The 288,358-nt window shown below is 43.2% G+C and overlaps 1 protein-coding gene across 2 annotated transcripts; it reads right to left on the reverse strand.

Moving 5' to 3' along the window:
- Positions 1-34,737: 34,737 nt before the first annotated feature.
- MIB1 (MIB E3 ubiquitin protein ligase 1) lies at positions 34,738-174,743 on the reverse strand. 2 transcript variants are annotated; one of them, XM_075826357.1, is made up of 22 exons: positions 174,257-174,742; positions 164,780-164,951; positions 149,453-149,582; positions 133,164-133,268; positions 109,669-109,735; positions 108,739-108,943; positions 98,592-98,775; positions 97,071-97,215; positions 95,345-95,478; positions 93,676-93,783; positions 92,720-92,917; positions 90,085-90,236; positions 57,785-57,917; positions 47,398-47,484; positions 45,251-45,412; positions 43,891-44,072; positions 42,916-43,108; positions 41,953-42,031; positions 41,343-41,456; positions 40,431-40,531; positions 35,548-35,681; positions 34,738-35,077 (listed from the first exon to the last, which is right to left on the reverse strand). In XM_075826357.1, the coding sequence occupies exons 1-22, from the start codon at positions 174,483-174,485 to the stop codon at positions 35,059-35,061; spliced, it is 3,033 nt and encodes a 1,010-aa protein (XP_075682472.1). In that variant the 5' UTR covers positions 174,486-174,742; the 3' UTR covers positions 34,738-35,058. The 2 variants fall into 2 exon arrangements, with proteins under 2 accessions (XP_075682472.1, XP_075682473.1); XM_075826358.1 differs by lacking the exon at positions 34,738-35,077 and having other exon boundaries at positions 35,541-35,681; positions 174,257-174,743.
- Positions 174,744-288,358: the final 113,615 nt, after the last annotated feature.

The raw sequence follows: 288,358 nt of genomic DNA on the forward strand, positions 1-288,358 counted from the left end.
CATACAGCGCCCCTCCTCCCCCCCTTGTAGGGAACTCCATACAGCGCCCCCCCCTGTAGGGAACACCATACAGCGTGCGTTTCCCCCCCTGTAGGGAACGCCATACAGCGTCTCCCCCCCCCCTGTAGGGAAAGCCATACAGCATCCCCCCTCCCAAAAAAATGCGACCTACAGCGTGTCCGACAAAATACATGTATCCCCTATCCACAGGATAGGGGATACATGTGTGATCGCTGGCAGCGATAGGGAGAACGGGGGACCGAAAGTCCCCCAAGTTCTCCATCACTAACCTCTGAGTTCCGGCGTCTGCGCAGCTCACTAAAAATGAAAGCAGCGCTGGTCACGCATGCGCACAAGCGCGACCGGCGCTCCATTCATTTCTGCGGAGCTGCCGACACAGACCCCGGAAGTCAGAGGTTTGTGATGGAGAACTTCAGGGGAATTTCAGTCCCCCGTTCTCCCTATAGCTGCCAGCGATCACACATGTATCCCCTATCCTGTGGATAGGGGATACATGTCTTTTGTTTAATGGCAGAGCGGGGAGATACCTCCCTGCTCTGCCGTAGTGTTCAGTGGCGTTGCGCTGTAGCAGCCATAGCGACTGCTAGCGGAGCCTCCGGCCATGATGGGGGCCCGTGCAGGCGGGCGACACGGGCCCCCTCATGCCGCGGGCCCCGTAGCAGCCGCTACTGCTGCTACGGCGGTAGTTACGCCACTGTGTTCCACCATGAGCGGCCTGGCGCAGAGAGACATGATGCAGTAAGATTATTGATACGGGAACATTATACTATGTGGGGAGATAATATGGGGCATGATACGGTGTGGTGAGGCACTATGAGGGGTATATACTGTGTGGAGGGGTATTATAGCTTTGTTCCTATATTGCTTCCCCTTCTACAGCAATGTGTCTCTGGTCTTCCTTGTGCTGACAGACACTGATGCTGAGGAGTGTGTGATTTTCCCCTCCCTCTCCCTGCATAGTGTCCGTTCTCTCCTCTCTTTGTACACTGTAAGGCTCGGTTCACACAACCTATTTTCAGACGTAATGGAGGCGTTTTACGCCTAGAATTACGTCTGAAAAAAACGGCTCCAATACGTCGGCAAACATCTGCCCATTACTTTCAATGGGCTTTACGATGTACTGTGCCGACGACCTGTCATTTTACGCGTCGCTGTCAAAAGCGTAAAATTACAGCCTCGTCAAAAGAAGTGAAGGACACTCCTTGGGACGTAATTGGAGCCGTTTTTCATTGATTCCAATGAAGAACAGCTCCAAATTACGGCCGTAAAAGACGCCCTGCAAAACGCGAGTACATGCAATTACGTCTGAAATTCAGGAGCTGTTTCTCCTGAAACAGCTCCGTAATTTCAGACATAATTGCAGTTATCGTGTGCACAGACCCTTAGGGTATGTTCACACGGCCTATTTTCAGACGTAATTCGGGCGTTTTACGCCTCGAATTACGCCTGAAAAGACGGCTCCAATAAGTCTGCAAACATCTGCCCATTGCTTGCAATGGGTCTTACGATGTTCTGTTCATACGAGATGTATTTTTACGCGTCGCTGTCAAAAGACGGCGCGTAAAAAGACGCCCGCCACAAAGAAGTGTATGTCACTTCTTGGGACCTAATTGGAGCAGTTTTTCATTAACTCCATTGAAAAACAGCTCCAATTACGTTTGTAATGGACGCCGCGAAAAACGTGTGCACTTGCAAAAACGTCTGAAATTTAGAAGATGTTTTCGCCTGAAAACCGCTCCGTAATTTGAGACGTGTGAACATACCCTTACACAGCCTGTGTGATTCCGCTCTCCCTCCGCGGGGTGCTGTCCTTCCTTTCTACACTCTGAAATAGTTCAGCCTGTGTGATCTGCTCTCCCTGAACACTTAAATGTTTCCCTTTCTCCAAACTCTGATCTGCTGTGTACATCTTCCTCTCTCTCCCTGCTGCTATCTCTCTCTATAAATGAGAGAAGGAAGGGGAGATCAGAGAGAGCCCACACGACCAGGAGCAGTGTGCGGTCAGATCTATGTCAGAATCACGGGGACAACCAGTTATGTACAGAAATTACATACTTTACAGCAGCAAAATGGTACGATTTTTAAATGAAAACTATTTAAAAAGTTGCTAAATAGGATGCGTATGAACAATACAATTTTTTTCCCAAAGCCTTTAACTAAAAACGAATGTTTGCTCTTTTAGCGATGTTAGGTACTTACCTGTGCTTAAAGAGGCTCTGTCACCAGATTATCAAATCCCTATCTCCTATTGAATTTGATGGGAGATGCAATGTAGATAACAGCAAAGTTGTTTTTTTGTTTTTTTTTTAAATGATCATTTTTGCCCAAGTTATGAGCAATTTTATATTAATGCAAATGAGCTTTTCAATGGACAACTGGGCGTGTTTTCTCGTTTTACCAACTGGGCGTGTATTGTGTTTTTACCAACTGGGCGTTGTGAATAGAAGTGTATGACGCCAAGGTTGAAGGACCTGTGGGTGACGTCACGCTGTGTGTCTGCAGTGAAAGAAGCTGTCTGGGAATGATTACGTCACCCACAGGTCCTTCAACCTTGGCGTCGGAAGAGAGAAGACACATCAGCTCCAGGCGTCAGAGGGTACAGTTGAATCTGCAGCAGCATCACCATGTGCAGGTAAGCATAGTAAACTCCCTAGAGACGAGCATATTAACCTTTTGGACGCCTGGAGCCGATGTATCTTCTTTGTCCGACGACAAGGTTGAAGGACCTGTGGGTGACGTCACGCTGTGTGTCTGCAGTGAAAGAAGCTGTCTGGGAATGATTACGTCACCCACAGGTCCTTCAACCTTGGCGTCGGAAGAGAGAAGACACATCAGCTCCAGGCGTCAGAGGGTACAGTTGAATCTGCAGCAGCATCACCATGTGCAGGTAAGCATAGTAAACTCTCTAGAGACGAGCATATTAACCTTTTGGACGCCTGGAGCCGATGTATCTTCTTTGTCCGACGACAAGGTTGAAGGACCTGTGGGTGACGTCACGCTGTGTGTCTGCAGTGAAAGAAGCTGGGTGGGAATGATGAGAAGTGTATGATGCTGATTTGCACAATGCCCAGTTGGTAAAAACACAATACACGCCCAGTTGGTAAAAACACAATACACGCCCAGTTGGTAAAACGAGAAAACACGCCCAGTTGTCCATTGAAAAGCTCATTTGCATAAATATAAAATTGCTCATAACTTGGGCTGTTATATACATTGCAGCGCCGATCACATGCAATAGGAGATAGGGATTTGATAATCTGGTGACAGAGCCTCTTTAAATGAACCAAACAAATAAATATCCCTCTATGTCATGTGTGGAAACGAAATCTGCAATTAGATACAGTATGGATGGTGGATAGGATTTTGCACAAATTTGCACCTTTGAGCACTGTGAGGACATTGATTTTCATGTTGCCGAGTTAAATATCAAACAGGAAAATTGTTAGTTTGATACTTTTAGGGATTAAAACTCTATGCATAAACAGAGTGCACATAATGGAGTACTAAATCTGCACTAAATTAGCTTTATCTGACAATTTGGTCAGCAATCAAATGTGGGGAGGTAAAACCATGTTACGCATCGAAGCTTTGGTGCAGTTTTGCATGCCTTATGTTTTAACTTCAGGGTACAGTCCAACATAGCAGCGGCCCCTCGCGGCACAAAGCTTGGCCCACACTTGCAGTAGTCAACGGCCGCACGATTTTGCAGTATATTACCGGCACAATCGTGCAGCTATTGGCCAGCGCATGAGGGTTCGGTTGTGCCTGCCGCTACGTGGGACGATACCCTTATACTTCTCATACTTCTGTATGAACAAGGTCTAATGATAGCCTGTAGATGAGACATGGATTGGAGATTATGGACAGACCTATTTCCATTCAGCTATCTGATTAGTGTGGATACAGCATTTTTTTTCTCTCTATGTGTCTATACCATAAGTGGACATGTTAGGCTCCGTTCACATCTGTGCTAGGGTCCCGTTCCGATGTACCGTCTGAGATTTCCGTCGGAACGGGACCTTGATTGACACTTAAAAACATATTGACGGAATCAATAGCGTAGTCGACTACGCTATTCATTCCATCAAAACGACGGAACCCCTGCACAACTGAGACAAACGGAAACCATTGGCACCGGATCCATCACCATTGAAATAAATGGTGATGGAAACGGAAACCTTTGGTTTCGGTATGTGTCAGTCAGGGTCCCGTTCCGACGGAACGGGACACTAGCGCAGATGTGAACGAAGCCGAATACACCCATTAGTGAAATGTTTTTACGTTTTGTGTAGCTCCTTTGGGTTTGTTGACTGTGGGCTGTTAACTGGAGTTCCACTATTTACCGGTTTTAAATATTTTTTAAGTTATTGTTACAAATTGCATATTATTGACTATCAATCATAAACCTAAATTACGTTTGACTGTCTATGCATGCATCTTCCAGCTGAAGAGCCACATCTTATCCAATTTGGCCATGGACATGTTTAGGCAGATAAGATAATGGACACTTATGGGCCATACCTGTTGTTTGGCCTTCAGTAGTGCAACATAATATATATACAGTAATAGCTGTATAGTAATAAATCTATACATAAGAAAGAAAGCATCAAAAACCCTTTACATATTCAATGCACATATCACATTATTGATATGAGAAAGTCTAAATCAGCGAAGATAAACAGAAAATTAACCTAGATAAGATTAGGGTCAGAAACTAGCCGTGCATGTAGTATTGCTGCTGTGTTCTAAGTATACACTAAATTTAGATTAGATTAAGACAACAGCGCTTCTACAAGTTGGCAGATTTTGCTCTAATGGCTGGAACTTTGCCCTCATCAATAATTGTATGTTATAGTACTATGGGAGACGGCGGCACAGAGCACACGGACAGCATTGTCAGCAATTTCAGGGTATAGTTACTGGTGTCTTAACATACAGCAGCTTATGAACACTCAATTTTTTTATTTATTTAACTAGTTTTATTAGTTTCACCCGGCGTCCAGCAAAGATTTGTAGCACCCACCAGTTAGGAATGTCACAGCTTGCGTTTAATGTATACGTCTGGAGATTTTTCCAGCATATACGCTAAATGTAGTACAGAATTTGTGTTGTGAACATAGCCTTAGTTTAATGTGTGACCCTCTGATAAAATCAAGGGCCACATTTCAGGGTCCTATAATGTGCCATTTGGGCCATCACCGCTAGTAGAATACCACCATCAGTATATGTTCTAGGAGGGGCCAAGCAATGTGGCAGCCACAATAATAAAGCCCTGGTGTAGACTACTACAGCTATCACAGATATGTACCAAAAAGGTATAACTGATAAGTAAGAAATAACGATTAAATGCTATGTACACCTTTAAACCCAATTTTTTTTTTTTTTTAAATAAATCAATGTTTTAGGTGATTTAAAGCAAATTTTAAATTGACTTTAATTACATATTTTTTTTACTTTTTAAGATACAGCTTCTATTTATTTTGTATACATAGAAGCTGTATCTTGCCGTCAGGTCAGCTGTACTTACATAATTAGCTGGATCCTATGTATCTGAGACATGCAGGGCCAGCTTTAAGCCGAGCCGTAAGTACAGATGACCTGACGGAATCGGCTTCGACGGAAAGATACAGCTTCTATGTATACAGAATAAATAGAAGCTGTATCTTAAAAAGTAATAAAAAAAATGTTATTAAAGAGGCTCTGTCACCAGATTGTAAGTGCCCTACCTCCTACATAATCTGATCGGCGCTGTAATGTAGATAACAACAGTGTTTTTTATATTGAAAAACTACCAGTTTTGAGCAAGTTATGCACAATTTTAGATTTATGCAAATTACTTTCTTAATAGACAACTGGGCGTGTTTTTTCTTTTTTTTACCAACTGGGCATTGTAAAGAGAAGTGTATAACGCTGACCAATCAGTGACCAATCAGCATCATACACTTCTCTCCATTCATTTTTAGCAGTACTCGCAACACAGCGTGATCTCGCGAGATCACGCTGTGCAGTCACATACTCTCACATTAACTTTACCAAAGTGTCTTGAGAGTGAATAGAAATTGCATCCAGCCAGGACACAATGTCTGTTCACACTCCCGACACTACGGTAAAGTTTATGTGAATGACAGCACATCGTGATCTCGCGAGATCACGCTGTGCTGTGTGAGTTGAGTCCCACAGAAACTTTACCGAAGTGTCGGGAGTGTGAATAGACATCGCGTCCTGGCTGGAGGCAATGTCTATTCACTCTTAAGACCCTTCGGTAAAGTTAATGTGGGAGTATGTGACTGCACAGCGTGATCTCACGAGAAAAGTAAAAACAAGCCCAGTTGTCTATTAAGAAAGTAATTAGCATAAATCTAAAATTGCTCATAACTTGCTCAAAATTGATCATTTCTCAAAATAAAAACCACTGTTATGTACATTACAGCGCCGATCACATTATGTAGGAGATAGGGCACTTGTAATCTGGTGACAGAGCCTCTTCAAAGTCAATTTAAAAGTTGCTTTAAATCACCTAAAACAAAAAAATTGGGCTCAAAAGGTGTACATAGCATTTAAAAAAAAGAGTTATGATTCTAATTGTATGCCAAAGATAAAATTGTTTCCGTATTCAAGCTGCCTATAGTATTTGGTCTTTCAAAAGGGACATTACAAGGAAGCAGCATGGACACAACTTATACATTTATAAAAACTGTGTACAAGAGTGGAGTAGCCGATATTCAAGTGCACACAGTGGATGCTGCCATCTTGTGGCCTGAAGAGAAGAAACTACGAATTAAGATTCAAAATGCTTGGAACCCTTTTATTCATACTAGCACACTCAAATCTAAAAAATACAGGGACACTGGTTCCTTGTTAATAGACAATCATTTATATTAGCTAGAATGAATGGGTGCAGCTCTCTGTTGAATTTTGGTCCTTACCCTGTATAACTCTCACTGTTCAGACCCTCGGGGGTTGACAGAAGTTATATGAAATGAAAGTTGTGCTTTATCCCCTTCAGGACTGAGCCTGTTTTGGCCTTGTGGCCGCAGACAATTTTTTCAAATCTGACATGTGTTCATTTATGTGGTAATAACTTGGGAATGCTTTTACCTATCCAATCGATTCTGAGATTGTTTTCTCGTGACATATTGTACTTTAGGTAGTGGGAAAATGTGATCAATAAATTCAGTATTTGTTTCTGAAAATCACCAAACTTTAGAGAAAACTTGCAAAAATTAGCATTTTTCTAAATTTAAATGTATCTGCTTGTAAGACAGATAGTCATACAACACGCAATAGTTACTAATTAACACTTCCCATATGTCTACTTTATATTTGCATAGTTTTTTGAACATCCTTTTATTTTTCTAGGACGTTACAAGGCTTAGAACTTTAGCAGCAATTTCTCACATTATCAAGAAAATTAGAGGGCCTTATATATTAGAAACCCCCATAAGTCACCCAATTTTAAAAACTGCACCCCTCAAAGTATTCAATACAGCATTTAGAAAGTTTCTTAACCCTTTAGGTGTTTCACAGGAATTAAAGCAAAGTAGAGGGGAAATTTACAAAAAAAATTGTCGGAAAATCCATTTTAATCCATTATTTTTCTGTAACACAAAAGGTTTTATCAGAGAAACGCAGCTCAATATTTATTGCCCAGATACTGCAGTTTTTAGAAATATCCCACATGTGGCCCTAGTGTGGTAATGGACTGAAGCACAGACCTCAGAAGCAAAGGCGCACCTAGAGGATTTTGGGGCCTCCTTTTTATTAGAATATATTTTAGGCACCATGTCAGGTTTGAAGAGGTCTTGTAGTGCCAAAACAGTGGAAACACCCCCAAAAAGACACCATTTGGCAAACTAAACCCCTCAAGGAATTCATCAAGGGGTATAGTGAACATTTTAACCCCACAGTTTTTTTTTTGCTGAATTTAGTGGAATTAGTTAGTAAAAATTAAAATCTAAATTTTTACCAATAAAACTTCGAAATTATTAATTTTCACAAGGAATAAAGAAGAAAAAGCGCCCCAAGATTTGTAAAGCAATTTCTTCTGATTACAGCAATACCCCATATGTGGTAATAAACGGCTGTTTGGACACACGGCAGGGCTCAGAAGAGAAGGAGCACTATTTGGCTTTTGGAGCTCAAGTTTACTCAATTGGTTTTTGGGTGTCATGTCGCATTTACAAAGTCCCTGACGGACCAAAACAGTAGACACCCCCCAGAAGTGACCCCATTTGGGAAACTACAGCACTAAAAAGAATTTGCGTAGGGGTATAGTGAGCATTTTGATCACATAGGTTTTTTGCTGAATTTAGTGTAATTAGGCCGTCAAAACTTCTATTGTTTTTCATTCTTTTTTTTACGGCGTTCACCGCGCGCTATAAATTACATATTTAATTTATTCTGCAGATTGATCAGATTATGGCGATACAATATGTATATAGGTTTTTTATGTTTTACGGTGTTTGCACGATAAAATCACAGTTTTAAAAAAACTATTTCGTTTTTGTGTTGCCATATTCTAAGAGCCACAACTTTTTATTTTTCTATCAGGAAAGCTGTGTGAGGGCTTGTTTATTGTGGAACAAACTGTAGTTTTTATTGGTACAATTTTTGGGTACATGCGACTTTTTGATCCCTATTTATGCAATTATTTGGGAGCTGAAATGACTAAAAATAGCGATTCCGGTATAATTCTTTTTTTTTTATTTTATGGCTTTCACCGTGCGGGATAAATTACATTATATTTTTGTAGTTCAGGCCATTACGGATGCGGCGATACCAATTATGCATAGTTTATTTTTTTCTAATAATAAAGGACTTTATAAGGGAAAAAGGGCGATTTTTAAATTTTATTATTTTGACATTTTACTTTTGTACATTTTTTGTAACTTTTTTTTTTTTTAGTCCCACTAGGGACTTGAAGATCTCCAATTGTTGGATCGTTGTTATAATACCCTGCAATACTTATGTATTGCACGGTATTATACCTGTCCGTTTCACACTGACAGGAGGCTTATTAGGTCCTGCCTCTGGCAGGACCTAATCGCCTTCCATAGATGGCAGACCGGAAGCCTTTGTTAGGCTTCCGGTTGCCATAGCAATCGCCCCCCCGCAACAATCGTCCTCCGCAATCGCGTAGTGGGGTGCCGATGTTGCTATAACAACTTAAATGCGGCTATTGACTGCCGCATTTAAGGGGTTAATCGGTTCGGATCACCGCTGTGATCCGACCCGATGTTTTCCCCCAGTACAGGCTGCTAGTAGAAGCCTGTACTGGGAGATGCCGGGCTGCGGGGACCGCCTGTGTGCTCTGTTAGGAGCACACGTAGATTAACGGGCTACAAGCATAAGGACCAGTGCTGCAGCCCGTTAAGCTACGTGGGGTGGTCGGGAAGGGGTTAAGTAAACCACGGTCACTGTTCAGGGCAGAACCCAAATGTGTTTTTTGCAGTCTGCAAAACAAGTACCTGTACGTGTGAATGTACCCCTAGGATTTGGTGAAATAAGCCAGTAGCCTTGCAACAGGACACAACCTGAGGTCTGGAATCAAGACACACATATATAATGATATACAGTTTTCCTTGAAAGTTTGTGAACATATCAGTCCTAAAAGTAGATAAAGAGAAGTAAATCAAACAAAGGAGTCAAAAATATCAGACTTGGTTATTTATTTATTGAGGAAAATTGCGAGATTCCACACACAAATTGACCTGAGGTGTGTTTTTTTAAGCCGCAGCATGTCAATTGTGGCTGCAGAATCGCCGGTAGTTTGTTGCTGGTTTTCCCCATTGAATTCAATGGGGATCTAATACCCGCAACAAACAGTCAAGCGTTGCAACTTTTGCTGCAAAATCACAGTGAAAACACCGCAAAAAAAAAAAATCTTATACTTACCGGACGTCATCCAGGCTGGCCTCCTGGTGTGACATTTCATCCCATGTGACCGCTGCAGCCAATCACAAGCTGTAGCGGCGGTCACATGGGATGAAACGTCATCCCAGGAGGCCGGCCTGGATGACGCCATAGGGCCGGCTTCCTTGGATGACGTTTCATCCCAAGCGACCGCTGCTGTAGCCAATCACAGCCTGCAGCGGTCTACTGGGATAAAACTTCCTGCCAGCAGGCCAGCTAAATTCTGCAGTTTTCTGCTGCGGAGACATTCCGTGTGAAAAACTGCACCACAATTTGATGCATTTTTTTGCCCGGAATTCCCTGCAGCCAATACACGGTGTACCTTCACGCAGCGTATCCGCACCGCATGAACTTAGCCTTAGGATTTGCTAGATAATTTGGAGGGTGAAATGAGAGTCAGGTGTTTTTCAATCAATGGAATGACAATCAGGTGTGAATGGGTCACCGGATTTATTTAACCGGTTCAGGACCGGGCTATTTTGAGCCTTCAGGCCAGACACAGTTTAACCATTGATAGCACCAGTTAGTTTAATGGCTATAACTTTTAAAAAAAAAAATACTTTTTATTGAAGGGTTTTCAAACACATTTTTTTGTTGGGGAGACCAAAGGGAAGAGGGGGAAGGGAACAACATAATACAGTAAAAACATCATGCATTGTAAGCTGAGGGGAGAGAGAGGGGAAGAGATGAAAACCAAAAAAAAAAAAAGGAGGAAAGTGGAACCCCCCAGTAACAAGAGAACATTCTCCATCAGTTCGCTGTGATTATAAATAAAATAATGCAGATAAAACAATCAGCATTTTGGAACATGAATTGCCCTTCCCACCCCATCAAATGATGTAAAACATGAACAGGGATGGAGATGTTTCGAGGAACCAGCCTTCCGCACATCGCCATCCCTGCCGGAACAAAATTTGTCACATGAAGTCAGGAACAGAAGAGAATCAAAAAGAAATGTCAACAACATGCATGGTCCACGGTTCTCGCCTGCACCAAAACAACCAGGATCTTAGTCACATTTATAAGGGTGTATTCCCCAGGAGCACCTGTTCTTGGAACCAAATCAAAGCAGCGTTTTATCTTCAATTGAATGTTTTGTGGAAGCAATGAAATGAAAGTTTTCCACATGTCAAAATTGTTGAACCTGGAGTTCCTTATGGAGAGAAGCTTCTACCCAATCCATTTTTAACAAATAGGAAAGTTTATCCAGGAAAAATTTAAAGGGTGGGGCCTGGTCAGCAAGCCAGGTTTGTAATATGGCTTTTATCCCTGCCGCAGCCACATAATTCAGTCATTTGTGTGCTTCAGGGAACATTTGTCGAAAATGTGCGAATTACAGGGCAGGACCATAAGCAATGATGGAGATTAGCATCAAGTGCTTGGGATTTAAAACAGCATGAGGTTTCATAGACACCTATTTTGTGACCTACAAGCGGGGTTAGATAAGACCTGTGAGCAATTTTGAGCCGCATTTCCCGGAACCGGGCCAAAGGGAGAAATTTGTGTGCCTGTTCCAGAGCCACTAATATGATGGTGTGAGTTAGGGACCGATCATCATTCTGCCATTTCGTTAGAGGGGTCTGGGTTTGAGAGTAGTCAATTGGATTATGGATAAATTGGTAATTTCTAGTTATCTGGTTTTGGTAGAGTTTTGTCTAGAGAAATTTAGGAGTAAATAAGGATTCCATTCTAGTTGCAATTGTTTTAAAACCTTTTTTATGTACCGTATTTTTCGGACGATAAGACACACCTGACTATAAGACGCATCCAGATTTTAGACAACAGAAAATAGGAAAAAAATTCATATTTTACTTCTTTTACAAAGAAAAGAACTTGGTTAAAATAAATAATTTGTTCAGTTTCACCACATTCTGAGAGCCATAACTTATATTTTTCCATGGTTTGAGAGGTGTGAGGGCTTATTTTTGCGGGACGAGCTGTAGTTTTTATTAGCACCATTTTTTTATTACTTTTTATTTCATTCTTTTTAGCGCTATGGTGACGAAAAGACAACGATTCTGGGGTTTTTAAATTGTTTTACGTCGATCACTGTGTGAGTCAAATAATGCTATATCGTAATAATTTCAGACTTTTGCGGACGCAGCGATACCAATTTTTTTTATTATTTTTACATTGTGCTTGGGGAAAAATGGGAAAAGTTTTTTTAACATTTAAACATTTTTTACACTCCTGAAAATGTATCTAATTTTTTTTTTTACACATTTTATTAGTTCTCCTAGGGGACTTGAACCAGTGATCATTAGATCGCTGGTACAATACACTGCAATACATGGATGAGTTAAGGAAACAGCGTAACTAGCTAAGCTACGCTGTTTCCGTAACTCCCATAGTAGTGAATGGCAGTTACAGAAGCAGCGTAGCATGCTATGCTATTTCCGTAACTACTATTCAGTTGTATGAGAGTTACGGAAACAGGGTAGCTCAGCTAATTACGCTGTTTGCGTAACTCGATCATGTAACCAGGAAGTGAAATGGCCGGAAGACAGCGGAGCTGGGTAAGATAGAACAGGGTTTAGGGGGCGCCGTTCCAGAGATCGATGCGGGTCCCAGCGGTGGGACCCGCATCTATCTGACATTTATGATATATCCTGTGGATATGTCATAAATGTCCTTAATGGGAAAACCACTATAAATGCCGCGGTCGCTATTGACCGCGGCATTTAACTAGTTAAACGGCCAGGATCAGTTCCTGGCCATTAGAGCAGCATGTCAGAAGCTGACACCTGCAGTGTATGGAGCGGGCTCAGTGCGTGAGCCCGCTCCATACATCATCCCCTCCCCATGATGTGCCGGCACATCATGGGTCGGGAAGGGGTTAAGTAAGGAGCGGTCAGGGGGCCTGGCGCTGCCGGGTCCCTTGACTGCCGACTATAAGATGCAGGGACTTTTTAGCAAGATTTATTCTTGCTAAAAACTGTGTCTTACAGTCCGAAAAATACGGTAACTTTCGACTTAGAGATAGCTAAAATGGTCATTGGGGAGGTCAGGGAACTTGGAGCGGAGTTCTAAAAATGAAAGGATCCTGCGTTCTTCCAGGTGTACAAGTTGTTTCAGGGAAGTGATACCCAACGTGTGCCATTTGCGGAAGATCGCACGTTGGTTCCCATCTTGAAAGTGGGGATTACAAATTAGGGGTAGATGAAGAGATATCAGGGGGGAAAGTCGGAGAGGACTTCTGATTTTCTGCCATGCCTTCCAAGTATTAAACAGCAGAAGGTTAGCGCTCATATAAATTGATAAACCCTCATATGGGAGGTGCAGGAGACACGACAATCCACGTCCCGAAAAAAAAACCCGGAATCCAGAGAAATAGAGGTGTAGGAAGAGGTATTCCGAAGCCAATCAGAGACATAGCAGAATAAAGCTGCCAGGTTGTAGTGCTTAAAGTAGGGGAAGTTAATGCCCCCATTAGCTCTAGGTTGTTGTAATATCCGGTAAGCAATGCGGGATCCCCCCCAATATCCCCCCCCCCCCCACACACACACACACACACACGAAAGTTCTGTAAAGGTAATTTATTCTTCTCTCATCCTTTGGGGTTAGAAGTATGGGAAGACTATGGAAAATATAGAGAAGGCGAGGGAACTTCGCCATCTTAAGAAGGTTTGCCCTACTCAAATATGAAAATGTGAAGTTATTCCAAGAGGAAAGCTATATAATGTGAGATGTTAATTCTATAAAGTTTAGGGTATGTTCACACGAGGGCGTCCGTTACGGCTGAAATTACGGGGATGTTTCAGCCTGAAAACATCCCCGTAATTTCAGCCGTACCGGCATGTGCAGGCGCTTGAACGCCGCGTCCATTACGGCCGTAATTAGCGCTGCTATTCATTGGAGTCAATGAATAACGGCTCCAATTACGGCCAAAGAAGTGACAGGTCACTTCTTTGACGCGGGCGTCTATTTACGCGCCGTCATTTGACAGTGGCGCGTAAATATACGCCTCGTGTGAACAGACAAACGTCTGCCCATTGCTTTCAACGTCAGCGTCAGCGCTATTGAGGCGCTATTTTCAGACGTAATTCGGGGCAAAAACGCCCGAATTACGTCCGTAAATAGGCCGTGTGAACATACCCTTAGCAGGGTGCCGGGAAATCTGGACGCCTAAGTATTTGAGTGCATGAACATTCCAGAGGAACGGATAGGTAGATGCCCAGAGAGGTTTAGAGGGTCCTTTTAAACAACATTTCTGTCTTATCTACATTAAGAAAGTAACCCGATAATCGGCCCACCCTTTCTAAATCGTTGAGCAGTGGAGACAACATCCATTTAGGATTAGAAACTATGAACAGGATATCATCCGCAAAAGCGGCAAACTTTAGCTCAGTTTCCCGCAGTGTGAGCTCCTGGAAGATTGGGGTCAACAAAAGTTGTCCTAGGAGGGGGTCAATAGGAAGGTTAAATAAAATGGGGGAGAGGGGACATCCCTGTTTAGTGCCCCTAAAAATATCAATAGGAGGGAAGTTCTGCCCATTGACTCTCACACTGGTTGTCGTGTCACACCGAAGAGACTGGATGAATTGGGTGAAAGCTGGACCCAGTCCCGTACGGTCAAGCACCTTACCAAGGAAAGGCCACGCCACCATGTCGAATGCCTTCTCAGCATCAAGGCTCATCAGCATGGTAACTGGTTGTGCCAGGTCCTGTGCCAACACAGTAACGTCGATTGCAGATCTGATATTTTGTATACACCTCCTACGGCCTCATTCACACGAGCGCATCAGATTCACGTGCGTGAAAAACACGAGTGAATCGGGGCCATGTGTGTTGTGTTATGCATCAGTGAGCTTTGCGAGGGGCATGCGTTATTCACTCACTCGCAAAGCACAATTTAAAAAAAAATATATTTTCATCTGAATTGATGCGCAAATCACGCACCGCACGCGCATGTGCATCTCTGATTTCAATGGGCGTATAGGTGCGTGATAACGCACCAATATAGGACATGCAGTGAGTTTCAGGCAGCGGTTCTCGCTGCGTGAAAAATCACGCATGTGTGAATAACCCCATTGAAATCAATGGGTCCGTGTGCAGTGCGTTGTTTCAACGCACAACACACGGACGTGATTCACGCTCGTGTGAAACCGGTCTGAACATCAGACAGAAGATCGGGCTTACGCGACAGATATTCAATGATGTGTCCCCTCATTATAGCTTTGGAAGTTGCCCACATTAGCGGCGTATCATCCATATGAGGGGCGTTATCATCCAAATAGTTACCCCAGTGTAAATGGAGATATTGCTTAAATTCATCGGAATCTGACAGATAAGCGGGAAAGCTCCATATCCTACTCCTCAATGAGGATTAAGAGAGTGATAATGACATGGTGATTGCGGGTTGGTCCGAAATGGTGATAGGGCAAATTCGGGAGCAGGAGAGAGTCAAACAGACCTGTAGAAATGAGGAAATAATCTATCCGTGAGAAGGAGTTGTGGCCAACTGAGTGATATGTATAGTATATTCTCGTGCTCCCTCATCCGATACTCTCCAAGGATCACAGACGTTGAGCGAGTCCATGAAAAGAGCAAGAGTGGAGGTGGCAGCCTGGGATTGGGGGGTGGGGAAGACTTATCCAGGGTGGGGCATTTTACCAAGTTAAAATCGCCGCCAATGATTAGACTATATTTAGGGAGACCCAGTATGACTTGAAGAACTACTGGGTAAACCACTTGTTGGTCATGATTTGGGGCATAAATATTGACCAGTAGATATGGAAAGTTTGCTATAACCACGTGCAAGATTAGGTATCTGCCCTGGGGATCACTTATTGAGTTTTCCAGTGTGTATTGTAAACCCCTTCTGAAGAGGATCGACACCCCCCTTGAAGAGGAAGAATGCGAAGCAGAGTAGCAGTTGGATAACCAGGGGGCCACTAGTTTGCCCTGCGTGTCGGATCTTTAGTGAGTCTAATGCAAAAAGAGAATATCAGGGGAGAGTCGTTTGAGGTGATTCAGCACATTTTTCCTCTTCAAGGGTGTGTTTAGGCCATCTACATTCCAAGAAATGAATTGGATGAGTGTTGGTGTGTGATACGTGTCAGGAAAGTGTGTTTTAGGGGTACTCAACCTGTGTGCAGGAGGTAAATCCTGATCAAGCTGCGTAATACCCAATCGCTGCACCACACCGGCCCAGCAAGCCGCGTCAGCCCAGTCCTGACGGTGTGTTTAAAGGCGAGAACCATGAATCCAGCTATCTGAAAGAAAAGAGAACACAGCACCAGCGAGCATAAAGAGCACAACATAAACATGTAAACAATGTAGATGGAGTCTCCTCCTAGCTTGAGCAGGGACCCGAAATATAAGTGTGTGGTCACCATTTTACACCTTCAGTTTGGCTGGGAACAGGAGCTGAAACCGCGTGTTCCTCTCAGAGCAGACAGCAAATTAGGGCAAAAGCCTTATGTTTTTGAGAAGTCCTGAAGGATTAGGATTTTAGAGTCATTGATGAGTAAGACCCAGAAATAAGTAGCAGCAAAATAAATAAACATGTACACCTTTCATCATCCCACGAACAACCAAGGGCCAAATCCTATATAGTGTCCCAGGTCAAATGCCCCCAAGGGGGCTATAGGGCTTGTGAGGGCCAATTGAAAACAATGGCCTAGGTAGTGCAGGTTCAGGTGTAGAGAAAATGGCGGTTCTCAGGCCTGGAAGCTCAGGGGCATACCCTGGAGATTACCCCCTACCTGTATTCCGGGGTCTGTCAGTTCTAGGAGTCCCTATTTCATGGGCGGGCAGTCCCAGTTAGGAGGGTGCAGGTGGTCTGGTCACATTCACCGCCCAGGAGGAATTTAAGATGGTGGCAACAGGTGGCAGGAAAGCGATCTCTGGCCTGTACTTCCGCGTAATCTGGAGGATGGAGAGAAGCTCCCCGCTCACCCGGGGGTCAGGAGGACTGCAAGCACCGTGGGGTAATAGTCTCCAGTGATGCTTCTGGCCAACAGGAGCAGGAAGATGGCAGCGGATGCGGTCCGGAGTAACACCGTCTATGACTCCAGGGAACCCAAAATGGAGAGCTCCCTAGGATGTGCAGACAGTGCACCTGCGGTGATATCGCTGGTGGGATGTCGGCGATGAGCCGTGGATGTCAGCAGGCTAACTTTTTTATGTGTTGGGCTAGCGACGTGTTTTTTTCGTAGACAATGCAGGTTTCTTTTTTCACCATTTTTGTACATATCCTTTTTGCTATTTTAGAATTTTCAGGCTCATAGTTTGAAAATAACAATGAAAAAATATGCTTTTTTACATTTCAGCTAATTTATTCTGGTAATAATTGTCACGATCTATGGGTATGTGGACCCACTAGGTCGCACTGCCGTAGCAGGGAGGCAGCTGGCCAAACAACAGGGAACCTCAGCAATACAAAGTCCCACACAAGGGTACCTGGATAGTCCAGACAGTAGCCGCAGCTCTGGCACGGATGGAGGTGGGTGCAGCAGGTAACGCCAGAGGTGGCGGATGACAGCATGTGCCGCAGGTTGCGCTAGACATGGCGAATCCCTCTGGACGTGGCAGATGACACAGGACGTGGCGAATGGCACAGGTGCAGTAGAAACAACTCCAACTAGTAGGTACAGGAAGAACATAGCACAGGATACAGGAACAGGTAACGGCACGGGTAACAACTGGAATTGGAAACACTAAGGAACCATTTGCAAGACAGACTTTGGATAAACAAACAACGCTCAGGCAAGGATCAGACGGGCTGGGGCCTTCTTATAGTCCAGGAAATCATGTGTATTGATGATGATGATTTCCTTCATGTGCGCGCGGTGGCCCTTTAAGAGCGGGCACAAGCGTGCGCGCGCGCACCCTATGGGACACAGCAGACCGGAGTGGAAGCGAGTGCTGGCATCTCCAGGGAAGGAGATGGGGACCAGCACTCACAGATTCATGGCTGCGGGCGTCAGGAGGGGAGTAAACCAGACGGCCCGCGGCCATGGACGCTACAATAATATCGTTTTGCCCTAAAATAGACCTTTTATTTGTGATAGTTATTCTCTACCGTAAACTTTTATATATTACATGTTTTTTTTTTTTAGGGTAATTGGGTCAGGGCTAGCATTACGACAATGATTGGTGGGGGGTGGGGTGACTTTTTTGGGGGGTTGGGATTTTATGTGTAATTATTATTAAGTTTATTTTCACTTTTATTTTATTATTATTATGGTCTGTCCCTCAAAGGTCAGAAAATACCTTTGGGTGAAAATTTTTTTTTCTTTTACATCATGTTTATCCACTGTAAACGGGGCAGCACAGCAGCCCCAGTTACAGAGGAAATCAGCCGCCTTATTGTGACTAGCGTCTCTAATAGGACTGTGCTCGGCCTTGTTAGACCCAACAGCAGCCTGCCACTAACGTCATTCCAACGATCATGTGACCAGTCACATGACCACCGGGACCAGCGCCGCTGCCTCTATTCTGTACACAGCGCTCATTGAAGCGATCAGAGAAGTTAGAAGCAACGAAGGTGCTCCTATCTACTCTTCAGGGTCCCGGCAGTCAGTGACAACATTCAGCTGCCCTGCACCCAACATTCAGCTGCCCGATCACTCGGGCAGCCAGTTAAAACCTGTGCCATAAATACACTATGGCACGGATTTCAAGGACCTCGACAGCCCCGCTGTTTCTATACAGCCGGCGGTCGGCAACCGGTTAAAGAACAGGGATATATCTGTCACGGTCACAGGGTATGTGGATGCACTAGCCCGCTCCGCCGTAACGTATAGGCAGCTGACCGGGTCTCAGTCCATACGAAAGTCTACAGCAGTTCGTAACACTCAGGTACCTGAACTAGTCCAGACAGTGGCTTCAGCACAGATGGAGGTCGGTGCAGCAGGTTGCGCCAGACGTGGCGGGCAGTACAAAACGTGGCAAAAGACACTTGGACGTGGCAGAAGACACTGGTCATGGCAAACGACAGCAGTTGCAGTAGGACAAGACTCCAACGCTAGTAGGCACAGGAACAAGGACACAGCACGGGATACAGGAACAGGTAACAGGGCATGGGCAAAAACTGGAACGGGAAACACTAAGGGATCATTTGCAAGACGGACTTGGGATAAACTAACAATGGTCAGGCAAGGATCAGAAGGGCTGGGGTCTTCTTATAGACCAGGAAATCATGCGGGTTGATGATGATTTTCATGTGCGCGCGCTGGCCTTTTAATAGCGGGCACGAGCGTGCGTACACACACTACGGGACACAGCGGACCAGAGCGTAAGTGAGCGCTGGCGTCTCCTAGGAAGATGGGGACCAGCACTCACAGATCCATGGCTGTGGGCGTTGGTAGGTGAGTGAACCCGACGGCCCGCGGTCATGGACGCTACAGTATCCCCCCCCTTACGCACCCTCTTCTTGGGGCCAGAGCGAGAGAGGAATTTCTTAATGAGAGCAGGATCACGGAGGTTCTACTCCAGCTCCCAGGACCTCTCCTCAGGACCAAACCCTGTCCAGTCCACCAAATAGAAAGTCCTTCCTCCTACCCTTTTGCAGTCCAGAATCTCCCTCACCTCAAACACACCAGAAGAACCGCTTGGAGCAACTGTGGAACTAGAAGTCTTGCTGTAGTGGTTCAGGACCACAGGTTTCAGGAGGGATACATGAAAGGAGTTGGGGATTCTGAGGGTAGGAGGCAGCCACAGCTTATAGGAGACAGGGTTTATCTGTTGCAGAATTTCAAAAGGACCAAGGAACCTGGGAGCAAACTTGTATGAAGGCACCTTCAAACGAATGTTCCGAGAGGACAGCCAGACTTTGGTACCCGGAAGATACCAGGCCTTGAGGACGTGGCCATTCCAGGACAGACTTTAGTTTCTCAGGATCCATCTTAAGACCTTGATCCGAGATGATGTAGCCCAGAAAGGGCAAAGACCTCTTTTCAAAGACGCACTTCTCCAACTTGGCATATAAGCGATTGACCGTTAGTCGCAGAAGAACCTGACAGACATGCCTCCGATGGGTCATCAGATCTGGGGAGAAAATCAAAATGTAATCGAGATAAACTACAACACACATATAGGAGGAGATCTTGGAAGATATCATTGACCAATTCCTGAAAGACTGCGGGAGCATTACACAGTCCGAAGGGTATCACTAGGTATTCGTAGTGCCCGTCACGGGTGTTAAATGCAGTCTTCCATTCGTCACCCCAGTGAATCCGGATTAGGTTATAAGCCCCCCGCAGGTCTAGCATAGAATTTTTTTTGGCTCCTCGTATGCAATCAAACAGCTTGGTTAGAACTGGCAACGTGTGTTTGCTCTTGAACGTAATCTGGTTGAGACCACGGTAGTCAATGCAGGGTCGAATATATCAGTCTCTCTTCTTAAAGAAGAAGAAGCCGACCCCCGTCGGGGAGGAAGAATTTTGTATAAAACCCCTCTCCAAATTCTCCTTGATATAGGCTGGCGTGGATAAAGTCTCTGGCAAGGAAAGAGGATATACCCGTCCACGGGGAAGAGAAGCATTTGGAACCAATTCAATGTGATAGTCATAATTCCGATGTGGAGGCAACGTCTCAGCCTCCCGCTTGCAGAAGACATCCGCAAAACTGGCATACGGAGATGGTAGATCGGAGAGTGACTGAGGCAGAGGGGGCATAACAGGACAAACTTGTGACAAGCAATGGCTATGGTATCTGGAACCCCTTTGAAGAATCTCTCCGGAACTCCAGTCAAGAAATGGGGCGTGTAGGCGAAGCTATGGCAGACCCAGCAGGATAGGATTGATAGCCTTAGGTAGTACAAGGAAGGCGATCTGCTCTGAGTGAAGAGCTCCGACCCGTAGTGTCAACGACTCCATGATGAACACAATCGGATCGGGTAATGGTAGACCATTCACAGAGGCAACAGCCGGGGGTCTCTCCAGAAGAACTGTGGGTAGATGTAAACGATCCACAAGATCCTGCTGGATGAAATTTGCAGATGCTCCGGAGTCAAGATAGGCGGAGGAGGGATGTGACGTCTCTCCGGAGACGATGGCCACAGGAATCGATAATTAGGGAGAGGTTTTAGCGTTTGGAGACGTCCCACGTAGAGTTGCCTCTCCAACCAATCCTAGGTACTGGAGTTTCCTGGTTTCTGCGGGCATTGGCGCACAAAATGACCCTTAAGGCCACAATACATACATAGTACAGAGGAGCGTCTGCGCTGCTTCTCTTATTTAGACAACCGGACTCTGTCTACCTGCATGGGTTCTTCAGGTAGCGCACTAGGGGAAGGCAATAGTGGTCTCTGGACCGAGGGTGCTGGTCTGTGGACACAGCTCTCCTGTCAAACCTCTTGAGTGCGCTCCCGGATTTTCATGTCAACCCAAGTGGCTAACAGGATGAGGGCATGCAAGGTAGAAGGAAGGTCGCGAACCGCCAGTTCGTCCTTGATGTGAGAAGACAGTCCCTGCCAGAACGTTGCCACCAGAGCCTCATTGTTCCATGCCAGCTCGGCTGCTAGGGTACGGAAGGAGATAGCATACTCCCCTACTGTGGAACCCTCTTGCTTGAGGGTCAACAGAGTGACTGCGGCAGAGAATGTTCGACCCAGCTCCTCGAACACGGCACGAAAGGACTGCATGAACAAGGCTAGGTCCGAGGATACAGGTCCTGGTTGCTCAAAGATTGGGTTCGCCCATGCGAGGGCCTTGCCAGCAAGAAGGGAGATGATAAATGCTACTTTGGCCTCCTCGGAGGGGAAGAGATGAGCCCGTAGCCTAAAATGAACTGTGCATTGGTTAATAAATCCTCTACATGCTCTGGGATAACCGTCAAAGCGAGGAGGAAGAGGCAGAGGAACTGTGGATCCGGAACAAACAGGAGGAGCAACGGGCAGTGGTACAGCAATAGCCTCTGGAGGAAGAACCGGAGGTGGAACAGTGAGTAGATTCAGATGGACCATGATAGAATTTACAGCCTCAAGGAGTTGATCCTGACGTGTGCGAAGGTCATGCATCTCCGATTGTATCTTCTGGACTGCGGTCTTGGGCTGGCCAGCGAGTTCCATGGCCTGAGCGTACAGTCATGGTCACAGGGTATGTGGACCCACTAGGCCGCTCCGCCGTAGCGGAGGGGCAGCTGACCAGGTCTCAGTCTATACGAAAGTCTACAGCAGTTCGTAACACTCAGGTACCTGAACTAGTCCAGACAGTGGCTGTGGCTTCAGCACGGATGGCGGTCGGTGCAGCAGCTTGCGCCAGAGGTGGCGAGCAGTACAAGACGTGGCAGGAGACACTGGACGTGGCAAACGACAGCAGGTGCAGTAGGACACCTGCGTTATGTTTGAAGAAAGGAAAATACTGCATAATACCTCATACCATCTGTGAATCACGGTGGTGGTGGTGGTGGTGGTGGTAGTATCATGGTTTGGGCCTGTTTTGCTGCATCTGGGACAGGACGGCTTGCCATCATTGATGGAGCAATGAATTCTGAACACCAACAAATTCTAAAGGAAAATGTCAGGACATCTGTCCGTGAGCTGAATCTCAAGAGAACATGGGTCATGTAGCAAGACAACGACCCCAAGCAAACAAGTCGTTCCACTAAAGAATGGTTAAAGAGGAATAAAGTTAAAAAGATTTGGATGGCCAAGTCAAAGTCATGACCTTAATATAATAGAAATGTTGCGGAAGGACCTGAAGCGAGTAGTTATTGGGAGGAAATCCGCCAACATAACAGAGGTGAAGTGGTTTTATACGGAAGAATGGGCTAAAATTCCTCCAAGCCGAAGTGCAGGACTAATCAACAATAACCGGAAAAGTTTAGATGCAGTTATTGCTGCATAAGGGAGTCAGACCATCACAATCCAGAGGAAAAGAGGCAGCACTCGAATATTATAAAAATCCAAAATTTGTATTCACCCAACATAGAGCCTCTATGTTGGGTGAATAAAAGTTTCGGAGCTTTATAATATTGGAGTGCTGCCTCTTTTCCTCTGGATTGCGATTGTGCGTATTTGGGGTTTCATGTCAAGTCTCCCCTGAGGATAGCACCCTCACTGCATGCTACGGTGCAGTTCCTATACTTTGGTTTTTTCAGGGAGTCACACCAGATACTGAAAGCAAAAGGTACACATACTTTTGCCACTCACAGATATGATATTGGATCATTTTCCTCAATCAATGACTATGTAATATTTTTGACTCATTTGTTTGATTTGATCTACTTTTAGGACTTGTGTGAAAATCTGATGTAGTTTAATGTCAAATTTAGGTAGAAATATAGAAAATTCTGAAGGGTTCACAAATTTTCAAGCACCACAGTATCTATATCCAGACTGCAATTATGAATTAATAAAATAACATTTACATAGTTAGTATGGTTGAAAAAAAGACATGTCCATCAAAGTTCAACCGAGGGATGGAAGGGAAGGGAAGGGATATGGGTAAACTATTTAGCTTTAATTTAACACCTATTGATCCAGTTTCAAATAATAAAAAAAAAAAAAAAAAAAAAAAAGAATACCTAAATGCAATAACCAATCCGCCCTAAAAAGGAAAAATTTCTCTTCTGATCCCAAGTGGCGATCAGACTGGATTAACATTCAAACAAGAATACTATACAATGACATAGGAGCCGATATTTTTTTGTTCTAATAAATTATCTAAGCCTCTTTTAAAGCCATCTACTGTCCCTGCTGTGACCGGCTCCTGCGGTGACTATTCCACAGATTCACAGTTATCACAGTAAAGAAGGCTTGTCGCCTCTGGAGATTGAACCTTTTTTTCCCCAGACGGAGGGAGTGCCCCCTTGTATTTTTAGGGAATTTGACATGGAACAGGTTTTTACCATATTTTTTTGTACGGGCCATTTATATACTTATATAAGTTAATCATGTCCCCGTCCCCCCTTAGTCGTCTCTTTCAAAGCTAAATATGTTGAATTCTTAAAATCTTTCCTCATAATTAAGATTTTCAATGCCACCTATTATAGTTGCTCTTCTTTATATTTTTTTTCCCCCAGGGCATCCTTTCAATGAACTGGAGCCCAGAACTGAACTGCATGTTATAGATGAGGCCGCACCAAGGCTTTGTAAAGTGGTAATATTATATTCCTGTCCCGCGAATCTATGCCTCTTTTAATACACGACAATATCTTGCTGGCCTTAGAAGCAGCTGACAGACACTGCATGCTGTTACCCAGATCCTACTCAACAAGTGACTCTCACAGTTTAGCTTCCCCTAAAACATATGGTGCATGCAGATTATTAGTACCCAGATGCATAACTTTACATTTATCCACATTAAACCTCATTTGCCAAGTGGATGCCCTCTCAATGTGTCCAAAACGGCTTGTAATTTATAAATATATTCCATAGACTGAACAAACGCTTAGTGTCATCTGCAAAAATCGAAACAGTGCTATTAACCCCATCCTCTATAAAATGATATGATAAAATGTTACATGCAAACGTTGCAGGAACTAAAAATATTTAAAAAGGTTCTCTGCCTAAATTTTATGTAAATAAAAATCTAAGTGATAATATGTTCTACGGCCCAAGAATCCTGAACATAATCACATGATTAATGCATGGAGCTAAAAATACACAAAATATAGTTCATTTTGCTTGTCATTTATTCCCGTATTCATATCAATATTTTCTTCTTGAGATCTATGTTTCAGTATTTTCAGGCTCTATTGACTTCTAAGGGAAGAATACATACAACATGCCGCATATTTTATTCTAAGGTAGATTGACTGCCACATGGAAACACAGATTTATGACTAGCTCCATTGACTAACATTGTTTCCGTTTTCTGAAACTTTTCTTTACAGAACTAATATGGATCACTAGTACGCTCGTGGGAATAAGGCCTCAGATGGAGAATAGCATGATGTGACTCCTGCCAAGCTACCCTTTCTCTGCTATCAGAATAGTGACAATCTAGTAATTTTCAATAGGCATACACACAACAATAAGAGATCAATCCAACCATAAAAGATAATTGTTAATAACTTATGTTTACTGCTAAAATGGTTCTATCTAAACATAGAAATCTACTACACTTATTGTGCAAGCTTTAAAAATTTTCGCAATTGATGGGTGATTAATATTTCAATCCTAGTAGTTACTATTGTCCAAGAACAATACATGTGGAGCAATCCATTTGTACAATATTTCCCTCCAGAGTATATTTCCTCAAGTCATTCACACACATATATATATATATATATATATATATCACGAATAGCATGTTATGGGGTCATGCTGTATATCCTTGTGCCTCCGATTTTATACAGAATTTTTTTTTCTTACAGAGTCCATATGAAACTAGGACATGCTCCATTGCAATCTTTATTGGGGTCCCGTTCTGACGTTCCGTCGGAGGTTTCCGTCAGAACGGGACCCTGAGCAGAAACAAATTGACACCGTTGCTTTGCCGGAAGCAATAGCGTAGTCGACTGCGCTATTGCTTCTGGCAAAATGACTGGTCCGGTGCACAAAGGAGACAAACGGAAACCAGAGGCACCGCCTCCGTCACCATTGAAATCAATGGTGATGGAAACGGAAACCCCTGGTTTCCGTCAGTCAGTTTGTGTCTGCTCAGGGTCCCGTTCTGACGGAAACCTCCGACAGAACGGGACCCCAATGCAGATGTGAACGAAGCCTTAGGCCTCATGCACACTTCAGTTTTTTCCTTCAGGGTGCTATCCGTTTTTGTCACTGATAGCACCCTGAACCCATTCATTTCAATGGGGCCATGCACACTAGTTTTTTTTGACGGTCCGTTGCTCCGTTCCGATCCAAAGTAGAGCATGTCCTACTTTGGTCCGCGATTCCGTGACCGTGAGGCCCATGCAAGTCAATGGGGCCGTCAAAAAAACTGAAGGCACACGGAAGGCATCCGTGTGCCGTCCATGTGTGACGGAGCCGTTGCCTAGCAACCGCCGGGCGGGCAGAAAAACATTAGAAAAATATTACACTAATCGGCAGCCACTTGTCTCTATCAATAACTGAGAAAAGAGGCTGCTGATTAAAAATAAAATAAAAAGCATTTCATACGTACCCCGGTCGTTGTCTTGGTGACGAGTCCCTCTTCTTCCTCCAGTCCGACCTTCTTTTGTGACGCGGCAGCCTGTGATTGGCTGCAGAGGCCGCTGCTGCCTGTGATTGACTGCAGAGGCCGCTGCAGCCTGTGATTGGCTGCAGAGGTGGTCACGTGGGATGAAGCGTCATCCCTGGAGGCCGGCCTTCTGACGTCATCCTGACGTGCGTGACCGCCACTACAGCCTGTGATTGGCTGCAGCGGCGACATGGATTGAACGTCATTGCTGGAGGCTGGACAGGAGGAATGTAAGTATGAACGTATTTTTTTTAACGTATTAAAATTGTATTTTCCGCGCGCCGAGCATGGTACTGTCCAGGGTGCTGAAAGAGTTACCGCCGATCAGTGCAGCCCATTAACTCTTTCAGCACCCTGGACAGTACCATGCTCGGCGCACAGAAACACGGAGTGCACACGGAAAGCACACGGCCGCTAAAACGGGTTCACGGACCCGTCAAAAGCGGTCGTGAAAACGGTGATGTAAGTGTGCACGATGCCTTACAGAGGTATTTTGCCATAGAAGGATTGCTTCTAGTGGAGAATAGCATGACACTCAAGACCATACAACAGTACAGTGTGACTGCGGCTCTGCAATATTAACCTGTAGGGCTCCGTGTGCTGCTGTAAGGGCACGTGCATAAACCCTAGCAACTGCAGGCTTACACATTCAGTCACTAGCAAACACTTTGCATTAAGCACAATCTCAAGAGTTTTGTTGTGAATTTGCAATGGTCGCATCTTTAAAAATTCATTCTGCCACCATAAGCAAATATGACATGGTTTTTACATGTGGTTTTCAAAACTCATTCATGTAACATCTAGATGCCACATATCCTCTAAAAAACAAGCAGCAAGATGCAAAATGTGAACTTTAGCTGAGCACAGAGGAGGAGGCTGGGCAGTTGGAAGTGAGATAACATACAGTTAGGTCCAGAATTATTTTGACAGTGACACAAGTTTTGTCATTTTAGCGGTTTACCAAAACATTAAATATACAGTTATATAATCAATATGGGCTTACAGGCATACTCTCCGCTTTAATTTGAGGGTATTCACATTCTAATTTGAGGAAGGGTTTAGGAATTACAGCTCTTTAATATGTAGCTGCCTCTTTTTCAAGGGACCAAAGGTAATTGGACAATTATTTAAAAAGCTATTTAATGTTAGGAGTGGCCAAATCAACAGTTTGGTACGAAAAAAAGAGCGCACTGGTGATCTCGTGAACTCCAAAAGGCCTGGGCGTCCACGGAAGACAACAGTGGTGGATGATCGCAGAATCTTTTCCATGGTGAAAACTCCTTTACAACATCTACCCAAGTGAAGAACACTCTCCTGGAAGTAGATGTATCAGTATCTAAGTCTACCATAAAGAGAAGACTTCATGAGAGCAAATATAGAGGGTTCACCACAAGGTGCAAACCATTAATCAGCCTCAAAAATAGAAAGGCCAGATTAGACTTTGCCAAACAACATGTAAAGAAGCCAGCCCAGTTCTGGAACAGCATGAAACGAAGATCAACCTGTACCAGACTGATGGGAGGAAGAAATTATGGAGAAGGCTTGGAACAGCTCATGATCCAAAGCACACCACCTCCTCTGTAAAACATGGTGGAGGCAGTGTGATGGCATGGGCATGCATGGCTGCCTAAGGCACTGGGTCACTAGTGTTTATTGATGATGTGACTGAAGACAGAAGCAGCCGGATGAATTCTGAAGTGTTCAGGGATTTACTTTCTGCTCAGATTCAACAAAATGCAGCAAGGTTTATTGGACGTCGCTTCACAGTACAGATGGACAAAGACCCAAAACATACTGCGAAAGGAACCCAGGAGTTTATAAGGCAAAGAAGTGGAATATTCTGCAATTGTCAAGTCAATTATCAGATCTCAACCTGATCAAGCTGCATTTCACCTAAGGCAGAAAGACCCACAAACAAGCAACAACCGAAGACAGCTGCAGTAAAGGCCGAGCAAAGCATCACAAAGGGGGAAACCCAGCGTTTGGTGATGTCCATGGGTTCCAGACTTCAGGCCGTCATTGCCTGCAAAAGATTCTCTACAAAGTATTAAAAAAAAGCATTTTATTTCTGGTAATGTTAATTTGTCCAATTACTTTTGAGCCCCTGAAATGAGGAGGCTGTGTAGAAAAATGGTTACAATTCCTAAACGTTTCACAGGATATTTTTGTTTAATCCCTTGAATTAAACCTGAAAAGTCTACACTTCAATTGCATCTCAGTCGTTTCATTTAAAATCCAATATGGTGGCATGCAGAGCCCAAATCATGAAGATTGGGTCACTGTCCAAATAATTCTGGACCTAACTCTATGAATAAGATAACAATCTAGATAGTAACCCCTTCAGCCTTTACAAGGGCAGATTTTCGCCCGGTAACTACATAGTTACATAGGTTGAAAAAAGACAGAGGTCCATCAAGTTCAACTTCTCTCAATCAATTACACATCATTTATTGTTAAATTATAACCCTCAATGCCATTCATCCTCAAACAAACACCTAGCTCTTTTTTTTAAATGCGGACATATTATTTGCCATCACTACGTCTTGAGTTAGGGCATTCCATAGTATGACTACTCTAACTGTAGAGAACGCGTTCCTATATTGATGTCCGAAACTCATTTCTTCCACACGCAATGGATGTCCCCGGGTCCCTTGTAGAGACTTTGGAAAGATCAATTGCTAGTTCTTTGTATTGACAACTCATATACACGTTAATAAGGTCACCTCTAAAGCGTCCTTTTTTCAAGCTGAACATGCCCAATTTCTCCAGCCTTTCACTGTACGGGACACCTCCCATCCCATTTAATAATCTATTTGCCCGCATTTGAATCTTCTCCAGTTCTCCTATATTCTTTTTACAATTTGGAGGCCAAAACTGAATTCCATATTTAAGATGGTAATATTACATGAATTTGTAAAATCCAAATATTTCACATCAATGACCAACATCCAGATTTGCACTTACCTCCTAATAGAAACAGAGCATGTTATTTAGGCACAACCTGTTATTCATGAATCAATGCTGGTTATCAGTTTAATCAACACTATATACTTTTGCAGAATATCTCCAAATAATTTACATACCACAGATGTCAAACTTACTGGACGGCAGTTACTCAATTCCACCTTCTTAAATATTGGTACAACATCAGCCGTCCTCCAATTTTGTGACTCTGACCCCGTTACAAGAGAGTCTAAGATGATGAGATACAATGGTCTGTCCAATACTGAACTCAATTCCCTTAATACCCGTGGATGAATGCCGTCTGGGCCAGGGGATTTATCAATATTTAATTTGCGTAGATGTACTTCCTCCTGTGTTAGGCAGGTAATATTGGGTAGGAACCTTTATTATTGTCCCCCTGAATATCTGGCACTGGGAGCTTATCATTGAACACGGCGGAAGAATGTGTTTAATATCGATAACCGCATGTCGATCGGCACTCATTCACTCCAGTAAAATGAAGCAATACTCTGAATCTACCCCATGCATTTTACATATTGTTGGCAGCATATCCCCTTTTTACACGAGAATGTGCTGCCGACAAGCGACCATTTTTTGGCCTGCATAAAAGATCAGATGGGCCACAAACGAGCGTTTGCTGGCTTATCGCTTTCTTGTTCACAGGGGAGAGTCAGGAACGAGCACTCGTTCACCCAATCATTTGCGCGTGCAAAATGGGCATCAATATAAATGTTTCCGGGGAACCCTTTTAAGAATTGTAGACTTTCATTGGCTTATACATGGCAAATATCGCTCCGCAATAAAGTTTGCCCGTTGATTCCCATCTGTTTTCAACAGTGGAACCTTTGAACATGGTGTCCTATCTGCAGGCCGTGGGTGGTCCTACTCCGTGATTGACATCCTTCCCTGTACGTGTGAATACAGAAATAGTGGTCAATCACTGAGTAGTACCGCCCACTGGACTCTTAAGCTCACAGTGAGCATGGATTTAAATGAATAAATTACAGGTGATCGTGAATCTTTTCCCACAAAGCTAAATATCAATCTGCTCTGATACTCTGGTGCTATAACATCCTGCCCACAGATTGGACAGCAAGTTCAATGTTCCCTTTAAACTATATTCCACAGTGAAATTCTTGCAGCAACTTCTAGTCTATCCTGGACTGTCACTGTAAAAAAGTGCTTTTCTGCTCACCAATGCCCTCCCCTTTCTGCTTTGAAGTACTTTTCACACACATATTACAACACACACATTTATCATGCAATACAAAAACAAACACAAGATGTAAAAGGTTAGTGTTTATTAAAGCATAAGCCATGCTGTAATACAACAAGCGATAATTTCCAGTAGTGTACAAAATATTTGCAAGTCTTGACAAAACAGAACAAGTTATTTGATCTCAGAAACACAGAACAAACTGATCAATAAACAAACATCCTACATTGAATATCTAAAACATAGAACAATAAGCTGATACAAATAAAATCATTAACAGACCATAGAATTCACTTCTATAGCCTCGTGGAAGATGTCTAGCTACAGACTGTTCTCAGCAAGCTTTCCTTGATAGTTACATTGTGGATTCTTCAGGGGGCATCAAATGGATGAACGGTCTTCTGCTACCAAGTGATCAGGTGGTTGAGAAACCCGGCTTGCAGTTTTTTAGATGCAGATTCTCTGTACAGGGCACTTTGATGCAATGATTTATTTATTTTTTAAACCAAAGCCAAGAGTGGAGAAAAGTATAAAGATTCTACTTGCCTTTTTTTTTTTATCCACTCCTGGTTTGGCTACAAAAAAAACCCAAAAACATTAGTGTGAACATGGCCTAACAGAATAAAGCAGCTTATCAGCTACCAAAATGATTATTAGTCAGTTTTCACATGTGTATATTATGAACAAATTTTAGGGTCTATATTCATATGTACAGCGCCCTAGAAGTTAATGGCGCAAAAATAAATTAAAAAAATATAACATTAAAGAGGCTCTCATTATAAGTGGCCTATCTTGTACATAATGTGATCGACGCTGTAATGTAGATTACACCAGTGTTTTTTATTTAGAAAAACTATAATTTTTGACGGAGTTATGACCTATATTAGCTTTATGCTAATGAGTTTCTTAATGAATAACTGGGCGCGTTTTACTTTTTGACCAAGTGGGTGTTGTACAGAGAAGTGTATGACACTGACCAATCAGCGACCAATCAGCGTCATACACTTCTCCCCATTCATTTACACAGCACATAGCGATATAGATATATCACTATGTGCAGCCACATAAACACACTATAACGTTACTGCAGTGTCCTGACACTGAATATACATTACCTCCAGCCAGGACGGGATGTGTATTCAGAATCCTGTCCCTTCTGTAGCGTCTCTTTGATATTTCCAGCAAGGCAAACGTAATCTCGTTTGAAATGACAGGTTACATCGTAATCTAGTGAGATTACGTTTGCCTTGCTGTAAATATCAGACACGCTACAGAAGTGGTCAGGATTCTGAATAGACATCACGTCCTGGCTTGAGGTAATGTATATTCATTGTCAGGACACTGCAGTAACGTTATAGTGTGTTTATGTGGCTGCACATAGCGATATAGCTATATCGCTATGTGCTGTATAAATGAATGGGGAGAAGTGTATGACGCTGATTGGTCGCTGATCGGTCAGCGTCATACACGCCTCTGTACAACGCCCACTTGGCCAAAAAGTAAAACACGCCCAGTTGTTCATTAAGAAACTCATTAGCATAAAGCGAATATAGGTCATAACTCTGTCAAAAATGATCGTTTTTCTAACTAAAAAACACTGCTGTAAGCTACATTACAGCGCCGATCACATCATGTACAATATAGGCCACTTATAATGTGGTGGCAGAGTCTCTTTAAGGCTGCAACATTCGGACCCCTTGTGGTTCTACTAAACGGAACTCCGATCACCATAGAATCTATGGTGATCTAAGCTTAGTACAGTAGAACCATAGGGGGTCCTAGTGCTGCGGCTGTAATACAGACCATAAAATGCATCCATATTGCACCCACGCGAAATGGCTTTAGTCAACGCTAGTCCTGCACAGGCCAGTGTATATCTGCTCCAGTATTTACTGATAACTTTGAAACATAAAGCAGATAATGGAATATTAGATTCATGGGCAACAGATACACAAAAAAGCTTATAAAAAAACAATTAAAAAAAAATCTACAAAGTATAAACTTTCTTTTTACCTACTATGCCATATAAAAATAACATCAGCAGCTAAGCAGAGTATGCTTTAAACACCTTCTGATTAGGAAATAATGGACACTTAGAGACTTGTCAATGTTAAACCTTAGGCGTGACTGAAAAGGTACAAGGACGCTTTTGTTCAATATATTCCCTAACCTTAAAGTAGACGTCTAAGCTTAGATTAGTTTTTAATAATATTGCAATTTTTAGTGATTTCTATCCATTCCACTAAAAAGAGTATTTCAGAGAAGCACAAATATACATAATATGTTTTAATGAAAATAATCTGTCAAAGAGGACCCGTCAGCTCCAATGGCTATTTTAGTAAATATTTGCATTCCTCATAATAGAACAATGCTGGGGCATCTTTTCTGAGGCCCTCTTCACAAGCGGAATTTTTTGCGGCAGAACCCGCTGCAGAATTTCACCTCCTATTCATTTCAATGGGAATCAGACGCTTCTTTTTCCCGCAAGCTGATTTTGTTAAGCTAGCGGGAAAAGAAAGTGTCATCTCCGCTCTTCGGGCGGATTACGCCCAAACTTCCCATTGAAATCAATGGGATAAGGAACTTTCCTGCCGACGGCAGGAATAATTCCGCGGCTGATTTTGCGGCGGGCCCCGCCACGCAAAATCCGCCGTGTGAAATGTCCCTTAGGACTCTGCGTTGTCGTTCCTGTTAGTTGTCAATTTATTCATACATTTCCAGGAGGAATGATTTTTTTTTTATTCCCCTTGCCAATAAGGAGTGTCCCAACACATTCTGACACGGTCTAATAAGTGCTGAGAAGCCAGTTTGTATGGACACACTCTGTTGGTAAGGGGAAATTGTTGTCAATTTATTCAACATATACAAGAGGAATAAAAGAGGAAAAGCAAAATGCAGCGTTCTAAAAAAGATGCTCCAGATTTATTTTACAGGGAATGCAAATATCTACTAAAACAGACATGACATGTCAGAAGAGCTGACAGATCCTCTGTAAGGAATCAGAACGCTTATAGAAAAAGTTCTGTTCTTAGAGATTAGAAAAAAAAAAACCAACAAAATAAAACAGTTCCCAGCAAATGTAATCTGTTTCACTTGTACTTAAAATTTTGAGTGTAAATACTGCAAATTCAGGGCACTGAGCCTTAAAATATGAAACTCCTATTAATACCGAATGCAGAACTACACAATATTATCAATTCATCTGTTTTTCAAAAAATATATTTTCCACCCATTATTTACTCCAATCTGTAGAGAAAAGTTCCCAAAAGTGTTTAACGTTTTCATTTCCCGCCCGATGCAGATTTACATTGTTTTGCTGGGGGGGGGGGGGGGGGGTATAAATAGGTAGAATGCTATAAAGTTTCTACAGTAACTAAACAAACGCATCATCATGGCAAATAAAAATAAATATTGAAAGAAAATACTGATCTAGTATCCGTTTTGACAAGAGTGGCGACATGCTGCTGCTGCCCGTTAATGTTATACTGGGTTCAGGAGACAAAAAGATAAATTAAGCAAGATTTTCAATTCTGACATGAACTTTGAGCACTGGAATGGTCATACGGGACAAACCTTAAAAGCTGTTTTAGAACAGAAGGACGATAATTTATGGGACAAAAGGTAGGGGGGCTTAGACCGCTTTGACCCTGTGGCTTGGAGGCAGAAGCTACCCCTTAACTGCTCCCTGCAATGAAGACTAAGCCATACCTACTTAGAAGAGATCTGCAGTCCAAAGACAACTAGGAAACAAATGACACGTTACTCTGCCAGAAATCTACAGACTGTTCATGTTGAGAAATTGGTCATTTCATTTCTTTCAATAGAGTGTGACAAATGTATGAGGTGGTGGGGGTGGGGCAGATTAGTTTTAACACATAGTTCCTTTACACGTGACTCTTTGTGAGTTAGGTGCCCTCTGTGTGAAAATCTATTTAACTCCAATCACCAATTGCTATAAATGTAAATATTTCAGGCTATAACCCTTTAATTCTGTTTTGGTAGAAGTGATGCTAAATTAGTAACAAGAACACCACAGTGCTGCTAAGATGATGGCTTGACATATATATAAGAAAAGAAATATGGACTCTGAAATTTTTTCTTTTTAAACATATTTATATTGAGAATATAGAAAAAATGATGAGCTCTTCCTGTCGCTAAATACAGGCCGGTATGCATGCACATACCCTATCATAAGAGCTGATCATGTAGGATGTTTCCAGTATTACAAAGTAAAATCGATAGTCCAGTCTGTCTTGTGTTGACTGGACACAACTCCAAAAAAACAGTATGTATTTAATCCAAAGAAAGCAAACAGCCAAGTCACTGCTCAGGGGCCAATTTTTAGCAAAAGATATGAGTGGCAACACTAGATGTGCTAGGCTCTTGTGCCTTTGTATAAAATTCCGAGCACCCTTTAAATAGCGTATAATGGATGCCACCTCCTGACTGCAACAGCAATCCTTTATATCCTCTGGCAGGGACTGAAGGAATAACCATTAAATACATATAGAGGATCAAATAAGTTGAGGGGAGGCATCTCTTTGATGTGAGAAGTTTCTTTTCGTCCTGAACACGAATATCTTAAAGGATCATTTACCATAAATATATTCTAACATATGTATGAAGAAAAAAAAAATTGCAAATGGAGAGGAAAAAAAAGAAAAAAGAAAAAAAAAGGGGTTTGTATAAATGTCCAGTGATCAAAATCCAGCAGACACACTGGTAGTGTAGGGACGTTGAGTGTTGTAAGAAAATTGAGCATTGTAGTTTTGGGCACTTGTAAGGTTTACATTCATTATTCAGTATCAGAAAAGACATCAAGTTAGCTTCTTTGTTCTGCCTTTGGGAGCACAACATCTCAGATTCTCTCTCCTAACATGACATACTGAATCTGTAAATGAATAAAAGAAATTCTATTACTTCTTTTCATGAAAATAAAGCTCTAATGCAGCAAATACAATCTCCAGTCCAAAGACTACCCACAAGCCTACTACTAAGCGTTTCAATTCTCGGGCACAGGTGGGACAATGTCCGCTAACACCCGTGTGCACGCGAGGCACCGCCTAAAATGTATGATTGCTCCTGCCACCGTTTTATTATAAACCATTCTATACGATTTGAAATATTCTTTCCAGTATTAAATAGCACAGAAAAATACGAGGGCTTTGCAGATAAAATGAGTAAATAGAAACGGCTAAGACTACTATGTGGCAAGATCAAGCATACACTTTTGCAGCAAACCATTCAACAGGAGGACGCCACAGTACAACTGAGAAGATGACACTAATAAACGCAGAGTATTCAAATAAAATATGCACAGAAAGCATAGACTACAAAAACAAGCAATTGTGAGACTAGTACAATAGGATTCTTCGTTCAATCGCCTTCCGACAAATGGGACATTCACTCATCCGATCACCGCAGAGCTGACAGGTTCCATGTCCACACATGAAGATCATATTCTTGAGCCGATCCAGACAAACAGGACACATGGTCTAAAGTAAAGAAAATAAATGCATATAAATGTTCATCTGTGTCAGAAATGTTAGGCCCTGTTCACACAGAGGAATTTGAAGGCAGGAAAAAAAATCTGATTTTGACCGGCGTGCACTTTCTTGCCGCGGTTTTCGCCCGTGGCCACTAAGGGCTGCGGGCAAAAAACGCCACGCAGAAAGCCTCTTTTTCTACCTCTCATTAATTTAAGTGGGAAGTCAGAGGCGGAACCGTGGCAAGAAAGAGCATGCCGGTTTTTTTCCCCTGCGGGAAGCTAAAAGCCACCGTGGACAAAAACCAACTCCGTCGCCCATAGAAATCAATGGAAGGCTGTTTCGGACGGTTTTTGGCACGGATTCTACGCAGTTTCCGCGTAACAAAACAACTGTGTGAACTGGGCCTTAAACAGAATTCATCATAAATCAAATTTAATTTTAATAAATTTTGTGTACAAAATGAGGGCTCAAGGCACACACTGTCTTATCACATTGTCGGGATAAAGGCCCTTTTACACTGGGCGATTATCGGGCAGACAAGCGTTCATATAACGCTCGTTGTCGATAATTGCCCTGGGTAAACTGGGCAGCGATCAGCAGATGAACGAGCAAACACTCAATCATCTGCTGATTGTATCATTTAAAAAAATGTGAAATATTACTGTTGTCGGCAGCACATCTCCCTGTGTAAACAGGGAAACGCGCTGCCAACATGATAATGTTTGGGGACGAGCGATCGGAGTAACGACCGCTCGTCCCTATCCATAGCTTTGTGTGACAGGAGCAAACGAGCGCCGATCAACGATGTCTCGTTGATCGGCACTCGCTGCTCCGGCCAAGTGTAAAAGACCCTTAAGGCAGGTTGTGTGCGCTTTATTGCATCTGCAAAGAATGGGGGCTAATGGGGCTGAAAGAGCAAATATCCACATCTGCATTTGTTTTTCCCAATTTTCTGTTTCTGCATAGGAACAGATAAACAAAAGGCTCCTTCGGCCACCCAATAAAAGACAGTTTTATGCAGGCCTATACACACTTCCCTCTACTACTACTGACAGCAGTGACACCTTGCCTCTCTATTTTCCAGCAGTTCAGTAGACCTGTCATTCTGATAGTATAACCCGATCCTCTACTCAAGTGAGATGACTCTCCTGAAAACATTCTGTCTGTACAGCAAAGCTGAAGAGACATACAAAGCAGGAAGCATCAGCCTATTTTAGGGGTCGTACAGGAATAAAAAACGTGACTGTTTTCTTCCAGAAACAGCGCTACACCTATCCATGGGTTGTATCTGGTATTGCAGCTCTGCTCCATTGAAGTGAATAGGGCTAAACTGAAACACCAAACACAATCTGTGGACAGGTGTTGCGCTGTTTTTGGAAGACAGCAGTCATGTTTTTCTAATCCCGGACAACCCCTTCAAACTTTTTAAGGATAGTTACAAGCAAAAGCAGAAAAATAAATTTGATATTTTAATATATACGAGTGTCAAAAATTATCCGCACTCTGGCTGTAGAATTTATTTTAATCAACTTTCAGTAAAGACAAATACTTCCTTTTTCGACAATCTCCCTACTTTTCAACACACTTTGTCCATCTATCAACAAGCTTTCATATTCCCACATTAAAAAAGGTTTTAGGCTGAGCTGCAAGCCACGAATTCACCGCTATCTTCACCACTTCATCAGACGTGAATCTTCGTCCTCGTAGATCTTCTTTCATAGAATCAGTTCACGTGCACGCTCAATGTTCTTATCAGTCGTGGACGTGCACGGGCGTCCGGCTCCATCTTCATGGCTGACACTTGTGCGACTTACCTTGAACTTCTCTATCCATTCATACACACATCTTCGCGACAAAATACTTTCTCCATACTGCCCACAAAGTCTTCGATAAATATCAGCACCAGACGCACCCTCAGACCACAAAAAACAAATCACTGCACGCTGCTCTTCTTTCATGCAAATCACAAGTGGAGCAGCCATTGTTTCTCGCACTGCAGTCTCAAACAAATAGACCTAACACGTTCAAAACTGCACAGCAGTGACTGGGGAAACAGCGACCTCGTACAGAAAGTGCCGTTAAGACAGTGCGGCCAGCAGAAGTTTTAATATAACCGGAGTGCGGATAATTTTTGACTCTTCCTCATAGTATAGCTTCCAAAGTATTTGACTTCTTGATAATTTTTCCAGCAATGTCGATTATTGGAGTGAACAATATACCCCACTTTCATTCAATAATGGCACTTGAAACCTATTCTGACAAATTAACCTTTGCACTTCGATAATATCTAGTTTATTGTCTTTCTTTTAGCATCTACCCAAAGTCAATCCTGGAAGCTAAAATGTGTGCTGATAAGGCACTGTTCACATCTGCGTTAAAGGTGCTGTTAAAAGCCTCTGTTGCAAATTCCACCGCTATTATTTCTGGTAAATCCACGGACACCCCGACCGAAACCCATTAAAGTTAATGGGTTCCATCAGGCGCCGATTGTCTCTGTTCAGTGGAGCCTGCGCTTCAGACAATTATTTGTTCTGCTCCTCTGACGGACCAGAACAATGGAATGCTGAACGCAGATGTGAACAGGCCCTTATATGGAACACCGTCGTGTTACAGTCCATATGCAACACTACAGTCACTTTGTAATTAAAAGCTGAACTCTGCTTACTTTCTGTATTCTTGATATAGGGAAAAGTGGAGGTTTTTTACGAATAAGAATTGTTGTAAGAAAGATTAGCGTGTTGGCATAGGAATACTTAACTCCTTCCCGACCGCCCACTGTCTTTTGACGTCAGGCGGTGCGGGTGCTTAGTCTACAGAGACGTCTTTTGGCGTCGCTGTAGATCAGGCTGATGAGCGCTCGTGAGAGCGCTCGTCCTCTAAGCAGGAGCTGTAACTAACAGCTCCTGATCTTAGAGCAGCCTCCTGAACACAGCTGGGGTCGGCAAACATTCGGACCCCAGCTGTTTAACCCTTTGATTACCGCGGTCCGTGACTGCGGCATGATCAAAGGGAATTCCCCTCTTTGATCACATCACCGGGATTCCAGTGATGCGATCAAACAATGGGGAATCGCTCTGCAGTCAGCACTGGGGACCTACAAAGGACCCCAAGGCTGTCTGTTCCGTGTGCCTGCTGTTCGGGCACACTATGTGCTGCCCGATCAGCAGCCTGTGTCATAGTGACACAGTGTAAAGTATTAGCGTACAGAAGTATGCTAAAATATTACAAGTAAAAAATAAAGTTACAAATAAAGTTATCCCTTGATGGGATTAAAAAAAAAGTGACTAAATAAATAAAAAAAGTCCCAAAAAGAGTCTTTATTTTTTCATTAAATACATTTTATTGCCCCTAAACTAAATAAAAACAAAAAAACCTACGCATATTAGGTATCTACACGACCGTAATAACCTGAAGAATTAATCTAATGGGTTATTTAGCGTGAAACTTGAACGGGATAAAAAATAAACAAAAAAACCGATTCCGAGAATCGCTTTTTCCTATATTAATGGCGTGAATTTTATTTTTTTTAACCCCCAAACTGTGGGGGAAAAAAAATACGATTTCTCTCGCATAAAACAAGGCCTCATACAGCCACGTCAATGAAAAAATTTAAAAAGTTATGGCTGCTGAAACGCAGACAGGCAAAAACAGAAAAATTGAGCTCTTTTCAGGCCCGGTCATTAAGGGGTTAAAGGAACAGTTCCCTTTAGGTAAGTAATTCTGCACACTTACAATCCTGCCACATACTCCTTGGCACAAACTTTAAACTGGCACATTGTTAATATATATACACTGTACCAAATACTGGCATTTCATAGTATGTTGCTAAGGAGCAGGTTGGAAGAATGATTCATTGTGTAGCTACTTACCCTTCCAAATAAATTTGTTTTGAAATATTAGAGAATTTAATAATATCAGAAATTATTACTAAGAAAACATTTACATTTCCTGTAACATACAGCACGAACGAGAGAGCAAATTGTTTCACCGTATTCGCTGTTTTACCCAATTTGCTGATTTGTCAGTGCATAAAAAAACTAAACATTGGAAGAATTGATTTCCCTATTTTATTAAATTCAATTTGCCAAAAGCTATTCTCAAACCTTACAAACGGATTTGTCAATGCATTCGGACAGCCACGACAACGTATTCCACAGCACTGTACCCAGAATGCGATCATCAAATCAGTCCGTCTCCTGCAGTGCTCACAATCTAATTCATTGCTAAGCATTACCGGGAGGGAAAGCATCAGATATGTAAACGTTAATAGCTGGTCTCCAATACTACGCTAATAACAGTTACAGCTACAGTCAGGCCGTTCATTTCAATATTCACAAGATCTGGCAATTTAGAAAATAAATTAAATTAGTATGCGGAGAAAATGCAGTAGTAACATAAACCAGGGAAGTGGAGTATAGAAATCCGTGGAACTGATCGGATCGGACAACAATCTCATCCCTATGATGCCTTCCCAGTTATCCCTTGATATCAGCGTTCAAGGGGAAAAAACGAACTAGACAGGTTTTATTTTAGTCAGCCAGATCTTTTGTAGTGCCGCCAAACAAGCTGTACCAGAGGTTTGAGCCGCTTATCTCCACGGTCCCTCCGCTGATCCGAGTGTATGCATTTACCAAGGACAGGGCAGCTATCTTATGCCTATATCGTTACCTTGTAACCTTCACCTGCGCACATAGATTTTGAAAGCTGAAAAGCAATAATGTGTTTTACTCAGTTGAATTCATTTGACGGATTTACCTGTTCTTTTATGTCTTGTAACTGTTGCTGCAGCTTCTGAACATCGGCATTGACATTGGTATTGTCCTTATCCTTCTGTAGAGGTGGAATGGCCCCCGCTGCTGCAAAATAGAACAGAAATAACAGCCCGAAGATGAAAATGCAGAAATTACAAGCAATCTGATCTAAATATACGTTACATTAATTGACTAACATTTAGAGCCAATTTTCAGAATATATCCCTGCGGTGCTTGCATAGCAATTCCATAACATAATATTTTTACTATTGGTCAATTCGATTCAGGTGTAATCTGAATATACTGCACTGCTGTTTGGGATATCTGATACTGCTGTCTCCTTAATGATGTGTCAACTGCAATTCATAAGTCCATGGTCTGTGAATGGGATATTGACTACAGAGTGCTTAATCAGAAGATTTTGGGCCCGCAGGTAATGGTTTCAGAAACCGCTTCGCCAATATTTTCTGAAAATAATTCTAGGTGAAAAGAGGACAAAACTTATTCAGCGAGTTGGTGTGTGGTTAGATTTGGTTCGCCATAAAAGACTGCAAGGGAATTATTACGATTTTTATGTGCAGAATTTTTTCTATAATGAATACTTACAACAGGCAGCTCTGGTTTTCACTGGAGTTCCCCTTTTATTTGGTAATATTCTGATAAACATGTTATTCTAAGCAGCCAAACCAGGTCTTTGTACGGCTTTTTGGCAGCATGGCGCTCTATGTTACTCTCCTGAAATGTGTACTTGGCAGAAGTTTAGAGGTCAACTACAAAGTAGTATTTAAGTATTCAAATCTGCATACGCACAAGGGCATTTGGCTGCCTTTTAGCGAGGCGAGTACGAGCTTTGATACGGTTTCGTCTTTCCGTTTTACAAGTTGTTGTTATATCACCGTTTTCTAGTCCTTCTTACCAATGTCATCTGCGACCTCTTCTACACCCTTCCCACTACAACATATAACAAAAGGCACTCTTCGATCAACCAGAGCACGACACTGAACGCACTTCTTCATAAGGCTCGCACAGTCTGGAAACAAAAGAAACAATCCAGTAGTTACGGACAAATAAGGTAAATGAACCAGCGTCAATAAAACAACACTTACAAAATGGCGGCGTGTGACTAGACATATAGAAACAAAAGGCAGAATGTTGAAGAGCTGCTCACAAGGACTCCGCAGGAGTTTCCGAGAGCATTTGGGAAAAGGGTTAATGTTATGGAGTGGGCTTCTTTGGTAATGCATTGCCAAGGTCACAGAGAACGGGAATAGTGTGAACACATATGTCAGTAACCTAAAATTGGATATGCAAGTACATCCACCGCTGCTATAAACATGAGCCGAATGCATATCCAGCTTTTATAATTACACCATATAGCCAACTGTGTAATAAGGCATCTGATGGTGACCAAAATGCAGAGTTTATATCAAACTGTGAAGTGGGTAATGTTGTCCTTATTGAACACTTTAAACAAGACCGTATTGCTGAACCACGCTGATGGAGAACGTTCTACATCTTACACTTACTTTCACAGGCACACATATGTCCACATGGCTGAAAGAGGACAGCTGCTTTTTTGTCTGAGCATACAACACATTCTTCTATCTGTAGAAAAATGATGTCGGAAAAAAACAATATTAGAGGCAGGCAATATGTGGATAATGTGGATGCGACACATAAAAACCATCTACTAGTTTATTTTGGGAGGTAATTTATACATCAGTGCAGCGATACGGATAAAAGAAAAATGGAACATTAGAAAATTACTAGACATGATGATGTGATTTCTACAGCAACTAAACGGACAAGTGAAGAACTGGGTAGAAGCTACTTTGAATACAATCCTCAAAATTAACTGTGCAAAAAAAACAAACAAAAAAAAACACAATAATTGGGTCTTTTCTTAAAGGGGTTTATTTTCATTGATCATGATCTAGAAGAGAACTTGGATTTCGCAACGAGTGCCAAAAACGTCCGAAATCACCCCTATTGATTTTAATCGGAGACAAAGGTGTTTTCTTCCCGGGCGGCTTGTGGCCGCTCGCGAGAAAAAAAAGCGGCATGTCCTTTCTTGCAATGGTTCCGCCTCTGGACTCCCATTGAAATCAATGGTAGGCAGAAAAAACCCACGGTGCTCATTTCCGAGCAAATTTCGCTGCATTTTTTTGCCATGGGCAAAAACCACGGCAATAAGGCACGGGTAGGTCAAGATCTGCCTGAAAATTTCTAAAGGAATTTTGAGGCAGATTTTGACCTGCCTGCACTCTCTTGATGTCAATGGGAGGTCAGAGACGGAAACGCCCAAAGAAAAATCATGTCGCTTTCCGGCAATATCAATGGGAGGCGATTTTGGAAGTTTTTTGCTGCGGTTTCCAGGCCAAAAAAAACACTCCGATGAAACAAGAGATCACAGGGATTTATATTACATGGGGATATTGCACTATAAAATAACATAAAACACATTTAAATTTGCATTGTATTTTTTTTACCTTCGTTCTAGACTGTACTTGCTCTTTGCAGATCAGACATTTCTTTACACGTGGAGAACATAATGAACAGGTCGCTACGTGGCCACATGGACCAAATAATGTATCTCTCTTCAAATCTGAACACACCATGCATTCTTCCAAAGTCTCAGAGTCATTATTAATCAAAGATGGACTGTGAGATCCTACTTGACCACTAGACAAGGGTAAAAGAATAGGAAATAAAAATGTTTCCATTGCCCCGGGGCGAACACAGAACTCAGCAGGTCTCAAAGCAAAAGAGAATTGGTCGCACTGAGCACCCCAACAAATTGTTTTGTTATTGACCACTATAATTTCATAACAAATCTTTATAGGGGTTGAAACACCAATTTTTAGACATGGGGGATTTATTATTAATGGTGTATTATATAAGACGACTAGAGTAAATACATTGCTAAATCTGCCCAAAAGGTTTCCAAATTCCCTACTTCCCTTCACACAGTAAATGATAAAAGTCTGTCTACCTGCAGCCACCACTAGATGGAGTTCAGTGCACATGAATTTATACAGCTTTAAAAATCTCTATTCCGTGAGCTCCCCTAGTGGCAGCTGCAGGAAAATGCTAGGACAATGTGTCATGAAGTACAGTGGCAAGGCCCTATGGCCATTACATAATCTGCCTCCATGGAAGGTACGCCACTGGGGTTGGCCTCATCCTGGCCTTACAGTACCCCTGCAACACCCTGGTGGTTACACCATAGCAACCACATCCAATGACTTGTCATGACTGCATTATTGGGCCAGGTAAGTGTTCTTGTCTCTGTTTCAATGTAAAGCAGTTCTCAGGGGGGAAACATGGTGACCAATGTGGTAAAACCGTGTGCATTTAACAAACACCATCTTTTTCCCAATATGTGTTCCCGTATAAGTACACAATTTTTACTGCCCTCAACTTAGTTATGAAGTAACTCAAACAAAAGAAAAATTTAACTATACCTTGATTTCTCCTTGTGGCATTTAGCTAAGGCTTTGCACAGGCTGGGGTCAGGACACAGATCGAGAGGAGACTGGCCTTTTTTATTGCGGATGGTGAGGTCAGCTCCATTAGCAGCAAGGAAGCAGGCTATAGAGGCTGCACTCTTCTTCTCTCCACCCTGAGTTCCAAGTCCCATGATAAGCTGAAATATTGTAAACATATTTTGTAGATTCTTCAACATGTTCACATAGGGTGGATATGCTGCATAAGAGTACACAGCGTATCCGCCCTGGACCTCACAGGGGTTTCCGACTGAAAAACCACACCAAATTGTTGTGCAGTTTTTAGGGTGGAATGTCGCTGCGGAAAACAGCAGGTTAAAAAACAAACAAAAAAAACTTGTATGTACCCGTAGCCATGACGACACATCTCTTTGATGTCCTGCAGCCCGGCCTCCTGGGATGACGTTCCATCCGATGTGACCCCTGTGATTGGCTGCATCTGTCACATGGGATGAAACGTCATCTTAGGAGGATGGCCTGAACGGAGAAGCATAGAGATCTGGATAAGTATATATATTTTTTTAATTTACACATGCGTTGCGAAATATATGGCAGAATCACAGTTTTTCCGTGGCAAAAATCGCAACATTTGCAATTTGTTGCAGGTTTTACCTTCCCACTGAATTCAATGGGGAAAACCTGCAATAGAAAACCAGCAATTCCGCAGAATAAATGGACATACTGCGGATTAAAAAACTGCACCGTAGGTCAATTTATGAACGTTTTTTCTGCGTTTTTTTTACGCAGCGTGTGGATGGGATTTGTTCAAATCTCATCCACTCTGCTGCTACTGTATACGCTGTAGATTTTTCGCAATACAATACATTGTGGAAAATCTGCAGTCTTTACGCTACGGGCGAAGGCTGGCCATACACTTTAGATAGATGTTGGCCGAGGGTGCATGTATTTTCAACAGCGATAAGGGAGAAAGTCGCTGCCAGACTCTTCTGGTAGTAGTTTATCGCCAAACAAAAGGATCGGACATGTTGAAATTCAGCACGCCAGACAATTCTCTCCGTCGACAGGACTCCATCTGCGGTCGGCTGGCTGCGCGGAAATGAGCGGGTTCGGCCGACATACATCTTATGTGCACAGCCAGCCTCAGTATTAGTGACATGCTGCATCTTTCTCAAGAAATGCCCTGCTTACATTACACTTGCGGTTAGCATTGGCCAATACAATTATGCATTCAAGCACCTTTGATAACACAGCATCTGTGCACATTACATCCAGGGAAATTTGATTGAAGAAATAAAAATTTGTGCTACTACATTAGAAAAAAACAACCAATTTCTACAAACTTTTTGAAGATACTTACGGTGTTCTTTGATGGTTCCCATGTCGTGTCTACCTTGCCCACATCCTGCATATCTTGTAGCTGTCGTAGTTGAGACAAAGTATGGTGCCTTAGTGCTTCATGAAGAGGGGTGTCACCATCTTTGTCTTGAATATCCAGTTTGGCTTCTGCACGGACTAACAACTAAAAGAACATAAAACCTCTCAACAAGCAACTTCAGTCCGATATCTTATAATGTATAGTATTTTGGGGGTTACAAAACCCACCCCATGCAGAAACTAAGTTATTTAAACACAATATTCGGGCTGGTTGTTGTTATGAACTTTGAATCTATAGCTATCTAATGGCCTGTTCACATCACCGTTCAGGAGTTCAGTCGGGTGAACCCCGCAACAGAAAGTGAAAGCACAGCTTCCGTTTCCGGAATCAATAGCGCAGTCGACTGCGCTAATGATTCCGTTGGAAAACCGGAAACCTGCCGAAATGGTGACGAACGGAAACCATTAGCGATGTTTCCGTCACCACTGATATCAATGGTGACTGAAACGGAAGCTGTGGTTTCACTTTCCGTTGCGGGGTTCACCCGACGGAAACCTCCGACGGAACCCTGGAACGGAAAGCGAAAGGTGATGTGAACAGACCCTAACTCTGTAACGTCAGTTTTTTTTTTAAGTGGCATTACAAGAGAAGAGTAACCTAGTATCAAGCATAAGCATTTCACAAACCTGCTCATATTGTTGGGGGTATCTAATTAATTCTCCAGTGTTTTCATTTTACCCAGAAAGTAATGTATGTAATTAAACCTTCTCTGTATTGAGATGCAAAGGAATACAATGAAAAACAAGCAATAAGACAAGTCATGAAAGTGCATGCCCTGAAAGGCTTTTCATCCATGTCCCAGATCAGATCCAGCGTCATGGTGCAACTCTGCACACAGCTGGATTCAACTACCTGCCCTAGACTGGTCATATGCCCTTGGCTTTGAAGGCTCCTTACCCCCATAAAACACAAGACTAGTTTACATTTGCTAAAGGGATGTAGCTTTAGACAAACAGCAGAGTTATATTGACCACATTGCTGTTGGAACATGAATAGTGATTTCAATGAGGCCTACATTAGCAATAGCAGTGGTACAGCAGTGTCATGGTAGGGATGGTAATTGGGTTTGTTTATGGATTTGATATTTGCCAAATGTGATGAGGGGGGCATCTCCACCAAACGTGAACCATAATGCCAAGAGCCGGTCTGCAACACAAGCACAGATGCAAGAGGAATTCTTCTTATCCATGAGAGCAGCCGATCAATCAAACGTCAGATCATTCGTACGTACGATTACGCCCACATTTGGATAAGGGAATTGAAGGAGAAAATTAGTTGACTAGGGCAAAACTCTGAACACAGATTGACAAAGAAAGTGAAGACTCTAGAAAAATGAGAGCCTTTCGGTTCATATTGTTGAAGCGGTTTGCTAGAAATAGTCAAAAAGGGGCCTGGGCATCAGCTTATTATAAGGGCTTATTCACACTAACGTTGTCTACGTCCATGTGGCGGCTGTTAAAACAACGGCCGTCACATGGACACACGTATTTCGATGGAGCCGTTGTTTTAACAGATCGTGTGAAGGGTCCGTTGAAGAATAGAACATGTCCAATTTTCTTCCATTTTCAAGGAACACTCGATAGACTCAAGACTATGAGGGAGCTGTGAAAAAGGGTCCTGCACGGGTGCAACTCGGACGTGAATAACGGAGGTTTTTCACCCGATGTGAAGAAGCCCTAAGGCAGGAGAGCATAATTGTGAAGTACCAATCTAAGGGAGACTACAGCGGGATATGTATTAGCTAAAAAGGTACGCCTAACAAATTGTCCATTGGCCATACATTATTGGAGCACTGGCATGCAGGACGTGTCTCAATGCATCCTATGTGTACATTGAGATTCTTCCAATTTAACCAATAATCCGGTACAGGCATGGTGGAATCGAACCACTATACGAACTATTGCCACTGCTATAAGGATATGGCCATTTTTAAATTTTGCGTAAAATCCCAAGCACTCTGCAGCAAAAATTGCATTCACAGATGTCTTTGCCTACTGGATCCCCTTAAGAATTGTGGTGGTGAAAAAAATATGTAGTACTAGTCATTAATAGTAACAATATTATCTTACCCTGACAATCTGTGTATGTTGACGTTCCACAGCCAGATGCAGAGCGGTCTGCTGGTTTACATTTTGAATGTCTAAGTTGGCACTGCCCTGAAAGGCAAGAAAAATTTAGTGTCGATTAGTAGAAACAATCTCTCTAAAATTCAATGTTCTATATACAACCTGTTTAAACAGAACCTTTCACTAGATTTGGGGCCACTAAACCACCAGCATATCGATATGCAGCTAGTGTTTAGTGTTCCAAATCCGATCAGGTTGAAACCGGCCGGTTAGGCAATAGTTAGGATCCTCTTAATAACTAAATATTATATCTAATTAAGGCCTCCACACACAAGATTAGCGGCGTCCAAAACCGTGGATTTTGCTGGGAGCGGTCAGTCATCTAATGTGGGCCTCCGGACTCTCCTCCGACATATTACGTTGAGGGAAAGAAGGATTGGGTGTGTTGAATTTCAAGGCCCGATCCTCTTGCTCTCAAGGGAAATAAGCTGCTACAAGAGGGGTCTGGCAGCGGCCTACTCTCCTCTCTACTGAAACCACATGCATGCTCATCCATACCGAGCATCAATGTGTATGTGGAATTCGTTAGTAACAGCTGTCGGAGGAATGATCGTTGAAAGTGTATGGCAACCTTAAAGGCTATATTACAGTACCAGCTATAACTCACTACACTAGAAGTAATGTAATTACACAATTAACTATTTATGTAGATTAATTTAATATATAAATTGTAAAGGCTGTTCTAAAGGCAATTATACTCCTTAAAGGAGAACTTCAATACAATTGATCTTCTGACATGTCAGATACTGTACAGATACTGGCTGTGAAACAACCAGAGGAATCACAAGTTGAAAACACAGTCGGGAATGGAAGCTGTATACTACATGATTACGCTATGTTGCTGGGCTGGGGAGAAAAGAACCGTACGAAACCGATTGGACAGCGTCATCCAGAAAACACTACACCACCCAGAGAGAAAAGAAAAAGCATAACCTCCCATTTGGCAAGTATAGCCAAATTAGTATATTTAGAAAAATGCTCATTACTTAGCAAATAATAAACTTTTTTTTTTTTTTTTTAAATCACACTGTAGTTATCAGCATCATAGTGCCTATTAGGTTAGTTAGGAGATAGGACATTAATAAACTAGTGACAGATCCTCTTTAAAGGGGGTTTCCTACTAAGACATTTATCACCAATCCTCAGGACCCTCACCAATCACTAGAACAGAGGTCTTGACACCCGTTCTCACTGCACGATCGCAGCGATGAGGATTTTGAATGGAGCAGCTGTCGCTGTACGTGGCTGTTTCCGTTGGCCCCATAGACATTGAACGGAGCGGCAGTGGAGATGCGTGTCTGCCGCTCCATTCAAAATCCGTCCCACTGTGATCCTGTGGATAGGTGATAAATGTTCTTAGTGGGGGAAACCCCTTTAAGCCCCTTTGACAGCACACAGCTATTGACATGAATAGACCTTTATTTAAAATGTTGTATGGGATTTTCAGTAACAGAAATCTCTGGTCAGTGCCAAAGAGGTTTGAGCTCTCTTTGGAGCCCTTTTGTTATGGAAATCAGTAATTGTTCAAGATCACAGAATTCACCCATGTATCGAACACATATCAGATCATCTTGACTAGTTTTTTCCCTTCAAACAACTTGCTCTACTCCATAAAATCACCAGTATGATATTTGTGGGGGTATGCTCGCAGACTATGACAATCCCCACAAGAAACCGCAAATCAAAGCCTGCTCCTTATATAAACAATAAAACTAATATATAATAAAACAGAAGGCATGTATAGGCTGACAAATCAAATAAAACTAAGGTTACATGTGATGCATATTCCCTAAGAAATTAAGTTGCTATTCATGACATGACAAAGTTCACAAATTCTCCTGTGTGTAGTCAAATATATATCCCTCCACAATCACAAACTATCCCAATTGTCATCAGATCCTCAACAAATTAAGTGAGAACGGCAGATCAATAGGAGGTATATGGTGGAGAACATGAAAACATTCAGCAACTACCAGAATGTATAGTACAAGAGATAACGGGTTACAGCATGATCTCACAAACTCTAAATGTGAGATGATTACAGGTATAGGAAGCGCAGGTGCGAGCAAAGAAAAACCACTGCCTTGCAGAGCGGATTATTAGGCTAGGGCTCCGTAGGAACTTTTGGTCACGCAATGGTCATGGCAAAATCGGAGGTTAACCCAAACATTGCAACCTCAATGGGAAAAGATGCTTGATCTTCTGGCTTTTCTCCTGTAGCAAAACACTACAGTACAACCATGACTGTCACGTGACCAAAAGCCGCCGAGGAGCACTAGCCATAGATCAAAAATAGCCTGTGGTGATAAACAGATATTGGATGTAGGAGCGAAGCTTAGCTTTGAGAGACTTGTACAGGCATACAGTCCAGGCACAGCTGATAATCTCAGTATGTAAGTATGTATGCATTTTATGTTCGTATTTCTTCTGTACAAAAAGTGGCTGCCATCAGTAAAACAAAAATATTGTTACAACAAAATACCTTCAGTTATACATTTTGAAGAAGGTGCACCAAGTGTGAAGGTTCAAGTTAATGTTTGGTAAATTATTTCCCCCCCACCATTCCTCAAGATCAAAAGAGCTGCAAAAAGGGATTTTTTGAGAACTCATCGTTAAGAGCTTTTCGTTGTTGCCACTAGGAGGCGCGACACTAAGTATAAAAGTGTTGGCTTCTTCTACAGGCACTGAGCTAATTTAGTCTGTACAGAAGCAGCAGGAGAAGCAGAACACAAAAGGTAAAGAAAAAACAATATCAGAACCAGAAACCATGGCTAATGGACAACCATATCAACTGCAGAAACAAATGAGCGGGGGCTGTGTTCCCCAATGGGCAGGACGAGAAAAGGAATTTGCAGTGAGTATTCAAAAATTCTCCTATTCTAGTTAGTCTCATTGGGGGACACAGACCGTGGGATGTCCCAAAGTAGGCCCATGGGGTGGGAACAGAAGACTAAAAGGATGTAATAATCTACTCCACAGATACCTGCAAGTCCTTCCTACCAAGGGAAGCATCCACTGAACCAAAAGTATGCACTTGGTAAACATGTGCAGAGAAGACCAGGTAGCCGCCCTGCACACCTGAAGAACAGAAGCATGATGACAGCCCAGGAAGCACCAACCTCCCACTAGTGATTTGGGCTCTAATCTAGAACATGGTTTCCCTTCCCTTGACCCGATAGACCTCACGAATGGTCAACCGACTCCATCAACCGATAGTAGCCTTAGAGGCAGCTAAGCCCTTCATCGGAATTTCCAGGATCACAAACAAAGATTCAGATCTGCAGAAAGAGGAAGTCAGGGAGAGGTAGACCGAAATGAACGGAACACATCAAGATTGTGACGAAGGTGTACCTTAGGATCCACCAGAGGCAGCCAAAAGGACGGTAAAATTATATCCTTGTTAACGTCGAAGGAGGAGCCTGCCTTGGGCAAAAAGGAATACGTGAAAGGAAAAGGAAGAGGACGAACGGCGCTCCTCTAAGGTAATACGGTTTGGAAAATGGGTAATGAACAATACATAGTGAGCTGGTTTACTCACCGAGTTTTGTTGTGCTAACGTAGGAACAACACTACTGCTTTGCATTGGTAACGGAGATGATCTCTCTTTAGGTGTCGGCTGCCACCCGCTGCTATCCCACGGGTGAAATCCACTTTTCCCAGGGAGAAGGAATCAAGTAGAAGGGAGAAAAAGTGCAGCATTCGGAACACGTCGCCTGACCGGTAATTATTCAGTGGAAGTATATTACATAGGTATACGCAGTGGCGTAACTACCGCGGTAGCAGCAGTAGCGGCTGCTACGGGGCCCGGGGCTTGAGGGGGCCCGTGCCGCCAGCCGACACGCCCTCCCAAATGCCCGGTGGCGCCGCTAGCAGCCGTTATGGCTGCTAAAGGGGTAGCACCGTTACTGTGGGGCCCGCGCCACCGAGCCTTACACAGGCACTCTCATGCCTGTAGGTGTCGCTAGCACCGGAGGGGGCCCCGGTGCTAGCGGCAGCCAAATACATGTATTAGCACTGAATGGCCGGGCATGTTCCGTGCCTGACCATCCAGTGCCTTACAATGACACTGATTGGCTAGCGGCGCGATGACATCATCGCGCCGCTTCCATGCTTGGAAGGTGCTGATCGGCGGGGCAAGTCATTCTGCCCCGCCAATCAGCGTCATTGAAGGACGCTCATTCAGCTCCTGCAGACATGCTCAGAAGAGAGCATGTCTGCATCACCAGTGAACAGCGTGGGAACCGGAGAATGTGAGTATGGCAATTTTATATATTTTTTTCCTCATAAAAATGTGAATGGCATTATCTATAGTGGGGGTCGTCTTTATGTGGGCTATTATATATAGGGGGGTCTATATGTGGGGCAGTAGCTACAGGGGGGTCTATATGTGGGGCAGTAGCTACAGGGGGGTCTATATGTGGGGGTGTGGGCCACTATATACAGGGGGGTCTATATGTGGGCCACTATATACAGGGGGGTCTATATGTGGGCCACTATATACAGGGGGGTCTATATGTCGGGCACTAGCTACAGGGGAGGTCTGTATGTGGGGATGTGGGCCACTATCTACAGGGGGGTCTATATGTGGGGCAGTATATGTGAGACACTATACAGGGGTGGGCTATATGTAGAGCACTATCTATAGGGGAGCTATTTTTTAGGGTACTTTCTATAGGGGTGGGCTATGTGTGGGACACTATATACAGGGGTGGGTTACCTGTGGGGCACTAGCAACAGGGTGGCTATATGTAGTGCACAGTCTACAGGGGTGGGCTATATGTGGGACAATATCTACAGAGGTGGGCTATACGTGGAGCACTAACTATAGGGGAAGCTATATGTAGGGCAGCACGGTGGCTCAGTGGTTAGCACTATTGCCTTGCAGCTCTGGAGTCCATATGTGGGCACTATCTACAGGGGCTTCTATGTAGGTCACTATCTACAGGGGGCACTATCTACAGGGGGCACGGTGTGTGTGTGTGTGTGTGTGTGTGTGTGTGTGTGTGTGTGTGTGTGTGTGTGTGTGTGTGTGTGTGACAGTTATATTTAGATGTGTTGAGAATTTTAACTTTGTTTACAGGTGAGGAAATGTTTTAAAAGTGAGAAGCTGTAGACATCTAAACGGAAAACTGCAGAAATGGGTCATGGCCGGGAGAAATCCATCATAGATGTCTGAACCGGAGGGAGAAGAAAAGAACTAGAATCTGAGACGTCACCGGTGAGTCACTTAATGTAAATGTTTATTCTGCCTCTAATCAGTATTGTAGTCACTGTATGATCTGCAGCGAGATGATGGTGGTATGATTTTTTTTTTGTGAAACTGCATCTCCCAGCATATCCTTATCATTGTTTCGGCCATGCTGGGAGCTGTAGTTTTACGCCGTACAAACCTATGCGCAGTGCGTAACTACCGCTATAGCAGCCGTAGCGACTTCTACGGGGCCTGCAGCATGAGGGGGCCCGTGCCACCCGCCGGCACGGCCCCTCCCATGGCCGGAGGCTCCGCTAGCAGCCGCTATGGCTGCTACAGCGCGACGCCACTGAAGGGGTTGTTCCTACAAAAGACATGCATCCCCTAACCACAGGATAGGGGATACATGTGGGATCGCTGGGACGCCCAGCGATGAGGAGAACGGGGGACCGAAAGTCCCCCCTAAGTTCTCCATGACAAACCTCGGACTTCCGTAGTCTGTCTGCAGCTCCATGGAAATTACTTGCGCACCGGTCGTGCTTGTGCGCATGCGTGACCAGCGCTCCTTTCATTTTATTGAGCTGCGCAGACGCCGGAAGTCCGAGGTTAGTCATGGAGAACTTCGGGGGACTTTCGCTCCCCCGTTCTCCTTATCGCTGCCAGCGATCACACATGTATCCCCTATCCTGTGGATAGGGGATGCATGTCTTTTGTAGGACAAACTATAGGCCGTTTTTTTTTTGTTGGGCGTAATCTACAGGGGGGCTGTGTATGGTGCTATCTATAGGGGGCGCTGTGTCGTGGAATCTATAGGGAGGCACTATCTACAAGGGGGGGGGGGTTGTGTGATACCCAGCAGAGGGGGGGGGGCCCCCAGTCAAAAGTTTGCTATGGGGCCCAGTCTTTCCTAGTTACGCCCCTGGGTATACGTATTTTATGGTCACATACTACGCGTTTCAGGACCGGACAGGTCCCTTCCTCAGGTTTATACAACAATCCACAAAAGGAGACATCCTTTTATACATACAAAAAAGACCGGGAAACAAAGGATACATTTTTCCCGGATAACAGTTACACTTAATTTTGAAAAAAAAAGGGAGGAGTGAGGATTTCCCAATTAGCTGACGTCAATTTTTAGTGTAGAAACAGCAGCAATGTGCAGTGGTAGCCTTCTGTTATGTGGGAAAAACGTATCCTTTGTTTCCCGGTCTTTTTTGTATATATAAGAGAACGGAGGGCAAACCACGATCCAAGCTGTCCAGGAGGAACGACAGAATCCTGGACACAGAAAAAAACCTAGTGAGGATGATCAAAGAAGAAGATCCCCCACTTAGACAGGCCCTATGGTCACAGAACTGTGGCTTTAAATAGGTTGAATTGGTCCCATAGAGATACCAGAGTGATGACTGCACATGCTTCAGGATCCAAAGTGACATATGAATTAGGAAACCTGTCCGTTTAATCTGGACACCATTAAAGGAACAGTGTCATCACAAATTATTTTTTTATATGTTAAAGATGTTAGTGCTTTATTAAAAACGTTTATATTCATTTGTGTGTTTGTGTTTTACTTTTTCTTATTTTTACACTTTTTCTTCCCTATGGGGGCTGCCATTTTTTGTTCCATTTCTGTGTGTGTCGATTAACGACACATACAGACATGGAATACGGCAGCCACAGTCCCATAGGGACTGCGAACGGCTCCCGTCCCATTGACTGCAGTGTACGGCGTCTGTGTGGGAACTGCGCATGCGCCGCTCCCACACAGTCCTATTCGAAATTGGCGCCGTCCGGCGCCATTTTCCTGTGGACCGTAAGTCGCGGCCGGACAGTAATATTACTACTTCCGGTCGCGGCTTCCGGATTTGTGCACTTGCACCAGCGGCAGCAAACGGAGCGGACGGGCCGGAGGGAGCCGCGGCGGCAGGAGCAGGTAAGAGATTTCAATGTATGTTCGTGTTTGTGTGTGTTTACTACTGTATGTAAACCTACTACACTGTGGGTTAGCTCAAAAAATGGCGACACACAGTGTAGGAGGTTACACCGTTCAAACCCCTCGTTTATCCCGGCACTAGCCAGGATAAAGGAGGGGGGGATGCTGAGAGCTCACTAGAGCGAGGGCTTTTAACCCAATGTTGCAATGCTGCAATTTTGGGAACAGCTCCATCTAGTGACCAAAAATGGGTAGTATTATAAATTAGAAATAATTTATAATAATTCCTAACTCGTGCAAAAAAAAAAAAAAAAATTTGAACAATGTTTAATCACCCACACACTAATTGTTTAATTTTTTAAAAAAAAACATGTTTTTCTGGCAACACATTCCCTTTAAGTATATGTGAACACCTCGTCATGAAGAAACCACTCCCCTGGGTCGAAGCATTCGCGTCGGAGAAAAAAAAAGTGACCCAATTGTCGACTTCCGAGATTTGCACTGCCGAGAAAACAGGAACGTGGAGCTCCGCCCACCCCATTATCTTCATGGCCTCTGTCATTGTCCCGCATACCTGTGCGTTTCCGATAAGCTACTGCTGTGACCATGTCCATCTGGACTTGACCTGGGCAGCCGGACAGAAGAGTAGTCCAATGTCAACGACAAAGGAAGATCACTCTCTATTCCAGTAGGTTGATGGGAAGACAGGATTCCTGGTGGCACCACAGGCCTTGTGCCGTGGGCATCCTGCCCCGGAAAAAGAAGCCGAAGCAGACGAAACCCAAAGTCAGGCGCCTACTTGTCATGCTGCTTTTAATTGATGAGCCTGTGAGGTTTTATGCCTTTTTGCGTATAATAAACCACTGTGTTCATGTTATCAAATTGTGCCAGTTTTACACTATTGTGGACTTATTTATCCGCTTGCTGAAATCTGTGCAACGGGAATATCCCAGTAAATCGGGCTGAAGTATTTACCTTGCTAAAGAAACAGCGTGCAAGAGGTGCGGTGTGTGTACCAACTACATTCAAGCGGACTTAAGAGCCTGGAACCTACGAATCAAAGAGCAGTCATGGACCATTTTGAAGCAGGCGGCAGACCAGCATTTAAGTCTGACAGTTCTGCGGATGGCAACAATGGAAGCCGAGGTGTTGGCCACAAGGCGTCCTGCATCCAGAGGCTTTGCATAGATATTTGGTGGCAATAAGACAGTCGAGGAGAGAAGCCCATTATTTCTTCAGTGAGTGCCCAAGAGAGAAAACCGCAACGGAATTGGCAAACCCATTCAATGAAGGGACTGTTGACCCAAGCAGTAGGAAAAAATGTGCTCAAGACCAGTAGCTTCATGAGGAGGTTCTAGAGAAGGACTCTATGAGCCGGTCCAAATGGATCGTGCAACGAGGCTTCGCCCACCATGGGAAGAGTAGTAGCCTTGGCCAGGCAAGAGATAGTAGGGGTCCACTGCTGGCGATTTAGCACATTTTTAGTAAAATATCTTCCACAAAAAAATATATTAGACCCAAACACACTGTCTGTGAAAAATTCTTGTCAGGATGCTTTCATTCCTAGGAGAGTACCTCTTCAAACTCTGTGTGAAAGGGAAAAGACTTGTAAGACAGTCTGGGATGGTGGAAGTGACTGTCTCAGGTTAGGGTGACTGTTTCGGATCAGTGACATATCAGGTGTCGCGGACAGCTGTGATAATACTGTCCACTATAGATGACAATTTAGAGTACTGATCCTCATCCAGTTAGAATCTGAAATTCCTCTTTCAGATAAAACCTCCCCTAGGAGGGGAAGAAGCAGCAGACCGCTCCCCGGGTAGTGACGAGGAGACCATAACAATTTTTGGGGCCTGCTACGTGAGGAAAATGTGGATGGAGAGTCCAAAGAGGGCTGGTCTAAAAGGTGGACCAAAATCATGGACTTTTGTGTCATTAGTGAAGTCACCAACGACCTGGGAAAGTGAAGGGGCCCACTCCAGTATGCACGTTCAGAACTAGGCGTGGGCAATGCTGGGGGGGGGGGTGGAGCCACGGATGCTTGGTTTGATAGCCAGCATGCATCTCACATAAACGTAGGCTGAATGAATTTTCGGCCGCATGTGAAGAAAGCATAGTGAGTTACATCGCTTGCCTGTCGGGAGGATTGTCCTCTGCTGTCTGACATAGCAGTAGATGGGTTACCATGTCGCACTGCAACAACTGGGTAGAAGTTGGTGACAATGAGTCCTCTCAAGTACTGAAATAAGGCAAGTCTAGTACCATCCTGAAAAGGGTGTATAGACTGCCTGAGGTTACCTAGCTGCCTGCAATTAAACTGACTCAGTCTGGAGAAGGAGCCTGAGGGAAAAAATAATACTTCAGGGCAGACCCTACCTATTTCCAGAGTGTAGTGCAATCCTAGCACCAACAGCAGTAGTGGCCAAGCAAGAGGTCGTGTGCGCTGTGCTTCCGGAAGTGAGAGCAGAGTGTGGGAGAAGAGGATCTGACCCTTCCCTGTAGCGATTAGATGCCAAGCAAGAGGTCCTGTGTGCTGTGCTTCTGGAAGTGAGAGCAGAGTGTGGGAGAAGAGAATCCGACCCTTCCCTGTAGCGATTAGATGCCAGCAGTCATGTGGTGGTTGTGCACCAATTGCTAGAGAGGACCAGAAGCCAGGAACCAAGCCCCTCAAGATGCAGAAGATGGGCAGAAAATGGTAGCCATGATTAGAAAAAAAATTCGGCCCAGGAAATCTAGATATTAATTGCAGCGAACAGTGCGGCAGCGCCAAAAATGTGCTAGGTGCCTAAGAGTACAGCCAGCTTTACTCCCAAAGGCACAGGACCAGCCGGGATGCCCACCTCCATTTGCCATCTACAGATGGGGTGGGACACTCGTGGTGAGCCAGGGGGGCCACCCTTAGGCTGGTGGACGACAGAGGTTCCTGCGTGATTGTCTTAATTTGGGCAGGGGAATAACCGCGCAGGTAGATACTGAGCGCACACCAGAAAAGGAGGAAAATACGGTGACAGCTTTGCCTTTGTTTCCCAGCTAGAATAGAGGAAAAGATAGAAGCTAACAAAAACTGAATTAGCGAAGTGCCCAAACTTTTTTTTTTCCTTAGTGTCACACTTCCTAGTGGCAGCAGAATATACCCATGGTCTGTGTCCCCCAATGAGGCAAACAACAAAAGTGGTTTATGCATCGCAATAATGTTGAGGTCATACCTGATGAACTAGCAGTTCTGCCACTTCAACATGATTATTAAGTGCTGCCAGGTGCAATGCAGTGTACCCATCATCCTTCTTCTCGTCAACAATCCACGGCCGAGGTAGTTTTGAAAGCAACACCCGCATGGCACTACAGAAGAATAAAAATAAAAGTTTAAAATACATGACAATATTGTCCTATACTACTTGCAAAGCTTTTATTATAGGATAGACTAAATAATAAGAACTGTATTCTAGGTACCCCAGGTAACTGTCTCCACCTCCCACCATCCCTGCTAAGGCCGATTCTTAATATTACAACCAGATCACAGGAAATGAATAATAGTAAATTCATGCAGCACTTAGTGTTGACTGTAGAAGCCACCAAATGCTTAAAACATAAGAGGAAATACAGCAATTCGGATATGGTGAAAATAAGAAGATGATCAAGGTAAAATGTATTTGTGTATAGGTTCAGATAGCACCAGATACGTGGAAGGGTGAGGTTTTGCACGGATAGGGGCCCAACCCAAACATAAATAAAAGAGTATCTGGCACACCAATTTTGAAACAAAGGTATTTTTTTATTTTGTTTTTGTTTTTAATGCCAGTGGCAGAGTGCAACGTTTCGGTCTAGGTGACCTTCATCAGGCACTGAGCCGTGCTGGGAAACGGAATTGACGAGCGCTAGTTGTGCTGATAGCGGCTGGCCGCTGTATCATGGCGCACCCATGATACAGCGGCCAGCCGATATCAGCACCACTAGCGCTCGTCAATTCAGTTTCCCAGCACGGCTCAGTGCCTGATGAAGGTCACCTAGACCGAAACGTCGCACTCTGCCACTGGCATTAAAAACAAAATAAAAAAATACCTTTGTTTCAAAATTGGTGTGCCGAATACTCTTTTATATTCAAGGTAAAACGTAGTTACATCGGTGAATAAACACATCTTTTTTCCCCCCTACATTTGAGTGCTGCCTTTCCTCTTGTAACCTATATAAAACAGTTGGCTGGTCGATGCAAAGGAGCCATTCGTTTTGTAGACTGCAGGCTAATTTTTGATATGGGGTTCAGCATTTTTTAATTACACCCCTGGCAGTTACCATTTAGATGGGTAGTGTATATACTGCTCAAATATGGGATCCTCACCTTTTAGGAAAAAGGGTACCTAACATGGCCGTTTTTAAATTCGATCTAGTATCAACAAAAGTGTAGTGGTGGCTATGCATCTGTTCTAAAGTTAAGAGGAGTCACTGGCTCCGCTATCTCCATAACTTCCATAGACTTCAGTAGAGGGCCACACACGTGCAGCCACCTCTCCTATATGTGGCTGTGACGTGGGGTCCCTGACGTGTCCAAATATTATACCCAGGAACCTCTACAAACCATAAAAAAAAACAGAAACCCGGTAAACCTCTTAAAGAGAACCTTTCACCTCGCCATACATGTGCAGCTGAGCGCAGCATGTAATTGGGAGGGCTGCACAAATCCTGGGGCACTTTCCATTTTTTTCTACCTCCCTCCCTTATTTAGATATCGGTGCCGTTATATTTAGCGCCCAATATTGAAATAAACCCCTAAACAGTCAACGGGGCGTGTTACTATGGCTGTGACACTGTCCAATCAGATATGGACGGTGGCACAGCAAGAACAGCAGAGAAAGTGCACGATCTCTCTCTTCAGTTTCGAAGATCAGTCTTTTCACCCGAACTGGCAAGGGGGCGTGTCACTGCTACGGACAGTGTAAGCGCTCCCCAGCTCTTACACTGTCCGTAGCAGTGACACGCCCCCTTGCCAGTTCGGCAAACAAAGTACAAGACTGATCTCTCACAAGAGCTGAGAGCTCCTCTCCACAGCTCTTCCACTGTCCGTAGCAGTGACATGCCCCCTTGCCAGTTCAAGAGAAAAGACTGATCTTCAAAGCTGAAGAGAGAGAGCGTGCACTTTCTCTGCTGCTCTTGCTGTGCCACTGTCCATATCTGATTGGACAGTGTCACAGCCATAGTAACACGCCCCCTTGACTGTTCAGGGGTTTATTTAAATATCGGGCACCAAATATAACGGCACCGATATCTAAATAACGGAGGGAGGTAGAAAAAAAATGGAAAGTGCCCCAGGGTTTGTGCAGCCCTCCCCATTACATGCTGCGCTCAGCTGCACATGTATGGGGAGGTGAAAGGTTCTCTTTAAATAAGATCCTGAAACAATACATGTGACATTGTACATAGCCATTTCATTTTATACTTTCTACTAAAGTGAGCAAAACAACACAACTATAGGCATCTATTTGTCTGGAGAACAACCTACTGCCCATTTCCAACAGTTCATCAGTTCAATAGCAACCTGCCCTTCTAAAGAATAAATTGTTTTTTTTTAATACAAATTCTTTAGAAAGAGAAAAAAAAAAGCATGCTAAATGGCTTTAGTTTGGCAGATTTTATGCTGTTATTTTAACCCCTTCCCGACATTTGACGTACATGTACGTCATGGAAAGCATTGACTTCCCGCAAAATGCCGTACATGTACGTCAAACGTTTGGCACCGGCTCAGAAGCTGAGTCGGTGCCATCGTCGTCGGATCTCAGCTGTATCTTACAGCTGACATCCGACTGTAACGGCGGGGACCGAAATTAGCTTCGATCCCCGCCATTAACCCCTTAAGTGCAGCGCTCAAACGCGATCGCTGCACTTAAGGTGTTTGCAGCTCATCGGAGCCCCAGCAATGAAATTGCCGGGGTTCCGGTGGCTGCAATGGCAACCGGAGGCCTAATACTGGCCTCCCGGTCTGCCTAGCACCGAAGCCGGTCAAGATCCGCCCGGCGGCGGAGCCTGATCGGCTTCCGTAGCTGCCGGCAAGATGGCGCCGGGTCAGGAGCTGATCCGGCGTCATCAGCGGTGGAGGTCAGCTGTACTGTACAGCTGACATCCACCTGTAACGGCAGGAACCGGAGCTAGCTCCGATCCCTGCCATTAACCCCTTTGATGCAGCAATCGAAAGCGATTGCTGCATCGTAGCGGTTACAAGCAGATCGCCAGCCCTGACAGGCAATCGGGACTGGCGACTGCTGTTATGGCAACAGGAGACACAATGGTCTCCTGCTCTGCCATTACGGAAGCCGATTTAGGCCCCGCCGGGAGGCGAAGCCTAAACGGCTTGCTGTCAGTGAATGACTGACAGATCTAATACATTGCACTACATAGGTAGTGCAATGTATTAGAAAAAAAAAAATCTGACCGTTGGACCTTCATGTCCCCTAGTGGGACTTGAGAAAAAGTGTAAAAAAAGTATAAAAAAGTGCAAAAAATAAAAGTTTGAAAACAATAAAAGTTTCAAGTAATCAAATAACACACAATCCCCCTTTTACTCTTATCAAGTCCTTTATTATTGAAAAATAATAATAAACCATATGTATTTGGTATCGCCACGACCGTAACGACCGGAGGTATCAAAATATTATATTATTTATTGCACGCGGTGAACAGCGTAAAAAAAACCCGTAAAAAACGTTACCAGAGTTTCTGTTTTTTGGTCACTTTGCCCTACAAATATTACAATAAAAAGTGATCAAAAAGTCGCACATATCCAAAAATGGTACCTATAAAAACTATAGCTCGTCCCGCAAAAAACAAGCCCTCATACAACTCCGTCGACAAAAAAATTAAAACGTTATGGTTTTCACAACTTGGCGACAGAAAAAATACATTCTTTTTACAAAAGTAATTTTATTGTGCAAAAAGTTGTAAAACATAAAAAAGTTCTATAAATTAGGTATCGCCGGAATCGTACTGACCCGCAGAATAAAGTTAACATGTAGTTTATAATGCGTGGTGAACTCTGTATAAAAAAAAAAACAAAAAAAGCTGTGCCAGAATTGCGTTTTTTTGTTTACCTAGCATCCCAAAAAATAGGATAAAAAGGTGATCAAAAAGTTGCATGTACCCCAAAATGGTACCAATAATAACTACAGCTCGTCCCGCAACAAACCAGCCCTCATACCGCTACGTCTATGAACAATAAAATCAGTTATGGCTCCAATAAGTCAGGAAATAAAAAAATATGCAGTTGTGCCCGAGGGGAACATTTCTTCTGTTTCAAGAGGCGATTTATCAAGGACCTAAAATTAGGGAACCAGGAAGGGGAGGGCCCAATCATATCCGCTGGAAGCGACGGTGCCCGTATTATACCAGGATAATACTTTCCCAGCAAAATTCCCCAAACTACAAAGGCGCGGAGTGTGGACCAAAAGGGGGATAAGAAATGACACCATTTATCAGTGCGACACCGGCCTGTGCAGAAAGGATTGCTTCACAGCGTAACACACATCTATGGATTATTTTTATTTTTTTATACCACCTGACTATGCCCCTTATATACTCCGCCCCGCTTACATGTACCCCCACATTATAAAACACCAGCAATACTCAAACAAATATAGTACCAAGCAAAATCCGCTCTCCAAAAGCCAAATGGTGCTCCCTCGGCCCTGAACCCTACAGCGTCCCCAAACAGCAGTTTCCTTCCACATATATGGCACCGTCATACCCGTGAGAACCCTTTTAACAATTTTTGGGGTGTGTGTCTCCAGTGTCATAAGCTGGGCATGACATATTTGCCACTGAATGGCATATCTAGGGAAAAATATAAATTTTTAATTTGCACCATCCGCAGCGCATTCATTTATGGAAAAGACCTGTGGGGTGAAAATGCTCACTACACCCCTTAATAAATGCCTTGAGGGGTGCAGTTCCATAATGGGGTCACTTATCAGGGGTTTCTTTTTATTATTTCACATCTGAGCCTCTGCAGTTGTGAACCAATACTTTGTAAATCGCCAAATTAGGCCTCCACTCCGCATGGTACTCTTCACTTCTGAGCCCTGTCATATGTCCAGACAAAAGATTAGGGCCACATGTAGGGTGTTTCTAAAACCGGGAAACACAGCATAATAATTAGAGGGCTGTCTTGTTATGGTGGCACAAGCCGGGCACCACATATTGGCATATCTATGGAAAAAAATCCCATTTTCACTCTGCAACATTGAGCGCACACTAATTTCTACAAAACACCTGCAGGGTTAAAATGCTTACTACACCCCTTGGTAAATGCATTGAGGGGTGTAGTTTACAAAATGGGGTCACTTCTGGGGGGTTTCCACTGTTTTGGGCCCACAGGTGCCCAGAAACCAATCCAGCAACATCTGCACTCCAAATGGCGGTCCTTCCCATCTGAGCCCTGCGGTTTGCCCAAACAGAAGTTTATGACCACATATGGGGTATTGCCGTACTCGGGAGAAATAGCTTTACAAATGTTGGGTTCTTTTTTTCCTTTATTTGTTGAGAAAATGAAAAAATTTGCGCTAAAGCTACGTCTTATTGAAGAAAAAGGACTGTTTTTATTTTCACTGCCTAATTCTATGAAACATCTGTGGGGTCAAAATGCTCACTACACCCCTAGATGCATTCCTCAAGAGGTGTAGTTTCCTAAATGGAGTCCCTTTTTGGTGCGTTTTCATTGTTTTGTCCCCTCAGGGGCTTTGCAAATGTGACCTGGCCTCCGCAAATCATTCCTGCTAAATGTGATCTCAAAAAGTCAAATAGTGCTCTTTCCCTTCTAAGCCCTGCCGTGTGTCCAAACAGACGTTTATTACCACATGTGGGGTATTGTTTTACTCGGGAGAAATTGCTTTACAAATTTTGTGGTGCTTTTTCTCCTTTAGTCCTTCTGGAAATGAGAAAAAATTAGCTAAACCTACATTTTCTTTGAAAAAATGTAGATTATTATTTTCAGGGCCTACTTCCAATAATTTCTGCAAAAAAACTGTGGTGTCAAAATGCTCACTATACCCCTAGATAATTTCCTCAAGGGGTATAGTTTCCAAAATGGGGTCACTTGTTTGGGGTTTTCACTGTTTTGTCACCTCAGGGGCTTTGTAAATGTGACATGGCCTCCGCAAACCATTCCTGCTAAATGTGAACTCCAAAAGCCAAATAGTGCTCTTTCCCTTCTCAGCCACGCCGTGTCTCCAAACAACCGTTTATTACCACATGTGAGGTATTGTTTTACTCGGGAGAAATTGCTTTACAAATTTTGCGGTGCTTTTTCTCCTTTAGTCCTTGTGGAAATGAGAAAAAAAATCGCTAAACCTACATTTTCTTTGAAGAAATGTTGATTTTAATTTTCACGGCCTACTTCCAATAATTTCTGTAAAAAACCTGTGCGGTCAAAATGCTCACTAGACCCCTAGATAATTTCCTTGAGTTGTCTAGTTTCCCAGATGGGGTCACTTTTGGGGGATTTTGACTGTTTTGGCACCGCAAGAGCCCTTCAAACCTGACATGGTGCCTAAAATATATTCTAACAAAAATAAGGCCCCAAAATCCACTAGGTGCTCCTTTGCTTCTGAGGCCGGTGCTTCAGTCCAGTAGCACGCTACGGCCACATGTGGGATATTTCCTAAAACTGCAGAAACTGGGCAACAAATATTGAGTTGCATTTCTCTGGTAAAACCTTCTGTGTTATAAAAAAAATTGTATTAAAAATGTATTTCTGCAGAAAAATATGAAATTTGTAAATTTCACCTCTACTTTGCTTTAATTCCTGTGACATGTGTAAAGGGTTAAGACATTTTCTAAATGCTGTTTTGAATACTTTGAGGGGTGAAGTTTTTAAAATGGGGTGACTTTTTTGGGGTTTCTAATATATAAGGCCCTCAAAACCACTTCACAACTGAACTGGCCCCTGTAAAAATAGCCTTTTGAAATTTTCTTGAAAATGTGAGAAATTGCTGCTAAAGTTCTAAGCCTTGTGAGGTCATAGAAAAATAAAAGGATGTTCAAAAAACTATGCCAATCTAAAGTAGACATATGGGTGATGTTAATTAGCAACAATTTTGTGTGGTATAACTGCCTGTCTTACAAGCAGATACATTTAAATTGAGAAAAATGCTAATTTTTGCAATTTTTCGCTAATTTTTGGTGTTTTTCACAATTAAAATACTGAACATATCGAGCAAATTTTGCCAGTAACATAAAGTCCAATGTGTCACGAGAAAACAATCTCAGAATCGCTTGGATAGGTGAAAGCATTCCGGAGTTATTACCACATAAAGTGACACGTCAGATTTGAAAAATGAGGCTCTGTCAGGAAGGTCAAAAGTGGCTAAAGAGGGAAGGGGTTAATGAACATCATTCAGCAAATACAACGTATACAAATATGATAGAAGTCGTTTGTGCATTTTGCTACTGTATACACACACACACACACACGTCATGTAGATAGAAAATGACAGATGTTTAGACTGACACTGGGACCTTATTAACCAAAGCGTTCACATTCTGTGTAATGAAAAGAGGTGTTGCTTAAAACTTCTATTTATAGTCTCCAGTCAGCTCCACCATTGCCTACACACTAATGAGACAGGGACAAATATACCCAAGTTCTCTCACCCATGTGCACATCAACCTCCTACTTACTAGCCTGCAGCACAATAGTTTCAGAAAACGCATTATTTACTGACGGTTGTAAACACAGCAAATTAACTTTTCATAAATATCTGGCAAAAACAAGTATTAACATTCTGATCAGTGACTTTCTATCTGGAATTTCAAGCGGCAGCAGTTGACACTTCTTTCATAATGTACCAGTCACAACACATCAGTACACAGCCATGAAAGCTCTACCAAATCCATTTGAAAACGTATACCAACACATTCTGACCGATCCCATTGACTAATAATGGAGTCCATAAGGGTTCCTGAAGGACTGGGGAACGCTAGTGTGAACAGAGCCATAGATTGTAAGCATGAGCTACAGTGGCCTCTGATTTTTCCTTTTATTGATGGTGCGCAGGAGATATTACACTGGCACTCCTGTATCTATAGAAGTCCCACAAATACCATGCATAAACTATTAGCGGTCCCAGCTGTGTTAATTTGTAAAAGGTGGTGCTCTGCGGTTAAACAGAAGTAGATACCTCGTATTGGGGAGTCCAATGGAATTTTCTTCATGTAACAAAATTCCTCACTATTACAAAAAAACTAAGCCTAGAGAGTGAAGGAGCCTATAAGGCTATATTCACACGACGTGAAAAAAAGGGATGTTAACAATGGATCAACTGTCAGTTAACTGTTTTTCATTGGTGGGTCTCAAAATTTTTAATCCATTTCTTGGCAGTCAAAACGTTTTTAACCGCCATATGCCATCAGTTTTTCATGGCCGTTAAAAAAAATAAAAATAAAAAATGAATTTTACCCGTTTAGTGTTTTCAGGGGGATGGGACAAAAAAACACCTCAGTGCCCATGTAGATAGTGCCACATTGTCCACTGTAGATAGTGCCACATTGTCCACTGTAGATAGTGCCACAGTTCCCAATGTAGATAGTGCTCACATAGAGCCACACACAGCGCCCATGTAGAATAGCACCAGTGTCCCCTGTAGGAAGTGCCACAGTGCCCATGTAGATAGTCCCACACCCCCCGTATATAGCACCAAACCCTAAATAGCAACACACCCCCTGTAGATAGTGCCACCTACTGTAGATAGAAACACACCCCCTGTAGTTGGCACCCCCCCCCCCCCAGTAGACTGCACCATCCCTTGTAGATAGCACCCCCACGGTCAGAGCGCTCTGGCCGGGGATTCCGCCGCTAGAGGGAGCCCCTGTCGTCTCCGTCCATATATTGACAGTGACGTTAGGGGCTCCGTTTAGGAGCGGAGTCCCCGGGCCAGAGTGTTGCAGACAAAAAATCTACAAACACGTCATCATGTTTGTGAGCTTTACCTGGGCTATCACATAAGTGACTCCCCTATCAGTATTTCAAGTAAAACTCTTATATACATTTTGTATATATACATCCATATCCTCGTTTCTTGGCATATATGTATTACATGCATATTATCATTTCAGACTTATGCTGTCCGGTTTCCATCTTCACACATTGTGGTCGCTATCATCTCTAACTTTTTTATGTAATAGTTTTTATGTATTTGTACGCAATAAAATGTATACGTTTTATAGCAACTAATGGTATATTGACAGCTTTTTAGGTTATCATCATCAATGATGAGTCATTACCAATGACCACATATCGGGCCTATATGTGCCTTTCCTCCTTGCTTCCATTTATTTAAAATCTTTATTTTTTGATATTTGGAAAAACAAAACAACAATGAAATACTTCTACAGCCACGTAGAAACCCATAAATACAGAGCAATATGCAATATTACAATCATAAGCCATATGCTCCATGCTTCCTTTTGATCATGATTGTGATTATATTATGAACAAGTGGAAGAGGGGGTTTATGTTTGTCCTCCTTGTCGGTTTGGAGAAAAAAATAAAAATCTGCCTCAAAATTTCTTAAGGAATTTTAACCCCTTCCCGACATGCGCCGTACATGTACGGCGCTGTCCGGAGGTGCTTCCCGCAAAGCCGTACATGTACGGCGCAGTGATGGTGCGGGCTCAGAAGCAGAGCCGGCACCATCACCGCGGGGTGACAGCTGTATTATACAGCTGGCACCCTCCTGTAACTGCCAGGACCGGAGCTATTCTCCGATCCGGCAGATTAACCCCTCAGATGCTGCGCTCAATAGAGCGCAGCATCTGATAGGTTTTCACCCGATCGGCAACCCAGTGATGCAATCGCTGGGTTGCTGTGGCAATCGGACACCAGAAAATGGCGTCCGAGTCTGCCTTGCACGGGAGCCCATGAGGACCCGCCTTCGGCGAGTCCTCATAGGCTTGCTGTCAGTGAGTAACTGACAGCGTTAATACACTGCACTTCGTATGTAGTGCAGTGTATTAGAGTAGCGATCGGGGCATCAGGCCCTCATGTCCCCTAGTGGGACAAGTCAGAAAAGTAAAAAAAAGTTAATAAAAATGTGGTAAAACAATAAAAACACACACATTTCAAATAAAAATAAAGCTAAACTGACTTTTTTCCCATAGTTAGTCTTTTATTATGGGAAAAACCGTAAAAATTAAAAAAAACTATACATATTTGGTATCGCCGCGTCCGTAACGACCCAAACTACAAAACTATTATGTAATTTATCCCGCACGGTGAACGCCGTAAAAAAAAAACATGAAAAACAACGCCAGAATCTTTGTTTTTTAGGTCACATCTCCTTCCAAAAAATTCTATAAAAAGTGATCAAAAAGTCACATTTACTCCAAAATAGTACTAATAAAAACTACAATCCGTCCCGCAAAAAATAATCCCGACACCGTTTAGTGCACGCAAAAATAAAAACGTTATGGGTCTTAGAATGACGACACAGAAAACAAATGATTTTATAAAAAGTGATTTTATTGTGCAAAAGCCGCAATACATAAAAAAAACTATATAAATTTGGTATCGCCATAATCGTATCGACCCGCAGAATAAAGCTAACATGTAATTTAGGGCGCACTGTGGATGCCGATAAAAAAAACAATAAAAAACGATTCCAGAATTGCTTGTTTTTGGTAATTTCCTTTACCAAAAAATGAAATAAAAAGTGATCAAAAAGTCGTATGTGTTCTAAAATGATACCAATAAAATCTACAGCCCGTCTCGCAAAAAACAAGCCCGCACACCGCTCAATCAACTGAAAAACAAAAAAGTTACGGCACCAGTAATGCGGTGATGAAAAAACATCTCAATGCGCAGGCCGGAGGGGAACATTCCTTCAGTTTCAGGGCCCTAGTATTTAGGAACTAGGAAAGGGAAGGGACATTGCACATCCGCTGGAAGCGAGGGCTCTCGTATTATACCAGCGCAAAACTTTCCCAGTAATATTTCCCAAACTACGAAGGAGAAAAAGTCCCCAAAAGGTGCAGAGCGTTACAGAAGGGGGATAAGAAAGAAAACCGTTTATCAGTGTGACACCGGCCTGCGCATAACGGATCGCTTCACAGCGTACCACACATCTATGGATAATTGTATTATTGACCCCATGATTATACCCTCTTATTATGCCCTGATGTACTCCGCACAGATTACATATGCCCCCACATTATAAACTGAAATACCAGCAAAACCCCAAACAGAACTGTTACCAAGCAAAATCCATGCTCAAAATGGCGGTCTATTCCTTCTTAGCCCTACAGTGTGCCCAAACAGCAATTTATGGCCACAAGTAAGGCATTACCATGCCCGGGAGAACCCGCTTAACAATTTATGGGGTAAGATTCTCTAGGGGCACAACATCTTGTGCGGTGAATGGGCAGATCAGTGGAAAAATTGCAATTTTCACTTTGCACCATCCACTGCGTATTCATTTCTGAAAAACACCTGTGATGTCTAAATTCTCACTACACCCCTTGATAAATGCCTTTAGGGGTGTAGTTTCTAAAACGGGGTCACTTTTGTTTGGTATATCAGGGGTTTTGCAAATGCAACATCCTGTCCGCAAACCATTCCAGCAAAATCTACGCTCCGAAAGATAAATACCGCTCCTTTTCTTCTGAATGCTCCCATATACGTAAACAGCCTATTATAACCACATATGGGGTGTTACCGTACTCGGGAGAAATTACTTTATAAATGTTGGGGTGCTTTTTCTTCTCTATTCCTTGTAAAAATGAAAAATGTTGATCTAAAACTACATCTTGTTGGAAAAAAAAAATATTTTTCATTTTCATAGCTTAAAGGAAGATTTTAACTTGCCATAGTCTTTTGACACTTTTTATCGCGTTTTTTTGCCAGCGATTCTCTTTTAGCGGTTAAATCAAATGCAAAAACGCTCAAAACAAGCGTCGCAGGTTTTTTTCTGTCTCTCAATGATTTCAAGATGGGGTCAGAGGTGGAAAACACTCGGAGAGAGCATGCCACTTCTTTTTTCTGCAAGCGGCCAAAAGCCTGTCGGGATAAAGAAGTCTCTGCCTTCCATTAAAATCAATGGGCGACGATTTGGGGCGTTTTCTTGCGCCGATTCCGACGCAGTGCCCACATCAAAATCAGTGCCAAAAAGACACCATGTGAACTACCCCGTAAATAACTACATAAAAAAGAAAGTTACCATATTAATGGCGCCTAAACTGTTTGGGTTGACAGGTCCGGGCATTAATTCATACATATTTTACATATACATACATGCCCCGTGCAGTTGTCATGTATATTAACGTTGGCAGCCTGGAACGGGGTTTAATGAGTGCACTGCTGCTTAATTGTAAGCAGCGCTGCACTCTCCTATCTAAATATGCAGCTTGCAAAACTTAGAAGCATTGCAAACCTGGAGAGGAGTTTAGAGCTCACTGAGATAACACTGGCTGGGGCCAGTGAGATAGAGGTGGGTGGAGGGGGCAAGCTCAGGATACAGAGATTAGTAGCTGGGTAAGTTAGAGGAAGGGGTTGGTGAAAAAGTGCCAGGTAGTAAATATGCCTGTTTTGCGGAGATTAGGGATGAAAGTCCAGTGCCAGCATCACTACAGCAGAGCGTTGCTCATAGCAACCAGGACAAGGACTGCTGTAGGAAGGATGGAAGTAGGAGTGCAGCAAAGGTCAGACAGATACTGGTGGTAGGGGATTCTATTATTAGGCGGACAGATAGGGTCATCTGTCACCGTGACTGTGAATGCCGAACAGTGTGTTGTCTGCCGGGTGCTCGGGTTCGGCATATTGCGGATCGAATAGACAGATTGCTGGGTGGGGGTGGGGAAGAGCCGGCAGTCATGGTACACATCGGGACCAATGACAAAGTCAGTGGGAGATAAGAGGTGCTTAAAAATGATTTTAGGGAAATAGGAAAGAAGCTAAATTCCAGGACCTCCATGGTAGTGTTTTCAAAAATACTACCAGTGCCACTAGAAAGACAGCAGGAGATTAGGGAATTAAATAAGTGGTTTAGAAATTGGTGCAGGAAGGAAGGGTTTGGGTTCATGGAGAACTGGGCTGACTTCTGTCGGCTACAGGCTCTATCATAGGGACGGCTTGCATCTAAATGGGTAAGGTGCAGCTGTGCTGGGGGAAAGATTGGTTAGACTGGAGGGGCTTTTAAACTAGGATCTGGGGGAGATAGGGTGGGGATACACAAACTGGGTTAGCAAGCCGAGTAGGGAGGTGACTAGGAATAAATACGGACCTAAGAATATTAACCAGTTAGTGACAGGCCCGTAGTCTTTTTACGTCGGTCACTAACGGGCCTTATTCCGATGCCATAGACTTTTACGTCGCGGCATAGGAATAAGTAAACAGAGCAGGGAGCTGTCAAATCTCCCTGCTCTCAGCTGCCAGATGTAGCTGAGGGCTGGGGGCGTCCCTGCTCTGCGTGTGAGATCGATATAAGTATCGATCTCACATGTTTAACCCCTCAGATGCGGTGCGCAATAGCGTCCACCACATCTGAGTGGTTTTGGAGAGAGGGAGGGAGCTCCCTCTCATCCCACCGACAACCGGCGATACGATCTCCTAATCGTCTCCTAATAAAGGCCCCCAGGTCTGCCTGTCATGGATGCCTGCTAGATCAAGCCTCTGGCATGACCTAGCAGATGCCTGTCCGTTTTAAACGGACAGGCATAATACACTGCAATACAGAAGTATTGCAGTGTATTATAATAGCGATCGCAGAATCGCATATTATAGTCCCCTAGTGGGACTAGTAAAAAAAAGTTTAAGAAAGTTAATTCAAAAAAAATGTGAAAAAAATGAAAAACCCAGCTTTTCCCCTTACAAAATGCTTTACAATTAAAAAAACAAAGTTAAAAAGTTACACATATTTGGTATCGCCGCGTCCGTAACGACCCCGACTATAAATCTATTACATTATTTAACCCGCACGGTGAACGCCGTAAAATATTTAATAAAAAACTATGGAAAAATTGCTGTTTTCTGTGAATCCTGACTTTAAAAAAATGTGATAAAAAGTGATCAAAAAGTCGCATCTATTCCAAAATGGTACCAAAAAAACTACAAGTCTTCCCGCAAAAAAAAAAAGCCCTCATACAACTGCATCGGCGAAAAAATAAAACGTTACGGCTCTTCAAATATGGAGACGCAAAAACAAATAATTTTGAAAAAAAAGCGTTTTTCCTGTGTAAAAGTAGTAAAACATACAAAAACTATACAAATTTGGTATCGTTGCAATCGTAACAACCCGCTGAATAAAGTTATTGTGTTATTTATATCACACGGTAAACGGCGTAGATTTAAGATGCGAAAAAGAGTGGCAAAATTTCAGGTTTTTTCTATTTCCCCCCCAAATAAAAATTTATAAAAGTTAATCAATAAATAATATGTCCCCCAAAATGGTGCTATTAAAAAAAAAAAACTTGTCCCGCAAAAAACAAGACCTTATTCAGCTATGTCGACGCAAAAATAAAAAAGTTATAGCTCTTGGAATGAGACGATGGAAAAACTTAAAAAATGGCTCGGTCATTAAGGTTTAAAATAGGCTGGTCATTAAGGGGTTAAATGGGTCAGTAAGATTAAATGTATGCTGGTGAATGCAAGAAGTCTTGCAAGTAAAATGGATGAGTAGGAGATTCTAATGACCGACATGGATTATGATGTAGTGGGCATAACAGAAACCTGGCTGGATGAGAGCCATGACTGGGTAACAAACATGGGGGCTACACCGTATTCAGATGGGATAGAAAAGATAAAATAAGGTGGAGGGGTTTGTCTGTTTGTAAAATCCAGCCTAAGACCAGTCCTGAATGACGACATTGGGGGAGACTGACATTGTGGAGTCTTTATGGGTAAATATTCATGGATCAATTAATAACGGTAAAACTACTAATTGGAGTTTGTTAAAAGCCACCGAACATAGTGGAACAGACTGAGGATGAAATGCTGCAACAAATAGAAGAGGCAGCAAATAATAATGGGGTCCTTATTATGGGGGATTTGAACTGTCCTGACATTAAGTGGGACATAGGATGTCACTGGATGTGCTAAAAGCTGGAAGTTTTTATACACAATTCAAGACCATTATTTCACTCTGTTTGTTGATAAACCAACCAGAGGGGATAATGCGCTGGATCTGGTCTTCTCTAATAGACCAGACACAATATCAGATGTGGAGGTCTGGAAGCATGTGGGCAATAGTGACCACAATATGGTAAATTTTAATATAATTTTCAATAAAACAATACGAAGGGGAGCAAGAAAAACACTTCGTCCTGTTGACTGGGCTCATGTAATGGTAAGTAGAGATTCTGATGCTAAATGGGGAGCTATTAAAGATATATTACATGAATCCTGTGGTAAGTTTATACCCACTGGTAACAAAATGTCTAGGAAAAAAAGGAGACCAATATGGATGAATAGGGAATTACTGAATATAGTAAGACAAAAACAAAAAGCATTCAAAACATTGAAGGCTGAGGGCTCAGCAAAAAAATTCCAGACTTACAAAGATCTCAGTAGAAAATGTAAAAATGAAAAATTATCTACAGAAAAACAAATTGATATTGACATTAAAATGAATCCCATATATTTTTTTATAAAGATATTAATGTCAAAAAGAACAAATCTGATAATATTGGCCCTCTTAAAGATGACCATGGGAATATAATTGTAGAGAACAAAAGGGAGGGCTGAGATATTGAACACGTACTTTTCCTCTATGTTTACTGATGAGCTGCCAGTACAAGATATTCAGGGGGACAGTTATAAAGGTTCCCCCCACCCAACATTATCTGCCTAACACAGGAGGAAAGTACAGCTGTGTCTGACCAAATTAGATATTGATAAATCCCCTGGCCCAGTTGTCATTCATCCACGGGTAATAACCCCTTCCCCCTGCTGGCATTCTGGGCCCTAATGTCGAAGCCATTTTTGACATTTTTCCATTGTCACATTCGAAGAGCTATAACTTTTTTATTTTTGCGTCGGCATATCTGTATAAGGTCTTGATTTTTGCGGGACGACTTGAAGTTTTTATTGGTACCATTTGAGAGTAGTTGCGACTTTTTGATCACTTTTTATCACATTTTTTTTTAAGTCAGGATTAACAGAAAACAGCAATTTTTCAATTGTTTTTTATTTTATTTTTTACGGCGTTCACAGTGCGGGTTAAATAATGTAACAGCTTTATATTCGGGGTCGTTACGGACGCGGCGATACCAAATATGTGTAACTTTTTTGCTTTATTGTAGTTTTTTTTAATAGTAAAGCATTTTGTAAGGGGAAAAAGTGGGTTTTTCATTTTTTTTTTAAATTAACTTTATTAAACTTATTTTACTTTTATACTAGTCCCACTAGGGGACTTCACTATCCTCCGATCGCTATTATAATACACTGCAATACTTCTGTATTGCAGTGTATTACTGCCTGTCCGTTTAAAACGGACAGGCATCTGCTAGGTCATGCCTGCGGCATGATCTAGCAGGCATTCGCTCCAGGCAGACCTGGGGGGGCCTTTATTAGACCCCCGGCTGCCATAGAAGACACAGACACTCAGCGATTTTATCGCCGGGTGTCGGTGGGATGAGAGGGAGCTCCCTCCCTCTCTCCAAAACCACTAAGATGCGGTGCTCGCTATTGTGCACCGCATCTGAAGGGTTAAACGGGTGTGATCGATACTAATATCGATCTCACCCGGCAGAGCAGGGACGCTCCCAGCCCTCAGCTATGTCTGGCAGCTGAGAGAAGGGAGATTTGACAGCTCCCTGCTCTGTTTACTTTATTCTACAGCAGCGCCGTGGAATAGCGGCGCTGTAGAATAAAGCCCATTAATGACCGCCGTGAACAGGCTAATCGGCGGTCATTAAGGGGTTAAGGGAATTAAGCTCAGTATTGGACAGACCATTGTATTTCATCTTCATCTATAGACGCTCTTGTAACAGGATCAGTGCCACAGGATTGGAAGACGGATGATGTTGTACCAATATTTAAGAAGGGTAAAAAGGTGGAACAAAGTAACTACCGTCCAGTAAGTTTGACATCTGTGGTATGTAAATTATTTGAGGGTATTCTAAGAGATGAACTACAAAAGTACATAGCAGAGAAAAGTCTAATAACTGATAACCAGCATGGATTTATGAAAAAACAGGTCCTAACTAACATGAACAGTTTCTATGAGTAGGTAAGTGCAAATCTGAATGTTGGTCATACGGCTGATGTGATTTATTTGGATTTTGCAAAAACATTTGATACTGTTCCACATAAGTGTCTTGTTCTGAAGCTACAGACATATGGACTGGGGGAACGTGTATGCAAGTGGGTAAAGAATTGGTTAAGGGACAGAAAACAAAGAGTCGTTATAAATTTAACTTACTCAAAATGGGCTGAAGTCAGAAGCGGGGTACCACAAGGATGGGTGTTAGGCCCAATTCTTTTTAATCTCTTTATTAATGAACTTGTGGATGGGATTGGTGGCAAGGTGTCAGTTTTTGCGGACAATACGAAAAACTTTGTAGGATACTTAAAACTCAGTTTGACTTTAAAATATTACAGAAAGACCTAGATAAACTGGCAGAATGGGCAAAAACATGGCAGATGAAATGTAATGTTGATAAATGTAAAGTAATGCACTTAGGACGCAATTATACCATAAAATCATATACATTAAATTAAATATAACTGGGGATAACGGAACAAGAGCAGGACCTAGGTATTCTGGTAACAAATAGGCTAAGCAGCAGCACTCAATGTCAAGCAGCAGCTACAAAAGCAAATAGGATTTTAGGGTGTATAGAAAGAGAGATGTCGCTTACAATGAAAGGCTAGAAAAATTGGGCTTGTTCAGCTTGGAAAAGAGACGTCTTAGGCGTCGTTCACATCTGCGTTGGGGTCCCAATCTGACGTTCCGTCGGAGATTTCCGTCAGAACATGACCCTGAGCAGACACAAACTGACACTGACGGAAACCAGAGGTTTCCTTTACCATTGATTTCAATGGTGACAGAGCCTGTGCCCGTGGTTTCCGTTTGGGTCTGTTGTGCGCCGGACCCGTAGTTTTGCCGGAAGCAAAGGCGTAGTCGACTACGCTATTGCTTCTCTATTGCTTGCCGCAAAAAGACGGGTCGGGTGCACAACAGGCACAAATGGAAACCACGGGGACCGGCTCCGTCACCATTGAAATCAATGGTCATGGAAACGGAAACCTCTGGTTTCCGTCATGTGTCAGTTTGTGTCTTTTCAGGGTCCCGTTCTGATGGAAACCTCCGACGGAACGGGACCCCAACACAGATGTGAACGAAGCCTTAGAGGGGATCTTATTAATATGTATAAGTATATGTGCGGTCAGTACAGAGAACTAGCACATGATCTGTTCCTTTCAAAGGCTCTACAAAGGACCAGGGGACACCCATTGCGTGTGGAAGAAAGAAGTTTTAGACATCAATATAGAAAAGGGTTCTTTACAGTTAGAGTGGCAAGCTATGGAATGCCCTTCCCCAAGACGTAGTGATGGCAGATACTATGTCAGCATTAAAAAAAAAAAAAAGGCTAGATGCTTATTTATTTACGAATTGCATTGAGGGTTATAGTGGATCAAGCAAAGAATGACGGGTAATTTATTGAGAAAGGTTGAACCTGATGGACCTATGTAACTATATACAGAGATACACTTAGCTGCTTAAAGAGGCTCTGTCACCATAGTGCCCTATCTCCTACATAATGTGATCGGCGCTGTAATGTAGATAACAACAGTGGCTTTTATTTAGAAAAACAATCAATTTTGACCAAGTTAGGACCTATTTTAGATTTATGCTAATGACTTTCTTAATGCCCAACCGGGCGTTTTTTTAGCTTTTGACCAAGTGGGCGTTGTAAAGAGAAGTGTATGACGCTGACCAATCAGCATCATACACTTCTCTTCATTCATGTACTCAGCACATAGTGATCTTGCGAGATCAAGATGTGCTGTCATTTACTCACACATTAACTTTACGGAAGTGTCTTGAGAGTGAATAGACATCGCTTCCAGCCAGGACGCGATGTCTATTCACAATCCTGACACTTCGGTAACATTTGTGTGTCACTTACTCACACAGCACATCGAGATCACGCTTGCTGTCATTAAGGCCCACACAAACGTTACCGAAGTGTCGGAATTGTGAATAGACATCACGTCCTGGCTGGGAGCGATGTCTATTTCCTCTCAAGACACTTCAGTAAAGTTAAGGTGTGAGCGACAGCACATCGTGATCTCGCAAGATCACTATGTGCTGAGTATATGAATGGAGAGAAGTGTATGACGCTGATTGGTCAGCGTCATACACTTCTCTTTACAACGCCCACTTGGTCAAAAGCTAAAAAACGCCCAGTTGGGCATTAAGAAAGTCATTAGCATAAATCTAAAATAGGTCATAACTTGGTCAAAATTTATCATTTTTCTAAATAAAAACCACTGCTGTTATCTACATTACAGCGCCGATCACATTGTGTAGGAGATAGGTCACTTATAATGTGGTGACAGAGCCTCTTTAACTTCACACTAAAATTGCTAAAACATTTTATACATTCTGCCATATGCAGTAGAGATTTTGGACATTGAGCTGGAGGCGCTGTATTGGTTTACGCATGCGCATCCACACACAGCAGCCACTTTGCACAGTCCATTTTTTTCTTCTTCTCCTACTTATTTTTTTAAATTAACGCTGTACTATCACTGGCTGCTATACACTTGCCACTTTTTCTCAGATAATAACGGAGTTTTAAAGTATGTAGTGCATGCACACAGACTGCTCTACTATTGTTGGTGCGGGTGTCAACAACATCTATATAAACCCGCAGCATCCCAGTTACTAGCTTTGGGACTAAATAATGGCAGCATACATATTATAATGTTTGAAAGGGATTATTTAGAATTACGAAAAATCTACTTTTTTTTTCTTTGCACAAGCAGGGTAACATTTGTCCATGAGCCCACTTCAATGAGGCTGAGCTGTAATACCAAACACAGGCCATGGAAGGGAGTGGCACAGTTTCCATAAAAATGTAGACCATTTTTTCCCCATGAAATCCCCTTTAAAGTGTAGCCCCTTAACAAAACAAAAGTAAGATGGTCATAGGAACAGGTTTCCATGCAGGATTAACTATAATATAGCATATACAGTATAGCAAGTATTCATAGAGGTTACCAAAAAGTAATGTTCTGTGTGCCCCTCAACAGCTTCCTCAATCTAAAAAAAAATTCTAAATGATATCCAATGAAGGAAACAATTAAAATTATGATGTGTTTGTTTAGTGCCAGCTGCCCTCGTGGATATGCAGGGCTGAGGGACCCATCTACCTTTCTCTTTGCTGGCTGTATGAAAAATAACTGAATCACAGACCGTTCATTCGGAAGTCTGTCTTGGCTCTGTCTCAGCGGGGCTTACTAGCGCCTCCCTTCTATCTCAGGCTCCTTAGAAAACGTATTTAGCCTGAATAGGCGTAAAATATGAAAATGACAAGATAGGTAGGTTTTGGTTAGGTAGCAAAATCAGATCCTGAAACATATTTAGAATTTTCTTATTTACAACTGCAGCTGACTCTCAGATTGCTGGCTTTGTTTTTTCTTGTAGTTTAGTTAACCGACCACTGTGACAGTCAAAGGCCTCATTTGAATATCAGGCACCAAAACTAACGGCACCGATATCTCAGGAATGGTGGGGGCTAGGAAAAAACCCCAAAACCCCAATAGAATCTGTGAGGTGCCAGCAAGTGAAGGCCCCATTCACATCGCGTTTTTGCCATCCGCCAAGCGTATACTTTTTTTTAAAATAAAAACGTGGACCATTGAAAACATATACAGACGTGCATCATTTTCTGCTTACGTCTGTGTTTTTTATACCGTGTACGTTTAGCGTATACTCATATGTCAATATGTTTTTGTCCGTTTTTTACCTAAAAAAAAATAGTCTACTTTTTTAAGTGAACACCGATAGAACCCCCCGAAATAAAAAAAAAGATAAATTTACTGTATGTAAACTGATACAAACGTATACGTTTGCATACATTGCCCATTGAGATCAATGCTAAAAAAAACGTTACGTGGCGTATACCTTTTTTTGAAGTACAGAATATCGTAGCAGACTACGCTTTTCAGTACTTTAAAAAAACCTGTATTCCAACGTACACCATGACAAACATTGACCAAATGGATGCTATTTTGGTCTACGTTTGACCCATTATAGTCTATGGATACGCCAAGCTATACGTTTCAATACATTTTTAGTGTTTAAAAACGTATACGCTTGGCGGATAGCACAAAAACGCTGTGAATATGGGGCCTAACAGATGTCAGCTGCAGTTTTTTGGGAAGGTGACGGGACCTCTTTAAATATGTTGGGGCCATGTAAGCAATAGGAAATGAAATAAATAACATTTTGAATCGATTTTTGAAACACAAAAGATACTGTAAGTGCCAAGTTAACAAAAACGTATATTTTCTTTGTGATGCTGAACTTTTAAAATGCCTTTCAACTAAAGAATGTGAACAGATAGAGGGAAAACGACTCCAGCAACACAAATTTTCCATCTGCCCTTGGCACCATATAAATGATCAGTTAATATTTAAAGACCAGTTGAGGGGAGTAAGGGGGTACTGCAAGTACAAAGCAAACACATATATATATATATATGTATATACACACACACACACACACACACACACACACACACACAAGTACAACAATAAAGAGTCAAGTAATTTAACAAAAAATACAAGTTGCCACATGTAGAGCTCTTTAGGTGTGTAATACTGTCCAACGCAGGTCCCACAGCTCTGAAATAAATCCATCTGTGTTATTGGTGTCAGGTTATTTGGTTTCATAACAGTGCAGACTTGGACTTTTCTCTACAAAATGTCTAAGTATAGTGACAGCCACAACAGGATCCAGGAGCAAGAGCGCTCGTTCAATGAAAAAATGGGTAATATAAGTGGAAACATGAGAGACCGCTTTATTTGGCACTGCTAAAAATAGATGAACAAATGGCAAGGCAGTGTTGGGGCTTGCAGGATGAACAATCAATAAGCAGATAGCATGATAGGAGCTCCCAGAGCTCTTAGATCGACAATCGACAGCTGAGAGACTATTTTTTGCTATGGTTGACTAAATATGGTCAGGGAAGAGAGAGGCACTAGAGGGAACGTTTGCCTGGGATTGCATGTTTCAAATGCTTAGCTGCCTATAAAGCTCTTACAGTTTAGCTTGTGCCCTTTGAGTGGGGGGATATGGCTCGTCTCTATAATTGCAAGTGGAAATCCTGACCTCGTATTGGGCTTTATTGACCCCAAGGAAGAAGTAACTTGCCATAGATGTGTTTGCAGTCCAAACTGGGAACTTCAACAAAGGAAAATCCTCAAGGACAGACGCACCATTACACAAGGAAAGATATCACTTCTTTTCTTTTATTATGTTTCCCATGTACTTTGTCCACTTGAGCATGGGAAAAGCGGTCTAATCTTTTGAAAGCGTATACTGGCTTTAAAGCAAGCACTTTCAGCCAACAGTTTAATGCACAAGAAACCGGATATCTTCAGCTGTGATATATATATATATATACACATATATACAGTTAGGTGATTACAAAAGGTGAGTTATTGCGTTTCGCTTTTTCAATTAACATGCTTCTCAAACAGTGACTTCTATATAAAGCTGCTGCTCACAATGTTATAACATATAGCATGCTAAAAACAGAAAAATGGGGAAATGCCTCTGTTGTGCTTTAGACTATGCGGACATAGATGGCTATGGCAGAGTTAACCATTCTAACACCATCATGTATGCTCGACTATTAACACTTTAAGAGACTTGTATATCAGTTTGGAATGGCAGAAGTTATATATGTAATTCACAAACCTTTCCATCTCCCTCTAACGTAAGGGTCTGTAGGAAGGCTTTCCACCAAAAACAGCAATCACCCTTAACAATAAAATCCCTTTAACACAATGTTAAGTGATGAGCTAACTAATGACAGAGAAATGTGAGTGTTCTGGTGTCCGCAGAGCATGCAGCCTGTGTAGTTTGCGAACTATTTCCATCCCGACCGTGTATGCTGTAATAGTAATGCTGCAATGCTGTTTTTCCTTGTATTACTGTGCTCTATCACCAGCTACTCTCTGATTTGCTCTCTATCAGCTGCATGCACTAGCTTTGTCAGGCTCTGCAGGAATTTTTACTTTGGCTCATCTTTCCTTTTCTCGGGACACCTAACAAATAGTGCTGGTAATTGCAAGAGTCTTCTAGAAATAGGAGCCCGTTCCCTGCATTGCAAATTACACTAATTCCACGAAATCCCAGATGAAATGAGAGCTCACCAGCAATGTGACATCATTCCGGGCATTTCATTGCCTCCGAGATTACTGAATGCAAGTCGGGGGTCTAGGTGAGCGTGGCAACATACAGCAATTGCCGTCATCAATAAAGATGGAAAGTATTGCTGCCCGCTATGAGGAAGCAGGTGGAGGTGAGTCACAAGGCTAATTAATAACCATGTCGGAAAAGCCTCGGCTGGCACCGGCAGCTGCCTATGTGGACCTGTCCTGTGTTATCAGTGTGTGTGGTGTCACTAATACATTTAAGTTTAGAAGTAATGTCCTTGTGGTGTAAAACACTAACACAATTTTGCTTGAGTGTTTTAGTATCTATGTTTATCACGTTTTGAATTTTAACTATGTTCTAAGTGGTGGATATTATTTATTATGTTAAGAAAAATGTCTGTTTTAACTATTAACTAAGCAATTCTACTTTGCATTGTGTTGTAGGCCTTGGTTTCTTACACTAGGGCCACACGTAACAATCTCTGCTCTGAATTTATAGCCGTGCAAAAGTTCTTTTTCCCTTTCAGCTTCTTCTGCTGACAGGCCTGTGTAGAGTACATACTTCTTTATGTACCCATATGGACATACAATGCTATGGAATGTAAAGAAGTATGTATTTTCACCAGGTTCAAACTCCTCTGGCAAGAAAGTGATCTCCTTACACTGCAATATTTACTGGACTTGCAGCATTGCGGCCAGGTAAAACAGGTTACGATGCCGAACAATATTTCCATCTTTTATTTGTATTATTGTGATAAATGATTTAACTAAGAAAACAAGTTTGTGTTCTAGAACATTTACCGCTATATATTTAATCTGCAACAGTGTATTTCACCACTCTGGCTATACACCCTATTTGTATACGATGTCGTGATGCTAAATAATCACATAGGTTATGTGCGTAAATGACACAACTGGTCAATATATACACCAATGAGAAGATAGTTCTACTATACAAACACAGTATATAGGACAAGCCTATTATTTGCATTTATTAGCCTTGTAAAATGCAGCACAAACTAGATTTTCACCCGGCCGGCATCGCACAACATAGCAGTGAGTTTTGTTCAGGAGTACATCACAGCAAACAGAAGATTGAACATTTAACATAGTCAAGCTTCACACTGCAGCACTGCCGCAGGCCTACACCAGCAGCCATAGAGTTAAACAGAGCAAAACAATAGTATTCAGACAAGCAAAAACTATAAATGGACATTATGTGCCTTTGAGGAGACGCAGAAGGGCACATCTGACAATGAATTATTTTGTTAAGCTTAGCGTAAAACAAATTAAACTCAAGTTTCCCTTAAAAGGGGTATAAAGCGTCTCAAAATTCCTGGCCGAGGCTTTTAAAGAAACAAGCTCTAAAGTGTAATGAATAGAGTTTCACCAGTGTCTGCGCTGCTTCTTCCTACAGATCGTCTTTACGTAAAACTAGAGCAGACATTTGGATCACGGAGCTTCAGAGTAACCTACATAACCAGTAGAAATAAACATGGAGACTCATTTAGGTAATGATAGGGCCACAATCCACTAACACGTAGATGTAGCGGGAAGTGAACTGACAAAACCTTGAGCATTGAGTCACTCTAGAATGTCAGATCCGTCACTTAGATCAGCTGTTCCCTGTTAAAGCCAGGACAGTGTGAACTGTGAGCATGTGCTGACATGGTCGTAGCTCAAACGCCTGACTGACAAGGGGAACAGATGCTGACATTATCAAATGCTGCAGTGCTTTTTTTCCATGGCCTTTTCTTGCCCTGATATGGCAAATGCATGAACATGAATTGCCATCCAAGAGCAGCTGGATCTGCAGACGAGTTCACATATAACGGGTATAAATAGCGAGCAGTTTTAGTGGTGACTTTATTGCTCAGCTCAGGGACAGGCAGCACCTGCTATGTTTTTATAAGGACTTGCATGGTGTCAGGAATAGATTTACATTTTCATGGTCACGTCAGAAATGTGTGGCAGCAAGAAAGTAGATTTACATTGAGTAAGAACTAGAAGCCCAGTTCTCTTACTTATTATTATGTCATAAATGATATTTAAGAGATCGTTAGGACAGTAAGGCCTTGTTCACACAGTGCAGATTGGATGCATTTTTTAAGCCAAAACCAAAATTGTATACAGGAGAACATAAGCTATAAGGCCTTCCTTTATAGATTTCTTTGGTTTAGGTTCCATTCCTGGTTTGGGCTTCACATTTTGTACCTGCATTACAGTTAAAGTTTTCATGCACTATTTTCAATCAGTCATCATACACAAGTACTTGTTCAGTACAAAACACCATATACTGTTCCTAAATGGAACACATTCATTTTGGCTAGTTAGTATGCAGTTATTATATCTATACATTCATATAGAACATCTTAAATATTATGGATATACCTTCGATAGATAGAGATCTATCTTACTTCAAATGACAGTATATCACTCCCAATATGTATTCTATATCTCATGTACCTCTGTAATGACTATGCAGCGTTATAGTGTCCCTGTCTGGTTGAAGCACATACATTTCATGTCTGGATACTGCAGTCTTTTTTTTTCCCTGCCGCGACCATCAAAGACTATATGTGGCTGCACGTACTGCACATCTCCAAATGAACACGCATTCTGTGTCTATCGCTCTCCTACTGCAATGCTTTGCTAAAGCTGGTAAAATGGAACCAAATCACCTCTTCAATGGATTTGGTCCCCTTCAACCAGCTGTAGGATTGCATTGAAGACTACAACTACCAAGAAAGGCTTCCAGCTAGAAAAATACTGCAGTTGTACTAGTTAAAATGTGATATGTGACGTCTGTGTGAATTATGAATTATGCAATAAAATCCTCTTATAATCAATGTTCTGCAGCGGACGTATTTCTTACAATTTAGTAATGAAATGTCATCTTCATAAGTCAATAAAAATGATTTTTGTTCTACACCGTTACGGTGTATGTTGGAGTGTAAAATAGGTTATATGCCAATGTGAATGATCTCATATTTAGCCATTTTACCTGCTATAGGACAAAACTAAAAACACTTTCCTGTGGATTCCATGGAGAAATCCGCATTTCATTGATTTCAATGGGAAATCCACATCACTTGACACGGAAACTGCAGCAGGTGGCCACACGTGGATTAGCCCCATTGAATGAAGCAAATACGTTTACGCACATTATATTGCAAATTCAAGTCGATTTTTTTCCCCCAGGGAAAAATCTGTCGCGTGGACATGGCCTTATATTCATTTCTACACATTACAATCTTGGGGCACTTCACACACTTTAACGCATAATGCGAGAGATGAAACGTGGACTTTTAGTGAAGCGGTGGGTGAGCATGAGTGCTGCCTCTCAATTTGAAGTCTATGGGAATGACAGAAACAAGTAAGACCACAGCTACGTTCAAGCTCCTCCTCGCTTTTGGTAGTGGAGTGAGGGGTAACATGGGGGGGGGGGGGGGCTCAGACAATTATCACCTATCCTGTGGATAGGTGATAATTGTCGAATCTGGAAATACCCCTTTAAACTGACTTCCTATAAGACTATCATCAATCGTATAGATATTAACAGTGATACTGTAGCTGATAATTAGACATTACGGATAACATTTATTAGACCTACTTATAAAATGTTCTTGGCCATTTAATTTTAACACCACCATGCAGCAGCATTTAAAAAGCGGTCACCTGGGAATTTACCTGAGCACCCATGCAAATGAATGAATTTCAACAATAGGATCAATTCTGCCCAAAGAAGCTTCACATGAATGGCCAGGTTTAGTCAATGTACACCCAAAAATAATCAAAGGTGACATGGAGCCCCACACAAGGCACTGCACGATCATCTGCCTTCCTATACTACTACTACTACTACTACTACTCCTCCTCCTCTCCTCCACCAAAATGATTGTGAAGTAAAACACAGAATATATGAAAAAAGTTGGGAATGTGTGCAAATAACATACAGTTCAGAAACATTAAAGCAATGTAATTCCAAAGTACAACAAAATAAATGACAAATTCATTTTATGACACAATGAAAGATGAATTAATAACCTCATAATCCCTTCTGTTTACCTCCCTGCAAGTGGACTGGACTGGATATTGAGAGCTTGTAAATAGAGACATACACGAAGCAGTCACTCTACAAATTACTGATACCCATTATTAGAGGTTTACTTCTGTAACAGCAGGAAATACAAAGGCTGCAGAAATTACAAGTCGAGTAGTTGTGTTGCAGTATTATTTTACACAAATCTAATTACAAACATGACATAATTCTCTATTAGGAGTAACTTTCTGTTTTCCACAACCACATAGACAATAGAGGGCTTCCCCCTGTGTAGGATCCTCTCTATTAGCTAAAGCCAGGACCTACATCCAGCACAGCGCTCGGCTCTGGGGGACCTCAGGTGTCCACGAGAACACTAAGGGTGCGCAGATAACCATTGACTGCAGGAGCTCCTCGCGATCAGCTGCGACCTAGGGGACCCGCAATAAGAGAAGGGTCTTTTTGTTTTTTATATACACATCAGGCGCAGTCACATGTGCAGGACAGGTGACCCAGTACGCTACGATCTCACGCTCATGACCCAGCTGATGCAGTGAGGATTTTATAGTCCGCTTGTAACTAAAGGAGGTCATGAATCAATAAGTCTAGGTTTACACAAGAATCACTGGAATAATGATAGAGCTTTATCAAGGCATGCACAAGGCATGGCAAAATAATGCAAGATGCACCCAGACTGTGGCACGGCACGAATAGGTAAGCAGGCATTGATGAGTGAAGGTTAGTTTCTGGTGTGATCAGAATACACTGCAAGGCCACAGAAATTTGTAGGAAACATAAAATCCTTTTATCGCTGATCTCACGGCTTTACAGATGGTTGGTTGCTGCATCATTGTCATTTTGATAAATTCATGCAGTCATTTATAATAAAATCATCAAGACTTGATAGAAGGCAGTTAACACTGGACGTAAAACTCAACAGGGCAAAATCTATTATAAAATGAGTGAATTAGCCAAAATGACAGATGAGTTGTCCAGGAGAACGTCCAAAAAAACACTTTTTTTTTTTTAAGCCAATTTGTGACTTTTGCAGCATTTGTGCCTTTGTTTGATAAATTCCCCCACAGTACCCGTTTCGGACAAAAGCTAAAGCGCCTTATTTCTAGACATCAGTCCCAACAGTTGGACTCCATCATCCGATATTGATGGCAAAATCTAATCTATACCCCATCTAAGTATATGATTGGAATACCCCTTAGGCTATGTTCAAACGGCAGATTTTTTACGTGGAAAAATATGTCATGAAATTGGCGGAGATATCACGGCAGAAATGTGAGGCTGGCCCTTCTATTCCTGCCATGGTTTTGTAGTACAAACTGCCGCGTTTCGTTCAATAGGACTAATCTGCCTGTGGTTAACCAATACGATTTTTGTTGCGGAAACCTCCTCAAAAAGTGACGTCACTTTTTTTTCAGCGCGGCGGTTTACAATTCTGTCCACAGAAAGTTCTGCCTTATTTAACCCCTTAACGCAATATCCCAGAACTGTACGTGATAAGGTTTAAGGAGAAGTATGGAGCGAGCTCAGCCTGGTGACGGCTGTGTTACGCAGCTGACACCTCACTGCAACAGGAGGAATCAATGTTCACTTTGATTCCGCCCGTTTAACACCTCGACCACGGCGTTTAAAGTGTTCGAATCAGGAAGGCGCCTCCTCAAACAAGCAATCGCGCCCCCCCCCCCCCACAGTACGATCGGCCGGTGATAACGGTTGTTATGGCAGCCTGGGGACCTAACAAAGGCCCCCGGATCTGCCATCTTTGTACTCCTTTGAAGCTCTGCCTTCGGCAGGGATTCAAAGCAGCCTGTCAGAATCACGATATACTGCAATACATTAGTATTGCAGTATATCATGCGGTGGATGATCATTGCAGTGGATCGTTGCTTCAAGTCTCCTAGGGGGACTAATAAAAAACAGTTAAAGTCTTTTTCCCAAAAAAATAAAGTATTAAAAGTAAAAAAAAACAACGCTTTTCACATTTTTTTCCCTAAATCAATGTTAAAAAAAAATAAAAAGTTAACAACTGGTAATGCTGCGTCCGTAAAAGTCCGATCTATCACAATATAGCGTTTTTTTAACCTGATCTGTGAATGCCGTAAAGAAAATATATAAAACACGCAAATTGATGATTTTTGGTCACCTCAGCACTCCAAAAAAATGAAATAAAAAGTGATCAAAAAGTCACATATATCCCAAAATGGCATGAGTGAAAACTACAGGTCACCCCACAAAATGTAAGCCCCCACATCGCTAAATTGATGGAAAAATGTAAAAGTTATGGCTCTCAGAACATGGCGACACAAAAGATTTTTTTAATTTAGCAAATAGTTTTATTTATTTTTTTAAAGTGGTAAAACATAAAACACCACATATAAATTTGGTATCACCGTAATCGTAGCAACCTGTAGAACAAGGTGAATATGTAGTTTTTACCGCCTGATGGACGCCGTAAAAACAAAACCCCCCCAAAAATTGGCGTAATCGCTGTTCTTGCCCATTTCACTCCACAAATAATATTTTAAGCTTCCGAGTACATTATGTGGTACAATAAATGATGCCATGAAAAACTACAACTTGTCCCACAAAAAACAAGCCCTCATATGGCTATATAGACAGGAAAATAAAAAGAATATAGCTTTTGGAAGGTGGGGAGGAAAAACCAAACATGAAAATCCGAAAAATGGCTGAGGAGGGAAGGGGTTAAATGCGTCGGAATCCGTGTGAAAATTGCGCTGTGAGATGGGCCTTAAGTCGGATTGGCGAGATATTTATTGTCTGGGAAGTGACAGACACCCTGGTTTCAGCGTGCCTTTACTTATTAGTTAATATTAATTCGTTATTGAGTACTTAGAACTTTTTCTTGTGGGATGTGTCCACGCCACGAGTAGGAGTACAAGTATATTCATATATTCATGCTCCCCCCGCCCTCCTGCCGCGCGCAGCCAGTATACAAAAAATTATAAAACTGAATGAAGGAAAAGTCTAGGTAAGTGAAACACATTAAACAACTTCTTCACGTTTGACGTTACTTTGCTCAGACTATTAGCAACACATTACTATAATGTTACTACCAGGAATTGCTGTTTCTAGCTTCCAATGGATGTGTTTAACCCCTTCCCGCCTTGTGCTGTAAATACATGGCATAGGCGGTAGGTCCTTAATGTGAGCCATCGTGCCTATAACATACTGCTTCAATAGCTGGGTTAGTAGATAGCCATTTAACCACTTCGATGCCGTGGTCAAATCCGTGGTATCTAAGGAGTTTGTCAGAGGGAGTAGGTTTCCTCTGTCAGCCCATCGCCGCTTTTGCGGGGTGCTGATAGTTTGCTTGGCAGAAGGGGGGCTTAACAAAGGCCGAGGTCTGCCATGGATGTGAGCCTAGTAGGTCCTGACAGGCAGGCAAGTAGTTCAGTATTTTATGTAAGCAATTAAAAAGGACATACTTTAATCAGTCATGACTTTTACAGCGACTAGAATATAAGGCCTAGATCTTAGCTTAGCTCTTGGTATTGTATTATAGGCCAGAATCTTAGGTTTTACATGATGCCATATCAACGCTCTAGGTGCAATAATCTGGGTGCAGCACCCATTTTAAAGTCAGGGAGAAGGATGAACAGTTTTACTTTCTGGTTGTGTCGGTGTAGGGGAGGTAAGTGGAAGGGGAAAGCTGCAAATAAAAGCTAGAAGATCACAGCCTGCTACTGTCATCCTCCGGGTGTGATACAGTAACTTTTCTTCATGTTATATCCCCCTTACCAATGTGAGAGTATATGAGCGCTGTCACATGTAGTGGGATGATGATGAGCAGTTACACATCTAATCTCCCCCAGGTCTCGTGTTAACTGAATGTTTACCGGCATCTGGATTGCAGAGATTTTGGTCTCTTCAGTTCTTAGGATTCTGTGAAGATGTGTATGTAGATATAGACATAAGAGGCACGTATAAACTGTGCGCATTTTGGACTTTTATTTTCTTTGGAGGTGTTATGCTTCTCAGGCTCTGTTTGGGTCAGACATTTAGCCACAAAGGTAAATAGATATGCATTTTCCCCAAAACATTAGGCTTTAAAGCAAAAAATACAGGTGCCCAATGAGTGTAAAATGCTGAGTGGCAATTTTACAATGTGCAATATTTCGAAAATATGTATGAGTATGGGGGTATAATATGATTTTTTTTATTCCTTAAATAATGTTTTACAGTGTGAAAATGGTCCTGGAATCCATGGCAGCAAACATTAGTCCCCAACAGCCCCTGTCCTTCCCATAACAGCCAAAGTGCCCAGTGTCCCCATTATAGTGTGGTCAGAATTCTCTGAAACAGTGCTGCCAAAGTGTGCCCCTTGTAGTGCTGCCAGAATTCCCTCTTGAGCTTATAATAACCAGACACCGCAAGCAGTCCGCTGTGTGTGGATGCTCCTGTCCCCGTGACATTCATACCCACACAATGCTTGCTGTCTCTGCCAAAGTGCAGGATGTTGAGGGCCCTTGGCATCGCTCGGGGAGATGGGGTTTGAGTACAACAAAGGTGGGTGTCATTCTATGTAGTGAAAGGAATAGAGGCCTATTGTGCATGACAGCGGATGCACAGTAAAATCTCCCATTTAAGAGCATAGGATCACTTGCTGTCCCTTTACGCTTATTCCCTGTGCCTTCCATAAGCCAGATCTATGGAGCTGGTGCTCACAGTAGCTCCACAGAATTCTATGACGTCATAGACGGAAGGATCCCCACTCGGTACCCCAGAACAGAGAGTTATTCTGTAGCACTATATATCTGTAAGCTCGCTGCAGAGGAAACTTCTAGCAAGGCTTCCCCGGAAAAATAAGCTGTATGCCAGGGGCGCTCATCACCGCAATTGCATTCTGAAAGGGGTGGTCTGTGATGAGACAACCCCTTTAAAAAGGTAAGATGGAGGTATTGACAGGATGTTAGTGTTTCTCTATCAAGTCTCAGAAGTTTAAAGGAAAAAAACTAAATTATTTTAAAAGAGAAATCATATTCTGCTCAGCCCTTGAAATCCACAGCCAGCCAAATAATACTTGAATGAAATGCTATAAAAGAATAATGTACATGGCACGTTACCTGGGATTTCCTCTCAATGCAGCATGATGAAGAGCATTAAATCCATTGTTATTTGTAATGGTGACATCGGCTGCAGCTTCTAATAACACAGCCAAAATATCATCCCGCTTTTTGCTGATGGCGTCATGCAGAGGAGTATCACCTTCTGAATCCTTTAAACCAAACAACAAATTCTAGTTAAATGATAGGTGACTAGAACACCTCAACTAGCAATATTCATTTTCATTACATATTTATGTGTTTAATAGTGACAGGAGGATTCCCAGGGAAGCTCCAGTGATGTCACTGTATCTTTCAGCGTACATGGGAAAGGGTGTGTAAAAATAATAAAAAAAGCCATACTGCCGCCGCTGCCTTGTCCTCCAATGGTCTCTACTTCCAGCTGCAGGGACACAGGAACAAATGACCACTGCAGCGGTCACATGTCCTGGGTAGAGACGTCACCTCTGTATCTAGAAGTAGAGACCAGCGGAGAAGCAGCGCTGCCTCGGCACTGGAGCGACGAGAGATTGGAGTGTGGGGCTTTTCGCCAGACAATTGTGGGCAGGGGTGGGGGACTTGGACCCTTGAGTCACCTAGTTAAGATATAGGTTCTTATCTGCAGTGTCTAGATATCTTTGTTTATCGGTTCCTCTGTCAATTTACAGCACCACTGTGGTCGAAGCAAGTTGCGCCAAAAATTGTGACTTTCAGAAAAAGTCGCAAATGATAAATGTGCCACTCAATTCAGTCAAGCCACGCCCACTTTGCTAGACAAAACTGAAAAGTCAGGACGACGGTGTAAAAGTGTTTGAAAAAGGCACAAATAAATGAATGTTAAATCTGTCTTTAGATAGCTTAAACAAAAATGTTGCAAATTATGACAGAAACCGGCGCAAAGATCTGATAAATGCCCCCTTTATGTTTCCTCACAATTTTATAGCAGCTTGCTGTGATTGGGAAGATTCTTGTTTACATTTAGAGGCTGAAAACACGTACAATCTCTCTACTAATAGTTTGCTATGTTGTTTCAATGTAGGTAGAATATGTATATCAAGAGTCCTTTTTTTAGAATGTAAAAATTGCTGTAAAATCAGTGAAAAAACATCATGTAAATGTATCAGCTTAGACTCCATGCTCCTATTCACTGACAGAAGCAGAGATCTTGAAGGTGGTATGGAACCTTATACGAAGTATATTAGAGATTGCATCACTTAACTGTACAATGACTAACGGCTATGTATACCTTTTGGGGGGGGGGGGTTAATTTTTTTAATTACTATTTCTTTTTTTAATAAATGTACATACTTCTTTATAAAAAAACATGATGCATCTCGGCACCGTCAGTGAACAGCCCTGACAGCTCGGCTGTCCCCAATTACTGTGTCCCTCTGATGCCTCTATAACTGTATTACTGATCATATCTAAGTTGATCAACTTCGTGCCGAGATGCAACTTCTAAGCATAGTGAATGCATAGAAGCTGCATCTCAAAAAGTTAACACAATTTTTAATAAAAGTCAATTAAAAATGTTTTTTTTATTATCACATATATACATTTATGTAGTAAAAAAACAACAAAATGTTTACACAGCCTTCAAGTTTTTTTGTACATAAAACCATATGTAGGTAGGGGGTTAAACTTTGTCAGGAACTTTTTTTAACAATCTTCGTAAAAGCAATCTCCGTGCTCTGTACTTTTTCACTAATTCTTTTTTCAATTACAGAGCAAAAGCTTACAAGGCGGTTCTATTGTTAAATAACAAAAATAATTAACGCGCTCTACGTGGTCCAGGGACTTGCTATTAAAAGGGGTTGTCCGAGATACCATCATATTTTCAAAAACCCCTTTAATGCTTGTAATTTATGTAAATACATTTGTAATATACTTACATTTTCCAAAGTGGCCCCGTTTCCAGATCCTGCCGTGGGGAACTTGACTGGTAACGTCACACTCTGCACCGGCTCTGCTGCTTTGTTGATCTTTAATTCTTTGCCGGGTATACGACACGTCACTTGTCACGTGGTGTATATCGGCTTGTTCTGCTTCACAGCCCGTAATGCGCATGCACTGTCACTGCTGTTCTTGCGGTCCCTGCTGTTCTCGAGATAAGCGCATGCGCGTTACAACAGAACAAGCCGATATACACCATGTCACAAGTGACGTGTCGTATACCCGGCAAAGAATTCAAGATCAACAAAACGGCAGAGCCAGTGCAGAGTGTGACGTCACCAGTCAAGTTCCCTACGGCAGGATCTGGAATCGGGGCCACTTTGGAAAATGTAAGTATATTACAAATGTATTTACATTTATAAATTGCATGCATTAAAGGGGTTTTTGAAATTATGATGGTATCTCTGACAACCCCTTTGCGTGCAGAGGTAGCAGTCTCACCCAAGCCAATATTAAAACCGGCACATGGCAGGTGTATGGGGGTCTGTTACAAAATTTGCTTCATGTTACACCTCTGACTGGCTCCATTTTTATCCTCTCCTCCAATGTCATATACGGCTGTTTATTTTTTTCTTTTCAGTGGAGGGAGAAATTCCTAATAAATTCTCAAAATCTTCTGTAATAAACTTCAGAAACTCTGCATGGGAGTCAATAATTTTTTGGTAAAATAAGTCAAAATATATAAAAATATAAATAAATTTACCTGCAAGCTCGGATGGCAACCAAATTCCAGCAGTGTTTTCACAACCTGTAAGTGGCCTTTGTTCACAGCAATATGTAGCGGTGTTTGTCTGCGTTTATTTCGAGCATTTAAATCTGCACCACCTCTATGTAACACTTCAATCACAGATCCTTCATCACCAAAGGCTGCGTGATGGACAGCCCGGTCTCCATCTTTATCCTAGAATATTAACATAATTGTTAATGTATGTAGGTAAAAAAAAATCAATCAAAGCCGGGGCGGACTGACAAGGGTCCAGAGATTTGAGGTTCCACAGCCCCCAATCCCAAAATGCACTATATATCGATTTAGAGGTCGGAGATCCAAATCTCCTGCTTTAGGTCAAAGAGCTAAGTGCTAAAACTCAGGCGGCATAAATTTATATGCAAGCAGCTTCTTAATTAATGACTGTAGGCATTTTAGCATTAACTCTATGGCTGTGTGAAGGGATTTAGAGTGCTTTATCAAAAAGCAGAGCTCCCAATCTATAAAAGACATCTGGGCATTTGCTGCAAAAATTAGACCGTCTAATAGAATTAAAAATTCCTCGTCGTTCACCATGGCTCAGGGCTCCAACTAAGCTGCTGTGACATTGTATCCATAGTGACGTTATGTCACATAGCCACATTGAGCAACGCAGTCCATAGGGAAGTAACAGGATGTACAGCCATGTCACTATGGTCGCAACGTCACGGACAAAATATAAACTAATACCTCATGTTTACAATTTTTTTTTTTTTTTAAGATGCAGTCTGGCCTCGTGATGTTGGGGGAGAGCTGGTTGCAAATACACAAAGCTTAAAAAAATCTTGTATAACTATTGTGTGATCAACCATTATCCTGAAAAAAAAATATTCTTTTAACTTTTAAGCATTTTAAATTAATATCTGTATAATAATCAGTATATATTATGGTTAAAAAAAAATATAAAGCATTACCTCCGCTTCCACATCCACATTGTGCTTCAGAAGCAACTTCAAAATGTCCACATGTCCATTCTGACTGGCTGCTTGCATAGCGGTGTGTCCAGCACACTGCCCATTCACCTAATAAAGTAGACAGCACACAAAGGATAATCACTTACAATGTAATCATAGATAGAAATTCAGATCTAAATTTTAAAAAAAAATGCTTCCTGTCATTGGATAATACTATGCATTAAAATGTGAGGCATTTAAATTTAAAAAAAGAAAAAGACAAAAAAAGGGGGGTCTTTCACACTCACTATTGCAAAACATATGTATTTTATGCACAGTTGATATGGGAACGAGTAGTCTCTCTCTAGGGACAACTCAACACACAAATATAAGCCAATTGTGGCTGTTTAACAAATGACCACACACTGTCGACAGATAATTGTTTAACCCCTTAAGGACACGGCCAATTTTGGCCTTGAGGACAGAACAATTTTTTTTATATTTCCCTCTTTGCATCCCGACGCTCATACCTCTTATTTTTTATACGACGTAGTTGTATGAGACTTTGTTTTTTGCGGGACGAGTTGTACTTTATGTAGGTACCATTTTTGTTACAAATACATTATCGTTTAATTTCTATACATTTTTATTTTGGCGAAAATGCAGAATAAAAACAGTTCCGCAGCACTTTTTATTTTTTTACACCATACACCGATCATCATAAATAATGTTATACATTTGTTGTACAGGTTGTTACGGTCGTGGCGATACCAAACATGTCTATATTATTTCATGTTTTGGGACTATTTTAAAAAATGTATTTATTATAAAAAAAAATTGTGTTTGTGCAATTTTTTTACTTTTTATTTAATCATAAAAAAAATTTACATTCATTTTACTTTTTTTTTTTAATCCCATAAAGGGATTTATCATTTTTATTTTGTAACTGTAATGTACTGGCATAGATCTATATGCCAGTACATTAGCCTGTTACTGATTATACACAGGCAGTTGTTAGGACATACCTCAGCATGCCCTAACAAAAGGAAATAAGTTCAGACAGCCCTGGGGTCCTTCAATGGAGCCTGGGCTGTCTGGCCATACAAGTTGTGGGCTCTGATCGCGTCACAGTTATCTTCTGTGACGTGATCAAAGTGCAGTCCCCTCTCCTTGAACGCCGCGATCAGCTTTCATCGCGGCATTCAAAGGGTTAACGGCGGAGAGAAGATGTTTCTCTCCTCTCCGCTGTCAGAGCGGGGCCGTGGCTGTGTATTACAGCCGTTGTCCCGCTCCCGATCACGCGCACAGACGGCTGTCACACAGGACAAGAATGCTCGTCCTAATGTGCCAAGTACTCGCCGCTCAGGTCGAGCATTCTCGTCCTGTATCGGCAACCAGTTAATATAGATGGACTCAGTCTGAAATAACAAAAGATCACATCTTGACGCAGTTTTTATAAGGGTGTGTTCATATCAGCATTCGGTCTTCGTCCATGTATTCCGTCAGACCTTGAACGGGAACCATAGCTTTCCAATTTCAATGGTGATGCTTCCGTTGCCGATGGTCTCCGTTTGCTTTTCGGTTGATGGATTCCTCAGACGGAAAGGTTTGATGGAACCCATCAACGGAAACCGAATGCTGATGTGAACATGAACAGGCCCTAAGCGGTTGTTTAAAATATACTCCTTACATCAACATCTGGCCTCTTTAGCAAGTCCTCGACTTTAGCAACATCGCCATTCGCTGCCGCTTTCACCAACTCCTCATTAAGATCTCCAGATTCTTGTGTTTCAAACAGTTTCTTTAAAAGTTGTGACAGTCTCTCTATGAAAAAAAATGATTGAGAAGTGTCATAGGTCTTCATACTAAATAATTGTACAAATAAGTAAAAAACGAAGAGTTACTACTTGTAAATTACAAAAGCACTAGAGATTTCATATAAGGAGTCAAAAGTCTGTAAACTTTGCCCCCCACACAAAAGAATTGTCAACAGATCCGACAGGATGTGTATGGGGCAGCCTGACTGTCCCCTGAAGTCTGCCATTGAGAGAAAGAAGGACCAGACAAGGTTGCATTTTAAAGGGAATGTTTAATCAGATAATGACATATTGTTTAAATAAAGTTTTTCTGTTGGACATATATTGTAAACATTTTGGGTGATTTTTGTTTTTTACGTTTTTTTGTCATTATCTACATGAAAAAATAATGCTAAAATCTTGCAGTATTCACTCTGGCCACTGAGCCTCACAATAGACTGACACTTCCTGTTCTGTAGAGATCACTTCTCAGAAGTCATCTCATTATCATCACAGGGAGCATTACAATGATAGGTAACACCTTTATATAGAGAACACAGGATCCACCATTGACAATAGGTGATGGATACAGCTGCCCTCCTCCCCCTCCTTGCACAATGACCTCTTCACAGGACACAGAGCATGCCTAGAAAACTCTTCCATAGAAGTCAATGGGTCCCCTCCTGGTCAAGGATTCCTATGGTCTATGTGGATTCTGTAAAGAATATCTCTTAATGCTGCCAAAAGTAGCTCAGGCAAGATGGCTGCCCCCATAATTGTGTGCAGAAAATACAATTAAAAGAATCTACAATTAAAAAAAATGGATGTCTATTCATAATCTCTGCACTGCGTTACTCTGTCTGTGGTAGTTACAGCAGAGGAAGCGTAATCTCGCGAGATTACGCAGTAAATGACAGGTTACAACGAGATCACGCTTCCTCTGCTGTAACTACCATAGAAACCGTAACGAAGTGCAGAGATTGTGAATAGACATCCCGTGGAATGTCTATTCACTGTCTAAACACTTCAGTATTGTTAATGTGTTAGTATAAGACAGCACATAAGGATCTAGCAGGGTCACAATGCGCTGAGTAAATGAATGGAGAGGAGTGAATGACGCTGATTGGTCACTGATTGTTCAGCGTCATACACTCCCCTGTACTACACCCACTTGGTCTAAAGTAAAAATATGCCCACTTGGGCATTAAGCAACTCATTAGCATAAATCTAAAAACGCTAATAAAGTGGTAAAAATAGATCGCTTTTTTAAATAAAAAGCATTACTGTCACCTACATTATAGCACCCATCTCCTTATGTAGGAGATAGGGCACTTATAATATGGTGACAGAGTCTCTTTAAACATTGATGATAAAAAAACAACGCACACAAAATTTTGCTTCAAAAGGTGTACATATCCATTAATAAGTTCAATTCTTTGCTTCCCAGTGTGATAAGCAGGTGTTCTCCCTAGGCAACAAACATACGTGCACAATGGAATTTAGGGGAGATAGCCGTCAGCAATCTTAAGTTTATGGCTAGACCACATGTTCATTTGACCTTGCTTTTCAGTCATAACATTCATTAGATATACACATTAAAATAAAAAATACTGGGCCTACCTCCAGTTGCACTGCTTATTGCTGATCCTACAGAAGCCACCTTGGAAACAGCAGTTGGGTTATACGTCCATGACGTTCCACAAACTTCCACTTTCAAGTCACTGTCGGAATAAATCTGCTGGACTCTTCCAACTTTACCTAGAGTCTTAAAACGGAAGGTGCCAAATAAATTATGAAATAATGAGGAATTATAAAACATTCATTCACATAGATCAATGCTGCTATTTCAAGTTATAGGCTAAGATTTACTAAAACCGGCATTTCATAAGTTAGTCTTTTACCGAAGGCCACTGGAGTAAGATACGTCAAATTTATGAGGCGCGCACCTCTTAATAAATTTATAGAATCTTCATCTGTCACAAAGTGAAATCTATGCCAACTAAGGCCCCATGCACACGACCGTAGATTCCGTCTGTAATTTTGCACCGTAATTACGGACCCATTTAATTCTATGGCCGACGGAAACCTTCCCGTATATTTACGGGAAGGTGTCCGTGCCGTAGAAAGGCTCCGCAAAAGATAGGACAGGTCTTATTTTTTGCTTTTTACGGACCGTGCTCCCATACTTTATTTGGAAGCATGGCCCGCAATTGCAGGTAGCCGTCCGTGCCTTTAATCATGGACCGTAATTACGGGCACAGTTGTGTGCATGGGGCATAAGAGCTGTAACAAATGTTAGATTTTGGCGTAAATTATAGTAAATCTCTCAGGCAGCGTGTGGCCACACCCCTCCCACACTAAACTGCAGCCACGGTTTTATTTGAACCATTTTTCGGGTACATATAAATGATTGATTCACCTTTTTTTTGTTTTCAGATGTGTGGGGGCGGTGTTTCGATGAAAAAAAAGCAATTATTTTTGCCATGTCTGTATTGTATGTAAAGGCTCGACGTATTCCATACATTGGCTCATGCATAGGCTCCCATGTAAAAAACAAAAAAAAAGTCTACTGTGCAGTGTTTTGTTTTTTAAGTGGCTGACTGTAAATGTCCTATACAGTATAAAAAAAAAAGCAATCACTAAAACGGTATAGGGACATATACCTGTCGGACGGATGCTAATAGGATATTAAATCAGGTCTATAGAGCCTTATTGATTTGTTTGGTGTATTTGACGCATTAGCCAAACGTCCACACTAAATTCAGAGTGTTAACTAAATAACCAACAAGTGATAAAATAACTTTTTTGAGAAATACACAATTTGGCAACAAAACACCACATACTTGTTCCAATGATTGTCATATAGACGAACCCTAGTTAGTATAGTCTCTCAAATATGATTTTTTTCTTATTTCTGATAACAGAAGAAAATTCTATAATGAAAAACTAATTTCGGATGAGTTTTGGTGGATGATCCAATTCCATGTCACTCCTATAAATCAAAATAAAGCACGTCTTGGGAGAACGGTCACGGTCAGCATGTTTCTCAGCAGAAAATATACATGTTTTTGTGTCCTCTTTAGAAAATAAGCAAAACATTTAATAAAGTTCCATACAAAACTATACATAAAGGCTACTCACAGGAAGCATGGCTTCCGCCCATTCTCCATGACCTCTTTGAAGTAGTTTTATTCTCTCTAGGTCGTAACATATCTGTACAAGATCCCCCACTTGAAACTGTGAGGTTCCTCCTTCAGCACCTTGTGCAGCGTCTCCACTTCGGACTGCATTGGCTTTAGTAAGGACAGCTGGATTAAACGTCCATCTAAGGAATGAATCAGAAATCAGAATTGTTATCACTCTGCTCCCTATTATATTAGAAACCACAAAATGAACAAGCTCATTTTATATCAATCAGAAGAGCCCTTTTATTCTCCGGTATTATATTAGTTTTATCTTGCATTTATGAATGGCTGTGTGTTAGATATATATTCCTGACTCCCACACCCCCCGTATAGATTATCAGCCAGGCAGAACATTCATGTTTTTCTTGATCGGATATTATGGGGGGACAGTCGGGGCAATCACCAGAGACAGGAGACGGTCTGCAGATCCTGTGGAAAATCAATTAATGTCAATGGCCGACTTTAACAAGAGTGCGACCTACAGGACACTAAAAGTAGCTTGCTTTTTTTTTTTTTTTTTTATTAGCTACAGGGAAGTGAACACAATTTACAGTTCCCCGATATCAGTTATATCACACTGGGGAGAAGCTGATGGTAATGTTCTTTAATGGGATCACTTCTTTATCTCGCGTATCACCAGTTCTGAAAACCTTCGGAAGTATTTACACACACATACAAAAATAAAAAAAATTATATTTTATATGGGGCATTATACGGTGTGGGGGACAGCTATGGAGGCATTATACTGTATAGGGGACATCTATGGCGGCATTATACTGTGTAGGGGGCAGCTATGGGGGCATTATACTGTGTAGGGGGCAGCTATGGGGGCATTATACTGTGTAGGGGGCAGCTATGGGGGCATTATACGGTTTAGAGACAGCTATATGGGCATTATACTGTGTGGGGGACAGCTATGTGGGCATTATACTGTGTGGGGGACAGCTATGTGGGCATTATACTGTGTGGGGGACAGCTATGTGGGGCATTATACTGTGTAGAGACAGATATAGGGTTATTATATACAGTAGTATAGAGCAGTCTCAGAGGATATATATTAATTCAATGGAGTAGCATGCAGAAAGGAGGGGTGGCATCCAAAAAGAGTGTGGCCTAAACAAGAGTTCCTTAATCATAAATCGAGGTTACATGTTCAATCAATCGTGATTTTTGATTTAGGTTATAATCGGGCAGCCCTAATATAGGGTCATATAAGTACTTTGAGATTTTTTTTTTTTATGTTATACTAAATTTACACAATAGAAAAAAACTATCAATTTGGCATCGTCGTAATCTTAACGACCCACGGAATAAAGTTAATGTCATTTATACTGTCCAAACCATACCCAAAATTAAATGCCGAAATTGCTTATCTGTATCTCCCCCAAAAAATTAGTGTTTCAATACACTATACGTACCCCAAAATGAAGCCATTAAAAAAAAATGTGACTTGTCCCGCAACAATCAAGCCCTCAAATGACTATGTTGATGGAAAAATGGACTCGAAGAACGCAGTGATGGGGAAAAAAAAAAAACTGCTCTGGCCTTAAAGGCTATGTAAGCCTTTGAAAGTAAATTTATCTTTTTTTAAATAAAAATGTCTGTCGGTGTGATTAGTGCAACTTTCAAATTAGTTTTTATTAAAAATTATTTTTACTTTTTGAGATACAGCTGCTTTGTATTCTGTATACAGAGCAGTTGTATCATTGCCGAATCCTGTACGCATCAGGTACGCAGGACATACTAGCTCCGAGACATACAGGACCCGCTGTCACTGACACGCAGGATCGAGCTGCTATCGATCACATATAAAGTTCATAACGTACATGTGATGAGTTACAGGTGGATCCTGCGTGTCAGAGACACGCAGAACCCGTCAGGTCTGCGGGACTGACTGATTCAAGCCTTAGCGAAAGACATAGCTGCTCTGCACAGAGAATGCAGAGTAGCTGTAGCTGAAGTAAGAATTTTTAAGAAAAACTAATTTGAAAGTTGCACTAAACACAGTGACTGACATTTTTATTAAAAAAATTAAATAAAAAAATATAAAAAGGTTTACATAGCCTTTAAAGTGGCTCGGTACCCACATTATAAGTGCCCTATCTTGTACATAATATGATCGGCGCTCTAATCTAGATTACAGCAGTGTTTGTTATTTAGAAAAACGATCATTTTTGACGTTATGACCTATATTAGCTTTACGCTAATGAGTTTCTTAATGGACAACTGGGTGTGTTTTACTTTTTGGCCAAGTGGGCATTGTGGAGAGAAATGTATGACGCTGACTAATAAGTGACCAATGAGCGTCATACACTTCTCCCCATTCATTTACACTGCAGATCGCGATATAGCTATATCGCTATGTGCAGCCACATACACAAACACTAACGTTACTGTAGTGTCCTGACAATGAATATTAAATTATTTGGGAAAAAGGAAGAGAGGAAAAGAACTGTGGTTCTAGTAGGAAATAAAAATAATAAACTTTATTAATATATTTATGTTAAAATAATTCTATCTTTTTCAATGTAGGTCAAAAATAATTAGCAGTGCAGAAGACCCCTTGTCCTGCACTTAAAGAACAAGGACTTCCGGTTCCGGCGCCTGCATGTGAGGACGCGCGAGTACAAGTGCTCCAGCCCTTGATACCAAAATCACTCGGTCAGATCCTACTAACTACCGCTGGGACAAACGAGTCTGACCCCCTGTAGCACGGAAGACAAACCTGTCGGTATATGGACAGATTCGTCCACATTATGGGCAAATCCAGAGCACAGAGCAAGTCCGGCCGCGCGGCCGACCAGACAGCCATCATGGCGGACGAGTCCTCTAAGCAAACCACACCAGAGGAGTCGGAAGTTCCTCAAGCTTCACTGACCTCAATGTCTGGTGAGTCTGCATTGTCTACCTTGAATATTGACTATAAGCAATTGGCGATTCAGGTAGCGCAATTAATCTCCCCGGATTTACAAGAATCCCTGTCTAAAACGGTTAATACCTCCCTATCACAACTACATGATACGGTGACGAAGCAGGGGGAGCGTATAGATACGCTGGAGTCAGCCATGCACCACGTGGACACAGCATTCATGGACCTCCGCCAACTAGTCCAAGACACCAGGTTGGACAACCAGAAACTCTGGGACAGAGTAGAAGACTTAGAGAATAGGTCACGTAGGAACAACCTACGCATCGTGGGTTTACCGGAGGCGGTATTGGCGAAGGATCTCAGACGACTGTGCGAGTCGGACTTACCGGAGGCTTTGGGGATCCGTCAGGCCTGTAAAGTAGAGCGAGCTCATAGAGTTGGACCTGACTTACGACCCACAGACAAGGGCTCAAAGGAGACGAGACATCGCCCGCGACAAGTCATAGTCAAGTACTTAGATTATTCAGACAGAATGGCAGTGCTGAAGGCGTTTAAAAGTAGGCGCGATGGTCTGGATTATAAAGGACACCGCATTTTGATCTTTGGCGACTTCTCAGCGGAAGTCACGAAAAGGCGCCGAGCATTTTCACAAGTTTGTTCGGCATTATACAAGCGCCAGGTCAAGTTTGCATTATTATACCCGGCAGTTCTTAAGGTTGCGAATACGGATGGATCCTATGATACCTTTTCTACACCGGAAGCGGCGGATGCCATTTTGAAATCTTTACCGCCTGATCGCCCTTCTCCTACGCATAAGCCAATAGGTGAACCACGTGATTTATCCAAGGAGGACAGATCTTCAACAGATGGATTTTCTTTCTCAGATCCTAAACCGCAGAGGAACAGGAATCTTCAGCAAAGCCACACTTGAACTTCCATATCCAGAGGCTCAGTAAGGCAGGAGTACGCGGGTCTACTATGAGATATATCCTTTCACACGTATGGGAACATATTGCTCAGTGCTTTTAGAGATGTGTACGTGAAATATATGCATTGTTTCCTGATCGCTTTACACAACTAGTAGATGTATGCAAGATAGATTACCCTTTGTTTATATCTTTCGTGCTCGACTCTATAATGATATGACCAGTCCAGCAACATGGCTGGGAGTGGCTTCGTTACGGTGAAGTTAAGATAAGAAGTGCTATAACATGTGGGAAAAAAGTGAAGTCGCATGTCACATATACATGGATGTTGCATTGGTACAGCAAGGACCATGGAGTGATAGTTACCTGTTGTTGGTTATGTATATGGTTATGTATTTGGGTTTGAAGGCGGGGTTGGGAAGGGGAGGGGGGCAGTTAGACATCCACATTGATAAACTAACTATATCATCCGTTTATGAGAATTGTTTCATGGAATGTTAAGGGTCTCAAGTCACCCCATAAGCGCATGATGGTACTACGCCATCTCAAAAGGCTAAAGACCGACATTGCGCTACTACAAGAAACTCATCTAACGGAGCTAGACTACCACCGTATGCAAAAACTGTGGGTGGGCCAGGTGTACGGATCCCCCGCCCAGCACTCTAAGGCGGGAGTTCTGATACTCCTTGGTAAGAACCTCCCCTATTCAGTCACGGGCTCTAAAGCTGATTCAGCAGGGAGATGGGTGAATATACACCTCACGGGTTCAGAAGATTCCATTAGCATATATAATGTATATGGGCCTAATGTACGTAGTCCACACTTTTTCAAGACGCTAAACGGAGTTATGGCAGTTGATAGTATACCCTCCAAACTTCTGGGGGGAGACTTGAATGTAGTCTTACAGCCTGCGGAGGATAGGAGTAATCCCCATAAACCGTTTCTTCACAAAGACCTAGATAGAGAAACTGTCTTACACACATTCCTTTCAGACACGGGCTTACATGATCCCTGGCGTCTGCATCATCCTGATGGCAGAGAATACTCGCATTATTCACATGCCCAACAATCATGGTCACGCATCGATTACACTTTGGTGTCGACACCGCTCCTTCAGCGGGTGCACCAGTGTGTCATCGAACCCATGGTTATATCAGACCATTCTCCGGTAGTGCTAGAAATACATGATTGCTTTCCAAGGGGCTCGGACATCCTGTGGCGCTTCCCCAGTAACTTGGCATCTGATGAATCGTTCCAATCTTTACTTAAGGGTTGGTGGTTGGATTTTGAGGATACCAATGGAGCTCACTCACAGGATCCCCAGCTATTCTGGGACACCTCCAAAGCAGTCATGAGAGGGCAACTAATAGCGTATGTTGCAAAACTTAAAAACCAGACAAAATTGAAAATTGAGGAGTATGGCCTGGCTTTGAGGCGGACTTACACACGTTTCCAAGCAATGCCAACACCCGTAAACAAAGAAGAATGGCAGAAAGCAAGAGGGGAATATGAATTGTGGTTAGATAAAGGGGAAAAGTTGAAACGGTCCGCTTTTGAAGCGAAGCTGTTTCGATACGGAAACAAGGCGGGGAGGTTGTTGGCACGTCTGTCCAAACCTTTGGGACCACAATTTCATATTACCACATTGAAGGATAAATGGGGAACTTTGCAATCACACCCTAAACAAGTTAATTCCATCTTAAAGCAATTTTATGAGGATTTGTATACAAAAAGAACATATACTCCCACCTCGCTCCCTACGGTCTTAGACTCCCTACAACTTCCCAAACTAACAGAGGAGGAACGGACATTCCTAAATTCTCCAATTACAGAAGTAGAGTTGAAATCCTGTATAAATTCAATGAAAATGCAGAAAGCCCCAGGCCCCGACGGATACGCCAGTGAATACTTCAAGATCCTGAGGGATCAAATCACCCCATGTTTACTTCATTTATATAATGGATATTTATCAGGACAATCCATCCCGGCAGCCTCCAATGTCGCATACATAAAGGTTCTCCCTAAGCCAGGAAAGGACCCAAAATTTGCTTCCTCATACCGCCCGATATCCTTAATCAACTCGGACTTAAAACTAATATCTAAACTTATGGCGGATAGATTAGCCACTATATTACCTAGAATAATTTCACCAAGCCAAGTTGGCTTTGTAAAAGGCCGCTCAGCGGTATCCAATATCCGGAAAATACTAACTGTACTAGATGATGTTAAAGTTAATCCGTCCGCTCACCCAAACCCAGCCATCCTTACTATAGATGCCGAAAAAGCATTCGATATGGTTGATTGGGATTGGTTGGGAGGTACAATGGACTCTATGGGTATTTTGGGACCTTTTCGATCGTTTATTGGAGCCTTATACTCGGCCCCCTCCGCAAAAGTATACACTCCAGGATTTCTTTCCTCCACCATCCCATTATATAGAGGGACACGTCAAGGCTGCCCTCTTTCCCCCCTCCTTTTTAATCTCGCATTGGAACCATTTATTCGCACATTGGAGGCTGACGAAAGTGTAAAGGGAATCAGGGTGGGCACGGAAACAATTAAGGCAACATACTTTGCAGATGATGTCTTGATATTCCTATCAGACCCGCATCACGATCTTCCCCACGTCTTTGAGCTTATTAAAAAATTTGAGAGCCACTCCGGCTTTAAAGTAAATGTCACAAAAAGTGAATTACTACACTTGACCAGTAACGGCGCAGCACACTTTAAACCATCTTTGAGTATACCGGTTACTATAGCTAGGTCCTCCATTAAATACCTAGGGATAAACATAGGTCGCACACCGGACACAATATATAACCTCAATTATCCGGCGGTTATAAATAAAATTAAACAAGATCTCCAACGATGGCAGCATCTGCCTCTCTCCTTCATGGGGAGATGCCATCTTTTGAAAATGGTAAGCTTCCCGAGATTGCTTTATCCTCTACAGACAATTCCTCTTCTATTAAAACACACTGATATCAAGACATTAAATTCCATGTTCTCCGCCTACATATGGAATAAGAAACGCCCGAGAATAGCCTTAAAGAAACTTATGACACGCAAAGAAGGTGGGGGAGTCAATATACCGGATCTTCGTAGCTATAATTTGGCATGTTTGGCTCGTCATGGCCTTGACTGGCTACAAGGGTCAAACTTTTATTCTAATTACACACTTGAGGAGGGGGTGGTGGCTCCACTACATTTGTCATCGCTAATACATGTCTCAATTGGGAACATACCACCAGAAATCAAACATCGTATATTATTTAGGGACACCATTATGGCTTGGAAATCTATTAGAGCACTTTTTGGCCTCCCTCAACACATATCTAAGCACATGCATTTATGGGGGCATCCGGAGTTTCCACAGGGGAGGGAGAACCCGCATTTCAGGGAAATGAAATCGTTGGGCATCTTCAAGCTTAATCATCTCTTGCATTCTAATGAAAATAGATATATGACATTTCAAGAGTTGCAAGTTGTAAACAACCTTTCCACAAGGCATCACTTAGCCTATTGCCAAATAATGTCCTTTTTAAGGTCAAAATTGCATAATATAGCCCCGGAATGCCCTAAGAACTTCTTGGATGACTTGATAGTGTCTCCCCCATCTAAATCCTCTTTATCTTTTTTATATAGCACATTGAGAGAATCACTTGCTAAGGCTACCACTGCCACAATGTTTAAAATGTGGAGTAGAGAGCTTATGCAGCAAGATCTTACTCAGCAGATTTTGGGAGGATGGGCAAAGGTGCGTAAAGCAGTTGTATGTGAAAGATGGAGGGAGACACATTTTAAGTTCATTCACAGGGCCATATACGGTTTTGATATTCCCCCACACCCTAATTGTCCGGATAGACAAATAGCGTGTCCACGATGCCATGCACCCAAAACAAATTTATTTCATGGTTTGTGGACTTGCCCCAAATTATTTACATATTGGAACGAGATTTCTGGGATAATCAGGGATACATGGGGGGAGGAGGTCGCGGTGGAGCCACTACCTCTTTTATTTCATGCCTTTCCTGATACTCAACATATTCCTGACGCACTTCATGCCTTTCTTCTGATAGCCAAGAGGTCCTTGCTCGCCCTCTGGCTTAAACCACAGCTACCGTCAGGCCTAGAGGTAATTTCTCAGCTGAAAAAATATGTATATATGGATCGGCTAGATATTGAACGAACAGCGGAATCTGGATCATCAAAATTTTTTAAGAAATGGAAAGTTTTTATATGCAAACATTTCCAGACCGACGAAATAAAGGATCTGATGACACCGTTCTATTATACCTCATGGTACCTGACGAGAGATGTGGCAGGAACATTAGGAGTGCTGAAAAGGTGATTCAGTTAGGCGCTAGGAGTGATAGGGACCCACCTTCCTGTTCAGGTACGGTTCGGATACAGGAACATTTTACAATTTAATATTAGAAACATACATATTTAGGATGTCAGGGGGGAGGGGGGAGTTCCAAGGGGTTAAAGGTTGAAAACAATGTTCGCTAAGCATGATTTATGTCAAATTCGTCTGCCAGTTCTGTACAATTTTGTATTGACGATCAGTGGAATAACTCACATGTAATGTCCAATGTAATGTCATGCATCTGTTTCTGTTTACTACTGTTGAAAAAATTAAATAAAAAGTGTTTTAAAAAAAAAAAGAACAAAATTTGTCTTGTATATGTTTAAATGTAAGTTGCTACTATCATACAATATCAAATTGGACTTTATTGCTTACTAGAGTGAGTAAAGATCTGACTACACTGGTATGTTATGTGCACTACGTGTTTCAGCACTGGCTGTCAGTCTCTGAACATTGTATCTGCTGTTCTGTGTACACTGATAGTTGCAATGTTTCTGTTAGTAAATAGACATTGTATCAATTCCTTGGTTCTATGCTATGCACTGTTTGTGTCAATGTTGGCTAGCTAGTTCATAGAAATGTAAGGTTATTTAAATGCTCGTATTTACTGAAAAAATCAGCACTTGCTGCTAGTTGATATTCTCAAGATTGAATTACTGTTGGAGTATCGTGCTGGATTTTATAAAGTGTCTATTTTACAGTTGTTATGTTGATATAACAGTCCACATTTGTTTGTTATGCCACCACTCTCTGTAGTGCTCATTCACACAGGTTACCTACCGCATCACTGCTATTTCTGGTAGAAATGACCAGCGTGGCATAACAAACAAATGTGGACTGTTATATCAACATAACAACTGTAAAATAGACACTTTATAAAATCCAGCACGATACTCCAACAGTAATTCAATCTTGAGAATATCAACTAGCAGCAAGTGCTGATTTTTTCAGTAAATACGAGCATTTAAATAACCTTACATTTCTATGAACTAGCTAGCCAACATTGACACAAACAGTGCATAGCATAGAACCAAGGAATTGATACAATGTCTATTTACTAACAGAAACATTGCAACTATCAGTGTACACAGAACAGCAGATACAATGTTCAGAGACTGACAGCCAGTGCTGAAACACGTAGTGCACATAACATACCAGTGTAGTCAGATCTTTACTCACTCTAGTAAGCAATAAAGTCCAATTTGATATTGTATGATAGTAGCAACTTACATTTAAACATATACAAGACAAATTTTGTTCTTTAAGTGCAGGACAAGGGGTCTTCTGCACTGCTAATTATTTTTGACCTACATTGAAAAAGATAGAATTATTTTAACATAAATATATTAATAAAGTTTATTATTTTTATTTCCTACTAGAACCACAGTTCTTTTCCTCTCTTCCTTTTTCCCAAATAATTTAATAAGCAATAATTGGTGGTATACACCTTTGTGGTTCCCTCTAACTCACTTTGTATATAATAAATAAGTGAGGGTATCAGCAAAATCCCTGTTTCTGACAATGAATATACATTACCTCCAGCCAGGACGTGATGTGTATTCAGAATCCTGACACTTCGCTAACATTTCTGTGAGATTTACAGCAAGTCAAGCGTAATCTCATTTTAAATGACAGTTTACAGCGTACTCTTGGCCAAAAAGTAAAAAACGTCCAGTTGTCCATTAAGAAACTCATTAGCATAAAGCTAATACATATGTCATAACGTAAAAAATTATCGTTTTTCTAAATAAAAAACACTATTGTTATCTACATTACAGCGCCGATCACATCATGCACAATATAGGGCACTTATAATGTGGTAACAGAGACTCTTTAAGGCCCAAAACAGCTGTGTCCTTAAGTGATTATACTCCTCTCCTATTATACGCCCCATAACTAAACCATTAAAGCAAAGATGTGTATGTGTGGCTTTACTCACCTGTTTCCACTAGGATACTGCACTACAATATCATGATCTTCATCAATGCCGCAGACAGTGCCTGTGGTTGTTAGTGTTTCAAACATGCCATCAGTCCATCCACCATGGCCATGCTGCAACGACTGGACAATTTCTAACTCCAAATCAATATTTACAAGGTCTCCAATAAGCAAGCCTCCAGGGTTACGGTTACCATTTTGCTCACCTAAAACACAAAAACAATTCACAAAAGCCTTACAAAGGGTAAGTGCTTTGTTTTTTGTTTTTTTCTCAAGGGGAAAGTTCTTTAAGTGTTTCTCCGCTGACTATAAGCTGATCACATAGTGTCCTATTGCTGGGGGCCCTAAGGATCCTGTAGTCTGTGGGGAAACCTAGAAGTAAGTATTCGAATTCCCTGCAGCACCACCACAGGGAAAATCAAATATTACAATAGTAGCCATTCAACTCAATTGGTTGTCTGTGTAATGTAGGACATGATAGGTCCTCCAGAGCGAGGGACGCTCTTTGTAACCGCTCTCGACTCTTGCCTGTGGATACATGTATTGCTATTGAATAAAAATAGAGTGTAAACTGGCTGTGTATAGCATGAAAACATACAGGGTGTTTGATGATAATCCTTCTAAAATTGCAACAGTCATTATGTCATATAAGGTCAGAAGTAAAACACTGACTATCCTTATTGGGTTGTGCATGAGACCAGCTTCTAACTATAGTAACAGTCTGTAATGAAACCTGCAACTGCATCAAGCAGTCCTTTCCCTGGTCTAGAGGACAGCAGAGAGGCAGGTAGTGGAGATAGTCTGCTCCGCAGGTTAACACATCTTATGAGAAAGTAAGTAAGCCAGCAAATTTCTTTATAAATATTCAATCTGCCTAACCGTACTATATCAGGAAAAAATAATAAGAGACAGCAAATAACTCAAAACTCACCCAAGACAGGACAATGGTCTCTGTAAAATGAACCTCCTTTGGCATCTTGCACGCATTTCAAGTCAGACTAAAATAAATATTACATACAGTAAATAGATGTAGTTTCTAAAATCCTAAAATATACACCAGAAAATATAATGCAATATAAGCTAATATAATGAAAATTATATACATACGAAAAAAATAAAATCAAACATATGCAGACATACTGTAACATACCCATAGGATTGGTGCGAACATATACCAAGAGAGCGTCCTTTTGGCATACATTTCAGTTTACCTGCGATGTTATTTAGTACAGCAAAAAGATGTATTCAATAGGCTATGTTCACACGGAGTATTTTGGGGGAGGAATATCTGCCTCAAAATTCCGTTTGGAACTTTGAGGCAGATTTTCCTCTCCCTGCACGCCGATTTTCGCACCGTTTTTCGCCCGCGGCCATTGAGAGCCGCGGGCATAAAACAGCGCGAAATACGCGTTCTCTGCCTCTCATTGAAGTCAATGGGAGGTCAGAGGCGGAAGCGCCCGAAGATAGGGCATGTCGCTTCTTTTTCCCGCGAGGCAGTTTTACTGCTCGCGGGAAAAAGACGCCGACGCCTCCCATTGAAATCAATGGGAGGCGTTCTCGGGCCGTTTTTGCCGAGTTTTGCGACGCGGTTTCCGCGTCAAAAAACTCGGCAAAATACCCCGTGTGAACATAGCCTTATAGTGTTTTGTTTTTTTACAATGAACGGGCAGATATATCTAAATGTATGGAGTACAGCTGAATACTTTTTAGGACAACAGTTAGGCTTCTTTCACACAAGCGTTACTATAAGTTTACCTCTCTTCCGTCAGAGGAAGAGAGGAACGAAAGATTAAATGGAAAGCAATGGTTCCGTTAGAATTACCATTTATTTCAATGGTAATTCTTTTGTTTCAGTTGCTTTCAGTTTGTCTTTGTTCGCTAGGTTTCCGTTGTTTTTTTCAAGGAAACAAAACTAAGTGAACAGAGACAAACCGAAAGCAAGTGAAACTAAATAATTACCATTGAAATCAATGGTAATTCTAACGGAAACGTTGCTTATGGTTTAATCTTTCGATCCTCTCTTCCTCTGACGGAAGAGAGGTAAACGTATAGTAACGGTACTGTGAACTTAGCCTGAGCTATATGTCTGTCAGAAAAAAAAAAAGTAACAACGTGGTTTGACCATAGCCTAACTGCACTTAGCTCAACAAGGAGAATCTTCAGTTCCTCTTAACCCCTTAAGGACGCAGCCTGTTTTGGCCTTCAGGACACAGCCAATTTTTTCAAATCTGACATGTGTTACTTTATGTGGTAATAACTTCGGAATGCTTTCACCTATCCAAGCAATTCTGAGATTGTTTTCTCGTGACACATTGGATTTTATGGCAAAATTTGTTCGATACATTAAGTATTTAATTGTGAAAAACACCAAAATTTAGCCAAAAATTGCAAAAATTTGCATTTTTCTTAATTTAAATGTATCTGCTTGTAAGACAGGCAGTTATACCACACAAAATTGTTGCTAATTATCACCCATATGTCTACTTTAGATTGGCATTGTTTTTTGAACATCCTTTTATTTTTCTAGGACGTTACAAGGCTTAGAACTTTAGCAGCACTTTCTCATATTTTCAAGAAAATTTCAAAAGGCTATTTTTACAAGGGCCAGTTCAGTTGTGAAGCGGATTTTAGGGCCTTATATATTAGAAACCCCCCGATTAGTCAACCCATTTTAAAAATTTCACCCCTCATAGTATTCAAAACAGCATTTAGAAAGTTTCTTAACCCTTTAGACGTTTCACGGGAATTAAGGCAAAGTAGATGTGAAATTTTCAAATTTCTTTTTTTTGTTGCAGAAACTCATTTTTTTCATCCATTTTTTTTGTAACACAAAGTTTTATCAGAGAAACGCAACTCAATATCTATTGCCCTGATTCTGCAGTTTTTAGAAATACCCCACATGTGGTCCTAGCGCACTTATTGAATGAAACACTGGCCTCAGAAGCAAAGGATCACCTAGAGGATTTTGGGGCCTCCTTTTTATTACAAAATATTTTAGGCACCATGTCAGGTTTGAAAGGCTCTTGCGGTGCCAACAGTGGAAATCCCCCAAAATTGACCCCATTTTGGAAACTATACCCCTTGAGGAAATTATCTAGGGCAGGGGTCAGGAACCTTTTTGGCTAAGAGAGCCGTAAACGCCACATATTTTGAAATATAATTCCGCGAGAGCCGTACAATATGTTTAAAGGGCCATTGACAGATCAATCGCTCCAATGTTCACTTAGTACAGCAAGGAATGCTCCTCCCTGCTGTATAAAGCCACAACTGGACTGAAACAATGGTAATTAGCAGTAAAAAAATTAAATAAATAACTTACATTGTGAGCTTGCGATGCATGACATCAGTCCAGCAGTCTGGCTTCTTCTTTTTCCTGCGCATGACTGGAAGCTGGCATTCTTCCCACCTGATGTTGAGAGAATGCCAGCTTTGAGGCATTCGCAGAAGAAAGAAGCTGGAATGTTGGACATGTCACACAACGCATTGTCAGTTATGTCAATTATCTATTTTATTATTTTACAGCGAATTATTGTTTAGGTCCAGCGGTGGCTTAGTGCAGCAGAGAGGAACACTCCTTTGTGTACTAAGTGACCGCTGGAGCAATTGTATCTGTCAGTGGCCCTTTTAAAAGTGTTGGTCTTACAGAAAATGAACAAAAAAAGAGAGGCTCAGACCCATAGGGAACTAAAGCATTTACTACTTAAAGTGGTACATACAAGCAGGCACACCCAGCGTAATAAATAATTGAACTTTATTAAATAGTCTCACTGTACATAAAGTGCACACATTGACTTGTATTTAATTTTAAAGAACAACAAATCTCCGAACTCTTTTTTTTATAACATAACGTTTTAATGCTGTTGCTAACCAACGACGAATAGAATACTTCCTACCGTTAACGTCCAAGGGAGACACAAGGGAGGAGGCAGATGCCGCTTCACTAGGGGACGCAGGTGCGTGCTTGCAGACGGCGCGGCTATGCAGGGAGTTATGGGAAATGTAGTCCATGCTCCCTGCCGCTCACCACTGCCGCCAATGCTTATCAGGCCATCAAAGAACTACCAATATCAGCGTGCACCGCGGCCTGATGGAGCGCGGTGCACGGGCTGATGGAGCGCGGTGCATGCATCCTTCCCATAGACAGGTAGGAGCCCTGTCTGCGAGCCAGATACGGCCATCAAAAGAGCCATATCTGGCTCGCGAGCCATAGGTTCCCGACCCCTGATCTAGGGGTATAGTGAGCATTTTGACCCCGCAGGTTTTTTGCAGAAATTATTGGAAGTAGGCCGTGAAAATGAAAATCTACATTGTTTTAAAGAAAATGTAGTTTTAGCTAATTTTTTCTAATTTCCTCAAGGACTAAAGGAGAAAATGCACCACTACTTTTGTAAAACAATTTCTCCCAAGTAAAACAATACCCCACACGTGGTCATAAACGGCTGTTTGGACACACGGCGGAGCTTAGAAGGGAAAGAGCGCCATTTGGCTTTTGGAGCTCAAATTTAGCAGGAATGATTTGCGGAGACCACGTCGCATTTGCAAAGCCCCTACGGGACAAAAACAGTGAAAACGACAAAAAAGTTACTCCATTTAGGAAACTGCACCCCTTGAAGAATCCATCTAGGGGTGTAGTGAGCATTTTGACCCCACATGTGTTTCATAGATTTTATTAGAATTGGGCAGTGAAGATTTAAAAAAAAAATCCTTTTTTCCAATAAGACGTAGCTTTAGCTCAAAATTTAGCATTTTCTCAACAAATAAAGGAATAAAAGAACCCCAACATGTGTAAAGCAACTTCTCTGGAGTACGGCAATACCCCATTTGTGCTCATAAACTGCTGTTTGGGCACACGGCAAGGATCAGAAGGGAAGGAGCGCCATTTGGCTTTTGGAGCACAGATTTTGCTGGATTGGTTTCTTGACACCATGTCACTTTTGCAAAGCTCCTAAGCTACAGTGGAAACTCCCCAAAAGTGACACGATTCACGAAACTACACCACTTGAGGAATTCATCTAGGGGTGTAGTGAGCATTTTGAACCCACAGGGGTTTCATAGATTTTATTAGAATTGGGCAGTGAAAATAAAAAAAATCCTTTTTCTTCAATAAGACGTAGTATTAGCTGAACATTTTTCATTTTCTCAACAAATAAATGAAAAAAAGCACCCCAACACTTTTAAAGCAACTTCTCTTGTGTACGGCAATACCACATATGTGGTCATAAACTGCTGTTTGGGCACAGAGTAGGACTCAGAACGGAAGGAGCGCCATTTGCTTTTGGAGTACATATTTTGCTGGATTTGTTTCTGGGCGCTATGTCGCATTTGCAAAGTCCCTGTGGGACCAAAACAGTGTATCCCCCCCAAGAAGTTACCCCATTTTGGAAACTACACCCCTCAAGGTATTCACCTAGGGGTGTAGTGAGCATATTAACCCCGCAGGTGATTGGCAGAAATTGGTGTGCTCTTGATGTTGCAGAGTGAAAATGGGATTTTTTCCATAGATATGACAATATGTGGTGCCCAGCTTGTGCCACCATAACAAGACCGCTCTATTATTATTATGCTGTGTTTCCAGGTTTTAGAATCACCCTACATGTGGCCCTAATCTTTTGCCTGGACATTCGATCAGGCTCAGGAGTGAAAGAGTACCATGTAAAATTAAGGCCTAGTTTGGCAATTTACAAAGTATTGTATCACAATTGCAGAGCTCTGATGTGAAATAATAAAAGAAACTGCTGAGAAGTGACCTCATTTTGGAAACTGCACCCCTCAAGGCATTTATTAAGGGGTGTAGTGAGCATTTTCACCTCACAGGCCTTTTCCATGAACGATTGCGCCTCGGAAGGTGCAAAGTAAAAATTTCCCCTAGATATGCTATTTCAGTGGCAAATATGTCACGCCCAGCTTGTGCCACTGGAGACACCCACCCCAAAAATTGTTAAAAGGTTTGTCCCGGGTATGGCGATGCCATTTATGTGGAAGTAAACTGCTGTTTGGGCATACTGTAGGGTTCAGAAGGGAGGTAGCACCATTTGGCTTTTGAAGCGTGGATTTTGCTTGGTAGTAGTTTTGTTTGGAGTCTTACTGGTGTTTCCGTTTATAAAGTGGGGGTACATGTAAGCCGGGCGGAGTATATAAGGGGCATAGTCAGGTGGTATAATAATGGGGTAAAAAAAACAATAAAATAATCCATATGTTAAGGATCTGCCAGGCACAGCTTCTGTATCTACGCCCATAGGTAATCAGTCTGCACCTGCTTCTATGTCTGTGAGACTGACTCCATCTTCCACCACTCAGGATGGCAGGCTCAGGAGTGGGAGAGCCTATCACAGCCTGGCCAGACGGAGCTAGCTCCCGCCCTCTGTCTATTTATACCTGCCTTTCCTGTTCCTCCTTGCTTGTGATTCTTCTCTGTTGGTTTCCTGGCCCTGCTGCAGATTCTTGAACCATTTGACCCTGCTTCATATTGACCCTGGCTTACTGACTACTCTCCTGCTCTGCGTTTGGTACCTCGTACACTCCTGGTTTGACTCGACTCGTTCACCACTCTTGTTGCTCACTGTGTTGCCGTGGGCAACTGCCCCTTTTCCCTTGCTTCTGTGTACCCTTTTCTGTTTGTCTGTCGTGCACTTATTGAGCGTAGGGACCGTCGCCCAGTTGTACCCCGTCTCCTAGGCCGGGTCATTGCAAGTAGGCAGGGACTGAGTGGCGGGTAGATTAGGGCTCACTTGTCTGTTTCCTTACCCCCACCATTACACCATAGATATTTGTTACGCGGTGACACAATCCTTTCTGCACAGGCCGGTGTCTCACTAATAAATGGTCCTTACTTATTCCCCTTTTGGTCCACACTCGGCACCTTTGAAGTTTGGTGAATTTTGTTGGGAAAGTGTTGTCCTGGTATAATACGGGCGCCCTCACTTCCAGCAGATATGTTTGGGCCCTCCCCCTACTGGTTCCCGAATTTTAGGAGCCTTGATAATTCACCACTTGAAACAGAAGAAATGTTCCCCTCAGGCCGGCACGTCTGCATATTTTTTCTTTCCTGACTTATTGGAGCCTTAGCTCATTTTATTTTTTCATAGATGTAGTGGTATGTGGGTTGTTTTTTTGCAGGACGCGCTATAGTTTTTATTGGTACCATTTTGGGAAACATGCGACTTTTTGATCACTTGTTAGCCTTTATTTTTGGGAGGCAAGGTGACCAAAAAACGACAAGTCTGGCATATTTTTTTAGTTCTTTTTATACAGCGTTCACCACGCGTTATAAATTACATGTTTCTTTTATTCTGCGGGTCAGTCAGATTCTGGCGATACCTAATTTATAGCACTTTTTTATGTTTTACAACTTTTTGCACAATAAAATAACTTTTGTAAAGAGAATGGATTTTTTTCTGTCGCCAAGTTGTGAGAGCCATAATATTTTATTTTTTCGTCGACGGAGCTGTATGAGGGCTTGTTTTTTGCGAGACGAGTTATAGTTTTTATAGGTACCATTTTTGGGTACATGCGACTTTTTGATCACTTTTTATTTCAATTTTTGGAAGACAAAGTGACCAAAAAATAGCAATTATGTCAGTATTTTTTAGGTGGTTTTTTTTACGGCGTTCACTGTGCGTAATAAATAACATAATATTTTTATAGTTCAGGTCGTTACGGTCGCAGCGATACCAAATATGTATTGTTTTATTATTTTTTTCAATAATAAATGACTTGATAAGGGAAAAAGGGCGATTGCGTTTTATGTTATTACTTGAAACTTTTATTGTATTTTTTACAACTTTTATACACTTTTTTTTTTTACACTATTCTTTAGTCCCACTAGGGTACTGGAAGGTCCAACTCTTTGTTTGATGTTCTAATACATTGCACTACATAGGTAGTGCAATGTATTAGAACTGTCAGTTGTTCACTGACAGCAAGCCGATCAGGCTGCGCCTCCGGACGGGGCCTAATCGGCTTCCGTAATGGTAGATAGGAAGCCATTGTTAGGCCTCCTGCTGCCATAGTAACAGTCGCCAGCTTTGCCATCGCATGGCAGGCTGCCGATTTGATACAAACTACTTTGATGCAGCGATCGCTGCATTGAAGGGGTTAATGGCAGGAATCGGAGTTCGCTCCGGTTCCTGCCTTTACAGTGGGATGTCCGCTGTAACATACAGCGGACACCCACTGCTGATGACGCTGGCTCAGCTTCTGAGCCGGCGCCATCTTGCCGATGGTACCGGAAGCCTTTTGGGCCCCGCCGACAACGGGGCATAGGAGGATTTCGTTGCTGGAGGTATTAGGCCTCCGATCGCCTTTGCAGCCACCGGCAACCCAGCGAGCATGTTGCTGGGGTGCCGGTAGCTATAAACTCCTCACATGCTGCGATCTCTAATGAACGCAGCATTTGAGGAGTTAAGCGGTCGGATCAGAGGCTAGATCCGGTCCTGGCCAATACATTAGGGTGCCAGCTGTAACATACAGCTGTCACCCGGCGGTTATGTCGCTGGCTCAGCTCCATCTCCTTCACGTACAGTTACGTGGAATTGCCTGAAAACACCAGCTTTCATCACGTAACTGTACGTGAAAATGCAGGAAGGTGTTAAAGGAGTTTTTCCATAAAAAATATTTATCGCCCATCTACAGGATGGACAATAATGATCTAATCAGTGGGGGAACGACCGATGGGACTCCCACCGTTCATGGGCTTACCATGCCGTTCCTGGGAGACCCATAGGAATGCAGCGATAGTGTGCATGCTCGACCACCGCTCCATTCATTTATATGGGGCTGCCGACCTCTATCTTCGCAACTCCATAGAAATGAATGGAGCGGGGATAGGTGATTTATAATGATTATGGGAAAACCCCTTTAAACAAAAGATTTATCCAGGCTCCAGAGAACAAGCGTCTATTGCGGCTGAACATCAACTATAGTAAAATAATGAAGGCAGTACAAGGCCCTGTCTACACTGAGATTTTTGCCACGGAAATGGCAGCAAAAAACAGCCGAAATGTACTCACATTGATTTCAAAGGGAGGTGGAGGCGGTTTTTTTTCTCTGCTAGCAAAAAAAAAAACGCTTGCGGGAAATAGAAGCAACATGCCCTATCTTGAGGCGTTTTCTGCCTCAAAAACCCCATTGAAATCAATGGGAGATGGAAACAAACACTTTTTTTAGGCGATTTGTGACGTGTTCAAATGTGGCAGAATTGGCAGATTTTTGTTACGGTAATAAACAGCAATTTACAGTACAATTTATGTGGATGGGGTTTTCAAATCTGCACATAACAAATGCATACTTTGCTGCAGATTTGTGGGGAAATCTGCAGTGGAAAAAGTCCAATAGGTGCGACTTCCCCTTACTACATTTGTGTTACACTTTTTAAACAAAATGTAAAAATAATAATATTAAATAGGAAACACACCATATGGTTTATTTAAAAACAAACTGACAACACCCAAATGCCCTATATGAAGCAATAACGGGTTTATTTCCCGCTCACATTGATTTCAATGGGGTTTTTGAGGCAGCGTATTTAAAAAACATGTAGTGTGAAAAAGTAGTGTCAGGTTAATTCTTTGACGAGTAAAACGCATCGAAAACCCGCCAAATGTTCCCATAGCCAATGGGAGCCCTAATTGCGCAGCAAAATACTTGCAAAATGCACGAACAAAACACGTAAAATATAAGTGGAAAACGCATCAAGATATGTATTTTAAAAAGCGCTTTACAAGAAACACTAGCGAATTTGACACGTTCACACGTTGTTTTTGAGCGCCGTGTGAACATGCCCTAACCACGGGCACCCCGCCGGAACCCATTAAAGTCAATGGGTTCTGGCGCCTCCAGTATTTCCGATGCTCTAAGTTTCTCTGACGAAGCGGAACAACGGAAAGCCGAACACTGGTGTGAATACAGCCTAATATCTTAAACATTAAAGCGTAACTCCACTCAGAACAGGATAGATGATGAATTTTAGATCAGTGGCGTCCCCTTGGGAGACCGCGGCCCTACCCAAGAGGACACCCATGATGTAGTGGTATGTAGCAGTGGCCAAGCATCACAAGACGCACCATACAATTGTATAACAGCTGAGTGAGCACACTTGATCATTGCTAAATACACTGTACTATAAGTGATCGTTGAAAAGGCACTAAAGAAACACTACAATGTCTTGTTCAGGAAAAATAACAGGGGACGAGGCTCCTCCATCCTAGCGATTAAAGGTGGTCCCGGTGATCAGAACATTATCAATCTAATCTTTATCACCCATCCTGTGAATGGGTGATCAACGTTAATAGTGTAAAAAACTCTTAGCGCCTCTCTGAAAATAAGTGGAGATGTGGGATATTGTCTAGCAGTGTCACCACATTGCCTTGGAGAAAAGAAGGTTTGTCTAATATATATTTATTTCGGTTTATTGTCTTGATTTTGCGCTCCACAACAAAGATGGGACATTAACCCCTAGGCGCACCACAACACAACTGTACGTCCATTTGGCCAGTGTCTTAAGGCACAGGGACGTACAGTTACTATGTGGTTCCCGGTGCACACTGTCGGCGACAGTGTGCACCGGGAACCGGGAGGCCAGCTGTCCCTGACAGCTAACACTCCACTGTATGCCGCTGATTTCGGCAATTAACCCTTTAATTGCGGTGATCGATTGCAATAACCGCATTCAGGGGTTTCTAGCACATCGACAGACCTCACAATGAAATAGTGAGGTTTGCAGGTGGTTAGCATGGCGATCGGAGGCCAAGTAATGGCCTCCGTGTCTGCCATGTACGGAAGCCTATCAGGACCAGCCTCCTGATAGACTTCCTGTCAGAGTTCGCGATGCACACTGTCGGCGACAGTGTCTGTGACAGTGTGCATCGGGAACCGGGAGGTCAGCTGTCCCTGACAGTTGACACTCCACTGTTTCCGATCAGCGGCTCATTGCCGCTGATTTCGGCAATTAACCCGTTACATGCGGGGCTCGATTGCGATCTCCGCATGTAGGGGGTTTGTAGCACATCAGCAGCCCCCATGCAATTGTGGCGGCTGCTGATACTTGTGATGGCACCCGGGGTCCAGACAACGGCCTCCGGGTCTGCCATGTATGGAAGCCTATGAGTACCAGGCTGGTCCTCGTAGACTGTCAGAGTGACTGTGACGTCACACTGACGGGTTGAAATAAGTTACACTATCTAGGTAGTGTAATGTATTCTAGCAGCAATCAGAGCTGCAGGTAAAAAAGAAAGTGTAAAAAGTAAAGAAAAAAGTAAAAAAAGGTAATAAAAATGTTTTACAAAAGTGTAAAAATAAAAGTTTTTTTTTTTTTCAATAATACGTCACTTATTAGAGGGAAAAATGTAAACCGTTAAAAAACAGTACACATATTTGGTATCACCGCGTTTGTAACGACCCAATCTATAAAACTATAATGTTAATTTTACTGCACGGTGAACGCCGCAAAAAAAACAAACTAAAAACAATGCCAGAATCACTATTTCTTGGTCAACTCCCCTCCCAAAATATAGAATAAAAAGTGATCAAAAAGTCGCATGTACCCGAAAATACCAATAAAAACTACAACCCGTCTCGTAAAAAACAAGCTCTTAGGCGGGATTCACACGACAGGGTTTCCCGGCCGGGTGCCGGCCGTTCATAAATCGGCCGGCACCCGGCTGCATTAGGAATAATAGACCCCTAATGGGGCTATTCACACGACCGATTTTTTGACGGCCGGGAAAACCGGCCGTCAAAAAATAGGACATGCTTTATTTTCGGCCGGGTGCCCGGCCGCCCGGCTCCCATAGAAGTCTATGGGGCCGGGTAATACCCGGCCATCACCGGAATGTGTCCCGAATGATGGCCGGGTCTACCGTCGCTCGCGCACTCTCTCTCCTCCTCCTCACAGTGCAGAGTGCATGTGAGGAGGAGGGTCTTTTATTGCTCGCTGTAGGAGTCGGAATCCCCAATCCCCGGCCGGGGATTGGGGATTCCGCTACAGGAGAAGTGCGTGACTACACTGTCCAGATACGGACACAGCGAAGTCACGCACTTCTGCAGCGGAATCCCCGACTCTATGGCCGGGGATGCCGCTACAGGAGAAGTGCGTGACTACACTGTCCATATACGGACACAGCAAAGTCACATACTTCTGCAGCGGAATCCCCGACTCTATGGCCGGGGATGCCGCTACAGGAGAAGTGAGTGACTACACTGTCCATATACGGACACAGCAAAGTCACATACTTCTGCAGCGGAATCCCCGACTCTATGGCCGGGGATGCCGCTACAGGAGAAGTGAGTGACTACACTGTCCATATACGGACACAGCAAAGTCACGTACTTCTGCAGCGGAATCCCCGACTCTATGGCCGGGGATGCCGCTACAGGAGAAGTGCGTGACTACACTGTCCATATACGGACACAGCAAAGTCACGTACTTCTGCAGCGGAATCCCCGACTCTATGGCCGGGGATGCCGCTACAGGAGAAGTGAGTGACTACACTGTCCATATACGGACACAGCGAAGTCACGCACTTCTGCAGCGGAATCCCCGACTCTATGGCCGGGGATGCCGCTACAGGAGAAGTGCGTGACTACACTGTCCATATACGGACACAGCAAAGTCACGCACTTCTGCAGCGGAATCCCCGACTCTATGGCCGGGGATTCCGCTACAGGAGAAGTGAGTGACTACACTGTCCATATATGGACACAGTGACGTCACTCACTTCTGAAGCGGAATTCCCGACCTGTGGCAGGGAATTCCTCTTCAGGAGAAGTCAGTGACTATACTGTCCATATATGGACATTGAAGTCAGTGACTTCTCCTGGAAGGGGGGGGGATGGGTGCAACCTGCAGGGGGCAGGGTGGCAGGCATCGCCTGCAGGGGGCAGGGTGGCTGGCATCGCCGGCAGGGTGGCTGGCATCGCCGGCAGGGTGGCTGGCATCGCCGGCAGGGTGGCTGGCATCGCCGGCAGGGTGGCTGGCATCGCCGGCAGGGTGGCTGGCATCGCCGGCAGGGTGGCTGGCATCGCCGGCAGGGTGGCTGGCATCGCCGGCAGGGTGGCTGGCATCGCCGGCAGGGGGCAGGGTGGCTGGCATCGCCTGCAGGGGGCAGGGTGGCTGGCATCGCCTGCAGGGGGCAGGGTGGCTGGCATCGCCTGCAGGGGGCAGGGTGGCTGGCATCGCCTGCAGGGGGCAGGGTGGCTGGCATCGCCTGCAGGGGGCAGGGTGGCTGGCATCGCCTGCAGGGGGCAGGGTGGCTGGCATCGCCTGCAGGGGGCAGGGTGGCTGGCATCGCCTGCAGGGGGCAGGGTGGCTGGCATCGCCTGCAGGGGGCAGGGTGGCTGGCATCGCCTGCAGGGGGCAGGGTGGCTGGCATCGCCTGCAGGGGGCAGGGTGGCTGGCATCGCCTGCAGGGGGCAGGGTGGCTGGCATCGCCTGCAGGGGGCAGGGTGGCTGGCATCGCCTGCAGGGGGCAGGGTGGCTGGCATCGCCTGCAGGGGGCAGGGTGGCTGGCATCGCCTGCAGGGGGCAGGGTGGGTGGCATCGCCTGCAGGGGGCAGGGTGGGTGGCATCGCCTGCAGGGGGCAGGGTGGGTGGCATCGCCGGCAGGGTGGGTGGCATCGCCGGCAGGGTGGGTGGCATCGCCGGCAGGGTGGGTGGCATCGCCGGCAGGGTGGGTGGCATCGCCGGCAGGGTGGGTGGCATCGCCGGCAGGGTGGGTGGCATCGCCGGCAGGGTGGGTGGCATCGCCGGCAGGGTGGGTGGCATCGCCGGCAGGGTGGGTGGCATCGCCGGCAGGGTGGGTGGCATCGCCGGCAGGGTGGGTGGCATCGCCTACAGGGGGCAGGGTGGGTGGCATCGCCTACAGGGGGCAGGGTGGGTGGCATCGCCTACAGGGGGCAGGGTGGGTGGCATCGCCTACAGGGGGCTGGTGGGTGGCATCGCCTACAGGGGGCTGGTGGCATTACCTACAGGGGGCTGGGTGGCATTACCTACAGGGGGCTGGGTGGCATTACCTACAGGGGGCTGGGTGGCATTACCTACAGGGAGCTGGGTGGCATTACCTACAGGGGACAGGGTGGTATGCCTACAGGGGGCTGTGTGGCATCACGAAAAGGGGGCTGGGTGGCATTACCTACGAGGGGGGCTGTGGCATTATCTACAAAGGGCTGTGTGTGGCAACAAATTTAAATGAAATTCATCCGATTTTAAAACGGACAGGGAAAAAAAACGGATGCAAATCGGGTCCAAATCGGCCAGTAAAAACGGCAACTCGGCCCGGAACGGAATCGGAACGGATGCAAACCGGCCGGGAAAATCGGCCAAAAACGGCCGATTTTCCCGGCCGACACTCGGACCCTGTCGTGTGAATGAGGCCTCACAGAGCTTTTTTGACTGAAAAATAAAAAAGTTACGGCTCTCAGAATATGGTGACACAGAAAATAAATTATTTTATAAAGAAGTGATTTTTTTGCGCAAACGCTACAAAACATAAAAAAACCTATACACATATGGTATCGCCGTAATCGTACCGACCCGCAAAATAAAGTAAAATTTTCATTTATAGCGCATTATGAATGCCGTAAGAAATAAAGAATTTAAACCAAAAACATTGATTTTGGCGGTCACCAAAGCTATAAATAAAATGTAATAAAAAGTGATCAAAAAGTTGCATGTACCCAAAAATGGTACCAATAAAAACTACAGCTCGTCCTGCCAAAAATAAGCCCTCACACCGCTCAATTCATGGAAAAATAAAAAAGTTATGGCGTTTGGAAGGCGGGGAATGAAAAACTAAAATGGAAAAGGATCAGTCCTGCAAAGGTTAATTAATTTCTATTCAAAAAATAAATTATTACCACATGGTATTGTCATTCTCGGGAGAGATTGCGTTAAAAATTTAAGGTGACTTTTTCTCCTTTATCCCTTGTGAAAATGAAAAAATTCAAAATTTTAGTGGACAAAAATGGTTATATTCATTTTCACGGCCTAATTCTACTAAATTCTGCAAAAAACCTTACTATACCCCTAGAAAAATTCCTTGAGGGGTGTAGTTTCCCAAATGGGGTCACTTTTGGGGTGTTTCCACTATTTTGTTCCCTCCAGGGCGTTGCAATCGCGACATGGGACTAAAAACCAATCCAGCAAAATCTGCGCTCCAAAATCCAAATGGCACTTCCTCCCTTCCGAGTGCTGCCGTGGGTCCAAACAGAAGTTTATTACCACATATAGGGTATTTCCGTAATCGGGAAAAGATGCTTTACAAATGTTAGGGTGCTTTTTCTTCTTTATTCCTTGTAAATATTAAAAATGGCTATGTTTTTTTCAGAAAAAAAAGTAGATTTTCATTTTCACAGACTAACTCCAATAAATATAGCAAAATACCTGTGGGGTCAAAGTGCTAACTATACCCCTAGATGAATTCCTTGAGGGGTGTAGTTTCCAAAATGGGTTAATTTTTGGGGAGTAACCACGGTTTTGGCTCTACAAGACCTCTTCAAACCTGACATGGTGCCTAAAATATAATCGAAAAATAAGCAGGCCCCAAAATCCATTAGGTGCTCCTTTGCTTCAGAGGCCAGTGTTTCGTTCCATTAGGGCACTAGGGCCAAATGTGGGATATTCCTAAAAACTGCAGGACCTGGGCAATAAATATTAAGTTGTATTTCTCAGGTAAAACCTTCTGTGTTACACAATTTTTTTTTTATTACAAATGAATTTCTGCAAAAAAAAAAGAGAAATTTGTAAATTTCCCCTCTACTTTGCTTTATTTCCTGTGAAACTCCTAAAGGGTTAAGAAACTTTCTGAATGCTGTTTTGAATACTTTGAGGGGTGCAGTTTTTAAAATGGGGTGATTTATTGGGGGATTCTAATATATAAGGCCCTCAAAACCACTTCAGAACTGAACTAGTCCCTGTAAAAATGGCCTTTTGAAATTTTCTTGAAAATGTGAGAAATTGCTGCTAAAGTTTTAAGCCTTGTAACGTCCTAGAAAAATAAAAGGATGTTCAAAAAGCGATGCAAATATAAAGTAGACATATGGGAAATGGTAACTAGTGACTATTTTGTGTGATATTACCATCTGTTTTACAAGCAGATATATTTAAATTTAGAAAAATGCAAATTTTTGCAAATTTTCTCTCAATTTTGGTGTTTTTCACAAATAAATATTGAATTTATCGACCAAATTTTTCCACTATCATAAAGTACAATATGTCACGAGAAAACAGTCTCATAATCGCTTGCTATATTTATTGGAGTTAGTCTGTGAAAATAAAAATCTCCTTTTTTTTCTGAAAAAAAACATAGAAATTTTACAAGGAATAAAGAGTAAAAAGCAACCCAAAACTTGTAAAGCTATTTCTCCCGATTACGGCAATACCCCATATGTGGTAATAAACTGCTGTTTGGAACCACGGCAGGGCTCTGAAGGGAAGGAGAACCATTTGGATTTTGGAGCACAGATTTTGCTGGATTGGTTTGCAACACCCTGCAGGGACCGAAACAGTGGAAACACCCAAAAGTGACCCCATTTTGGAAACTACACCCCTCAAGGGGTTTTTTTATGATTGCAGTTAGCATTTTGATACCACAGATTTTTTGCTGAATTTAGTGGAATTAGACCGTGAAAATGAAAATCTACTTTTTTTCTGAAAAAAACATAGAAATGTTTAATTTTTACAATGAATAAAAGGAGAAAAAGCCCAAAATTTGTAAAGCAAATTCACGTGATTAGGCCTCATGCACACGACCGTAAAAACACCCGTTATTGCGGGTCGTAATTACGACCCGCAATAACGGGCTCATATACTTCTGTTAGCCATGGGTACCTTCCCGTTTTCTCACGGGAACGTGCCCGTGCCGTTAAAAAAAATAGAACATGTTCTATTTTTCTATTTTACGGGCCGTGCTGCTATACTTTATAATGGCAGCACGGCTCGTAAAAAGCGGCCAGCTGCCCGTGGCCGGCCGTGCTCGTAATTATGAGCACGGTCGTGTGCATGAGGCCTTACAGCAATACGGCATATCTGGTAAAAAACTGCCGTTGCCATTTCCGCTTACAACTCGGGCGTGGTCATAACGACGCTTTGTTCTGTGAGGTGGGATCCCCATCTCTCTTACATTTATGGCATATCCTGTGGATGTCATAATTCTCCCTGACCTTTAACCCCTTCAGGACCAAGATCATTTTGGCCTTCAGGACCAGACCCATTTTTTTTCAAATCTGACATGTGTCACTTTATGTGGTAATAACTTCGGAATGCTTTTACCTATCCAATCGATGATTGTTTTCTCGTGACATATTGTACTTTGTTAGTGAAAAAATGTGGTCGATAAATTCATTGCTTCTTTGTGAAAAGCACCAAAATTTTGCGAAAATTTGAAGAAATTATGATTTTTCTAATTTTAAATGTATCTGCTTGTAAAGCAGATAGCAATACGACACAAAATAGTTACTATTTCACATATCCCATATGTCTACTTTATGTTTGCATCGGTTTTTGAACATTCTTTTATTTTTCTAGGACGTTACAAGGCTTAGAACTTTAGCAGCAATTTCTCATATTTTTAAGAAAATTTCAAAAGGCTATATTTTCAGGGACGAGTTCAGTTCTGAAGTGGTTTTGAGGGCCCGATATATTAGAAACCCCCCATAAAACACCCCATTTTGAAAACTGCACCCCTCAAAGTATTCAAAACAGCATTCAGAAAGTGTTTCAACCCTTTATGCGTTTTACAGGAATTGAAAGAATGCAGTGGTGAAATTTTTCAAACAAAATTTTTTTTTGCCAAAATTCATTTGTAATACATTTTTTTCTGTAGCACAGAAGGTTTTATCCAAGAAATGCAACTCAATATTTAATGCCCAGATTCTGCAGTATTTAGAAATATCCCACATGTGGCCCTAGTGTGGTAATGGACTGTGGCACCGGCCTCAGAAGCAAAGGAGCACCTAGAGGATTTTGGGGCCTCTTTTTTATCAGAATATATTATAGGCACCATGTCCGGTTTGAAGAGGTCTTGTGGTGCCAAAACAGTGGAAACCCCCAAAAGTTACCCCATTTTTGAAACTACACACCTCAGGGAATTTATCTAGAAGGTATAGTTAGCATTTTGACCCCACAGGTTTTTTGCTACATTTTTTCGAATTAGTCTGTGAAAATGAAAACCTAGTTTGGAAAAACGTAGAATTTTTGCAAGTAATAAAGGAGAAAAAGCACCCCAACATTTGTAAAGCAATTTCTCCTATTTACGGAAATACCCCATATATGGTAATAAACTGCTGTTTGGACCCACGGCAGTGCTCACAAGGGAAGGAGCGCCATTTGGATTTTTGGGCGCTGATTTTACTGGAATGGTTTTCGGTGCCGTGTCTCGTTCGCCTTGGAGGGACGTAAACAATGGAAACCCCCCAAAAGTGACCCTATTTTGGAAACTATACCTCTCAAGGAATTTTTCTAAAGGTATAGTTAGCATTTTGACCTCACAGGTTTTTTGCTGAATTTATTTGACTTAGTCTGTGAAGTTGAAAATCGATTTTTTTTTCTGAAAAAACATAGCATTTTCAAATGTTTAGAAGGAATAAAGGAGAAAAAGCACCCCAACATTGTGGTAATAAACTGCTGTTTGGACTCACGGAAGGCTCAGAATGCTAAATAGGTTTCTGGGAGCCATGTCGCATTTGCAGAGCCACCGAAGTACCAGTACAGTAGAAATTCCCCAGGCGTGATCCCATTTTGGAGACTATACCCCTCAAAGAATTAAATTAGAGGTGTAGTGAGCATTTTGATCCCTTATGTGTTTTATAGATTTTATTAGAATTGGGTCATGAAAATTAAAAAAATTTTTTTTTTTTTACAATAACCTGTAGATTTAGCTCATAATTTTTCATTTCCACAAGGAATACAGAAGAAAAGACACCCCAAAATGTGTTACACAATTTTTCCTGAGTAGGGAAATACCCCATATGTGGTTGGAAACTGCTATTTGGACACACGGCAAGGGTTTAAAGGGAAAAAGCGCATTTTCGTTTTTGGAGTGGAGATTTCACAAAATTAGTTTTTGGTGCCATGTTGCATTGCGCTGAGGAACAAGTACAATGAAAACCCCTGAGAAGTGACCCCATTTAGGAAACTACACCCCTCAAGGAATTCATCTAGAAGTGTAGTGAGCATTTTGACCCCAAAGGTTTTGCAGAAATTAGTGCACAGTGGATGTTGCCGATTGAAAATTGCCATTTTCCACAAATATGCTATTTCAGTGTCCAATGTATTGTGCCCAGCTTGTACCACTGGAGTCACAAACCCCATAAATCGTTAAGCGGTTTTCCAGAGTACAGTAACACCCTATATGTGATCATAAACTGCTATTTTGGTACACTGCCAGGCCCAGAAGGAGCGCCATTTGGCTTTTGGAGCGCAGGTTTTGTTTAGTGTTTTACTGGTGTTTCAGTTTATAATGTGGGGGCATATGTTAGCTGGGCGGAGTACATCAGGGTAGGTGTTAGCTGGGCGGAGTGCATCAGGGTATATGTTAGCTGGGCGGAGTGCATCAGGGTATATGTTAGCTGGGCGGAGTGCATCAGGGTATATGTTAGCTGGGCGGAGTGCATCAGGGTATATGTTAGCTGGGCGGAGTGCATCAGGGTATATGTAAGCTGGGCGGAGTGTATCAGGGTATATGTAAACTGGGCGGAGTACATCAGGGTATATGTAAGCTGGGTGGAGTGTATCAGGGTATATGTAAGCTGTGCAGAGTGCATCAGGGTATATGTAAGCTGGGCAGAGTACATCAGGGTATATGTAAGCTGGGCGGAGTACATCAGGGTATATGTAAACTGTGTGGAGTACATCAGGGTATATGTAAACTGTGTGCATGATGTAATAATGGGGTAAATGTTTAATAAAATTAATTATCCATGGATAGTGACGTACGCTTTGAACCAATCCTTCATGCACAGGCCGGATTATTGGGTGCAGGAGTCGCACTTCTAAAGGGTGTCCGTGGTATTGTACAAAATATCCGCACTCCAGCATTGCCTAATCTTTGACTTCTTCACTAGCCCCATATGTAGCACAGACCCCAAAATGTCATAGTTTCCTCTACATTTACAGGGTCTACCAGTGGGGGATAGCAAATTATGACGTGGGGTTTTAGGTGAAGAACTGCTGCACATATAAATTAGTCGGGGCCGTTGTTTTGCATTATTGCGTTCCAAGAGTCATAACTTTTTATTTTTCCGTTGACGAGCTGTGAGCGCTTGATTTTCATGGGACGTGCTGTAGTTTTTATTAGTATCATTTTGGGGTACATGTGATAATTTGATCAGTTTTTATTACATTTTTTGGGAGGTGAGGAGTCCAAAAAAAGAGAAATTCTCTCACTTTTTTTTATAACTTTTTAACGGCGTTCTCTGTGCAGTATAAACAACATGTTTATTCTATTCTGCGGTTCGATCCGATTATGGCAATACCAAATTTATAGTTTTTAAATGTTTTACTAATTTTACACAATAAAAACACTTTTTTTAAATAAAATAATGTTTTAGTGTCACCATATCCTGAGAGCCATAACTTTTTTATTTTTTTGTTGACAGAGCTGTGTTAGGGCTTGTTTTTTGCATAGCAACTGTAGTTTTTATTGGTACCATGTTTGGGTACATGCGACTTTTTGATCACTTTTTATTCAATTTTTTTGGAAACAACTTCACCACAAAACGAAATTCTGCCATTGTTTTTTATTGTATCACCTCCAGCCAGGACGCGATGTCTATTCACAATCCCGACACTTCGGTAACGTTTGTGTGTCACTTACTCACACAGCACATCGAGATCACGCTTGCTGTCATTAAGCCCCACACAAACGTTACCGAAGTGTCAGGAGTGAATATAGACATCGCGTCCTGGCTGGAGGTGGTCTATTCACTCTCGAGACACTTCAGTAAAAATGTGTGAGTGACAGCACATCGTGATCTTGCAAGATCACTATGTGCGGAGTACATGAATGGAGAGAAGTGTATGACGCTTATTGGTCAGCGTCATACACTTCTCTTTACAACGCCCACTTGGTGAAAAGCTAAAAAACACCCAGTTGGGCATTAAGAAAGTCATTAGCATAAATCTAAAATAGGTCATAACTTGGTCAAAATTGATTGTTTTTCTAAATAAAAAAACACTACTGTTATCTACATTACAGCGCAAATCATATTATGTGGTGACAGAGCCTCTTTAAAACGCGCTCCAAAGACTATTTAAGGCGCAGGTTTTAGATTGCTGCCCGAGCGATCGGGCAGCTGAATGTCGGGTCTCCGGCAGTCAGTGACTACCTGTATTGGTCTCGGTGATCATGTGACTGGTCACATGATCCGTCGGGATGCCGTTAGTGGCAGATTGCTGCTGGGTCTTACTAGACAAACACAGCGGGGGGCGGCGCTGCCTACAGGGGGGCGGCGCTGCCTACAGTGGGGCGGCGCTGCCTACAGTGGGGCGGCGCTGCCTACAGTGGGGCGGCGCTGCCTACAGTGGGGCGGCGCTGCCTACAGTGGGGCGGCGCTGCCTACAGTGGGGCGGCGCTGCCTACAGTGGGGCGGCGCTGCCTACAATGGGGTGGCGCTGCCTACAATGGGGCGGCGCTGTCTACAATGGGGCGGCGCTGTCTACAATGGGGCGGCGCTGCCTACAATGGGGCGGCGCTGCCTACAGGGGGCGGCGCTGCCTACAGGGGGTGGCGCTGTCTACAGGGGGTGGCGTGCTATATACAGGGGGTGTGGTGCTATATACATGGGCACTGTGGCATTATATGGGCACTACCTACGGGGGACAGTGGCGCTATCTACATGGGCACTGTGTGTGGCACTATGTGGGCACTATCTACAGTGGGAACTGTGCACTATGGCACTATTTACAGTGGGCACTATGTGGGCACTGGCCCTATCTAGAGTGGGCAATGTGACACTATCTACAGTGGTATTGCGTAACTATCTATATGGGCACTGTGGTGTTTTCAGGTGGCTGGGACAAAAAAAAACGTAACGAATAAAATTCATCCATTTTTTTATTTTTCTTTATTTTTTTTAACATCCACGAAAAACGGATGGCAAATGGCGGTGATAAATGGTCAGAGGCGGGAAATGGATTCAAATTTTGAGACACACTGATGCAAAACAGCCATGAAAAACTGACCGTTTATCCATTGTTAACTGCCCTTTTTTTCACATCATGTGAATATAGCCTTATAGCCCTCTTCACTCTGGGTGACTTAGAGAGAATATATACATGCATGCACGCGTACACACACACATATATATATATATATATATATATATATATATATATATATAAAAATTACAAAAAAAGTCCGTTTTTTTTTTTTACATTTTTTGTGATTTGTCTGCTCATAATAATGCATTTTAAATTAATCTAGAAAATGAAAGCCTCATAAGTCTACTCAACAAAGTAAAAATAGTTGTGATATTCAAATCGGTTCCAAAGATATTATCGTTTATAAAAGTGCATATCAGAAATGGAAAACTTGAACTGGACACAGGGGCATCAATGACCCTTGGCCATGAAAGGGTTAACTTTTCAAAATCCCTTATTTTAAAAAAAAAATTATTAATTATTCATAACACACACACACACACACACAATATGACAAATTATACAACACACCTAGTAAGGAGAAGGCAAATTCTCTCGCACAGCATTGTAGTCCCAATTAACCCCTTCCCTCCACCCCTTCCCGCCATTTTTCAGATTTTCACTTTTGTTTTTTCCTCCCCACCTTCCAAAAGTTATAATTGTTTTATTTTTCCGTCTAGGCAGCCAAAAGAGGGCTTGTTTTTTGCGGGACAAGTTATAGTTTTTTATGGCACCATTTATTGTACCGGATAATGTACTGGGAAGCTGAAAAAAAATATTTGTGGGGTGAAATGGGCAAAACCAGTGATTACATAATTTTTTTTTTGGGGGGGGGGTTGGTTTTACGGCGTACATCAGGCGGTAAAAACGACATGTTCACCTTATTCTACAGGTTGCTACGATTACGGTGATACCAAAATTTATATGTTATGTTTTACCGCTAAATTTAAAAAAATATTTTGTGTCGCCATGTTCTGAGAGCCATAACTTTTTCATTTTTCCATCAATTTAGCGATGTGGGGGCTTAAAATTTGCAGGGTAAGCTGTAATTTTCAGCTATACCATTTTGGGGTACATGTGACGTTTTGATCACTTTTAATTAAAAAAATTTTTAGCACTAAGGTGACCAAAAAAAAAACAGCAATTTGCGTGTTTTATATATATCTTTTTACAGCATTCACCAAATGGGTTAAACAATGCTATATTGTGATAGTTCAGAATTTTACGTACGCGGCGATACCAGTTATGTTAACTTTTATTATTTTTTACATTGATTTAGGGAAAAAATTTGAAGAGAGGGTTTTTTTGAAATTGTAATACTTTTTTTTTTTTGGAACATAAAAATTGACCACAGCATTTAAGGTGTTAAACGGGCGGAATCCAAGTGATCTTTGATTCCACCCATTGCAGTGAGGTGTCAGCTGTGTAACACAGCAGTCTCCCACTGTGTATGGAGCAAGCACAGCCCGTGAGCTCGCTCCATAATTCCTTCCCCTTAACCCTTATCACGTACAGTTACATGATAATGCGTTAAGGGGTTTTCCCACAAAAGACATGTATCCCCTATACACGGGATAGGGGATACATGTGCGATCACTGTGGGTCTGACCGCTGTGACAACCAGCGATAAGGAGAAGGGGGGACCGAAAGTAGCCCGAAGTGTTCCATGAGAATGGAGCGCTTGTGCACATGCATGACCAGCGCTCCATTTATTTCTACGGACCTGCCGGACACAGTGGACATTTCCCATAGAAATGAAGAGAGCGCTGGTCAGGCAAGTGCACCAGTGCTTTATTCTCATGGAGCACTTTGTGGGACTTTCGATCCCCCGTTCTACTTATCGCTGGGGGTCCAAGCCGTCGGAACCCCAGCGATCACACATGTATTCCCTATCCTGTGGGTAGGGGATACATTTATTTTGTAGGACAACCCCTTTAACTATAGCAGGGGACAACCACAAACAAAAAAAAAAAACAACTGTATAACAATGAAACAGAAAGCCTGCTTTTCCTGCAAGCATTATATGTAGCTGCAAGAGAAGGCTTTAATTAGATCAAAAGTAAAACTGGAACAGCTGGAAGGGTCAAAATACACCAATGCACACTAATCCCACCCTATTGTAGATGCATTATGGCCTCAGATGTATCACAAAAGAGCTTTACTCAATCACTCGGACTTGCATATGCACACAACAAAAGCTAAAAAAGAAAAAGGGACAAAAAGGAGGCACTGTCCTGACCTGGTCAGCCCCACGACCAAGTATTTCTAGGAATTGTCCTTTCTTAGCTACTTACCATGCCTTCAAATCCAACTCTGTAAAGGTTTTTAGCTCCATTATCCCAAAGAACATAGGCAGCACTGTGTGGGCTTGATGCACTCCAGTCCTGGATCTCAGTTACCTAAAATGAGATTAAAAAAGAATATAATGTAAATTAGCTGAATAGTAATAGAATAGCAGCACAGATAACAAATATGACGCTTGATAATTTAGTTTAATGTAAGTACTTTAGATTTGTGGCTCCATGAGTGAGCATGCAGTGAACAATAGTAAAGTGTGATCGCCAGCCTGAACACAGCAGACAGGAGGTTGTAGTTGGTATATCTCACATAATACAAGAAAAAACAACTATTATTTTGCAGAAAGATGGGAATCTTCAAGATGGACACTTTCTACATACTTTTAGGGCATCAGCTTGTAATGTTGCCAGATCAAAAGGACAACCCACCACTATTTCCTGTTGTTCTGGAAGCTAATGTGGAGATGTCGCAAGCACTAGTTATGGATAAAAGAGCAGATACAGGCAACAGGTTAAGTGTCCATGGCGTCCATACACTGGCAGTTCGCAAAACTGTCAATTGGCAAAAGCAGAACAAAAACAGGTATACACGGCTTTATTGATCTGCTCCTTCCTGCAAGTATACATTCGCAACAGTGAAAACGGTGGGGGCATTTATCATAATTTTTGCGTCGCTTTTCTGGTGTAATTTGCAAAATGTTTGTGTGTTAAATCTGTCTTCAGACCGTTTAAAATCAGTTGCGCTCTTTGTCTAGTAAAGTGGACATGGCTTGGCTGGGGTGAGTAAGCTCGGTACATTTATAATTTGCAACTTTTTATAAAAGGCGCAATTTTATGTACAACTTTACTCCACCAGAGGTGGACATAGAGGAACCAATAAGCGAAGATACCCAGACACCACAGATAAAGGACTACACCTAAACTAGGTGACTCAGGCATCCAGATTTCCCTGTCGTCAAGCGACTGACAATTTTTTTTCACAATGTCACAAGCGTGCGCAAAAATAACAAAAAAGCCATACTCACCGATCCTCTGACCCGCCCCCCTCCCCCCGCCGGTCTCTACTTCCAGCTGCAACAGTGACTTGTGACGGCTGACACCAATCAGTGGCCGCAGCAGTGACCCGCTACAGCCAGATTGGTTACAGCGGTCGCACGTCCGTGTCGGGATGTCACCGCTGCAGTTGGAAATAGAAACCAATGGGGGAGTGGGCGACATCGGGATGGGAGCAGCGAGGGATCGGTGAGTCTATTATAGCCTTGTTATTTTTACACACTCTGTGTGCTGCCAGGGAAAGATACAGTGTTGTTCCTCCTCCTCCTCCTCCTCCCTGGACACTTTGCCGCTGCTGGCCATTATGCAGCACTCCCTGCTGCAAGTTATTCAACTTCTGCACATGCATTTTTCTCTTTCCTACCACCATAAAGTGTGTGAGCCCCAAAAAAGCTGGGTGACACAGGGCTTATAGTGACGCCACTCGGCTTTCCTGGGCTCTTGGTGCCCTCTCCAGAAGACTGACTCGAAAGTCAGACAGTTTCTGTTCTTTTGGCTCATCTTGTATAAAGCGCAATTCACTATACACCGTGTGACACTTTAGTGAATTTGGCGCAAAATTCACTGGCGCAAAATACTACTCCTAGACACAAAACGGTCTTCACAAAATCTTCTCATTATAAATGCCCCTGAGTGTATTATTATACTAATTTAACCAAAAACGTATATAGTTTTCACTTTTTTTATGTTATATTCAATCCAATTTCGGAAAGTCACGTGGGAAGAAAATAATACGCGTTGAAGTAGAGGAAGAATCAGGCGCCACAACAGTGAATACAATGTTTTACCTTCTACTAAAGACTTTTTCCCACAATAACATTTATGTCATATTGTTAACTGGGATATCATCTGATCGTGTAAATGAAAAGGCTCGGGTGATTTCCTGCTCGCCATGCCCCTTCAATCAGTAGGACCACCACCAATAATACATACATGGCATAGGCGGAAAGGTGGAAAAAAGCCTTTAATAAATAGAAAAGCATTGTATTCACTGTCATGGACCCCTGAATCTGATTATGAAGCTACGGCTTCCTGTACTTCAATGTGGAGAACAATGTAAGGAGTCAATGTTACATTTTATTAAGGGGGAATGTGAATACAAAGTAGCAATAAAAATTGTTTCTAGAAAGGCTATTTTGAGTGAAACAATAATAAGTCGCCCAGCAACCCACATGGCAGGACAGCAACAGACCCAAGCAATAGAAGGATGCAGGTATGGAAAAAATGGGAAGGCCTTCACTCCCAATACGATATCCAAAACAATAGTAGAAGCAACAGCATCCAACTCGGTATTCAAAAATGGTAGAAAATGTATGGGAGGAAACCTCCAGCTCACCTTAGGGCAAATGGATCTCCACTGCCTCCTGCGCACGGATCCTCGTGTCGGCACACGTTGGTAGAAGTGTAGAAAAATAGTGGATGAGATCCAGCGCACAAATATAGAGGATAGTCCAATGGTAGGTTTAAAATGGAATCTAGTTCCAATTTTATTTGAATGAATATAAAACCGGGAGTCAGGCTTCCCACAACGGGTAAGGTGGATGTGAAAAGAAGAAATAGGTGTGTAGCCTACGCGTTTCAGACGAAGTCTTCGTCCTTAGTCATGGCTGAAAGAATGACTAAGGACTAAGAATTCTTTCAGCCATGACTAAGGACGAAGACTTCGTCTGAAACGCGTAGGCTACACACTTATTTCTTCTTTTCACATCCACCTTACCCGTTGTGGGAAGCCTGACTCCCGGTTTTATATTCATTCAAATAAAATTGGAACTAGATTCCATTTTAAACCTACCATTGGACTATCCTCTATATTTGTGCGCTGGATCTCATTCAAAAATGGTACTTAAGTAGTCATACAGAAGAAAAAACAGCAACATTATGACCCGTAGTAGTGATTGAGTCTTCCCCTAAGGGCCTGTTTACATCACCGTTCATTTCCGTTCCGAGGTTCCGTCTGAGGGTTCGGTCGGGTGAACCCCACAATGGAAAGTGAAACTGACAGCATAGCTTCCGTTTCAGTCACCATTGATCTCAATGGTGACGGAAACATCGCTAATGCTTTCCGTTCGTCACCATCCCGGCTGGTTTCCGGTTTTCCGACGGAATCAATAGCGTGGTGACTGAAACGGAAGCTGTGCTGTCAGTTTCACTTTCCGTTGCGGGATTCACCCGACGGAACCCTCCGACGGAACCCCGGAACGGAAATGAACGGTGATGTGAACAGGCCCTAAGTCTGAGAAATACCTAATCATTACTACGGGTCAAAACTTTGCTGTTTTTTCTTCTGTACCTGGGCACAATACATTTTTGAATACAGAATTAGAGGTTGTTGCTACTACTATTATTTTATAATAAGTTGTGAGAATTTTGTTAATGGTCTTGTTTCATATATGAAATGTTCACATTGTCAGAACACACACAATAATATCTATAAAGAGAAGTGAGCAACCAAACAACTTAAAGGGGTTGTCCGAGATTTAATGACTGTGTGAATGCTTGTAATTTATAAATAATATACTTACATTTTCCAAAGTGGCCCCGTTTCCAGATCCTGCCGTGGAGAACTTGACTGGTGACGTCACTCTCTGCACTGGATCTGGCTGCTTTGTTGATCTTGAATTCTTTGCCGGGTATACGACACGTCACTTGTGCTGTGTATGGGCTGTTCTGCTGCACGACCCGTAACGCGCATGTGCAGTCCAAGCTCTTTTTGCGGTCCCTGCTCGAGATAACACAAGCCGATATACACCACGTCACAAGTGACGTGTTGTATACCCGGAAAAGAATTCAAGATCAACACAGAGGCCAGAGAGTGACGTCACCTGTCAAGTTCCCCACGGCAGGATCTGGAAACAGGGCCACTTTGGAAAATGTAAGTATATTACAAATGTATTTACATAAATTACAAGCATTAACACAAAGGCCTCATGCACACGACCGTGGTGTTTTTCTGGTCCGCAAATTCCAGGACCGTGTTCCGTGGAATGTCATCCGCAGTTCATCCGTATGTAATCCGCAGTTCATCCGTATGTAATCCGCAAAAATGCGGATGAAAAAAAAAAAAAAAAAAAAAAAGGACTTTTAAACAGGATGCCAAAAGCTTGGTCAAACCCCCTTTAGAAGGTCACATGATCCGCAAACTGCGGATGACACACGGCGGTGTATCCGCAATTTCCACGGGCCCATTGACTTCTATTGGCATGTCCGCACCGCATTTGCGGCCCATAATAGGACATGTCCGGAGTTTCTGCGGCACGGATGTGCGGACATGCGGAGAGCCGTGAAAACACGGATAGTGGGTATGGCCACATAGAAATGAATGGGTCCGCAATTAACCCGTGGATTTGCGGTTGAATTGCGGACGCAAAAACACGGTCGTGTGCATGAGGCCAAAGTCATTAAATCTTGGACAACCCCTTTAAGGGGGTTTTACACAGGATGATAATCGGGCAAACAAGCGCTCGTTGCCGATAATTGCCATGTGTAAACAGAGCAATGATCAGCAGATGAACGAGCAAACACTAGATCATCTGCTGATCATATCTTTAAAAAAAAAAAGAAAAATATTATCGTTGTCGGCAGCACGTCTCCCTGTGCCGACATGATAATGTATGGGAACGAGAGATCGGAGTAACGACCGCTCGTCCCCATCCATAGCTCCATGTGACAGGGGCAAACGAGCGCCGATTCACGATGTCTCGTTGATCGGCGCTCGCTGCACTGGCCGAGTGTCGGCCGGTGTAAAGGGCCCTTTATGTGCTGGCTTATCTCAGAGGTAGCAACAACAATCAAAAGCAGTTGTCCAATCTCTTCAGCTGCTATTTCCTAAGAGAAAGGTTCACACGGGGGTCAGACACATTTTGGCAATAACCAAACACGTGACGAATGCCACCAGATCCTATTATAAATGACCAAAACAGACAACAATCACCTAATGCAGACCTCAACATTTCTCCAAAATTCAATCTATTGCTCCATATCAAGATGCAACATTTCGGCTTCAAGCTCGGTAAAAGTCTTCTTGGAAGGCGAAACCTTGCATGGCGTTTGATATGGAACAGAAAACTAAGCAAATTTTGGAGAAATGCGGTTGTCTTCACATTTTTATTTTATTTATTCACTGGATGGGTGAGAGCTGACGCGTTGTGACATCTGTTACATCACAAGTGAATAGTGTGCGGCTCCTGCTCTATTTATTTCTACATAACAATCACCTACAGTCTATTACTAACTTGCTACATACATTGCATTTTCTTCTAAATGGGCAAATCATTACTCCACATTGTCTGCATAGACGGTCTATAAACTTGCATCAGTGTAACAAATAGGTAAAATACCTGCTGAAATGTAGGATACTATGCAGAAAAGGAGGCTGTGTGACGAATTATGCATTTTAAGCCTTACATTAATTTGCGTTTGCGGTGTCATTAAAGTACAGTTTAAAAGCATTGCGGAGAGCTCATGCACGGTGTCATTTGCAAAGGTCACGTGTCCGGGGTTATAAAATCCTCCCTGTACATATCCTATATCTTGGAGCAGACAAATACCTCATCTTAGAGTAGTCAGAGTTACATGCCATTTGTTGTAAGTTAAATAAGGAGCATGAAAGCCTCACTGCCATTTGCGGTGGAATCACTGACTTTAACCTGTGGCTTGCCAGCCTTATGTTAGCTGCTGAAGATGTATTATCCCTCACCAAACAATATGACAACATAGCCAAAAGGCTCCATGCACATAATTTTTAAATTTGACCCCTCTCACTTCCACTATTACATGCTCCTATAGGAAATACACTGCAAGGTGTATCTGTTACATGTAGTCAATGGAGGACACACACACACACACACACACACACACACACACACACACCAATCTCAATCATTGACTGATCATGGAGAGATAAATGCCATTAGTAAATCTTCCCCAATGTGGATTGCGTCTTACAAATTTGGCTTATAAAAGTCAGTTCTGTCTCAATTTATACCATCTCTTTTTTTTTCCAACTTTAGATCACTTTTCTTGTGGCAAAATTTTGGTACATTAAAAGCCACTCCCCATTTTGGGTGAGTAGCAAGTAAATGTGGCACATGGCAGAATAGAAAGGAGTATGAGAAGTGTTTGTCCATGAAATGGGATTCTATGTACACGTTCCCAGTCTGATAGGGGTGCCTTATCAATGTTGGCAGGGGCTCCTTCATGGTAAAAAGGTTGCAAACCCCTGCACTACAATTCACACTGCCCATCAATATTTAGTAAAATAGTTAAAGGGGTATTCCAGCTTACAGTATTTTCCACCTATCCACTAACGTATATACACTGGCTGTTTCTGTCAGCCCTATGGACTTTGAATAGAGTGGAACCACGCATACTTGGCCTCCGCACCAATTTAACTCCTTCCAGCTGCCACCTTGAGGTTGGGGGGTCCCCCGTTACGGCGAACAGTGGGGGGTCCCAGCGGTCAGACCGCCACCAATCTTGCCTTTGTCACCAGTGAATATGTGATAATGCTGTAAACTGGAATACCCCTTTAACCCCTTCCCTCTTTAGCCACTTTTGACCTTCCTGACAGAGCCTCATTCAAATCTGACATGTTTCACTTTATTTGGTAATGACGTCGGAATGCTTTTACCTATCCAAGCGATTCTGAGATTGTTTTCTCGTGACACAATGGACTTTGTTACTGGCAAAATTTGCTCGATATGTTCAGTATTTAATTGTGAAAAACACCAAAATTTAGGAAAAATTTGCGAAAATTAGGATTTTTCTCAACTTAAATGTATCTGCTTGTAAGACAGGCAGTTATAACACACAAAATTGTTGCTAATTAACATCCCCCATATGTCTACTTTAGATTGACATCGTTTTTGGAACGTCCCTTTATTCTTCTAGGACGTTACAATGCTTAGAACTTTAGCAGCAATTTCTCACATTTCCAAGAAAATTTCAAAAGGCTATTTTTACAGGGGGAAGTTCAGTTGTGAAGTGCTTTGAGGGCCTTATATATTAGAAAACCCCAAAAAGTCTCCCTATTTTAAAAACCTCACCCCTCAAAGTATTCAAAACAGAATTTTGAAAATGTCTTAACCCTTTAGACATTTCACAGGAATTAAAGCAAAGTAGAGGAGAAATTTACAAATTTCATATTTTTTTGCAGAAATTAATTTTTAATCCAATTTTCTTTATAACACAAAGTTTTACCAGAGAAATGCAACTCAATATTTATTGCCCAGTTTCTGCAGTTTTAGGAAATATCCCATATCTGGCCCCAGTGTGCTACTGGACTGAAGCACAGGCTACAGAAGCAACGGAGTACCTAGTGGATTTTGGGGCCTTATTTTTATTACAATATATTTTAGGCACCATGTCAGGTTTGAAGGGCTCTTGCGGTGCCAAAACAGTGGAAATCGCCCAAAAGTGACCCCATTTGGGAAACTACACACCTCAAGGAAATTATCTAGGAGTATAATGAGCATTTTGACCCCACTGGTTTATTACAGAAATGATTGGAAGTAGGCCGTGAACATTAAAATCTACATTCTTTCAAAGAAAATGTAGATTTAGCGTTTTTTTCTCATTCCCACAAGGACTAAAGGAGAAAAAGCACCACCAAATTTGTAAAGCAATTTCTCCCGAGTAAAACAATACCCCACATGTGGTAATAAACAGCTGTTTGGACACACGGCAGGGCTTAGAAGGGATGGAGCAGCATTTGGCTTTTGGAGTTCACATTTAGCAGGAATGGTTTGCGGAGGCCATGTCACATTTACAAAGCCCCTGAGGGGACAAAACAGTGGAAACCCTCCACAAGTGACCCCATTTTGGAAACTACACCCCTTGAGGAATTAATCTAGGGGTATAGTAAGCATTTTGACCCCACTGATGTTTCATAGAATTTATTAGAATTGGGCAGTGAAAATAAAAACAATCCTTAGTAGCTTTAGCGCAAAATTTTTCATTTTCTCAACAAATAAAGGAAAAAAAGAACCCAACATTTGTAAAGCAATTTCTCCCGAGTACAGCAATACCCCATATGTGGTCATAAACTGCTGTTTGGGCACACGGCAGGGCTCAGAAGGGAAGGAGCGCCATTTGGAGTGCAGATTTTGCTGGATTGGTTTCTGGGCACGTGTGGGACCAAAACAGTGGAAACCCCCCAGAAGTGACCCCATTTTGGAATCGACACCCCTCAATGCATTTACCTAGGGGTGTAGTGAGCATGTTAACCCTGCAGGTGTTTTGTAGAAATTAGTGTGCACTCGATGTTGCAGAGTAAAAATGGGATTTTTTTTCCATAGATATGCCAATATGTGGTGCCCAGCTTGTGCCACCATAACAAGACAGCTCTCTAATTACTATGCAGTGTTTCCCGGTTTTAGAAACACCCTACATGGGGCCCTAATCTTTTGCCTGAACATTTGACCAGGCTCAGGAGTGAAAGCGTAACATGTAAAATTGAGGCCTAATTTGGCGATTTACAAAGTATTGGTTCACAATTGCAGAGGCTCTGATATGAAATAATAAAAGAAACCCCTGAGAAGTGACCCCATTTTGGAAATTACACCCGTCAAGGCATTTATTAAGGGGTGTAGTGAGCATTTTCACCCCACAGGTCTTTTCCATAAATTAATGCGCTGCGGATGGTGCAAATTAAAAATTTATATTTTTCCCTAGATATGCCATTTCAGTGGCAAATATGTCAGGCCCAGCTTATGCCACTGGGGAGACACACCCCAAAAATTGTTAAAAGGGTTCTCTCGGGTATTACGATGCCATATATGTGCAAGGAAACTGCTGTTTGGGCGGGTCCTGACCGGCTTCCGTGCTAGGCAGATTGGGAGACCAGTATTATGCCACCGGTTGCCATTGCAGCCACCGGAACCCTGGCAATTTCATTGCTGGGGTTCCGATGAGCTGCAAACACCTTAAGTGCATCGATCGCGTTTGAGCACTGCACTTAAGGGGTTAATGGCGGGGATCGAAGCTAACTTCGGTCTCTGCCATTACAGCCGGATGTAGGCTGTAAGATACCGCTGAGATCCGGCGATGATGGCACCGGCTCAGCTTCTGAGCCGGTGCCAAACATTTGGCGTATGGATACGGCAATTTGTCATGGCTTTCCATGGCGTACCCATACGGCAAATGTCAGGAAGGGGTTAAGGCTCAGCTAAATCATAATGATAATTGTTAACGTTGCAAATGATTTGATTGAAAACAATGGAGGGAATTTATTATGAGGTTTACATGCCTTTAGTGGCTAAAAAAAGTCGCAAATTTTGGCACACGCTTAATGTGCAACTTTTTTTTACCGTTAAACTGCGACTGTGACTTTTTAAAAGAAGGGCATAACGTGGTAAAATTAGCAGGACTAACCATGGCTCAACAGGTTTACTATAATTTATGCCAGAAATTGGAATACATTATGGGACATATCTACGCCAGATCATAGTTGACATAGATTTGACTTTCTATCGCAGACGGCCAGAGACGCGCCTCTCAATAAATTAGGCATATTTTACTCCAACGTTCTTGAGATTAAGACTGGTATAAAAAAAAGCAGTCTTAATAAATCTCCATTAATCGTTGTTTGATGGTTCAGTTCCAACTGAAATGTTTATCGTTCATGCTTCAAAATAATTCTCAGCCAATATTCGTAAACGCTACAATAGTATTTGCTTTACTATCATCTAAAATACATATACTCAACATTGACCACAATGTTCAATATTTTCCATGGAAAATAACAGTACAAGACCCTTTCTCATCTTTCTGAATGGAATCTTTATGTCTATGGGTAAATCAATGCATGTTACAGCATGCCAAAAAGCATAAGTAAAACATGGCTGTTTTCTTCCAAAAACAGCAGCACATCTGTCCATGGGTTACGTCTGGTATTGCAGTTAGGCTCCATTCAAGTGAACAGGGGTGAGCTGCAATGCCACACAACCTGTGAACAGGTGTGGTGCTCTATTTGGAAAAAAGCAGTGAAGTTTTTCTTATCTTGGACAACCCCTTTAAAAAGGTTTATTCCAGGCAATAACATTTACGGTATATCCATAAGCTATGCCAAAGACATCTGATAGAGAGGACCTCTGGAACACCCACCTATTCAACAAAAAGAGGTCCCTTGACCCCTATTTTGCTGTACAAGTTAGTCAGTAGGGGCTGCTAAGAGGAGGTAAACCCAGGAGTCACAAATATAGCAAACCACATAAAAGTACCTGACAACGATTCTGATGGTATTGGATTAATTTACCAGAGAACCAGACAAGTCTAATATGAAAGCACTTGTGGGTCATGATATAGAGCGCTTTGAAGGCCCATGAAGGGTTAAAGACAGCAGGCACCTGCTCTACATTCCCCAAAACAGAGTATGTGGTGCTGCATACCACCTCCGCAGCCCTACTGAGAAGAACTTGCAGGCAGAGCCCAGTCAGCGACTCTCCTTCAACCAGTGTTGCTGGTGAGAGTAATAGTGACCGAAAACAATTGTAAATAAGAACACACAGCATCAATATGTATTTTAAGCATTTAACCCCTTCCCTCTTTGGCCGCTTTTGACCTTCCTGACAGAGCCTCATTTTTCAAATCTGACTTGTTTCACTTTATGTGGTAATAACTCCGGAATGCTTTTACCTATCCAAGCGATTCTGAGATTGTTTTCTCGTGACACATTGGACTTTATGTTACTGGCAAAATTTGCCCGATACATTCAGTATTTAATTGTGAAAAACACCAAATATGTAGCGAAAAATTGCAAAAATTAGCATTTTTCTCAATTTAAATGTATCTGCTACTAAGACAGGCAGTTATACCACACAAAAATTTTGCTAACTAACATCCCCCATATGTCTACTTTAGATTGCCATCGTTTTTTGATCATCATTTTATTTTTCTAGGACGTTACAAGGCTTAGAACTTTAGCAGCAATTTCTCACATTTTCAAGAAAATTTCAAAATGCTATTTTTACAGGGGCCAGTTCAGTTGTGAAGTGGCTTTGAGGTCCTTAGATATTAGAAACCCCCAATAAGTCACCCCATTTTAAAAACTGCACCCCTCAAAGTATTCAAAACAGCATTTAGAAAGTTTCTTAACCCTTTAGACATTGCGCAGGAATTAAGGCAAAGTAGAGGTGAAATTTACAAAGTTCATTATTTTTTTCCAGAAATTCATTTTGAATCCATTTTTTTTGTACCACAGAATGTTTTACCAGAGAAATGCAACTCAATATTTATTGCCCAGGTTCTGCAGTTTTAGGAAATATCCCACATATGGCCCTAGTGCGGTAATGGACTGAAACACAGGCCTCAGAAGCAAAGGAACACCTTGTGGATTTTGGGCCTCCTTTTTATTAGAATATATTTTAGGCACCATGTCAGCTTTGAACAGGTCTAGTGGAACTAAAACAGTGGAAACCCCCCAAAAGTGACCCCATTTGGGAAACTACACCCCTCAAGGAATTTATCTAGGGGTACAGTGAGCATTTTGACCGGCCAGTTTTTTTGCAAAAATTTTTGGAACTAGGCCATGAAAATGAAAATCTACATTTTTTCAAATAAAATGTAGGTTTAGCTAATTTGTTTTCATTTCCAAAAGAACTAAAGTAGAAAAAGCACCACAACATTTGTAGAGCAATTTCTCCCGAGTAAAACAATACCCCACATGTGGTAATAAACGCTTGTTTGGACACACGGCAGGGCTTAGAATGGAAAGTGCGCCATTTGGCTCTTGGAGCTCAAATTTAGCAGGAATGGTTTGCGGAGGCCATGTCGCATTTGCAAAGCCCCTGAGGTGACAAAACAGTGGAAACCCCCAACAAGTGACCCCATTTTGGAAACTATACCCCTCGAGGAATTTATCTAGGGGTACAGTGAGCATTTTGACCAGCCAGTTTTTTTGCAAAAATTTTTGGAACTAGGTCATGAAAATGAAAATCTACATTTTTTCAAATAAAATGTAGGTTTAGCTAATTTTTTTTAATTTCCAAGAGAACTAAAGTAGAAAAAGCACCACAACATTTGTAGAGCAATTTCTCCCGAGTAAAACAATACCCCACATGTGGTAATAAACGGTTGTTTGGACACACGGCAGGGCTTAGAAGGGAAAGAGCGCCATTTGGCTCTTGGAGCTCAAATTTAGCAGGAATAGTTTGCGGAGGCCATGTCACATTTGCAAAGCCCCTGAGGTGACAAAACAGTGGAAACCCCCAACAAGTGACCCCATTTTGGAAACTATACCCCTTGAGGAAATTATCTAGGGGTATAGTGAGCATTTTGACCCCACAGGTTTTTTGCAGAAATTTTTGCAAGTAGGCTGTGAAAATGAAATCTACATTTTTTCAAATAAAATGTAGGTTTAGCTAATTTTTTTTCATTTCCACAAGGACTAAAGGAGAAAAAGCACCATAAAATTTGTAAAGAAATTTCTCCCGAGTAAAACAATACCCCACATGTGGTAATAAACGGCTGTTTGGACACACGGCGAGGCTGAGAAGGGAAAGAGCGCCATTTGGCTTTTGGAACTTAAATTTAGCAGGAATGGTTTGCGGAGGCCATGTCGCATTTGCAAAGCTCCTGAGGGGACAAAACAGTGGAAACCCCCAACAAGTGACCCCATTTTGGAAACTACACCCCATGAGGAAATTATCTAGGGGTACAGTGAGCAGTTTGACCCCCCAGGTGTTTTACAGAACTTATTGTAAGTAGGCCGTAAAAATGAAAATCTACATTTTTTCAAAGAAAATGTAGGTTTAGCTATTTTTTTTTCATTTCCACAAGGACTGAAGGAGAAAAAGCACCGCAACATTTGTAAAGCAACTTCTCCCGAGTAAAACAATACCCCACATGTGGTCACAAACATCTGTTTGGACACACGGTAGGGCTCAGAATGGAAGGAGCACCATTTGGATTTTGGAATGGTTTCTGGGCGCCATGTCACATTTGCTGAGCCCCTGTAGTACTAGTACAGTGGAAACACCCCAAAATTGACTCCATTTGGGAAACTGCACCCCCTGAGGAATCATCTAGGGGTATAGTGAAAATTTTGATCCCAAAGGTTTTTTGCTGAATTAATTAGAATTAAGCCATGAAAATGAAAAATAATTTTTTTTTTTTCCAACAAGATGTAGTTTTAGATACACATTTTTCATTTTTACAAGTAATAGAGAAGAAAATGCACCCCAACATTTGTAAAGAAATTTCTCCCGAGTACGGTAACACCCCATATGTGGTTATAATCAGCTGTTTACATATATGGGAGCATTCAGAAGAAAAGGAGCGGTATTTATCTTTTGGAGCGTAGATTTTGCTGGAATGGTTTGCGGACGCCATGTTGCATTTGCAAAACCCCTGATGTACCAAACAAAAGTGACCCCGTTTTAGAAACTACACCCCTAAAGGCATTTATCAAGGGGTGTAGTGAGAATTTAGACTCCACAGGTGTTTTTCAGAAATGAATACGCAGTGGATTGTGCAAAGTGAAAATTGCAATTTCTCCACTGATCTGCCCATTCACCGCACACGATGTTGTGCCCCTAGAGAATCTTACCCCATAAATTGTTAAGCGGGTTCTCCCGGGTATGGTAATCCCTTACTTCTGGCCATAAATTGCTGTTTGGGCACACTGTAGGGCTAAGAAGGGAAAGACCGCCATTTTGAGCATGGATTTTGCTTGGTAATAGTTCTGTTTGGGGTTTTGCTGGTATTTCCGTTTATAATGTGGTGGCATATGTAATCTGTGCGGAGTACATCAGAGTATATGTAATCTGTGCGGAGAACATCAGGGCATAATAAGAGGGTATAATAATGGGGTAAATAATACAATTATCCATAGATGTGTGGTACGCTGTGAAGCGATCCGTTATGCACAGGCCGGTGTCACACTGATAAACGGTTTTCTTACTTATCCCCCTTTTGTAACACTCTGCACCTTTTGGGGACTTTTTCTCCTTTGTAGTTTGGGAAATATTACTGGGATAGTTTTGCGCTGGTATAATACGGGCACCCTCGCTTCCAGCGGATGTACTATATCATCTCTTCCCTTTTCTAGTTCCTAAATACTAGGGCCCTGAAACTGAAGGAATGTTCCCCTCCGGCCTGCGCATTGAGATGTTTTTTCATCACCGCATTACTAGTGCCGTAACTTTTTTATTTTTCAGTTGATTGAGCGGTGTGCGGGCTTGTTTTTTGCGAGACGGGCTGTAGATTTTATTGGTACCATTTTAGAACACATACGACTTTTTGATCACTTTTTATTTCATTTTTTGGTAAAGGAAGTTACCAAAAACAAGCAATTCTGGAATAGTTTTTTATTGGTTTTTTTATCGGCATCCACAGTGTGCCCTAAATTACATGTTAGCTTTATTCTGCGGGTCGATACGATTACGGCGATACCAAATTTATATAGTTTTTTTTTATGTATTGCAGCTTTTGCACAATAAAATCACTTTTTTTATAAAATCATTGTTTTCAGTGTCGACATATTCTAAGACCCATAACTTTTTTATTTTTGCGTGCACAAAGCGGTGTCAGGGATTATTTTTTGCGGGACGGATTGTCGTTTTTATTAGTACTATTTTGGAGTAAATGTGACTTTTTGATCACTTTTTATAGCATTTTTTGGAAGGAGATGTGACCTAAAAACAAAGATTCTGGCGCTGTTTTTCATGTTTTTTTTTTTTACGGCGTTCACCGTGCAGGATAAATTACATAATAGTTTTGTAGTTTCGGTCGTTACGGACGCGGCGATACCAATTATGTATAGTTTTTTTAATTTTTACGGTTTTTCCCATAATAAAAGACTTACTATGGGAAAAAAGTCAGTTTAGCTTTATTTTTATTTGAAATGTGTGTGTTTTTATTGTTTTACCACATTTTTATTATCTTTTTTTTACTTTTCTGACTTGTCCCACTAGGGGACATGAGGGCCTGATGCCCCGATCGCTACTCTAATACACTGCACTACATATATAGTGCAGTGTATTAGCGCTGTCAGTTATTCACTGACAGCAAGCCTATGAGGACTCGCCGCAGGCGGGTCCTCATCGGCTCCCGTACAAGGCAGACTCGGACGCCATTTTCTGGCGTCCGATTGCCACAGCAACCCAGCGATTGCATCACTGGGTTGCCGATCGGGTGAAAAGCTATCAGATGCTGCGCTCTATTGAGCGCAGCATCTGAGGGGTTAATCTGCCGGATCGGAGAATAGCTCCGGTCCTGGCAGTTACAGGAGGGTGCCAGCTGTATAATACATGTATGGCGTACATGTATGGCGCTTTGCGGGAAGCACCTCCCGACAGCGCCGTATATATACGGCGGATGTCGGGAAGGGGTTAATGAATGGAAACCATTACAAACTTATGGTTAAAAAATATGTCTTATCCGAGCATCAACATATGTTTAAAATTAAGCCTTAAGAACAAAATAATATAAAAATCTGCTGTCTAGCCGTCTAGTATTAGGCCTACTTGCAAAATCTGACAAAACCACAAGGAATATGGTACGCTGTGGTTCAGGAAAAAATTCTTGCCCTAAAATGCACACTGTTTTGGTTACATTGCATAAACAGGATTTTATAAAATCCCATTTTCTAGCGCGTCAGCCACTAATTTAGCCTAGCAGAAAAGTCTACCGCATATCTGACCCAGAAACCGCAGGGAAAACCAGCGGAATATATACACCAATTTGTGCTTTGTTAGGTACATATATTCTGCTGCAGAAATCAGTTGACCAACAGATGGCCTCGTGTGAAAGCGTTTCATCACTTGACGCCACCTGTACACAGACCAGACAGGGGAGCAGGGATGCACCGCCATGTGAGCAACAGGAGGGGTGAGTAAAGTACTTTTTTATTTTTTTAACTTGCACAATTTGCTGCAAATTCCACAACAATTGGCATTTGTTGCGAAATTTGACTTCTCCATTAAACTCAATGGGTAAATTCTGTAACCAAGGTGCTGCGATTCTGCAAAATAAATTGACATGCTGCCGATTTATAATCCACTCCACAGGTCAATTTATGCACGTATTCTACATTGAATTTTTCAGCAGCAAGTGGATGAGATTTCTCATCCACTTTGCTGATGCTGTAATACGCTGCATATTTTCCACCCACAAATTCCGCAATGTATTCACTACATGTGAACTTACCCTAATAGTGGTGTTGTGAGCTGCAATTTCAATGTTGTCATAAGTTAGTGTGCAGGGGAAAAAAAATTTAAAAATAGGAGCACGCTTACCTTGCCTCTCCTGCCATTGCCACCATCTTGGTCCTCCCACTGCCAATCAACTCCTCGCACTACTCTAGCACCAGCAAAGATTCCTCTTGCTGTTATCTTCTTTGACTTTCGTCTGGATTCCAAAAGGACACTACGATTTAATAATAGTATGATGAATAACAGTTGTATATTGTTAACAATCTATTATTGCTATACAAAAAGAATGAACAATCCCTGAGTGACCATAGAAACATTTAAGATTGACAACTATTTGGGCAATGTTCACACTTGCGCTAGAGCTTTCCATGAGGGTTTAAAAACGACAGAAATCTCAATGGAATCCTCGATGGACTTTATTATAAGTCAATGGGGTCCATCAGGCACCATTCTGATCTGTGTTACGAGTATTGCCATACAAATTAATTTACTGCGAATAGAAGAAAAAAAAAATCCTATCAATACAATTCAACAGATGAGTAGTCTGTAATCTTTTTGGGAAACCTGATACTGGAAGCAATATGGCAGCAAGTATGAATATGCTCTGAAGGACCCAGGGCATCTGCTCATAACATGGAGAGTTCATTGATTCAATTGAACCATTCAGTGGGCGGTGGATATGTAAAGCTTCATTTAGACAACAGTATCATTGCAGGGGGAAATTAAAACCAGTAATAGACGATAATGGGGTGCCCAGCAGTGGGACCCTCTGAAATCAGCTTATCGTGGGGGGAACTTTCTAATTAAAAGGGGTTGTCCTATTCAGGCAAACTCTTTAACCCCTTCGCGCTCAGCGACTTAATAATCCGTCGTGCTAACTGTATCGTTAGCGCTCAGCGACGGATTATTACGTCGCGGGGATAACGGCCATTTCGGCCGTCCTCCCGACACATGCAGGAGCTGTGACAGATGCTGTCTCGTACAGCAGCTGTCACAGCTCCTACAGCGGGGACCGATCGCTGTGTCCCCGCTGATTAACCCCTTAAAAGCCGTGTTCAATAGTGATCACGGCTTTTTAGGGGTTAAGCTACAATCGCCAGCCTGCTACGCGATAGCGGCTGGCGATGGTGGCTATGGCAACCGGACACCAAACAATGGCGTCCGGCTCTGCCATCGACGGAAGCCTAGTGGGTCCTGACGAAGTCAGGACCCACTATGCTTGCTGTCAGTGAGTAGCTGACAGTTCTAATACACTGCACTACGCATGTAGTGCAGTGTATTAGAATAGCGATCAGGGCTTCCTGCCCTCAAGTCCCCTAGTGGGACAAAGTAATAAAGTTAAAAAAAAAAGTTAAAAAAAGATGTGTAAAAATAAGAAAATAAAAGTTTTAAAAGTATTAAAAGTAAAAATCCCCCCTTTTCCCTTATCAGTCATTTATTATTAATAAAAATATATAAACAAACAAACTATACATAATTGGTATCAGCACGTCCGTAACGGCCTGAACTACAAAATTATTTCGTTATTTATACTGCGCGGTGAACGCCGTAAAAGAAAATAATAATAAACCGTACCAGAAGCACAATTGTTTGGTCACTTCACCTCCCGAAAAATGGAATAAAAAGAGATCAAAAAGTCGCATGTACCGAAAAATGGTCCTGATCGAAACGACAGTTCGTTACGCAAAAAATAAGTCCTCACAAGGCTTTATTGATGGAAAAATAAAACCGTTCTGGCTCTTAGAATAAGGTAACACAAGAAGTGAATGATTGTTTACAAAACGTATTTTATTGTGCAAACGCCATAAGACATAAAAAAAACTATAAACATCTGGTATCGCCGTAATCGTATCGCCACGCAGAATAAAGTGAATATGTCATTTATAGCGCACGGTGCACGCTGTAAAAAAAAATAGATTAAAAAAACAATAGTAGAATTGCTGTTTTTTTAGTCACCGCGCCACCTAAAAATAGAATAAAAACTGATCAAAAAGTCGCATGCACCCCAAGAAAACTACAATGGATTCCTCAAGGGGTCTAGTTTTCAAAATGGGGTCACTTTTGGGGGTTTTCCACTGTTTTGGCACCACAAGACCTCTTCAAACCGGACATGGTGCCTAATAAAAAGGATGCCTCAAAATCCACTAGGTGCTCCTTTGCTTCTGAGGCCGGTGCTTCAGTCCATTACCGCCCGAGGGCCACATGTGGGATATTTCTCTAAACTGCAGAATCTGGGCAATAAGTATTAATTTGCGTTTCTCTGATAAATCCTTGTGTTATAAAAAAAATGGTATAAAAAGGATTTTCTGACAAAAAAAATGTTTTACATTTCACCTCTACTTTGCTCTAAATTCCTGTGAAACACCTAAAGGGTTCATAAACTTTCTAAATGCTGTTGTGAATACTTTGAGGGGTTTAGTTTCTAAAATGGGGTGTTTGATAGGGGTTTCTAATATATGGGCCCCTCAAAGCAACTTCAGAACTGAACTGTAACCTAAAAAAAATAAAAAAATAAAAAAATCAGGCAATACTTGGCTTCTTACATCATACTGATAATGAGCCGTTCCCACCCCGAGATGACCCCAGTTTTGACCGTTTGTATAAACGGAGACCCCTATTAGACCGTTTCAGTGCCCGGTTTTCCCAAGCATACACCCCCGAGAATTGTATTTCTATTGATGAGTCCTTGGTACATTTTAAAGGGAGGGTTCAATTCCGCCAGTACCTGCCGGGTAAGAGGGCAAGGTATGGCGTGAAGATGTATGAGCTGTGCGAGAGGGCATCAGGGTATACCTACAGGTTTAGGATATATGAAGGGAAGGACACCAGTGCTCAGCCCCCAGAATGCCCCCCCTTACTGGGAGTTAATGCAAAAATTGTGTGGGATTTGGTGCACCCACTGCTGGACCAGGGTTACCACCTCTACCTGGATAATTTTTATACCGGCATCCCACTCTTCAACTGCCTCGCTTCCAGTCCTGTGGCATGCGGCACTGCTAGAAGAAATCGGAGAGGCCTCCCTAAGACTCTGCAGGGCAAACAAGAAGGGGTGAGCGCAGGGCACATTCTAGCAGCAACATATTGTGTGTCAAGTACAAGAGAGATGTCACACCAGTACCCGTACGAGGTACCAGTACAGAGACCCCTAAACCAGACTGCATCCTGGACTACAATAGGTACATGGGAGGGGTGGACTTGTCAGATCAAGTCCTGAAGCCCTACAGCGCCATGAGGTGTGGTATAAGAAGCTGGCCGGGCACATCATACAGAATGCATTGTACAATGTGTACGTGCTACATCGATGTACAGGCCAGACGGGAACTTTCCTGGAATTTCAAGAGGTGATTATCAAGAACCTAATCTTTAGGGACCAGGAACGGGGGGGCACCCAGTACTTCTGGAAGCGAGGCCACACGCATCGTACCAGGGCAACACTTTCCAGGAGAAGTTCCCCAAACTGGCAAGAAGGGAAAAAGTCAAAATAGGTGCAAAGTCTGCTATAAGAGGGGTATAAGGGAGGACACAATATATCAATGTAACGCGTGTCCTGAAAAACCAGAGCTCTGTATGAAAGAGTGTTTTAAAATTTATCATCCATCCCTTGTTTTATAATTTACCCCAATTCTACTTACCCTGATGTACTCCGCACAGCTTATCCCCCCTTATCGTTCCCTTCTGAGCCTTGCTGTGTGCCCAAGCAGCTGATAACAGCCACATTGAGGGTATTGCCATACCCGGGAGAACCCACATTACAGTTTATGGGGTGTATCTCTCCGGTCAAAATGCTCACTACACCTCAAGAAGAATGCCTTAGGGTGTAGTTTTTAAAACGGGGTCACTTCTTGCAGGTTTCAACTGTACTGGTACCTCAGGGGCTTCTGCACACATGACTTTGCACAAGAAAATCCCCAGTAGGACAAATGGTGGTCCTTTCGTTCTGAGCCCTCCCATGGGCCCAAACGGCAGTTTATCACCACAAATGGGGTATTGCTGCACTCAGGACAAATTGCGCAACAGAATGGGGTATTTTATTTCTTGTGAAAATAAGAAATTTTCAGCCAAAACGACATATTATTGGAAAAAATATTATTTTTTTTTAATTCCCAGCCCAATTCAAATAAGTTCTGTGAAGAAACTATGGGGTCTAAATGGTCACAACACCCATAAATTAATTCCTTGAGGGGTGTAGTTTCCAAAATGGGGTCAGTTCTGGTGGGTTTCCATTGCTTTGATACCTCTGGGGCTCTGCAAATGCGAGATGGCACCCGAAAACCAAACCAGCAAAATCTGCACTCCAAAGAACACACAGCGCTACTTCACTTCTGAGGCCTCCCATGGGCCCAAACGGCAGTTTATTGCCACAAATGGGGTATTGCTGCACTCAGGAGAAATTGGGCAACAAAATGGGGTATTTTGTTCCCTGTGAAAATAAGAAATTTTGATAAATAATGACATCTTATTGGAAAAAATGTAATTTTTTTCATTTCACAGCCCAATTCAAATAGGTGCTGTGAAAAAACTGTGCGGTCAAAATTGTAACAACAACCATATTTGAATTCCTTGAGGGGTGTAGTTTCTAAAATGGGGTCACTTCTGTGGGTTTCCATTGCTTTGATACCTCTGGGGCTCTGCAAATGCAACATGGCAACCGAAAACCAATCCAGCAAAATCTGGACTCCAACAAACACATAGCGCTCCTTTCATTTTGAGCCCTACCATGGGCCCAAACGGCAGTTTATCACCACAAATGGGGTATTGCCGCACTAAGGACAAATTGGGCAACAAAATGGGGTATTTTGTTCCCTGTGAAAATAATAAATTTTGATCACAAATGACATCTTATTGGAAAAAATGTAATTTTTTTAATTTCACAGCCCAATTCAAATAGGTGCTGTGAAAAAACTGTGCGGTCAAAATGGTAACAACAACCATAAATGAATTCCTTGAGGGGTGTAGTTTCCAAAATGGGGTCACTATTCGGGGATTCCTACTGTTTTGGCACCTCAACACCTTTTCAAACCTGGCATGCTGCCTAAAATATATTTAATTAAAAAAGAGGACTCAAAATGCACTAGGTGCTTTTTTGCTTCTAGGGCTTGTGTTTTAGTCCATGAGCGCAGTAGAGCCACATGTGGGACATTTCTAAAAACTGCAGAATCTGGACAATACATATTTAGTAGTGTTTCTCTGGTAAAACCTTCTGTGTTACAGAAAAAAAATGAATAAAATTGAAATTCAGCAAGAAAAATGAAATTTGCAAATTTCACCTCCACTTTGCTTTAATTCTTGTGAAATGCCTGAAGGGTTAAAAAACTTTCTAAATGCTGTTTTGAATACTTTCAGGGGTCTAGTTTTTAAAATGGGGTGTTTTATCAGGGTTTCTAATACATAGGCCCCTCAAAGCCTCTTCAGAACTGAAGAAGTACCTTAAAAAAAAGGCTTTTGAAATTTTCTTAAAAATATGAGAGAGAAATTGCTGTTTAGGTTCTAACGTCCAAGAAAAATAAAAGAATGTTCAAAAAACGATGCCAATCTAAAGTAGACATATGGGAAGTGTGAACTAGTAACTATTTTGGGTGGTATAACCGTCTGTTTTACAAGCAGATGCATTAAAATTCTGAAAAATGCTATTTTTTCCAAATTTTCTCTAAATTTTGCAATTTTTCACCAATAAACACTGAATATATCGACCAAATTTTACCACGAACATGAAGCCCAATGTGTCACGAGAAAACAATCTCAGAATCGCTTGGATAGGTTTAAGCATTCCGACGTTATTACCACATAAAGTGAAATATGTCAGATTTGAAAAATGGGCTCTGAGCCTTAAGGCCAAAACTAGGCTGCGTCCTTAAGGGGTTAAACTACTTCCTGACCAGAAGCTTTACCCTCCTTCCTTACCAGGCCCATTTTTATGTTTTAGCCATGTGCCAAATTGTTGTTCTATTATTTTTCTAACCTACATGTATTTAGTATTGTTTTTCTGAGAACACAGTGGGCTTCCATATTGTTTAAAAAAATTTGTGATATATTTAACTTTTAGTAAAATATGGAAGGAAAAATGGAAGAAAATAGAAAAAAATGTGAATCTGTGATTTTAGGGGATGTTTTTTTGACATCTGGTGCATGCCACTGAGTAAACGATACCAAATATGTGTGCATTTCTTACACGCTGGGCGCAAGGTGGAGCTTACAATGAATGGTGAGCAAACTGACTATTAGAGAGCAATTTTCCAAAGCTGGTTTGCTGACACTATCTGACCATTACAGATGTTGTAACGTTTCAAGTCCACAAAAATTGATAGCCTATTCACAGTATTACAGCTTTCGCCCATTCAAGTGTATACTGTAATACTGTGAACCGCCGCTACAAGTGTGTCCACGATTCAGTTAGAGCAGTAAAGGAAAGCAGCGCTCGTACAAAACAGCTGATTAGCGTGGCTGATGGGAGTCAGGCCGCCCCCGATCAGTAAAAATGATGGCTTATCCTGAGGATACGCCATCAATTTTTGTGGACTGGAAAACCCCTTTGACACCCCCAAAATGAACCCCTCAAGTTATTCATTTAACAATATAACAAAGATATGAAAATCTGTTGTGTAAAATGTCTGCAGCATGCGGATGAGATTTGTAAAATCTCATCTACTTGCCTTGTACTGTAATCAGCTGCAGACTTAAGTCTGCACAAATCCGCAGATAAAATCTGCAGTGAGTTTTTTGGCGCAGATTTTGAAGTGGAAACCGCGTCGGAATCAGCGCCAAAAAACTGCCGAAATCGTTTTCTTCCCCCAGGTGGCTGAGATGCAGAAAAAGCGTTTTTCGCTGCAAATAAGTGCAGGCCGGTCAAAAGTGTGTGTGCGTGCGCGTGTGCGTGCGCGTGTGCTTTTTCTACATGACCTTATTCATCTCCCTCTCCAACAGCCTGCCAGAGAGGGAGAAGCTGCAACTGCTGATCGCCGTGACAGGTTGTCATAGCAATCACCTGACCATAGACCACTCTGGATGACAGACATCTTTATCATGGAGCTCCTTACCGTCAGCGCGCAAGCGCCACTGGGAGAAACAATGTGATCGCTGTGACAGGCTGGCACAGCGATCACATTACCGGAGACCACACAGAGTGGTCTCTGGGTGAAAACTCTGATATCAGGTGTCCTAGACAGATGTATCAGAGCTCCTCAGTCGGCACGTAAGCAATGGTTGTCACAACAATCACATGACCAGAGACCACACGGAGTGGTCTCCGGTTGAAGCTCCGTGATACAGCTGTATCACAAAGCTAAATGCCGACGGGGAGCGGCAAACCACCTAACACTGTAGGACGTTCTGGAACGTCCTTGCATGGTTAATTGCGGACCACCTGGATGTTTATAGTCTATAGGCGGTCCGCAAGTGGTTAATAATAATAAACATGACAATCGATTACAAAGATGAAGGACACAGCATGAATAACACACTCCAAAGTAACCACCTTGTTGGACTTGTTCCACCTTGAAAATACTATATACAGCCAAAGACATTAGGCCCTGTTCATGTCTGCGTTAGAGGCTCTGTTAGGGACCTACGTTGCAGATTCCGTCATTTTTACTGGACAAAATAGTGCAGCATGCAGCGATATTTTGTCTGAGAAACCATGACATAATCCCCTCCTAACCCAAGTCAATGGGTTCTGTCGGGCGCTGTTGGTTTCCACTATGCAACAGATCTAGCGCTTCCAGTATGCTAGTTTTTTGTTCCGATCACATATATATATAGAAGCTACAATAGCAAGGAGGGGATTATACAGCATTAATGAGCAGAGAAGATGAGAATCCAGCACTGGTGTGATATAGAAATCTTACCAGAGTCAGTGTCTCCTCTCTGCTCCTGCTCCCCCCTCTTTAGACTTCTAATAGCAGGCAGAGAAGAAACACCCCCACCTTCTGAAGCCCTTCTCATTTGCTCTGTAACTAGGAATGGATTTTGCTTGAGAAAGGGGGCAAATTAGAGGAAAATAAATGTTTACAGAAAAAAAAATCCTAAAGACACGTAGTATAAAATTATGTATCCCGCACCGTGAACAACGTGAAAAAAAAAAACAACAAAACACTATCTTCGCGCACCTGGGCGAGCAGTTACGTCCGTGCATGAACAGTTAACCACCGCACGGCACTACACCGCAGCGGCGGATAACTGTGCAGGGCGTCTGCTCTGCTCTCCCCGTTGCCGATTTCGGCAATTAACCCCTTAGATGTGGCGGTCGATTTCGATCACCGCATTTAAAGGGTTTAAAGCAGAACGGCAGCCCACACATGCAATTTCGGGGACTGCCAGACTATGGCCTCCGGGCTGCCATGTAGGGAAGCCTCTGAGGACCAGCCATAGGCTGCTCCTCATAGGCTTCCTGTCAGTGTTTCGGTCACGTCACAATGACGGCTAGAATACATTACACTACATAAGTAGTGTAATGTATTCCAGCAGCGATCAGAGCTGCAAATCTTCAAGTCCCCCAGTGGAACAAAAAAACAAAAAGAACAAAAAAATATGTCATTTTTTTTTTTAGAAAAGAGGAAAAATAAAAGTTAGAAGTTACATAAACAAAAAATGCTTTTTTTCCTATAAGACTTTTACTATAGGAAAATAATGAAAGTGTTAAAAAAAAGTACACATATTTGGTATCATCGCGTTCGTAACGACCCAAACTATAATATTAATTTTCCCGCAAGGTGAACACCGCAAAAAAATAAGTAAAAAACAATGGCAGAATCACCCCTCCTAAAATATAGAATAAAAAGTGATCAAAAAGTTGCATGTACCCCAAAATAGTACCAATAAATACTACAACCTGTCCTGCAAAAAACAAGCCCTAAGGTCTCATGCACTCTTCCAACACCGTTTTCACGGCCGTTTTTCACGGATCCATGTGTCCGTGATTGTAACCGTGTGCTTCCCGTGTGTACTCCGTGTACACGTCCGTGTTTCAGTTTCCGTGAGGAAACTGAAACGCGTTCACACTATGTACACAATATTGTGAGGGCCGCACATGCTTTACCCCCTCCAGCGTTACCCACTATCCAGGGTGCTGAAAGAGTTACTGCCGATCAGTGCAGCCCCTTTACTCTTTCAGCACCCTGGATAGAGACTACCGCTGGACAGGGAATACCATGCGCGGCGCTCACAATATAGATTAATGGTTCAGTTATAAAAAAAACCTGCAACAAAAAAAAGTTACTACTTACCCAGAAGTCCCTGCTTGCGTGCTTCTTCCTCAAGTCCAGCCTCCTGAGATGACATTTCAGACCATGTGACCGTTGCATCCAATCACAGGCTGCAACGGTCAAATGGACTTCCACGTCATCCAGGGAGGTCGGACTGGATGTCAGAAGAGGGATGCGTTACCAAGACAACGGCCGAGGTACGTATAAACTTAATTTTGAATTGAATTTTTCTTAATATCGCTGCATTCCAGCACTGATCAGCAGCCTCTATCTGTCTGTATGTGTACCTCTGCCCACCCGGCCGTTGCTAGGCAACGGCTCCGTCACACACGGACGGCACACAGATGCCTTCCGTGTGCCTTCAGTTTTTTTGACGCCCCCATTGACTTGCATGGGCCTCACGGTCACGGAATCTCGGACCAAAGTAGGACATGCTCTACTCCTGTCGGAACGGAGCAACGGGACCGTCAAAAAAACTGAAGTGTGCATGGCCCCATTTTGTCACCTTGCTTGCCAAAAAATGGAATAAAAAGTGATCAAAAATAAATAAATAAATTGCATGTACCCCAAAATGGTACCAATGAAAACTACAGATTGTCCCGCAACAAATAAGCCCTCACACAGCTCCGATGGAAAAAAAATAAAAAGTTCTGTTTCTCAGGCACCATTTATCAGTGCGACACTGGCCATACATCTATAAATTATTTTTTTATTTACCACATTATTATACCCTCTTATTATGCCCTGATGTACTCCGCACAGCTTAGGCCTCATTCACACGACAGGGCTTCCCAGCCGGGTGCCGGCCGTTCATAAATCGGAAAACCGGGCGTCAAAAAATAGGACATGCTCTATTTTCGGCCGGGTACCCGGCCACCACCGGAATGTGTCCCGAGTGATGGCCGGGTTTTCCGTGGCTTGCACTCTATCTCCTCCTCCTCACAGCGCAGAGTGCATGTGAGGAGGAGGAGTTTATGCCATTCGGAGGAATGGCTGTACGCTGTACACTGTGTGGCAGGGCCGGGGTGTACAGCAGGTGGAAGGGAGCACTGCGCTGGCTCCCTTCCCCTGCTTGTTAAAAGTGCCCTGGCCCAGCGACACCTTCCATGGCGCCGCTAGCAGCTGCTGGTGCTGCGGCTGCTACTACTGTAGCGACGCCACTATAGCAGAGAAGGGAGGTATCTCCCTGCTCTGCTATGTGCTAGCCCTACTTTAGCTCCTTAAAGGAGCGGAATCAATGTGTTTGAGGATTCCGCTCCTGGACAGAGCGCTTGATGTCTCTGTCCATATCTGGGCAGTGACATCAGGGGAAACTCCTGAAGCGGAATCCCCGAACACATGGGGATTCCCCTTCAGGAGTTGCTGCTGATGTCACTGTCCAGATCTGCCCAGCCCGGAACGGATGCAAAACTTTATGCAAACCGGCCGGGAAAAATGGCCGATTTTACCGGCCGACACTCGGGCTCGGGCGGGACCCTGTCGTGTGAACCCAGCCTTATTCACACGACAGGGTCCCGCCCGAGCCCGAGTGTCGGCCGATAAAATCGGCCGTTTTGGCCCGTTTTTCCCAGCCGGTTTGCATCCGTTCCGGGCCGTGTTGCCGTTTTTAATGGCCGATTTTGACCCGTTTTGCATCCGTTTTTTTCCCTGTCCGTTTTAAAATCGGATGAATTTCATTTAAATTTGTTGGCACACACAGCCCTTTGCAGGTAATGCCACCCAGCCCCCTGCAGGTGATGCCACCCAGCCCCCTGCAGTTGATGCCACCCAGCCCCCTGCAGGTGATGCCACCCAGCCCCCCCCCCCCACATTCCAGAAGTCACTGACTTCAATGTCCATATATAGACAGTGTAGTCACTCACTTCTCCTGTAGCGGAATCCCCGGCCATAGTCGGGGATTCCGCTGCAGAAGTGAGTGACATCGCTGTGTCCATATATGGACAGTGTAGTCACTCACTTCTCCTGTAGCGGAATCCCCGGCCATAGAGCCGGGGATTCCGCTGCAGAAGTGAGTGACATCGCTGTGTCCATATATGGACAGTGTAGTCACTCACTTCTCCTGTAGCGGAATCCCCAGCCATAGAGTCGGGGATTCCGCTGCAGAAGTGAGTGACATCGCTGTGTCCATATATGGACAGTGTAGTCACTCACTTCTCCTGTAGCGGAATCCCCGGCCATAGAGTCGGGGATTCCGCTGCAGAAGTGAGTGACATCGCTGTGTCCATATATGGACAGTGTAGTCACTCACTTCTCCTGTAGCGGAATCCCCAGCCATAGAGTCGGGGATTCCGCTGCAGAAGTGAGTGACATCGCTGTGTCCATATATGGACAGTGTAGTCACTCACTTCTCCTGTAGCGGAATCCCCGGCCATAGAGTCGGGGATTCCGCTGCAGAAGTGAGTGACATAGCTGTATCCATATATGGACAGTGTAGTCACGCACTTCTCCTGTAGCGGAATCCCCAATCCCCGGCTGGGGATTGGGGATTCCAACTCCTACAGGGAGCAAAAAAAGACCCTCCTCCTCCTCACATGCACTCTGCACTGAGAGGAGGAGGAGGAGAGAGAGCGCGCGAGTGAGCGACGGAATACATGGCCGTCACTCGGGACACATTCCGGTGATGGCCGTGTATTACCCGGCCCCATAGACTTCTATGGGAGCCGGGCGGCCGGGTAAACGGCCGAAAATAGGGCATGTCCCATTTTTTGACGGCCCGGTTTCCCGGGCCGTCAAAAAATCGGTCGTGTGAATAGCCCCATTAGGGGTCTATTGTTCCTAATGGAGCCGGGTGACGGCCGATTTATGAACGGCCGTCACCCGGCCGGGAAACCCTGTAGTGTGAATAAGGGCTTAGTTTTGCATCCGTTCCGGGCCGGGCATATCTGGACAGTGACATCAGGGGCAACTCCTGAAGGGGAATCCCCATGTGGCCGGTGATTCCACTTCAGGAAAAGTCCCTGTCGTCTGTGTCCATTTATGGACACTGAACGTTACTGGCTTCGCCTGGTGTGGAATCCCCGGTCACAGAGTGTTCGGGGATTCCACTTCAGGAGTTTCCCCTGATGTCACTGCCCAGATATGGACAGAGACATCAAGCGCTCTGTCCATGAGCGGAAACCCCGAACACACGGGGATTCCGCTCCTTCAGGGAGCTAAAGTGGGGCTAGCACATAGCAGAGCAGGGAGATACCTCCCTGCTCTGCTATAGTGGCGTCACTACAGTAGTAGCAGCAGCCGCAGCAGCTGCTAGCGGCGCCATCGGCCATGGAAGGTGTCGCCGGGCCAGGGCGCTTTTAAAACCAGCAGGGGAAGGGAGCCAGCGCAGTGCTCCCTTCCACCTGCTGTACACCCCGGCCCTGCCACACAGTGCATAAACTTACCTCCAGCGTACATCCATTCGTCTGAATGGCATAAACTCCTCCTCCTCACATGCACTCTGCGCTGTGAGGAGGGAGCGAGCAACGGAATACATGGCCATCACTCGGGACACATTCCGGTGATGGCCGTGTATTACCCGGCCCCATAGACTTCTATGGGAGCCGGGCGGCCGGGTAAACGGCCGAAAATAGGACATGTCCCATTTTTTGACGGCCAGGTTTCCCAGGCCGTCAAAAAATCAGTTGTGTGAATAGCCCCATAGCAAAATGGCGCTCCATAGATCGTCCACATATATGACATTTTATACCGGGAGAACCTGATTAATATTTTGAGGTATTTGTCTTCAGTGGCACAAACTGGGCACAACATATTGTGCACTAAAATGGCATGTCAGTGGAAAATTTTAATTTTCACTTGGCACCATTTGCTGCGCATTAACCCCTTCGCGCACCACGACTTAATAGCATGTCATGGTGCGGGGGGTGTATTACAGCTGACATGGACAGAAACAGCGATCGCGTGGTTACAGGAGCCTATAAAAATGACAATATACTGCAATTCATCAGTATTGCAGTCTATTGTACCAACGATCTAATGATTGCTGGTTCAAGTACCCTAGGGGGACTAATAAAATGTGTAAAACAAAAAAGTTAAAGTTATTATTAGTTAAAAAAAATAGTTAAAAACTTTTCCCATTTTTTCTCTCTAAAGTAATGCAAAAAATAAAAAAAATACACAAAATTGGTATCGCTGCGTCCGTAAAAGTCCGAACCATAACAATTTACCATTATTTAACTCGCACGGTGATCTCCGTAAAAAATAAAGAATTTAAAACGCCAAAATCGCCGTTTTTTGATCATCTCAGCTCTCAAATTTTTTTTTATTAAAAGTGCTCAAAAAGTTGTATGTACCAAACAATGGTACGAATAAAAACTACAGCTCATCCCGCAAAAAATAAGCCCTCACACCTCTCAATCTACCAAAAAAAAAAGTAATGCCTCGTGGAGGCATGGTGAAACAAAACAATTTTAAACAAATAGTTTTTACTTTGTAAAAGTAGCAAATATAAATAAACTATATAAATTTGGTATCACTGTAACTGTATTGAGTCGCAAAAAAATAATGAAGTTGCCGTTTTTTTACTGCATAGTGAAAGCTGTAAAAACGAAACCCAAAAAACAATGGTGAAATTGCATTTTTTTTCCAATTTCAGGCCGCAAAGAAATTTATTTTCAGTTTCCCCAAAATCCCCTAGGTGCTCTTCTTCTGGGGCCTTCTTTCAGTCCATTTGCACACTAGGGCCACATGTGGGATATTTCTCAAAACTGCAGAATCTGGGCAATAAATATTGAGTTGCATTTCTCGGGTAAAACATTTTCTGAATTCTGTTTTGAGGGGTGCAGTTTTCAAAATGGGGTGATTTATGGGGACTTTCTAATATCTAAGGCCCTCAAAGCCACTTCAGAACTGAACTGGTCCCTGAAAAAAAAATATGAGAAATTGCTGCTAAAGTTCTAAGCCTTGTAACGTCCTAGAAAATTAAAAGGATGTTAAAAAGACTATGCAAATATAAAGTTGACATATGGGATATGTGAAATAGTAATACCACACAAAATAGTTACTATCTGTTTTACAAGCAGATACATTTAAATGTAGAAAAATTATAATTTTTGCAAATTTTCTCAAAATGTTGGTGTTTCTCACACAAATATTAAAATTTGGTTGATAAATTCTTTACTAACAAAGTACAATATGTCTCGTGAAAACAATCTCAGAATCACTTGGATAGGTAAAAGCATTCCAGAGTTATTACCACAAAGGGACACGTCAGATTTGAAAAAAAAATGGCTTCGTCCTCAAGGCCAAAACAGGCTCAGTCCTGAAGGGGTTAAAGTGGCTCTGTCACCACATTATAAGTGGCCTATCTTGTACATGATGTGATCGGCGCTGTAATGTAGATTACAGCAGTCTTTTTTATTTAGAAAAACGATCATTTTTGACGGAGTTATGACCTATATTAGCTTTATGCTAATGAGTTTCTTAATGGACAACTGGGCGTGTTTTACTTTTTGACCAAGTGGGCGTTGTACAGAGGAGTGTATGACGCTCACCAATCAGTGACCAATCAGCGTCATACACTTCTCCCCATTCGTTTACACAGCACATAGCGATCTTACTAGATCACTATGTGCAGCCACATACACACACGTTAAGCAAGTGTCCTGAATATACATTACCTCCAGCCAGGACGGGATGTGTATTCAGAATTCTGACACTTCTGTAGTGTCTGTGTGAGACTACAGCACAGAACAGCGAGATCTCGAAGTAAATGACAGCTTACAGCGTAATCTCTCGAGACTACGCCTGCTATGCTGTAAATCACAGAGAAGTGCAGAGAAGTCTCAGGGTTCTGAATACACATCCCGTCCTGGCTGGGGGTAATGTCTATTCATTGTCAGGACACTTGAGTAACGTTAATGTGTGTGTATGTGGCTGCACATAGTGATCTAGTAAGATTACTATGTGCTGTGTAAATGAATGGGGAGAAGTGTATGACGCTGATTGGTCACTGATTGGTCAGCGTCATACACTCCTCTGTACAACGCCCACTTGGTCAAAAAGTAAAACACGCCCAGTTGGTCATTAAGAAACTCATTACCATAAAGCTAAAATAGGTCATAACTCCGTCAAAAATGATCGTTTTTACAAATAAAAAACACTGCTGTAATCTACATTACAGCGCCGATCATATTATGTACAAGATAGGCCACTTATAATGTGGTGACAGAGCCGCTTTAAGTAAGAATAAATCACCAAAGATACACACAGGTCTTACCGCTCACTTCCTGGAGTTGTAATTCTGTAAAACCGATGCCTTAAATGATGTTTGTCACCATGATAGCAAACAGTACACAGGTCATAGTTTGTGCACTCGGCACACTTCCACCGGATTCCAATAATGGGCTGTTGTCGGCATGTATCACACATCGTCCCATCATGTTTGACACCTTTTAAAAAATGAGTATGCAAGTTAGATTAAACAAAGACAGCATATGTCAAGGCATTTTTTACACTTAGAGGAGAGAACATCATATTTTTACATAATTATCACTCTGCGTGCCAGGTTAATTCATGATAACTCAACATACAGATTAATAACCAGTTATGCATTGCACACAGAGTGTGATTATATCAATATGAGGCGATTCCTGTCAATGTAACAACAGCACACGGTGGATGGGTCGTGCCAGCATTGCCCGCAAACAGTAGAATCCTGAATCTCCATGGCAGGATTTGCTATCCCGATGATAATCTAATGCTGTATAAAAGACCAGTTGAAAGTGCCCAGATCTGCGCAAGACTGGCCTCAAAATGCTGCACACAAACAACAGCACAATATTAACTGATCCAATAACTGAAGTGTGACCCATATTTACAACTTTTAAAGGGGTTTTCCAGTTTGAAGGAATAATGTAGCATTACAGTGTCCATTGTAACAAGTCCTTCAGAAAAGGAGCCGCTCTTTGTAGAAACTATCCACACTATATAATAGAAGGGCAATCCCAGGGAAAGGACACATTCGTATATCTGAACAGTCAGAAGTTCAACCAAAAGTTCTCTCGACTCCCTCACAAAAAAGGAGCAGTCAAGCTTGCATATTACTGCCACACAGTGGTCGCAATTATGCCTCTTAAGCTATTATAATGACGCCAGTAAAGGCATCAGAATGCTTTCACAATGCGCGAAGGCCCCATGCACACGACCGTAATTTCAATCAATTACCGATCCTTAATTGCGGATCAAGATACTGATCCATTCATTTCTATTGACCACGGACACCTTCCTGTTAGTGTCTGGGCCGTAGAAATGACCCGCAGAAAATAGGACATGTCCTATTTTTTTATTTTATGGACCACGCTCCTTTACTTTATAATGAGAGCACGGGCCACAAATGCGAGTGACAGTCCGCGGCCATCCGTGCCCGTAATCACTGATAATGCACAAGGCTACGGCCGTGTGCAAGGGGGGCTTGTAAGGAGACACAGCTAAAACTGCGGATTTTCCACAGCAGACAAAGAGGTTATCCGGGAACCAAAAATTGCATTGCAATAATATATTTATGTGAAACAAAGTAACTTACTAATGTACTTTAATTTAAGATTCTGTACTAATTAGTGCAGTTCAAACCGGTGAATTGTTCCCGCAGGTCCTGGAGCTTTTCTAATAAGGACAACGCTTCGACACAGCCCCACGTGACTGAGCCCTTGCTTCATGTGCTGTCTGTGAACATGACCGCAAGTGGCCGTCACTGCCTATTGCTTGAGTCCCGAGCAGAGCATCAGCTAGCGCTTTGCTCGGGACTCCAGCCCTGCTCCCGACGTCCATATTTGGTAAATTCAGGGGTTTCCTATCAGAGCTGATGCTCTGCCTGGGGACTCCAGCACACGGTTACTGTCCAAATGTAGACAGTGACATCGGCTGCAGTACTGGAGTCCCTGAGCAGAGCATCAGCTGATACTCTGCTTGGAACTCCATCGATAGGAAACCCCTGAGGTCACTGACCATATACGGACAGTTACGTCAGGAGCAGGGCTGGAGTCCTTGGGCAGAGCATCAGCTGATGCTCTGCTCAGGGACTCCAGTACTGCTGCCGATGTCACTGTCTATATATGGACAGTAACGTGGGCAGAAGTGCTGTAGTCCCCAGGCAGAGCATCAGCAGATGCTTTGCTTGGGTACTCCAGCGATAGGGAACACCTGAATTGACCAGACTTCGGGAGCAGGGCTGGAGTCCCAAGCAAAGCACTAGCTGATGCTCTGCTCAAGCAATAGGCAATGTGACAGCCCCTTGGCGGTCATGTTCACGAACAGCACATGAAGCAAGCCCTCAGTCACGTGGGGCTGTGTCGGAGCGTCACCATTATTAGAAAAGCTCCAGGACTTCCGGGAACAATTGACGAGGTTTGAACTGCACCATTTAATACAGAATTTTAAATTAAAGTACATTAGTTAGTTATATAGTTTCCCATAAATATATTATTGCAATGCAATTTTTGGTCCCCGGATAACCCCTTTAATTGCAGACAATCTGCAGCGTATTACAGTAGCAGCAGAGTGGATGAGATTTGAACAAATCTCATCCACACACTGCAGAAAAAAAACAGCCGAGAAACCGTTCATAAATTGACCTGCGGTGCGGATTTTTAATCTGCAGAATGTCAAATTATGCTGCGAAATGGCTGTTTTTTTGTTACGGGTTTTTCCTATTGATTTCAATGAGTAGGTAAAACCTGCAACAAATAGGCAAATGTTGCGATATTTGTGACGGACAAGATGCAAATTCGAGAAAACAAACTTTTTGGGGGTTTAAAAATAATAAAAAGGTTAATACTTACCTCGGCCGCTGTCCTAGCGACACGTCCCTCTGTTCTGAGTGCAGCCCGTCCTCCTGGGATGATGTTTCATCCCATGTGACTGCTGCAGCGAATCAATGGAGGGACAGGTCGCTATAACAATGCCAGGGGTAAATATTAACCTTTATTTTTCCTAGCACTATCTACAGAGGAGATTCCGCCCAAAAATCTGTACCATAGTTTGATGCGGTTTGTCGGCGTGGAATTCCCTACGTGTTACAGGACGGATGCGCTGTATCCCTACTCTTATATGTATTAATACGCATGAGACTGAATTGGTTTCAGACAGAACGGTGCAGTGCGAGAGTTTAAAGAGGCTCTGTCACCAGATTTTGCAACCCCTATCTGCTATTGCAGCAGATAGGCGCTGCAATGTAGATTACAGTAACGTTTTTATTTTTAAAAAACGAGCATTTTTGGCCAAGTTATGGCCATTTTTGTATTTATTCAAATGAGGCTTGCAAAAGTACAACTGGGCGTGTTGAAAAGTAAAAGTACAACTGGGCGTGTATTATGTGCGTACATCGGGGCGTGTTTACTACTTTTACTAGCTGGGCGTTCTGATGAGAAGTATCATCCACTTCTCTTCAGAACACCCAGCTTCTGGCAGTGCAGATCTGTGACGTCACTCACAGGTCCTGCATCGTGTCAGCCACATCGGCACCAGAGGCTACAGTTGATTCTGCAGCAGCATCAGCGTTTGCAGGTAAGTAGCTACATCGATTTACCTGCAAACGCCGATGCTGCTGCAGAATCATCTGTAGCCTCTGGTGCCGATGTGTCCTCGCTCGTCTGACACGATGCAGGACCTGGGGAAGTGACGTCACAGCGTGATCTCTCGAGAACACGGCTGTGTCTGCACTGCCAGAAGCTGGGCGTTCTGAAGAGAAGTGGATGATACTTCTCGTCAGAAAGCCCAGCTAATAAAAGTAGTAAACACGCCCCGATGTACGCACATAATACACGCCCAGTTGTACTTTTACTTTTCAACACGCCCAGTTGTACTTTTGCAAGCCTCATTTGCATAAATACAAAAATGGTCATAACTTGGCCAAAAATGCTTGTTTTTTAAAAATAAAAACGTTACTGTAATCTACATTGCAGCGCCGATCTGCTGCAATAGCAGATAGGGGTTGCAAAATCTGGTGACAGAGCCTCTTTAAACAAGTACATAAGAAATAGGTTCTCGGTATGGACTATCCAATGGAGAACAATTTTGAGCTTCAGGGTATTGGAGTTCCGCTGTAAATTTCTAACCCTGCAGAAGCGGTCAGCAGATAGTCGCTGCATCCAACAACCTACAGTGTAAATCTATATTCTGTAACCATCCATATGTGCAGATAATCATCGCAACAGCCACTCATCAGAACGTGGCTTGTAAAATTAGCAATTATAATATTAGAATACCGTCAACATGCGGTAACCTAATACAGTATGTGATTTGTGTATCCCTCTCAGAACTAGTCACTAAATAAAACAACCAACACATAAAACTACATTCTAGATAATGTTCGTATAAGATAATGATCTATTCTGCCCCTGCTCTAGCAGCCACCTCCCCAGACTGTGCCACAAGCAGGACAATAGATGACATATTTTCGGTTGTCCTTGGCTGCTCACAGATGATTGGTCTTTACGATTCAAACTGCAGCTATTGTTCCCTGTAAACAGCAGACAAGCTGTTAATTTCCACAACACGGAGGCAGAGGATAAAGCCACCAGACTGCACATCCACCCAGTAATCCCAGGGATTTGTACAGTGAATCAGAACGATAGGCCAGTACCTATATCAATGAAATCCTGAACGTTTTAGATCATAAACAGTTCTGCATTTAACAAACCAAATGATACAATCATCGGTTCTATGGAAGGATCAGATACATCAGAGTCATATATCCTAACTAAAGAGGAGTGTAAAGGTGGCCATAGACACAAAGACTACCAACAGATAACTCTCCTGGAAAGCTCTTCTCACCACAAAGTTTTTCTAATCGTAGAACAAATCTTTGACCCACAATAATCAAAAGTGGAATTGTTTTATCCAATGTCTAAGTTACAGCAGGACTAATTTATTGACATATGTTGTGAAAAATTTATGACTCCATCTGCCCCCCTTTGACAAACCTACAAATCTGTCAAATCACTACCATCTTTTATGGTTAGCCAATAAAGGTATCATACCTACTATACGTTTGTCTTTTTTGACACAAAAGTATTTAAAGAGGCTCTGTCACCAGATTTTGCAACCCCTATCTGCTATTGCAGCAGATAGGCGCTGCAATGTAGATTACAGTAACGTTTTTATTTTTAAAAAACGAGCATTTTTGGCCAAGTTATGACCATTTTTGTAGTTATGCAAATGAGGCTTGCAAAAGTCCAAGTGGGTGTGTTTAAAAGTAAAAGTCCAAGTGGGCGTGTATTATGTGCGTACATCGGGGCGTTTTTAATACTTTTACTAGCTGGGCGCTCTGAAGAGAAGTAACATCCTCTTCTCTTCAGAACGCCCAGCTTCTGACAGTGCAGATCTGTGACGTCACTCACAGGTCCTGCATCGTGACGGCCACATCGGCACCAGAGGCTACAGTTGATTCTGCAGCAGCATCAGCGTTTGCAGGTAAGATCGACTTACCTGCAAACGCTGATGCTGCTGCAGAATCAACTGTAGCCTCTGGTGCCGATGTGGCCGTCACGATGCAGGACCTGTGAGTGACGTCACAGATCTGCACTGTCAGAAGCTGGGCGTTCTGAAGAGAAGAGGATGATACTTCTCATCAGAATGCCCAGCTAGTGAAAGTATTAAAAACGCCCCGATGTACGCACATAATACACACCCACTTGGACTTTTACTTTTAAACACACCCACTTGGACTTTTGCAAGCCTCATTTGCATAACTACAAAAATGGTCATAACTTGGCCAAAAATGCTCGTTTTTTAAAAATAAAAACGTTACTGTAATCTACATTGCAGCGTCTATCTGCTGCAATAGCAGATAGGGGTTGCAAAATCTGGTGACAGAGCCTCTTTAACATTACATCACTACCAATAAAGAGGTTTTCCGAGAAAAAAAAAAATGGGCCTGGGGTAGGGATGCCATAAAATAGTAAACGCAACCAAACACTACTCATCTGATAAATCCCCCACTAGTCTTTGTTTATTGTGCTGCATAACGTGCTTGTATTACCCACATGACCGCTGCAGCCAATTACTGGCCTCAGCTGCCTCGTGCCATACACCACTGAGACCAGTAATTGGCTGCAGCGGTCATGTGGGTATACGGGCACGTCATGTCTGCAGCACAGTAGACAAAGATCGTTGGAGCTGGACGGGCAGAGGATTTATCAGGTGAGTAATGTATCTTTTGTTATTTGATGACATTTCCCTCCCTTTGGACAATTTTTGGGTTTAAACTGCTTTAACACTGGCTAACATTGCTCCACTTTTTCTACACCTGGACATGTGTGCAGTAGAGATGCAAATCTTTTTTCTTATTTCCATCTTTTTAGAAAGTTAAATTTCATAAATGTGTGTAAATCCTAGCCAAACAGTAAGGGTCAGTTCAAACAGCAGATTTTGCGTGGCGAGTCCTGCCGCAAAATCCGCCGCGGAAATTATTCCTGCCGTCGGTAGGAAGATTCTCCCTCCCATTGGCTTCAATGGGAGGTTCAGGTGGAATGCACAGGTTATGCCAGCTGGGACCCACACCTATATAGAGTATAGGGGGTCACCCGACCCCTGTCTCGCCTGGCAGCAGACTCCAGGTGGGACTGGTAAAGAAAGAGGGCCGCGCGTCTCTCTCCATCCCGTTTGATGGGAGTTATGGAAACAGCCCAGAAAGCGCTGCTCGGCTGTTTCCGTAACTCTCATACAGCAGAATGGAGAGAGCGCAGTCCTCTCTCAACTAGTCCCAGTCTAGAATCTTCGAGCTGGAAGACGCATCTATCAGACAATTATGGCGTATTCTGTAGTTGAGAATACCCTTTTACTACAATGATGCACATTTACTAATAAAAATGACATTTTAGTGTACTGTGGCACTATCCCTAAACAAGACATGTCTTTTGAGAAGCACTGCGCAGCTATTAATGCCAAGTTGTACTTTACGCAGCTCACCGCTGTGAAAATCTTTAGTAAATACCGTATTTTTCGGACTATAAGACGCAGTTTTTAGCAAGAATAAATCTTGATAAAAAGACCCAGCGTCTTATAGTCCACAGTCAAGCCCCATGACCGCTTCATTACTTGGCCCCTTCCCGACACATGACGTGCCGGCACATCATGGAGCGGGGGGGGGGGTGTGATGTATGGAGCGGGCTGAGCCCGCTCCATACACTGCAGGTGTCAGATTCTGACACGCTGCTATAACGGCCAGGAACAGCAATTTCGCTGTTCCTGGCAGTTTAAAGGGGTTGTGCCATAAAATACATGTATCCCCTATCCACAGGATAGGGGATACATGTGATCAATAAGGAGAACGGGGACCGAAAGTTACCAAGAGCGCTGCATGAGAAGCTGTGACTTCCGCGTTCTGTGTCCGGCAGCTTCATAGAAATGAATGGGATTCTTCTGCGCATGCGCGAGCGGCTCTCCATTGATCTCTATGGAGCTGCGGAACAGATAAGCCGGACACAGAACCCGGAAGTCCAGGCTTCTCAGGTAGCGCTCTGGGTGACTTTCAGTCCCCTGTTCTCCTTATCGCTGGGGGTCCCAGTGGTTGGACCCCCAGTGATCTCACATTTAGCCACTATCCTGTGGAAGGGGATACATGTGTTTTATGGAAAACCCCTTTAACTAGTTAAATGCCGCAGTCAATAGCAACCGCGGCATTTATAGGCGTTTTTCTATGAAGGACATTTATGCGATATCCACAGGATATGTTACAAATGTCAGATAGATGCAGGTCCCACCTCAGGGACCCGCACCTATCTCTAGAACGGGGCCCCCTAAACCCCGTTCTTTCTTTCTGTGCTCTCCCGACCACTTGGTTACATGTGGAGTTACTGAAAACAGCGTAACTCGCAGAGCTACGCTGTTTCCGTAACTCCCATAGAACTGAACAGTAGTTACGGAAACAGCATAACTCGCATGCTACGCTGCTTCCGTAACTGCCATTCACTACTATTGGAGTTAGGGAAACAGCGGAGCTCAGCGCGTTACGCTGTTTCAGTAACTCCACATGTAACCAAGTAGCCGCTGGTTCACATCCCCTAGGGGAACTAATAAAATGTGTAAAAAAAAAAGAAAACCTTTAGATAAATTTTCAGGAGTGTAAAAAAAAGAAATATTAAAATTTAAAAAAAAAACAAAAAAAAACACCTTTTCCTATTTTTCCCCAAGCATAATGTAAAAAATAAAATAATTTGGCATCACTGGGTCCATAAAAGTCCGATCTATTACAATATACCATTATTTAACGCGCATGGTGAGTTTAAAAATATAAAACATCAAAATAGTTTTTTGGTCACCTTAGTGCTTAAAAAATTTAATATAAAAAAAAAAACCGCTCAATCGATGAAAAAAATATAATAAAAAGTTTTGGCTCCCAGAATGTGGTGAAGAATAAATAATTTTTTAAAAAATTATTTTTTTTCCTATTTTCTGTTGTCTAAAACCTGGGTGCGTCTTATGGTCCGAAAAATACGGTAAATCATGCAGTTTGTTGCCATCTACAAGCTACATTGGTATTAATCTGAAAAAGTGTCGGGGGAACGGGGCTTCATAAATATGGCGCTCAGCCTAAATGTCATTCTTTACAATAGACAAAACTGACGTCATTACATTGACAAATACACCTTGTAATACAATTGGTGCAGTAATATATGTAGATATTTATGACTATTTGTATGAGGAAAAGACATATCGGAGAAGTGCGCAACGGCACACAACACTACAGGCCAAAGTGCGGTTATTCCTAGGTTACTAGTCGTATATAAATTCCACCGGTTCTCCAATAAATATATATGTAGGAATAGAAGTAAATGAATGTTTGTGTATATCTATCTTTCAGTTGTAGTATGTACTGTAGATGATTTGTCTTGTCGGGTAAGTTGCACTACTTTAGACAAGATGGCGCTGCCAATATACACTCAGTTGTATGGGATGCCACTGTCACACAATCCAAACGGCACAAATCTTCCATTCACATACAAATCGTGACTGACCCATTCTAGCTGCGCTGAGTTGTGCACATTGTACATAATTCATATAGGGGGCATTACACATGACGACATCTGCGACAAAAGTCATGGTCTAACTGGGCAGAGATCAAACACCTATAATATTTACACAACATATGATTCACATGTATGACATGATACATACAATCACTATATGTTATACACATACATCACATGATACAACAACGCACACATAAGATCATTATTTACATGATACACAATGCACACATTCACTATTTATAAAGTACCATCAACACATGATCACTATTTACATGATTACAAGAAAAACACATGGACACCATTGATGACACACACAATACACACATGACTTACACTAAACACAGATCACTATTTACATGTTACACACACGACAATACACACACAGATCACTATTTACATGTTACACACACACACAGATCACTATTTACATGTTACACACACACACAGATCACTATTTACATGTTACACACACACACAGATCACTATTTACATGTTACACACACACATATCACTATTTACATGTTACACACACACATATCACTATTTACATGTTACACACACACATCACTATTTACATGTTACACACACACATACAGATCACTATTTACAGGTTCCACACATGATCACCATTTATATGACACACTCGTCCCTGCAGCTACATAGCAGTGTGCAGTGTGTTATCTGTACACAGCCGGACAGACAGGAGCTCAGGCCGCGGGTCTCACCAGTGGGCGCACTGTCCAGTATTCTCAGGTCGTAGGCCCCGGAGCAGCGGTAGTTGGCAGCCGTCCCGTTGTCCCACACCACCACCACTTCTTCTGGACTCTCGAAGCTGCGTACGGTTCCCACATGACCCTCTCCGCCATCCTGCTTCCCCCATTTCCAATCCGGGCCTCTGGACACCCGGGCCCCGACGCCCTCCACCATAACCCGGTTATTGCGAGAGCCGCTCATCCCCCGGGAAGGGATTAAGACACGCAGGGCCCGGCTGCCTCACTTTCCTTCAGGTCTCTCGCCAACCCAGCAGCTAGCAGATACCGGAGCAGCGGGGGAAAGAGCGCGAAGCCCCTGCAGCAGGAGTCGCCTGTATGCACGGCGCAAAGTTTCCCTCAGACAGTGAATTAGAGGACAAGGCCGGAGCTCCAGCCGCTGCTAACACCCGACTACTACAGAGACTGCGCGGAGCAGGGTGAGAGGCGTGCAGCGGGGGCGCGGAGAGACGGGGGCGCGCATCACTGTGCTGAGGACTGGCTGCACCAGGGGGAGCCCCTGTAATAATGTTCCCCTACTTCGGTGTGGAAAGTGATGACTATTAAATGAGTAGTACATGTTGTGAGAGCCTCAACTTCACATGTGTCAGGAAAAGTGGTGGGAGGCTGGAGCTCAGCGTAGGCTACATGCACACACAGCAGCAAAAACCGCAGATACACGCAGGTGATTCCACAGGTAAAATCTGCACTAAATATTGTGGTTTTTTATGCGTTTTTACATGCTGATTTTACACTTTGATGCTGAAACGTGCAAGTGTTATGCTGCGGATTTTTGTGCATTTAAAAAAGAAACGTCAGAATTTTGAGATGGAAACGCTAATTAATTGAAATGCTGCAGAGTTTAAATTCCGCACTGCAGGTCGATTTACATGCGAAAAAATTCTGCAACGTAAGATTACTTGAGGTGTCATTTACTTTGCTGGTACTTGTTTTACACTGAGGATTTGCATCGTGTGCATGTGGCTTAAAGTCATTATTTTCAATTCAATTTCACCTGAAAATTGGCGCAAAAACATTGAAAAATATACCGCTTCAGCGCCAGATTACGGCTGAAGAAGACCCCTGTGCAAAAAAATCTATGGAAGGCCCTTGTATTTGGGTACCTGTTGTGGAGGATAGTCTATTTGCTTATATTCTCTGTATTAAATTATATTCTGAATTATCAAGCAGGATGCCAAATTACTAGGATTACTATTGCAATTGAGTTTGGCAATAAACTCCCAGAGGAGTATTTTGAGAATACCAGCAGCGTCTGTGTGTTATTTCTCCTCTCTCGATATACATCAGTATGAAATCTCCTGATTAGGATGCAGGATGAAGTTCCTGGCGTGAGTGTCTGTTGGAACACTCGTCTAAATTTCAGTCTAATATATTTTGAGTCATTGACTTTCACGACAGAAAGGCTGGGTACACACGACCTATTTTCAGGCGTAATGGAGGTATTTTACGCTTAGAATTACGCCTGAAAACACGGCTCCAATACGTCGGCAAACATCTGCCCATTCATTTCGATGGGTTTGCCGATGTACTGTGCCGACGACCTGTAATTTTACGCGTCGCTGTCAAAAGACGGCGCGTAAAATAACAGCTTCGTCAAAGAAGTGCAGGACACTTCTTGGGACGTAATTGGAGCCGTTTTTCATTGAATCCAATGAAGAACAGCTCCAATATACGTCCGTAATGGACGCCCCGCAAAACGCGAGTACGAGCAATTACGTCTGAAATTCAGGAGCTGTTTTCTCCTGAAAACAGCTCCGTAATTTCAGATATAAATGCAGTTATCGTGTGCACATATCCTAATGGTGCCAAAACAACCTGGGAGATTGCACGTCTGATAGCTGTCGCTGGAGAGGTCTGGCTTTACATCAGTGAATTACAAAAAACCGCGGTAGGTAAGGAGCTTATTCTTACACCATTCACACATGTATTGCGTAAGCCTCGGAATTTATCTGTCACGACGTCACATCTGGATGGGGCACTTTATCCAGTAATGGTATGAAAGGATGGATCCAAAAAGGTATGTTGAAACTTTTTGTGTGATGAAAGATTGCAGGTGCGTACGTGATCTTGAGTTGTTGAAGATTTATAAATCTGGAGTTGCTGATATGAAAGACATGAGAGAATTTTTTTGCCGACAATTACATTGTTAACCAGAAAAAGTTGTGAGAAGTGATGACCTCCCCCTTTGGAATGAGGTGACGTAGCACATGGTTAAGAGAAGTTGTAACTCACGTGAAGTTTTTGAAATGAAAGGATTGTAGTTTGGACAGTGAGAAAAAAAACTTGTGCTGCTCTGTTGTAGTGTGTCATTTGTTATTTAGTTGTTGTGTAAAATCGGCGTTTGCAGGTAAGTCGATGTAGCTACTTACCTGCAAACGCTGATGCTGCTGCAGAATCAACTGTAGCCTCTGGTGCCGATGTGTCCTCGCTCGTCTGACACGATGCAGGACCTGGGGCAGGAAGTGAGTGACGTCATAGCGTGATCTCTCGAGAACACGCTGTGTGTCTGTGCACTGCCAGAAGCTGGGTGTTAACGAAGAGAAGTGGATGATGCTGATTCGTCAGCATCATACACTTCTATTCACAATGCCCAGCTAGTAAAAGTAGTAAAAACGCCCAGATGTACACACACAATACACGCCCAGTTGTACTTTAACTTTAAACACGCCCAGTTGTACTTTAGAAAGCCTCATTTACATAAATATAAAAATGGTCATAACTTGGCCAAAAATGCTTGTTTTTAAAAAGAAAAACTTTACTCTTATCTACATTGCAGCGCCGATCTGCTGCAATAGGAGATAGGGGTTGCAAAATCTGGTGACAGAGCCTCTTTAACCCCTTCAGGACCAAGCTCATTTTGGCCTTCAGGACCAGACCCATTTTTTCAAATCTGACATATTTCACTTTATGTGGTAATAACTCCGGAACGCTTTTACCTATCAAAGCGATTCTGAGATTGTTTTCTCATTACACATTGGACTTTATGATAGTGGAAAAATTTGCTCGATAAATTCAATATTTACCAGTGAAAAACACCAAAATTTTGTGAAAAATTGCAAAAATTAGCATTTTTCTAAATGTAAATGTATCTGCTTGTAAGACAGGCCATTATACCACACAAAATTGTTGCTAATTAACATCCCCCATATGTCTACTTTAGATTGGCATCGTTTTTTGAACGTCCTTTTATTTTTCTATGACATCACAAGGCTTAGAACTTTAGCAGCAATTTCTCACATTTCCAAGAAAATTTCAAAAGGCTATTTTTACAGGGGCCAGTTCAGTTGTGAAGCGGCTTTTAGGGCCTTATATATTAGAAACCGCCAAAAAGTCACCCCATTTTAAAATCTTCACCCCTCAAAGTATTCAAAACAGCATTTAGAAAGTTTCTTAACCCTTTAAATGTTTCACAGGAATTAAAGCAATGTAGAGGTGAAATTTTCAAATTTCATTTTTTTTTTGCAGAAATTCATTTTTAATCTATTTTTTTTGTAACACAGAAGTTGTTACCAGAGAAACGCAACTCAATATTTATTGCCCAGATTCTGCAGTTTTTAAAAATACCCCACATGTGGCCCTAGTGCGGTAATGGACTGAAGCAAAGGAGCACATAGTGGATTTTGGGCCTCCTTTTTATTAGAAAATATTTTAGGCACCATGTCAGGTTTCAAGGGCTCTTTCGGTGCCAAAACAGTGGAAATCCACCAAAAGTGACCCCATTTGGGAAACTATACCCCTTGAGGAAATTATCTAGGGGTATAGTGAGCATTTTGACCCCGCAGGTTTTTTGCAGAAATTATTGGAAGTAGGCCGTAAAAATAAAAATCGTCATTCTTTCAAAGATAATGTAGGTTTAGCTAATTTTTTCTAATTTCTACGAGGACTAAAGGAGAAAAAGCACCACAACATTTGTAAAGCAATTTCTCCCGAGTAAAACAATACCCCACATGTGGTTATAAACGGATGTTTGGACACACAGCGGAGCTTAGAAGGGAAAGAGCGCTATTTGGCTTTTGGAGCTCAAATTTAGCAGGAATGGTTTGCGCAGGCCATGTCGCATTTGCAAAGCCCCTGAGGGGACAAATCAGTGAAACCGCCAAAAAAGTGACTCCATTGAGAAAACTACACCCCTTGAGGAATCCATCTAGAGGCGTAGTGAGCATTTTGCCCCCACAGGTGTTTCATAGATTTTATTAGAATTGGGCAGTGAAAATAAAAAAAATCCTTTTTCTTCAATAAGACGTAGCTTTAGCTCCAAATGTTTAATTTTCTCAACAAATAAAGGAAAAAAAGAACCCCAACATTTGTAAAGCAACTTCTCTGGAGTACGGCAATACCCCACACGTGGTCATAAAATGCTGTTTGGGCACACGGCAGGGCTCAGAAGGGAAGGAGCGCCATTTGCTTTTGGTGTACAGATTTTGCTGCATTTGGTTTCTGGGCGCTATGTTGCATTTGCAAAGTCCCTGTGGGACCAAAACAGTGGATCCCCCCCAGAAGTGACCCCATTTTGGAAACAACACCCTCAAGGTATTCACCTAGGGGTGTAGTGAGCATGTTAACCCCACAGGTGTTTTGCAGAAATTCGTGTGCACACGATGTGGGAGAATGAAAATGGGAATTTTTCCTTAGATACGCCAATATGTGGTGCCCAGCTTGTGCCACCATAACAAGACAGCTCTCAATTATTATGCGGTGTTTCCCTGTTTTAGAATCACCCTACATGTGGCCCTAATCTTTTGCCTGGACATTCGACAGGGCTCAGGAGTGAAAGAGTACCATGTAAAATTGAGGCCTAATTTGGCGACATATAAAGTATTGGTTCACAATTGCAGAGGCTTTGATGTGAAATAATAAAAGAAACCCCTGAGAAGTGACCCCATTTTGGAAACTGCACCCCTCAAGGCATTTATTAAGAGGTGTAGTGAGCATTTTCACCCCACGTGTCTTTTCCATAAATGATTGCGCTGCGGAAGGTACAAATTAAAATTGTTCCCTAGATATGCCAATTCAGTGTCAAATATGTTGTGCCCAGCTTGTGCCACTGGGGACACACACCCAAAAATTGTTAAAAGGGTTCTCCCGGGTATGGTGATGCCATATATGTGGAAGTAAACTGCTGTTTGGGCACACTGTAGGACTCAGATGGGTGGGAGCGCTATTTGGGTTTTGGAGCGTGGAATTTGCTTGGTAATAGTTTTGTTTGGAGTATCACTGTTTCCGTTTATAATGTGGGGCATATCTGAGCTGGGCGGAGTATATAAGGGGCATAGTCAGGTGGTATAATAATAAGGTAAAAAAAATAATAAAATGATCCATAGATGTGTGTTACGCTGTGATCGATCCTGTCTGCACAGGCCGGTGTCGCACTGATAACTGGCGTCCTTTCTTATCCCCCTTTTGGTCCACACTCCACACCTTTGCAGTTTGGGGAATTTTGCCGGGAAAGCGTTGTCCTGGTATAATACGGGCACCGTCGCTTCCAGCGGATATGGTTGGGCCCTCCCCTTCCTGGTTCCCTAATTTTAGTGCCTTGATACATCGCCTTTTGAAACAGAAGAAACGTTCCCCTCGGGCCTTCACAACTGGATAATTTTCTTTCCTGAATTATTGGAGCCTTAACTTATTTTATTTCTTCATAGACGTAGTGGTATGAGGGCTCTTTTTTTACGGGACGAGCTGTAGCTTTTATTGGTACATATTGGGGTACAATCAACTTTTTGATCACTTGTTATCCTTTTTTTGGGAGGCAAGGTGACAAAAAAAACAGAAATTCTGCCTTAGTTTTTTTAGTTGTTTTTTTTTTAATACAGCGTTCAACATGCGTTATAAACTACATGTTACCTTCATTCTGCGGGTCAGTACGATTCCGGCGATACCAAATTTATAGAACTTTTTTATAACTTTTTGCACAATAAAATTACTTTTGGAAAGAGAATGTATTTTTTCTGTTGCCAAGTTGTGAGAGCCATAACTTTTACATTTTTTCGTCGATGGAGCTGTGTGACTGCTTGTTTTTTGCGAGACGAGGTATAGATTTTATCGGTACCATTTTTGGATACATGCGACTTTTTGATCACTTTTTATTTCAATTTTTGGAAGACCGTGACCAAAAAAACTGTAATTATGGCAGTGTTTTTGAGTTGTTTTTTTTTACGGCGTTCACTGCGCTGGATAAATAACATAATGTTTTTATAGTTCAGGTCGTTACGGTCGCAGCGATACCAAATATGTATGGCTTTATTATTTTTTTCTATAATAAATGACTTGATAAGTGAAAAAGGGCGATTGTGTTTTGTGTTATTATTTGAAACTTTTATTGTATGTTTTACAACTTTTATTTTTACTTTTTTTACACTTTTTTTTTTTACACTTTTCTTTAGTCCGACTAGGGGACTTGAATGTCCAACTGTTTGTTTGATGTTCTAATACATTGCACTACCTATGTAGTGCAATGTATTGGAACGGTCAGTTGTTCACTGACAGCAAGCCGATCAGGCTCCGCCTCTAGGCGGGGCCTAATCAGCTTACGTAATGGCAGACAGGAGTCCATTGTTAGGGCTCCTGTTGCCATAGTAACAGTCGCCAGCCTTGCCATCGCATGACAAGGCTGCCGATTTTCTACAAACCTCTAGGATGCAGCGATCACAATGGATGGCTGCATCTAAGGGGTTAATGCCAGGAATCGGAGCTAGCTCCGGTTCCTGGCGATAGATCGGGGTGTCCGCTGTAACATACAGCGGACACCCACTGCTGATGACGCCGGCTCAGCTTCTGAGCCGGCAGCTGAGGCGGCGCCATCTTGCCGATGGTACCGGAAGCCTCCTGGGCCCCGCCGACGACGGAGCATAGGAGGATTCCGTTACAGGCTGATCTGGAGGTAAGCATTAGCCCTCCGATCGCCTTTGCAGCCACCGGCAACCCAGCGATCACGTTGCTGGGGTGCCGGTGGCTATAAACTCCTCACATGCTGCTATTGAACGCAGCATGTGAGGGGTTAATCGGTCGGATCGGAGGCTAGCTCCGGTCCTGGCCGATACCTCAGGGTGCCAGCTGTAACATACAGCTGACACCCGGCGGTGATGTCGCTGGCTCAGCTCCTGAGCCAGCTTCATCTCCATGACGTACAGTAACGTCAAAATGCGGTAAGACACCGTTTTTATTGACGTTAATATACGTGATCCGGCGGGAAGGGGTTAAGTCCTGATAATGGAGAATCCAGTGCAATAGGGAAAACTTTGAATGTTGTTTTGAATTATCATTGATACACTTTTAGCACACACTGCCAGCTTGTAATACTGTGTGTACGGGTCCTTAACCCCTTCAGGACTGAGCCACTTTTGGACCAAATGACAGAGCCTCATTTTTTAAATCTGACGTGTGTTACTTTATTTGGTAATAACTCGGGAATGCTTTTACCTATCCAAGCGATTCTGAGATTGTTTTCTCGTGACATATTGTACTTTATGTTAGTGAAAAAATTTGGTCGATTATATTCAATATTTTTGTGTGAAAAACACCAAAATTTAGAGAAAATTTGCAAAAAATTTGCATTTTCTAAATTCAAATGTATCTGCTTGTAAGACAGATAGTTATACCACACAAAATAGTTACTAGCTAACTTTTCCAATATGTCTACTTTAGATTGGCATCATTTTTTGAACATGCTTTTATTTTTCTAGGGCGTTACAAGGCTTATAAATTTAGCAGCAATTTCTCACATTTTCAAGAAAATTTCAAAAACCCATTTTTTTAGGGAACAGTTCAGTTGTCAAGTGGCTTTGAGGGCCTTATATATTAGAAGCCCCCACAAATCACCCCACTTTAAAAACTGCACCCCTCAAAGTATTCAAAACAGCATTCAGATTTTTTTTTTAACCCTTTAGGTGTTTCACAGGAATTAAAGCAAAGTAGCGGGGAAATTTACAAATTTCATTTTTTTTGCAGAAATTCCATTTTAATCCATTTTTCCTGTAATACTGAAGGTTTTTACCGGAGAAGCACAACTGAATATTTATTGCCCTGATTCTGCAGTTTTTAGAAATATTCCACATGTGGGCCTAGTGCGCTACTGGACTGAAATACCGGCCTCAGAAGCAAAGGAGCACATAGAGGATTTTAGGGCCTTCCTTTTCTTAGATTATATTTCAGGCACCATGTCAGGTTAGAAGATGTATTGTGGTGCCGAAACAAAGGAAACACCCCAAAAAATACCCCATTTTGGAAACTACACGCCTTGAGGAATTCATCTAGGGGTGTAGTGAGCATTTTGACCCCACAGGTGTTTCATAGATTTAATTAGAATTGGGCAGTGAAAATGAAAAATTACATTATTTTCCAATACCATATAGCTTTACCTCAAAATTTTTAATTTTTTTCAACAAACAAATGATGAAAAGCACCCCAACATTTGTAAAGCAACTTCTCCAGAGTACGGAAATACCCAACATGTGGTCATAAACGGCTGTTTGGGGAAGTGGCAGGACTCGGAAGGGAAGGTACGCCATTTAGCTTTTGGAGTTCTGATTTTGCTGGATTCATTTCTCTGCACCATGTCGCATTTGTAAAGCTCCTAAGGTACCAGTACAGTGGAAACCCCCCAAAAGTGACTCCATTTAGGAAACTACACCCCATGAGGAATTCATCTAGGGGTGTAATGAGCATTTTGACCCCCCAGGTGTTTCATAGATTTCATTAGAATTGGGCAGTAAACATGAAAAATTTCATTTTTTTTCCACGAAGACGTAGTTTAGGTAAAAAATTTTCATTTTCTCATCAAATAAAGAAGAAAAATCACCATAACATTTGTAAAGCAACTTCTCCAGAGTACGGAAATACCCCATATGTGGTAATAAAGTACTGTATGAATACACATCAGGGCTCAGAAGGGAAGGAGTGCCATTTGGCTTTTGGAGAGCAGATTTTGCTGGATTGGTTTTTCTGCGCCATGTCGCTTTTGCAAAGCCCCTTAGGTAGCAGTACAGTGGAAGCTACCCAAAAGTGACTCCATTTGGCAAACTACACCCATTGAGGAATTCATCTAGGGGTGTAGTGAGCATTTTGACCCCACAGGTGTCTCATAGATTTTATTAGAAATGGGCAGTGAAAATGAAAAATTACATTATTTTCCAATAAGACGTAGCATTAGTTAAAAAATTTTCATTTTCTCAACAAATAAAAGGAGAAAAAGCACCATAACATTTGTAAAGCAACATCTTCAGAGTACGGAAATACCCCACATGTGGTCATAAACTGCTATTTGGACACACAGCAAGGCTCTAAAGGGAAGGAGCGCCATTTAGTATTTGGAGTGGAGATTTTATAAGATTTGTTTTTTGACACCATGTTGCATTGAGCTATAGTAGCAGTACAGTGGTACCCCCGAAAAATTACCCCATTTTGGAAACTAGATCCTTCAAAGAATTGATCTAGGGGTGTAGTGAGCATTTTGACCGCACAAGTGTTTTGCAAAAATGAGTAAACAATAGATGTTGCAGATTGAAAATGGCTGTTTTCAACAAATATGCCATTTCAGTGCGCAATGTGTTGTGCCCAGCTTGTACCACCGTAGACACACATCCCATAAATTGTTAAACGGGTTCTCCAGAATACCCCATATGTGGTCATAAATTGCCGTTTGGGTACAATGCCAGGCTCAGTTGGACCACCATTTGGCTTTTGAAGCGCAGATTTTGCTTGGTGTATTAGTGGTATTTCAGCTTATAATGTGGGGGCATATGTAAGCTGGGCGGAGTACATCAAGGGTATATGTAAGCTGGGCGGAGTACATCAGGGTATGTGTAAACTGGGCAGAGTAGATCAGGGTATATGTAAGCTGGGTGGAGTACATCAGGGTATATGTAAGCTGGGCGGAGTACATCAGGGTATATGTAAACTGGGCAGAGTACATCAGGCTATATGTAAGCTGGGCGGAGTACATCAGGGTATATGTAAGCTGTGCGGAGTACATCAGGGTATATGTAAGCTGTGCGGAGTACATCAGGATATATGTAATATGCGCGGGTACATCAGGCTATATGTAAGCTGTGTGGAGTACATCACGGTATATGTAATATGTGTGTGTACATCATGCTATATGTAAGCTGTGCGGAGTACATCAGGGTATATGTAATATGTGAGGAGTACATCAGGGTATATGTAATCTGTGCATGTACATCAGGGTATATGTAAACTGGGCGGAGTGCAACAGGGTATATGTAATATGTGCGGGTACATCAGGGTATATGTAAGCTGGGCGGAGTACATCAGGGTATATGTAAGCTGGGCGGAGTGCAACAGGTCATAATAGGATGATGTAATAATGGGGAGAATGAATAATCCATGGATTGGTGTGGTCGCTTTGAACCAATCCTTTCTGCACAGGCCGGGTTTATTGGGTATTATACAGAATATCTGCGCTCCAGTGTTGCCTTATATTTGACTTCTTCACTAGCCCTATAAGCCGCACAAGGCTCTAAAGTTTCCTCATCTCCGCTGCGTCTACGGGGTCCACCTGTGGGGTCCAGCAGATGAAGATGTGGGGTATTTAGTGAAATTCTACTGGACCTAATAATGAGTCTGGGCCGTCATTTAGAATCATTTTGCATCATTGCGTTTTGAGAGTCATAACGTGTTATTTTTCCGTTGACGGAGCTGTGTGAGGGTGCGTTTTTTTGTGGAACGAGCTGTAATTTTTATTTGTTCCATTTTGGGGTACATGCGTTTTTTTTTTTATCACTATTTATTCCATTTTTTGGGAGATGAGGAAACCAAAAAACAGCCATTCCAGCACGTTTCTTTTTTGTTTTTTTTGACAGTGTTCACCGTGCAGTATAAACAACATGTTAACTTTATTCTGCGGGGCGATACGATTGCAGTGACACCAAATTTATATCGTTTTTTTACGTTTCACTACATTCCTGCAATAAAAATACTCTTTTCTAAAAAAATCATGTTTTAGTGTCGCCATTTTCTGACAGCCATAACTTTTTTTATTTTTCCGTTCATATCGCTGCGGGAGGGCTTGTTTTATGTGTGACGAACTGTAGTTTCTATTGGTACCATTTTGCGTTACTTGCAACTTTTTGATCACTTTTTATTACATTTTTTTGAGACAAGATGACCAAAAAATAAAATGCTGTCATTGTTTTTTATTAAAAATTTTTACGGTGTTAACCGTGCGGAATAATAATGTGATATTTTTATAGATCAGGCCGTTCCGAACGCGGCGATACCTATTATGTATAGTTTTTTTTCATATTTTCATTTTTTTTTCTAATAATAAAGGAGTTGATCAGGGAAACAGGGCAAGTGTTGTTTTTATTACTTATTAACTTTTATTTATTTATTTTTCTTTCACATTTTTTTTACATTTTTCACTTTTTCTTTTACACTGACCTGGGGACTTGAAGATCTGGTCTTCTGATGCCCGCTACGATGCACTGTACTACTTAAGTAGTGCAGTGGATCGTAACTGTCATTTTTAATTTGACAGTTAGCCGATTAGGTCCTGCCTGGGGCAGGAGCTAATAGGCTACCGTACCTTGGCAACCAGGAAGCCTAGTAACGGCTTCCTGGTTGCCATAGCAACAATCGCCACCCGCGATCCGTCGCGGGGGGGCGCGGGGGGTACAGAGGGAGCTCCCTCCCTCTGTCAACCACTTCAATGCGGCGGACGTCATTGACAGCCGCATTGAAGGGGTTAAATGGCTGCGATCGGCGGTAACAGCCATCGCAGCGGCATGTCAGCTGTGTATAACAGCTGACAGCCGCTGAAGATAAAGCGCGCACAGCTCCTGTGCTCGCTTTATCTGCCGGGCGTAACTGTACGCCCGTCTGCGGCAAGTCACTTGGTTTTCGGACGTACAGTTACGCCCAATAGCGGGAAGGGGTTAAAAACTACCAGTTGTATCCATTGTCAGACTGGCATAAGGTGGGAATCAGTACAGACTGATTTCTTGCACGCATTTGATAATCCGGCATGGACTTTTGATGTAGTATAACATCCAAAGTCAGTCAGTCTGTAGTAATATAAAATCAGACCACCGGCATGAATACCGTTGTAAAATAACATCCTGTATTCAATGAATGATCCTGACACCGCAATTGCCATCTGTGTCATAGTAATATAACTACCTACACAAATTACAGTGTAAGGCCTCATGCACACGACCGTATTTTTTCACACCCGTAAATACTGGCGTAAATACGGGTCCGGTGTCACACGTATTCCACCCGTTTTGCACCAGTATTTACGAACCCGTGCTCGTAAATATGGGTCCGGTGTCACACGTATTCCACCCGTATTTACGAGCACGTTTTTGGCAGCAAAATAGCACTGCACTAATCGGCAGCCCCTTCTCTCTATCAGTGCAGGATAGAGAGAAGGGACAGCCTTTTCTGTAATAAAAGTTAAAGAAATTCATACTTACCCGGCCGTTGTCTTGGTGACGCGTCCCTCTCTTCACATCCAGCCCGACATCCCTGGATGACGCGGCAGTCCATGTGACCGCTGCAGCCTGTGATTGACCTGTGATTGGCTGCAGCGGTCACATGGCCTGAAACGTCATCCAGGACGTCGGCCCGGATGTCGAGAGGGACGCGTCACCAAGGCAACGGGCGGGAGACCGGACTGGAGGAAGCAGGAAGTTGTCGGTAAGTATGAACGTCTTTTATTTTTATTTTTTACAGGATAGGGGATACATGTCTTTTGTTTATGGCAGAGCGGGGAGATACCTCCCCGCTCTGCCATAGTTTTCATTGTAGTCCCGGCGGTAGTTACGCCACTGGGCTGTGGCCTGCAGACCGGGTAGTCCCCTGACCTCGCCTCACCTCGCAACGCTCCCGTAATCACGGGTGAACACACGCAGCCACCCATGATTACGGGAGCCCCATAGACTTCTATGGGATGCCCGTGCCGTTATTACGGCATGAAATAGGGCATGTTCTATCTTTTTTAACGGCACGGGTACCTTCCCGTGAGCAAACGGTAAGGTACCCGTGGCTAACAGAAGCCTATGAGCCCGTTATTGCGGGTCGTAATAACGACCCGCAATAACGGGTGTTTTTACGGTCGTGTGCATGAGGCCTAAGACATTGGTATTAGCTCACACCCAGGGCCCCTAAAGAAATTATCACCAAAATACATCACAGGCTGTATGAACCAAAATCTATACGCCGGCAGTGAGGGGTTTGTAGATGTTTGAAATGAATGTGACCAACTCCTGCTTGATTCAATGGAGGTTCACGAATGCCCATTGTGCTGAAGAATTTGCTCTTGCAATTGTTGATTGGCAGCATTTTGTCTGTTCTTGATGTTCAAAACAGTGAGGGATCAGATGAAAGGATATCCTACTGCTAGAATGTCTGGAGGAACGACTTTTGATATCGTATTGGTAAGACAGTCTAAGGCCTCATGCACACGACCGTAAAAACTCCCGTTATTACGGGTCGTAATTACGACCCGTAATAACGGGCTCATAGACTTCTATTGGCGACGGGTGCCTTCCCGTTTTCTCACGGGAAGGTGCCGTGCCGTTGAAAAAGATAGAACATGTCCTATTTCAGGCCGTAATAACGGCACGGACAGTCCATAGAAGTCTATGGAGCTCTCGTAATGACGGGTGGCTACATGTGTGCACCCGTCATTACGGCAGCGTTGCTAAGCGACGTCAGTAAATAGTCACTGTCCAGGGAGCTGAAAGAGTTAACTGATCGGCAGTAACTCTTTCAGCACCCTGGACAGTGACTACCGATCAGAATAAACCTGTAAAAAATAAAAATAAAAGACGTTCATACTTACCGAGAACTTCCTGCTTCCTCCAGTCCGGTCTCCCGCCCGTTGCCTTGGTGACGCGTCCCTCTCGACATCCGGCCCGACGTCCTGGATGACGTTTCAGGCCATGTGACTGCTGCAGCCAATCACAGGTCAATCACAGGCTGCAGCGGTCACATGGACTGCCGCGTCATCCAGGGATGTCGGGCTGGATGTGAAGAGAGGGACGCGTCACCAAGACAAAGGCCGGGTAAGTATGAATTTCTTTAACTTTTATTACAGAAAGGGCTGTCTCTTCTCCCTATCCTGCACTGATAGAGAGAAGGGGCTGCCGATTAGTGCAGTGCTATTTTGACGCCAAAAACGTGCCTGTAAATACGGGTGGAATACGGGTGACACCGGACCCATATTTACGGGCACGGGTTCGTAAATACTGGTGCAAAACGAGTCGAATACGTGTGACACCGGACCCGTATTTACGCCAGTATTTACGGGTGGGAAAAAATACGGTCGTGTGCATGAGGCCTAAGAGATAGACTGGTCTGAGTAATCTGTCGGCAGACGTGGCCAGTTTACCATAGGGTCAGGAGAAAGTGAGACAAAAATGCGGGACAGCCTTGGGGCATGGGTCCCGGCCAACATTATAGTAAAATGAGCAAAATTAGCTGAGGCTGTAATTGTAAAGAATGTTAAGAGTGATGGGAGTTGGATCTTGTGATGCCGAAAGAATGTGAAGACAAACTAAAACACTGTAAAAAAAAAAAATTGTTGAAGATGATAGCAGCCGTAAAATGGTTGTTTGCATGTGCTAAATATAATGGTTTGTGGAAACTTGAATAAGGGATGGTGGATGGCCAGGAGTTAAACTCTGTTGACTAGGCATAAGTTAAAATGACTAAGTGATTACAGGTGGTTACAAGTAAGTTGATGTGAGAACACAGGTGTAAATTTTGATAGGAAGAGTGAAGAAAACTGAGCACCCGGGTACATTGCAGTGACTAATGTGGGTCAGAACGAGGGGAGTGTAATGTGAACGGGTGTGATGTGACATCTGTGTGATGTGTGATACGTGTGTAATGTAACATGTGTGAAGTTTGAAACTAGTGGCCACAATATAGCACATCTATATTGTATGCTCTTACTTTTAACAGCAGTACTGTCTAAAAATTTTAGTGTCTTGTGTATGGGGTTACAATCAGTTCCTCTCCTCTGTGTAAAGGAATGTTTCTCATCTCTGCGCATGCGCTTTTGTCCGTAAGTACAACAAGTGAGAAAAATATTACAGCCGGCTGAATTTGTCTGCAAAAAGATAAAAGTTACGTTGAATATTTAAGATTTAATGTTGTAATGTTTTGAAGTTAATTCAAATGAATTAAAATACAGATATTGTGAGACATGGGATCTTGAAAATGTATGTACCTGTAAGGGTATGTTCACACGGCGGGGGTCCGTAACGGCTGAAATTACGGGGATGTTTCAGCCTGAAAACATCCCCGTAATTTCAGCCGTACCGGCATGTGCAGGCGCTTGAACGCCGCGTCAATTACGGCCGTAATTAGCGCTGCTATTCATTGGAGTCAATGAATAGCGGCTCCAATTACGGCCAAAGAAGTGACAGGTCACTTCTTTGACGCGGGCGTCTATTTGCGCGCCGTCATTTGACAGCGGCGCGTAAATATACGCCTCGTGTGAACAGACAAACGTCTGCCCATTGCTTTCAATGGGCAGATGTTTGTCAGCGCTATTGAGGCGCTATTTTCGGGCGTAATTCGGGGCAAAAACGCCCGATTTACGTCCGTAAATAGGCCGTGTGAACATACCCTTAAGGATCTGCCAGACACAGCTGCTGTGTCGACGCCCGTGGTTACTCAGTCTGCACCTGCTCCTAAGTCTGATAGAGTGACTCCTTCTTCTACCACTCAGGCTGGGAGGCTGAGGAGTGGGAGAGCCTATCACAGCCTGGCCAGACGGAGCTAGCTCCCGCCCTCTGTCTATTTATACCTTCATTTCCTGCTTCTCCTTTGCCTGTGATTCTGCTTGTTTCCTGGCTCTGCTGCTGCTTGTACTATTTGTCCTCTGCTTCATATTGACCCTGACTACTTTGCTGACTACTCTCTTGCTCTGCGTTTGGTACCTCGTACACTCCTGGTTTGACTCGGCTCGTTCACTACTCTTGTAGCTCACGGTGTTGCCGTGGGCATCTGCCCCTTTTCCCTTAGCTTCTTGTGCCCTTGTCTGTCTGTCTGTCGTGCACATAGTGAGAGTAGGGACCGTCGCCCAGTTGTACGCCGTCGCCTAGGACGGGCCATTGCAAGTAGGCAGGGACTGAGTGGCGGGTAGATTAGGGCTCACCTGTCTGTCTTCCTACCCCGTTATTACATAATCACAGGCCCATATACCTTTTCTACCCTGGTCCCTGACACACTATGGACCCCATTGAGACCCTGGCTCAGCAAATGCAGGGCCTCTCCCTACAGGTCCAAGCCCTGACTCAGAGGGGCAACCTGCATGATGCTACCCTGGTAGTGCCCCCCACCTCACCTCTTGAACCCCACCTCAAGTTGCCTGACCGGTTCTCAGGGGACCGGAAGACTTTTTTTCTCCTTTCGGGAGAGTTGTAGGCTCTATTTCCGTCTAAAGCCCCACTCCTCAGGTTCTGAGAGCCAGCGAGTGGGTATAATTATGTCCCGGCTCCAGGACGGGCCCCAAGAATGGACCTTCTCCTTGGCTCCCGACGCCCCTGAGCTTTCCTTTTGTTGACCTTTTTTTTTTCTGCTCTCGGGCTCATTTATGACGAGACTGACAAGACTGCCTTTGCCGAGAGTCAGCTGGTGACCTTACGTCAGGGTAAGAGACCCGTTGATGAGTACTGTTCGGACTTTAGGAAGTGGTGTGTAGCTTCTCGGTGGAATGACCCTGCCTTGAGGTGCCAGTTTAGGTTGGGTCTGTCGAACGCCCTGAAGGACCTGTTAGTTAGCTATCCCTCTTCTGACTCTCTAGATCAGGTAATGGCTTTAGCGGTAAGTCTTGACCGACGTCTCAGGGAACGACGACTTGAACGTTTTTGTGCCTTCTCCTCTGGCTCCCCCATGATGGCTCCCGAGGTGCCGTTGCTTCGTTCTTCCACGGAAAACTCGGATGAACCTATGCAACTCGGGGCCTCCGTGTCTCCCCAAAAACGTAGAGAGTTCCGCAGGAAGAATGGTCTCTGTTTCTACTGTGGGGATGACAAGCATCAAGTGAACAACTGTCCTAGGCGTAAGAATAAGCAGCCGGAAAACTTCCGCGCCTAAGTGACCATCGGGGAGGTCGCTTGGGCGCACAGGTATTTCCCGTATACATGAAACCTAATAAGATCATGCTTCCCTTTCAGGTCTCTTTTCAGGTCTCGTGGATTCAGGGTCTTCTGCTAATATTATGTCTGTGGAATTTGCTATGTCTCTAGCTATGCCATTGATTGAATTGCCTAAACCTGTCCCGGTAGTGGGTATCGACTCCACTCCTCTTGCTAATGGTTATTTTACGCAGCATACCCCTGTTTTCAAACTCCTTGTTGGCTCCATGCATTTGGAGCAGTGCTCTGTACTGGTGATGCAGGGATTATCGTCCGATTTGGTTTTAGGCCTACTGTTAGGGATCTGCCAGGTACTTCATTTAGCTATACTCCTGGGATTAATCAATCCACACCTGAGGCCAGACCTGTTCGACTGACACCATCTCCCACCAACCAGGGTGGCAGGCTCAGGAGTGGGAGAGCCTATCGCGGCCTGGTCTCTCGGAGTTAGCTCCGCCCCCTGCCCTTTATTACCTGCCCTGTGCTCTCCCTCAGTGCTTGTAATTCTTTTGGATTCCTGGCCCCACTGCTGCTTGCTCCAGCCTGCTTCTGCCGTGCTTCTGCCTTGCTGCAGTTCTGCTTGACCTGCTTTGCTTGCCCTGGCTTGCTTCTGTCTCCGTGCCCGCTCGGGTGTACTCACTTCGTCCTGGTCCTGACTGTTCGTTCGCCGCCCCGTTTCCTCGTGGCGTTCCGTGGCTACTGCCCCTTCCCTTGCGTGTTCCCTGTTTGTCTTCCAGTGCACTTAGCCAGCGTAGGGACCGCCGCCCAGTTGTACCTCGTCGCCTAGGGCGGGTCGTTGCAAGTAGGCAGGGACAGGGCGGTGGGTAGATTAGGGCTCACTTTCCCTTCACCTCCTTCCTGCCATTACACCTACCCTGGTTGCAGATGCATAATCCCTCATTTAACTGGAACACTGGGGATCTTACCAAATGGGGTAATGAATGCATGACGTCATGTTTTTCTGTAAATTTTATTTCTCTCCCTGAGGAGGTGAACACTCTACCTGAGTTTATTCAGGACTTCGCTGATGTTTTTTCTAAAAAGGCCTCCGAAGTGTTACCTCCTCATAGAGAGTACGATTGCGCAATTGATTTGGTACCAGGGGCTAAGCTCCCTAAGGGTAGGATATTTAATCTCTCTTGTCCCGAACGTGAAGCCATGAGAGAGTATATCCAGGATTGCCTGGCCAAGGGTTACATTCGGCCCTCTACTTCTCCGGTAGGTGCTGGCTTCTTCTTCGTAGGGAAGAAGGATGGTGGTCTTAGGCCGTGCATCGATTACCGAAACTTGAATAAGGTCACTGTAAGGAACCAGTATCCCCTTCCGTTGATTCCTGATCTCTTCAATCAGGTTCAGGGGGCCCAATGGTTCTCTAAGTTTGATCTACGGGGGGCTTATAACCTAATCTGCATCAAAGAGGGGGATGAGTGGAAGACTGCGTTTAACACGCCCGAAGGTCATTTTGAATACCTCGTCATGCCTTTTGGGTTGTGTAATGCTCCCGCGGTCTTCCAGAATTTCATAAATGAGATTTTAAGAGACTACCTGAGGGTATTTCTTGTAGTGTACCTTGATGACATACTGGTGTTTTCCAAAGACTGGTCCTCCCACATTGAGCATGTCAGGAAGGTGCTCCAGGCCCTTCGGGAAAACAAACTGTTTGCTAAAACCGAAAAATGCGTGTTTGGGGTGCAAGAGATACCATTTTTGGGTCAAATCCTCACTCCTCATGAATTCCGCATGGACCCTGCCAAGGTTCAGGCTGTGCCTGAATGGGTCCAACCTGCCTACCTGAAGGCGTTACAGTGCTTCCTGGGGTTTGCTAATTATTACAGGAGATTTATTGCTAACTTCTCGGTCATCGCTAAGCCTCTTACGGATCTCACTTGCAAAGGTGCTGATCTCCTCCACTGGCCTCCTGAGGCGGTCCAGGCATTTGAGGTCCTTAAGAAGTGCTTTATCTCGACCCCAGTGCTGATTCAGCCTAACCAAATGGAGCCGTTCATCGTGGAGGTTGACGCCTTCGAGGTGGGAGTGGGTGCTGTCTTGTCCCAGGGTACCAGGTCCCTCACCCATCTCCGTCCATGTGCCTACTTCTCCAGGAAGTTCTCACCCACTGAGGGTAACTATGACATTGGCAACCGCGAACTCTTAGCCATTAAATGGGCATTTGAAGAGTGGCGCCACTTCCTGGAGGGGGCTAGGCACCAGGTAACGGTCCTTACCGACCACAAGAATCTGGTTTTCCTAGAATCTGCCCGGAGGCTAAACCCGAGACAAGCTCGATGGGCGTTATTTTTTACTAGATTCAACTTTTTGGTCACCTATAGGGCTGGGTCTAAAAATATTAAAGCTGAAAGTCGAGCATCTCCGGGGGATTGGGGCAAGCAATGAAAGGGTCATCTTTTAGGTTATAAAGGGATGAGTAATATTTGCGGAATTGATCCACAATGTCTCTGGGATCAAGAACTTTTTTGTGATTATGCTGATCTATCAAGTAAGGGATTCCAGTTTTTTGATGTTGCGTTTTGAGACGAGCGGCTAGTAGCTTCCCTGCCTTATTGTTTTGAGAGTAATATCGAGCTTTGGTTTTCCTTAAGTTTTTCTCATAGTCAGATAGTAAGCAGAGACGAAGGCGTTGGCGTAGGAGAAATAATTGAGAGGCCCCTTCGGTCGAAGGTGATATTTTGTTTTTTGTATCTAAAATGCGAATCTCATTCGATATTGAGGATATCTCTGCTACCCGTGCTTTCCGGAGAGTGTGGCCTAATCGAATGAAAGTACCCCTGATGTATGCTTTATGCGCGTTCCAAATCCCAAAATAACAGGATTTTGGACACAGGTATTTGAGCTTTTGGTTCAAATATTTCAATGCCCAATCCCATGTGCTCCTCAACTAGCATTGTTATCTCTTGATCTAGATTCTTTCCCCTTTAGCATGAGATGCTTGATCTGTAAAATTTTGGTACTGGCTAAGCTAGTGATTACACGACATTGGAAGAAGACAGATGCTCCCTCAATAGATGAACTCATACTCTCACTCAAAACGACATATGCATATGAGAGAATAATAGCCTTGGGTAATTCGTCATTCTCCAAATTTAGCCTATTATGGAACCCCTGGTTTAACAGTATATTCCATAAATAATAGTGAATGATACTCTGTATAGAAAATGAGCAAAGATACGCTGCTTTTTTTTCGGACCGTGCCTATGGTAAGATCCCAAATGCATATCTAGTCAATGGTATATAGATATTGTCTATAATATAAAGTATTGCTGCAATGTTTTTGTGTGTTCCCGGTTTTTTCCTGGTTACTGTTTATTATGCTGATATTTTCACTAAGTTCGCACTGATATTGAGATCATATGCTTTAATGAGAAATATGTGAAAGAACTTTATATACCAATGCATAATATGTTTATGTTTCATGATTTATGTAAAAACTCCAATAAAAACTATTGAAACGAAAAATATTAAAGCTGATGCACTGTCGCATAGCTTCATGGCCAGCCATCCTTCGGAGGAAGATCCTGCTTGTGTTTTGCCCCCAGGTATAATCATTTCCTCTGTTGATTCTGACCTAGTCTCCGAAATTGCGGCTGATCAAGGTTCAGCTCCCGGGAACCTTCCTGAGAACAAGCTGTTTGTTCCCCTGCAATTCCGGCTAAGGGTACTCAGGGAGAATCATGACTCTGCACTATCTGGCCATCCAGGCATCCTGGGTACCAAGCACCTCATTGCCAGAAACTATTGGTGGCCTGGGTTGCTTAAAGACGTTAAGGCCTACGTCGCCGCTTGTGAAATTTGTGCTAGGTCCAAGACTCCCAGGTCCCGACCAGCGGGCTTACTATGTTCTTTGCCCATTCCCCAGAGACCTTGGACCCATATCTTCATGGATTTTATCACCGATCTGCCTCCATCTCAAGGCAAGTCGGTGGTGTGGGTTGTAGGAGACCGCTTCAGTAAAATGTGCCACTTTGTGCCCCTCAAGAAACTACCCAATGCTAAGACGTTAGCTACCTTGTTTGTCAAACACATCCTGCGTCTCCATGGGGTTCCTGTCAATATGGTTTCTGACAGAGGGGTACAATTTGTTTCATTGTTTTGGAGAGCCTTCTGTAAGAAGTTAGAGATTGATCTGTCCTTCTCCTCGGCCTTCCATCCTGAAACTAATGGCCAGACTGAGAGGACTAATCGGTCTCTAGAACAATATTTAAGGTGTTTCATCTCTGACTGTCAATATGATTGGGTCTCCTTCATTTCCCTTGCTGAATTTTCCCTTAATAACCGGGTTAGTAACTCGTCAGGGGTCTCCCCCTTTTTCTGTAATTTTGGGTTTAATCCACGGTTCTCTTCCGTTTCACCTGGTGGTTCCAACAATCCCGAGGTAGATGTCGTTCATCGGGAACTGTGCACAGTCTGGGCCCAGGTTCAGAAGAACCTAGAGGCGTACCAAAGCATACAAAAGACTCAGGCAGATAGAAGACGTTCTGCTAACCCCTTGTTTGTGGTCGGGGATCTGGTGTGGCTGTCTTCTAAAAATTTGCGCCTTAAAGTCCCGTCCAAAAAATTTGCTCCCCGGTATATAGGGCCGTACAAGGTCATTGAAGGGGGGGGCGTGGCCAGCAGTCGATGGCGCCGGTCGCATAAACTGAGAGCTCCGCGCCCTGCCACGCAGATCCAGCAGCCTACAGCGGGGAAAGGTGCCTCATATGGGGAAAAAAAGACCCCAAGGGTCTAGACTCACCCCTGCAGCACAGCACCAGGTCGCCGCCGCTCCACCAACGATCGACGGCTACTTTCTTCGGCGACAAGCCACGCCGCTCCCTCAGCCGCAGCCATCTTGGACAGCCTCGTGTCAGAAGGAAGGGGAGATGTCCGAGCAGGGAGAGGAGACAGTGCCCCACGTACAGGGTAAGCTGAATAGCCGGATGGCTAAAGTTCACCCTCCCAGCTCCCCTAAGCTGTCCTCCACCTCGTCCTGTGAACAGCAGGGAAGGGGGTCCCCTATCCCAGGAGCAATGGAGGCCAGGCCACGAGGAGCATCAGCTCAGTTAGAGGCCCCAGTACACCTGCTTGAACCACCAATGTCACAGCCCTCAGCACAAATGGCCCTACAGATTTGGCCTGCACCTAAACCTCAACGGCCCACGATCCAGCAGCCGGGGAGGAGAGACGATCTGGGGGATACACCATCTTTGACCCCCTATGCCCAGGCCCCGGTATATGCCTCAGATTCTGACCTGGAGGATTCAACCTCACTTCCTTCAGATGTGCCCCCTATGTGGAGGGAATGTTTCTCACAGTTGCCCACTAAAGAGGACTTTAAGAGTATGATACAAGAAGTGAAGGCAGCTTTTCGTTCAGAATTGGCGGGGGTGTCGCAGCATATACAGCAGATTGCTACGAGGGTGGAGGCTCTAGAAGATGACCACGATGCCACTAGGCGCCATGTCTCTGTGATACAGTCTTCAGTGTCCTCCCAGCTGGCGTCCATTAGAGATATGCAACTGCATCTAGAGGATTTGGATAACAGAGGTCGCCGTCATAATATAAGGATAAGGGGCATACCGGAGCCCTCGGGGTCTGAAGATCTTCCCATCGTGTTAGAGACTATCTTTAACGACCTTTTTGGGTGCACCCCCGTCTAATCGGATACCGCTTGACAGAGCGCATAGAGCGCTGAAACCAAAATCCATTACATCTCAGCCCAGAGATATCATCTGCTGTGTCCAGGATTTCCGCACTAAGGAGGACATTATGCTTAAAGCCCGTCAGCGTAAAGACCTGGAGTATGCCGGTGTGCCGATTCAGTTATTCCCGGATCTCTCCTGGATTACGTTACAGAAAAGACGTCTGCTTCGTCCGCTTCTCGCAGCCCTACGGGACCACAATATTATTTATCGATGGGGGTTTCCGTTCTCCCTTACAGCCCGAAGAGATGGTGTTTCTGCAACCCTGAGGTACCCAGGGGATTTGCCTTATTTCTGTGACTCCCTTGGTATACCAACGCCCAAGATGCAGAATTGGGAGACTCCTTTGCCGCCTTCGTCTCCACCTCCAGTCTGGCAGTCGGTCCGAAATAAGCGGAGGACCTCTCCAAGACGACAGTCTAACCGAAGTTCACCAAGACCTGATTTGAATTGATGGACGCTGCGCAGATACACGGCACCTCCGTAATATATGTGAAGGAGCCTGGTCACCCATACCAGCTGCTCCCTTCGCCAGTTGCACTATCCTAGGCTAAAAATGCATTTAGGATTATATTTCTGATTTTATGTTGCTTCTCTTTAATTCGTTAACGTAAATTGTGGCAGGGCGCGATTGCCCGGGATACACTTGGCTCTTTCACCCCCTTTTTGTTTTTTCTCGGCCTGTACGTATTTATACGTACTTTTGTACTAGGTTCCTCGACTGTTGAGACCCGACCTCCTTTTTTGATAGGGGTAATTTGTTTTGCAGTTCTCCCTCTGTTTTTAGAGAGAGTTGCAAAGGGTAATATTGTATTACCAGTTTTCTTTTGCTTTAATATCACCCGCCCCAGGGTATAGTATTCTCCCTGGTAGTATTTTCTGAGTGTGTTTGAAATTCATTGATCTCATGCATTTCTCTTTGTTCTCACTGCAGATATGTGTATTGTCTCCCTGGTACGTCTTTACCCCAGTGTCTTTCCCTCCCCTCCTACTTTCATCCGAAATAACACTTGAGACGACAGTGAATCCTCCAAGAACCTCCAAGGTAGAAGGACGCCGTAGAACACTGCTTGCTTTGAAACCGACATGGGACTGGCCCCGACATAACTGTGAGCTGTATACATCCGCACTTTCCACATCATTCTTTGCTCTTTCATACATCTTTGACCATGGTTAAATTTGTCACACTTAATGTCAAGGGTCTCAACTCCAATGTGAAGAGACGCTTGCTTCTCAGGGAGTTGAAATCGCTTGGAGCGGAAGTTGCTTTTCTGCAGGAAACACACTTGGATTCATCCGGAACTTTCCAATTTGCCCGAGGGGCGTATCCTGCTGTGTACTCTGCCTCGTCAGGTCGCAAAAGGGAGGGGGTGGCCATTTTGATAGCAGCTTCCTGCCCCATACAAGTTCACACCTCACATCTAGATCCGAAAGGCAGATATGTTATAATAGAGGGGACTTTGCTTGGACAGCCCATTGTTTTATGTAACGTTTACTCTCCTAATACCGCACAGATTCCATTCCTACGTAGACTCCTTTCTAAACTCCAGAAGCTTCCTAGGGGGGCATGGCTGGTGGGAGGAGATTTTAATGTCCCGTTCTCCACGTCCATGGATAGGGTCTCTCTTACACACGCTACTCCGACGCCCACCCTTACAGGACTTTCTACACGTTTTAGGCAACTAATTAGAGAGCACCAGCTCTATGATTTGTGGCGAGTGGATCACCCAGGTGATAGGTCCTATACCTTCTTCTCCCATACGCACAGCACTCATACACGCTTAGATTACTTTTTTGGTAATGTCCCTGCCCTCCGTGCGCTCCAGGGGGCGAATATAGACCCCATCTCTTGGTCAGATCACGCACCAGTTTCTGTGTCCCTACAGATAGGGAAACCAAATACGAGAGTATGTCATTGGCGCTTAAACGAAACTTTGATTAAGTCCCCTTCTCTTAGGGACAGCCTGGCCGGACATATGCGGGAATTTTATGCACTTAATGAGGGATCGGTTCCTTCAGTATCCACTCTTTGGGAGGCGCATAAGGCGGTGATGAGAGGGCAATGCATAGTAATGGGATCTAGATTGAAAAGAGACTCTCGGGCCAAGCGGGTGGCTCTCCATCGGACAATTACTAAGTTGGAGAGAGAAATGGGGATTAAACCGGCGGTCCCGACACTACGGAAATTGATAGAGGCTAGAGCACAACTCAAGGACTTAGCTATGAAGGGGGTAGAAAAGTCATTACTATACACAAAAAGGAAATATTACGACAAAGGTAATAAGGCGCACTCGCTTCTGGCCAGACTATTGCGGGATCAGGCGACTGTTCGTACTCCACAGGCGGTTCGGGATAAGGCGGGCATACTCCAGCATCACCCAGACACGATAGCCACACTTTTTCATGACTATTATAAATCCTTATACCACCTGCCAAATACCTTACCACCTGATCCGGCTCGTCGGAGGGAAACGCTGCAAGCATATCTCTCTTCCTGTGCTCTCCCTAAACTGAAAGATGAGGAGCTTTCATCCCTGAATGCCCCGATCTCTGCGGAGGAATTGTTTGATATATTGAAGGACCTCCCTAGTGGTAAGGCCCCTGGACCAGATGGCTTTACATATGGGTATTATAAGACCTTTGCAGAGATCTTGGTTCCACGGATGGCTTCGTTATTTAATGAATTCCTACAGGGTTCTCCCATCCCTCAAACATTCCTGCATTCTCATATCACGCTGATCCCTAAACCGGGTAAAGACCACGCAGAGTGCTCCAATTACAGACCCATAGCCCTTCTGAATTCGGATCTAAAAATTTTCACCCGTCTTCTAGCTAATAGACTCAATGTTTGGCTCCCTTCTTTGATTCACAAAGACCAAGTGGGCTTTGTGCCTCTTAGGCAAGGAGGAGACAACACACGAAGGGCCCTTGACCTCATTGATGCCCTCCAAAAGCAAAAGGAATCGGCGATCCTTCTTAGTCTAGATGCAGAGAAGGCGTTTGACCGCTTGGGATGGCCATTTATGTTCGAAACTCTAAATTCATTTGGGATTTCGGGCCCTTATTTGACAGCACTGCGTGGTCTCTACTCCAAACCGACAGCGGCAATTAAACTCCCACACTCCACCTCCCCTCCATTTCAAATCTGGAATGGTACACGTCAGGGGTGTCCCCTATCCCCACTTTTATTTGTGCTATGCATAGAACCTTTAGCAGCTCAAATACGGAAATCCAGGGATATAGCGGGGGTCCAGATACAAGATAAAGAGTTTAAGGTTTCCCTGTTTGCAGATGACGTCCTCTTGACTATCACTAAACCTCATACCTCCCTCCCTAACCTTACTACAGTTCTCCGTAGGTATGGGAGGCTGTCAGGATATAAAACTAATACATCTAAAACGGAAGCGCTCCCTCTTAATGTCCCACACCAGGAGCTCCAGCTACTCAAACACAACTACACCTACAACTGGAAGGAAACCTCCCTGACTTATTTAGGAGTTCAACTCACTCCCTCCTATACGTCGGTTTACAAGGCTAATTTCCCCTCTCTGTTTGTAGAGCTACGTCAGCTAATGGCCAGGTGGGATCCTCTTCCCATGTCATTTTTTGGGCGCATAGCAGCGGTCAAAATGACCTTGCTCCCTAAATTACTGTACTACTTTGAGACTTTGCCGGTAGCAGTACCTATGAAGGAATTGCGGGCCATGCAGTCTTCTATCCTCAGGTTCATATGGCATTCCGGCAGACATCGAATTCCGAAATCAGTTTTATTATCGGGTCGATCTGCGGGTGGGCTATCGGTCCCTGATGTGGTGAAGTACTACTGGGCGGCACACCTCCGTCGCATACCCAGCTGGGTGTCTTTAAGGGCGTACAATAAATGGACCGAAATAGAGAAGCTATGGATGGCCCCGGTCCACCCAAATTCCCTGTTATGGGGTGACCCACTGGTAATGCCGACTGCATCTTTATTGGGTCCCATGAGATTTCAAAGGGAGGTGTGGGAAACCTGTAAAAACCGCTTCCATTTGGCATCGGGTTGCCCGCCCTTGACTTCGGTACTCTACACTCCCACTATTCCGGGGGGCACTACCTCCCGAATAGTCCGATTGTGGACGGGAATTGAGGTATTTCACCTGGCTGATATGGTTGATCCCCACACGCAAGAGCTTCACCCGTTTTCATACTTTCAAAAACATCATAATATTCCCTCCGCTGCGTTCTTTCACTATCTTCAGGTTAGACATTACATGCAGCAAACTTTTAGATCCACGCGGGTTACTGCACCTACAAGCTTCGAAAGGTTATGTCGGTATGCTACCACCACTAGGGGGCTTATCTCAGCCATTTATGCATTATTGCTATCCCCGGAGGGTTCCCCTCCGCCTGGGCATAGATACATGTTGAAGTGGGAGGCCTTACTGAATAAATCCATCCCGCTCTCATTGTGGCAGATTATTTGGTCGCAAGCAGCTAAAACCTCCATCTGCACTGCATATAAGGAAAACCAATATAAAATCCTTATGTTTTGGTACCATACCCCTGCCTTTTTGCATAGCTTCAATCCGGGTATTCCGTCGGATTGCTGGCGATGTAGAGGTCAGAGAGGTGATCTGTTCCATATTTTCTGGAGCTGTTCACTGGTACAACAGTATTGGTTGGAAGTTAAGAACTTGGCATTGGCGGTGTTGCAGCAGGATATTCCCTTAGACCCTCTTCATTACCTCCTAAATGTTCCCCCTAGGTCTTTGGGGAAATCACCAGCTCGACTCTTTCGACACTTTCTCACAGCCGCTAAGACGTTGATAGCGTGGAAATGGAGACAGACAACCCCTCCCTCCCACATCGACTTAGTAACTAGAATTAGGGAAATACGTACAATGGAGCATATGACGGCCTCTATTGACAATGAACTGGACAGGTTCAAAGTGGTGTGGGACCCGTGGGACAAGTATTGGATACAGGGAACTCAAGATTAGGTGGTAGGTGGAGCTCCGACTATCCCCCCCCCCTCACCCCCTTAAACCCCTGTGTTTTTTCCCAGATGTTTTGTCTGTCTATTGAAAGTTACTGTCTTACTATGTGAATTGCATGGCCCTTCATGCTGCTCTAAGTTATATGTATATTTTTGAAAAATGTTCAATAAAAACACAGTTGAAACCAAGGTCATTGAAGTCCTTAACCCTGTCTCCTTCCGACTGGAGTTACCCCCGTCCATTCGAATACACAACGTGTTTCATGCCTCCCTCCTGAGACGCTGCTCCCCGTCCTTGGCTCCCTCGAGGAAACCTCCTGTCCCTGTTCTCACCCCTGAAGAGGTAGAATTCGAGGTGGCCAAGATTGTGGACAGCAGGATGGTCCAAGGCTCCCTCCAGTACCTGGTCCATTGGAGAGAATACAGGCCTGAGGAGAGGACTTGGGTACCCGCCCGAGATGTTCACGCTAGGGTATTGCTCAGGAGGTTCCATCTTCGGTTCCCCATTAAGCCAGGTCCACCTAGAAAGGGTCCAGTGGCCCCTCATAAAAGGGGGGGTACTGTAAAGGATCTGCCCGACACAGCTTCTGTGTCGACGCCCGTGGTTACTCAGTCTGCACCTGTTTCTAAGTCTGATAGAGTGACTCCTTCTTCTACCACTCAGGCTGGGAGGCTGAGGAGTGGGAGAGCCTATCACAGCCTGGCCAGACGGAGCTAGTTCCCGCCCTCTGTCTATTTATACCTTCATTTCCTGTGCCTGTGATTCTGCTTGTTTCCTGGCTCTGCTGCTGCTGCTGCTTGTACTATTTGTCCTCTGCTTCGTATTGACCCTGGCTTTGCTGACTACTCTCTTGCTCTGCGTTTGGTACCTCGTACACTCCTAGTTTGACTCGGATCGTTCACTACTCTTGTAGCTCACGGTGTTGCCGTTGGCATCTGCCCCTTTTCCCTTAGCTTCTTGTGCCCTTGTCTGTCTGTCTGTCGTGCAGATAGTGAGAGTAGGGACCGTCGCCCAGTTGTACGCCATCGCCTAGGACGGGCCGTTGCAAGTAGGCAGGGACTGAGTGGCGGGTAGATTAGGGCTCACCTGTCTGTCTTCCTACCCCGTCATTACAGTACCCCTACTGTTCCCTATTCTCACATATAGTTTATTGGTTTGCAATAATAAATATTAGCAGATATATAATTTTCTACTTTATTGGATAAATAATTACAATTGTTTTTTGTTTTTTTTTCACACATGCAGGCAAGTGCTATAGTACTGCCTAAATGTCATTTTTGAAAATGTATGATGTTTTACAGGTAAATGGTGGTAAGTTATTTAAAAGATAAAATGTAGTTTTGTCAGGAGAAAGTCAATTTTGTTCCAGGCTATTGTGTATTATAGGGGGCCAAACTAGTGCCCCCAGATAGCATGTCCGACCTTATTATGTTGAGATATGTAGTTTTGAACCCTCCTACAGAGGGAGTAATGAGGGGACTGATCCGGTACAATTTTGTCTTGTTTTGAATTAATGAATTTGGTTCTGGGAGGTCTACAAAATGTGTATGAGACCCCAATGAGTAACCTAGATTAAATGTGTATGACCGTAACCCAGATTTTGAGTTTTTCTGTGTAGATGGTGTATGTTGTGCTGTAGTCTCCACCCAATATGAGGTATTGTGTAAGAGACCATCCCCCTCCAACAAATCTGCAAAGGAGGCCGAGGTGACGTCACTCACAGATGAGTCTTTGCAGATTTAGATGGATGGGAAGGAGGCAAAAATTGTCTGAACATTGTTAATTTTATGCCAGATTTTAGTCAAATAATATTTATTTATTTTTGTATTAATCAGGTCTACAGGACCTGATGGGGGTGGGATTTATAAGTGTTCTGGATTATCAGATGAATGTGGAAAAATAAAACTCCACGCTTTTGAAATAGTCTTTCTATATGTGATACGGGTTTCCAATGTCAATTTGTAATGTAGAGATACTTTATCGTATATAGTATGAACAAGACAGGATACGATACACTAGGTAAATTATCCGGAAACTACTCTCACCTTCTTGTTCATCTCCAGGAGCAGAGCTGGAGGTGCTCACTGAGGCTTGTAACCTGGCAAAAGATAAGACGGCCAACATTTACACTGACTCTAGGTACGCTTTTGGCATCGCCCACAATTATGGGCCCATTGGTAGTGGGACCTTTGTTGGATCATCGGGTAAGCCAATTGAGAGAGCAAGAGATGACAGACCTGATAAAAATAGTATGTGCAGCCAGTTATCAGTAAATTGGCTTGTACCTGGATTCAATAATGCCACCACTAGGTTTGTAGTGGCCTGCGTGATATGTGCACGGCATGACATAGGTAAAACAGTAAAGGTACCAATGAAAAGTGCACCCCGGCCAGATTACCCGTTCCCGAGGTAGGTGTGTATGAAAATGTGCTTGTATGCGTAGACCTGTTCTCAGGGTGGCCTGAAGCTCGGCCAGTACCTTCCCATCTTCAGAAGTTGTGTGTAGTGACAGGGGAATAGTTTTTATCCCAAGTATCGAACAGGTGTTTGTACAATGATCAGATATCAGCGGTTCTCCAGATGTTATTCCAAAGTTAGTTTGTTTAATAATGGTATTCAAGAAGTGCTGTGGGAATATTAAATACTGAGGTTAAGTTTTATATAAAGTTCTAGACCAGCGTGCCTTAGCATTGGACTATTGGAGGCATGCGTCAGATAAAAGGTACAGCAGCGGAATATTCCCATTTGAAATTTTTTTTTGTTGTGAAAGGAACATTTTAGAACAGAAAATTATGTGCAGTATATAAAAAGAGGAAAAAACTGTTTCATATATCCCTTCTAGTTGCTGCTCAATGTGAATGTTTAATGTGAAGATGTTATTTATTAATGTTTTTCTTCAACTAAATGATCTGATTAAGATCAATTAATGATTATGCGATGAAAAAGATTGTTATCCACAGGAAGTGTTCAACTGGGAGCGGAAGGCGAGAAAACCAGGTTATAATAGAATGTGGAAGGATAAAGGAAGGTAAACCGGTAGCACCCAAGGCGCTCTTGATGGCACTTGCATTGATGGCATGTGGCCTCACATATGCCCCCAAGACTGCAAGATTTGGTAAGTTCTAATTGGTTTGTCCCAGGTTTTTACAGCTGTTGCTGCTAAATTCTGTTAGAGCTGTTGGATTTGCCTACAGAACAGTCCTGGCAGACCGATGCCAACTTTATCGTACCTGCCTCCCATGAAGAGAAGAGACCATGAGAGGCCTTCCCATGCAATACAAATCAGAGTTAGAAAAATTGGTTTGAGACACTTGTCAGATAAACATATGGTATCTGTGAATATTTCTGTGGGTAGGAGCTGTTACAGGTAATCAGCTCAGAATAAGGTACAAATCCTGCTGAAAAGTGTAACACCAGGAGCAAAATAAAATGTACCCAGTAACTACACATTTTCTAGGTGCCCCTCCATTGGGACAGAGAAGTTATTCTTATATAAAGGTGTTTGTTTGATTTAAAGTTGGTGAAGACCCCTGGGCAAAAAAAACTATGGAAGGCCCTTGTATTTGAGTTCCTGTTGTGAAGGATGGTCTATTTGCTGATATTCTCTGTATTAAAGAGGCTCTGTTACCACATTATAAGTAGCCTATCTTGTACATAATGTGATCGGCGCTGTAATGTAGATTACAGCAGTGTTTTTTGTTTTTTTTAGAATAACGATCATTTTTACGGAGTTATGACCTATTTTAGCTTTTATGCTAATGAGTTTCTTAATGGACAACTGGGCGTGTTTTACTTTTTGACCAAGTGGGCGTTGTGGAGAGAAGTGTATGACGCTGACCTATCAGTGACCGATCAGCAGGACGTGATGTGTATTCAGAATCCTGACACTTCTGTAGCGTTTCTGTGAGATTTACAGCAAGGCAAACGTAATCTCGCGAGATTACGTTTGTCTTGATGTAAATCTCACAGAAACGCTACAGAAGTGTCAGGATTCTGAATACACATCACGTCCTGGCTGGAGGTAATGTATATTCACTGTCAGGACACTTGATTAACGTTACTGTGTGTTTATGTGGCTGCACATAGTGATGTAATAAGATCACTATATGCTGTGTAAATGAAAGGGGAGAAGTGTATGACGCTGATTGGTCAGCGTCATACACTTCTCTCCACAACGCCCACATGGTCAAAAAGTAAAACACGCCCAGTTGTCCATTAAGAAACTCATTAGCATAAAGCAAATATAGGTCATAACTCCATCAAAAATTATCGTTTTTCTAAATAAAAAACACTGCTGTAATCTACATTACAGCGTCGATCACATTATGTGCAAGATAGGGCACTTCTAATGTGGTGACAGAGCCTCTTTAATCTCTTACCGCACCGGTACGTCCTGTATTGCAGTGCTTTAAGGCACCGGGATATACCGGTGCGTCCTGGCTAAAAACTGTCACCCTGTCAAAAGACAGGGTGACAGAACTGTGTCGTCAACTGTTTATGACAGTTGATCGGCACAGTAAGACGGCAGGGGACAATCACAGCGGTTTCCTGCCTGCGATCACTGTGATTGGTCAGTCACAGCAGACTGACTAATCACATCTCCATGAGGTGGTGTATGTGATGGCGCTGGCTCAGAAGCTGAGCCAGCGCTATCACCGCCAGGTATCGGCAGTCAAACACCACCGCTGTAATGGCCAGGACCAAGGCTCCGATCCGGCCGATTAACTCCTTAGATGCAGCGATCGCTGTATCAAAGTGTCTTCTAGCCTGTCGGCAACCATGATGATTGCCACGGGCACGTGTGTCAGCTGTTTGTCACATCTGACATCATGCTCTAACGGCCAGGACCGGAGCTAGGCTCCGATCCGGCCATTTACACCCTTAGATCGCACCCTATGGTTGCTAATGGCAACCATCGGCACCCGCGGGGGTTCCGATGGTTGCTATGGCAACTGTAGACTAACAATCGCTTCCTAGTACGGAAGCCTATTAGGCCCTGCCAGGAGGCGAAGCCTAACAGGTTCGCTGTCGGTGAATAGCTGACAGCTCTAATACACTGCACTATGTAGGTAGTGCAGTGTATTAGAATAGCGATCAGGGCTTCATGCCTTCAAGTTCCCTAGTGGATCAAAAAAAAAGTTAAATGAAGTTAATAAAAATGTTGTAAATAAGTTTCATGTTAAAAAATACTGTAACAGCCTTTTTTCCTATAATAAGTCTTTTATTATAGGAAAAAATGAAAAACATTAAAAAAAAGTACACATATGTGGTATCCCCGCGTCCGTAACGACCCAAACTATAAAAATATCACGCTACTTTACCCGCACGGTGAACACCGTAAAAAAATAAAAAAACGATTACAGAATCGCTGTTTGTTAGTCACTACCCCTCGCAAAACAGAATAAAAAAAGGGATCTAAAAGTTGCATGTACCCCAAAATTATACCATTAAAAACTGCAGCCCGTCTCGCAAAAAACAAGTACTCCCACAGCTTTCTTGACGGAAAAATAAAAAAAGATATGGCTCTCAGAATATGGTGACACAAAAAAGAAATTATTTGAAACAAAAGTGATTTTATTGTGCAGACGCTGCAAAACTATATACATCTGGTATCGCCGTAATCGTACCGACCAGCAGTGGTGTATTGCAGTACTCGAGAGAAATTGGATAACAAATCGTGTGTTGTTTTTTCTCCTATTACTCCTTGTGGGGGAAAAAATTGGGTGCAAAACGACATTTTTGGGGGAAATTTTTTTTTTTTCATTTTCACTGCCTCATTCTAATACAATCTATGAAACACCTGTGGGATCAAAATGCTCACCCACATCCCTAGATGATTACCCTGAGGGGTATAGTTTCCAAAATGGAGTCACTTCTCAGGGGTTTCTACTGTACTGGTACCTCAAGGGCTCTGCAAATGCGACATGGCGCCCAAAAAACAATCAACCAAAATCTACATGCCAAGCAGCACTCCTGCCATTCTTAGCCCTGCCGTGTGTCCAAACAGCAGTTTATGACCACATGTGGGGTATTGCCGTACTCAGGAGAAATTGCTTTACAATTGTTGGGGCGCTTTTTCTCCTTTATTCCTTGTGAAAATGAAAAAAATGCAACATTTTAGTGGAAAGAATGTCGATTTTTCACTGCATAATTCCAATAATTCAGCAAAAAAACTGTGGGGTCAAAATGCTCACTATACCGCTAGATAAATTCCACAAGGGTTGTAGTTTCCCAAATGGGATCACTTTTGTGGGGTTTGCACTATCTTGGCCCCTCAGTGGCTTTGCAAATGTGACATGGGGCCGCTAAGCATTCCAGCAAAACTTGAGCTCAAAAAGTCAAATGGTGCTCCGTCATTTCTAAGCCCCGCCATGTGTCCAAACAGCAGCTTATTATCACATATGGGGTATTGCTGTGCTCAGAAGAGTTTTCTTTACAAATGTTGGGGTGGTTTTTCTCCTTTATTGTAAAAATGAAAAAATCTGAGCTAATACTACATTTTATTAGAAAAAATTTAGATTTTCAATTTCTCTGCATAATTCCCATAAATTCTGCAAAAACCTTGTGTTGTCAAAATGCTAACTATACTCCTACAAAAATTCCTTGAGGGGTGTAGTTTCCAAAATGGGGTAACTTTTTGGGGAGTTTCCACTGTTATCGTCCCTCCAGGGCTTTGCAAACACGACATGGCACCGAAAACCATTCCAGCAAAATCTGCGCTCCAAAATCCAAATAGTGCTCGTTCCCTTCTGAGCCCTGCCGTGGGTCCAAACAGCAGTTTATTACCACATATGGGGTATTGACGTAATCGGGAGACTTTGCTTTACAAATGTTGGGGTGCTTTTTCTCATTTTTTCCTTGTAAAAACTAAAACGTATGTTTTTTCAGAAAAAAAGTAGATTTTCATATTCACAGACCAGTTCCAATAAATTTAGCAAAAAACCTGTGGGCTTAAAATGCTAACTATACCCCTAGAAAAATTCCTTGAGTGGTGTAGTTTCAAAAATGGGGTCACTTTTGGGGGGTTTCCACTGTTTTGGCACCACAAGACCTCTTCAAACCTGACATGGTGCCTAAAATATATTCTAATAAAATAGAGGCCCCAAAATGTTCTAGGTGTTTCTTTGCTTCTGTGGCCTGTGTTTCAGTCCATTAGCGCACTAGGACTACATGTGGGATATTTCTAAAAACTGCAGAATATGGACAATAATTATTGAGTTGCGTTTTTCTGGTAAAACCTTCTGTGTTACAGAAAAAAGTGTATTACAAATGAATTTCGTAAAAAAAAAAAAAATTTGTCAATTTCACCTCTATTTTGCTTCATTTCCTGTGAAACACCTAAAGAATTTAAATAATTTCTGAGTGCTGTTTTGAATGCTTTGAGGGGTGCAGTTTTTAAAATGGGGTGGTTTATGGGGACTTTCTATGGCCCTCAAAACCACTTCAGAACTGAACTTGTCCCTGAAAAAATAGCCTTTTGAAATTTTCTTGAAAATGTGAGAAATTGGCGCTACAGTTCTAAGCCTTGTAACGACCTAGAAAAATAAAAAGACGTTCAGAAAATGATGCAAACAAAGTAGACATATGGGAAATGTAAAGTAGTAACTATTTTGTGTGGTATTACTATCTGTTTTACAAGCAGATACATTAAATTTTAGAAAAATGCAGATTTTTGGACATTTTCTCTAAATTTTGGTGTCTTTTACAAATAAAAATTTAATTTAACGACCAAATTTTTTCAGTATCATAAAGTACAACATGTCACGAGAAAACAATCTCAGAATAGCTTGGATAGGTAGAAGCATTCCGGAGTTATTACCACATAAAAGTAATACATGTCAGATTTGCAAAAATCGGCTGTGTCCACAAGGTCAAAACAGGCTTGGACACTAAGGGGTTAAATTACATTATCAAGCAGGATGCCGAATTACTAAGATATGTATTCTCCATTATTTTAATGATTTTTCCTCTACATAGTTCTGCTCGAGTCTCAAAGAAATGTGTTATCATTATGTGTTCACCGTGTGGCCTTCATGCATCCATGGCTAGCGGGTTGGCTGAACGCCCAGACATAAAATGCAACTATTTTCATTATCCCAACAAACTCCCTCATGGGAAAGAACAGTTAACACCACCCCATTGTATTCTTGTCTCCAGGTGTTACCTGATGTCAGCATTTTAATTAAGAATTATAATTATGTATTTGGAATATTTGTAAAGGATCTGCCAGGCACAACTTCTGTGTATACGCCCATAGGTAATCAGTCTGCACCTGAGTCTATGTCTCTGAGACTGACTCCAGCTTCCACCACTCAGGCTGGCAGGCTTATCGCAGCCTGGCCAGACGGAGCTAGCTCCCGCCCTTTGTCTATTTATACCTGCCTTTCCTGTTCCTCCTTTGCTTGTGATACTTCTCGTGTGGTTTCCTGGCCCAGCTACAGCTTCTAACTATTTGATCCTGCTCCATACTGACCCTGGCTTACTGACTACTCTCCTGCTCTGCGTTTGGTACCTCGTACACTCCTGGTTTGACTCGGCTCGTTCACCACTCTTGTTGCTCACGGTGTTGCCGTGGGCAACTGCCCCATTTCCCTTAGCTTTGTGTACCCTTGTCTGTTTGTCTTGTGCACTTACTGAGCGTAGGGACCGCCGCCCAGTTGTACCCTGTCACCTAGGGCGGGTCGTTGCAAGTAGGCAGGGACAGAGTGGCGGGTAGATTAGGGCTCACTTGTCTGTTTCCCTACCCCCATCATTACAATATTCTTATGGTCTGCTATTGGCTGAATAAGAATTATTGTCACATTGCCTCTGATTGGTTAACCTCAAGTCTACACCCCTTTTGAATGATATTATTGTAATTGAGTTTGGCTAAAAAACTCCCAGAGGAGTATTTTGAGAATACCAGCAGCGTCTGTGTGTTATTTCTCCTCTCTCGATATACATCAGTATGAAATCACCTGATTAGGATGCTGGATAAAGTTCCTGGCGTGAGTGTCTGTTGCAACACTCGTCTAAATTTCAGTCTAATATATTTTGAGCCATTGACTTCAATGACACTGTTTTATTTGAAAAACCATTAGCCCATTAAGAAATTTATATTTTTCTAAAGATGTCACAATTTTTTTTCTAAGATAGCTCTGTAGAATGTTTTTACATTATGCAAATGACCCGATTCCCCAACTTCCAGGTGGTGGTGATCCCCTACATCTTCCCACAATAGGGAAGATGTATAGAAACAAATAGTTTCAGAACGCGAGATCTCGCTGGTTATCGCTTGATCTTGCGTTCTGTCTAAAAGAGCTCTATCTACTGTATTAACACATCATCCGTATCAATCCATACATGCTGCATTATTGCTTATCGATCAGTAACTGCTGTATTATTACATATTGATCAGTGACTGCTGTATTCATACAGTACAATGCATTCGGAAAGTCTTCAGACCCCTCTACTTTTTTCACATTTTGTTATGTTGAGGCCTTGTTCTAAAATTAAAAAAAACTCAAGTACTTCTCATCATTCTGCACTCAATACCTCATAATGATAAAGTAAAAACAGAATGTTCATAATCTTTGCTAATTTATTGAAAAGGAAAACCTAAAATGTTGTATTGACATAACTATTCAGATTCTTTACTCAGTACTTAGTTGAAGCACCTTTGGCAGCAACAACAGCCTCCAGTCTTTTTGGGTATGACCAGTCTCCCTGCCCCATCCGCTGAAAAACACCCCCACAGCATGATGCTGCCACCACCATGCTTCACGGTAGGGATGGTATTGGGCAGATGATGAGCAGTGCATCGTTTCCGACAGACATGACGCTTAGAATCAATCTTGGCCTCGTCAGACCACAGAATCTTGTTTTTCACAGTCTGAGAGTCCTTTAGGTGCTTTTTTGCAAGCTCCAGGCAGGTATTCATGTGTTTTTTACTGAGGAGAGGCTACTTTTTGGCCACTCTGCCATAAAGCCCAGATTGGTGGAGTGCTGTAGTGATGGTTGACCTTCTGGAAGTTTCTCCCATCTTCATACAGAATACTTGGAGCTCAGTCAGAGTAACCATTGGGTTCTTGGTCACCTCTCTTACCAAGTTCCTTCTCCCTCGATTACTTAGTTTGGTGGGGTGGCCAGCTCAAGGAAGTATCCTGGTTGTTCCAAACTTATTCCATTTAAGAATTATGGAGGCCACTGGGCTCTTCGGAACTTTCAGTTCTGCAGAATTTTTTTTGTACCCTTCTCCAGATCTTTGCCACCACACAATCCTGTCTCTGAGCTCTTTCCTCCTCATTGCTTGGTTTTTCCTCTGATATGAATTGTCAGCTGTGAGACCTTCTATAGACAGGGGTGTGTCTTTCCAAATCATGTCCAATCAAATGAATTTACCACAGGTCGACTCCAATCAAGGTGTAGAAACATTTTCAAGGATGATCTAGAGAAATGAGAGGCCCCCAGAACTAAATGTCATGTGTCATAGCAAAGGGTCTGAATACTTATGTCCATGTGAAATTTGAGTTTTTCATTTTTAATAAATTTGTAAAAATGTCTTGTCTGTGTTTTCACTTTGTCATTATGAGGTATTGAGTGCAGAATAATGTGGGAAACACTTTTTTTTTCCTATTTTAGCACAAGGCCTCAACATAACAAAAGTGAAAGGGTCTGAAGACTTTCCGAATGCATTGTAGATAAAGCTCTTTTTGACAGAACATGAGATCAAGTAACAACCAGCATTCTGAGACAGGTTGCTGCCTTGGGGAGTTGTCGGAAGATGCTGGGGATGCCAGAATAACTCTACCAGGAAGCGCACCTTATATTATAGAGGTATTTTTATTTTTATTTTTTTTTTACTTAAAACGGATCGGTCGGATATTTATGCTTCCCTTTCTGAGGACAGCATAAAGTAGTGACAGAGACGCTGATTTCAGCAGTCTATCACTTATTCAGTAATGTACTGTGGTTGTGGAGAATTTATGCTTTATACTTGTGGAGAGCCGGACATGATGCAGTGTTTGAGTTCAAGTATATTCATATATTCTCGCTGCTCCCCCCTGACACATTTCTCCCTATGTACAGTGATAGAGCGAAATGTGTTAATCAGCGGCTTGAGGGCAGGGGCAGCATGAATATAAAACTATACTTGGACTAAAGCCCCGAATAACCAGACGCTCTCCGCGAGTATAAAGCGTAAGTTCTCCAAAACGATGGCTATTTACCTAATAAGTGACAGCATGCTGAAATCCGTATATACTTGAACTCAAACCCTGCATCATGTCCGGCTCTCCACAAGTATAAAGCATACATTCTCCACAACCACAGTACATTACTGAATAAGTGACAGACTGCTGAAATCAGCGTCTCTGTCACCACTGTATGCTGCCCTCAGACAGGACAGTATAAATAAATCGACAGATCTGCTTTAGGCTGGGTTCCCACGTAGCATAAACATTACAGAATTTCTGCAATGGAATTCTGTTCAGAAATTCTGCAGCAATTGCAGTAGCAGCAAAGTGAATGAGAATTTGCAAATCTCAGCCACATGCTACTGAAAAAAAACGCAGAAAAGTTATGCGGAAAGTGTGTCTTTGAAATCCGCATCATGTCAATTTATGCGGCGTATTCTGTGCGGAGATGCTGCGTGTTTTACCCATAGATTTGCAGTGGATTTCTGTAACTGATGTTTTTTGAGATTTCACTGCATATTTTCTGTTGCAGAAAATCTGCAGTGTATCCTGCCTGTGGGAACATTCCCTTAGACTGTGTACGCAGCATATCCAATTAAGAACCCACATCGAATTTCCCCCCGAAAAACCGCACCAATTTGTGGTGCAGTTTGTTGGCCTGAATCTACGCTGCAGAAACCAGCACTTCGAAAAGAGGCCGGCCTGGGCAAAGAACAGAAAAAAGCCACGCTATGACAACGCAATCACAGGCTGCAGCGGTCACATCGGCTGCAGTGCCATCCCAGGAGGCGGGGCTGCAACGGACGGTTGCGTCGCCATGACAATGGTCAGACGTAAGTATGAGGTTTTGTTTTTTTTTTTTACCACTGCTTTCCGCAGCGGAGATTCAGCACAAAAACCTGCATTACAATTTGGTGCAGGTTTTTGGACAACTTCGCTGCGAGTTCTTTATTTTTCTTTTATTATTTTTAATAGACTTATTTTACTTGAATTAATAAATTTTTATTTGTGTACCGAACCTGGACTGTTACTAGACAACTCTTATCACCCTCCTGTCAGCTCATTTAACCCCCTCTGTCGTATGGATACGTCATGGAAAGCCACCGCTTCCCGCAATTTGCTGTATCCGTATGACAAATGGTGGACACCGGCTCAGAAGCGGAGTCCGTGCCACCATCCCCGCATGTCAGCTGTATGTTACAGCTGACGCCCTGCTGTAATGGCAGGGAGTGAATTTAGCTCTGATCCCTGCCATTAACCCCTTAAATACAGCAGTCAAATGCGATCGCTGCATTTAAGGTGTTTGCAAGCTCATCGCCAACCCGACAACAAAATTACAGGGGTGCCGATGGCTGCAATGGCTTCTGAACTGGCCTCCCTGTCTGCCTAGTTCAGAATACTTTGTAAATCGCCAAATTAGGCCTCAATTTCGCATGGTACTCTTTCACTCCTGAGCTTAGTCGAATGTCCAGGCAAAAGCTTAGGGCCACATGTAGGGTGTTTCTAAAACGGGAAACACAGCGTAATAATTAGAGAGCTGTCTTGTTATGGTAGCACAAGCTGGGCACCACATATTAGCATATCGATGGAAAAATTCTCTGCAACATCGAATGCATGCAAATTTCTGGAAAACGCCTGTCGGGTTAACATGCTCACTACACCCCCTACGTGAATACCTTGAGGGGTGTAGTTTCCAAAATAAGGTCACTTCTGGGGGGTTTCTACTGTTTTGGTCCCAGAGGGGCTTTGGAAATGCACCCAGAAACCAATCTAGTAAAATCAGCACTCCAAAAGCCAAATGGCGCTCCTTCCCTTCTGAGCCCTACCGTGTGCTCAAACAGCAGTTTGTGACCACATATGGGGTATTGCCGTACTCGGGAGAAATTGTTTTACAAATGTTAGGGTGCTTTTTCTTCATTTATTTCTTGAGAAAATAAAAAAATTTGACCTAAAGCTACGTCTTAGGGTATGTGCACACGCAGTATTTTCAGGTGTATTTCGGGGCGTTTACGCTTTGGTAAACGCTTGAAGAAATGGAAGCAGAATGCCTACAAACATATACCCATTGATTTTAATGGGAAATACGGCGTTCTGTTCCAACGAGGCGTTTTTTTACGCCTCATATTCAAAAAACGGCGCGTAAAAAGACGCCCGCAAAAAAAAAGTGCATGTCACTTCTTAAGCCATTTCTGGAGCCGTTTTTCATTGTCTCTATAGAAAAACAAATCCAAAAACAGCCGTAAAAAACGCGGCCAAAAACGCGAGTTTGATTAAAAATTGGCTGAAAATCAGGAGCTGTTTTCCCTTTGTTTAGTAAGTGTGTGAACATACCCTTAGCCTTTTGGTGTGTCCTATAGCTTCTGCCAGCTGCCATTTGTACAATCACTCCCAAAATGGCAGCCGGACACTGCTTAGCAATTTGAGACTCCTTTTCCTGGCTTGTAGGAGGGGGGTGAGATTCCCTCCCACATTTACGGCAGCTGTGAGTCAGGTTGCTTTGCCTTATTCACCTTGCTGTAGTTCTGGGAAGTGCTCCCTCTGGTGGCCAACATAGGAAAACATGTCAAATTATTATTTAATTTTTAATACTTTCCACCATTTGGAAGAAAAAAAATAATAGAAATAAGTAATTTACTTAAAAAATTAAAAAAAAGGTTTCATTCGCAACACATTCCCTTTAATCAATTCCGTATGTCTTTTCAAATGCAACCTGCTGTATTTACCAGTGAAAGGAAAAAGTGATTATAAACAATAATCTTCTGACAGATGAAGCTCTAGCGTGAGACTCTCCTTATGTAGAAAAGAATTGTAATCTTCTGAATGATTTGGATGACTTTATCACTGCTATGAATCAAGTTTTTAATAATCCTAATCTTTGTGCCACAACTGAAGTCTACTGCATAATCTGCGGCACGGAAAACATTCTGTTGCTAAATACACAGCAGAATTTTGCAGATGGGTAAAACCACTTTCAGCAAAGGCAAATCAGGGCAAGGGAAGAATTAACTTTCCAGAGTGGGAATCCCATATGAGTTAGAGGATTTTTATGGAGCTGCCGGAGACAGCAGTCCCAGAAGTACCATAGAAATAAATGAAGCGCTGGTCGAGCATGCGCACCAGCGCTCCATTCTCAGGGAGCACTTCGGGGGACGTTTGGTCCTCCTGTTCCCTTCTTCGCTGGGGGTCCTAGCAGTCGGACCCCCAGCAGTCACACATGTATTCCCTATCCTGTATATAAAAGATAGATGTGTTTTGTGGGACAACCCCTTTAACTCAATTGTGCATTCGAATTAATCAGAGATTTACTGAAAGAAGAAGAAAAACTGCGGGCATTTGGAAATAAACCTGGCTTCTCCTTTGGTCAATCAAGTCAGCATGCCCAGCAACATACTACATTTATAGCTTAACCTATGCAACTTGATGTTATTTGAAAACCCCTTACAACAGCAAAAAAAGATTGAAGTACAGAAAATCTTTGCCTTTATTGCGGAGTTTCAGGGCTCTATGCTGTTTACTGCCCAAATAAGATACTTTAGGACAATGGCTGTCACTGATGTAAAAGAACAGATGAAACTGGAGACGTCTGATCTGCTGAATTCAAAAATACATTCAATTTATCTTCTGGCACAGGATAAAGACAAGTTCTGGGTACCAGAGTCTACACTAAAACACGTGACATTTCTTGTTATGCAATGCTTGACTCTGGGGCTGGTGGAAATTTCATAGGCATAACCTTTTCTCATGATAATTAGATAGATTTCAAAGTAGGGGGGGGGGGGGCTATTGTAGTGGCACCTGGAAGTCCAGAGGTGAAACCATAGTGCATCGTCCATGTGAGAAATAAATACAAACAATATATATAATATAATTACACATATGCATGTGGTCTTCTGTTGAAGATTAAGGCCTAATGCACACGACCGTGTGTGTCGCTTGAGTTCTGTCCGTGACCCGTGGAAAGATAGGACATGTCCTATCTTTCCACGGATCGGAGAGTCGAGTCCGTTTCACGGAACCGATTCACCCGCTAAAGTAAATGCCCGTGAAAACTATCGGGTACCACTCGGATGTCGTGCAAAAATGGCCCGAGTAGCACTCGGTCGTGTGCAACTGGCCTTAGTATGTAATTACATTGTGATTGTTAACACTTGTATAAATCTACTATGTTGTACACTGAATTACTAGCTTGAGAAAATCCACGGTGTGAAGGCTGAAATGTCGCTGCTTGGGTGAATTAACACCACTTGTGTATTTTTCTAAATTGGAGTGCTGTCTCAACTTCTATTTGTTTTCAGTGCTCATAATATCGCATTGTTGACAAAGTCCGCACCAGTAGACATGGAAACAGTTGATGGGTCACCCCTGTTACCAGGATTTGTTACTTATGAGACTATGCAGCTTCAATTTCTTATCAAGCCTGTTCATCAAGAAGTTATTAATTTCCAACTAATTGCTGCTCCCGTTTCCAGTTATTTTGGGGACTCCTTGGCTTTCTACTCACAATCCATCCATCTATTGGGAAACACCTTTTATACATTTGCCCTCTGAATATTATCAGCTAAATTGTCTGCCTAAAGCTACTTCTTCACCACCTGAGAGCACATTTCTGAACTTTCTGTTAGAGACTAATTGCTCAGTCATCCTCCAATGTATGCAATATATTCTTCAGAGATAGATTCTGGATGCGAATTGATTGTTTGTATGTACCAGAAACAGAACGACTAGATATTCTAAAATTAGTCCATGATTCTATGCTGGCTGGACATTGAGGCATTAAAAAGATTCAAGAACTTCTTTCCCGTTCTTTTTGGTGGACAAGCTTTAAAGAGGAAATCCAAAAATATGCTTCTACATGTGAGGTTTGTGCTCAAAATAAAACTCTATGCTCTTTTTAGATTTGCTGCAGCCACTCCATCACGCCCTTGGGGTTTAGTTTCTCTGGATTTTGTGGTTGGCCTACCTCCTTTCAAAGGAATGAACACCATCCTGGCTGTCGTCGATCGTTTCACAAAGATGGCCCATTTTATTCCAACCAAGATGTCATGGCTGTGGGGTATGTGGACCTGCTAGGCCGCTCCGCCATAACGGAGTAGCAGCTGGCCAAACAATAGTCAATGATAGTCTCTAGGAAAAGAGTACCTGGACACTTGGCGTGGCAGACACTTGGCACAGATGACACTCCACTCCGACACTAGACTTCGCACTGGAACAAACACGGGATACGTGAACACGGGATACCGGATACAACTAAGGGACCGTTTGCAATAATGAACATGTGCAGACACAACAATGCTCAGGCAAGGAGGAAGAGGGCAGAGTCCGTTTTATAGTCCAGGGTGCGTTGGGATTGGATAAGGAGCATTTCACAGGTGCGCACGTGTCAAGTTCGGTACGTGGACCCACTGGGCCGTACCGCCTTGACGGTATGGAAGCTGGCCAACAGGACACAGTCTATAGTTCATATAGTGTACCTGTGGTAGCTCAGACAGTAACAAGACAGGCTCGGCTGGGACTAGGCAGCAGGCAGGCTCCAGGCATGGTGTAGCTAAACAGGCATGGTATACAACACAGCACGACTTCCGCTCATCACGGTACTTGACCAGGATATCACAGGATACAGGTAGCAGGTACGGGATACACTAGGAGACCATTGCTTAGACATACTAGGATAACGGCAACAATGCTCAGGCATTGCAGGGAGGGGCACAGCCCTTATAGCCCAGGGTGCTCTGGGGGCAATCAGCTCAATCTCCCACCTGTGTACGCTTTGGCTCCTTAAGTCTAGACTGAGCTAGTCTGCTGGTCACTGTAGAACAGGACGGCCACATGTTCAGACATCTCTGGAGAGAAGGGCGTTGACTGGATGGAAGGAGTTCATGGTCCGTGACCACGGACGTTACAGTATCCCCCCCCCCTCTTATGCCCCCTCCTTTTGGGACCAGAACGATAGAGAAACCTCTTAATGAGGGTAGGAGCATTGAGATTCTCTTCTGGCTCCCAGGACCTCTCTTCTGGACCAAACCCCTTCCAATCTACTAAATAAAAGGTTCTTCCTCTTGCTGTTTTAGTGTCCAGGATCTCCTTAACCTCAAAAGTCTCTGATGAACTGCTGGGAGCCACTGCAGGAGTGGAAGTCTTGGAGTAGCGGTTCAAGATCACCAGCTTCAGCAGGGAGACATGGAAGGAGTTGGAGATCTTGTGGGTAGGAGGCAGCCGAAGCTTGTAGGAAACCGGGTTGATTTGTTGCAAAATCTCGAAGGGTCCAAGGAACCTGGGAGCAAACTTGTACGATGGCACCAACAGCCGGATATTCCTAGAGGACAGCCAGACCTTAGTACCTGGAAGGAACTGGGGAGGTTCTCGTCTTCTTGTGTCTGCCTTTCTCTTCATGCGGTCGACCGCCAGCAGAATAGAAGATAGAGTCTGCTTCCAGATCTGTAGAAAGTCCCTGAATGCAGAGTCCGCTGCAGGCACCTGGGACATAGTGGAAACAGGAAGAGGTGTTGGCCATAGACTATGAAGAATGGACTCTTTGCGGTGCACTCGCTAGTATGGTTGTTGTAGGAGAACTCAGCCCAAGGAAGCAGCTGCACCCAGTCAACATGCTGCCTGGAGATAAAGTGTCATAGATAGTTCTCCGTAATCTGGTTTATTCTCTTGACTTGATCATTGGACTGGGGATGGTAGGCAGAGGAAAAGTCCAACTTCACATTGAGGAGTACGCAGAGGGCTCTCCAGAACTTAGAAGTGAACTGAACCCCCGATCCGACACAATATGTAGAGGCAAGCCATGCAGATGGAAGATGTGTTGGACGAAGAGATTGGCCAGTCAGGAAGCAGACGTGATGTCTTTGGGCAGTGTTGGCCACCAGAACCGACGAGCGATCAGGTCTTACGGGCACCCATGTAACCTGCCAATTTGGAACTGTCCCCCCAGCGGAGGATTCTTCTGTCCACCAGACGCACAAAAGTCCTCCCCGGGGGAATGTCTCTAACTTGCAGAGGGTTGACAGGGATGACGCAGGATGGGTTAATGATACTCTGTGGAGACTCCATAGTGTCCTCTGTCTCAAATGACCTGGACAAGGCATTGGCCCTCACATTCCTGTCGGTCGGACGGTAGTGGAGTTCAAACTGGAACCGGGAAAAGAACAGCGACCAACTGGCCTGACGAGGATTCAGTCCTTGGGCCGTCTGGAGATAAGTGAGGTTCTTGTGGTCTGTAAATATCAAGATGGGATGAACTGCGCCCTCTAATAGATGTCTCCACTCCTCCAGAGCCAATTTGATGGCCAGTAACTCCCGATCCCCAATCGAGTAGTTGTGTTCTGCGGAAGAGAAGAGCTTAGAGTAATAGCCACATACCGTTGACTTGCCTCCTCTGTCCGTGCTGGTGCACTCCTGTTCCAGAGAGGTTCCAAGGGCGTCCACCTCCAACGAGAACTGTCGAGAAACATCTGGATGATGGAGGATAGAGGCTGATGTGAAGGCACTCTTTAGGCTATTAAATGCTGACTCTGCTTCTGGAGTCCACACCTTGGCGTTCATGCCTTTCTTGGTGAGGTTAGAGATAGGAGATGTTAGTGAGGAGAAGTTTGGAATGAACTGTCTGTAGAATTTGGCGATTCCCAGGAAGCGCTGTATGGCCCACGAGCCTTGAGGGCGTGGCCATTCCAGGACAGGCTTTACCTTTTCAGGATCCATCTTGAGACCTTGATTCGAGATGATGTAGCCCAGGAAGGGTAGAGCATCTTTCTCAAATACGCACTTCTCCAACTTGGCGTACAGGCGATTCTCCCTTAACCGCTGCAAAACTTGACGGACATGTCTCCGATGAGTCATTGGATCTGGAGAAAAAAATCAATATGTCATCAAGATAGACCACAACACAAAGGAGGACAAAGATGTCATTAACGAACTCCTGGAAGACCGCGGGAGCATTACACTAGTTATTCATAGTGTCCATCACGGGTGTTATATGCAGTCTTCCATTCATCACCCCGGCGATCCGGATTAGGTTGTAAGCCCCACGCAGGTCTAGTTTAGAAATATTTTTGGCACCACGTATACGATCAAACAGTTCAGAGTTCGATGGCAACGGATACCTATTTTTCGCCGTAATCTGGTTGAGACCCTGGTAGTCTATGCAAGGACACAGAGAACCATCCTTTTTCTTGATAAAGAAGAACCCAGCTCCTGCCGGGGAGGAAGACTTCCGTATGAAGCCCCTTTCCAAGTTCTCTTTAACATAGGTGGACATGGACAGAGTCTCTGGCAAGGAGAGAGGATATACCCTACCACGAGGAAGTGAAGGAGCAGGAAATAGGTCGATAGGACAGTCATACGCCCGGTGTGCGGGCAGTGTCTCCGCCTCTTTCTTGCTGAAGATGTCCGAAAGTCCAGAATGATGACCAGGCAATCCTGCCAAGGACAGAGGCAGAAGAGGCTGAGCCGAACGAATCTGTACCAGGCAACGGTTGAGGCACTCGGAGCCCCACTCGAGAACCTCTCCAGAATTCCAGGACTGGGGCATGTACTCGGAGCCAAGGCAGACCCAGCAGCACGGGGTTGACGGCCTTGGGCAGGACAAAGAACGAGAGGAGCTTGGAGTGGAGGGCTCCCACTTGAAACCTCAGTGGCTTGGTCACAGCTATAATTGGGTCTGGCAGAGGTAGTCCTTTTACAGATGCAGCCATCAATAGCCTCTCCAGAGGGGTAGTGGGCAATTGTAGAAGATCCACCAGGTCTCTACGAATGAAATTCGCAGCGGATCCAGAGTCCAGATACGCAGAGACCCCATGCGTTTTCTCGCCGGACACGATGGTCACGGGAATGGACAATTTAGACGAAAGTCCTTCTTTACCCAAGGTTGTCTCTCCCACCAACCCTGGGGCTTTTAGGGACACAGACGCACAAGATGGCCTCCGAGGCCGCAATATAGACTGATTCCCGAGATGCGAGTGCGTTGTCTATCCTGGGTAGATAGCTTAAACTGGTCCGTCCTCACAGACTCCTTAGGAGGATTGGCATCTGAGGACAGCAGGGGTGGCTGCAAAGTGGGGACAGGACTAGGGAATCCTCTCTCCCAATTAGCTTCTTGGAGCCGTTCTCGGATCCTTATATCAATCCGGGTGGCCAGAAGGATTAGATCATCCAGGGTAGATGGTAGATCTCGGGTGGCAAGCTCGTCCTTAATCTTAGGAGACAGTCCCTGCCAGAATGTAGCCACCAGGGCCTCATTGTTCCACAACAGTTCTCCCTCCAGGATGCGGAAGTGGATAGCGTACTTGCCCACGGAGGTGTCTCCCTGGCGTAGGTTCAGCAAGGAGGTTTGCTGCAGACGAGACTCGTCCAGGCTTCTCAAACACCACGCGAAATGTCTGGAGGAACCCATGGAAGTCACGGGTCTCTGGTCCTTGTCTCTCCCAGATAATATTCGCCCATGCAAGGGCCCTGCCAGTGAGGAGAGAGACGATGAAAGCGACCCTTGCGCCAGACGAAAATGCCCTTGCATACGGGCTGAAGTGGATCTGGCACTATTTCAAAAATCCACGGCAGGTCCTTGCGTCTCCATCATAGCGGTCAGGAAGTGGCAAGAAAATCGGGGATCCGCACTGCCAGGAGGTGTAGTAGGAGGATCAGCAGCTTTCACCTCCAGCCGACGTGCAATAATGTTCAAGGTCTGGAGGAGTTGGTCCTGTTGAGACGGAGTTCTAGCATATCCGCCAGTATCTCTTGTGACGTCATCATGGTCTTGTACTGACCAGCGGGGTCCATGGTCTGAGTGTACTGTCACGTTGGGTACGTGGACCCACTGGGCCGTACCGCCTTGACAGTATGGAAGCTGGCCAACATGTCACAGTCTATAGTTCATATAGTGTACCTGTGGTAGCTCAGACGGTAGCAAGACAGACTCGGCTGGGACTAAGCAGCAGGCAGGGTCCAGGCGTAGTGTAGCAAAACAGGTCTGGTACACAGCACAGCACGACTTAAGCTCAACATGGTACTTGACCAGGATAGCACGAGATACAGGATGCAGGAACGGGAAACACTGGGAACTGAGAAACACTCGGAGACCATTTGCTTAGACTTACTAGGATAACGACCACAACGCTCAGGCATTGCAGGGAGGGCACAGCCCTTCTTATAGCCCAGGGTGCTCTGGGAGCAATCAGCTCAATCTCCCACCTGTGTGCACTTTGGCTCCTTAAAGAGGCTCTGTCACCACATTATAAGTACCCTATCTCTTATAATGAGATCGGCACTGTAATGTAGGTAACAGCAGTTTTTTATTTAGAAAAACTATCTATTTTCACCAAGTTATGAGCGATTTTACCTTTATGCTATTGACTTTCTTAATGCCCAACTGGGCGTGTTTTTACTTTTGACCAAGTGGGCGTTGTGGAGAGAAGTGTATGATGCTGACCAATCAGCGTCATACACTTCTCTCCATTCATGTATTCAGCACATAGTGATCCTGCGATGATCACTATTTGCAGTCACGTACACACACATTAACGTTACTGAAGTGTCTTGACAGTCAATAGACATCACCTCCAGCCAGGACGGGACGTCTATTCACAATCCCAACACTTCGGTAACGTTTATGTGTGACTTACAGCACAGCAAGCATAATCTCGCAAGATCACGCTGTAAATGACATTCTCATTGTTCCAGCCCAGCTTCTTTCACTGCACAGCGTGATTGTGCACAGTGTGATTGTGCAGTGAAAGAAGCCGGGCTGGAACAATGAGAAGTGTATGACGCTGATTGGTCAGCGTCATACACTCCTCTGTACAACGCCCAGTTGGTAAAAAGTAAAATCACGCCCAGTTGTCTATTAACCCCTTCAGGACCCAGCCACTTTTGGACCAAATGACACAGCCTCATTTTTTAAATCTGACGTGTGTTACTATATGTGGTAATAACTTGGTAAATGCTTTTACCAATCCAAGCGATTCTGACATTGTTTTCTCGTGACATATTGTACTTTAAGTTAGTGAAAAAATTTGGTCGATATATTCAATATTTTTGTGTGAAAAACGCCAAAATTTAGAGAAAATTTGCAAAAAATTAGCATTTTCTAAATTCAAATGTATCTGCTTGTAAGACAGATGGTTATACCACACAAAATAGTTACTAGCTAACATTTCCCATATGTCTACTTTAGATTGGCATCATTTTTTGAACATACTTTTATTTTTCTAGGACGTTACAAGGCTTCTAAGTTTAGCAGCAATTTCTCAAATTTTCAAGAAAATTTCAAAAGCCTATATTTTTAGGGATTAGTTCAGTTCTGAAGTGGCTTTGAGGGCCTTATATATTAGGACCCCCACAAATCACCCCATTTTAAAAACTGCACCCCTTAAAGTATTCAAAACTGCATTTAGAAAGTTTCTTAACCCTTTATGCGTTTCACAGGAATTAAAATAAAGTGGAGGGAAATTTGCAAATTTAATTTTTTTTTTCAGAAATTCCATTTTAATCAATTTTTCCTGTAATACTGAAGGTTTTTACCAGAGAAACACAACTGAATATTTATTGCCCTGATTCTGAAGTTTTTAGAAATATCCAACATGTGGCCCTAGTATGCTACGGGCCTGAAACAAAAGCCCCAGAACAAAGGAGCACCTAGAGGATTTTTGGACCTTCCTTTTCTTAAATTATATTTCAGGCACCATGTCAGGTTAGAAGAGGTCTTGTGGTGCAAAAATACCGCTTGAGGAATTCATCTAGGGGTGTAGTGAGCATTTTGACCCCACAGGTGTTTCATAGATTTCATTGGAATTGGGCAGTGAAAATTTTTTTCAACAAATAAATGAGGAAAAGCACCCCAACATTTGTAAAGCAACTTCTCCAGAGTACAGATATACCAAACATATGGTCATAAACTGCTGTTTGGGCAAGCGGCAGGACTCGGAAGGGAAGGCACGCCATTTAGCTTTTGGAGCGCTGATTTTGCTGGATTGGTTTCTCTGCACCATGTCGCATTTGTAAAGCTCCTAAGGTACCAGTACAGTGGAAACCCCCCAAAAGTGACTCCATTTAGGAAACTACACCCCTTGAGGAATTAATCTAGGGGTGCAGTGAGCATTTTGACCCCACAGGTGTTTCATAGATTTCATTGGAATTGGGCAGTGAAAATTAAAAATCACATTATTTTCCAATAAGATGTAGCTTTACCTCAAAATGTTTATTTTTTTCAACAAATAAATGATGAAAAGCACCATAACATTTGTAAAGCAACTTCTCCAGAGTACGGAATTACCCAACATGTGGTCATAAACTGCTGTTTGGGCAAGCAGCAGGACTCAGAAGGGAAGGCACGCCATTTAGCTTTTGGAGTACAGATTTTGCTGGTTTGATTTCTCGGCACCATGTCGCATTTGTAAAGCTCCTAAGGTACCAGTACAGTGCAAGAAAAGTGACTCCATTTGGCAAACTACACCCATTGAGGAATTCATCTAGGGGGGTAGTGAGCATTTTGACCCCACAGGTGTCTCATATATTTTATTAGAAATGGGCAGTGAAAATGAAAAATTACATTATTTTCCAATAAGATACAGCATTGGTTCAAAATCTTTCATTTTCTCATCAAATAAAAGAGAAAAAGCACCGTAACATTTGTAAAGCAACTTCTTCAGAGTACGGAAATACCCCACACGTGGTCATAAACTGCTATTTGGACACACAGCAAGGCTCTAAAGGGAAGGAGCGCCATTTAGTATTTGGAGTGGAGATTTTACAAGATTCGTTTTTTGACCCCATGTTGCATTGAGCTATAGTATCAGTACAGTGGTACCCCCGATAAATTACCCCGTTTTGGAAACTAGATTCCTCAAAGAATTTATCTAGGGGTGTAGTGAGCATTTTGACCGCGCAAGTGTTTTGCAAAAATGAGTAAACAATAGATATTGCAGATTGAAAATTGCTGCTTTCCACCGATATGCCATTTCAGTGCCCAATGTGTTGTGCCCAGCTTGTACCACCGTAGACACACATCCCATAAATTGTTAAGCGGGTTCTACAGAATACAGTAATACCCCATATGTGGTCATAAATTGCCGTTTGTGTACACGGCCAGGCTCAGTTGGACCACCATTTGGCTTTTGAAGCGCAGATTTTGCCTAGTGTTTTAGCGGTATTTTATCTTATAATGTGGGGGCATATGTAAGCTGGGCAGAGTACATCAGGGTATATGTAAACTGTGGAGTACATCAGGGTATATGTAATATGTGTGGGTACATCAGGGTATATGTAATCTGTGCGGAGTACATCAGGGTATATGTAAGCTGTGCGGAGTACATCAGGGTATATGTAAGCTGGGCGGAGTACATCAGGGTATATGTAAGCTGGGCGGAGTACATCAGGGTATATGTAAGCTGGGCGGAGTACATCAGGGTATATGTAAGCTGGGCGGAGTACATCAGGTCATAATAGGATGATGTAATAATGGGGAGAATGAATAATCCATGGATTGGTGTGGTCGCTTTGAACCAATCCTTTATACACAGGCCGGGTTTATTGGGTATTATACAAAATATCTGCGCTCACTTATTGCCTAATCTTTGACTTCTTCACCAGCCCTATAAGCCGCACAAGGCCCTAAAATTTCCTCATCACCGCTGTGTCCATGGGGTCCACCTGGGGGGTCCAGCAAATGACGATGTGGGGTATTTAGTGAAATTCTACTGGACCTAAAAATGAGTCTGGCCCGTCATTTAGAATCATTTTGCATCATTGCGTTTTGCGAGTCATAACGTGTTATCTTTCCCTTAGGGCGTGTGTGAGGCCGCGTTTTTTGTGGAACGAGCTGTAATTTTTATTGGTTCTATTTTGGGGTACATGAGATTTTTTTTATCACTATTTATTCCATTTTTTGAGAGATGAGGAAACCAAAAAACAGCCACTCCAGCACGTTTCTTTATTTATTTTTTTTTACAGTGTTCACCGTGCAGTATAAGTAACATGTTAACTTTATTCTGCGGGGCGATACGATTACAGCGACACCAAATTTATATCGTTTTTTTACGTTTCACTACGTTCCCACAATAAAAATACTCTTTTCTAAAAAAATCATGTTTTAGTGTCGCCATTTTCTGACAGCCATAACTTTTTTATTTTTTAGTTGATATCGCTGCGGGACGGCTTGTTTTATGCGTAGCGAACTGTAGTTTCTATTGGTACCATTTTGCGTTACTTGCAACTTTTTGCTCACTTTTTATTAAAAAAAATTTGAGACAAGATGACCAAAAAATAAAATACTGTCATTGTTTTTTATTAAAATTTTTTACGGTGTTCACCGTGCGGTAAAAATAATGTGATATTTTTATAGATAAGGCCGTTCCGAACGCGGCGATACCTATTACGTATAGTTTTTTTTTCATATTTTCATGTTTTTTCTAATAATAAAGGAGTTGATCAGGGAAACAGAGCAAGTGTTTTTTTTGTTTATTTATTATTTATTATTTTCTTTCACATTTTTTTTTACTTTTTTTACTTTTTCTTTTACACTGACCTGGGGACTTGAAGATCTGGTCTTCTGATCCCCGCTACGATGCACTGCACTACTTATGTAGTGCAGTGCATCGTAACTGTCATTTTTCATTTGACAGTTAGCCGATTAGGTCCTGCCTCGGGCAGGACCGAATAGGCTACCGTACCTTGGCAACCAGGAAGCCTAGTAAAGGCTTCCTGGTTGCCATAGCAACAATCGCCACCCACGATCCATCGCGGGGAGGCCCGGGGGGTACAGAGGGAGCTCCCTCCCTCTGTAAACCACTTCAATGCGGCGGACGTCATTGACAGCCGCATTGAAGGGGTTAAATGGCTGCGATCGGCGGTAACAGCCATTGCAGCGGCATGTCAGCTGTGTATAACAGCTGACAGCCGCTGAAGATAAAGCGCGCACAGCTCCTGTGCTCGCTTTATCTGCCGGGCGTAACTGTACGCCCGAGTGCGGGAAATCACTTGGAATTTGGACATACAGTTACGCCCAATCGCGGGAAGGGGTTAAGAAACTAATTCGCATAAATCTAAAATTGCTCACAACGTGCTCAAAAATTATAGTTTTTCAAAATAAAAACCACTGCTGTTATCTGTATTACAGCGCAGATCAGATTATGTAGGAGATAGGGCACTTATAATCTGGTGACAGAGCCTCTTTAAGTCTGGACTGAGCTCGCAAGCGCACACTGATAGTCCCTGTGGAACAGGATGGCCGCATGTGCAGACATCTCTGGAGAAACCGGCGTCGACTGGATGGAAGGAGTTCGTGTTCAGCGTTTCATTATTTATCTTTAGGATGACTGCTTGGATTACTTATTCACTGCTGATTTGCATATAATAACTAACCCAGTTCAACATCTACTTCTCCTCCAGCTGTGACGGAACGCTTAACAACATTATTGTAAGTTTATACTTACATAGCCATGGCGGCCCTCCTGCAGGCCTGCTTCCTCGGATGACATTTCATCCCATATGACCGCTGCAGCCAATCACAGGCTATATTTGCCAAATGGGAGGTAACTCTTTCTTTTCACTCTGGGCGGTGTAATGTTTTCTGTATGACGCTGTCCAATCAGCATACAGCTTCTCCCCCTTCCCTGCCCAGCAACACAGCCTGATCATATAATATACAGATTCCATTCCCAACTGTGTTTTCAACTGGTGATTCCTCTGGTTGTTTCACAGCTAGAACTTCTTTAATGGTGGCATATGAAAGATTAGAATCTCATCTTTCTTATGCCACCAGAATCACTTCTAGGTGGTCCACAGCCGGAGATATATGGCTATTTGAAGTGATGCCCCTTACCGCCAGCCTCAATCTCTCACACCGTGTGTGGAGCAGCTTCATGCTGATAGGACAGCATCAGAAGCTGTGGGGTAGCTCCACCTCCGGAGAATCGCTGGTGCTGACACCCGCTTGTCTAGTATGGTCTCATTTACATATATAGAAAAAAAGCTCATAACGTTTAAAATAATAAATTTTCACAATTTTCACTAGCATTATCAGGGTGACCATGCCTATTAGATTAGCTAATAGGGCATGACTAAACTAGTGACAGACTTTTTAAGTGTATACCGAGAATGGTGTGATCAGGAAAGGTGATTCTGTGGACATCGACAACTTGTCAACGAAATGGAACAGAGGAAGATGTCAAGAATCTTTCTGAGGAATAGATGGTGCACAGTCAAGCAAATTGAAGCCAAATACAATGCAGGTGCTCCAATTAATGTGTTCGAAAGCACAAATCATCGTTCCTTAGCATGGATGGGCTATAACAGCAGATGACCAGTACGAGCGCCATTACTGTTTAAGGGAAACAGAAATGCGAGACTCCATGGGGCTAAAATAGCGCAAAAATTAGATCACTAATCATGGAAAAGCATCGCCTGTTCAAATGAATCCAAATTTCTTTTGCTGATGGGAGTGTCAGAGTTAACCGCAAGCCGCATGAATCGATGAACCCTTCCAGTCAGATGGCAAAATTTCAGGCTGGTGGAGGTGGACTTATGGTGTGGGGAATACTTGCTTGGCATACCCTGGGTCCTTTGATAGCTGTGGATGGGCGTTTAAACAGTGGGGCTTACCCAAGCTTTGTGGCCAACCAAAGTTCATCCCTTTATGGCAGCTGCTTACCCTATAGCAGAAGGACACTTTAGTGGCAACTGCAAGAAGCTATCCTGTCCTCATGGGCCAATATTCATGCAGCACAATTTCAACACCTAGTGGAATTTATGCCACGACGAATTGGTGCCATTTTGAAGGCTAAAGGAGGTCCAACACGCTACTAGATGGGTGTCTCTAATAAAGTGGCCATTCAGTTTAAGACAAAACAGTCTTATATGTTCATTGGGGTGTCAGGTGGCTGTCCAGACAGCCATCCTTTAAAGGGTATCTGAATTTTGATGAGTTAAGTAAAATCATGCAGAGACCTCATTGGGAGGTCATTCTGTACCTGTGTAACCCTTTTATGAGGGCTGCATCATTGTTTATTCTGGTGCAATTTTCCCTGTTCTGTCTGCACCCCAACTTGTGTTCCTCTAGGCTGAGGGCGCAAACCAAACTTGCATATCTGCCAGTAACACTTTGCTACAGACTAATGCCTCACTATTCACGGGTGAAGGGTCACTTCAAATAGCGATATTTCGGGCTGTCTACTACCTAGAACTGCAACTGTAAGCTGAGATTCTTATCTTTCATATGCCACCAGGATCGCAGCTCTATCTGTGACAGATCTGGAGATATCACCAGTTGAAAATACAGTCGGGAATGGAAGCTGTATACTATATGCATATACAGTTTACCCATTCCCAACTGTGTCTTTAACCCTTTAAAGACCCAGAGATTTTATGTTTTAGTTTTTTACTCCCTGGCTTCCAAGAGCCGTAACTCTTTTTTTCTCCCATCAATAGAGTGGTGTGAGGGCTTATTTTTGCAAGGGGGGGGGGGGAGTTGAAGTTTCTAATGACACCATTTAAAGTACCATATAATGTACTGGAGATTCCTCTCATTGTTTTGTGGGTTTCATTTTTACAGCTTTCACCATGTGGTAAAATTGACAACTTAACTTTACTCTGCGGCTCAATACGATTACGGTGATACCAATTTGTATATATTTTTTAATATTTTACTACTTTTACAAAAAAAAAAACGATTTGTTAAAAAAATAAATAGTTTTGTTTCACCACATTCTGACAGCCCTATCTTTTTTTATTTTTACGTCAATTGAGTGGTACGAGGGCTTATTTTTTGCGGGACGAGCTGTAGTTTTTATTGGTACAATTTTTTTGGTACATACAATTTTTTATTTTTTTTAACATACTTTTTATTTTCATCTGAATTTTTAGACAGCAAAACATAAAATATACGCAAACATCATACATATATAGCAATATAAAGGAAGAAAAAAAAAAAAGGTATTATGCATATAACGTTCCAAAACACAATGCACAGCCGTCTTCTGGTCCAGCAGAAGAGAAGGTAATATTATAGACAAGATACATAGATATCAGGAATACATGTCAATACAGAATAAGCAATACCTTCAGTACAATGGGCACCACGGCGATCGGCATCAGAACCATTACGCATCTCAGTGAACTTATATTTACAACCTGCATCAGAGAGAGGATAAAATATGTAAGCAATTCAAGAGAACCCAAAGAACGTCTGACGGATCTGACCAATCAAATCACCCCCTCTCCAGCCCAGCCATGTCCCCCTCAATACAGGGCATGTACTCCCCCTGCTTTCAGCTAGCGGACTTCTCACTCAAACTGCCAGGAAACCTATCCTACCCACTCCGTGAGACCTATGCATACAGCAAATAATCCTCTGACTCACAAAACTCCCTCCATGCCTGCCAGACCAACCTCGCAGTCACTGAAGTCGTGTGTTGGGCCTGTGTTGCCTCCTCCATACTCTGCAGATGCAGTATCTCCTTGGCACACTACTGGTCTTCCATAGATGTGGGATAACCGTGCGAGCTGCGATCAGCAGGAAACTAATCAGAGTTTTCGTGTATCTTTTGACCGCTCCATGGAGCATGGGGAGAAGCAACACCTCTGGAGCATTGGGAAGTACCCAACCTGTGATCTTGTGTATCAGGTCCACTACTGTAGACCAGAATGTGTTGATTAACGGGCATCCCCACCAGATGTGTAACATAGTTCCACCCACCCTGCCACACCGCCAACATTCATCAGGTACCGCTGGATAAAAGGAATGAAGCAATGCTGGAACCCTATACCACCTAGATAATATCTTGTAATTAGTTTCCTGGGCTTTACAATAGATAGAGAATTTATGGCACAGGGCAAATGCTTTTGACCAGTCAGCCGTTGACGGGGTTGAAGTAAGCTCCCTCTCTCACCCCATCACAAAGGATGGTGCATCTTCAAAAAATCCCACCGTCTAACCATTGATCTCGCCATTTCTGGGACCAGTGCCTCAAAAGACCTAAGACCCTGACTCGCTAGCACATGACGAAAAGTCAGAGGCGAAGGTCTGGATGCGTAGGCTAAGAAATTGGGATGCATCCCAGGGGGAAAATCAACATTATGGGACATCGCCACCAGCGGACCATCAGAAGGTATCACTATCGCTAAAGCCCGGAAACGTTTATATGTGAGTACCACTTGTCCCGCTACCAAAGGGAGCAGAGCGTTGCCTCTAGCTGTATAGCACCTCAACCGAAGCCACAGAAGTGAAGAAAGGGGAACCGGCGCCAAAAAGTCCTCCAACCTCACCCATAGCTTAGAGTTCGCATGGTGGAACCAGTCCAATACTCGAACACTCACCGCGCAAAGTAATAGGCCAGACAGTCAGGCAGTCCCAATCTCCCACACCGCTTTCTCTTAAAAAGAGTAGCTTTCGCAATCCTAGGTGGTCCACCTCGCCAAATAAACCTGTTCAGGTCTTTATTTAACTGAAGGAAAAACTGCCTAGGGAGTGCACACGGAACCGTCTGAAAGAGATACATCAATCGAGGCAGGACGTTCATTTTTACAGCACTTATTCTTCCCAACCAAGAAAAATCCTTGGCATCCCACTTGGCTAAATCAGCTCTAAGAGCCTGGAGAATAGGCAGGAAATTGAGAGACTAGGAATCCGCAAGATCAACAGGTATCCGCACCCCTAGATACTTCAGAGAGCCCGTCTTCCATGAGAGAGAATAATTACTATGCACCTGATGAGCTTCAGAAGCCGGCAATGAGATGTTCATGGCCTCGCTCTTAGAGATATTCATTTTATAATTACTAAAATAACTATACGTTCGTATGGATTTCATTAGAGGCGGTAACGATAGGTGTGGTTGTGTCATATAGAATAGTAAATCATCTGCAAACGCAGATACCTTAAATTGCATATCTCCTACCTGAACACCCCTTATGTCATTATTGTTCCTCACCGCTACCAAGAGATGTTCCATAACCACCGCGAATAACAGGGGCGAAAGTGGGCAGCCCTGTTTAGTGCTATTCCCAATCCTAAACGGAGCAGATAGAGAACCATTAATCCTAATTCTCGCCTGGGGACTATTATACAGGGACAATATACAAGTCTGCATTAACTGACCCACTCCCATCTGACTTAAAGCAGCCTCCAGGAACCCCCAATCCACCCGATTAAAGGCCTTCTCCACATCCAGCAACAAGAGCATACATGGAATGTTACTCTCCTTCACATGATGAATCAGGGAGAAGGTCTTAAGCGTATTATCTCTGGCTTCGCGCCTTGGGACAAAACCCACTTGATCCGGGTGAATCAGCGATCCCAGGAATACATCTTAGCATCCGTGTTGATGAGAGAGATCGGCCTATAGTTTTCACAGTGTTGCGGATCCCTACCCTCCTTTGGTATGACCGTGATATGTGCCTGCAAAAATGAATCAGGAAATTTAGCATGGTCCGATATTGAATTAAACGACTCCTGCAATGACGGTACCAATTCCTCCGCCAATGACTTGTTGAAACCTGCAGTGTACCCATCTGGCCCCGGACTCTTCCCAGCTGGTAAAGCTTTAAAAACCTGCACTATCTCCTCTGTAGTGAACGGCAAATCTAGACTCCTCTTGGGACAACCTTGGCAACGCTGTTTCCCTAATATATTCTGATAGAGAGGGCAGCGGGTCGGGAGGAATATTACCCGAAGTTGGAGAGGGCAGGTTATAAAGCGAGGAGTAGTACGCACAAAAGGACGATGCTATATCCTCCGTCTTGTACGTCAGCTCCCCCGACTCGGTTCTTATAGAGTGTATAAAAGAAAGTATCACGCATCGCTCTCGCCAATGCCCTCCCCGCCTTATTACCCCACTCATAATAATAGCGGGAGCAAACCTGACGGAGCCGAGCGCTATTCTTGTCCAACAGAAGTTGAATGTCATGGTGTGTTCTAGTAAGTTCTCTAAGTGTACGTTCTTGCAACGTCTGTTTATGTTCGAATTCTAGAGACTGCAACTGGGCTAGTAGGGCGTTAAGCTGCGCACCCCGCTCCCTCTTAAGGCGACAACCATGCTTGATAAGGACCCCCCTAACCACACATTTGAGGGCTTCCCATTTCACCGCCGGAGCAGTTGCATCCCGAGCATTATCCTCATGGAAATTCTCCACGGTCCTTTTCAGCTGTGGTGAAAAGCGCAATACACAAGCCCCCGGAGCGTGGTCAGAGAGAAACACATTGCCTATGGAAGTATCCACCACCAAAGATAGTAAGCTATGGTGAACCAGGATATAGTCTATCCTGCTATATGAGTTACGGGCGAAGGAATAAAAGGTGAAATCTCTATCATCCGGATGAGCTAAACGCCATGCATCACAAAGTTGCATATCTCTGAGCCTCTTCCTTAATTTATTCAACTTATTATATGCTACAATGATAGCCTACCGGGTAATATCTATTTTTAATTATTGGAACATGATGCGTCTGAAAATGGGTTTCTTGTAAACAAAGTACCTGGGTCCTCCGCTTGTGCGAGGAATACAAGATCTGCGACCTCTTCTCCGGAACATTAAATCCCTTCACGTTCAGGGATGAGATAGTCAAATCAGCCATTATCCATGAATGCAAGGAGATTCATGATGTCACTAGCCTCAAAATAAAATAGATTCACAGCCGTCGCCGCCGTGCCCATCAACATTTCAACGACATAAATTATACTCCAAACACGCCATGCGTACATTGCATTTCTATAGAACAGCAGAAATATAATGAAATAATAAAAGAAAAAAAAAAAAAGATAGAAATCTAATGACAAGTAAAGCATCCTCTAAGCACCTATATCACTGAAGAGAACCGACCAAGTCTCAGCGATATTCCTATGTGGGGGACAAGGAAGACTACTGTCAAACAGTAAAACTTTACCTATAACAGGAAGAATGTGTATCGGCCTACACTCCTCAGCCTATGTTATCACCTCATTCTGAAAAAAAAGGATATACAAAATTCTTTTAGGAACAGACCTACATTATTCTGACTTTAACCAGTTACGGGGAACAAAAGTGCCTATCAAAAGCCCTCGTCAGACCTTCACTTTCTATCAAAGAAAAGGCCAGCATTGCACACAAACTGTATCCATACACAATCCCAACATGGATCGGCAAGTCCCCTTCTTGACGAGTACCTGCAACATAACGGGATTAAGAGGAAAGCATACGTAATCAACGCTCCCGATGCCCTGATGGGGAAGCTCTTTGTCTCCACCTCGGTCTCTGCGTCAACGGTGATCTGGATCTCTCGCTCCTTCCAGATCTGGGCAACCCAAAGGGTGTAGCACTTGGCCCCGGTAAAATGTCCACTTGGAAAGCCTCCCAGTCTGGCAAGGAAATGACAGGCAAACCTAGGGCCCTCAGAAATCGTGTTTAGACAGTGAGACAGACTGGTCCTCCGCTCGCACATGGAGGGCGAAGGGAAATCCTCATCTATACGGTATCCCACGTTGTTGTAAAACGGATAACAAGGGTCGCATCAACGCACGCTGCCGCAGTGTACCTCTCGCTAAATCTGAAACAGAAGTAACTTTGCTCCATCGAAGTTGATCTCGTTTTTCAGTCTCGCCTTCTGCATAATCTTCTCCTTAAAGCCATAATAATGGATACGACAGATGACATCGCATGGTCTCGCAGAATCCGCGCTCTTCGGCCGCAAGGCCCTGTGTGCTATATCGATCTCAATATGAGTATCCTCTGGGCGATTAAGCAAGGTGTTAAAGATACCTGTCAACGTTGGAATTAGATCTGTGGTTCGTGTCGCTTCCGGTAAACCTCTCGGAGCGTATGTTGTTCCGTCTGTTCCTGTTTTCCAGGTCATCCAACTGCCCTTGAAGTTGGCGCTGCTGTGAGGTGGAAACACCCTGCGCATCCTTAAGCTGTTGGATAGATGCAGACATAGACTCCTGCCATGATTCCGGTTTCCCAACTTTAGATCGTAGGGTAGACACCTCGGATTGCACAATGTGTAGATCGCGGCGCCAGGCCACTTTCAGGTCGGCTGCCAACAAGTCCATGTCCCTTTTGGAAGTGAGAAGTGCCAGCAAGGCCTGCAGCTCCGGATGACTGCGGAGCGTCTGGCCCGCAAGTTTCGGTGGCGGCAGGTCTCCCATCAGGCTCTCTCTGCCAGGGGATAATGGGGAGGGTATCCCTCCTACAACTCCTCTAGACCTCTGCGGCAGGCATGTCACCGGAGGCATCCCCTCATCCTCTGAGGAGGACTCAGCCACATCGCCCTCCACATCACATGACTCTCCATGAGTCTGAGCTGGTGTCTGCCTAAACAGCTGCCCCGAGATAAATGGAGAAAAAAGTGGATAAAATTCTCCAGCACTGTCCAATTGAAGGATTCAATCCAAGGCAAGAAGTTTAAATAAGATATATGTTTAATGGATAAGAATGCTACGCATTACGAGATCAGACCGATCTCTTCATCAGGCAAAGAAACATACATGATACTGGAGGACCCAGCAGGGTTTAAATAGCTTAAAAAGACCGCCAAAAAAGAACGTTTCTGGGGTCAAAGGTCAAAGAAAAAAAAAAAACTTTATTAACAAATGCAATTGAACAAATACCCAAAATTGATGATAAACATAGAGACTGTACACAAACTTAACCCCTTCCCTCTTTAGCCACTTTTGACCTTCCTGACAGAGCCTCATTTTTCAAATCTGACATGTGTCACTTTATGTGGTAATAACTCCGGAATGCTTTCACCTATCCAAGCGATTCTGAGATTGTTTTCTCGTGACACATTGGACTTTATGTTACTGGCAAAATTTGCTCGATATGTTCAGTATTTAATTGTGAAAAACACCAAAAATTAGCGAAAAATTGCAAAAATTAGCATTTTTCTCAATTTAAATGTATCTGCTTGTAAGACAGGCAGTTATACCACACAAAATTGTTGCTAATTAACATCACCCATATGTCTACTTTAGATTGGCATCGTTTTTTGAACATCCTTTTATTTTTCTATGACCTCACAAGGCTTAGAACTTTAGCAGCAATTTCTCACATTTTCAAGAAAATTTCAAAAGGCTATTTTTACAGGGGCCAGTTCAGTTGTGAAGTGGTTTTGAGGGCCTTATATATTAGAAACCCCCAAAAAGTCACCCCATTTTAAAAACTTCACCCCTCAAAGTATTCAAAACAGAATTTAGAAAATGTCTTAACCCTTTACACATTTCACAGGAATTAAAGCAAAGTAGGAGGTGAAATTTACAAATTTCATATTTTTCTGCAGAAATAAATTTTTAATACAATTTTTTTTATAACACAGAAGGTTTTACCAGAGAAATGCCACTCAATATTTGTTGCCCAGTTTCTGCAGTTTTAGGAAATATCCCACATGTGGCCGTAGCGTGCTACTGGAATGAAGCACCGGCCTCAGAAGCAAAGGAGTACCTAGTGGATTTTGGGGCCTTATTTTTGTTAGAATATATTTTAGGCACCATGTCAGGTTTGAAGGGCTCTCTCAGTAACAAAACAGTAAAAATCCCCCAAAAGTGACCCCATCTGGGAAACTAGACACCTCAAGGAAATTATCTAGGGGTGTAGGGAGCATTTTGACCGCACAGGTTTTTTACAGAAATTATTGGAAGTAGGCCGTGAAAATTAAAATCAACATTTCTTCAAAGAAATTGTAGGTTTAGCGATTTTTTTTTCTGATTTCCACAAGGACTAAAGGAGAAAAAGCACCATAAAATTTGTAAATAAATTTCTCCCGAGTAAAACAATACCCCACATGTGGTAATAAACGGCTGTTTGGACACACGGCGAGGCTGAGAAGGGAAAGAGCGCCATTTGGCTTTTTGAACACAAATTTAGCAGGAATGGTTTGCGGAGGCCATGTCACATTTACAAAGCCCCTGAGGGGATAAAACAGTGGAAACCCCCCACAAGTGACCCCATTTTGGAAACTATACCCCTTGAGGAAATTATCTAGGGGTATAGTGAGCATTTTGACCCCACAGGTTTTTTGCAGAAATTTTTGCAAGTAGGCTGTGAAAATGAAAATCTACATTTTTTAAAATAAAATGTAGGTTTAGCTAATTTTTTTTCATTTCCACAAGGACTAAAGGAGAAAAAGCACCATAAAATTTGTAAAGAAATTTCTCCCGAGTAAAACAATACCCCACATGTGGTAATAAACGGCTGTTTGGACACACGGCAGGGCTTAGAAGGGAAAGAGCACTATTTGGCTTTTTGAGATCACATTTAGCAGGAATGATTTGCGGCGGCCAGGTCACATTTGCAAAGCCCCTGAGGGGACAAAACAATGAAAACGCCCAAAAAGGGACTCCATTTAGGAAACTACACCTCTTGAGGAATTCATCTAGGGGTGTAGTGAGCATTTTGACCCCACAGATGTTTCATAGAATTTATTAGAATTAGGCAGTGAAAATAAAAACAGTCCTTTTTCTTCAATAAGACGTAGCTTTAGCGCAAATTTTTTCATTTTCTCAACAAATAAAGGAAAAAAAGAACCCAACATTTATAAAGCAATTTCTCCCGAGTACGGCAATACCCCATATGTGGTCATAAACTGCTGTTTGGGCAAACGGCAGGGCTCAGAAGGGAAGGACCGCCATTTGGAGTGCAGATGTTGCTGGATTGGTTTCTGGGCGCCTGTGGGCCCAAAACAGTGGAAACCCCCCAGAAGTGACCCCATTTTGGAAACTACACCCCTCAATGCATTTACCAAGGGGTGTAGTAAGCATTTTAACCCTGCAGGTGTTTTGTAGAAATTAGTGTTTACTCGATGTTGCAGAGTGAAAATGGGATTTTTTTCCATAGATATGCCAATATGTGGTGCCCGGCTTGCGCCACCATAACAAGACAGCTCTCTATTATGCGGTGTTTCCCGGTTTTAGAAACACCCTACATGTGGCCCTAATCTTTTGTCTGGACATATGACAGGGCTCAGAAGTGAAGAGTACCATGCGGAGTGGAGGCCTAATTTGGCGATTTACAAAGGATTGGTTCACAACTGCAGAGGCTCAGATGTGAAATAATAAAAAGAAACCCCTGATAAGTGACCCCCACTATGGAAACTGCACCCCTCAAGGCATTTATTAAGGGGTGCAGTGAGCATTTTCACCCCACAGGTCTTTTCCATAAATGAATGCGCTGCGGATGGTGCAAATTAAAAATTTATATTTTTCCCTAGATATGCCATTCAGTGGCAAATATGTCATGCCCAGCTTATGACGCTGGAGACACACACCCCAAAAATTGCTAAAAGGGTTCTCCCGGGTATGACGATGCCATATATGTTGAAGGAAACTGCTGTTTGGGGACGCTGTAGGGTTCAGAGCCGAGGGAGCACCATTTGGCTTTTGGAGAGCGGATTTTGCTTGGTACTATATTTGTTTGAGTATTGCTGGTGTTTTATAATGTGGGGGTACATGTAAGCGGGGCGGAGTATATAAGGGGCATAGTCAGGTGGTATAAAAAAAAAAATAATAATCCATATATGTGTGTTACGCTGTGAAGCAATCCTTTCCGCACAGGCCAGTGTCGCACTGATAAATGGTGTCATTTCTTATCCCCCTTTTGGTCCACACTCCGCACCTTTTGTAGTTTGGGGAATTTTGCTGGGAAAGTGTTGTCCTGGTATAATACGGGCACCGTCGCTTCCAGCGGATATGTTTCGGCTCTCCCCTTCCTGGTTCCCTAATTTTAGGTCCTTGATAAATCGCCTCTTGAAACAGAAGAAATGTTCCCCTCGGGCACAACTGCATATTTTTTTATTTCCTGACTTATTGGAGCCATAACTAATTTTATTTTTCATAGACGTAGCGGTATGAGGGCTGGTTTGTTGCGGGACGAGCTGTAGTTATTATTGGTACCATTTTGGGGTACATGTGACTTTTTGATTACCTTTTATCCTATTTTTTGGGATGCCAGGTAAACAAAAAAACGCAATTCTGGCACAGCTTTTTTCGTTTTTTTTATACAGCGTTCACCATGCGTTATAAATTACATGTTAACTTTATTCTGTGGGTCAGTACGATTCTGGCGATACCTAATTTATAGCACTTTTTTATGTTTTACAACTTTTTGCACAATAAAATTACTTTTGTAAAAAGAATGTCTTTTTTCTGTCGCCAAGTTGTGAGAACCATAACTTTTTAATTTTTTTGTCGACGGAGGTGTATGAGGGCTTGTTTTTTGCGGGACGAGCTATAGTTTTTATAGGTACCATTTTTGGATACGTGCGACTTTTTGATCACTTTTTATTCTATTTGTAGGGCAAAGTGACCAAAAAACAGAAACTCTGGTAAAGTTTTTTACGTTTTTTTTTTTACGCTGTTCACCGCGTGCAATAAATATAATATTTTGATACCTCAGGTCGTTACGGTCGTGGCGATACCAAATACATATGGTTTATTATTATTTTTCAATAATAAAGGACTTGATAAGAGTAAAAGGGGGATTGTGTTTTATTTGATTACTTGAAACTTTTATTGTTTTCAAACTTTTATTTTTTGCACTTTTTTATACTTTTTTTACACTTTTCTTCAAGTCCCACTAGGGGACTTGAAGGTCCAACGGTCAGATTATTTTTTTTCTAATACATTGCACTACCTATGTAGTGCAATGTATTAGATCTGTCAGTCATTCACTGACAGCAAGCCGATTAGGCTTCGCCTCCCGGCGGGGCCTAAATCGGCTTCCGTAATGGCAGAGCAGGAGACCATTGTGTCTCCTGTTGCCATAACAGCAGTCGCCAGTCCCGATTGCCTCTCAGGGCTGGCGATCTGCTAGTAACCGATACGATGCAGCAATCGCTTTCGATTGCTGCATCGAAGGGGTTAATGGCAGGGATCGGAGCTAGCTCCGGTTCCTGCCGTTACAGGTGGATGTCAGCTGTACAGTACAGCTGACTTCCACCGCTGATGACGCCGGATCAGCTCCTGACCCGGCGCCATCTTGCCGGCAGCTACGGAAGCCGATCAGGCTCCGCCGCCGGGCGGATCTTGACCGGCTTCGGTGCTAGGCAGACCGGGAGGCCAGTATTAGGCCTCCGGTTGCCATTGCAGCCACCGGAACCCCGGCAATTTCATTTCTGGGGCTCCGATGAGCTGCAAACAGCTTAAGTGCAGCGATCGCGTTTGAGCGCTGCACTTAAGGGGTTAATGGCGGGGATCGAAGCTAATTTCGGTCCCCGCCGTTAGTCGGATGTCAGCTGTAAGATACAGCTGAGATCCGACGATGATGGCACCGACTCAGCTTCTGAGCCGGTGCCAAACATTTGACGTAAATGTACGGCATTTTGCGGGAAGTCAATGCTTTCCATGATGTACATTTACGTCAAATGTCGGGAAGGGGTTAATTACTGTTAACTACAGTGTATGTGGCTCAGTGCAGGAGAAGCATGAGAGGGCTTTTGCCGTTGTGCTCGTGAAACTAAAAAATTGTTAAAATTAAAAAATTTCATTTTAAATTGTAACCATTTTTTAGTTTCACGAGCACAACGGCAAAAGCCCTCTCATGTTTCTCCTGCACTGAGCCACATACACTGTAGAACAGTAATTAAGTTCATGTGTACAGTCTCTATGCTGATCATCAATTTTGGGTATTTGTTCAATTGCATTTGTTATTAAAGTTTTGTTGTTTTCTTTCTTTGACCTTTGACCCCAGAAACTTTCTTTTTTGGCGGTCTTTTTAAGCTATTTAAACCCTACTGGGTCCTCCAGCATCATGTATGTTTCTTTGCCTGATGAAGAGATCGGTCCGATCTCGTAACGCGTAGCATTCTTATCCATTAAACATATATCTTATTTAACCCCTTAACGCACCTTGACGTAACTGTACGTCGAGGTGAGCAGTAAGTTCGCGCACCATGACGTGCAGTTGACAGTTAACCGCCGCGCGGCGCTATACCGCAGCGGCGGTTAACTGTGCAGGGTGTCTGCCCTGCATTCCCCGTTGCCGATCAGCGGCCCATCGCCGCTGATTTCGGCAGTTAACCCCTTAATTGCGGCGTTCGTTTTAGAACGCCACAATTAAGGTGTTTAGCGCCCATCACGGGGGCTGGCGATGGTACCCATGGCAACCGGACAATGGCTTCCGGGCTGCCATGTACAGAAGCCTATGAGGTCCAGCCGGAGGGTGGTCGTCGTAGGCTTCCTGTCAGTGTGACTGTGACGTCACACTGACAGTTGGAATGCATTACACTACGTGTGTAGTGTAATGTATTCCAGCAGCGATCAGAGCTGCAAGTCTAAGTGTCCCCTAGTGGGACAAGTGAAAAAAGTAAAAAAAAGGAATAAAAATGTTTTAAAAAAAGTGTAAAAATCAAAGTTATAAGTTCTATAAACACTGAATGCTTTTTTTTCCTATAATAAGTCTTTTATTATAGGAAAAAAATGAACATTTAAAAAAAAAAGTACACATATTTGGTATCACTGCGTTCGTAACGACCCCAACTATAAAACTATAATATTATTTTTCCCGCACGGTGAACATCGCAAAAAAAATAAACGAAAAACAATGCCAGAATCACTATTTTTTTGGTCACCACCCCTCCCAAAATATGCAATAAAAAGTGATCAAAAAGTCGCATGTACGCCAAAATAGTACCGATACAAACTACAAGCCGTCCCGCAAAAAACAAGCCCTTACACAGCTTTTTTGACTGAAAAATAAAAAAAGTTATCGCTCTCAGAATATGGTGACACAAAAAATAATTTATTTTCTAAATAAGTTATTTTATTGCGCAAACGCTGCAAAACATAAAAAAACCTATATACATATGGTATCGCCGTAATCGTACCGACCTGCAGAATAAAGTATAATGGTCATTTATAGCCCAGGGTAAACGCCGTAAAAAATAAATAAAAATCATTGTCATAATTTATGCTTTTTGGTCACCTGGCTTGCCGAAAAATGGCATAAAAAGTGATCAATAAAATCACATGTACCCCAAAATGGTACAAATGAAAATTACAGATTGTCCCACAACAAATAAGCCCTCACGCAGCTCCGGTGGTGAAAAAATAAAAAAAGTTCCGGCTCCCAGATTATGGCGATGCAAAATGTGCAGAGCGTTCCAAAAGCAGATTGTAATGACGGGGGTAAGGAAACAGACAAGTGAGCCCTAATCTACCCGCCACTCAGTCCCTGCCTACTTGCAACGACCCGCCCTAGGCGACGGGGTACAACTGGGCGACAGTCCCTACGCTCAATAAGTGCACGACAGACAAACAGACAAGGGTACACAGAAGCAAGGGAAAAGGGGCAGTTGCCCACGGCAACACCGAGAGCAACAAGAGTGGTGAACGAGCCGAGTCAAACCAGGAGTGTACGAGGTACCAAACGCAGAGCAGGAGAGTAGTGAACAAGCCGAGTCAAACCAGGAGTGTACGAGGTACCAAACGCAGAGCAGGAGAGTAGTCAGTAAGCTAGGGTCAATATGAAGCAGGGTCAAATAAATCAAGAAGCTGCAGCAGGGCCAGGAAACCAAATGAGAAGAATCACAAGCAAGGAGGAACAGGAAAGGCAGGTATAAATAGACAGAGGGCGGCAGCTAGCTCCGTCTGGCCAGGCTATGATAGGCTCTCCCACTCCTAAGCCTGCCATCCTGAGTGGTGGAAGATGGAGTCAGTCTCACAGACATAGAAGCAGGTGCAGACTGATTACCTATGGGCGTGGATACAGAAGCTGTGCCTGGCAGATCCTTAACACAGATAGGATCGGGTGCAATTTATAAGTGCGACACCGGCCACATATCTGTGGATTATTATTTATTTACCCCATTATTATACCCTCTTATTATGCCCTGATGTACTCTGCCCAGCCTACATGTGCCCCCACATTATAAACTGAAATACCAGCAAAACGCCAGAGCTACTACCAAGCAAAATATGCGCTCCAAAAGCCAAATGGCGTCCCTCCCTTCTGAGCCCTACAGCGTGCCCAAACAGCCGTTTACGTCCACCGATATGGCATAGCCATACCCGGGAGAACCCGGTTAATATTTATGTGGTATTTGTGGCATAAACTGGGCACAACATATAGTGAACTAAAATGGCACATCAGTGGAAAATTTTAATTTTCACTCTGCGCCATCCGCTGTGCATTAAACCCTTAGCGCACCATGACTTAATAGCATGTCGTGGGATATATGGAGCGTCTCACGTGCTGAGCCCGCGCCATACGCTGCGGGTGTCAGCTGTGTATTACAGCTGATACCCGGGACTTATGGACAGAAACAGCGATCACGCTATTACAGGAGCCTGTAAAAATCACAATATACTGCAATACATTAGTATTGCAGTGTATTCTACCAGTGATCTAACGATCGGTGGTTCAAGTCTCCTAGGGGGACTAATAAAATATGTAAAAACAAAAGTAAATAGTTATTATTAGTGGAAAAAATGTAATAAATATTTAAAGTCCAAAAATAAACCCTTTTCACATTTTTTCTCTAAAGTTATGTAAAAAAATACACAAAATTGGTATCGCTGCGTCCGTAAAAGTCCAAGCTATTACAATATACCATTATTTAACTCACACGGTGAAGGCCGTGAAAAATAAAGAATTTTAAACTGCAAAATCTCAGTTTTTTGGTCACCTTTGCTCTACCAAAAATTTTTATAAAAAGTGCTCAAAAAGTCTTATGTACCAAAAAATGATACCAATAAAAACTACAGCTCGTCCCACAAAAAATAAGCCCTCACACCACTCTATTGACGGAAAAATAAAAAAGTTGTGGCTCTCGGAAAGCGGGGAGGAAAAACGAAAACAAAAGCAAAACATGGATCAGTTCGGAAAGGGTTAATTACTTTCTAATGAAAAAACATTTATGACCACATGTGGGGTATTGCCGTACTCGGGAGAAATTGCTTTACAAATGTTGGGCGCCATTTTCTCCTTTATCCTTTGTGAAATTGAAAAAATGCAACATTTTAGTGGAAATAATGTTGATATTAATTTTCACAGCCTAATTCTAATAAATTCTGCAAAAGACATGTGGGGCCTAAATGCTCACTATACCCCTAGATAGATTCCTTAAGTGGTGTAGTTTCCCAAATGGGATTACTTTTGGGGGGCTTTAACTGTTTCGGTCCCTCAGTGGCTTTGCAAATTCGACATGACACCCAAAAACTATTCCAGCTAAATTTGTGCTCCAAAAGCCAAATAGCGCTCCTTCCCTTCTAAGCCCCGGTATGGGTACAAACAGCAGTTTATTACCACATGTGGGGTATTTACGTAATCAGGAGAACTTGTTTTACAAATGTTGGGGTGCTTTTTCTCCTTTATTCCTTGTAAAAATTAAAAATGTCTAAGTTCTTACAGAAAAAAAGTAGATTTTTACCTTTACAGACTAATTCCAATGAATTCAACAAAACAACTGTGGGGTCAAAATGCTAACTTTACCCCTAGAAAAATTCCTTGAGGGGTGTAGTTTCCAAAATGGGGTCACTACTGGGGGGTTTCCACGGTTTTCATCCCTCCAGTGCATTGCAAACGCAACATGGCACTGAAAACTATTCCAGCAAAATCAGAAATCCAAAATCCAAATGGTGCTACTTCTCTTCTGAGGCCTGCTGTGGGTCCAAACAGCAGTTTATTACCACATATGGGGTATTGCTATAATCGGAAGAAATTGCTTTACATATGTTGGTGTTTTTTCTACTTTATTCCTTGTAAAAATTTAAAATTTCTATGTTTTATCACAAAGTAGATTTTCATCTTCACATACTAATTCAAATAAATTTAGCAAAAAAACTGTGGGTTCAAAATGCTAACTATAGCCATAGATAAATTCCTTGAGGGGTATGGTTTCCAAAATGGGGACACTTTTGGGGGGTCTTTACTGCTTTGGTACTACAAGACCTATACAAACCTGACATGGTGCCTAAAATATATTCTAAAAAAAGGAGGCCCCAAAATCCACTAGGTGCTTCTTTGCTTCTGAGGCCTGTGTTTCAGTCCATTACCACACTAGGGCCACATGTGGGATATTTCTAAAAACTGCAGAATCTGGGCAATAAATATTGAGTTGCATTTCTTGGGTAAAACCTTCAGTGGTACAGAAAAAATGTATTACAAATTAATTTTCGAAGAAAAAAAATGAAATTTGTAAATTTCACCTCTACTTTGCTTTAATTCCTGTGAAACGCCTAAAGGGTTAAAACACTTTCTGAATGCTGTTTTGAATACTTTGATGGGTGCAGTTTTCAAAATGAGGTGACTTCTGGGGACTTTCTAATATATAGGGCCCTCAAAGCCACTTCAGAACTGAACTGGTCCCTGAAAAAATAGCCTTTTGAAATTTTCTTGAAAATGCGAGAAATTGCAGCTAAAGTTCTAAGCCTTGTAACGTCCTAGAAAAATAAAAGCACGTTCAAAAAACAATGCAAACATAAAGTAGACATATGGGAAATGTAAACTAGTAAATATTTTGTGTGGTATTACTATCTGTTTTACAAGCAGATACATTACAATTTAGAAAAATGCAGATTTTTGACAAATATTGAATTTAACGACAATTTTTTCAGTATCATAAAGTACAACATGTCACGAGAAAACAATCTTAGAATCGCTTGGATAGGTAAAAGCATTCCGGAGTTATTACCACATAAAGTGACACGTCAGATTTGCAAAAATCGGCTGTGTCCACAAGGCCCAAACAGGCTTAGACACTAAGGGGTTAAACTTCTTGCCTTGGATTGAATCCTTCAATTCCACAACAATTGGACAGCTCTGGAGAATTTTATCCACTTTTTTCTCCATTTATCTCGATCCACTGAGTGAGCCCTGACAGCCCCTGAACGGATTTACCAGCTGCAGTCCTTTGAGACCATACAGGCACTTCTGGGTGTTGTTCTCCTAGCACAACACCACAAGGTAAGCACAACCGCTTACCCCCGACCCTTTGTCACTTTAAACAAGAGATGATGCACGATGTGCGCCGGGTGTTTTTTGTTTTTTTCTCTTCTTGTCTATAGATAAACAGCTGCCCTGGCACTGTGACAGGATCATCTGATCCTAGGCCCTCGTCCGGATCCAGTCCAGAGGTAGGGTCTGCAGCTGCACGTCTCACCTCCACATCTTCTTCTTCCACTCCCTCCTCAACACTCCGGTCCCGGCCGCCGCCATCTTGGGCCTGCCATGTGATTCCGGCATCAGAAGGTAAGTGTCCTCCCGGCCTCTCGACCACCGGTACTCGCCTGATCAAGAAGGCGTCGTGCTGCTGGCTCTCCGGTCCCCGGGGACATGATCCTCTCCACTCGCCTGTCGAGCCGTTCAGGGCTGCGTGCTGCATACAGTGCAGGCGTGTCCAGCAATGGCGGCGTCGCGGCTCCCTCCGACCCAGAATCGCCGCCACAGAGCGGCTGGAAAGAATTCTAAATCGGGATGTCCAATCCCCCTTGTGACTGGGTGCCCCTCAGGGTCTTTTTGGATCGGGTTTTCCCCATGAGTTCGCTGGTCTGTCCCTGTAGAGCTTAGGCCTATGGAGAGCACTCCTTAATCACGTCTGCTCTCCAGCTCGTCCAGCCACGCCCCGGTACATACGATTTTTGATCACTTTTTATAAAAAAATGTATTAGCACTAAGGTGACCAAAAAAAAACAATTTTAGTTTTTTCGGCAACATTTTTTTTACGCCCTTTTCAGTGCAAGTTAATTAAGGGTATATTGTAATAGTTCAGACTTTTACGGACGCGGCGATACCAATTTTGTTTTATTTTTTTTACATTACAAAAATGGAAAGAGGTTTTTTTTATTTAATATTTTTTTTACACTCCTAAAAAAATGTATTTAATTTTTTTTTACAAGTTTTATCAGCCCATACACTGCAATACTAATGTATTGCAGTATATTGTAATTTTTACAGGCTTCTGCTAAGCCGTGCCGCAGGCAGGACTTAGCAGAGGCAGACATGGGGTTCTTCATTAGGCACCCGGGCTGCCATGACAAACATCGGCGCCCCGCGATCACGTGGTGGGGGAGCCGACGGGCTATCGGAGGGGGCCGCCCCCTCCTTCTAACGGTTTAAATGTAGCGGTCGCTATTGACCGCGGCATTTAACTAGTTAAACTGCCAGGAACAGAGCGATCTCTGTTCCTGCCCATTAGAGCAGCGTGTCAGCTGACACCTGCAGCGTGTGAGCCTGCTCCAAACTTCGTACAGTTTCGTCATGGGTCGGGACAGGTTTAACTGGTGATATCTCTGGTTATGTCATGGCTAGAACTGCGATACTTGTGGCATATGAAAGCTTATCTTTCATATGCCATAGCCCCGAGATATGGCTATTTGAAGTGATCCCCCTTCCCTCCAGCCTCCGTCTCTCCCAGTGAGCCTGCGTTCCATCTCGGCCCTCTGCACCCTTGCTGCTAAAGACGGGTTTGCCTTAGCAGCAGTGAGCAAATTACAAAGAAGCGAGACCCCTAGTGGCAGGAATTTCAAACCGGTTTTTATGATTGCAAAACTTAGACATTTTTAATCATAGTGATTTCCAGATTTTTTCAGAATCAAATATACTATGATTTCAGTTGTTCCAAAAGTTAGTGGCCATTTAAAGAGGCTCTGTCACCACATTATAAGTGCCCTATCTCCTATATAAGGAGATGGGCGCTGTAATGTAGGTGACAGTAATGCTTTTTATTTAAAAAAACGATCTTTTTTCACAACGTTAGGAGCGATTTTGGTTTATGCTAATGAGCTTTCTTAATGCCCAAGTGGGCGTACTTTTACTTTCGACCAAGTGGGCGTTGTACAGAGGAGTGCATGACGCTGACCAATCGGCATCATGCACTCCTCTCCATTCATTTACACTGCACTAGCGATATAGTTATATCACTATGTGCAGCTACATACACAAGCCCTAACATTACTACAGTGTCCTGATAATGAATACACATGACCATCCAGCCTGGACGTCATGTGTACTCAGAATCCTGACACTTCTGACTCTTTTCTGTGAGATTCCAGCAACGGATACGAAATCTCGCGAGATTACGAGGTAAACGAGATTTCGTATCCGTTGCTGTAAATCCTTCTTCCCACCTCGCCCCAATAATCTCAACAGAGCCACCTGCAGTCACAGCACTGCCTCCCTGACTTTCTTGTAGTAGTCACAGCACAGCTTCCCCCTGCCATCAAGCAGTTGCATAGTGGTGCCTCTTTCCCCACTCCCCAGTAGTCCCAGCAAGTCTCCGCTTTTTCCATACACCGTTACATCAGTGCTTATTTCTTCCTTTAGCAGTCACAGAAATGCCTCCCACAGTTATTACATTCCCTCCAACCTTCCCTCAGTGGTTACAGCGGTCCCCTTTTTCACCAGTAGTCACAGCAGGACCTCCCTGTCTTTGTCTTGTGGTTACCGCAGTGCCCCATTCCCACTACGACCAGCTTCCCATTCCTACTCTAAGTACAGCAGTTCCTACCCTCCTTCCATCAGTAGTCAGAAAACAGACTGTCCCTTACTTCTGTGGTTACAACAGTACCGTTTGGTTTTTAGAGGAGACTGTAAATTGTATATCATCTGTTTTCAATTTGGCTCTGTTCACACTGGCATCATGGCTTCCATGATTATCAGATTGATGACAGTTATGATGGATCTGTTGAGTCACAGATCCTGATGGATCCCATTACCTTATAATGGGTCTGTCAGTTGCCCATTTATTTTTACAGGAAAGCATAATATAGCAGACTACTCCTGATTTTTGAGTGGATCGATGATTATCGTATTTGATCAATCTAATATGTATGAGGACATCCTTTGTTCCCCAGGAGATGAGCCTTGCCACAGTAGCTTATCTCCCTCGCCCCATTAAGATGCACGCTCACTTGATCAGAGCATGAATGTTTATAGGGGATTTGGGGGAGATATGTGTGTTTATAGGGGATTAGGGGGGAGATATGTGTTGGCTAAAAGCTAATATATATATATATATATATATACACACCACAGATACCAAGGCAATGTTTTGCTAGTACTTGTTACCTAGTGGTCATGAGTACTTGGTTTGCTTCCACAGGTGGTCAGTAGGTGGCACTAGAGTATTGCAAAAATTTGTATTCACGCAAGACACAGCAGCAAAGTTTTGGCCATTGGGACTCCACTGGGACTTTTGATTACAAATTGTTGGAGTTAAATTGGGATTTTCGATTTTTGTAAAATAATGCTTATTTGTTGTATAATATAAGTTATGCAGATTTCTTATATGGTTTGTATATGAATTCCTCAATGTTTTTTAAGATCTTTGCTTAAAATGATTGAATGGGAAACCTTATTGTTTACTTTCAGAGAATAAAAATTTATTCGTGCAGGGTTGCCAACCTCCACTTCAGTCATTTCTGGACGACTGAGCTAAAAATCACAGACAGACCAACATTTTTAAGGACACATTACAAAATCATTACCTGTGCAGTGTGCTAGGAGTAACTCACCAGTCACAGCTCCGCTTGTAGCTTTCCCACGCTATCTTAGGTGATGTTTTCTCTAATTGGAGTCGTTCACTTTCCCTTTTTTTCTCCAACCGGCCCAGACCACTGTGACGACTTATTCCAGCTACAACTCGTCTCTGCAGTATTTAACACACAGGCATGTTGGCTTCTCGCTTTTCCAGCCCCTGAGGCTGTCACCTGCGGCCCGTGGGACATAGAGCCGCTAGTATAGGCTCTGCTCCGGGACTCTGTGGAATTCCCTGACATCGCTTTCCATATATGGACAGTGTTGTCAGGGCCTTCCCCAGAGCGGAGTCCCAGGCACAGCACTAGTATAGGCTCTGCTCCAGGACCCTGTGGAATCCCCTGACATCGCTGTCCATATATAGACACACGATGTCTGGGGCCTCCCCAGAGCCGGAGTCCCGGGCAGAGGCTCCTCCAGCGGAGGAATTCCCAGTCAAAGCGTCGGCAACACTCTGGCTGGGGATTCCACTCCTAGAGGGAGCCCCAATGGAGCTATCTACTGGGGGTGTGTGTTGCACTATCTACAAGGAGTGTGTGTGGCATTATCTACAGTGGGCACTTTGGCAGCATCTGCGGAGGGCACTGTGGCAGCATCTACAGAGGGCACTGTGGCAGCATCTACAGAGGGCACTGTGGCAGCATCTACAGAGGGCACTGTGGCAGCATCTACAGAGGGCACTGTGGCAGCATCTACAGAGGGCACTGTGGCAGCATCTACAGAGGGCACTGTGGCAGCATCTACAGAGGGCACTGTGGCAGCATCTACAGAGGGCACTGTGGCAGCATCTACAGAGGGCACTGTGGCAGCATCTACAGAGGGCACTGTGGCAGCATCTACAGAGGGCACTGTGGCAGCATCTACAGAGGGCACTGTGGCAGCATCTACAGAGGGCACTGTGGCAGCATCTACAGAGGGCACTGTGGCAGCATCTACAGAGGGCACTGTGGCAGCATCTACAGAGGGCACTGTGGCAGCATCTACAGAGGGCACTGTGGCAGCATCTACAGAGGGCACTGTGGCAGCATCTACAGAGGGCACTGTGGCAGCATCTACAGAGGGCACTGTGACAGCATCTACAGAGGGCACTGTGGCAGCATCTACAGAGGGCACTGTGGCAGCATCTACAGAGGGCACTGTGGCAGCATCTACAGAGGGCACTGTAGAATTATCTACAGAGGGCACTGTAGAATTATCTACAGAGGGCACTGTGGAATTATCTACAGAGGGCACTGTGGAATTATCTACAGAGGGCACTGTGGAATTATCTACAGAGGCCACTGTGGAATTATCTACAGAAGGCACTGTGGCATTATCTACAGGTGGGTGTGTGGCAGTATCTACAGAGGACACTGTGGTATTATCTAGGGGGGTGTGGCATTAACTACAGAGGACACTGTTGCAGTATCTATAGAGGGCTCTGTGGCACTCTAAATAGGAGCTGCCCAATCTTGACATTTGTGTGTCTGCCAAACGCTGCCAACTGAGCCGCTGGACTGAATTTAGCGACACTTACAATGGATTGTTGAAATAAGCACGTGGAGAAATCTCGCAAATTTCCGTTAAGTTTAAACCTAGCAGTATTATTACAGTAATGTAGTATTGTTATAGTATTGTAGTATAGTTATAGCTATGTAGTATTGCTATAGTAATGTAGTAATGTTATAGTAATGTAGTATTGTTATAGCAATGTAGTAATGTTATAGTAATGTAGTATTGTTATAGTAATGCAGTATTGTTGTAGTAATGTTATAGTAGTTCAAATAACTAATTGATTAACAATAATTTTGTATTTTATCAAATTTGAAAGTAATGCGGCCCATCAACTTCACATTTATTCTATGTGGCCCACTTACCTGGCCGAGTTTGAGATCCCTGCTCTAAACAAACTCCTAATCCACAGTGCCCCAGATGGTAATAATGATCCCCTAGTGCTCGACACAATAAAAGTACCACATCAGTAACAGTGCCCCCACACAGTAATAATGCCCAAGTTGAGACCCCTTTACATAGCACCAAACACACACAGCCCCCTGTAGATAGCATCAAAAACACACTTTTTGTAGAGTGCCCCACAGCCCCCTTGTAGAGCGCGCAACACGGCCCCCTGTAGAGAGTGCCACACAGCCCCCCCCCCTGTAGAGAGCGCCACACAGTCCGCCCCTTGTTTTTAGTCCCACACAGCCCCCCTTTGTAGACAGTAGCACATAGGCCCCAGAGTGGGCCTGCCTGATGTGACTGACATTTAGCAGCAGGTCACGGGACAACTGTGTGAGTGAGGTCAGTGCCGGCCCGGGAATGAACCAGTCCAGTCACCTGACCAGAGTGATCCACTCCCGGCACCGACCTCACTCATATTTTCAGATTGAAAAAGCCCTCTTGCCTTTGTACTGTGCATGTCCTTTTTGGCGCATGTGCAGTGCAATGTTCCGGGATAATTGAACTAAATCCCAGATGCTTTTTCTGTCGGACACTACGGACGGTAGAAAAAAACACCAGTTTTTGCGGGCTGTCCGTTAATTTACGGACGGTTGGCAACCCTGTATTCGAGTCATTTGATGATCAGACAGGTGCACAGCTTATTACAGTTAGGCTACCTTCACACGTAGTGTAAATGCTGCTGATTTATTTTTTTTGGTCTGGATTTGCAGACGGAAAATCCACAGCTTATTACAGTATCCACAAAGGGGATAAGATTTTAAAAATCTCATCCACACGCTGTGGAATGGATGCATATTTGATGCAAACTTTTTTCACTCAGTTTAATGGGGAAGTGATATTCTGCAACAAATAGTAAATATTGCAATTTTCGCTGTGGAAAGCTGCTAATTAGCAGCAAAAATCACAAAGTAGAAAAAAACAAAACATAATTCCACTATAAAAAAAAAGACCATCCTCAACTTCCCTGGCACTCCTGTAGCAATGCCTCACTGCGCCCTTTGGCTGTTCTCTGTGCAGCCGGTCTCCTGAGATGGCGTTTCATCTCATTTGACTGTTGCAGCCAATCACAGGCAACTGTAAAATGGAACAAAACATAATCCCAAGAGATTTGTCCTGCTAGTCTCCTAGGCTCCCATATCCAGAACTGCTGCCAGCGATGTAGAATGTAATGTGATCCTACAGCGCTAGATGTCGTTCTGGAGACGGAAGCCATGTAGGCAAGCAGGACGCTCTAGCTGCAGAGTTATGAGTCGCTGGCAGCACGGACCATAGACCGTTATACAGTCCATGCTGCTGCTAGAAGCAAAAATGGTAATACAGGAAAACAATTATTGTGCACACTTGCACTGCAATCTTTTTTTAAACCATGTCTGTATATATGGAGGCGCGCTTTAACCTCCGCAGAAGGTTTTTGGATAGGATATTCCTCTTTACTGCACTTAAACACTCATGTACTCTTAGATTAAAACACCTACTCAAAAATTCTGTGCTGTCTGTATTTTACATTGTATGTATCATCCCTCATACACACAGTTTAATCACAGATCTGTGTAGGATGCTGGAGCCATTCTTTTTTTATCCAAAACCAGAAACCATGCACAGTAAGGCCCTGTTCACATGGCAGAAATTTTGCGGCGGAACCCGCTGCAAAATTCCGCCTCCCATTCGTTTCATTGTGAGTCGGATGCTTCTTTTTCCCACTAGCTGATTTTTTAAACTAGCTGGAAAATGAAGCGCCCTGCTCGATCTTCGGGTGGATTCCGCCCGAACCTCCCATTGAAGTCAATGGAAGGAGGAGGAATCTTCCTCTGGTGCTGGTCAGTGTAAAGGCAGTTAATATGGCATATGGGGGGTGAGGTTAACTTTTATGTCTAGCTATAATGTTGCATTTTGGTATACTTTTATAGATGTTATATTTGACAAGTGGCATGATAGATTTTTTTGTATCTAGATACTATGATATCACCACCTTCTTGTCCTGCCTTATGTAAACACACTGTCCTGTTTTGTGTGCAATTTTTTGCACAATGTGTTTTACTGGGTGTTTTTAAAAATGCTTTGTACAACTATTTGTGTAAAATGAATCAAATGTTTCTCTTTTTTGCTACATTGATTAATTGTGCTTCTTGTATAGCATTGAGGGAAATAGTATTGTTTTTTCTGTATGTTATTGGTTCCCATATGCTATCGTAGCTATAAGGGTCGCAGCGGTCGCACTTGCCCGCCCGCACCACCTCTGTAAAACAAGTAAAATGAGGCTGCTGCGGAAGCCCACAGAACCTGAAGGAAAGCAGCTGCGATCTACTATGTGGTGTGCCCTTGCCGACTGATACATGTGGGCCTTACATCGAGAGACTTGCGTGTAAGAATCTTGGAACATGTGAGGGACATAAAAGGAGCTATGAAGACAGGTGACCCAGAAAAATTTATGAAACTCGAATCAATACCTTGTAATTTTAACCCCTTGGCGACATGCCAAGTACTATTACGTTTCAAAACCACAAAAAAGGCCATACTTACTAAGTGGGTGGGTGAAAACCCGTTCCTAGCAGTACGCAGACAGGTCAAAAATGCTTCAGAAGGAGAGTGCATTAAATAGTGATAGCCACTCCCACTAGTCTTGAGGGGAGTGGCGAACTAAGTGCTCACAAGTGTGCGATAAATGGGTGTCAGTATTAGGGTATGTTCACATGGCCTATTTACGGACGTAAATCGGGCGTTTTTGCCCCGAATTACGCCCGAAAATAGCGCCTCAATAGCGCTGACAAACATCTGCCCATTGAAAGCAATGGGCAGACGTTTGTCTGTTCACACGAGGCGTATATTTACGCGCCGCTGTCAAAAGACGGCGCGTAAATAGACGCCCGCGTCAAAGAAGTGACCTGTCACTTCTTTGGCCGTAATTAGAGCCGTTATTCATTGACTCCAATGAATAGCAGCGCTAATTACGCCCGTAATTGACGCGGCGTTCAAGCGCCTGCACATGCCGGTACGGCTGAAATTACGGGGATGTTTTCAGGCTGAAACATCCCCGTAATTTCAGCCGTTACGGACGCCCTCGTGTGAACATACCCTTAGGGTATGTTCACACGCTTAACAAAAACCGTCTGAAAATACGGAGCTGATTTCAGAAAAAACAGCCTCTGATTTTCAGGCGTTTTTGAAGCTGAAAATGAAATTTGGAGCTTCTTTTGAGGCTTCCTTTCAGACGTTTTTTGAGGCGTTTTTTGAGGCGTTTTTCATAGTGTTCAAAGGAAAATCCGCCCCAAAAAACGCCTCAAGAAGTGACATGCTACTTCTTTTTACGGAGCGTCTTTTTACGCTCCGTTTTTTGTCAGCGACGCGTAAAATAAAGGCTCGTGGGAACAGAACATCGTAATTCCCATTGAAAGCAATGGGCAGATGTTTGTAGGCGTATTAGGGGCGTTTTTTCAGGCGTAATTCGAGGCGTAAAACGCCTGAATTACGTCCGTAAATAGGGCGTTTGAACATACCCTTAGTGTAGGGCAAGGGTGTGAATGTATGGTATAAAAGAACTGTGTGTGGTATAGAAGTGTCAGAACTGTGTGTGATAATGTAATAAAAAATAAATAAACGTGATGAATAGGGGTCGGTGCTGTGAATAGTACCCTATGTGTCAGTACTATGTGTAATACATGGAGGGATAATGTGCCAGTCGCCAGGCATAGCATATCTTGCCGAATCACAGCCTATTTGTAACGCCCATACTGTCAGCTAAGGCGGACTGCTCTGCATGCCAAACCAAACACAAGCACATCATGTTCTCCCAGCATATAAGACCTGGTCGCGTCCTGAGAAAAGTATATATAGTAAAAATATCCATGGTTGCTATCGCCAAGGGGAAGTATGGAGCGCACTCGCGGGCTAAGAGTGCTCCATACTTGGTGGGTGACGGCTGTGCTATACAGCCGACATCTCACTCCAGCAGGCAGAATCAAAGTTCACTTTGATTCCGCCCGTTTAACACCTTAAATGCCGCGATCAATGGTGACCGCGTCATTTAAATTGTTAGAATCAGGTGGAGCTTCCCCTGAAACACACCATCGTGCCCCCCACGGTGCGGTCGGCCATCTTTGTACTCCTTTGAAGCTCTGCCTCTGGCAGGGCTTCAAAGGAGACTCTCCGTATCACGATATACTGCAATACATTAATATTGCAGTATATCATGCAACTGATCCAACGATCGCCGGTTCAAGTCTCCTAGGGGGACTAATAAAAAAAAAAAGTAAAAAAAAACGTTAAAGGTTTTTTAATGTTTGAAAAAAAAAAAAGTATTCTAAGTTAAAAAAAAACAACAAATTTTCCAATTTTTCCCCTAAAGTAATGTTAAAAAAATAAAAAAGTTCATATAACTGGTATTGCCGCGTCTGTAAAAGTCTGAACTATCACAATATAGCGTTGTTTAACCCGCTCGCTGAAAGCTGTAAAAAAACAATTAGGGTATGTGCACACGATATCGACATTTACGTCTGAAATTACGGAGCTGTTTTCAGGAGAAAACAGCTCCTGCATTTCAGACGTAATTGCTTGTACTGGCGTTTTGCGAGGCGTCAATTACGGCCGTAATTTGGAGCTGTTCTTCATTGAAGCCAATGAAAAACGTCTCAAATTACGCCCCAAGGAGTGTCCTGCACTTCTTTGCCGAAGTTCTTTGTCACTTCTTTTGACAGTGACGCGTAAAATTACAGGTTGTCGGTACAGTACGTCGGCAAACCCATTGAAATGAATGGGCAGATTTTTGCCGACGTATTTGAGCCGTGTTTTCAGGCGTAATTCGAGGCGTAAAACGCCTAGTTTACGCCTGAAAATAGGTCGTGTGAACCCAGCCTTATAAAACACGCAAATTGCAGTTTTTTGGTCACCTTGGCTCAAAAAGTTGCATATACCCCAAAATGGTATCGGTGAAAACTACAGTTCGCCTCGCAAAAATTGAGCCCTCACATCACTAAATTGACGGAAAAATAAAAAAAGTTATGGCCCTCAGAATATGGCGACACAAAACATTTTTAGCAAATAGTTTTTTTTTTTAAAGTGGTAAAACAAAACATATAAATTTGACATCGCCATAATCGTATGAACCTGTAGAACAAGGTGCACATGTCGTTTTGCCGCCTGATGGATGGTGTAAAAACAAACCCCCAGAAAATAGCATAATCACAGTTTTTTTTCCCATTTTACCCAACAAATATTTTTTTTTCAACTTCCCAGTACATTATGCTGTACAATAAATGGTGCCATGACAAACTACAACTTGTCCCACAAAAAAATGCCATCATACTGCTATGTCGACAAAAAAACAATGAAGTTATGGCTTTTGGAAGGCGGGAGAACAAAAGGAAAATGAAAAAACTGAAATTGGCCGTGCCTCCAAGCGCTTAAAGAACATCATCAAGGTAATTGGAGGCTCCTCAAATTTAGGGGCATTGATAAAGTCTCACTTGGAAGTAGAGGTGGGAATATACAGAGAGCCCTTTCCCTGACGAGAGTGTAAATGGATCATGAGTTTACAGACCACTTTTCCTAAAGGGTTAAATGAAATGGTCAGTTTTGCTCCATTTTTGTAATATGTGCCAATCTTTGATGTGTAGGATCTTTGTGTGTGTGTGTGTGTGTGTGTGTGTGTGTGTGTGTGTGTGTGTGTGTGTGTGTGTGTGTGTGTGTGTAGTAGTTGTAAGGGACTTTGATTTATCGTTACTTTTATAGTTTCAGTATGAGTTGCAGTCCTGTTATTTGGATTTTGGTTCTTCTCTAGATCACCGTGAATACATCTTCGGTCGTAGAGAATATGGATGTGGTCTTTGTGCATGCTGGACATATGGATGAACCATTTTGTCTTGTTTTAAACTATTTCCTATCTTGAGTAAACTAATGTAATACAAAGTATGGGAGCACGGCCCGAAAAAAATGCAAAAGAACGGATGTGTTCAAGAATTTTCTGAACATTTCTACGACACGGACACCCATCCGTAGCGATACGGAAAGGTGTTCGCGACCAATAGAACTGAATGGGTCCGTAATTGCGGACCTTATCATGGTCCGCAATTACAGAGAGTTTTTACGGTCGTGTGCATGGGGCCTTACTGTTTCTGTTTTTGTGAACTTTCCCAGCAGTAGAGGCTGCTATACGTGGAAATTTCCCAACACCTAATATGTATTTAGAATAAGTGGTTGTTTATTGATTAAATTTAAGGATAACATGATTTGTATTATGCGGTCATTGGTTAAAATATACAGTGGATATAAAAAGTCTACACACCTGTTAAAATGCTAGGTTTTCGCGTGTTACAAAATCAGTCCAAGATGAATCATTTCGAAACTTTTTCCACCTTTAATGTGACCCATAATCTGTACAATTCCATTGAAAAACAAACAAATCGTTTAGGGTGGAAAAATAAAAATAAAGAACAAACCTAATGTGGTTGGGGGCGTGGCTTAGCGGGATATGTGAGCGGACGTATGAACCGGAGCTCCCGCTGCCGATATCCTGACAAACATCCTGGGACTCAATTCTCCTAACGGAGACATACCTGTGGAGAGAGGGGAAAAGGAGGTGATCCGGAGATGCAATTCTGGACTCATCGGAGGCTGTGATGACCCGGTCCAGGAAATCCAAAGCGGCAGAAGACTGTGAGCTGGGGGCGCAAGATGGCACCGACATGTGCTCGTATGCAGAGAGCAGAGATGTGAGAGGGGCGGCGGCATCCAGGCTGAAGCGCTTTGCCAGGAAAACCCCTGTGAAAGTTGATGAGGGTGGAAGGATGTCGGAAGGAGGGAAGGAGCAGGCTGGCCGCTCAGGGTCGAGATTTGAGCCGTTGCGAGCGCAAATGGAGTCGGAGGAGGAGGAGAATGGGGAGAATGGGGAGAATGCTTCGGACGGCCCAGGAGGAGGATTAGATCGAGACACACGGAACCTGGACAAGCCTGGCCCCACGCTGGCAGATGTCTTTTCGGCGGTAAGCCTGAGCAATACCACGCTTGCTAAACTTACCTGCCAAGTGGGGGGAATTAAGGAAGATTTATCTATAATACGCCATGATCTGCAGAAGGTGTAGGAGCGTACGACAGCGGTGGAGGGCCGAGTCAGTGAATTAGAGGATAGAATGCTGCCCATGAGAAGGGATGTAAATGCTGTGGCGGTGGATGTTACGTATCTTTTATCTAAAACCGATGATTTGGAGAACCGTTTACGTCGAAACAATGTAAGGATGGTGGGAATACCTGAAAAAGTTGAGGGGTCCAACCCGGACGCCTTCTTTCAAAAATGGCTATTGGAGGTGTTTGGCAAAGAATCGCTGACCCCATTGTTTGCGGTGGAAAGAGCCCATAGAGTGCCCACACGGCCGGGCCCACCTGGAAGGCCACCGCGGCCTGTGTTGGTGAAGCTGCTTCATTATAAAGACAGAGATTTGATTCTTCGACAGGCCCGGGAAAGGCAAGACATAAGAGTGAACGGGGTGAAAGTGTCGTTTTATCCGGATTTCTCTGCAGAGATACAGAAACAGAAGATGCAATTTCTGGACATTAAAAGACGACTGAGGAATCTTCGCGTTCAGTACTCATGCTGTATCCTGCTAAGCTTCGGGTGGCGGCATTGGGATCCGTACAATTCTTTGAAAATCCGAAAGATGCACTAAGACGGCTGGACAGTCACGAGGATCGCCTATGGCATGATCCAGAGGAAGCGGCGGCATGATCAACAGGTGGATGGATGGGACTCCGCTATGGCGGGAGGAAGATGAGTCGCACAGGGGAATAAGGCATTGTTTTCTGCATTTATATGATGCTTTCTTGTTGGGATGATGTCTATATATCATTGATGGCAGGAGGAGAGGAAAGCGCTGTCAGTTCAAGGGCAGCATTGGATATATGAGTCATAGAAATGCTACTCGTTTATTGAGGAAAAGGTGGCGGGAGGTTCATGGTTCTTAAGGTTAAATTGTGGAAGAGGATGTGTTTCTACAATGTGAATAGGAAGCTGTATTGTCATAGTGGTGGAGTTTTCTTCGCCAGCCCGGGCCCTCTTGGGAGGGTATGTTTATGGAAAGTTGGGTGGGATAGGGTGGTGGGAGGGGGAGGGGGGATGTTTTGGAGGGAAAGGGAGTTTGAAATGCAGTACGCTCTGATTGCCACTGGGTGTAACGGAAATAGCCACTGTCAAATGCACGAAATGACTAGATGGGGGGTAGGGTAAATCTTCTGTCCTGGAATGTGAGAGGTATGGGGGAGGTAACTAAAAGGCGAGCTATATTTGACTACCTGAAAGGGCAGTCTGCTGGGGTGATGGGCTTACAGGAAACTCATCTTACTACTGGTACGGTGCAACAGGCGCATAGGGTTTGGATCCGGCACAGCTTCCATTCCTTTCATTCCACATACTCGAGGGGGGTTAGCCTCCTGGTTCATAGGGATGTACAGTTTAGCTATCTAGATTCCTTTAAAGATAGGGAAGGCAGATATGTCGGGGTACATTGTAAATTGTTTAACTGGGAATGTATAATTGTGGTGCTGTATGTACCTCCCCCGTATACTGTGGTTCCGATAAGGGAGGTGTTGGAGAAACTGGCTGGGTGGCCTATGATACCGACTATATTGATGGGGGACTTCAACAACATAATGGATAAAGGGTGTGATAAATTTCCAAAAGGGGGGGGGGGGGTGGGGGATGTTGGCCTGACGAGGTTTGGAAAATACATGACGGAAGTTGGGCTCACGGATATTTGGCGGGCAAAATGGCCCTCTACTACGCAATACTCGTGTGTATCATCTACATATGGATCATTGTCCCGAATAGACCTAATGTTTAATAATGGAGTGGGGATGGAATGTGTGGAAGGGGTGGAATATCTACCACGATCACTGTCTGATCACTCCCCGATGCTACTAAAGATCCGAACAAGTTCGCAGATGGGGGTGTTAAGAATGCACTGGAGGCTAAACCCGTTCTGGATACGCTTGGTGGGAGAGGAGACATTAAATACGAGCCTGCGAGAATACTTCGAGTTTAATAAGGGTACGGTCCCTACGGATATTCTATGGGATGCTATGAAGCGAATATAAGGAGGGTGTATATACGGGAGATCACGCTCATAAAAACTAAGTCACGACAAGTGGGTCAACATCTGACAGACAGGGTGACAACAACAGAGGAGAGTCACATCACTAATAACACTACGGGAACGTTGGCCCAATGGAAGGTCGCTCAAAAATTGCTCAGGGAACATCAGCTGGAACAAGCAGCTAATAAAAGATTGTTTTTACAACAAAAATACTATGAGGAGGGAGAAATGACGGGCAGACTGTTAGCAAATATTGCACGGCCGACGCTGGAGGGTGTGTTCATTCACCATTCGCAGACAGCAAATGGGACTCTGGTTGGAGAAACAGGGGATATATTAGGTGTGTTGACATTATTTTACACGGAACTGTATCGCACTAAGGTGGACTATCCGGAGGATCTTCTGTCAGACTATCTAGCAGAAATGACATGGGTTACTCTAGTGGAGGAAGAGAGGGAATGGTTGGAGGAGTCAATTACTTTAGAGGAAATACAGGGAGCGGTGAGTTCTATGGCAAATGAAAAGGCTCCAGGGATGGATGGTATACCCACTGAATTGTATAAAACATATGAAGAGACGGTTCTGCCAGAGTTACTGGAGGTGTTCCAGGATAGTTTCACCAGGGGGCGCCTACCGCAGACGATGTACGAAGCCGCCATAGTCGTAATTCCCAAAGATGGGAAGGACCGGACGCAACCTGATTCTTATAGACCGATATCCCTGTTGCCCGCGGACATTACAATTTTAGCAAAAGTATTGGCTAACAGGTTGTCGCGAGTGGTGACTAAAGTTGTGGGGATGGATCAGTCGGGATTCATGCCATCGCGCTCTACAGCGGTTAATTTACGTAGACTTTTCTTGAATTTGCAGACAGATGCTCCGGATGCACGGTGTAGAGCAGTGCTGTCTTTGGACGCCGCTAATGCGTTTGATAGTGTGGAATGGGGGTACTTGTGGGCTGTGTTGGAGCGGATCGGTTTTGGAAGGAACTTTATAAAATGGGTACAATTGCTATATAAGGAACCGATAGCTAGGATCAGAGCAAATGGAAGGATGTCGGACTCTTTTAGGCTGGAGAGGGGGACGCGACAGGGATGTCCACTTTCCCCGCTACTATTCGCGATGGCAATTGAACCCCTAGCAAATATGGTACGACAACATCCGGGGATAGAAGGGTTTCGTTGTGGGGAGCTGGAGGAGCGCATAGCACTATATGCGGACGATCTCTTGTTGTTCCTGGGGAGATAGACTATTCATTGCCAGTGATAATGAATGTATTGGAGCGGTTTGGTAGATTTTCGGGGCTGAAAATTAATTGGAACAAGTCGGTGTTGCTGCCACTCCAGCCAGTGGATACGCCGTTGGTGGTTGGAGGAATCGAGGTACCGTGTGTACAGAAGTTTAAGTATCTAGGAATTACGGTATCGGCAAGGGTGCAGGACTTTATTGAACTGAATGTGATACCATTATTGAATAAATTAACAGATAAGACCAAAGTATGGCTTGGGCTACCACTGTCAGCGCTGGGTCGAGCAAATCTCATCAAAATGATTCTGATGCCCCAGGTTCTTTATGTTGTGCATAATGCCCCAGTGTGGTTGCCTAAATACTGGTTCAGGAGAATACATAATTTGTTTAGGGACTTAGTGTGGAAAAGGGGGATCCCCAGGATTAAATTGGAAAAGCTACAACTACCAGCGGACCAGGGAGGGTTAGCTATCCCAAATGCATGGATATATTATCTAGCGGCTCAACTGCAGCACTTTAAAGGCTGGAAGAATAGGGAGTAGTGGGATTCTAGTGGGAAACTGGTGTACTATTTGGGTCAGAGAACGGATATACTAGAGGCCATGGAGTCTCATAAATTGAGGAGGGAGGCGAGAGGGAAACCGACTTTGCTATTACTACATAGATTTTGGTGGGAAAGTAAGAAGTTATTGGGGGTTACAGGGTGCTCCAATTATATGCCTTTATGGGACAATCCATATCTATGGGAATTTAATATTTTGGAAGGTTTTCAGGATTGGGAACAAGCAGGGATCAGACATGTGCACCAGTTGTATGAAGGAGGTACTCTTAAGCTCTTTGCACAATTACAGGAGGAGTTTGGACTCCCACATCGGCTGTTCTACCAATATCTTCAGTTAAGGCATGCGGCGCACGCTCAAGAGAGGCTGGTGGACTTGAGGTGTTCCACTATGGAAGTGGTGGAACAGGTATTGGGGGCAAAGGACACTAAAGGGATTATTTTGGCGCTATATTGTACGCTACTCTCCAAATTCCTAGGAGATCTGCTGGTGGAGATCAGACGCAAATGGGAAGAGGATGTAGGGACTATAGCGGATGAAGAGTGGGAGGAGATACTTGGATCGTCTAAAATACTCTCTATTAGTGTAGCGCACAGGAGGTCACAACTTTTTCTATTACATAGGGTGTATAGGACGCCTAAGGTGCTATGGCAAATGCGAATTAGATCAACAAAGGAGTGTCCCAGGTGTATGTTTGATGGGGCGGATATAAAGCATATGTTTTGGAGCTGTCCGATGCTAAATGTCTATTGGAAGGAAGTTAAAGGAATGGTAACCAGAGTATATGGAAGGGATTTCCCACTAGAACCTAAGATCTTTTTATTGGGCTGTATGGGGGAGGAAGGAGGGAATGGAGCGGAATTACTGTCTATTAAAAAGGTTTTGTATCACGCCAGGAAACTAATTGCAAAATATTGGCTGCAGGCGGATCCCCCAGAGGTGTCTGAACTGGTAGGATATGTTAACCACACGGTATCACTGGAACATCGGATATATCTGAAAAGAGGGGCAATTCATAAGCATGAGAAGCAATGGGGTAAATGGGTACACACCTATGGTAATGCAGGACACTAGATGAGATTTGGATGTGGGCTGGCGCACTTATATTGTCGAGGTATGGTGGGATCTCTGTTTACTATGCAGGAAGGATGGAGGAGGTGGAGTGGTTCGACGAACCAGGAGAAAGAGGAGGTACTGCGGGGGGGGGGGGGAGAAAGGTTGACAGGGGTAGGGATGGGGACGCACGTGAAGATACAACCAAAGATGCTGTATACATATCATAATGTACCCGCAGGGATTTTGTATTGATTACGAGATGCTATGTTATTTCTTCTTGTTCTTTATAGTCGGAAATGCAAAAGCTGTATAATGGGTGTTGTATTCTCAATAAAAACTTGTTTGATTTTAAAAAAAAACTAATGTGGTTGCATACATATGCACACCCTTAAACTAATACGTTGTTGAATTACTCTTTGACTTCGTGACAGAATTCAGTTTTTTTGGGTAGAAGTCTATCACCATGGCACATCTTGACTTGGCAATTGTTGCCCATTTTTCCTTGCAAAAGCGCTCCAAATCTGTCAGATTGCGAGGGCATCTCCTGTGTGCAGCCCTCTTCAGGTCACCCCACAGATTTTCAATGGGATTCAGATCTGGGCTCTGGCTGGGCCATTCTAAAACTTTGATCTTCTTCTGGTGAAGCTAATCTTTTTTTGGAGGTATGCTTCAGTTCATTTTCGTGCTGAAAGGTGAAATTCCTCTTAGCCTTCAGCTTTTTAGCAGATGCCTGCAGGTTTTGTGCCAATATTGACTGATATTTGGAACTGGTCATAATTCCCTTCACCTTGACTAAAGCCCAAGTTACAGCTGCAGAAAAACAGCCCCAATCATAATTCTGCCTCCACCATGCTTCACTGTGGGTGTGGTGTTCTTTTGGTGATATGCAGTGTTGGCTTTGCGCCAAGCAAACCTTTTGGAATTATGGCCAAAAAGTTCAACCTTGGTCTCATCAGACCATAACACGTTTTCTCACATGCTTTTGGCAGACTTGATGTAGGTCTTTGCAAACCATAGCCGGGCTTCAATGTTTTTCTTTGTTAGAAAAGGCTAGCGTCTTGTCACCCTACCCCACAGCCCAGACATATGAAGAATACGGAGGATTGCTGTCAAATGAACTACACAACCAGCACCTGTCAGAAAGTTCTGAAGCTCCTTTAATGTTGCTTAGGCCTCTTGGTAGCCGTCCGGACCAATTTTCGTCTTGTCTTTTCATCAAGCTTTGAGGGACGTCCAGTTCTTGGTAATGGCACTGTTGTGCCAAATATAATCCACTTCTTGATGACCGTCTTCACTGTGTTCCATGGTATATCGAATGCCTTGGAAATGCTTTGGTACCCTTCTCCTGACTGATGATGTAACCTCTTTACGGACCATGGCTTTTCCTGTCACATGCAACAAAGAAAATGTCAGGAAAATCCTAATAGAACAGCTGAACTTTATATGGGGTTATGAGAAACACTTTAAATAATGGCAGCTGTGTACTGACTACTATTTAACATGAGTTTAAATGTGATTGGCTAGTTCTGAACACAACCACATCCCCAATTATAAGAGGGGACTTATGCAACCACATTATTGTAGTTTTGTTATTTCTATTTTCCCCTCTAAATGATTTCAGTTTGTATTTCAATGGAGTTGCACAGATTATGGGTCACATTAAAGGTTGAAAAAGTTCTGAGATTATTCATCTTGGACTTATTTTGTTACATGCAAAAATCTGGCATTTTAACAGGGATGTGTAGACTATTTATATCCACTGTATACGTGTATATATCCTCTTATCATGGCAGCTATGTCTCAGTGGCATACTTGCCAATATTCAATAAGGCTACGGGCAGCTCACGGGCTCTGCGCCCATGCGTGTTCTTGCACATTAGCCACTTCCGGATGCCGGGAGCGTCGCCGCTGGGGTACTGATCGGCCTCTCGCATGCCCCCTAATGGGGCCTGAGGTGAGATGATATTTTGTAATTAGCGATGCAGCTTCATTACCACTATTTAAACTTCTACGACACATTGATTCAGCACCCCCTGATGAAGCATTAAAGGGGTGCTGGTCAGTGTGAAGCCAGTTAATATGGCATATGGTGGGTGACGTTAACTTTTATGGTAAAACTCAGACTGCTTCTGTCTAGCTATAATGATGCATTTTGGTATACTTTTATAGATGTTATATTTGACAAGTGGCATGATAGATTTTTTTGTGTCTAGATACTATGATATCACCACCATTCTTGTCCTGCCTTATGTAAACACACTGTCCTGTTTTGTGTGCAATTTTTTGCACAATGTGTTTTTTTTTTGGGGTGTTTTTAAAACTGTTTTTTTACAACTATATGTGTAAAATTAATCAAATATTTATCTTTTTTGCTACATTGATTGTGCTTATTGTATAACATTGAGGGAAATAGTATCAGGTTTTCTATGAAAATTGGTTTCAGAATTGTTATTTCATAAGCAATGCAAGTATTTACTAAAATAGACATGTAAGCAGAGGTGACAGGTACTCTTTAACAAATATTTTATGAAGAAATTGCTGGATCCTCAGTTTTGTGCTGCTTTGCACGCTTTTAAGGAAGTTGTCAGCCAGCTGGCTGAATTAAGTAAGAGTTTGCAAAAAAAAACAACTATTCTTACAACACTAAGGCCTCATTCACACGGCAGGGTTTCCCGGCCGGGTGCCGGCCGTTCATAAATCAGCCGGCACCCGGCTGCATTAGGAATAATAGACCCCTAATGGGGCTATTCACACGACCGATTTTTTGACGGCCGGGAAAACCGGCCGTCAAAAAATAGGACATGCTCTATCTTCGCCCGGGTACCCGGCCGCCCGGCTCCCATAGAAGTCTATGGGGCCGGGTAATACACGGCCATCACCGGGATGTGTCCCGAGTGATGGCCGGGTTTTCCGGAGCTTGCGCTCTATCTCCTCCTCCTCACAGCGCAGAGTGCATGTGAGGAGGAGGAGTTGATGCCATTCTGACGAATGCCATTGCTGTACACTGTGTGGCAGGGCCGGGGTGTACAGCAGGTGGAAGGGAGCGCTGCGCTGGCTCCCTTCCCCTGCTTGTTTTAAAAGCACCCTGGCCCGGCGACACCTTCGATGGCGCCGCTAGCAGCTGCAGCTGCTGCGGCTGCTACTACTGTAGCAACGCCACTATAGCAGAGCGGGGAGGTATCTCCCCGCTCTGCTATGTGCTAGCCGCACTTTAGCTCCTTGAAGGAGCGGAATCCCCGTGTTTTCGGGGATTCCGCTCCTGGACAGAGCGCTTGATGTCTCTGTCCATATCTGGGCAGTGACATCAGGGGAAACTCCTGAAGTGGAATCCCCGAACACATGGGGATTCCCCTTCAGGAGTTGCCGCTGATGTCACTGTCTGGATCTGCCCGGCCCGGCACGGATGCAAAACTTAATGCAAACCGGCCGTGCAAAATGGACAATTTTACCGACCGACACTCGGGCTCGGGAACGACCCGGTTGTGTGAATCCCGCCTTAATGCTTATTAGTATGTTAGGGCCAAAATATATATGTTCCGTTCACAGTTCTTGGATAAAGGGTACATTGGAGTGAACAAGTATACAAAATAATAGAAGATAATGACAGTAAAACCAATATGGCTTGTTAGGTTTGTTGAACACTTATAGTATGTCTGAATTTGGAGTGTCGTTCTCCAGAAAATGAGCCTTCAGTGCTACATTAGACTATGAAAATGGTGGTCAAGAAATTTCAACACTTGTTTCAAGATATTCTGGTGACTTTTTGGGGTATAAAAATGATGACTAAGATATGCTGAAGAAAGTAGCAGACCAATACCAGGATTTAAAGAGGATCTGTCACTAATGCAGTAATGCCCAATCTCCACTGTCACACTGATAATGCTAGTGAAAATTGTGTCCCAAAATGTTTATTATTTTAAAAGTTATGAGCTTTTTGTAAATATGCAAATGGAACTACACTGGACAAGTGGTAGGTAACTGCAGCGATTCTCCTGAGGTGGAGCTAGCTCACAGCCTCTGACCTGTCCTATCAGCATGAAGCTGCTTCACACACAGTGTGAGAGACTGAGGCTGGAGGGAAGGGGGATCACTTCAAATAGCCATATCTCCGGCTTTGGACCACCTAGAATAGTGGTTCAAGTGGCATATGAAAGACGAGATTCTAATTTTTCATTTGCCAACAGGATCGCAGTTCGGAGATATCACTAGTTGGGAATGAAAGTTGTGTACTATATGATCACACTGTGCTGCTGGGAAGGGAAGGGGGAGAAGCTGTATGCTGATTGAACAGCGTCATACAGAAAACATTACACCGTCCAGATTGAAAAGAAAGGGTATGTGCACACACACTAATTACGTCCGTAATTGGTGGACGTATTTCGGCCGCAAGTCCCGGACCGAACACAGTGCAGGGAGCCGGGCTCCTATCATCATACTTATGTACGATGCTAGGAGTCCCTGCCTCGCTGCAGGACAACTGTCCCGTACTGTAATCATGTTTTCATTACGGGACAGTTGTCCTGCAGCGAGGCAGGGACTCCTAGCGTCGTACATAAGTATGATGCTAGGCGCCCGGCTCCCTGCACTGTGTTCGGTCCGGTACTTGCGGCCGAAATACGTCCGTCAATTACGGACGTAATTAGTGTGTGTGCACATACCCAAAGAGTCACCTCCTATTTGGCAATTATAGCCAAATTGGCAGATTTAGAAGAATGCTCATAACTTCACAAAATAATAAAAGTTTCTTGAAAAAAAATTACGCTATAGTTATCAGAATCAATAGCTCATATTAGATTAGTTGAGAGATAGAGAATTAATAAACTGGTGACAGAGCCTCTTTAACCCCTTAATGACCGGGCATGTTTGTACCTTAATGACCAAGCCAGATTTGTCAAATCTGGTATGTGTGACTTTATCAGAGAATAATGTGAAAGTTTTGAATATCCAAGTAATTCTGACATTGTTTTTTCGTCACATGTTGTACTTTATTTTAGTGGTAAAAGTAGACTGATACAATTTGCGGAAATTAATTAAAAAAATAGAAAAATTGAAGAAATTTTGTAAAAATTACCATTTTCCCCTAATTTTAACTGCAATATGTCACATATGTACACACATACTGTACAATTTTTTTTAATTAAATATATATTTCTATCTCTTTACTCTATTTTGGCAGCACTTTTGAAAAAATAAAATACATTTTCAGCAATTTAGAGGACTTACAAATTGAATAATAATTTTATAAATTTTGAAGTACATTTTGTTTTCCTGCACCAAGCCAGGTTTTCAGAGGCTCATAGGTCTCAGAGTGATGGAAACCCCCACAAATGACCCCATTTAGAAAACTAAACCCCTTAAGGTTTTACCTAGGGGTATAGTAAGTATTTTGACCCCACAGTTTTTTGCTAAATTTAATGCATAACAGGTGAAAAAAATAATTATTTCACTTTTTTCATAAAAGTATCAGTTTGAAGACCGATTTCTTTGTAAAGCGCACATGAGAATGAAGAAACACACCACAAAATCTATCTGTAAAGGATCTGCCAGGCACAGCTTCGGGGTTAACTCCCATAATTAATCAGTCAGCACCTGAATCTACATCCCTGAGACTGACTCCAGCTTCCACCACTCAGGCTGGCAGGCTTAGGAGTGGGAGAGCCTATCGCAACCTGGCCAGACTCAGCTAGCTCCCGCCCTCGGTCTATTTAAGCCTGCCCTTCCTTTCCCTCGGTGCTTGTGATTCTTTTCGTGTGGTTTCCTGGCCCAGCTACAGCTCCTTCTATTTTGATCCTGCTCCATACAGACCCTGGCTTACGGACTACTCTTCTGCTCTTCGTTTGGTACCTCGTACACTCCTGGCTTGACTCGGCTCGTTCACCACTCTGGTTGCTCACGGTGTTGCCGTGGGCAACTGCCCCTTTCCCTTGCTTGTATGCCCTTGTATGTTTGTCGTGTTTGTCGTGCACTTACTGAGCGCAGGGACCGCCGCCCAGTTGTACCCCGTCGCCTAGGGTGGGTCGTTGCAAGTAGGCAGGGACAGAGTGGCGGGTAGACTAGGGCTCACTTGTCCGTTTCCCTACCCCCCGTCATTACACTATCACCCTGTTTCTCCTGTTTTCAAAACTACCCACCTTGTGGCCCTAATGCGCTGCCTGGACACACGGCAGGACCCAAAAGGAAGGGAGCAACCGGAGGCTTTCAGGATATTTTGCTTGAAAATGTTTTAGGCCCCACTGTACATTTGGTGAGGCTTTGAGCTGCCAGAACGATAGAAACTCCCCATAAACGACCCCATTTAGAAAACTAGATCCCTTAAGGTATTTATAGTTAGCATTTTGACCACACAGGTTTTTCGCTAAATATATTGGAATTAGTCTGTAAAAAGTAAAATGTACTTTTTTTCTGAAACATAGAAATTTTTATTATTTACAAGGAATAACGAAGAAAATGCACCCCAACATTTGTAAAGCAATGTCTCCCGATTATGACAATACCCCATATGTGGTAATAAACTTCTGTTTGGACCCACAGCAGGGCTCAGAAGGGAAGGAGCGCCATTTGGATTTATGATTTTCCTGGAATGGTTTTCGGTGCCATGTCGCATTTGCAATGCACTGGAGGGACCAAAACAGTGGAAACCCACCAAAAGTGACCCCATTTTGGAAAAAACCTTCAAGGAATTTTTCTAGGGGTATAGTGAGCATTTACACCCCACGGGTCTTTTGCAGAGTTTATTAGAATTAGGGCGCGAAAATTAATATCAAAATTGTTTCCACTAAAATGTTGCATTTTCTCATTTTCACAAGGGATAAAGGAGGAAAAAAACAACCATTTTTTATAAAGCAATTTCTCCCGAGTACGGAAATACCCCACATGGCGTCATACGTTTTTTCATTAGAAATGAATTAACCCTTTCAGGACTGATCCATTTTTTGCTTTCATATTTTAGATTTTCACTCCCCGCTTTCCAAGAGCCATAACTTTTTTATTTTTCCATCAATAGAGTGGTGTGAGGGCTTATTTCTTGCGGGAGGAGCTGCAGTTTTTATTGGTACCATTTTTTGGTACATAAAAAGTGATTTAAAAAAAAAACAGCGATTTGGCGGTTTCAATTATTACATTTTTTTAAGGTGTGCACTGTGCAAATTAAATAATGGTATATTGTAATAGTTCGGACTTTTACGGACGTAGCGATACCAATTTTGCTCATTTTTTTTACATTACTTTAGAAGAAAAATGCGAAAAGGTGTTCTGTTTTTTTAACTTTAAAAAAAAAAAAAAATTCTCACTACTAATAACTATAATTCTTCTACACATTTTATTAATCAATCCCCTTAGGGGACTTGAGCCAGCGATCATTGGATCGCTGGTACAATATATTCAATACTAATGTATTGCAGTATATTGTTATTCTTACAGGCTTCTGTAACAGAGCGATCGCCGTACCTCTCCGTTAGTACCGAGGGGGCCTGCTGTAATACACAGCCGACACCCGCAGCTTATGGAGCGGGCTCAGCACGTGAGCCGGCTCCATACATCAACCGCCGCACCATGACGGGCAATTAAGTCATAGTGAGCAAAGAGGTTAATGCGCAGCGGATGGTTCAAAGTGAAAATTGCAATTTTCCACTGATACGCCATTTTAGTGCATAATATGTTGTGCCCAGTTTGTGCCACAGAAGACAAATACCTCATAAAACATTAAGCGGGTTCTCTCGGGTATGGGTACTTCGTGGGGGCTGCCGATGTGCTTCAAACCACTTAAATGCAGCGACGGCAATCCGTCGCTGCACTTAAGGGGTTAATTGCCGAAAGCAGCGGCGATGGTCCGCTGTCCGGCGAGACTGATGTCTCAGCTGTCTAGGACAGCTGTTAGCGCGCGCCTGTCACTCTGGGTTTACACAGAGTGACAGTTTGAAATGCTGACGAAAATGAACGTCCTGGTGCGGGAACTAGCAGCCGACCATGACGCTCATTTTCGTCCTTGGTCGTGAAAGGGTTAAGAGTTGTCATTAGAGAGATGACAAATTGTGGTTTGAAGTCCTTTCAGGATCTCGTGCAGCCTGTTCTGCATGAAGAACAGTTCAAAGATATGGCAGCCCTAGTAGGTATCTGTGCAGCGTTCCTTGTCTCCAGTTCTCACTGTAAGCGTGGCTTCAGTCTTATGAACATGATTAAAACAAAAAGTCACTAACCCCCCCCCCCCTCCACGTCAGCCAGAGACTTCAGGTCAAATATTTCGGCTTATATCGCAGAGTCTGGCCTCCCCTCACTATCAGAGGATAATCTCTCTGACCTGGAAGAACCGATCACCCTGCAAGAACTTTCCTACGCTCTAAAGCATTCCTGGTCGGGCAAAGCCCCTGGCCCAGATGGATTTACGCTCCCATATTATAAAAAAATTTCTGTCAGCGCTGGGACCGCATTTTTTAACCTCCTTCAATTCCTTCTCCACCTCGTCTCCCACCCCTCCCGACGCTCTTAGAGCGCATATTGCGGTCATTCCCAAGCCTGGTAACGACCCCTTACAATGTGCTAGTTACAGGCCAATTTCCCTCCTTAACACCGACATCAAATTGTTTGCTAAGATTCTGGCTATTCGTCTTGCACTGCTGCTTGGGGAGATTGTTCATACAGATCAGGCGGGTTTTATGGTAGGCAGAGAAGCACGGGATAACACGACTAAAGCCATCAACCTTATTCACAAAGCCAAGATATCTAATACGCCTCTCATTCTCCTGTCCACGGACGCTGAAAAGGCGTTCGACAGGGTCAACTGGACTTTTATGGAGGAAACCCTCTTACGTCTTGGCCTTAGATCTCATATGCTGGGATGGATAATGTCCCTCTACTCGTGCCCATCTGCTAGAGTTCGCGTGAATGGCATCCTCTCGGAAGGGTTCTCCATTTACAATGGCACCAGGCAGGGGTGCCCCTTGTCCCCCTTGATCTTTGTACTGACATTGGAGCATTTCCTACGCCATGTTCGAGCTAATCCAGATGTGAGGGGCTTGGAGACACATAACTCAGTCAGCAAGGTAGCTGCCTATGCTGATGACCTACTTTTCTTCTTGACTAACCCAACCGTCTCCCTCCCAAATCTCATGCGGGAATTTCAGCGCTTCTCCAACTTATCCAACTTCAAGATTAATTTTTCTAAATCCGAAGCACTGAATATTTCCCTTCCTCCCCACCTCCTCTTGTCCCTGAAACAATCTTTCAGTTTGAAGTGGGCTCCGGTAGCCTTGAAATACCTGGGTGTCCATGTTCCCCCAGATTTGAAGGATCTTTTCCATTTGAACTTTCCTCCACTTCTTGCTGATCTTAAGGCGGACTGCGCCCGGTGGTCTAAAGGCACTTTTACATGGATGGGCCGGTGCACCATCTTCAAAATGAATGCACTTCCAAGACTCCCCTATCTCTTCCAGACCCTTCCCATTGCTATACCTATTACATTTTTTAAAGCGGTCAACTCTCTCCAGATTTCTTTTATTTGGAACGGTAAAACCCCTCGACTTTCACGCGCGCTCCTATGTCGATCTAGGGAATCAGGAGGGCTAGCACTCCCTGACGTCCACTCTTATTATACTGCATCCCATCTTGCTCGAGTGGTGGATTGGTGTAAACACAAAGGTTTTAAACCATGGGTTGGCCTGGAACAGAGTTTCTCATCTATACCCCTACAAGCTATCCCTTGGCTACATCGTAACCAACTCAAACACCTCGGTCATCACCCCACTATAGGCCCAACACTATTGTGCTGCTCCCTTCTCTCAGTTCGGTCATCCCTCCTCCCGGTTCACTCCTCAATGTATCCCATACTGGGCAACCCCTCTTTTACCACCGGTATGACGGACCCAGTCTTCCGCTCATGGCAGACCTCGGGATGGTTTCGAGCAGCCCAATTTCTTAACGGCAATGATTGGCTATCCATGGCAGACATGGCCCAGGTCCCTGACCTCCCGCCGCTAGGGCATTGGCGTTCCCTCCAACTACGTCATTTTTGCTCTTCTATTTCACCCCCTACTTCCTACCAAAAAGACAGGACTCCTCTAGAGGTCCTTTTGTACTGGCTCTGAATTGGCTAGACACACACACTGTCCACAATATACAAGCTTCTCATAGACCCCCCGGATCTCCCCCTCCCTGTCTATCTTTCTAAATGGGAAACGGATCTGGGTATCTCCTTCTCCCCCACACAAAGCCAGCGTATACTCACTATGGCCCATAAGACCTCGATTAGTTCACAATATCAAGAAGCGGTCTTTAAACTGTTGTCTCGTTGGTACAGGACCCCAGCTCGATTGCACCACATCTTTCCTACAGCATCCCCTTTGTGCTGGAGATGTGGGCAGGACAATGGTACCCTCCTCCACACCTTCTGGTCATGCACCCTTCTTACCCCGTTTTGGGAAGACATAAAACGAGTGATAACTGAAGTCACAGGCACAGATATAACCTTGGACGCGGCCCTCTTCCTTCTTCATCACTGCGACGTCCCGGTGAATATATATAAGCGCTCCCTGCTTCACTTTTTAGTGATGGCAGCCCGTCATTGTATCCCATTACGATGGAAAGACCCTTCTCCTCCTACATTGTCCCTCTGGGTTTCACAGGTGAACGACATTATGCATATGGAGGACTTGACCTCCGTTATCTACGACTCAAGCACCAAGTTCTGTCAGACATGGGCTTCATGGATTGTTTTTCAGGACTCAGACTCCTACAAAGACATTATACGAGATCCGCATACCCCTAAGCAACCTGACTAGCGCACTTTGCCAATGGGATGTAGTGGAGGACCCTTCCCCCCTTGGCTTTTCTCTTCTGTTGTGCTCTTTCTCTCTTGGTCCTTCAGTGTGGACTTCATGATCCGGACCTCCGTGTCAGAGGCTTGTTCTTATTCAGAATACTTCCCTATATGGGAATGATAGCTTTTATTATTTCAGCTAATATGTATGTGAAGGCTGACTGTACTTTCTATATTGGTTTCTGTACTTTTTCTGTATTTTGTCATTTGTACCCCGTATGTTTGTAAAATGGACCTTTGCGGTCATCAAAATAAAGAATTTAAAAAAATTAAAAAAAAGTCGAAATCCTTGGCAATGCTCATGAGGATTAAATGTTGCTGGAATTCTGGTCAAAAGATTGATTTTGATAAAGTGTATTCCAAATGGGCATCAGTAAAGGATCAACGTAGGAGAGATGAATATTTTAAGATTGTTCCTTCACATGGCTTGGTAAGTAGCCTAAGAGTTCCACTTTACTTTGTTGTTGTGGTACTATTTTTTTTAATTATTTTACAGATGCAGCTATTTTCTCCCGCGAGGTTGTTTTACTTCTCCCAACATAAAAGGAACAACGCACAGCACACGGACCCGTTGATTTCAATGCGGCTATTCAATGGTCTCCTAGTGTTTTCCAGTTCCCAGTGTTACCCGTTCCTGCTGCCTGTACCCTGTATCCCGTGCTACCGTGCCTCTGTGCCATCTAGAGTTGGAGTCGAGCTGTGTCTTCCGCTGCATCTGCTGTGTTACACCCACCAGGTGTCTGTCTGCTGCCGGAGCCTTATCTTCAGCCTGAATCACCGCTACTGTCTACATTGCCTCCGGTACCCTTTCTGGATTATAGACTTTGCACTGTACCAGTTTGGCCAGCTGCTATCCCGCTACGCGGTACGGCCCAGTGGGTCCACGCCTCGCGCCGTGACACATATGCATGAGGACTTACCAGGAAGCAGCAAATCTTTTCCAGCTTTTGTACAACTGCATTCCATAACTTTTTTTTTTCCCGTCAACATAGCTGTATGGGGCCTGTTTTGTGCAGGATAAGTTGTATGTTTACAAGTTGTATTGGCACCATTTTGGAGTATGTATTTATTAACTTTTATTCATTTTTGAGGTGGGATGGAGAGAAATAGCAATTCCACAATAGTATTTTTTAAATAGTTTTTACAGTGTTCACCGTGTGACATGTTAACATCAATCTGTGGGTTACAGCAATAACAGGGTTTCCTAGCAGAACACTGACCAGAGCAGTCCGCTGCTTCCACCAGCTTGTGACACACACACACGCACCCAGCTGCCCACATGCTGTAAAACAAAACCTGATTCACTTTCGTAGGTACAGGGGTCAGCATGGACACTCTGACCGGTCTGCGGCTATGTAGCCCCAAATGCAGCAAGCTGAGATACACTGTGTTCTGACAACTTTTTATCATAGCCAGCATTAACTCTTTAAGCAATTTGGGCTAGCGTAGGATTGGACCGTTTGGATCAAATTCGGTCAAGTTGCCTTGGGCGCCAATGACCCTGCCTTCGGTTTACTGGTTGTCCTGTCCTTCCGGGACACCCAGAAAAACCTGTTGCTTTGGAGATATACCGACACAGTCGTCAGGCCGTCACAATTTGGCTTTTGCCAAAGATGCTCAGATCTTTACACTTGCCCATATTTGCTGTTTCCAACACATAATCTTCAAGGACTGACTGGTCACTTGCAGCCTAATATATCCCAGCCCTTAACAGGAGCCATTGTAATGAGATGATCAATGTTATTGATTTCAACTGTCAGTGGTTTTACTGCTATGGCTAAACGGTGAATGTGCACTATTTTTAGGTCCATTGTGGAAGACGCCAACATTCTTTTAGGTATTTAATATTGTGTTTATGTCAAAATTAAAATGTTTGTAATCCCTAATATCCTCCATTAAACCTTTGCTGCAGTGTTTTTATTTGCAGTACAACAAATGAACCTTGGTCTTGATGTAAGTTTTTCTATAGCGTAGTTGAGATTAGGAACTGAATAGAAGAAAAACTCTAATAAACTTTCATGAAATGGCCTCAGTGAGACAGACACAATTTACAGTATGTAATGTTGCTGACAAGCAATACAAATCAACCTTTGAAGCCCAACAGGACAAAATATATTGACTTCTGTGTAGAGGTTCATGATAACTTATCTAGACGAATACTGTATACACACTAAATATTTTGCCTGGCGCAACTACCGTACCGTGCATATTTCATCACGTAATGGTATTAATGATTTTATAAGCTATAATTAAAGCATATAAGCACAAAATACAGTACATTGGGGAAGATTTATCAATGTATTTACGCCAATTTTCTGGCATACATGAATTAAAATATGGTGGTCTGGCCAGATATCATATTTATGAGGCCCCTGCGCCACTTTTTTTGACAACTCTCAAAAATGGATCAATATTTTCTTCCACTTTTCTAATTAGGTCAGGTATTTTTTTTAGCACTCACTGTATTCATCAAAAATGTCAAAAATGCAGCCTCTCAAGAACAACCAATTTCGCCTTCAGGACACAAAGAATGATTTCGTTTTTTTTCTCCTAGCATTCCGACTGTTATAACTTTTTTTGCTAATGTAACTGTATGAGGTATTATTTATTGTGGGAAGAGTTGTAGTTTTTTCAGGCAGCATTTTATTTTAGGGTAACGTTCAATTTATATGAATTTTGAGTATGCGGTACATACAGAAAAAGTTTTTATTTTTTTTTCATTTTTACGCAGTAGCTTCTATTATAATTACTAACTTATTACTAATTAACTAAGGCTCTGTTCCCACTAGCATACATTTTATTTAAAATGGATCAGTTTTCAAATGGATATTGGTAAAACCTGGTGGACCCCATTTATGTTTATGGAGTCCATTGTGGGTCCAGTAATTTGACAGCAAGGAAAGCGCTGATGACTTTAATACAAAAATCTGGGAAGGCCAACAGAACCCATTAAGGCTCTCAGCACAAATGTGAACAAAGCCTTGCAGTATTAGACATATTTTGGGTACCTACAACTATAATAATGTTTTTTGTTGTCATAAGTTTGTGCAATAACATTTATTTTAAGTATTGCATTTTTTGTTTTTATTAACTATGTTTTGATTAACTTTTCATTGTTAAATTTCTTTAAAACCCAATTAAGTGTTGATTTTGATCATTATTTTTAACTACTAATGGACTGACATATGTCGCTATGCCAATGCAGTACACTCTGTCAGAATACGTCAGTATGCCCTAAAAACAGGCAGTATGTAAAGAAAGCCCCCTTAACAATGACAGCCACCCTCTTACTAGTAATTGCACAGGGACAACTTGCACATAGCTATTTACAGCTTTACTTTTAGGGTATGTGCACACACACTAATTACGTCCGTAATTGACGGACGTATTTCGGCCGCAAGTCCCGGACCGAACACAGTGCAGGGAGCCGGGCTCCTAGCATCATACTTATGTACGATGCTAGGAGTCCCTGCCTCGCTGCAGGACAACTGTCCCGTACTGTAATCATGTTTTCAGTACGGGACAGTAGTTCCACGGAGAGGCAGGGACTCCTAGCATCGTACATAAGTATGATGCTAGGAGCCCGGCTCCCTGCACTGTGTTCGGTCCGGGACTTGCGGCCGAAATACGTCCGTCAAATACGGACGTAATTAGTGTGTGTGCACATACCCTTATTATTAGTCCCTTTTTAGAGGACTAGACCTGGGGAGGACCTTTTAAACATATGTAATGGAAGTGAAACATGAAAGGTGTATCCAGCACTCGGTATAAAAAAATATATGGTTTATTCGGTCACAGCTATGACTAAGGACCATAGCGGTCTGAAACGCGTAAGCGTGTTCCCGGGATTTTTGTTTTAATCTTTCTGTTTTAAAAGGACTGAATAAACCATATATTTTTTATACCGAGTGCTGGATGCACCTTTCATGTTTCACTTCCATTACCTTGTATACCTGCTGTCAACGCATGACTTCGTTGGGGGTATTTTCAAACACCTGCAGCATTTGGATATAATCAACTTGTACCAACTAACGCAGTGGAAACGCGGTGAGTGAACTTTTTGTAAAACATTTCCCTTTTTTTCCTTTTCAACATATATCTAACTTACTCTGTTCTACAAAGATGTGTTTATGGAAAACAGATTTCCAGATTCCCTTAGCTGCACCCAACATAAATAAAGAAAAATGTGGAAATCATTGTGTCTGTAAGAAATCAGTTTCTGAAATGCATAACCTGTTTGTGGTTCTCCAGCTTCATCACATTCAGATCCACAGGGTCCCCAACGCTAATCCCATTCAGTATGTGTTTGTTCTCATTCTAAAAGTTTTTGATATTATTTGAAAATCCCACATATCTCAAGTAATGTTAAATACTGCTGACCTTGCTGTTACACCCACTTGTCTCATTGACCCTTTGGTTCTCATGCCCACACTGTGGTACATACAAAGCTCTTTCTGTACATGCTTTGAATGAAAAATGCTGTAGTTCTCAGTAATTCGTGAGATTTATGCACTTCCCTTACAATATTTAACTGCAATGTCATTCATTCTAATAAAAAGGAACCAAACTGACGTTTAAAGGGTTCATATGGAAACTGGGCCCCTGAAGAACAATTTCATCCAAGAATTCAAACTTCGATAAACAGAACATTGCTTCTATTATACGAGTTAGTGCTCTACCTAGTAGACGGGGACCTGCATCTATCAAACATTTATGGCACATCCTATTGATATGCCATAAATGTCTAAGATGGGAATATCCTTTTAAGAACTGTTGCAGGGAGCAGATAGTGCAAATAGTTTATGTAATGAAACATCAAGCCACTGAAAGTAATACATGTAATAAGGAGAATAAAGTAAATGCTTGACATATCCGCCTGAGTTATGTCTACATGGGGACGAGGAACAGGAACATGGGGCTCGCAGAGGATCAACTGTACATTTTTTATTGATGACCCAGTTCCCTAAAAACAATGATAGCAGCCACATTAGGGTACTTATTGCACTTGCTCCATACATACATCATATACTGTATGACTGTGCTGCTCCTCCCCTCTGTACTGTGCTAGAGTGTACATTCACTGTCAGCAAGCATGTGAGACCCAAACCGGCTAATAGCGCTGGTCTAGCCTGACAAGTCACTATTTTTATTTGCCAGTGAGGACAGCTTTGTGGCCAAACATTAAGACCTACTGGTCCTAGTACTGATGTCTACCAGTGGAACTCCTACTGCTGTTTGGCCACAAATTATCTTTACAGTTCCTGGGTCTGCAAATTCAAAAGCATGTGACATGCTGCAAGAGGACGAGGTGAAAGAGAAAATAATTAGGGTGCAGTCACACGCGGCAGATTTTGTTGCAGAAATTTCAGCGACAATCGGTTCCATTAATCTGAATGGAACTTGCAGAAATCCATGCACCTTCTGCAGAAACTACTCCATTCAGATGAATGCAAATTTCTGCAACAAAATCTGCAGCGTGTGACTGCACCCTGATTTATTATCATCATTATTATTATAAATATTTTTTTTACTGTAGGTCGCTAATTTTATAGTGCATTTTATTTAGGAAATGTTATCATCATTTTGCTGTAATCTCCGGCTACATGCACACGACCGTTGTTTTCGTCAGTGTGCTGTCGTTTTTTTTACGGATAGCAAACAGAACCATTCATTTCTATGGCCCCATACACCTGGCCGTGGTTTTCACGGATCCTGTGGGGGCTATGGGACCGAGACGCAGGACCTATTCCTGTCTCAGTTTCATCTATTCAAGTGCATGGCGACGTGAAAACCATAGACAGCACACGGATGCCATCCAAGTGCTGTCCGTGTTTTGCGGTTTTGCTGTTTACAGACCGCAATATACAAACGGTTGTGTGCATGTAGTCTTGATATTATTTCATCTTCTCTTGTGAAACATACGAGTTTCTAGCATACATGCTACTTATGCCCACGTCTAAGAGATGGCAGTAAGGTTGTTAAGAAATAGGTAAATTTTATTCTCCGAGGACAGATCAGAGGTCAGGTAATTGTCATTAGAAGGCAATATTCACTTCTAAGGGCTTTTTGCAGAAGACTTATTGGAAGGAGAGCACATGGTTTACTTTTTAGGATATAGTGAAAGAAAGTTATAAAATAAAGAATATTTAATTTCAGAATTGTTAAAAGAAAATGTATTGCTCAGTATATATGTGATTTTTTAGGATCTAACCCGCTGGAATTACTGTATAAAATTACAGGAGAACACCAAAGAGATACTAGTTCTGACATTGAACTTTCATTGTCTTTCTTGAGCAGATTGTTCTTTGACTGAGATTTGTACACCAGTCCTAAAGAAGTATTCCTTCATTATCACTAGACCGCACAATTCTGAGAACATTCTGTACTCCCATCAGATACAGCTACTGATCCTTGGTTATCTCACCTATGGCCAGAACTAATATTAGGCATGAAGTAATAATAAAGCACTAAAGCTACATTATTTTTACTTCATTTTCCTATGCTTACTACTTTTCTGTTATTTTACATTTTTATGCTGGATAAAAACATTGATGACTTTTAAAATAAATATATATACAAATATATATTCTATGGAAACAGTAACACCCCTACTCATCCTATAATTGGTTATAGGGGTTTTCCAGCCAGTAAATTTTTTTGGCCTATGCTCAGGATAGGCTATGAATAGCTGATTGGTCGAGGTCCGACTCCCGGAACCTCACTGATCAGCTGTTTTGAAAGGGGTGCAGTACTCATACGAGCGCTGCTCTCCCTTCATTTCTACTTGCTCACTGTGAATGTTCGACACACATTTAGTGGCGATTCACAGGTATTGCAGCCTTTTCTCCCATTCACTTCAATGGGAGAAGAAGGCTGCAATACCTGTGAATCGCCACTAGATCTGTGTTGACGATTCACAGTATGCAAGTAGAAATTAAGGGTAAGCAGCGCACGTATGAGTACTGCACCCCCTTCAAAACAGCTGATCAGTGGGGTTCCGGGAGTCGGACCCCGACCAATCCGCTATTGATGGCGTATCTGGAGGATAGGCCATTAATTTTTACAAGCTGGAATACCCCTTTAATGCTGAGTGTGCATAATGACTAGGTAAGTCAGTATTCTGCAAATGAATGCAGTAAATAAAGAATTAACTGAAATGGAATTGGATTTATTATACTTTCTATTTCATTAAAGTTTGATAGGCAGCACACATGGAGCCAGACACACAAGTTTCAAGTGTGGTATGGCTGATTATTTTTGTCCGAGGACCGTATTATGATCAGATTTTATTTTCAAGCATGTTTCCAACTTTAAACCATATCAATTTAAATAATTAAGTGCTTGATAAGAAAGAGTGTGATGTAAAGTAAAACATGATTGACAAATATGACAAATGAGATGTATAAATTGTCCATCATATTTCCACCTATTATTCTGTTTCCAAAAATACCAATAATGTAGATGTACAATGCCAGTTCATGTTGCAACATATTTGTATACAGTCCTACGACATGTTCAAGATTCAGGGGCATCCATATTAAACAATAATTAACAATAATATTCCTTTGTTCTGGGCTTGAAACTGGAGAATTCCTCAAGGTGGGCGAAATTGCTGGTGATGTCATCGATCTGTGCCACCAGCATTTATTATGTAAGTACTATGAATAAAACAAGTTGTGCCAATCTGGGACGCTCAAATCATGCTTTTGCATTCCACACCAAACAGGGAAATGGGTTCCACTTTGGCTTATCTTTCTTAGGCCCTGTTCTCATCATAGTTTTTGTTTATATTTAGCGTGTATGTCCAGAAAGCTCCCGACGTACACCCTAAACGTGTTTATACGGCTCCATTGTCAGACAGAGAACAAAAGTCCTTTTGGCCTTCGTCTGTCAAGTATACTGCAAAAATAAAAGTATGGAATAGTGTAGTAGACTATGCTATTTCATCCCGCCGAGTACAGTAAAAAAAAGTATACGTTAAACATATACTTTTTTTTAACATGGTAGCCTATGGGTTACGCATGCCACTGTAAGGCCTGATTTACACGAGCGTGTGTGTTTTGCGCACGCAAAAAACGCTGCGTTTTGCGTGCGCAAAAGGCACTTAACAGCTGCGTGTGTCATCAGTGTATGATGCGCGGCTGCGAGATTTTCGCGCAGCCACCATCATTATGACACTCCGTTTGGATGTTTGTAAACAGAAAAGCACGTGGTGCTTTTCTGTTTACATTCTGAATTTGACAGCTGTTGCGCGAACCACACAGTTCGCATGGAAGTGCTTCCGTGCGACTTGCGTGGTTTTCACGCACCCGTTGACTTCAATGGGTGTGTGATGCGCGAAAAACGCTGAAATACAGAACATGTCGTGAGTTTTACGCAGCGCACTCACGGTGCGCAAAACTCACGGACTGTCTGCACTGCCCCATAGCCTAATATAGGTGCGTACGACACGCGTGTAAATGATGCCTAAAGCATTCATCACAGGCATCTGTTAAACACATACATTACCTTTTCAGAATGTATACGTTAAACGGGTGCATCATGAAGAGCTAAAGAGAACTTGAACCTCCATGTAACGTATACATCAAGAGCTTTCCCGCTGTATACGTTAAACAGAGACCAAACAAATGTGATGTGAACAGGACCTTAGGGAAACCAAAGGCCCATTTATTTACACGTATCTATTTTTCCTTGCCATGGATCTGATAGAAATTTCCATCATTACAATCTTCACTGTTAAGTAGGAGGTATATTTATTTATTTCCAGCCTGACAAAGCGCGTTAATGTTGCCGAGTGTCAGCTCTAAGACTAGCGTGCACGCTAGACCGCAATAGCTATTGTAAATGTCATTACAAGCGGCATTTACATATAAAGATCGTTCTGCCAATAACACACATTTTTATGGTGGCACGATCAATCAAGATAAACAATACAATAGTTTTATTGTTTATCATTGATCTTTCCCTGCATTTACACTTGGCAATTATGGTGAGAAATTATTGTATTATGATGATAATTGGCCAATGTGAACAGACCTTAATAGATGCTCTAAGTTAATAGGGTCTGTCCTGGTGAGAAATTGTCTTTAACTGTGTGGAATAACCGAAGAACAATGTTCTGCACTAAAGACAAAGTGTACTGCTTTAAATGGGTTGTCGCATGAAAACATAAGGACGCTTGGGGCCCCTCTCTATGAGCCGGACCATAGAGCTACTCATAAAGCTCTGTCAGACCGGGTACATCCATGTCATTAATTTAAATTGCCAGCATGTAATAAATATTACATTTCCCTTACTGTGGCCAGTGTGGGGAACATGTATAGCTGGCTGCAGCTTCCTGCTGAGCTCGCTCCGTAAGACAAGCGTTTCGGCTGTATTATACCGGTTGTGTAACCTCCTTAGATGCTGTGGTCAACAGTAACAGTGGCATCTAAGCCGTTAGAAACGGGGCGACCCCCTTTGATGATGCATCGCCCCCCTCCCCCGCAGGGTGCCGATGGTTGTCATGGCTGCCATCCTTTTTTCTTTCTTTAAAGCCCTGCCCGTGGCAGGACTTAATAGTAGACTGTCAGTCACATTATACTGCAATACGTTAGTATCAAAAAGTCTCACATACCAAAATGGTAGCAAAAGAAACTACACCTCACAAATAATAAGCCCTCATACCGCTGAATCGACGGAAAAACAAAAAAAGTTATTGCTCTCAGAATATGGTGACACAAAACAAATATTATTTTTGACAATTAGTTTTTTCCTTGTAAAAGTAGTAAAACATATAAATTTGGAATCGCCATAATCGTATTGACCCACAGAATAAAGTTAACATGTTGTTTACACCACATGGTGAGGGCCGTATAACGAAACCCAAAAAACAATGGAGGAATCGCTATATTTTTTTCCCAATTCCACCCCACAAAGATATGTTTTTTAGTTTCCAACCAAAAATACCGGCTGGTGTATTTACACTTGCTGGTTTTGAGTCTTTTTTTTTTTTTACACGATTTTGCGCATATCACAATGAAAAAAACACCACGAATCCGGCACATGTAAATATACCCCAAAATAGGTAAAGCGTGGGTGTGGTTTTGTAGGTGTGACTTCATGCTTAGGTCTGGGAGCCTCAGACAGACAATGATTCACTGTAACTTAGTCAGTATCCTCGTCTGCTCTTGACTTGTGAGGCGATACAGGCTGGCAGTGTGGACATATCTGGCTGCTGAATGTGAGTCTCTGGCTTTCTACTGCCTTGCCCGTGGCAATCTCCCGCCGACTTGACCTAGTCCTGGAGCTGCTCACTTTCCTAGGGCTGGACGGCCTTGCAAAGGAGGAGTATTCAATCCAAATAGGACATATCCTGCGCATGTCTTATTATGAATCAAATACCGGTACTCAACATTGCTGGTCATTTTTTTTTACTTTCACTGACCTCACAGTGTAAATACCAGCTGGGCATTTGGTTTACCAGCCTGGTGGCAACGTTAACTGGAGCTGTTAGGAAATGGCAAGTTCTTCTACCAATCCTACCCGCCATTCCATAGAAATCCATTCCCAGAATAGACTTAACAAAAAGACTCCGCAAACTAATTTTGCTGAGAAACTCAACTTTACCAGCCAGGTGAGAAATATACGCCCTCTAATAATTTCCCAGCCAAACGCTTACAATATAAATATATATACTAGGGTTTGGCTGTTACATTTCGTTCAGCAGATCCATACTCCCACTGGCGTAGCTATAGGGGTCGCAGCAGTCGCAATTGCGACCGGGCCCCGAAGCCAGGGGGCCCACAGCCCCCCCGCACCACATCAATAAAAAGTTACTATAGTAACTCAGGCCGCGGGCCCCTGTTACTATAGTAACAGACTGTACTTACCTTCCTGGTTCTGGATTGCAGCGGAGGTCCTGACGTCAAGCGGTGTGCGCAGCGCATGACGTCACAGCGCTATGCGCCGCGCACAATATCGAGAGGACAGGACCTCCGCCGCGGCTGAAGAGGAAGGTAAGATTAGTAGCCCTGACTGGCGGGGTCCGACTCCTGGGACCCGCCAATCAGCTGTTTTGAAGGGGCCGCAGCACTCGTACGAGAGCTGCTTCCCCTTCATTCCGGTCACACTGTGACTCGGTGTCGGCGATTCACAGTGTGAGCGAGTAGTCAAATGAAGGGGAAGCAGCTCTCGTACGAGTGCTGCGGCCCCTTCAAAACAGCTGATGGGCGGGTCCCGGGAGACGGACCCCGACACATCAGCTATTGATGGCCTATCCTGAGGATAGGTCATCAATGTTTAGGTACTGCACAACCCCTTTAAGCCTACGATGTAGCAGGCTTAGAGGGCCCATGAGACAAGATCACAGCTTGTGTGATGCTGTCTGCTGGGCCCTGTATCTAAGCCAATCACATGGTAGGCTTAGATACATGGCCCATGTGTGATCCTGTCTGATGGGCCCTGTATATAAGCCTACCACACTGTAGGTTTAGATACAGGGCCCCAGCACACAGTAATCTTATACTGTATAAGATTACTGTCTGCTGGGCCCCGTATCTAAGCCAATCACATGGTAGGCTTAGATACATGGCCCATGTGTGATCCTGTCTGATGGGCCCTGTATATAAGCCTACCACACTGTAGGTTTAGATACAGGGCCCCAGCACACAGTAATCTTATACTGTATAAGATTACTGTCTGCTGGGCCCCGTATCTAAGCCAATCACATGGTAGGCTTAGATACATGGCCCATGTGTGATACTGTCTGTGGGACCCTGTATCTAAGCCTACCACACTGTAGGTTTAGATACAGGGCCCCAGCACACAGTAATCTTATACTGTATAAGATTACTGTCTGCTGGACCCTGTATCTAAGCCTACCTTGTGGTAAGCTTAGATACAGGGTCCCACAGACCGTATCACACATGGGCCCTGTATCTAAGCCTAACACATGTGTTACTAATCGTTTTTTTTGTGTGTGTTTTCTTACAGGTTCGGTCGTTGGACTACGTCGGATTCCAGGACTACTTAGATGACTGCTTTTTTTTTTATCAATAAAATGGTTAATGAGGGCTGTGTGTTTTTTTTTAATTTCAATAAAATATTTTTTCTATGTCTTTGTGTTTTTTTTTAAACTATATTACTACCGCCTTAGTAATGGCCAAGGGCTGATTGACAGCATCCAGTACACCTGGTGGCAGTGGGTACCGGGGTAATAATGGGGGTTAGTGTTTGCCTCTGCACCTGCTAACATTAAGCCCCGCCTTAGTAATGGAGGTTGTCAATCAGCCAGCGGCCATTACTAAGGCGGTGATAATAAAGTTTAAAAAGATACAAGCACATAGAAAAAATATTTTATTGAAATAAAAAAACACAACCCTCATTAACCATTTTATTGAGAATAAAAAAATGCAGTCATTCAAGTCCTCGAATCCGAAGTCCAACAACCGAACCTGTAAAAAAAACACAAACACACAAAAATAATTAGTAATACATAAAGAAGCAAAATTATTATTCTTACCTTTCCTGGGTCCAGCGCTGGAGCCGCAATGTCAGCGAGCTGGGCCCTGTATCTAATCCCATCATGTGTGATACTGTCTGCTGGGCCCTATATCTAATCCTATCATGTGTGATACTGTCTGCTGAGCCACTGTATCTAATCCCATCATGTGTGATACTGTCTGCTGAGCTACATTATCTAATCCTATCATGTGTAATACTGTCTGCTGAGCTGCTGTAACTAATCCTATCATGTGTGATACTGTCTGCTGAGCTACTGTATCTAATCCTATCATGTGTGATACTGTCTGCTGAGCCATTGTATCTAATCCTATCATGTGTGATACTGTCTGCTGGGCCACTGTATCTAATCCTATCATGTGTGATACTGTCTGCTCAGCCACTGTATCTAATCCTATTATGTGTGATACTGTCTGTCAGCCACTGCATCTAATCTTATCATGTGTGATACTGTCTGCTGAGCCACTGTATCTAATCCTATCATG

This window comes from Rhinoderma darwinii, chromosome 5, assembly GCF_050947455.1.
Source record: "Rhinoderma darwinii isolate aRhiDar2 chromosome 5, aRhiDar2.hap1, whole genome shotgun sequence".
NCBI lineage: Eukaryota > Metazoa > Chordata > Amphibia > Anura > Rhinodermatidae > Rhinoderma > Rhinoderma darwinii.

Bases quoted from the DNA above. Each gene is read 5' to 3' on its own strand.
- MIB1 (XM_075826357.1), bottom strand. From the start codon at position 174,485: ATGAGCGGCTCTCGCAATAACCGGGTTATGGTGGAGGGCGTCGGGGCC. The intron at 98,776-108,738 runs GTGAGTAAAGCC...TTCATTCCTTAG, and splicing joins CAGTATCCTAGTGGAAACAG to ATGGACGTTTAATCCAGCTG. The intron at 44,073-45,250 runs GTAAGTATCTTC...ACAATATTTCAG, and splicing joins GGGAACCATCAAAGAACACC to CTTATCATGGGACTTGGAAC.